General features: G+C 43.5%; 4 protein-coding genes, 1 long non-coding RNA gene and 1 pseudogene across 6 annotated transcripts; 4 read left to right on the top strand and 2 right to left on the bottom strand.

The window, feature by feature from the left end:
* The first annotated feature begins 23,453 nt into the window (after positions 1-23,453).
* ABHD17C (abhydrolase domain containing 17C, depalmitoylase) lies at positions 23,454-51,791 on the top strand. The gene is made up of 3 exons (XM_010391274.4): positions 23,454-24,734; positions 46,950-47,129; positions 50,272-51,791. Exons 1-3 carry the CDS (start codon positions 24,202-24,204, stop codon positions 50,489-50,491), a joined length of 933 nt encoding a protein of 310 aa, XP_010389576.2. The 5' UTR covers positions 23,454-24,201; the 3' UTR covers positions 50,492-51,791.
* Positions 51,792-58,883: 7,092 nt separating this feature from the next.
* LOC104683951 (cell migration inducing hyaluronidase 1) lies at positions 58,884-163,834 on the top strand. Of its 2 annotated transcripts, XM_039557345.1 has the most exons (29): positions 58,884-62,052; positions 113,591-113,698; positions 116,455-116,607; positions 117,279-117,417; positions 118,202-118,438; positions 118,818-118,997; positions 123,031-123,101; positions 123,856-123,951; positions 124,583-124,704; positions 126,872-127,013; positions 127,837-128,028; positions 135,826-136,001; positions 136,584-136,793; positions 142,073-142,278; positions 144,140-144,209; positions 144,985-145,113; positions 145,821-145,906; positions 148,613-148,744; positions 150,622-150,657; positions 150,746-150,901; positions 152,388-152,568; positions 153,831-154,046; positions 154,949-155,160; positions 155,614-155,799; positions 156,494-156,698; positions 157,448-157,534; positions 157,851-158,008; positions 159,449-159,549; positions 160,184-163,834. In XM_039557345.1, exons 2-29 carry the CDS (start codon positions 113,623-113,625, stop codon positions 160,309-160,311), a joined length of 4,083 nt encoding a protein of 1,360 aa, XP_039413279.1. In that variant the 5' UTR covers positions 58,884-62,052; positions 113,591-113,622; the 3' UTR covers positions 160,312-163,834. The 2 variants fall into 2 exon arrangements, with proteins under 2 accessions (XP_039413279.1, XP_019136434.3); XM_019280889.3 differs by lacking the exon at positions 58,884-62,052 and having other exon boundaries at positions 116,458-116,607.
* LOC104684095 lies at positions 62,246-106,423 on the top strand (annotated as a pseudogene).
* A 7,685-nt stretch (positions 163,835-171,519) lies between the features above and the next one.
* Positions 171,520-177,248, bottom strand: MESD (mesoderm development LRP chaperone). The gene is made up of 3 exons (XM_039557332.1): positions 177,030-177,248; positions 172,666-172,898; positions 171,520-171,958 (listed from the first exon to the last, which is right to left on the bottom strand). Exons 1-3 carry the CDS (start codon positions 177,231-177,233, stop codon positions 171,694-171,696), a joined length of 702 nt encoding a protein of 233 aa, XP_039413266.1. The 5' UTR covers positions 177,234-177,248; the 3' UTR covers positions 171,520-171,693.
* Positions 177,249-179,426: 2,178 nt separating this feature from the next.
* LOC120410520 lies at positions 179,427-186,117 on the bottom strand. Its single transcript, XR_005602719.1, has 2 exons — positions 186,077-186,117; positions 179,427-184,537 (listed from the first exon to the last, which is right to left on the bottom strand). It is a non-coding gene; the product is annotated as an uncharacterized LOC120410520 (long non-coding RNA).
* Positions 186,118-187,178: 1,061 nt separating this feature from the next.
* TLNRD1 (talin rod domain containing 1) lies at positions 187,179-189,588 on the top strand. Its single transcript, XM_010391086.2, has one exon. It carries the CDS (start codon positions 187,753-187,755, stop codon positions 188,818-188,820), a length of 1,068 nt encoding a protein of 355 aa, XP_010389388.1. The 5' UTR covers positions 187,179-187,752; the 3' UTR covers positions 188,821-189,588.
* The last annotated feature ends 41,473 nt before the right edge of the window (positions 189,589-231,061 follow it).

Here is a 231,061-nt window from a genome sequence, read left to right as displayed (position 1 = left end):
AGAGTACTCTGAAAATTTAGAGCTGGTTGAGGTAATTCAGGCTGGTCCCCAGATGTGAGTGGCAGATGGAGTCGGCTTGCTCCAGCATGCTCTGCTCTGGGAAATGGGAGTGAGCATGGAGCTCACCTGCATAAGAGGTACCTGGAAACACCAGCTTGTGACCTCCCCACAGTGTCCCCTTGGCACCACTTGCAGGGGTGGGATTGCATTCCTGGACCTCCCTGTTCCTCCCAGTGCTCTCCAGTATGTGGCTGCTCAGCCCACCAGAGCTCCTGCACGGCTCCTGTTCCAAAATGGAAAAAATGATGCTACAGTGAAAGAAAGTCTGGAGTTGGACAGTGATTTTATGCAGTGTCAAGGAGTCATGGCCTCTTTAATACCAAGCCCATGTGTCATCATGGTTGTCTTGTGTAGTCAGGAAAAGTTCCTGTCTGATGATTTATTTGGTGACGTAGGAAGGATCTTTGTCATTGTACCCACAAAGCTCAAACACTGAATGTTTACATCCATTCTGATACGGCATGGAAAACTACCAAACCTTTTGATTGAAAAATGACTGGATTTTAATCTACGAAACCCTGAAAGCAGATGGTTGCAGTTTTGTGAAAAATTTGCAAAACTCTGACTTGGGTAACTTGAAGTGCTTCTCTTTGCCTTTGTCTGTTTAAAAACTGTATTTGGTGGGGTTGAGAAAAAAGTATGCATTGAAATTTGTGGAATTCCTATGAAAAGTTTAATTACTGAGAAACTATAAAGCACTGTGCACTTCCTTTAAGCCATATTGATGCCCCCACTGCATGGAGATGCTTCATCTAAAGGAGTTCTGAATTGGAGTTTATTTAGATTCTTCACATATTTTTTGTGACCTCCGTGATTTAAGGTCAGAGACCTCAGCAGGGAGTCAATGGAAGTTGTCACTTTAATCATTTTAGTTCTAAAGGTTCATCAAAGTTATGCAAATTGACCTAAATTTTCAGATCCTGCTGAGGGAGTGCACTAACCTGCCAAGGCTGACCTGGATATATCAGCTGGTAATGAAATACTGGAGCAAACTCACTGAAGAAGGTGTCAATTATATAAATAAGGCTACAAAAAGGCAAAAATCTTAATTCAGTGATAGGTAACATTTAATATTTATAGATCACTACAGATACACGATGCTTCATCACAGGAGTGTCGAGCTCAGGCAACAGATTTCCTTTGACAGGTTTGTAAAATCCCCATTTTGTCCCTTGCCACCACTGTGTCGGCGAAGGGTGGGTGGGGTTTTGTACTGATGTTGATAAGGTGTCAAGGCAGTTTTACAAGACTCTCTTTAACACCAGCCAAGATTCCAGCATTGAAAAAAGAGAACTTTATTAGCAGGGGTGGGAATATTAGATAACAGATTCCTGTTTTCCTCTTGGTTTTGTGCTTGTTCTCCCATCAGGAGCATGTTTCACAGCCATTTAAAACACTGGAGCTGAGCTTCCAGCAACAAGTCCATTAATAGCTCTGACTTCCAGGAGGTTCTAAAATTGGGTTAAAGATACCCTGAAGGCACACATTTCTTTGCTGTTTAAGTCTGCCATCCAGAAGAGAAAATGTTTCTCTCAAAAAAAAAAAAGAAAAAAGAAAAGCTTCTGGTTATTTCAGTTGTTTCTCTGAGAGAGTACACACTAACTGCCACGTTTGTCAGATTTGTTGATTCCCTGTCACCTATGAAATTGAGGTAAAAACTGTACTGTTCTCAGCTGTGCCCAGAAATGTCACTGAAATGGTTTCCAGCTTCCTGTGTTCCTCACCAGACTCGGAGCTGGGCAGTGGAGGAGGAGAAGGTCACAGCAGGGCTTTGCAGCCGCAGCCGTGGCTCAGGAGGTGCAGTTTGGACATCTTCTATCAGAGAGTTTGTGCAGCATGGGACAAGGCTGCCAGAGGTCCTGCTGTCTCCATCCCTGGCTTGATGGAGCCTTGGTTGACCATGTCTCAAGCTGGGGAGAGCCTTGCTTTCCCAGGAGGTCTATGGAAGTGCTGTACCATCAGTGTTCCTGGGATTCGCTGGGGTCAGCTCCAGCCCTCAGCACAGCCACAGTGTCAGAGAAGGCTCAAATACCCTGACGTGGTCACTGACCCTGAGCCTGTTAAAAGGTCCATGTGGCCTCCTCAGCCAGGCACAGCAGCCCCAGGACTGAGCATCCATGGCCACAGGACTCTTGGGCTGCGACCACCTCCTCACCCGCTGACTCATCCTTTCCCCATATCCAGAAGCCCTGAGAAAGTGCTCTGTACCACACCGCCTGTCAGATGTTCTGCTGCTGAGCTGTTCTCACACCCATCCTCCTTTGAAGAGGAGACCAGTTCTCTAAAATGACTCAAGCTGTTGACAAAAGTTCCCTGAGGTTGCTGACAGAAGCCCAGACACAGAGTCTATCAGCACAGGCAGTCCCTGAATTCTGCAAGCAGCTTTTTATTACAGGCCTTGAGACACCAAGAAAGAGACATCTTGATGTAGCACAATAGCTGTTGCCTGATTTGGAATGTTGTTTTGCTGGAGAATCTTCAATATCCCATCAAATGAAGCCCTTATTAACAGCAGAGTGAAACACAAACACAGCAGTTAGCAGACGTGATCAGTGGGAGAAGTAAACAAGGAGGATCTTTAATGGGTAAGATCACAATTCAGCTGCCAGCTAAAATGTTTTCCTATAGGATTATTTCCATCATCATCACCCAGAACTATGGACTGGTGTCCATGCAGTTTGTAGGACAAATGTAACCTCAGTGCTGTGGCAAAAGTATCCTGGATTGAAGTAATCTAAAAAGGAAGGTTCTAAGTGTCAGTGGTGCCACAGTGTAGGCCCTAGTTCAGTATCATTGAACTATCAATTATATCAATTTAGGTTTTATTTGATTTTTAACCATCTGAGCTAGAACTAGAGCCAGTCATTCCATGGTACTTAAAATCCCATTGTCCTGCAAGCTCCTGTTCAGATGTAATACTGGATATGCTTGTCAGCTTTTTGGAAATTCCTGAGCTGAAAGGTAGCACTGCTGCTTGTTGGCTTTTTCATTTCAACAAGGATCTGCAGAGCTCTGGGGGGTCTCTCCAAGAAGATTGTGCTAATTTCTGGGAAGAGGGACAAGCTGTTGCAGGGTGCTCATGGATGATCTCAGTTCAGATCCGGACAACCTGCACAGGACCATGCCAGATGCATCATTTCTGATTCAGGGACTGCCTAGCACAAACCCACCAGAGGTGAAGATGGAGAAGCATCTCCAATCCATCCCTCCACAGTCTTTGTTTGGGTGTTTCCGACCCTGGGTGCCACATCAGGGCTCTGATCCTCTCCCTAACATGTGGATGTTCTGTATCACACTGTGATGAGGAGGTGTCGTTTTGGGACACTGTCATACATGGGGGTTAAATGACTCTGTGCACCAAACCAAACCACTGGTGACCCAAAATTACAACGTGGGAGTTCCTGCCTGCTAGGCCCGTGCTCATTCCGCTAGACCACACTGCCTCTTGAGAAAATACATTTTAGTGGTATCTGGCCAGCTGTGCAAACATGTCAAGAGACAACCATGTAAAACTGAACTGCTCCCATTAGGCAAGTTATAGTCTATTTTATTTGTAAGCACAAATCCTAAATCCCTCCTCTAGGATGATATTTTCACAAACAAAAAGTAAGGAAATTAAAAACAAAAGCATTACAGAAAATGTTGATCTTGGGGCTGTGGGTGACATTGGACAAAGTTCATTTCCCCTGGAACAGTGAGCCTCTTCCTCTCAACCAGACTCTGCTTTCCAGCCTGGTTCCTGATTTGAGAGCTGTTTTTGGGGACAGATGGGCTGGGTGCATATGGCAGGTAGGAAAGGAACCTGTGTTCACCTTACGAGGTTTCCTCAGCTGATGACCACCCACCCCTGCTTAAAAATCCATTGCTGTAAGAATCAAAGCTATCAGTTAACGAGTCTGAGCACCTTCAATGCTCAGTGTTGTCTCATTTTGCCTGTATTATGAGAAGACAACACTGTCTGGTGTAGGACATGGCCAGCCACCCAACAAGCGATCTTTATTCTTTTATTAAAATGCCTCTTTTCTGTCTGTGCATCGCAGGGTACAGAAGAACAAGGGATGTATTTAACACTAATGTGACCCATCCTCCCAAACGCAGTTGTAGCAGCATCTAATACAATGAATTTTTGCTGGGTTTTGTTATAAAAAAACAGAGGGTGGGTTGCCATTTACTACTAGTCTGAGGATAAAAAGCAATGGGTTTGGTAAGTCAAGTGCCCCCGAAGTTGCATGAGCTGATTCCTCTGACAAAATGTTGCGGGTTGTAGTGGGACTCACATCTTTAAAGGGAAACCACTGCTGTACTCACTCCCTTGTTCACTGTTAAGGGCCCTTCCCTTGGCTGTGTAGGTGGTACCAGCATCCCAGGACTCAAATCACTTCCCTTTGCTCCAGCGTGTGGGCACAGCTGCACCAAAAAAATAGTGACATTTCTCACTTCAGACAGTTTGGTTCTGATTCTTGTGTTAATGCAGTTGCTAAGTGACAGCATTTCCCTGATCCCACTGCTCTACAGCACCAGAATGCTTTAGCCCCAGGAGCAGATTCTGGCTCTCAGCTTTGCTCTAACATACGTATCCCGTTGTTTCTGCAGCGTTTATCAGTAGCACTTTCTCTGTTCCTCTCCAGCAGTTACATGCTGGTTCCCCAGGGAACTGGACCCATGCAGGGCTGGAGAGCCAACGCTGTTCCTCTGCTGCTGAGTGCGTGGTGACAACAGGAAAAGAGAAACACTCACCTGCTGTGTCACCTGCAGCAAACTTGTCTGACAATCTTCAAGGTCCACAGAGGTTTTCAGGGGCTGGAGTCCGAATGACAGCAGTAAGTAATGAGCCAAGCACTGCAAAAAGGCACAGCTCAGCTCAGGCTGGGGGTCTGAGCATCGATAAAGAATTATTTTATTCTTTGTTCAAGGAGCTCGTGTTGGAGCCTGCGATCCCCACTCATGCTATCATGTTGGGCAGCGGATAATAGAAATCAAAAGGCACTCTCTGTCACAGTAGAAGAAATCACAGATGATTCAGAAATTCCAGGTGTTCTAATGAAGCAGGAATGCCTGGTACAGGCAGGAAGAAAGTTTAAGTGTTGGATGTTGAAGAAAACGCCCAGGTTGGCAATGCTGACAGCGGATATTTCTCACAGAGCAAATCATGGGTAGGGAGTTCTCAGGAATTTCTTATCTGGGTTTCCTGCTGGGACCACTGCTTCCACAATTTCCCCCTTCTTCCTTGCCCTTCCTTTTCCCATCCACAGCCCTCTCTGGGCTGGATTTGTCTCCAGGGGGTGACCCCACCCGGTGGGTGAGAAAACGCCTCTGTGGATGTGTTGAGTGTGGTACCTGCCCCACGCACAGAGATCTGGAGCTGACAGCGATAGCAATGAGGTGGGTTAACCAGCAGAGGTGTTCTGCTCCCCGGGTGGGCAGTTCTGGGTCTCTCCCACACTTAAGGAGTGAGGATGAGCTGTGCACGGGAGTGGAGTCCCGCACGGAGCAGGCGGGCTGGGGAGTCCCGCCAGACTCACAAGGAGATGCTTCACCAGCCCTGTCCCTACCAGGCAGCTGTTGGCAGCTGTGTGAGGCTGCAGGTGGGTCCCTCAGACCTGACTTTCTCACATGAGGCTCCTCCACTCTCCCTGATGCTGAGGCTGGAGGAAGAGATGCCTCGTAAGCTGTCCAAGGTGATGGACTGGCTCTGAATTCTGCTGACGAGGACTGTGGTGGAGGGTTTTTGTAGAGGCCTCAGCTCAGGGCAGGATTTTAGCAGGTGTTGAGGTCTCCCTGAGGCCGTTTCCGGCAGGCTGAAAGCAGCTTTTCAGCATTACCGGTGATGACATTGCATGAGAAAACATTTTTCTTTAAACAGTAGTTTCTTCAAAGCAAGATGTGAAAAGCAAAAAGTCCTTCTCAAACTAGAATTTGCTTCCTAGAGTAGAGCACCAAAACTAATGAAAGCCAGGTGCCTTGGCCTGTCCCAGGAACAGGAAAGGGAGGAAAAACCAACCTCAGCAACCTGAAAATCTGCAGTTACAGCAACCTGCTCCAGCAGTAGAAAAGCCCAGGAGGGACATGTGTTTGTGACACCAAAACATGGTACACCAAAACATGTACAGGCAGTGGAGGGGACTGGAGCTGCTGCCACCAAATAAAACAGCTTCCAGGGGCTGTACTGCTTCCAGGATTTGCCAGAAGGGGAGGGAGGGTGCTGAAAGCTGCTTCAGGGCACTCAGGTGCACTAAGCAGAGCCCTGATGAGCCCAGAGCCTGGCCTGAAGGCCAGCTATTGCAAAAGTCATGTAGGTGTTCCGAGTCCTTCCTGGATGTGGACAGCAATTAGGAGCTGAGCTGGGACCAGCTGTGTTACACAACCATCAAGCCTGTTTGGCCACCCATTGCCCCCCAGTTTCATGTTGTGGTGCCAGTGTGTAAGGCAGCACTGGGCTGGTGACACTCCCATGGTGTGTTCATCCTGTCCTTCTGCGTCATCGTTTTGCAGGAAAAACGTTGGGAGTTGAATGCTTGCTGATGGAATTATGTGAGCATGGCAGAAGTGAGTCTGACACACTTTCTGAAGGACCAAGGTCACTGCAGAAGTGTGTGCACATGCAGGAATATAAATCCAAAGTAGGTGTGTGTGCATGTATAAATGTGTACACATATATCTGTGTGTATGTGGACACTTGAGCAAAACATATAAGGGTGGAAAATACCTGAAAGGGCTACAAATAATTGCTGTGGTGAGCAAGAGAAGAAAGTGCCCCCTTTCCCTGGGCTCCCACAGCCATCCCAGCTCTGCCAAAGACAATGGCAGGAAGCCAAGGGGAAAGAAAGAGATCAGGGGGAGCAGAACCAGGCCGGCCATCCTCTGTTTCACACTGGAAGTACGGAAACTCAGAGGTTTAAGTCGTTTTTCATGAACCTTTCATCTGGACCAAAAGTGCTTGTACAAGCCTTGCTTGCTAGCCATGCCCCTGGGCTTCCTTACAGGACTGTGGATTTTATCCAGTCCTGCTGATTTTTCTGGGTGGAGATGAAACACTGACTTCCTTTCAGGAAAGCTCATCTCTTCCTGGGAATGGTTAAATAGTGCTGACTGCACGTATACCTCCTGGGAAGAATAAGGGAGGAACAAACCCAGCCAGTTCCAGGTTTTGCAAGTGCTGCAGACATTGGAGAATAATCTTTAGTAATGAGGGACTGATAAGCACTTTGTTACAGTTTGTTAATTAAGATGCATGTACTTGACTGATCCCAAGGTCAGGTATTTCTGCCCTGGTGTCCTGGTTCAGTCCACAGAAGGATGCCAGATCCAGGCAGTCCCAGGTCTGTGTGTGTGCAGGATCTGGCTTGCACTGATGCTGCCTGCAGGGATGGATCAGCACAGGCAGTGCTTGTTTTGGGGAGAGCCTCTGCATATCCCTCTGCCTGTCCCAGCCGACTCCTCCCTGCACCGTCCCAGGCTCAGCTGCCAGGTTTTGATTAATGATTGATCCAACACCACGCGGGTCCTCCAGTTCCTGCTGACTCCTGATGGCACAGAGTCCAGCAGACACATGTGTGTTATTAGCGCTGCAAGTCCAGCGGCGCAAACAGCTCTTCATCATATACACTTTCGCCAAGATATTATAGCACAGTTTCCACTTCCTGGCAATTAACTTCATCTTTACCATTCAAGAACAAGAAGCACTCTGTTCCACATAGGCAGGTCTGCACAGTTTGGAAGTTTCTTATTCCAAGTTGAAAACCCCAGAAAATTACTTTGACAAAACAATTTTCCTGTCATTTAAACACAAAGAAGCATGAGAAGTGGTGTTGCTCAGCTGACTGGGCACGGGGTTGAGTTTCAGATGACCTGGCTACAGCCCTTGGCTGTGCTGTGGACCTGCATACTGTGATCTTGAGTTAAAGTCCTTGTCTCTCTCCCCGCCCTGGTGTTGGTCTTACTTTGTTACCTGTGGGAATTACTAAAGGTGGTGGGGTTAAGAGTAAAACCATCCATCAAATGAGGAGCTATTGGGGAGGAAAAGGAGGGCCAAAAGTGGCTGCATTTCCTTCAGCTTTGCTGCTGTCCTTCCAGGTACTCAGTGGCATCCTCCAGTCTGGGGATGTGTACATTGGGCTTGGAATAGGCTGGGCAGGTCCCACAGGTCCCTGGTGGTCCTGGCTATAAAGGAAGAGCCAAGCCCTTAGCTGCAGGCCTGTTGGTAGGGCAGGTCTGATTTACTCACATAGGTGAGCTCAACTGCAAAGTCTTTGCAGCCAGGACTGTTTTCAATCTGGTGGCTGTGCCCAGAATAACAGGAGCAGGATGTCAGTGGGAGCCTTCAGAGCCACTGCAGTACAAATACTGATCAGTCCCTAACAGATAATGTTTCCTGTCTCCAGCTTTTAAGAGAGCCTCGTGGGCCAAGGGACTGGAAATCTTCCTCTCTGTTTCACTGGTTGCGGTCTCCGGTTCAGGCAGGTACAACAGGGAAGCGCCTGTTTACTGCTCTGTCAGCTCTGGATGTTCTCCAGATGCCATTGGGGAGACCTGGTGCCTCCTGAGAAACAAAATATGCTCATGAAGGCTCACTGGAGTGATTACTAGCTGTCCCACACCTTGGGAAGCCAGTGCTATCTGGGGCTCTGCCCTGATGAAACTAGGTACCGTCTGGATCACAGCCAGGCCTGGGCCAAATGGCCGGGCAGAGCATGACAAGGGAGCCAGGAGGAAGGAAATGAAGTCAGCCCTTGATCCACACCAGATGCACACTCACACTTTGCTACAAGCTCATTACCCCAACCATTACCCTGGTGTGCAGCTACAGCTGCTGGGGGAGCTGCCAAACCTGGCACGGACCCAGCCCGTTCCCAGAGGTTTCTTTTGGGCTGGGGCAGCCCCTTCCCCGGGCCCCGTGCGGAGCAGTGGTGGCTACGTGAGTTACACACAGCTATCCCTGCACAGGCAGCCACAGCATGATATGGGAGCATGGTGATCCATAGGGACTGGTGTGATCCTGCCCATGCTTGTGTGAGGCTGATGGACAGCCAAGGCTGAAAATGTTGGGTGGGTAGTGATCAGAGAAAATATTTGCATTGTTTATAAGGCCATGAGAATCATGGGGTTTAAAGGACATATCCATGGAGTACAACCAGCAAGTAGTTGTTCAAGACAGCCTGCTGCTGGGACAGGCAAATCATGGCCTCAGGACAAACTGGGAAGAAGATCCTGTTCCCAGTAGGTCTGCTGGCAGCAGCCCTGACTCTTACCTGAACTCCTGCAGGACTGAGATGACTGTGGTTCCAATGCTGGGGGCTGTGGCTGAGGAAAGAGCTTGGAGAGGCAGCTCCACAGGAGCTTCTGACACTAGGAGATGAGCTGAAAGAGTAGGAGCTTGGCCTTTTCATGACTCAGTAGCACCGATTTGTTCAAAGAAGTAGCAGTTGGAAGGAGAGGGAGTGGAGCAGATGCAGCTGTGGGGTAGGAGGCCAGAGGAGAAACAGGCAAGATGAGGGAAGACCACTGCTAGGAGACATATTCAGCCAAGCCAGCTGCACATCTCGTGTTTTGGGGTTTCTTAATTGATTTTTACACTAACAGACAAGCTGATTTTTTTTTTTGGATGTTTCTCTAGAACTGAGTCATTTCCTGGTGTAGAGGGGGTGGGAAGAAAGTAGCATTTTTCTCAAAGCTTTAAAACAGAGTTTTAGCATTTGGATTGAGGATTCTTTCTTTCTTTGGTTCTTCTCTTTCTTTCACTGAAACAGTTACATTTTAAAAACCATGAAAACAAAACCCAGTGGTGACAACCCCTAAACTTCTGCCAGAGTTGCTCTTTGCTCAGATTGTCCTTACCAGGTAGCCCAAAGCAGTGTACAGGGTGGAGGGTGAGACTGGCCAAAGCGGCCCAGCTCCAGACTGTCTTGTCATCATACTCAAACGCAGAGGCTGATGCTTTTTCCAGCTCCTGCACACATCACTGCTGTTGGTGCCTGTCTGCTCCTCAGCACAGTGACCTTTCTTCTGGTTTACACATCAAAATGGACTGTTTTGGCAGCAGTTTCCAGGTCAGTGTGAGCCACATGCCTTTGCACTATAGTGGATGTAGGGCAAAGCTGCCTAAAGCCGCCAGAGCTTATGTGTCGATCTGGGGAAGCCTAGTGTGAAACAGTGGTGAGTCTCGGTCTTTTTTTGGCCAGAAAGCTGTAAATACAACATGTTACTTAAATCTTTGACTAATAAAAGTGGACATCTGCAATCAAGCTAATTTGCTAGAGATTAGAGCCTAATTAAAATGTAAGAGGCAAAGGGGCTACCAGCCTCAGAGCAGCATGCATTGACAACTAAGGGATGCACTGGCTTTTGAAAATAAACAGGAGTTAACCACCTTGAAGGAGAAGTCACACCATCCAGGAAGCTCCGAGCACCAACTTCACTCTGCCCTGTCTTGCCTGTGGACTGGGGACAGGAAAACCACTGGCCAAGGCGGAATGAACAGCAAAAACTCCCACTGACATCACTAGGTCCTGGACTCATCTTATGGCATTTTTTTGTTTGTTTGGTAAGCATGTCCTGTAGTACTTGGTTTCTGGAATGTTTTATGCGTAGTCTCCTGATGGAGAAGGAAGCAAACATACCCTTTCAGAGTTATTGCCTGTACATCACACAGCTGGCTTCAGAGGGACCGTTGCTCCTGGTTGAGCATTGGCGTAATTAAGCTGGAAATCAGAATCACTGCAGTTACCTCAGATCCAGAGAGGTTTCTCTCACTGCACTGTTAAGCTGGTTATCCTCCCTAAATAGTGTGCAATGAAGCCAGAAGTGGGAAAAAAGAAAACTTCTAAAGGTGTGCTCATAGAATACAGCAGGAAACTGCAGAAGGTATGTTGGGACCGTGCACAAACTTGAGCCAACTCTACCCCCAGTTTCTCATGTCTTTCTTTCATGGTGGCAATGCTTGCTAGGACCCTTAGCAGCACATGATGTGCAGTAACATCTGGAATTACAGACTAGCCTGGAGCACTGACCCTTGGAAGTCAACAGGCACATGGTCAACAGCAGGTGATTGTAAAATACAGCCTGGCCCTTGAAAACAGCTTGATTTCTTATCCTCAACAGATTGTATTAACCCATTCTTATCTAAACTGGTGAGGGGCAGTGATTTAGTGTTTTAAAACAAAAGGAAGCTAGAGAATACTGATGACTAACTTCCTCCAAACAACGTCATGTGGGTCATCTTCCTCACACGTTGTTTGTTTTGCTGATTAGCCTTTAGGTAGATATTCATATATCAGCTATTATTTTCCGCTGTGGATTGTGGTTTTCTGCCCAGCACCAAGTCCAGTTTCCAGGGTCATTGGGAAGCCAACTCCTTTCTAACTACGCAAAAGATGAACTGTGTTTCCTGCAACTTTAATGTCTCTAATGTTAGTGGTTGAGTAATAGCCGGACACAACAGTGTCTTCTGTAAGGAAATATGCCAAGAGTTGCTGCTTAGAAGTGAATAAAACTTTTTTTTACTTTTTTTTCCTTTTTTGAAAAAAAAAGTGTTTTGAATTACTTGAAGCTGCAAAAACAGCCCTTTTCAATCAAAGCTTATCCTTCACAACAACAGGATGCATTGCTCTATTTAAGCAAGTAATAATATTGGTTTTAGTCACTGGACATGCGTCGCTTCCTGTTGGGAGGATTGCACAGAAAACTAATTTATTGTGTATCAGATCACTAATTCATTGTGTATTTGTAGAATTTATATACAGAGTTGTTTTCTAATACCATCTGTGTGTAAGAAAATATATCTTTGCAATAAGCTGGTGTGATCTGTCTACTGGCTGTACAACATAAGGACTGTGTTGCTCTGTTAGCATTGGCAAAACCATGAGTATTTGGGGTCTCGATGCTTCTGATTTACAGTCAGAAAAATTTAGTAATGAACTGCTCATTCTGGTTGTACGAGACCTTTCAGCTAAAAACTCCCAGTTGCTTAAAAAGCAATTACTGGGAGCAATGGCAAAATTTTGCCTAAAGACTTCTTCATTGCCCCCTGCTAATGATCTGCTGGGGTTCTGCATCTCCCAGAACATAAGGATAGCAGAGTAATTCTGATGTCTGTCATTGTTCCCTTACTTATATTAACAGTGTATTTCACAGCTAACTTCCCGTTCTGCAGTTGGTTTCTCTCTGTTAGGCTGTACTAATGAACTGAGAACAGATTCTGAGCTCTCACTCTTCCAGGGGAAAAAAAGCCCAGACTCGGCTGAAATTAATGGAGTTGGTCTTCTTTGACCCGGGATAAGGAGGATCCTCATCTGCCCTCAGGTAAATGCCCTGGGGCTTTTCTTTCAGCCAGGCAAGGCTGCTGACACTGTCCTGGAAGCAATTAACATTTCAATCATCTTTGGGTTTCAGCAGTGCAGTTCCTGTCAGGGTGCTGAAGCAAGGCGACTGACAGGCAATGCCCCTTGCCCCGACCTGAGAGGCTGTAATGAGATCCCAGCATTTCCCTGATGGTGGAGGACAGGCCGGATCTCTGTCCTGCACAATCGATGGGTTTCTGGGGCAGGAAACACATATCAAAGCTGGTGACAACTTTTGAGTGTACATAGATAAATCAAGGCTGTGCTGTGCTTTTAAAGAATTATTTTTTTAATCTATCTGTATGTCAGTGGAGGATTTTTAATCAGAAAACTATCAACATCTGCAGATCCAGGCTTTCCTACATCATCTGAAGTCAGACTGAACATCTGTCAGCCCAGTCAATTGTTTTACCATTTTCCTGCTGAGCTATCTGCTGCTGGGAAGGGGAAGGGGGTGTTGAGCCCCCATCTAACGCCAAGAGCCCAGTTACCTTGTCAGTGTAAACTGGGATCCTCCTTTCAGTGAAGTGGGGTTAGAAATAAAATCCTGGTCAGAATGGACCATGCTCTCCCCAGTGCCAACAGCCAAGGGGAAACTGGGTCACACTAAAGAGTGCGCAGATGGGAAAAAAAGAAGATCCAGGGAACCTTGTCATTGAACTTCACCTTTATCCTCTGGCCGCCTGAACTGTGGTCCCTGAACACTTCAGCTCAAGCTGTGTTTAGCTCCTTTATCACTTTATCCCTTTTCCATCCTGTTTGTTCCTTTGGCCAGCTTTTTCACTGCAGTTAATTGACCTGATTTCACTGATTTCTGTGAAGACTGGCCAAGCCTTCCAAGCTGGAGAAGTGGGTCACCATCCATTATGTACACTGAGGCTTCAGCGGGAGGTTGCCTCAACCCCCTCTTAAGAGAGGAGCCTTTTTTGCTGACACGTGAAGCTGAAGCTGCATTTTCACCCCAATTTCACCAGAGTTATGGTTGGTTTCTGTAGGAAGAACACCTGGGAGGTGCTGTGAGTAAAAGGAGGGTCTGGTGACTTAAAATCTGTGCGAATCATGCGTTTGTTGGTTCAGATAAATTTAACTTGGGACTTACCTCTGTTTGAGAATCTTCAGACAGAAAAAAACCCAACAGATTGTAACTCCCCAATGAGGGGTTTATTGCCAAATGGATGCACTGCATCAAGCGTTACAAGAACCAAATGTATCCAAGAGGGAGAAGTAATCCTTCTGTTAGAAATTACTGCAAACAAAACTGCAAATGTTGCCATCACTGTTGAAATTTGAACCATGAGAGTGGAATTCCATACCTCCAAAAAATCGCATTTTGGCCCAAAGTGGGAGGCAGAAAGTTTTCTCTTAAAAAAAAAAAAAATTACAGAAGCCACAGGATCTACCCTTTAAACCCCCTTTCTTTTTAGATCAGGCTACACTTATGCTTAGTCTAGTATTTATTAAGGTAACTGTTCAGTTCTAAAAGAACATAGTCCAGAAAAACAGGAAAGTTACTTAGCTGGATGTGGACAATTTTATTCATGTCAATGGAAGTACTGAACTGTTTCAAGTTAAGCAACAGATTAAGTACTTAATCAGTTCAGAGCCAAAATTCTTCCAATTTCTGTAAGAAAACAACCAATCCCATTTCAGTACAACTAAAGCAGTGCATTTTATCAGTTTCCCTTTTGAAATATAGACAGTAATTGCAATTTGTGAACACAGACACCTCTCAGGCTGAATCACCAAAATGCCTGGAAATGAACAACAGCATTCAGGTAGTGATATTTGCTGTAAAAAGAAGGAACCTGACTTCACCCAAGTACTCCCTTATCCTAGTGTAATGCTACTCCCTGGAGTACAGTTCCAAGTGCTTTTCTTAGTATAGTGTGAATGACTCAGACAAAAGGGTTTTTTCCTCTGTTCTCCCTGAGTGACCAATGTGCAGGAAGAGGAAAATGCTGCATTTCGCAAGGGAAGTTTTCCCGTATCTTACTGAACTTGTCAGACCTTCCTCCTCTGCTTTCCAGCTCTGCAGTTCCTGCCCTGCAAGTTGAGAATGGCCTTGGTCAGACTGAAAAGAGATGGTGCAGTTGGACCAGCAGGTACACAGAGCAATGAAGCAGCCTTGGACCACCTACTGACAGTGCCTTCACTGCAGAAATCACTTCAGAGCTGACACAAGGCTGGTCTAGGATGCAGCTCTGTCATTAGTGCAGTCACTGAAAGCCTTGCTGATGTGAATCAGGCTGAGAGCTGTGGGAAGGAAGGGTCATCTCTTGATAACCAGTGCACAAAGATCTGTCTGCCTGGTCACAGCAGTGGAGGGTTGTGAGGCATCATCTCTTATGGCATTTGTGGAATCCAGTCTTTATTACCTGCTGACAGACATGAGCACCAAACTCCCTTTTAATACTGAACAAAGTGAAAGCAGTGAGATATTCAGATTCCCGTGGTCTTGGGAGAATAAGGAATGTGTGCTTAGCTATAGGATGGCGCTCATCAAATTGTGACTCTCACAGAATTGTTCTAATTACACCGTCAATCCATACAGGATTAATACGTGAAAGCCCAGGCAGGGAAACATATGCTTTGGGTTTTATCTTCAGCCCAAGCCTCTAATCTTTCCTCAGGAAATTACCATGTATTTTATCAGTACCTTGGTGCTAATTTTTAAAACCTAAAGACTTCAGCCAAAAGGAACTGACCATCTACCATTTTTTCTTTCTTATGAATGCAGTTGTTGTTACCTCATTAACTATTTAGCATCCTGGCAGGTTATTGCAATGAGCTGAGCTGGGCAGAACTGCCAGGGTTGTAACCCTGAAGGAAAATGTCATAGCTCTCCATATCTGATACATTTTGGTTAACAGAGATTTAAAAGCAGCAGCAACAGAACCATAATAAGATCTATTTGGCAAATAGATACAAAATAACTATTAAGCTGGTTTACATCTGTTTCCTTTTTCATTCATTTTTCCTTCTCTAATTACATACTTAACATCAATCTGCTATCACAGTAGCTTGGATCATTTGGATCATTTGGATCATTGCAGAAGTAGCAGCACATCTCTTTAAATACCCCTGTCAGACAAAAGTATAAAGAATGACAAGGCTTGTTCTGTATTGCCAGCGCTCACATGTGTACAGTCTGATAATCACATATAAAACTCTATGAGATTTTGGAAGACTGGGGACAAATTTGTGGAGAGCTTTATACACATCAGAATAAACCATATTTTGAGTAAGCACATATGCCCTGAAATACCCCATATATATCAGTAGATACTGCATCACAGGTTCAGCAAAAAAAAAGGGAAAATAGTTATATTTTCATCAGGTGGTAAATAGTTTTTATGTTTTTTTATTTTCTGGTACTGTGAGTCAAAACCAAAATAAATGTTTGTTCTCTTGGAGAAATATGAGACTTTGCTCCTGCCTGTCATGTTTCAAATCTCAGGAGCAGAGGGCTGGCTTGTGGGATATGGGTTGGCTGGCACTTTGCCCCACAGCACCTGCCCACCCCTGGCAGCGTAAGGGGCTCCCAGGGAGACCCTCTCAGTCATCCTGGCTGGCCAACAGCCTTGGCAGCATTTGTCCTTTATAGACAAGGGGTCTGATAATAAGAATATCAAGTGCTTCCTAAAAAGGCTGGGCTGACCTGACAAAGGCTCTGTAGTCAGTGCTGTGTTTGTTTGCAGCTCTGCAGGTGCCAAGTTGGTTGTGTTAGAAGTGGGTACCTGCAACCTGATAAGGACAACTGTAATGGTCTGTGTGCTGGTAGGAATAATCAATTGCAAAGAAATGGAGTAAAGAGCCAACAGAGCAAGCATGAGTTAGCTGAAAAGGTATGGGGGTTAGAGAGAACTGCAGGCTCTATGGGAACCAGCAGTGTCATGCAGATCTTACTTAAAAAAGAAAAAAAAAAAAGAAAAAAAGGCAAACATCATACTGGGATAGATCAGTGAAAGTGCAGTCTATAAGCTATGAGCTCATCCTACTATTCTACTTGCCATGAGTAAGGCCACAGTTGAGGTACCATATCCAGCCTGCAGCATTTGAGAAAAGTTGTGGGTCAGCTTGAGAGAAATGAAGAACAAGAATGACTCAGAAACAGAAGAAGGGAAAAATTAGAATGAATTGCAACAATGTGAAGAAATGACAGAATAGGGGTAATAATAAATATGTAAATAACTACAGTAGAGAGGAAAAGAAATTAATCTTAAGGTTGATTGTAGGAAAAGTAGTGGTGGGCTTCTGTGCTTGGATGTAATTGTACTGCTTTTTTAGACATTAGGGACCAAACATAGAAGACTTTTCTAGGAACTTTGCCCTAGACTATGAACTTCAGGGTCTGACCTTTTGGAAACCACAGTGACTAAAAGGCGATGTGGAGGAATTGAGTTTGCCCGCAAAATGACTCTGAGACAGCACAGAGGTCTCTCATCTCACTGTCTCCTCTTCTTCTCAGAATTTGTCTTAAGCTAAAATGAACAGTATTTGGTTTTAAGTAACGGTAACAACTGTAGGCAGTTGGTGAGGACTGAAGCCAGAATGTGTCATTTCTGCTGCCTCCTACCACTCCTTTCACAGAGAGGAGCATCTCTGCTCATCTGTCTCTTAACCCTGCTTCTTCCACTGGCCACACATGCCCAATCCTCTCAGCCAGTGCTGCATCTGGAGTATACACTGGTTTACTGCAGCAGTTTTGGTAACTTCACCTCTTCCCTCAGATTCGTTGTGTCAGGGTGTCTATTCAAGGTTTTCCCTATTTGCTTTCAGAACATCAGGGTGGAGAATTCCAGATGAGTGTCACACAATCGAAGATCATGCTTGGGACAGGCAGTTCTTGATGCCTTGCTGTTGTTGTCATAGGAGACAAAAAGAGTGCCACCAGTATCTAGTGACAGGTAAAATAACCCCCAGCAGCACCACCAAAGAGGGAATATATTCCACAGTTCAGTTCTCTGCTTCCTCCTGCACTGATAAAAGCATGTTAACAGAACAACAGGCTTTATCCAGGCTTTCTAGGGAGAATAGGGGAGATAAGAATTTAAAGAGAAGGAAGGGAGGAGGAGGTAATGCTTGAGAGTTGGGCTATCTGGTTTCCAGTCTCAAATGTTTCAGGTGAAAACATGTGTCCTGCTTTTCAAATTTATGTCTCTCAGGGATGGTCTCAGACTAATGGTGGTTTTGGTTTGCATGATTTCAGAAAACCAAGTTTAAGTGATGTTGAGAAGAAAAAAAAATTGAAGAAAATGAGAAGAAATGAGAAGAAGAAAATTTGATAGATGTCCATAGATTTTAATTAATCACCCTTGGCCCTTCTGTGTTGTGCTTTTTAAAAATGAAATTTAAGCTGATTATCATAGATTTATTCCAGCTGAAGAATATGGTTCAGGCTTTGGATGTGAAGATTGACACACAGCTGGAGGAGTCCACATGCTTCAAGAAAGCATTGCTGATTTCTGACATGCAGTAGCATGCAGAAGCCAAAATATGTCTTTCTATTTTAATTATATGACCACTACTCATGAATGGGAGCCTGAACTCCATCTGCACTGACCTTGAAAATGCCCTGGAGGTTTATGATGAAATGAAGCGTATGTTTTGTGATGATTTCTGGAAAGTGGGGAAACACAAAACCCAGTTGTTCTAGTTTTAATTTTTTTCAGGAAACAGTGTGATACACCATCAGAGCTCCCACATTATTGCAGGAGAATTTGGCAGTTTTCCACTTCAGTTCCTGTAACATACATGGGATTTGGCAGTTGTATGCAAATGCTCACATCAGGATTTCATATATGACAGCCTCATCCCTGAATAACTGGACACGGGTAAGCCATGTGCACCATCATTCTGGCTCTTGCTGATAAATCACATCATCTTAATAGATGAATTACTGTAGTGAATGAAATGTATGTCTATACCTCAGTCACATTAATGACTCTGTAGTGCTGTAGACATACACAAATTGACTTTTAATTGATAGCTTGATTATGGGTCTGGCCAGAGTGACACCGAGCTCTGCTTCTGTCCAGATTTTGTTGAGCAGTAACGCCTCACGCCCAGCTTCAGACCTGAATGAAGGCACTACTTATAGGTACTTACAGGTCCTAAGGAGTCTTTGGAGTGCACTTGTTACACCCACGCTGAATGCACGGGTGGGAGCGGAGTGTGGATCAGCTGCTCTTTGAAGGTCACCACGACAGCTGGAGCCCACCTGGAAGGGCTGGGTGAGCATTCTGGATGTATCAGCAAACTAAAAATTCTCACCATGACATAGGCTGGAAAAAGGGTGGACAAGGACAAGCATGCAAAGAGAAATACATCTCTGTGAAAGTGCTCAGTGGGAACTAATTTGTCTTTCACCCCAAATATTAGGTGATTGCAAGGTAGGTAGATAAAGTGGGTTTGATATGGTTTCCTACAATTAGTATTCCTTTTTTTCCCCGTTCTCAGTTTTCTATTGTCTTTCTCTTTTTTTCTCTCTCTCATGGACTGTCTTCATATCCATGTCTTACTGTTTTTCACACTTCTTTTTCCTAAGGCTTTCACTATGCAGATTTATAACCCCTTTCAATTCCCAGGATACTGCTTACATACACAGGGAGAAAATCAGCCTTTTCCTGCCAGCTTATGTGGCCACCCTCCCTGCCACTCCTGAATGACTCCAGACTGCTATTCCCTTGAGGACTAAACTAGGTTGGGATTTATTAAACGCTTAGCCCCCTGTTTGAATGATATATGGCCTCAGGCAGTAGGCACTAAGGTGAGTGCACACTGTTTCTTTGTAAAGGCACAGTAAACCACTACAGAGTGCACTGCCCCAGGCATTCCTAAACTATCTTGTCCTGTGTCAGCAAGATGCCTTAAAGAACTCTCTATAGAGCTTTCATTGCTCCATTCTCCCTCGGCTCCCACCCTGTGCATTTCAATACAGTATGGAAAGGATTTCATCCTTAATTGAAATTCCTTTCATCAGCCCAGATATAGCCTGAACAAAGATACTGACATGAAAAAGCAGTCAAGAACATATCTTTAAAATGTCAATTTGCCAGTGACAGGCATAAAATGCAGTCACTGCAAATCAAGACTCTAAACCCTCACTGTATATTATCACATAACTGCCACTTCACCCTCCCTCTGCTATCCCTCCCATAAGTTTTGATGTTTGTACATCTTTGTTTTCCTTTCCACATTCTTCTCATACTGTATTCACAGCTATCTGAAGATAGCTGAGTCTTGAATAAAACCCTGCAGACCTAGAAGAAAGCTGTTTTAAACCTTGAAGAGTGTCATTTGTCTTAGACTCATATATCTGAAGAAATTGATCATTCAAGCTCCATGAATTTTCTATTTTTCCTTTTTATTTATTCATTCTGGTAAAGTAATTGAAACATTTTTGTCCATATAGACCTATAAGTTTAATGCTATGTGGGTTTATGTGGCAGAAAATTGCTACAGTCTTGCTCAGCTGAAGAAAGAGAAATAAATAATCCAAGTTCTTTCTGCTGGCACAATGTAGGGAAGGATACACCCAGTAGAAAAAACATTAAGTATGGGCCATCTACTGAAGACTGTATTTAGCTTGCTTACCCTGGGTGATTAATTTAGGTGTTATATCTTCAAGTTTTGACTACACAGAGACCAGAGCCTGGAGAAAAGGAGGCTCAGGAGAGACTTTATTGTTCTCTACAACTATCTGACAGGAGGTTGTAGCCAGGTGGGGTTTGGCCTCTTCTCCCAACTAACAAGTGATAAGATAAGAGGAAATGGCCTCAAGTTGTGCCAGGAGAGGTTCAGATTGGGTATTAGAAAAAATTTCTTCACTGGAAGGGTTGTCAAGCACTAGAACACACTGCCCAGGGAAGTGGTTCAGTCACCATCCTTGCAGGTATTTAGAAGATGTGTAGACGTGGCATTAAGGGACATGTTTTAGAGATGGACTTGGCAGTCCTGGGTTAATGGTTGAACTCTGATCTTAAAGGCCTTTTCCAACCTAAATGACTCCCTGATTCTATGATCTTCTCACTGGCACCAGAGTGATATGTCTCCAGTAAGTTCTTGATGCCATCCTCTCTTGCCCATGCATTCTTTTCCAGACACACCACTTCCCACTACATTTGGTTCCCTTGTGTTTGGGAGGGTCTTCTTCCATTCCCAAAGCAAATTAATTTTTCTATTTCAAATCCTTCCTTCCAGCATACCTTTGTCCAGAAACTGCAAAGAACTTGTCAGTGACATGGTTGATGAGAACACAGCCAAGAATGCTCATTAATAGTGCTTCATTATTTGGCCTGCACCCAAGTTTGGTAGATTCCAGTGTGATCTCTCACCTTGTGTTTCAGCTGACAGAGGCATTGCCTGTCAGTGCTGCTACTGCTTTAACAGATCCTAGAACAGGCCTGGGATACACAGTTACTAACTTACATGAGCAGTCAGAAATAATACTTGCACTCTTCATGCACTATTTGTCCAGGAAATAAGCAAAAATGCTTTGAGGAACTTCCTAGTCTGAGTCTGGTGTTTGTAACCAGTCCTGAAGCAGATGATAGTTGCAGGTGTACAGGTATGAGATGTGGACTGTTTATCCAGCTGCAACAGCCACAGTTGGCCAGCGGCAGCAGGAAGTCAGACATGGTTAATGTTTAGGATACATAATCTTCACAGAGCTACTGCCAGGTGTCTTCTTTGGCTTCAGTCTCACTGTCTTCTGGCCTGTTCTTTTGTCTATCCAGTGTTCAGGAAAAGGAAGTGCGGTGTGAAGTGCCCTTCATGGTGAGGCTACAGAACATGGAAATAATCAAGACATAACCAACTACAGTGTGTTCTGTTTATTGTATTTGCCTTTTTGGTAGGTATTTGAAGATCTTCCCTGCTCACCTGAGGCATCTTTCTAGGTCCACCAAAAATTACTTAAAGGCAGGTAGTAAAAATTTCATAGGTAATGAGGTTTGCACAGCCCCATTCGCCCAAGGAGCAAATTCATCACACTTCCCCTTTGATTCAAAGAGGACACTTGCCATTCTTTAATTTCACTACTGCAAACATGAGCTAAGGAAGGGCCAGGGTGGTGCATGGGAAATACTGTCCTTTTACCTGTCTATTCTTTGAGTAGCAATCTACTTAGGATATAACAACTTCTGCTGTCTGGCTCTGGGCGAGTCATACAGCCTTTGAAAGGCTTCTGAGAAACGTTAGTTTCAGCTGGTGCTAATGCCCAGATTCCAGCTCTTATCTTGGTTTCAGTGTGTGTGCAGTGAGGGGGACGCGTAGCGGCAGCACTAGACAGGCTCTTCACAGCTCTCCTCAGCCAAATCACTTCTCAGGGTGTATTCAGGGTTTTCTCAGGGTTGTATCAGCCTTCCCACAGATTATCAATAGTGTCTCTTGTAACAGCTGAGGTGGTGCTTGAGGGCGTTTGTCATCCCCAAGGAATTTCACAGGGTCCCTCATTTATGTAGTCTGTGTTGCCTTTATCCAGATTTTCCTATCACAGTCTGTGGAGTAGGAGTCCCTTTCATCATTTCACGACCCATCCACGGCTGTGTTGGCTGTCTCTGCCACCCAAAGGAGCCCAGCATCAATCAAGTAGGTGGGACACGTTTCAATACCCTGTCTGATCTCTCACCCTGTCACTCTCCCAGTGGGACATGCCTGGGACACACATAATTAACTGGGTATTCTCTGTCCTCTAGAGGAACAGTCTGTCCATGCCAGAGGCCACAAGTTCAAGCTGGATGGCGATAATACATTTCTCCCTTTCATTTTCTCCCTTAACAGTTAGCATAGACACAATTATTGCTGGCTGATTTTAGCATTTCTAAAATTCCCATTGTTAGCAAAACTAAAGACTGCTGTGCATGGTGGCTGAGTTCATTTTGGATGTTCCAAAGACAAACCATATCACACATGTCCAGCTTTCTGTACACAGGTTTTTTCTTAGAGTTGGCAAGTGTTACCCAATGAACATGAAAGGGAAGGACATCTCAGGTTTGTAACTTATGAAATGACCCCAGTTCTTGAGTTTTTGGAACTTTGTTCCTCACAGGTAACATGTACAGTAATGGCCAAACAGTAGGAGAGCAACATGAAGGGGTGAACATGCTCACAGTGTCTCAAACCAGGACACTGGTTGGACGTGCAAGAATTGCAGGGTAAGTGCATTTGCAGAGGCGTCATTTTCCTTGTATTTTCACTTGGGCTGTGTGACCTTTTTTTTCAGCAAGCAAGCAGTGGTGGTTCATTAAGGGGCATAGTTATACCCTGTGTTACCAGCAGAATGTAACACATACGCGTGTCATCAGTTGCCCACAATCTTTGCGCTCTGCTCTCAGGGTCGAAGCATGCGTTCGAGATGCAGTACCACTGATCCATGGGTCTGCCATATGCTCTAAGCAATTTGCTAATTTATTCAATGAATTGTTTGGGATACGGATCACCACCCTGATTTTGTAAAGAATTTAAGCTTCTGCAATTGCACCATTTTAAGTTTTCCGTGGTATCTCTTGAAACTGCCGGCGAGTTTCACCCAAATCCCCAGATGCTGAAGAGCTTCTGAGCCTGGGACGCGCAGCTCGCTCGGCAGCCGGGGAGCGGAGCGCCGGGCACTGCGGAGGAGCATCTCCATTGGCATTGCTGCACAAGGCGGGCGGCTCGAGGAGCGGTGCTCAGGGCCACGGGGAGCCCCTCACCCGGCCCGCCGCGGCCCGTTCTGAGGGCGGGCACTGCCTCAGGTGTGAGCGCTCAGGGTGACCCGAGCGCAGATCCCCTCACAGACCCCTCCGAGGGCGCGAAATGGCCCCTGCGCGCGCCCGCCCCTCGCCCCCGGCCCCGCCGCGCACGCGCGAGGGTGGGCGGCCGGCCGAGGGGTTGGGGGGGGTCCCTTAAAGGGCCCGGCTGCGGCTCCCGCGTACTGCCCGGCGCTGCGGGACCCGCTCCCGCACCTCCCGCACCTCCCGGCGCCCCGCCCAGGTGGCGGCGCTGCGGGCACGGCCCGGCACAGCCCCGCACCCGCCCCAGCACCTGCGGCGGCGCCGCTCCGCGCCCGTAACCCGGAAGCGCTGCGGCGGCGCGGAGGGGGAGCCGGGACATGGCCGCTGCCCGCTCCTGCCTGCGCGCCGCAGCCGGCATGGCCCTGCCCGCGGCCGCGCGCGGCTGAGCTTCGACCTTGCCTTCCCCTTCCCCTTGGACCCTCCTCATCCTGCTCCTCGTGCTGCTCTTCCTTCTCATTCTCCTCCTCCCGGGGACGCTGCCGGGGCCGGGCCGGGGGTGGTGGCGCTGCGGGGGCCCCTCGCTGCCTTGCGGGGCGTCCCGGGGGCCGGGGCGGAGCGGGTGGAGCCGCGCGTGGTGCGGTGTGTGCGGGAAGGTGCTCCCCTGGATCCTGCATGTTCCCTGCGGGGGGCCGGCTCCGGTGCTGGAGCGCCGCACTGAGCCGTGGGATCGGGGAATTCATTTTGTAAATGTGTACGTGTGGCTCACGTGCTGTGAGGGGGGTTTAGGGTCGTGTTTTAGAGAGTTGAATTTGCTGTAGCGTTAGTTGTGGGGAGGGGGGGGTTGCGGGCTGGCTGTAGCCCATCTGTATTTCGTGGGGTTGTGTTTTTGGTTTGTATAAGCAGTTTCCAGGCTTTGAAGAGCTGCACTGCTGTTGCTGAGCTGTAGTTCCTCCAAGGTTGCCATTGTTTGCGTTCTGGGAGGGCAGCCGGTGGCCTCGCAGGAAGGCGGCAGGTCGCGTCGGAGGAGGGCTCTGGGTCGGTTCCGTGTGACTTCTTTCCAGGAGAGGTTTAGCTTTTCTCCGGCGTCTCTGATGCCAGAACAAGGCCCCAGAATGAACGGTTTCTCTCTGGGCGAGCTGTGCTGGCTGTTCTGCTGCCCGCCCTGCCCCAGCCGCATCGCTGCCAAGCTGGCCTTCCTGCCCCCGGAGCCCACCTACACCGTGCTGCAGCCCGAGCAGCAGCAGGAGCCCGGGGCGGCGGCCGGGGCGGGCACCCCCACGGGATCGGGCACCTGCAGCCTGCACCTGAGCGAGCGGGCCGACTGGCAGTATTCCCAGCGGGAACTGGATGCCGTGGAAGTGTTCTTCTCCCGCACGGCCCGAGATAACAGGCTGGGCTGCATGTTCGTTCGCTGTGCCCCCACTGGCCGGTACACGCTGCTCTTCTCGCACGGTAATGCTGTGGACCTGGGCCAGATGTGCAGCTTCTACATTGGCCTTGGCTCCCGCATCAACTGCAACGTCTTCTCCTATGACTACTCCGGCTATGGGGTGAGCACCGGCAAGCCCTCTGAGAAAAACCTGTATGCAGACATTGATGCAGCCTGGCAGGCCCTCAGGACAAGGTAAATGGATATTGGGAACAAAGTATTTCTGTATCTCCCTTTAATCCTAGTAAGTCTGCACGGTTAACCTTGCTGAGAGGAAGGGAAGGGTTTGTAGACGGTTTCAGTTACTTTGGTGGCCTCACCAGATGTTCCGTGAACAGCTACAGTGTGATTTACTGGATGGCTTCATTTGCTAAAATGATGGGCAAACCTTCATCCTTTGGCTTTCTCTAGATTTAGAGGATTATTCAGATGTAATTTATGTTAGCCATTGCTTCACCATTGAAAATCTCCATCTTGAGTAGGATATGTTGCACTGGTTACAGTTTGAGCTTGCAGACTGCAAAAAACTGGTTGTTTGAGACCTGCCCGCCGCTGTCTACACTTAGAGGTAACCCAGGTAAGCCAAAGCTCTGACTGAATTTGGCAGTAGCCTTGGCTGGGGCCTACCAGGAAACTGCTGGTGTTGTGTGACACGTTTGGGGTTTCATGCAAGCTCGTGCAACATAGGCGCCTTTCTCTTTGGGCCTCCAAACAACTGTTACCCAATGGATATGGTAGCGGACTGGAACGAAAAAGCGTTGACATCTGGAAGTAGAGCTGGGGACTCTGCCAGGAGATGCCAAAGTATGTGGCATCCAAAGGGATGGAGCAAGTGAGAAGGCTTGGCAAGAAGCAGCGTGGTGAATGGAAGCAGTGAGCCCTTGGCCTCTAGAAAATCCTGAGCAGAGCTGCTGTCTCTGGCTCCGGCTCCTTGCTACAACTGATGGCCGTCCCTGGGCCTCTCACTATTGTCCACAGAAACCATGAGCTCCTTTTGCTGTTGCATAAGAGGTTCTTAAAGTATGACCTCGCACAACATGTCCTGAAAGAGAGAGCTTTAAAAAGCTTAAATTGTAGTAAGCCGAGAAGAAAAAAGTGGTGAACATTTTCAGTTCTTGGCTCTGGCGTTGTGTAGATGAACTGGGCTTGCGTGAAATGCGTATTTAATGTCTATCTTGGGGATACATGCCAGCTTCAGAAATAGTGACAGGAGTTGTTACTAATTTAGATAATTGGCTTTGCAAGAATCCAGGGATTGGTTAGTCGTGGAGTCCAAATGCCTTTTGACATTGCTCTGCCTAAGTCAAGCGAAGAGCAGGGGGAGAAAGGTGTAGGGAGAAGTCATCCTTTCATAGCATGTGTTCTGTCTGTTTGGTGACAAGACTAGATTCTGGGCTCGTTTTCCAGGACTTTAAAAAATATTTGTGTCCTTGAATTCAAATAATGTGGTCTTATGTAAAGAAGTAATTTTGATATGCCGTATGCGTAATAAATTATTAAGTGCCACTATGACACTTATGGGTGATGTAAATAAGATTCAAGGGAGAAAAAGTGGTAAATCTAAGCCAAGTCTAGTTAATGTTTGTCCTTCAGTTTTCTGTGTTTTCTCTCTGTTTCACTTGATACTTAGTTGATGATATTGTTTTATTTAAACCTTCTCAAGCTCTGAAAAAGCACTTTCACATCTGCCTGGAGGTGCTTCTTCTGCTGACAGGCATTTAGTACGTGGTTAAGTTCTACGTAGGTCCAGAAACAAGGGGTTCCTTCACTTAAGTCTTTTAAGAAACCTGACCCAGTAGGTGATGCCAACACATGCCCAACTTGCTCTGAGATGATCGGGCTTCTTCAATAGAAGTGTGTCTGGACAGGTTTATAGGTTTCCATTAGTGTCCTTTCCTGTGGTTTATACAAGATCTAGGCTCTCCTTTCCACCTTAAATTGAGGGGTTAAAATTTCCCAACTCTTACTTTGCCATGTTTATTAATCCAACCTTTTGGTGTACCTTGAGAGTATACTTGAGCAGTTATCATTGGTTAGGTTTTTAGGAGCCAAAAACCATTGGAATTGGATGCCCAGGGAAGTGGTGGCATCACGACCCTTGGAATAGTTCAAAAGGCCATGTGAGTGTGGCACTTGGGCTATGGTTTAATGGTGAACACGGTGGTGCTGGCTTAATGGCTGGACTCGATGCTCTTTTGAAGTCTTTTCCAAAGTTAACGATTTTGTGATTCTATGATTGCAGTATTTTAGGTGTTCAGTAAAGAAGTTGCTCGCTGCAAAATGTAATTTCAGTAGAAAGTTAATCAATTCTATTAACAGATGACCGTTGTGTTTGTAACAGGTATGAGCTGAAACCTTAGTCTTTCTGCTGATGAATTCTCCAGATAGCAGTGTGAACTTCACAAGGCTGATCATTTCCTAGTCCTCAATCCAAGTGGCTCACAATTAAGTGAAATATTCTGCAGTAGACATACAAGTATGCCTCTTGAGGTAAAATGTCATGTTACAGCATTCCTGCTGCAGCAGTTCCTTGGTAGCTCCAGGAGATTGTGTATGCTTTCATTCTTAATGCAAATTCCTGGCGTTTGGCCTCCAGTCATATGGTAGTGAACTGTAATGCAAAGTTAAAAGTGAAGTCTTAAAATAGAGGTTCACTGTGCCATCAAAAGCATTTAGTCATCTGTGCTAAGTTCCGTGGGAAGCTGTTGCTCTTCTGAATCCACCAGACATTCCACCTGGCAGCAGAAAGGAATCATTAAATTGTTGGAAGTCTGAGATTCCTTCTTTTTTCCTTTTAAATCGTGCCTCTGAAGTACCACTGGTACTTAGCAGTCATTAATTTGTCGGTGTGTTTTGAGAAGAAGGTGGGAATTAACCTGTGCTTGGAGGAAGCTGTCAAATTTTAGAAATGATGGTGAGCTGGCAGGGGTTGCCATCATGGCTGCAGATTTTTGTATTTTTTCAAGGTCGTGAAACAAGGATCTTGCTATCACATACACATTTAGGAATCAAACCTTACATAACAAATGATTATAAAACTGTCTGAGAACAGTGGATGAGAAAAGAAAATCATCAAATTCCTTTGTTCTGTTTCAGTTATCAGCCTGTCTTTGTAAGATCAGTCTCAACTATTCTCCATTCTCTTAGTCTTTGTAAAGGAAACTTATTTCCCTTAATTTAAAGGAATTTAGTATTTCTCCTCATGAATAAAGTATACTCTTAAGTGATAATTTTACTAATTACCGATTTTCAATACTGTCTTTCAGCCCAGTAAAGATGTTGACGTATAATTTTATTCCCATAAAATGAATTTTTATAGATTTTTCTTCAGAGGTTGTAATTGTAGCAATAGAGGTTGTTCTTGTTCTAATATCAAGTATTGATCAGTAGTTAATTTGGGCTTTTACATATATTTATTTCCACTTGATTAACGAATTTCCATCTGGCATCTCGATGTTTATCAAAAAGAATTTTCTATCTTATTGCTACAGATCATATTTATTGTGTTTTATTTTAGTCAGGTTGGTCTGGTTTTGTTCTGTTTGTTTCAAATTCAGAACCAGATTGAAGAGATGGTTTATCAGACTGTCTTTTCTCATTGTCCATGTGGTTTTAAGTTGCTGCTTTTTGTTCAGATGTGTCTCTTATCCTAATATCTGATTGTCTTAATGCAACATCTGTGCAAAATGACTTGATTGTCCTCCTCTTCCCCCCCTTTCCTGAATTCCACATGGGAAGGTTGAACTTTCTAACACTTTTACATTAAGACAATGTACAGTACTTAAAAACAGGATGCACATGCAGGGCTTGGGTTCAGTGCTCAAGCACAAAACCATGGCTGCTTTGTCGATCACATGCTATTTATATTAAAATCAATTTGTATGTTCCCAAAAAAATTTGGAGAAGGTTGGTGAAATGTTTTAAAATCCCAGTCAAAAGAAAGAAGGCACTGCTGCCCCACTCCGTCTGCTTCTGTAGAAAAGTATCAAGGAGCTGTTAGTCCATCTTCTGCATCCGTAAAGGAGATGAAGAAAATGTAATTGATAAATAGCTTAGAAGATGTGTTCTTGTTGCATTTAACAAAATACAGCTTAATTTGTTTTTATTACTTGTGGTGCTGATTATCGGGAGATTATTGCTGTTTCCTTTGTAGGGGCTGGTGGAGAAGTCTTACATTGAATAAAATCAGGAAACAGCCCTAATTGGATTAGACCAGAGTGATAACTAATCTTCTGAGAGTGTGTCAGTTTAGTTTGTCTCCATTCTGATGTGATGAGGTGGTTACAGCTTTCCAGGTGAATAACAGCTTCAGGGTTTTTTACCTTGCCTAATCAAAATAGTCAATTTCTACATCAATGTTCTTTGCAACAGAATCTTCTTTCACCAACACTGTATTTCTGTGCCAAATTCTTTAGATTGCATACTTAAAGGTTTTTATTGAAAGTTACCAATTAAACTCCTGACATGACCAAAGGCAATGCTTGGCAGAGTCACAATTAATAGTCCTGGAGTAATAGGGTTTCCTTTCTTCATGGAGCATCACCTGGTAGATGTTTTCAGTCATACCAGCTTTTCAATAATGTTGTTACAGTGTCTCCAAAGGATTGTTTAAAGGTACTGCCCTCTAAAACTTAACTTATTCTACCTGCCATGGTCAATGCTTTGAGAAAGGCTACATATAACTTTGAGCAAAAATAGAAGCATACACAATCCTCTTCTGTTGTTGTCTATGCAATGAGCAGAGATTAATTCAGATTATGAGCGTCCCTGGGACAAATACCAACAACTGTGCAAAACAGGTGCTCTGATGTTCAAAGTTATTCTAAGTGTTTACTGAGCTTTGGTGTTGTATTACGTCTTTTAGACACTGAAGTAAAAGTAGTTTTGTTAAATATTTCCCTGTTTCTGTCAGGACTGCAAGATCAAAGCTTGTTAAAAAGGAAAAAAAAAAAAAAAGGAAAATTTTCACTGTCAAGAATGTTTTGCAACTGGTGTTATTTGGGAAGAAAAATAAGCTGCCGAAGAGCCTTTGGCCAACAGTACTTGCTCTCCTGAGTGTAGATAGTCCTGAAATTCAACTGCCTGAACTGGAGATGTTGGTTTACCCTGATGTACAAAGGTTGTAGGACTTGGTTCTCAACATCATCAGAGCATTGAACATAAAAGATTTCTAGAGAAACATGTTGTTAAATCCTCCATGCTGAAGTAACTGCTTTTTAGCACTAAATTACATGAAGTGCATGAGAAAGGCAAGCTTTTTCTCCTTCTCTGGATAGAGAAGTGTCACCTTTTGAGGCTGAGCTGATGGTTGTCTGCCATGGCTGTTTGACCTGTGCACGTTGTTGGTAGCTCTTAGATAGCTGTGGGAATGGGTAGGTGGAAACCATTTCAAGGTGTGCAAGTGGTTATCTGCCAGCAGCTGGCTTTGTGGGAAAAGCTGACTTAGTGATTGGATATTTCTGTTTCAATACTGAATGAAGAAAACAGGTCTTTTTTAGTTTTCTGGGGTTTTTTGTTCCTGTGATGTTTCCTCATGTGGAGATAGACTCGTACAAGGGCAGTGCCATGTATTGGTTGTTTGGAGCCTGACTGCTGGAACAAAGGTCTGAATTTCCTATTTCCTTTTAATATGATGTGCCTGGTGGAGAGGCCAATGTAATGATACTAACTTTCCATCCCTGCCCCAAACGCACTTTTAAGTTCCACAGTTGTATTCTCTGTTGGCTTTAAGGTCAATAGTCTCAAAATTATGCAGCAGTAGTAAAGAAAATGAGCAAATAACATAGGGGTTTGTTTTTTTCCCCAAGCTGATAATAAATTTAATGAATAACTAAGAATCCATTCTGCCCTCCTTCACAAATGTAAATCAATTGCAAGGCTGCGTTGGAAGCAGTTGAAATGAGTCATAAAATAAGGGGCAGATGTGTTGTGCCTAACATGCATGTGCACATTCAGGCTCGCTTTTGCCAAGTAGCCCCTAAGAAGATCAGAAATCTTTTCCTGTGGATTAGGAGATAGCTTCAGTTGCCACTGAACTTAAATTCAAGGAATTGAAGCTGCTTACCTGTGTACAAGATGAGGAGTTCCTTGTGCGTCCTTGAATCTACGAAAGAAATCTTTTTATAATTTTTAAATGCTGGTGGCTCTTAGGTGTCTGAAATGAAGTGTTTAAGAATAGGTTTTTTGTCTGACTCTTAAAGCTTGGGTTTGTGTGGCTTAAAATACAAACTCAAACCAACTGATAGGCAAACCTCCTGTATCTCCTGTGTCAGTTGGTGGTGGATAATTGAGATTGCTGCCGACGAGCACTGGTGAACTGAACAAGCAGTTGCAGTGACCCATTTGCTACTGCTTCATCTTGACTGCCCTGCTTTCCAGTTTTTAGATGAATGACTTACACTGGTCTTGCGTGCTCAGCCTGACATCTGATGATGAAGCTCAATTTCATTCCTGACTAAAACTGAGTGTTTGTTGGCAATGGGTTTTTTTCAGTGTGTCAGGTTTTGGGAGCAGTGGGAAATGTGGGATTGTAAACCCAGGAAACGCCGTATGAACACAGGGGAATAAAGATGCTTTTAACAGAAGGCTAAGAATGTAGAATGGGATGGATGAATAGTGCACAGTGTCAGCTTAAGGACAGAGGAACATCTTTGCATTCTTTATTCCAAGGGCTAATTTGAGAAAAATGGGTTACTGTTGTTTGCACATTAAGCTCTGCTGCCTGCAAACAATCACAGAAAGGTGCAAGCATGGGTCAGTTGTGTAATGACAGAGTTATACTGGCATTATCTGTATCCATATCATTATATTTTTTAACCACTGTGTTAGCTTTACAGAACAAAGGTTCTCCTGTTAAAATGAAACATTGTGGTTGGATTTGCTGACTATGAGACCAAATAATACAAAGGCACAAAATTGGGCTAAACAGCAGGATCTGGCTCAATGCCCACCTGCCTTCCCACCCTTGGTTTCATGTCTCCTGATAAGCACATGCATGTCTTTGGGAAAATCCCTATAATCATGAAATAAATCTGTAGCCTCTCAACTTTCAAAAAGGGGAATTCCATGTGGGTTAGCAAATGAAGAATGATGTTGATGTGGAAGATGAGGTTTTCAGTTAGTACGCTTGCCTCAAAGTCTAGAGGGAAAAAATTTAAATGAGAGGTAATCTCAAAGTATTGCCTCTAGTTTTTATTTTGTATTGCAAATCTTTTAGAAAAACTTCACATATGCTTTCCTGACAGTAGCATTATTTATTGGTACAGTCTCTTGAAGTTCTTTCTAGGTGTACCTTTCAAGATGAAAATTCTGTTTTCAGCTGCTGATTTGGAATTGATTGTTGGATTAGACAGTTTGGGCTATGCTTTTAGGAAGATCAGTGCCTTTTTAAAAAATCCTGCTTACATGTAGAAATGTTACTTTAAGAACTTTGACTCATGGCAGCCTTATTTATCAGCCAAGGCATGCTGCTAAATGAACTGCATAGCTCAGTGTCTGGCAAGTAACCCTTCTCAAGGCATGCAGTGCCAGCTAGAAGCTTTAAGATACTCTTTTTTATGATTTTTTTTTTTTTTACAGAACACTGCCACATTTCTTAAGATCCCAGTATGTTAGACCAGTTAATTTTAACTTAGTGCTATGGTATGGCCATTTCTTTCTGTGTGCAGCAGAGCAACTGTGGAGTAATGGATAATGTGAGCCAACAAGTCTGAAAGTTCTGAGAACAACTTCAAAATATTTCTCAGGAAAGCACCCTTTAAATAGTATGACGTGAAATGTTTCCCCTTTAATAAGGTTGTTTATAATGGGTTTTGTTCAGATTATAGAATCTTCCTAAGTGTTCCTCCTAACTTTTAGTTAGCTTTGCTATGAATGTCCTTACAGAACTGGAAAAATGGTGTTCAGCATCAGCAAAGAAGCAAAACCAGCTGGGTATTTTTCCAGTGTGCAGATAAACTGAGATAAGGTTCAGATTATTTTAGCATTATCCCATGAATCTTAATAGTTCTTTAAAATAAATTAAACAAGACACTTCGTCTTAACTATTACACTATACAATAAATTGCAAGCCTTAATAATATGCAAAATAAAAAAGATGACAATAATAATACGAAGTAATAAGTAGTAATACAAAGTGAACTTCTGTTGAGCACTTTGCAACCAAAGTGGTGTATGGAACCATCTATACTTTAAAGGAAAGTTTGAGAAGTTAATTTGCTGCCATGAGCATTGGACCAATTTGTGCAGAACTTAATCATTGTCCCAGTTCTGTACAGTCTTCCCCAGCATCTAATGAATTTATTTAAGGAGGATTTTGGCTGTAGGACAGCCTAGGGAAAGTGGGATATTTCAAGAAAATGGTCTTGGTTTTGGAGCATGTTCTCCAGGGCAAATTTACAAAAGTCTTCTCCAGCATGCTATTTGTTGTTTAGAACTTCATTTCTCACAAAGGCGTTCATACGTTTAAGTGTCATTTTGGGTTATTTTTGAAAGAAGTAGCTAATTTTGTATAATATTTACTTTGGAGGTGTTCCCTGGACAATTCTTACCTTGAGGCAGCTACTCAAGAGTCAGTCAGTTTCTTCCTTCCCCTAAGACTCACGTGTACCTCAACTTGCATATTTAAGTTGTATCACACATTTTGTTTGTAGTATTTTTTGTTGTAGTACCCTACTGGAAAAAGCTTGTCTTTTTCTGGTAAAGCATGAGCTTTAATGTGTGTTAAGGTACAGAAAAAGTTACTGGTTCAGTCTGGATATGAGCATCTCATCAAGTTTAACAAACTGTAAAAGTACCAGAGTTGTGGGAAGAGGCGGGGTAATGTTTCAGCTGCAGTTTTGCTATTTTTATGCATAGGGGTGTATGAACGTGTAACCTTTGCTCACACTGGTTAATAAATACACTGGGAGTTACCATGTGTTGCAGGCAGCACTTTCTGATGCAAGAAGCAGCTCCCTTTCAGGAGTCAGTACAGTAGTTTAAGATATTAAGTGGGGTTTCAACCTTAAGCTTGTCCAGTGTGCCTAAAAGGCTTTGGCTTGCTGTATCTTTGCCAGCTTCCAGCCTTCTGTTTCTCTGATAGCAAAACCCTTTGCCCTCTCCCCTGAACTCTTGCTAATTATTCATGTAATGTGATGTTCACTTCTAAAGCCTGCTGTGCGTAAGTCCAGTACAATTAGTTCTTTATTCTCTCTTTGAAATTTGTACTAAAAATCAATATGATGATGCAGAAATGACTATCTGTAAAGGAATACAGGCACAAAGTTGGCTTTTAGAAAAAAGAAATTGTTCTGATTTGTATTTGCATTAATAAAAAATGAAGATGACGGAACGTACTTGAATATAATTTGGATCTGAATTTTTGATAGATCTTGAAAGATAATAGTGTCATAAATCCTAAATGTTCATAGAGTTTTATAGAGAGCGAGTGGGTTGTAAAGTCTCCTTGATTTGTTGAGTTCTTTTCTATCCTGAGATTAAGGAATCTGGTGCCAAATATCCCACCTTCCAAACTGGATGTCCTTCTGTCAAAGCTCATCTTAGATCTGTAGATCATTTTGTGTAGAGCATTGAACAGATACTATTGACACAAATAGAATCTGGCACCTTCACATTATTTCAGGAAATTACTCTTTCCATCCAAAAATCCTCTTAAATATTCATAATAAAGAACACAAAACCTAAGGATCTTAGATATTTCTTACCTGGATGTAGTTCTGAATTTGTTGCATTTCAGCAGCAGGAGAAATTGCACTAAAGTTTATTATTCTCTTTGGTTGACTTTCATGGCAATTTTCAATTTTTTAGTACATTAATTTGCGTGTTAATTTGAAATAAAGCTAGCAGTGTTAGCTTAAACTTAGCTCATTTAATTACTGAAATTTTGAGGGGGAGAGGAGGATTTAGCAGGCATCGTTTGTTGTCTGTTACTCTGTTTTTCATCCTTCCACTATTCCCAGTTTTTCTGGGCCAAGTGAACTATGTTCTTTCATGTTGTTCCCTGTAGAACTGACCAGACTTCTCCTTAAATATTTTTTTAAATTCTCATTCAGTATTTCTATTTTGCCTCTCTCTTGGAAGCTCTATGGTATTAGCACAAAGGGAAACACTATATCCATTTGTAAAATACAGCTGTGCATAAATAGGAAAAATGTGTGTTGGGGGAGGAAAGAGTAGAAGCTAATAAGTGAAAGTGGCCATGTTGTGGAATGGTGAACTGCAGAAAACCTACATGACATTAATACACTTCTGTGCTGTTATCTGTTATTTCAAAAACAGAAACGCCAGCAGTACAAGACTTCCTTATGCTGTGCTGGTTTATTGGGAGGCAGTTAAGTGCCGGTGTGGCATGGACTGGAATTGCTAACATTTCTTCCTGCACAACCAGTTGTTCTGTGGTGATACTGCAGTCAAGTAGGGAGCCTGCCTGCTTTACCAAGGACTGCATCAGAGACAAAGAGGGGGGTGAATAACATCAGGAAGCTGCTTTTCTTCTCATTTTTATTTTTTTTAAATTTCTAAGATGCAGCTGCAGATCAGTTTCTACCTTTAGCATCAGCTGAAATAATGACCTTAAGTGATTGCATTAACAGTTGTCCTTGATCCACTGCGAGGTACTTCTGCTTCTTGTGGCATAGCTGGTGATTGCTTGGTAAGCATCCTTTTTTTGAGAGAAAAAAGCTGACTAGCAAGAAATCTTTCACCGAAAAAACTACAAAAGCAATTGGCCCTGTTAACTAGGTGTGTTGGCAGAAAACAAAGTCTGCAAGTGTGCTCTTTGATCATTGTTAAAACCTCTTGATTTACACAATCTGGGCAAAATGTCTTTTGCTCCATAGACTCGGATGATCCCAGATAAGACAGCTGGATAAGCTGAACACGTATATATGACCTGGTTCCAGGAATGAATTTTCTCATCTGAGTTTAGGAAAGTTAGTACTTTTCTAAATGTACAGAAGTACCCTTCCCATTTTTTAGAATAGCATTTGTTGCTTTAAGACAGGTTAAGTTTACTGATGTGCAATGTTTCTACATATCATTAAATGCAGCTGTATGTTTCTGTAATAAATTACTTTTTTTGGTGCTATCTTTTCAGGTCCTTAGTGAGCACAAGACAGGTTTTATGAGCACTTCAACAAAACAGAAGTACACAGCAGAAACTTTGACTCTGTACTAAATTTTATTGTACACAATTCTAAGTAGTATTTACTGGGAGGAGGGAAGAGGGATTTAGCCCCTGGGTTTGTGGTGATAAAGGCTGTGGCTAGGAAATTTGATTTTTAAGCTCTGAACTAGTTATCTGTGGTCTGCTGTTCTAAAACATCTGGTACTGTTAATCCTGGTGATTGCTATATATTTTTTAATCATCTTAGGTTTATATTGACTGTTACTGGGGGTTGAACATTGATTGTGCTAAAAGTTCATTAAAGGAACATGTGCAAGATGAGGATGCTTGGGAAGAAAGGAATAGAAGAGTCTGATTTAAAAGTCAAGAGTGCCAATATAAAAATGCACAGAAAAAGACAGAACACTGAGATTTTCTTCTCTCTGAAAAGATGCTGGATGAATCTTTTCAGGTAATAAATCACTTTCATGAAATGACTGTCATCTTACATTTGCCATTTACCATTCTTGGTATTTGCTAGAATATTTAATGAATCTGCTTGAAAATGGATAATTGAGAGAGACGGGAGAGACTCATCAGAGAGCTGTGTTTCTCTGTAAGGCTGTGAATTTGGCACTTTTTGAAAGCAGATGTTTAAATGTATGCAGATTCACACTGTGACAAAGCTCAGTGTTTTGAGCAAATAAAAAATTGGTATGTGTTTTCTCCACTTACCATGGGGTAGGGAAAAGTAGAGGTTACAGTGTCACTTAGCCAAGTAGGATTTCTTCCTATTTATAATTCATGAGACATGTAATTGCAGAGGAAGCGCCTATTGTTTTGATTCTTAAATCAAAAGAAAATACTGCCTTTCTTCAAGTCTGTGGAAATGGGTAGAGTAGCTCAAAGAGACATGAAATGTTTCCAGGGAATTGAAGAGGACTATCTGAGTGGGATGTACGGCCTCCTGGATAGCACAGGCCATGAGACTTCTTCACTGGGCTTCTCTATAGAGCTCTCCAGTGTTTATGAGGTATGGCATTTCTTTGAGAGAAGCTCATTCTTACTTAATAACTTACTTCTACAGTGCTTGAGCATATTAATGTAAGTCTATAAAGGAGAGAGAAATCCTACTTCCAGCTGAGTCATCTTCACGCAGTGCTGGCTGCTGAAAGACTCATGTTCTGGGGACAGATGCATTCATCTGCTATTGGTCCTTTTTAGGAACACTGGACCAGTTCACTGTCATGGACCACTTTTGTATCAGGACCTCTCTGCCATTCTTGTTCTCAATCCTGCCTTTCTGCTCTCTCTTCTCTTTTCTGTTGGAGACTCAAATCACTGCCTGAGCTGCACTAATGCTTCTGGATGGAAGAAATGCTGCATCCAGTTTGTCTGCTTGCATTCTTCCAAGGCCTTATCCATTCCAGCTCCCATGTAATCCTCTTGGACTCCAGCTCTGGTGCTCTGTGGGAGAGAAAGCATTCAGATTTGCAGGGGTCTTTGAAGAACAGTGTGAAAATGTCGGCTGTAATAGGATTTTGGCTACAAGCACCTGCTGTTTGTGTAGACAGTTCAATTTTTTCTTTGTTCTCCTCTGTTAGCATTATGGAGATAACACTTGAATCTTTTCTTCTACCATCTTGTGTTTTAGATACAGCTACAGTTGTCTGTAAGTGATGTAAGGAAAATGCTGTATCGGTGCTACGTATTTCACATGTACTGGCTTGCCAGCTGTATCAAATAATCATAGCAAAACCAATTCATTTAATGCTGCTAATATTTGAAAATGTGAAGTTCTTAGTAAAACCTGTAGATGAAATAGCTTTTACTTAGAGATTGAAACATAAACAAGATTACAATAAACAGATGAAAGAGAATGCAAACAGAAGGCAAGAATGGAAAGAAACCCAAACAACAAACAAACTGCGAAACAGAAACCCCCCACACAAAAGAAAATAGTTAGTTAGTTGCATTCAAACAGTGGTGGGATTCATTACCTGAGCAGTTCAAGGCCCAAGATCTATAGATACCAGTTTCTGAGTGCTCTGCTTTGAATTTTTTCACCTAATCTTCCAAATATTAGTCTCCAACGTATTAATTCCAGCATGAGCAAACCATTTAATGCTGCTACAGCATCCAGGCAACTAACTGCCTTCAGCAGAATTTACATATATGCTTCTTGTTTCAGATCCTTAGGTCAGGAATACCTTTTTTATGAGTTACAGTGTGTGTGACTAACCAGCTGTGCAAACCTTCTGGTGTGACGTTTTTGCGTGAGCTTTGCAGTTTGATCCATTAGATTGGTCTTGTTTCATCCTATGCTTATACAGTGATAACTATTTTCAGCTAATACACTGTGTGGTACACTGAAAGAAAAGGGCATTTCTTTCTGTCTTGACTGTCCTGGTTTGTGCACTGGAGCAGTTGTTCCCTGCTTTATGGGCAGCTGGGCTGTAGCGGGTGGAAGGGGAGAAATGTCAGAGATGGGTGGAACAGGCAGCAGCTCTGGTCAAAAGCCACTGTGCTCCTCCCATAAATAATCCCAGCTCATGAGTCAGAGGCTTAGGCCTTGCATAGGTGCAGCTCATGGCAATTAGTGCCACAGCAGGGTGGCCTCACCTGGTGGTGCTTCAGGTGTGTAGGGGTAAGGGAAATACATCAGGAAGTTGGAGTTTGATGTGAAGAGTCCTGGCAAGAGCAGTGCTTGAGAGAGTTGCCAGAGGGGCTTCAATGAACAGATGGAAATGCTGGAAAAAGAATAATACAGTGCTTCTGAACAAAAATGCTTTGAGAACTGTGGAAGAGCCACAAGATTGTTTCCTCCAGGCTTGTAAACCCTCAGTTCCCCAGTGCTGAGCCAAGGCTGGTGAGGAGGGTTATGTGATGGGCTTGGGAGGTGAGCCAAAATGCATTGGCTCACTGTGAAATTTCAGCCTCAGGAGTAATGCAAGGCTCTCCAGTTTGGAAGTAGCTGAAATCGAAGAAACAGCTATGAAGGCACAAAACTTGTGGGAATGAATAATCAGTCTTAGTACATGTACTCAGGTTTGCTTAATGTCTCCTAGGGAATCAGTTTCTGTGTTAGTTGACACATACTTGTTTTAACTGAAGTGCATGGATATCATCAAGTGTTTCTTGGTTTTGATAACAGCCCTTATTAGGAGCACAATTTTAGGAAGTAGTTTACATTATTTTTCAGGTTTTGAGTGTAGGATGCCCAGTGTGAAAGTGCAGGCTTTTTGCAACAGTAAAAACATGGTTGAAATTTTAATGTCACATCAAGTGTTGTGAGGAGTATACTCATCTGTCTTCCCTCTGCTGTATTAGAACATAGGATATGTGTGCAGTTGAAGTAAAAATACCCCAGCAGGAGAGAGATGAGATGAGATAGACAGTGAGGGTGAAGATAATGGATTCCTTCAGAAGATACTACAGACTGAGCTTCTCTGTGAAAGTAGCTGAATTTTTTCTGCTCTCTGTTTATTTAAATGTACTTCAGAGAATGACTGTGTAGGTTTTGTACACTGCTTGCAGTAAAGAGTACATACTAGAATGTAGCTGACTGAGTTTTTGTGAATTATTGATGCTGTGGTCATAAAGATGGTTCTCAGTGGCCAGCAAAAGTTTCCAGTCTTCTGTATTCCAGGTTTATTTGCTACACAGCATCTTAATGCAAAATACTTCATTAAAGTTAACTCCAGTGCTCTATTTTTAAGATAACTGGAGTAAAAAATTCATTTTGTATGCCATTTACCTGTTGTGTCTTGGGACTAAATGGTGTGAATCAAGATTGCTCTAAGAAAGCACTTTGCAAGAAGCAAGAAACTATTATGAGTAGAGAGCTCCCACATTTGTTCAAAACTATAATCTTGTGCCAGGGCTGACTGCAGAACCCCAGAGGATTTTTAAGGGTGCTAAAGCAAAGAAAGTTGGGGGCAGTGGGAATTGTTTGAATATATCTATGTTTAGATCCTATTTCCACTAGCTTCTTGTATTTCAACTTACAGTGGGTTTGGTTTGTATTTGCCCCTGTGATTAGAGAAATAAAACAACCCCCCAACATTTAGAGGGGACTATTTAGGAATTAATTTAGGAAGGTGCTCACTCCCTCTCATTGCATGAGTGTGCACTGAGTTTGGAGTGTTATTCTCCTTTTGTCATAAAGCAGTGGAGTGGTGAAGGTAGGAGTTCAACAGATGGATCAGCCACATCATTGCTCGTTTGTCTTGGATGTTTTACGAGAGTCCCTTTTGCTTGTCAGTGGCCTTCTTGCTTTCACTCAGTATGAAAGAATTAATGCTTGTAGAGGCTAAGTTATTCTATTACATCAGCATGTCTGTGGCACAAGTTCCAGCTTAAATTTCAGTGCACATTTAATGAAAACTCTGTTTCCTGCTTCCCTGCTATCTAGGGAAATAAAAAACCAAACAACCGAACAAAAAAAACCCCAACAAACTCTCAGGCAGGCAGAAGCAACTGCTCCAAATCTGTTTGTTGTTTATACATAAAACTGCTAGTTCATGTGGTAGACAAATGAGCAATCTATCATCTACCAAAATCAGTATCCTGGGTTATTGTGGTGCTGAAAAGTCATGTTATAAATACAGTTGAAGTTCCTCAGTACAAGAGAAAACAAAGGAGGTTTTACTTCTTAGTTCCTTAAAACAAATACATCTGCAAACACAGACTGCCTATTTTTTGCCTGGGGGAAAAGGAACTTCCTTGTAATGGTGAAGCTGGGGGGAGAAAAAAAAAAGGAGGGGAGTGGATTTACTGTTCAAGAGCACTTGGTTTGGCTCTGAGTCCTGAGCAGTTTTACTTTAGTCAGAGAAGGTGTTTCCCACTTCAAAACATGACATCTTCAGGAGCCTATATTTGAGGCAGATGAACAACAGGTAACTTAAGGCTGTATTTGAAAAAGGAGCATTTTTTTAGACAAACTAGCATTATTTGGATTAAAAAAGAAGTCATACACATGTCACCCAAAAGCTACTCAGTGCAGATTAGCATAATTCAGTTAATTTAAAATGTAATCTCATTACAGTTTGTAGTGGGGAATGCCATGAAATACCACTTTACCTACCCTGGTTGTTCAGGGCAAACTTGCAGTGGCTTCACCACTCAGCAGTGTGTAGATCCCTGTTTTTGTCATGGATGCTTGAGCTCTCCCATGATATTCAATATCTCCAGTGATACCCAATATTCTTGTCAGGACTTGGCTGAACTGTGAGCACAGTTCTCAGTGTTTGATAACAGACTGCTGATGGTCACAGGACAGCAGTCAAGAACCAGTTGCAGGGATTTCATGCTTTGGTATAATTAAGTTACTGCAGGGCAAATGATCACCCTCAGAAGCACCTAGAAGTTGCTTCCACTTGATCCATTTATTATTTATATGAAAAGAGGAGCTGGTACATCACTGGATTAGCATTACAGTCACAGAGTCCAGCAAGCCTGTAGTAGTGTGGTATTTGCTAATAACTTCCAAAATTGCCTTTAGGAGGGCATTTTCAAGAATCATAGGTTCGTTCTGTAATTCCACTGTCACTTAGCTTATATTGGTTAGCACTGGGGTTTCCCCATAGCATAACCAAATGACTCTCTGGTGTGGTAGTAAAAGTAATAGTGATATAAAACTGTGGTGGATTCCTTGATTAAGTTTCTCTGTCAGCCATTTAAATTATTTTGAGAGTGAACACATTTGTGGAATTACTTATCTGCTCCTGTGACAGTGTGCAGGAACATATGCCAGAAAAATTGGTTTCTCTTTTTTGCAGCTTCATAATCCAGAGTACAACCCGGTTTTGGCTCTTAGCACCATGGAAACGTGAAGTGAGAGTGTGATGTACCTGAACTTGAATTGCATAGTACTTGTAGGCCTGGAGAGGAATAAGGTAGAGAAGGAGAAAATCTCATGATTTAAAGCGTCAGTGTCAGTAAAACAGTGAAGAATTTTAGACCGATGTTTGTGTGGATTCAAAGAAACTGGCACAGGGATACTTGCTGTGTGCCAGGGTTTCCTGGGAGTCTTGAAATCTGATTTTTCTCATTTGACATTTCTCATTTTATGGTTAACTCGAAAAATCCTTAATCTAATGCCTTCCTCTCAATTTAGTGTTGGCATTTAGACTGAAAATCTGCTGTAATTTCTCTGGTATTTTGGCTGACGTGCTGGAGTGGTACTTGCTGAAGCACAATGCAAAATTCTGTGTTTTGTTCTGATATTGTCAATTTCTTTCAATAATCATTATTGACTGAGTTGCTAGTGTTGATGTATTTTAATGTAAAAGTCACACAACATAAAATTATAGTCAAGATATGCAGTCTGCATGTGTGATTTATTTAATTGTGGATTTTTGTTTTTCTTTCTACCCCCAAAATTAGAATTTTAGATTCATACAGGATTAAATAGCCACTTATTTCTGAAAATGTACATTGGATATCTTATGGAAGTGTATAATGATGCTGGACAATATCTATCAGTGGTTCTTAACAAGTGATGTAACTTTCTCTGGATTATTAAACTTAGAGATAATGCATTTTGAAAAGATGATGAATTGTATGTTGTGACAAATGGGTTTGTGTAAACAGAAACTTGAATAGCTTATGAAGAGCTGAGCACATGTATATTCTAGTAAAGGTACTCTAGAAGTCATTATTTCCTCCAAATTGTGGCATGATTTGTCTCATTCATGATATATGCTGGTTTTTCTTCATGTCTTGAAAATGATTTATTTCATTGGTGTTTGCTGGAGAGGGGAGTGCCCAGTTTCAGCCTCAGTCCCCTTGTGAGAATGCAGGAGCTGATTACCTCATTTTCCTGGCCTTGTAAATTTATGTACTTTATGTGTTGTAAGGAAGAACTCGCCCATCAGTTGCTGCCTTAGTTTAGTAGCAGTTAAACACTAGGTCTCAACAGCATTATGGAATGGGGTTTGTGCCATCAAAATGCTCTGCATAGACAGTTTCTGTGGCCATTCTTGAAAACTAATTTGTTGCTGAATACATGCTGCTCTCTATGCTTTCCAGTTCAGGTAAGGGATAATGGGACAGCAAATACAAAAATTCAAACTGAAAATGCAAGGTGAGGTTAACTTCATGGATTCAGTAAGGCTGAAAAAAGGACTGGCCTCCTTAATGAATATGTATTTGGCACCTTTGAGGACTGGCACAGATGCTGATGCTTTGGCCATGAACGTTGCAGGGCTTCAGCTGTGACATGTCTGGAGTCCCTGCAGCAGCATTCCACTGGCACTCTCCACTGAGCAAGGAGAGAGTAAAAATAGCAGTGGTAAAACTTTCCAGCTCTATGGCTCAAAGCTGGAGCCTTGTGGGGAGGAGGGATTCAGTATCTTAGGCTCATAATTAAAGATGCTTTGAGATAATACATAGTTTGCACATAGTGCTGTCAGCCAGAAAGTATGAGGTACTTTGCATGGCAGTGGGTGCCATCATCGCTGTTGTATGAGGAAATTGAGGAGGGACATGGCCCAAGCCATGCAGCCCAGCAGGTGAACCAGAAGTAGCTGCCTCATCCTCTGCTGTGCTCTCTGTCAGCAATATTCCCAGTCTTCTGTATCCCACTGATCTGCTGGCGTCACTGAGGTCTCTAATTACGCTGTGAAGGAATAAGTAGAAGAGTCTGGAGTGTGGGTTCTTAATAACCAGCTTCTGTGCATGTAGTTCATGGAGAGACTAGAATTGTCTGTAAACCTCATTTGTATTAACTGAGGCAGTAACATGGGGAAAAAAACCCCAAACTACTGTTACTATAGACTCTGGAGTGTTTTGGGGCCTTAGCTAGACCTGGCCTGAAGCTCTAGGTACAGAGAGCTGTACTGCTTGTGAAGGTTGCTGGGGGGTTTTCTGCACAAATAAATGTAATCTGTATGCCGCAGAGAGTACTTGTGGGTTATTGAGAGTGGAATAGGCTGGAGAGCTTTGAGCTTTGCCACCTGGAAGTATTTGTGGGTAAAGGGGAGCAGAAATGTTTGCATCATTTATACAGCAGTAGCTGCAGTTGTCAGTAATGGAGTTCCCTCTGGGGAAAAAAGCATGCCTGCCCTTTTTTCTTCTTTTATTTCCCCCTTTGTCAAATCAGGGTTTTGCATATGTCCATGGTAACTGAGTTGTTTCCTGCTTTGGCTTTGCTGAAGGCTGGTTTCCATACTGTGGTGTTGCCCTGCTTGTTTAGAACTCTCTCATGGGCTCCACAGGAGGAGTGTCCAAGCATATCCAGAAATTTTACTTGGCTCTCCTGCTCTGTCGGATGGAGCTCTGTTTCCACAGAGACCAAAGCTTGTGTGTTTCAGGGAAGTTATTTTTAGGAGCTGCTGTTTAGCTGGTGGAAAGACTTTCTTCCTTAATAGGAGAGCAGACTGTAACAGGATTCCTCTTTTTCCAGGCTGTCTTTTGCCTTTTTCTACCATACTGTTTCCCTTTTTCTGTGTCACCCAGTTTCCCGTTCATTGCCGCCTTCTTACCCATGTCTGCGCTTCCTCCCTTCTCTTTCACTTTCTGTATCTCTGTTCCTATTGTGCAAGGATCTGATACAAGGAAGTTTGCAGAAAGTGAGGGAGGGACCTGGCCTCTGCTTTAAGAATGTTGGGTTTTAAAGATAAAGCCCCCAGGTGAGTTTGTACCTGGGCTGAGCTGTGCTTGCTGAGTCACCACTGGGCAGTGTTTTTGAGGGTGCAGAGGATCACGGAGCCAAGCCCTGGTCCTCAGCTCCAAGGACTTTGCACAGCTCAATTATTAATGGCCTTCGCTCATGAGTTGTCCTGTGTCCTTTGGCCTCACAATAAATAAATATTACATGTAGCTGTTTCCGCTGATGTTTGTGGTAAGCTCGATGTCTTGTCTGCTGAGTGATGACCTGATGGTAAAGGGCTTAAAAAGATACATCTGTTACAGTAACGCTTCCTTCTTGGAAAGGGGAAGTGTCCCTAAATAAAACAGGCCCAGAGATTTTTAGTTGTCAGTCAGTAGCAGTGTAAAGCAGAAAAGACATTTGCTCTAATTGGCTAAGAGTGCACTAACTCAGTGTCCTAATACCCTTTTACAGTTATTAATTTTGTCCAAATTGTCACATTGCCTTTCTTTGGAGTTAGATATTGAACAGTTGTGGTGATGAAGAGCTACTTTAAGTTTAGACATATCTCTGGGCTTTTTAAATGATGCTGTAGACTGTATCTGAGTTTAACTGGCATACTATGAAACAGATTTTTCTCTAGAGTACCTATTGCCCCAATAGCAAGGTACTCCCCTTACAACATGAGATGTTTTCAGAAGCAAGCTAACATCAAAAGGAGTGAGTCTAAAGCCAGATCAGTGTTGAAGAAGATTGCCATACTAAGGCAATTGGATGTGTTGAATTCTCTGGCCACCCTGTGCTGTCCTATTATCCTCTGATTCTAATTCGAACATCTGTTTCCACATTCTGCTTATACTGTAAACCTTTTAGAAAGGGAATTTCACATTTATCATGATACCGCAGTTCAGGATGACATTGCAGAACCTGCCAGCATTAATGTCGTTCCACGCCCACTGAAGTGCCATGTAGATGATCACGTTCCAGTCCTGTTTTCTTGTATGTCCCTGATGCTGATGCATTTCTGCCTGTCTTTAATATCATGCAACAGCTGGCAGATAGACTGGATGCATGCAGTGCCTTTGGGGTGCATGCCTCCAGCCCTCCCCACCCAGCAGCTGGAACAGGCTGTGAGGATGAGACTTTGTTCCAAGGTCCTGTTAACCAAGCCAGCCAGGCCCTGCTGTGTGCTGGACCATATCTAACACTAAGGGAGAAAAAAGTCTGCTAAAAGAGCTGCACAACATCTCTTCAAAAGCACCAGGCTGTGGCTGTGGTGACAGACCGCCAGCATGAGCTGCTGCTTGGTTACCAAGAGGATAAAATTTTACTCCAAAGAGATATTTTTATACAGTTGCTTATTCATATAACAGAAGATGCCAAAAGCACCCTTACGCTCAGCTGTACAAAAATATTAAGAAAATTTCAGTTTCACAGGGGCTACAATCCAGTCTAGTTACGCTTCATCATAAAAAGAGGCAATCTTGACAGCCTGTAATTGGACGATTATTACTGGATTATTCTTAATTTTAATTATTAATTGATCTTTCTTCCATTGTAATTTTCTCTTTTGCACATACCAAATCATTTAGCTGCTTGCAAGTCAAGTACTCTCCAGGCCTGCTATACACCTTGCAAGCAGCTTTGCAAGGAAATTGAAACCTTTCAGGTGTACATGGGGTACAGCCTGAACTGCAGGGCTTGATTTTCATTGTCACAGCAGTGACCACAGGACTGTAGATGGTGTAGGCTGTCCAAAAGACAGGTTTTACACAAATAATTTTCTACTAGATACATGTTCTCTTCTGCATTCGTGAGAGGTGGAGTTACAGAGAGAAGTATTCTGGGTAAATAGTTTATAATTGAGTAACAGCTTTGATTTGCAGCTTTCCTAACAAGTTGTGGTGGGCAAATACTCTTCCTATCCACTGTCACCTCCTCCTGTGCCCCTTCCAAATTCCTTTCTATTTTGCATACTTTAAATGAAAACTGAATTAGTCTCTTTCTCAGGTTTTTTTGCAGTGTGAAGCAGCGCACAGGCTGGGACAGTTTTATAGACTGGATTGAAATATTGGGGAGCCTATGAACTCCCTATGAACCCTGCATTTTATGGAATGATGTATTTTTATAGTTACAAAATAAACTTGACACGTTTTGAACTGGAAAAGAAAAATGAGGAATATTTTATACTGATCAGAATCTGGAAAAATGAACAGACCTGTTGTCTTTGGTGTCACTAGCAAGGCAGTTTTGTCTGTTTATTCCAACTACATGGAATGAAAGGTGGGCCCTTGTTTAATGGTGGAAGGGCTGTTAGCCTCTAGGACATCCAGCTGAAATTCCTGAGAGTGACTCTGGATGGGGGGGAAGTCTCATTTATAATTAATTTGCTGTGCTGTGGAGTGAACGACAAGAGGTGTTCTGAAGAAGGTGAAAATTAAATACCAAACTGCCATTCCTTCTTTGAGGATAGCTCTCTTCAGCCTGTGTAATGTTTGGGTTGTTTACTTTGCTGGACTGTTTTAAAATTTAAACTTGTAAGTTCATGTCTCCTAGCAATAAAGACCCACAAAGGATAGGAGGGATGCTTTGGGTTTTATCCTCTACTTTTGTTTGGTTGGTTTGGTTTTTGCATCTGTGATGTGAAATGCGTTTTGGCCTTTTTTTTTTTTTTTCTTTTTTTTTTTTAAAGGGATCTTTCTTTTCTCTGCAGGTATGGTGTTAGTCCTGAGAACATTATCCTGTATGGTCAGAGCATTGGTACTGTCCCTACAGTAGACCTGGCATCTCGGTACGAGTGCGCAGCAGTGATCCTCCATTCTCCCCTGATGTCTGGATTACGGGTGGCTTTTCCTGACACCAGGAAAACCTATTGCTTTGATGCTTTCCCAAGGTATGTATCAGTGCTGCAAGGGGGGGTTCCTATAGTCACCCATGCTCTGTAGGTGTTTAAAAGGGACTGGTGGTGTAAGTAGATACCGAGACTTGTATTTGTTCCTCCCTGGTGGAGATCTTGTAGGACCCTGATTTTGTGACCAAAACAAAGTCCCTGTCCTGTCTTTTAGAAGATTTTAAGCTTGTTTTGGGAGGCTCTAGAAAGCTATATACAACTGGTTTTAAGACAAAACGTTTGCTTTTATAGTGCAATTTTCACTGGAAAAGCAATTGCAACAGACTTAAGAGTACCCAAGTATTTGGGTGTGGGAGAGGTCATGGGAAGAGGAGATATTTTAGGAATCTTTTAGAACTTCTCATTTGATCCAGTTTACATTATGGGAGAGTATGAGAGGGGAAGCCAGTCTCTCGATAGGAGGGCAGGGGGAAGCACAGGTAAAAAGCGTAGTGGTCCATGGAAGGGAGAAGATAAAACACACACTGAAGTCTTGGGCAAAACTTGGCTTTGCTTCAGAAGTCATGCTTGTGATAAGTATAGTAAGGAATATTCATTGCATTTCTTATGTTTGTTTTATTTTGGTTACAACAGATTAAATTTAGCAGCTGTGGGAGGCTGTAGGTATGAATCTGTATGCCAGAACAGCTAGAAGGAATGGTGATGAAGTAGTAGTGGCTCTCCCAGTCCCCATGTTTAGAATCCTTTGAAATAGATTATTAGTTAATTAATTAACTTGTTGGAGGTGCAGACTGAATTTGAAGCACTTACACTCCAGCTCATTCATCATCCTCAAAGCTGAAATCCAATATTTACAAATGCTTCTGCGAGAGAGGAAAAAACAAAGCCTTAAACATAGCTCTGATTACAGAAGTAACAGTGATTAGCTGTTACCAGCCAAATCAAATAACAGTTTAAAAAAGACAAGTGGGAAGGGGAGCAGTGACAGCAGATGTGCTGTAGCACTTGAGTATTTTGTTCTTGCCCTACTGAGCTGTTCATTGCTGTCACTCTGACTTCCCTGGTACTGGGAGCAGTGAAAATAAACAGCAGTGCACTTTATGAATGTGTGCAGCTCAACTGTCTGTCTGCACAGTGGGAAACAAAACAGTTCTGTGTGCACCTACAGTGAGTTGCTATTATGTTCGTTTTATGTTGGGGACTCCATGAGAATTTGGTCTCTGTAGATTCTTCTAGCTGCAGAGCTGTGTGGCTGAGAATACTAAGTAAGGCTAATGTGCAGTTTAAATACTGCTTTATGAGTTGCTGAGTTGGCAATGGGACGCCTTCCAATTTTCTGCAAAACATAAATATTATCTGGCTTAATGGTCTGTGAATATATGGGAAAAAAATGGTTTCATTATATGAATACTGAAGTGAAAGGGCTTTCCTACAATAAATGAGAACTTAGTCTAGCCACAAAAATCATGCATGAACATCTCTGTAGCTGTATGTAGCTGATAGGTCTGTCACAGCAGACCTTTCATGGGCTTGAAACTTCAGTTTATATAGCATGTGGATTATAAAGTATTTACATTTGGCTATGATACTAATTTTGGGATGAAAATGGGGAAGAACAAAATTTGTGTTATTCTGATACCTCTTTTATATTGGGATTTTTTTTTCATTCATCATAGTTGCACACAGCTGAAGTTTCAGGCAGGAAAAGTGAAATAGGCTGCATTTTAATTTTAAATAGCACCTTAAATGGCATGAAACCTGTGGGGTTTTTTTGAGAGATACAGAGAGAGAGAGACAGAAATGTGTTTACACTCAGCTGTTCACTGGAATACCAGTGGCAGTTCTCTAGAATACTAAATGCTGAGGTTTGTAACTGTGAGGCTTAGTGCTTCAGTTTACATCTTTCTAGTTAACTTTATATTTTCGTAAAACTTTTTTGAACCTGTTTTTAAGTCAGGGTATGCTGGCATCTGTATTTTTTAAATCATTTTAAGCAGTCTTGGTCATTTAGTAAAATCAATGGTCACGCCAAAATTGCATGCCTGCTTGTTCTTCAGGAGCAGGAAAATCCAAACACCTTTTATTAGCTACCATGAAGAAATAGATTTGTCCTCCCACCAAATCGAGTGTTACCAAAACTCATTTTTCCACATTCCTCCATTTGTTGATGGAAGTGGAGCTGGTAGGAAGCTGAGAGTTCATTAGGACAGGGTGTCTGTACCCAGATTTGGAATCACTGGTAACTACCAGCGTGAAATGGCTGTCTGGAAATAAAAGCTGTTGCCTGCACGAGGAGAGTCAGGGAAAGCTGCTGTTCACTGCTTGCAAGTTCATGTGCTACCAGGGTGCTTCATAACTGGGGTTTGCTGGCCTGACCTCTTAGGTGGGAAGGTGCCTTTGTCACTCTTCCCTTCCCTCAGAACCCATTTTTCTCTGACAGGTAGTCTCAAGCTATATTGGTGTGCTACGGGTAGCTGGGCAAAAGGAAAAACGTTGCTCTAAGGCCACTTTGCAGTCACAGCTGGCAAAGAGGCTGGTTCCATAAAGTAAAATCCTGTGTGATTTCTGTGGTTTGCAGTTAAATATCCCTGTGTAATGCTCTTCTCCCAGTTTTCTATTTCATTGTTTGAACTTAAACAATCAGTATTTAGATTGATTTCCTTTAGCTGAATCTGCCTAATTTGGGGGTTTAAAGACAGGTTCAAGCTCCATGAGCCAAGGTTTTTTTTTTTTTTGGTTTGTTTGTTAATGAAATCTTGCAACTGGAATGTAGTTAATTAGTTCCTAAGCTGTTAAATTGGAAGGTGATAATATGTCATTTGAGAAGAGTCCATGCATGTAGAATGTCCCAGGGAATCTTACTTGCCTCACAGTGCTTTGGGTGATGGATACAGTCACTATTTTGGTGGGGGTTTTTTGGGTGCCAAACTTTATTTGCATGCTGCCCACTCAAACTTGTTGTTAGCACTGGTGGGATGGTGGTGATGGCAATGCAGGCTCCTTTTTGTAGTTTTTTTTGGGAATGAGCCTTGTCTCATATCAGTTGTGCACAATTCCAATGGTCTGCAGCCATTTAAAAACATGCAGTGTTAACTGGGTTGTGTCAGTAGTTAAGCTTGCTTTCTGTAATGTTATGAAACAGAAACCCCCAAGCTGAGCTGTGTCTTTCTTTTCCTTCCCCCAGCATTGACAAGATCTCTAAAGTGACCTCTCCTGTGCTGGTCATCCACGGTACCGAAGATGAGGTGATCGATTTCTCCCATGGCCTGGCCATGTACGAGCGATGTCCACGAGCAGTGGAGCCCCTCTGGGTGGAAGGGGCTGGGCATAATGACATAGAGCTTTATGCACAGTACTTAGAGAGACTAAAACAGTTCATATCTCATGAACTTCCCAACTCCTGAAGAAGCCTACCTGATTTTACCTCAGTTACTGTGAACGGAAGAAATTACCTGGTTTTGCACATGCTTTAACTGGATAGCTGTAATAGCTTTATACTATGAAGAAATACCCTGTCTTGAGGGTGTTCTAATCAAACATCTGATGAAATTTGTCTTTTATATCTGGAAATGATTCTACTAATGCACACAAATATGGTCAACTACTGTAATTCCAACAATTTTTAGCTTCATTGCCCTGAAGGAAGTGGGAATCCTAGCTGCTTTATGGGGACACTTTTTACCTAGTGCTGTATTAATCGAAGATCAGTTTTCTCTGTCTCACTTCAGATCATTTATAATTCTGTCCTACAAAGACTTTTTCCCCACCGTGTTCTCAGTGTGGGGAACACAACTGTTACGAGCTACAGCTTGTTCTGAACAATCATGGGTTCAATCTAAGGGAGTACTTTCTCTGTGCAGTTTCTAGCTGTGGTATTGTAACTGGAAAGTTATTGTGATGAAGTTCCCCCTCCTCCCTTCTAGTGTTCTTTTGTTAACTTACTGATCTTCCCAAGTGAATTATTTAAATATACTTTTACCTGAAAATAAACAAACTACTATATGGGGCTAAACTCTGTAATGACCTCTCCATTACGTGTATAAACATAACTGGAATATTCTTAAAGGATCTAGGGACAAAACTGCTTTTGTTTAAAAATAAATGTGTAAATTTACTACTAGAAAACTCATTTTAATATTCAGATTGTCTGAATAATAGCCATAACAGACATTTCCTTCTGTAAAGCATTCCTGTAGACTTTTTAAAAGTACTGTACATATTTGAATTTACATTGTGCATAGATTCTTAATTGGTAGTTTTAATTTAAGTCTAGTTACAATAAACTGCAAAATTCTGGTTTGTATATGATTGAATACATTTTGTTAAAATATGTTTTTATCCCTATATTATTTTGCTATTAAAGTTTTATAAAGTTTCCAGGACAAAAAAAAAAAAATTTACACATTTATGTTTTGATGAATTATGTAACTAAATTTTCATTGAGCTGATCTTTTTAGTTTAGAAGTAATTTGATTCTTTGACACTGGAATCGCACAGATTATGCATCAGAAATGCAAAACACTTAAAAATTGTTACACTACTAGCATAGGTCTAATTTTTCCAAATTTAAAGGCCTTAAATGTACTGTAAGCCTCAGATTGTTGTATAAATTGATCGCGATTGATTGCAGTTTGTGTCCTGTTGCTAGAAAGCAACACAGTGATTGTAATGGAATAAAGGATGCATGGATTAGAGCTTGCTCAAGTTTGGAATCTTATTTGGTGCATAATTTTCATAAGTGAGGAAAGTGTAAAAACAGATTTCTTGGTAGAGTAACCTGGGTATGTAACTGAAATATGAAGAGGTTATGTTTAAGTGGTGTTCAGCTGGTTCTAAGTAATGAAAAATTATGATTCACTGCCTGGAAGAAATATTTGAACATAGTTATTATGAATTCTTATAACAGGCCTGCAGTTAATTTTCAGTGCTGCAAGTGTGTGTTGTCTTTGATTATTGCCTTGCCCCTGTTAGTGCAAAAGGGGAAAAACTTGTCTTTTCACTTTCAGAGACATGAGGACATGCGTCCTGATCCACATCACCTGGGTGCTTAGACTCTGGATCTGGGCATCTGTACTGTCTAATTGTGACTTTTAACTGTCCCCCAGCAGTTCTCTGGTGACTCTTCCAGCCAAAATTGTCAGGTTTTGCCTAATCACGACCTCAAGCTCAGCACTTCCCTCCTGTATTTTAAATAAATAGGCAGATACTTGTCTGACTTTGTATATATTTATTGTACCTTCGGAAATCCACAGTGGCTTTCTTCCATTCCTACCTGTGTTCTCCCTGGGACTGTAGCCCTGTGGAAACCAAGCTGCTGTGTGTGGTACAGGTATTCAAGGTAATGTTGGAAGGGTCAGCCTGTCCATGGAGTGACTTGGGGGATTTTTACCTAATTAGCTCTGGTTTTTGGTACCCACATTGATCTTTGTGTTGCTCTGAAACTTCAGAAAGTTTCTTCTCCTCATGACCCCTTGTAGCTACCCTTTTACTTTAACAAACTGATACTTCTAACCTTTTCCCTATAAATCAATTTTTTGATTACTACTTTTCCAAGTCCTCCAGTCATTTTGTGACTTGTCTTGGCATTTGGATTTGTTTTTTGCCAGTATTCCTCTGTTAATGAGAACCCTGAATATGAATTCAGCATTGTTATTTATGTCCCATGGTCTCAGCACTTGCAGCCCCAGTTCATGGTGTTCTGACTGAACATGGATTTCCGCTTGTACTGTCTTTTATTTGCCTGAATTCCTGCTTAACTAATTCTCAGAGGGGCCTCCCTCTTCTGGCTTCTGCATTGTCTGGTTTGGTTTGTGAAGTTCATCTGCATTAAACTAACACAGGTGTTTTGCTCTTAATTAAAACGTTAATGACCTATCATTGATCCACCGGTATGGATCATCTTCCCTCTCTTTTAATTCAGTAATTTCTTAACCTGTTTGTTCCCTTAAATAGTTTTCCTTGTAGCCCTGTTCTCATCCAATAGTTCTTAAGTGAATTCTGAAATTTTTATGATTTTCTGATGTGTGCTCTGTACAAAATAAATGCTAATAGTGAGCTGCTTTGCATTATAAACTTGTGTCAAAGTTTCAGGCATTTCAAAATACTGCTGGTCAACCTGCAAACTGTTAGTTGAAAAAATGTGGCCAATTTGTGAAGATGCAGTTTCATCCATGACAGTGGATTTCAGGTCCTCATTTTTTTAATGGAAAAAATTTTTTTTGATTTTTTTCCCCCAATATTTTAATTTTTAAATTATAGGAAAGGGGATGATGCGAAGTTATGAAAAACAAATTTGGGCTGAAAAAATAGTCTGTTCCAGCAAACTGCTAACATTCTGTAATTTAAATGTATAATGTGGGCCTTTACAAGAACTTGTAATGCATATTTTAGTGCTATCAAGGTGTCACTGTAAAAATGGCTCTGTGTGCCTGGATAAATTATGCAACGGGTCTCCCGAAGGTGTGAGTGATCACTAACATTTTGTTGTTGATGGGGATGCTCTGTCCATTTTTCCTGTGTGACTGACTGTTTTTGTTCATGTGGTACAGCCACAGGTGATGTATGGCTTGTTTGCAGGAAGGTAAGATGTGGTACATCTGTTTACTATCCATAGTTGTCAAGTGTTTGTACTTTGAAAAAGCCAGAGAAGAATGTTTGTTACAGCTTCAAAGGTGTCATTTTCCAAGGAGTCTGATATGTATCCTTTTAAAATTTATGTAACTGTTACAGATTTAACTTGTGCTCACATGGGGGCCTGTTACCTGTGTTGCCTCTGCTGCGGTTTTGTTCCTTGTTTTTCCATGTCACTCCTGTAACTTGTGCCAGCTCTGCTCAGGGTGCTGGCCCTGGAACTCCAAATACCCAAACCTGTATTTATGCTTAGCATTGTACACATCTATAAACTCTGTATTGCATTTGCTTTTTCTAAATGGTGCTAAACATAGAAGTAGAGACCCAATGTGTTTGCTTCCTCTGGTTATTCGTTCAGCCGTAAACCTTGGTTGTTCTCGTTCGGAAAATGTTCTCTTCCCCAGGTCTGTTCTTGTGAATGCAAACTAATGATCTCAGTTAAGCCCATTTAATTAATTTCTGTATATCCTTCTATGTGGAACTCTCCAAACATTTTAGCTCTAAAATTTCTCGTGTTGGAAATGCAGTCGTTTGTACTCCGGCACTGGGTAAGGGTAGGGTGGCTCTTTGATGGTGGGCGCTCCACTGTTGGGAATGAGGTCAGGCGCAGAGACTCCCTGCTCGGTCTGTGTTGCTTTCCAAGTCCGGTGGTAACACTGAGGTCAGATGGGTGTGAATGTCAAAGCAGGAGGTTGTACTTGGTTCTCATAACTTTGGTACAACAGTAAAAAGCAGGAGCTGCTCCTTGCAGCAGGAGAGCAAGCCTTGCTCCTTTGCCTCTGCCGATGTCTAGTTTTGAAAGGGTTTCTGCAGTAATCAAACTAATTTTGCAGAAAGTGTAAAGGTAACATGCCTGCTGTCTTAAAAAAAAAAACCAACTCCAAGAAGACCCCTACACCATTAGTAGGTCAATTTTAAATTGCCTTCTGGTTCCTGTACGGGGGGAAGGTGTTTTGGTCTCGGTGTCCTCAGGGCCCGGGGCTGCGGGACTGGGAGCGCATCACGTCGCTTTCTAGAGTAAAATCGTATGCCGGCTGTCCCTGCGGGCTGTGCTCGCCCTGCGTGGGACGGGGCTGCTCTTCCCTCGCTCCAGAGGCCGAAGCATCCCCGCTGCCCGCGGCGGCTGGGGCAGCCCCGGCCCTTGCTGTGTCCGTGGGGGGATCCCCGGGCTGCGCTGCGCTGCGCTGGGCAGGGCTGTCCCGGGGCAGCGGGGGCGGGCAGGGGGCTCTGCGGGGCTGTGGCTGGTGCTGGTGCTGAGGGCGGCGATGGTGGCGAGCGCTGCGGTGAGCGGGGCCGCGGGGCCGGGGCTGCCGGGCAGGCGGAGCGGCGGAGGCGCTGCTGCAGCCCGGGGCCGAGCCCTCGGGGCGTGCCCGGCGCCGGGAGCGGCTCCCGCAGCCCCGCGGGACCGGGGCCCTGCTGCCAGCCCGGGCTGCCCCGGCTGGGGCTGTCCGGGAGAGGAGGAGGAGGCGCGGAGCCGCTGGATCTGAGCCTTGCTTTATCAGGAGAACCAGCGGGAAGGAGCACACGCCTCTGGATTACACTTGGACTTCAAGGCAAACATAGGTGGCTTGGTTTGCTGTGCCTTTGGAGGTGACTGCATGCAGAGGGTCTTTCGTTTGTTTTCTCCTTTTGTTTCTAGGCCTTTTTTAGTTTAAGAGCTGCCTTAACCTAAGAAGACATCGGTCCAAACTTTTGCTTATTGTAAATAACGTTTTTCATGGCAGTTTATTCTTGGAACTTGCAGACCTGCTAGAGGATTTAACATCGGTTTTATTTCTAGTCACTCTGCTGCAGCAGTGCCATTAGGAATGCTTTGGATCTGCCCCAAAACCCTTTCCCTTTGGCTCAAACCAGGACCCAACGGGATGGCAGTGGTGCCTAAAGTCCTCCTCTGTGCGGACCATCTGCAAAATATAACTGCTAGGACTGAGTAATACAGTGTTATATTCCAGGGGTCAGTTACAGCCATAAATGGGCATTTTGATATGTGAAATTCCAACATAGTCGTAGAACTTAACTAATGCTATTAGAATATGCAAGCAATCCCCTGGACCCTAAGTCACAACTACTTGAAGTTGATAACTTTAATCTTGAATCAAATGAATAAACAACAAACCTAAAGCTTCTCAAACATGCTGATCTGGGATGCCCCTCTAGGAAACAGAAAAACAGTCTAAAAATTTTTGTTCTCTGCTTAGAAATGAAAGGGAAGGCTTCAGGCACATTCCAGGGCTCCCAGGACATGACCTCCAGCCTTCAGCAGTATGCTGTTACATTAAAACATTCACCATTTCAAACACTTCTGGCAATATGCCACTGAGTTTTGGGTTCCTCGTCCCTTTTAATTATCAGAGCTTTCTTTAGTGTTTGCAGCCCTACTTATCATGAAGTCCCAGCCTACTTATGTTGCATGTAATTGTTTTATTGATCAATTCCCAGAGTGTGAATTGAACCTTTGTGCTCAGCCTGGAGGAAGGAGAGCTGGATAGGTGCACTGCCTTGGAAGAAAATTTAAGCTCCATAGAGTCCAAATTGTCCCTTACCAGCACCTTTTTATCAGCAGGATGAAGTTGCTGTGGCCTTTGAGCAGCCACAGCTTCACCTGGTTACACCAGACTAATGGCTTTAATCAGCAGGCAGAGACAAGGAGCAGCTAGAAAGCAAAACGGGGCCTTAAACCCAACCTTAATCTGTTGGAAAAGTAGAGTCTGTGCTGGACCCTGGGGCTGGACCCAAAGTGCAAATGGCTCAGTGGCAGTGTAAAAGTTTCCTTCCTTAATCAAGTATAATAAAGTCTTTTACAAGAATAACAACTTTAACAGCTTAAAATTTTTTTTTCAGAAAATTAATATGGAATAGTAAATTTTCTGTTGGGGATTGGGTTGGTTATTTTTTGGGGGGAAATCTGTGCACTCTTTGAGGGTTTGTATTAATAATGAAGGTAGTTTTCCTGAGCATTAAAGAAAGCAGTAGTTTAAATGAAAAATTATAGATAATCATTATTACACTGTAGTACCTAAAAATCTGTCACACAGCTATTGGTCTGGCCTGTTGAAACATTCAGTGTTTGTCAAAGTAGTACAGTGATCTGTAGCCAGGGCTGCAGCAGAACATCCATAAATGTAGTTATGTATTAAATGTAGTTATGTATACGTATATTTTGAGGAAACAAACTCTCTGGGATTCTTTGCTGCTTGTGTTTAATAGGTTTCACTGTATTTATGATTATTTCAGAATATCCCAAGAGTTCTTTGTGGGACATGGATTATGAAAGACTGCTGCACAGTAAGGAAGCCCTTCCTGGGACTGTGGGCTCCTACAAACCCTCCAGCCCATTCAGAAGCAGCTCTTTCTTGAATTATCACAGAAGTTTGCTAAGTCAGAACTTGGGCCAGAAGCCGCAAGAAAAGCACTTGCCCTGTGAAGTATTCCTTAAACTTTTCAGATATGTTCTAATGGATACCCTTGGACCTAGCTTGGCCTGGAATCTCTCTTGGTTTTATAGCTGTGATCAAGAAGCCAACCTGCCCAAAATTCACATCAGTGCCCTCAAGGTGGTCCAGCACAAGGTGAAGCCATTCTTGCTATACAAGATGCTCCAGCTCCTCAGGAATATGGGTGTGCTGTCTCAAGCCCAGCAGTCCAAGGCCTTCTCTCTGCTCTAGAAGCAAATGATTAAACCAAGAAAAACACCATTAAAGCCCAAAGAGGAACAAAGTGGTAGGTACACAAGGAGGAGATGTGGGTTTAGTATCTCAAATGCTTTCTGGTGCTGGCTGATGGGCACGGCAGGGCCAGGTGAGGGGTGGGTATCGCTGAGTGCAGCCTCGTACAGGATGGTCCTGCACTGTGCCAGGAGCTGCACTCAGTGCTTCAGCTGAGAGACAGCCGGGCTTGGGGTGCTCATTCCGCAGCAGGAGCAGTGGAGAATGGGCAGGACCGACTGGAGGATGGGCAAGAGCAGTGAAGAATGGGCAGGATCCATGAAAGATGCCCAGGATTGCTGGAGGATGGACAGGATCAGTGAAGGATGGGCAGAGGATGGGCAGGGTCGCTGAAGGATGGGCAGGATCTGTGAAAGATGCCCAGGATCACTGGAGAATGGGCAGGATCGCTGGAGGATGGCAGAGGATGGGCAGGGTCGCTGGAGGAAGCGTAGGATCAGTGAAGGATGGGCAGGATCAGTGAAGGATACCCAGGATCTCTGGAGGAAGGGAAGGATCGCTGGAGGATGGGCAGGATCAGTGAAAGATGCCCAGGATCAGTGGAAGACGTCCAGGATCACTGGAGGATGGGTAGGATCAGTGAAGGATGGGTGGGATCAGTGGAAGACGTCCAGGATCGCTGGAGGATGGGCAGGATCGCCGGAGGATGCCCGGGATCGCCGGAGGATGCCCAGGATCAGTGAAGGATGCCCAGGATGGCAGGAGGATGCCCAGGATGGCAGGAGGATGGGCAGGATCAGTGAAGGATGGGCACGATCAATGAAGGATGGGCAGGATCAGTGAAGGATGCCCAGGATGGCAGGAGGATGCCCAGGATGACAAGAGGATGCCCGGGATCACTGGAGGATGGGTAGGATCAGTGAAGGATGCCCAGGATGGCAGGAGCATGCCCAGGATGGCCGGAGGATGCCCAGGATCGCCGGAGGATGCCCAGGATCAGTGAAGGATGCCCAGGATGGCAGGAGGATGGGTAGGATCAGTGAAAGATGCCCAGGATCGCTGGAGGATGCCCAGGATCGCTGGAGGATGGGTAGGATCAGTGAAGGATGCCCGGGATCGCCGGAGGATGCCCGGGATCGCTGGAGGATGGGTAGGATCAGTGAAGGATGCCCGGGATCGCCGGAGGATGGGTAGGATCAGTGAACGATGCCCGGGATGGCCGGAGGATGCCCAGGATCAGTGAAGGATGCCCGGGATGGCCGGAGGATGCCCAGGATCAGTGAAGGATGCCCAGGATCGCTGGAGGATGCCCGGGATCAGTGAAGGATGCCCGGGATGGCCGGAGGATGCCCGGGATCAGTGAAGGATGCCCGGGATGGCCGGAGGATGCCCAGGGTCGCTCCGGCCGCGCGGGCTCTGTCCGGCCGCGGGGCAGCGGCTGTGCAAGGGCGCCGCCTCCCGGCCGCCGCGGCTCTGCAGGGACAGGTCGCGCCCCCTCCTTCCCCCGGGTCCGTGTCCTTGGGGGCTCCGGGCACTCAGATTTGGGGTTTGAGCTGCCTCTGACCCTGCGGAGAGCCCGCCGGGCCCCCCAGCGCAGGAGTTTTCCTGCGGCGCCTCCAGTACTCCGTGGGAACGGGGTGTTGCTCAGGGGATGCTGCCTCTGTTCGTCCTTCCTTTCTCGAAGGAAACAGGAAACCGCCCAGCGAGGGAGTGTGCCCGGGAAAAAGTCACTTACAGAGGAGGAACCTCCCTGCACCCGTGTGCGAGAGCTGAGTCCCTGGACAGGGACGTCTGTGCCCTGCGAGTCAAATTCCCGCATTCAGATTAACTTGGTTCTCTGCCCTCGCCTTACCATGGAAATCTCAGCCATCGATATTTGGTGTTGGACGCTACAGCTGTGTTTGTAGGCAAAGCATCACAGTCATTGCAACGTGCGAAGACTCGGGATGGTCGAGGTTGTCTCCTCCCTGACAGCCCATTATAGAAAATGACTCTTTTTTTTTTTTTGTTAGAAAGGCAAACTGCGGTTTATAAGCCACAACAGCACCCGGAGGAGGGCTTGGGTTGGTTATTTTTGTGAGGAAGAGTTACACCAGGCATATGTTGGAGGCAGTGAGCATTAGTCATGATTTCTCATTTGCAGGTGTGAGGTTGTTCGGGAGTGTTCTCACGCTGTGGATGCATCCTGTAACAGAGTGCTGTGGTGTAAACTTCATCCCGGTGCTGCTGCAAAACAGAAATCAGCTTGGAAAAATGAAATCTGCAGAGTGAAAGAGTTTAGCTCCCGAGCACCCCTCTACAGATAGCAATGGGGGCTTCTCTGTTCACTTTAAAAAGAGACAGCATCTTTAGAAAACAGGGTGGTATGTTCAGTCTCTTTTAGTCTGAAATCTTCTTCCTCAGGCCAGTGAAAACTTAATATGGGTTGAAATGGCACTGAAATCTTCCACCTGAGAATAGTTCTTTCAAAAAAAAAAAAAAAAAAAAAATCAAACCAGCATGTTTCTGGCTACGAAAGAAAATGCCTTTAATGGATTTAAACAGTACTCACTCCTTCAAGATTTTGGTTGCTTTTTCAGGAAAAGTCCCAGGTAAGCAGGAGTGACTTTGGCTTTGTTGATTGTTCTGTAAGGCCTGCACAAAGCTTAGCACTTACCAAAGTGCTTTACATTTACCTTGACTATTACTATGTTTGATTAATTACTGATGCCTTTTAGTTAGACTGTAAGTTCGCAAAAGCTTTTGCGTGAAGTAAATATTTTAAATAACAATGTATGAGATTTCTAGGGCCCTGGCAGATATAAAAGAAAGGCTCAGGTCCTCTTCGAATTTTGCACTTCTACAAACATTGAGTTCAGAGAATTTAGTGTGTTTTAGGACAAAATACTCTTATTTGTCTTGTCTTGCCTGAAACTTCCACCAGTAGATAAATTTTTTCTCAAAAGAATGAGTGAAGCCTCTTATACTTCTGCTAACTGCTCTGCGTTCCCATGACCTGCATTCATATGTGTCATATTCAGATAAGGAGGAGGCACAAACGCTGACTAATGCTGCTTTTTTGGAAGGAAAAAAGACAAAAGCTATTTGAGACAGGAATAGAAGTGCCAGCACTAAATGACAGATGAACAGCTGGTAGCAAAGGTGGCAGCTCTAACGTTTCTCTGTGTTTATGGAGTACTGAAATGAGGGAATGTTATCTGGATTTGTTTCTCTGGGCTGGATGCTTATCTTCAGACTCAGCAATTCTCTGGGTCCCAGGACTGGGTGTAAGAGAGTGGATGGGTTTTGTTTAGCACAAGTGAGTGTTGCTCCCTCACCAGAGCTGCAGCCTGGAGTATGGGGCATGGCTGTGCCCCTCACCCACCCCCTCTGCTTCCAGTCTGTTCCCATATTTTGTCTGACAGCACTTGCTCCTTATTAACATGACTATAGCGTCTTTGTGCCCTCTGTCAGAAGAAATCCTGCACCAGAATAAATTTCAGAGGTGACAGATTGGAACAGTTTGACCAGACGATGGCACACAAATGTCTCGGGGACTGACAGCACCTGTGGCTCTACACCTCTTTGGCTTTGGCCCTGGGCAGGAGCAGTGCCTGGCACCATTGCCTACCCACTTCTGGCTTGTCCTCTCCGGATGTTGGGCTCTGGGATGGAGATGAGGGTTTATGACCCTGGGAGAGAGAGGCTGTGGCTGCAGTAAATCAGGTACCTGTGTTTATGTGTCACCCAGAAGCTCAGTTGTGCTGTACTTCAGAGTCTATGAAAAAGTGTGATTTTAGGGTTCATGGAAAACAAACCAGTGTGTGATGGTCAGTGCCAGGTGTGCCAGGTGTGATGGTGTGCCAGGCAGTGCCATGTCCCCTGAGACTGGGACCTTCCAAGCCGGGAAGGCAGTCCCAGCAAACGGGGCTCTTGTCAGAGCAGCTTCTAAGCCTTTTCTTCTCACTGCAGACTCTGAGTACGGGTTGATTTGGCAGATGATGTGGGGTGAAGTGGCAAATACCTCTCTGCTCACCCTCTGTCAGGGGAGCTTTTGCAGCTGCTGGGTTACAGTGTCGTCCATAGATCTGCCAGTACAGGACAGTACAGGGTGAAACACCGCCACGGGAAGGTGCCGGAGGGGTCAGCTGCCTCCTAAGAAGGGCCAAGGCATGTCCCGGTTTAGGACATCAGGAGCTGGGGGCTGGGGCGCCTCAGCCCCCCACCCTTGAAGAGGCAGCTGGCACCCAGCCGCATGCTTTGCATGGGGCTGTTGAGCCCCGCCAGGTGCTCAGCAGGCTCTGCACAGACCCCGGGGGAACCCAGCAAGGAGCCCGCTGCCCCCGGAGGTTCAGAGCCGGGGAAGACCTTTCCGTGCGGGCAGCGGGGCATCAGGGCGCCGGTCGTAGATATACGTCCAGGCTGGAGGGAACGTCCCCGGCTGGGAGGAGCCAGCGGCTCAGCCGCTGTAAACAGTGCGGGCACCGCCAGCGGTTGGGAGATGGATATAAAAAGGGAGGCGGAGGGGAGGCAGCCGGAGCGGCGGAGCGGGAGCTGCCTGCGCCTGTCTGCCCCTGCCCGTCCCTGCCCTGCCTGCCCCTGCCCTGCCAGCCCCGCCGGGTGCCCGGCAGCCCGGGCCGGCAGCTCCGAGAGGCTGCGGGCAGAGTCCACGGTCGGCGCTGTCGGGACAGGTAAGTGTCTGCAGCGAAGTTTGGAACCCGCCGGTGCCGCTCGTCGAGCCGCCGCTGGGTTCTCGCCGCGCCGGCTCCCTCTGTCCGCGCTGCCGCTGCGGTGCTCGCCGCCTCCGGGGCTGTGCGGAGCGGGGAGCGGGGTTCTGCTTTCGCCGTTGCGACCTTAAGTGAAGGGGGAAAAAGGAAAATCTAAAAAACCCAACGAAACCAAAACACGTCAAAAGCAAAACGTGCCTTTTGCCGGCTCCGTGCAAAGTCGCGGCGCACGTGTTGCGGGCGGGGGCGGCCCCGGGCTGCAGGTAGCGGCTGCGGGACCGCCCGGGACGCGCCGACCGCGGGGAGCCCCGGGGAGCCGCGGCTCCTCCTGCCCTTCGCTCCGGACCCGGACCTGGAGACGGTCCCGGTCCCGGTGCCGCCGCGGGACGCGTCGTGGAGCAGCGATCGGCGGCAGCATCAGGTCGGTACCGCTCCCTCGGCGCCCCCTCGTCCCGCCGGTCCCGCCGCCGCTGCCGCCGCCCGTCTCTTGCAGGGCCCCTCCCGGATGTCCCCCCGCACCTCGCCCCGTGGCGACCCGGCTCCGACACCCGCCTTGCCGGGCCGTGGGGCGGCCCTACGCCTCGGGAGCTCCGCCGCCTTACACTCCCTCGTCACCCGCGACGGAGGTAAGCGGGGCCGCCGCCCGCCCCGGAGCCGGTGCTGCGGGGGATGTCCCGGCCGTGCCTGCCGGCACCTCCCGGCCCGGCGGTGCGCCCCCCCCAGCCCCTCCACTCTCCTCGCCACGCAGGGCAGCTGGTGTTCGCCGACCGCCCCCACGGGCCGCCCATCACCCTGCGGGCCCGCTACATCCTCATCCACGACGGCGGGGAGCTGCACATCGGCTCGGAGCGCTGCCCCTTCGGCTCGCGGGCCACCATCTCGCTGTACGGGCGAGCCGCCGAGGGGGCGGCCGTGGAAGGCTTTGGGCAGAAGTTCGTGAGCGTGGGTCGCGGCGGCATCCTGGAGCTGCACGGCCGGCGGCGCCGCTCCTGCACCCTCCTGGACAGGACGCTGCATCCCGGCTGGGGCAGCCGCGGGCCCGACCTGCGCGTCCCGGGCGGCGGCACGGCGGGGCTGCTGGCGGGGCCGCTTCCACAGCCACCTGCGGCCGGGCGGGGGCCGGCGGCTCAGCGCCTTCCTGGCCCGGCAGTCCCCCGGGGGGACTCGGTCGCCCGCAGCCTCACGCCGGAGACGCGGCTGCTGCTGCTGCGGGACCGCCTGGGCAGCAGCTTCATCGCCCGGCTGCGCTACAGGTGAGGCGGGGGCGGGAGCGGAGCCACCATGGACAGCTCCGCGCCGCCGGGGGCTCGTCCCGACCGAGGGGCGGAGCGGGGCTCGGCCGCGCCCGCGGGCGGGGGGCTGCGGGTACCGGGGGGGGATGCTGTGGGTACCCGGGGGGATGCGGGAAGGATGCGGTGGTCACCTGGCGGGGAATATGCACCGGGGCACCCGTGCCAGAGGGTGCGGAGTTGTGCCACGCTGTGAATCTGAACAGCGCGATGATAATCATAGCACAGTCTTTGGCTCACGTGGATGTTGACCATCCTAACAGCAGTACTCTCTCAAAGTAACGTTTTAGCTTTCTACAAAGGGATGTGCACTTCTATCGTGCACAGGGTTATCTAGATCAAAATTAAATCAGTATGCTCTTCATCTAATTGCATGATTCTGCCATGTGCAACTGTAAAAATAATTGATTGCTTCATTTTTCAGGGGTGCCTCATAATGGACTTAAAGTGGAGGTGTCCAAAGGAGTAATTCTTCATCTGGTGGATGAGGTTACAAGCTGGTTACCTGGTGATCGTATCCTCATTTCATCATTGCCAGTACAGATTGTTCCATGCATCAGGCTGAAGAGTTTAATCTCCTTCCTTGCCCTGAATGTAAAAACAATCAAGTGAAAATTGATGGTATGAAATATTTTTATTACGGTAGTCATTTGTGGTAAATATTTATATTGTCTTGTCTGTTTAAGTAGTTTTTGTCCCATAAACACAAGGGCGCATATGAGAGCTGAAGGCCCCAATATTATTTTGGGTCTTGAAAGTTTGACCAGAGGCAGAAGTCCTTTGTAGCAGCCAGGGCAAGTGCTGTTCTTCTCTGGGATCAGATACTGGGCATGTCTCCAGACTTGGTGATTGCTTAAACAAAAGGTGTGCACTTGCTCAGAATAATTCAGTAATAAAGATGCTGTGTTCACCCTGAATAAAAAGGTTTCTGGTTCCCACAGGCAGCCCACTTTGTCTTCACGTTGGAGAAGTCATAGATGGTGCTGATATGAGGGCAGAGGTTGGTCTTCTGACCAGAAATATACTTATTCAAGGAGAAATGGAAGATGCCAGTTATGGACAAAATCGATGCCAGTTTTCCTCTTTTGATGCATTCAGAGGACACATTAAAGTGAGTAATTTTAATACATTTGCTTGTAGGTGGTTTCAGATAGTTCCCTTCCTGGTTTGTAAACAAGCAATATAAAACATCAAATTACCATTGTGTGTGTGGGAAAAGGTGTATTTGCCTATAAAAAAGGGGGAAGTTTGTTAGCCTGTCTTGCAAAACTAGACTTGCAACGAGACTGTGCCATTTTCTTCAGCAAGTCTGCAAAAACATGCCCTTCTAGGGGAAACCCTTTGAGGGGATTCTCTAGCAGCATTGCTGTGAGTAGAGCCCGTGTGAGGTTAGTTCCTGAGATGTCACTGAAGAAATTGTGGTTCCTGCAGAGCAAACCTGCTCCCTCCCTGGCTCTGAGAAGTGCTGGGTCTCACCCTGTTGTGCTTTGCCTCCTCTTGGCTGTCTCGTGTTCAGGGTGGAGGTGCAGCCTTGCTGGTGCAGGGGCTTTGTGTAAAGTTGCTCCTGTACCAGGCAGTGGAAACTGGGGAGCTGTGCAGGTCTGGGCTGAAATCACTTGCCAGTAGAATCTGCCAGGAAATAGAGCCTGGTGGCGAATGCTCCCCCTTTCTGCAGTTGGCAGGAGCGCCGTGTCTGTCACTGGTTTTGCTAAACACCGCACATGCTGTTTGGCAGCTGCTCCTTGGCAGCCCCATCCTGTAGGTGTGCAGCTGCTGGCACACGGCTCTGCAGGTCCTGAGCTGCTGTGGGTGGAAACAGGGAACTCACACTTCCTCCTGGGACCAGACTGTGTTTCACTCTGCAAAAATATTGCCTAATGGGAGAGAAAAAAAAAAAACCCAAACCTGTTTTTCTTTTTGTGCGTGTTTCTGTTGTAACGCCTTACCTGGATCTACATTTGTCTCAACAGACCCTAAGGAATTTTAGCTCTGTTCACATGTCAGGAGTGGAGTTAAAAAACATGGGGCAACAAATCCTGGGCAGTTACCCTGTGCATTTTCACCTGGCTGAGGATGTGGATGAGAGAGGAGGATATGAACACCCAATGTGCCTCGATAACCTGGCTATCCACCACTGCTTCTCTAGGTGTGTTGCCATACATGGAACTCGTGGCCTTCTGGTAGGAGACATATTTTATTAGTAACAAGTTCATTTCTTTGCTTAGCCAGGGCTAAAGACCCAGAGCCATTTGTGATGCAAAGAGAAATCAGGATATTGAAATAAGGCACCTTTTCCCCAATAAATGTCCTGACTTCTCCTTTGTTGGAGTTAAGACTGGTCCTCTGGTAATGCTCTTTGAAATAAATGTCAGGTTCTCAGCACAGACTAATTAATATTATCAGATCAGATATAGTGTGATCAGATACAGTGAAATCTTTTCCATGGTAATTCTGGACAGTTTGTGATAATGGGAACTTTCATTTAAAATTAAAGAAATGGAGTTTAAATGGAGCTTACTGAAGCAATGGACCTTTAATTTGCAATAGAGATAAAAAAGACAGGGCTTGTTCAAGTCTGGGCAATGTGAAATATATCCCAAAATGTTCACGTGACAAAGGGAATGAAATATGAGCAGGACAGACCCAAATGGTCGCTTCAGTTCCAGGAAAGTCCTCAGGAACTTGGCTTTGACCTAGATCCTCACAAGGGCATTGTGAAGAGGAACTTAAAAGAAAAAGGTCACAACAAAAGCCATACATGTCCCAGCTGGAAAAGAGAGATTCCTGCTCCAGTCCCACCGCGTTGCTGTCCGCCCTGCAGGACCCTGAGTGACATTTTGGTGACTGTGAGCATTTCCTCATTCACTGGATGTGTGCTCAGGCAGACACCCCCTGACCTCCTGTGTTTTTCATGACTGTATTTTCTCAGTCCTGGACATAAAGCTGTGTAAGACACGACATAGATGTGCTTTGTGTGTGAAAGGGTCCCCTGAAAGAATGTATTAATGAAAATGCAATACAGGACCTGGAGCACTCTTCATGTGTCCTAAAGTTGATTTATATTGTTCAGATCAGTCACAATTATTGATTGCCTTCTCATATTCATTATTTCCTCTGTCTGTAGAGCCTTTTTTTGTGTACAGAGCTCCCTAGGTTGACAGGAGGCTTGTCCAGTATTTGTGGATGTAGTTTAACTTTCTTTCTTTCCCTGTGGGTATTAAACCTCTGGAACTGAAGTAACGTGTTTGGGATGAAAAATTAAGCCTTATGCTAATAATGGTCCTTAGAAGAATGGTGTATGGTGTTGCTCATTATCAGAAGGGAGGTACTCAGGGCTTTATCTGGATGTGTGGGGTTCAGTAGTTCAAACAAGAAACCAAGTGAGATCCAGCCCTGGTTGTGTGACTCTGAGGGCTTTGAGCACATGAATCGGTGAGTAGATTTTATAGTAAAGATTAAATGTGTGATTCTTTGACAGAACCCTGTGGCTCTGATATATAGTCAGATGATATAAATGTAATAAAAGCTTTGCTTTAAAAGAATTTAAAATAATTTGCAGTGCCAGAGAACAGCATGTGTATCAGAGCAAGGCAGTTAAATAACACAGACAGGTACCTGCTCCAGCATCAGATTGTGAAATCCCAGCCCTTGAAGTGGAGTAGACCAGAGAGGAGGTTTCCCCCCTCCCATCCTGAGGTTTTAGATGATGTAATTTTAGATGTACTTTGCCAGAGCAGTTTGTGCTCCTCTGTGTGCAGGTCATGCGGAGCTGTCTGCACTCCCCTTCTCCATCTGTTGCTCTTGCCAGGCTTGTGCTGCTTGGCAAGCCAGCAGCAGCTTGGGTTCCTCACAGGGGCTGGAAGCAGGCTGGGATGTGCTCTGTGCCCACATGCCAGGCGTGTGCAGACTGCTGGAGTCTTTCGTGTCTGATGGTGCAGTGCATAAAGGTCACGTATATTGTGTTGCTGAACTATATATAATTCAGTGTTTAGAGGCATCTTAATCATCTGGTGTTGGCCACAGCAGCAAGGCTGCAGCCTGTGTTGGGGACAGTGTTTCATGCTGGCACATACAGTAAAATGCCACTGTGACAGTGCTGTGGGTGGGTGCTTTTCCAGGCTTGGGTTTTCGATCAGTGATATGCTGGAATTGATCATTTATTGGGGTTTTGTTCTGATGGCATGGACCCTTATCTTTCCATGCAAATATAAGTGATCTTTAAACCACATTAATCCTGGTCATGAGAGTGATCACTACAGTTTTGTGTACGTAACTTTTCAGGGCTGCCATGCAAGTCTGAAGCTGGGACTAATTTTATTAATTAAAGCTATAATCTGCTTTTTGGATACAAGTCTGGCCTTTCATGCAGCCAGTCTGAAGCACAGATTAGCCAAACTGCAGCTAAATGCAGAAGAATGAAACTCTACAATCGAAATGCCATTTAAAACAATGAGCAGTTTGTTGTTGTATTTCTCTCCCCAAAACTAGTCTTCCACGGCCTCCTTAGCACAGCTTCTGCCCATCCTTTGGGAGGGTGGAAGTAGCCAGGCCTACTGATCTTAGCAGGCTGGCAGGGACACTTGCATTTTTGTCTAAATCCATTTCCTATCTGTATTTCCAAGACTCAGCTGGCCAGGAGGGACACACTCAGTGCCAGTTCTCTGTTACCCTCCCTGTGGCTCACTCCATGGTGCTGTACCCATGTGCAGGGTCCCAGTGGATTTCCAGCACTCTGTCAGTGGAAACTGGGTACCTGGTTGTGTTGTGCCTCATTCTTAAGTCTCTTTTGGACACCTCATTGAGGCAGAAACCAGAGCAGCAGATGACAAGTTTGAGGGGTGACTGCCAGGAAAACAATGAAATCCAGCAGAGCTATACCTATGGGGACTATAGTGTTTGTGAGCCCAGATGTTATGTACAGTTGCAGCCCATCAAGGGGAAATTACAGGATATGATTCCATGAAATGGATTTATTTCAAGTATCCCTCTGTATACAAAAATAACCAAGTAGGTTAATATTAGTTAATCTTGCAGTCTTGCACAGACATAACTGACGTCAACAGGAATTTTGTGTGCCTGAAGAGGGAATATAAATGCTGACAGGGATCATTTGAGTACAAAGTTGAGGTTTCTGTAAGATTTAGTAACAAATAGCTGGTATTTTAACTAGCCTGATTTAGTATTTACATTTAAAAGAAGGATTTCTGAATTTGTCTTCATAAGACTGTACATCAAAGGAGGCTTGTGCTAAGTCCTTTTGGTCAAATTAGGGTTTAATGCAATATCCCTGAGCATGTCAATTAATATTAAATACACTGAAATAGTAAAATATCATCTCTACCCAAGATGATCATTACAGGAAAGAAGTGGCTCTGCACCTTCTGAGAATGGAGGAGAAGGAATGGAAATCTCATTAATATAATTTACTTTGCATGGTGCTGTTTAAATAATATTTAATTTTGGAAATGTTGCAGTCATAAAAATTTCTGTGTTAACCATGCTGATTTGTTGGTTCATCATTCAAGACACACTTATCTTTATGTATCTTTACGCAGATATTTACTTCATGACACTGAATCAAATATTCTCTCTGAGAGCTGAGGGTACTTTTATATCCAGTATTTTGCAATTTTCCCTTAATTACACATATAATCTTCTTCAGAGTAATTTTAAGGTCAGTCCACAGTTATGCACACTGCCTGTAGTTCAAATCAGCTCCAGGACTGATGGAGGCACCATAGATAGAAGGTTAGCAGTGTTTTTATACGTGGTCTTTACTGCCTACCTGCAAAAGACGTTATCCAATGAAGTAAGACAACAGATGACAACGTTTTCATAGCTACACCTGGCTTCTGTGTGTACCACTACTGATCTTCCCTCTGAAGAAAAACTCCTTACTGGGACAAACATCAAAATTATGTCTCCTTAATCTTCTGCTTAATGGGCCATTTGCGGCTTGCACAGATATTTGTTCTGTTTTTTCATGTAGAAGCTTCATAAATTCATAGAGAATCCCCTAACTCCTGCCATTGCCCCTGAAGTTTCAAAAAACAGACCAGAAGTTTCACTTTTCAGGCATTTTCCAAAGCTGCTTAACTTAAAAAAACCCCAACAACCCTTGGATTTCCTTCAGCTGCATTGAACAGAGCAAGGATTTTGTGTTAACGTTCTCATATAATTTACAATAGGTTCAGCATGTGGCTCCATAAATGACCATGTCTGACATTACTAGATGGTTTATTTTCCTTAAAGAGTGTCATTAAAAGGTTGTGTGGAGTTTTAAAGTCAATTGGAGAGTTGTGGCTCAAGTCCAGGGCAGTGCTATGAAAATGTATCCCTTCCTGTTTGGTAACTGCTTAGGATCATTTCGATTTTGATTTTTCAGGGCTGTCAGCACGTTCTGGATTGCAAATCCAAACAACAACAACTTAATGGAGAATGCAGCGGCTGGTGCTCAGGTAAAACCATTTAATGGCAGAGCTATGCTTTGCCTCCACTTCCCAAATATTCTACACTTATCTATTGATGTCAGGAGCATTAAGTTTTTAGTAAGACATAAAATTTGGATATGTTTTTCTGCAACCTTTTTCTCTGTTAAGAACAAGTATTTGCCTACACTTCACTGATTTCTCTCACGATTGTGCCTGGAAATGGTGTGTGATGTCTCTTAGAAAATGTTGATTTTTATTAGTAGTTAATAGTTAAATGCCCAATAAAATTTTATATTTCGATATATGAATACATGCTCTCTCCTTATTATTATCTCTTATGTTTACCCAAAGCATATTTGTGTTTTATATACCTGTATAGACCTGGCTGTTTTCTGATAAACCACCCGAACTCCACCCACAATAAATGCATTTTTAAAACACTTGTGTGTGTGCCCCGGGGACCTACTACTGTGCATGCCAAAGGATAAGCTGGGAGGTGTGGGAGTTATGGGCTGCTGTGTGTCCCCCAGGACCCACACCTTGGACAGGCTCAGGTTGGAAATCTGGCCAGCACAGTGTGAAAAGCTAAACTCCCAAGGTAAACTGTACCAGTATTTGCAGTGCCCTGTTTCTCAGACCTCCCTTTGTCTTTCAGGATGTTGGGATATGGGACCTCTTCCACCGGGTCCCTGCTGGAGAGTCTGATGGAAGATATCCAGAGGGACAGGCTGAGCATTCCCCCTTGGGAGTGTTTTACAACAGAGTCCGCTCCAGTTTCGAGGTATTTGGATGGTTTTTATGTTCCTGTCAATATAATAGTGTGGCACTGACTGTGTGTGCTGCTCTGTGACGGTTGTGGGCGTCTCACATTTTGATAAAGGTCTTTTCAACACTGTATCAAGACACAACCAGCTTTTGGGGGCAATGTTTGTTCTAAATATTAGAGAGTGAGCTGAGCAGAATGAAGGTCCCATTCCAGGCACTTCAGCTGGGTGGCTGTGTTACAGGGAATGTGCCCAGACCATAGGTACACCTGCTTCTAAATGAGATTTAAAGAGACACAGGCAGGACACTCAGCACTGCTGCTGGCCACAGTGATGCCAGGATATAGGGGGATGAGGAAAAGTCATTTGTGCCAAGGCCTGCTCATCACCTCTGCAAAATGAGACCAAAAATTCAAGGGTAGTTCCAAGAAAAACACTTTCCCCCAAATATACTGTTGACATGAAAACATAACCTGTAAGATATAAAAAACATTTTTAACTCATTTCACAACATTCTAGATTGAAATTGGTTCTGTTCTCTGTGCTTTGTATATTTTACATCTTGGTCCATGGCAGCTGCTGCTCCAGCCCAAAGCCTGTACGTTGGTTACAGCAGCTCATGTTCTCCTCTGACTGTCGGGGGACTCGTCACTCATTATTTAAAGCCTTAATTCTTAACAACACTCTTTTTCCAAAAAGTTATCAAGAGCTTGGCAGGGTCCCTTACTGCTTCTGCGAGGGGAAGAGAGAGAGAGTGGGAGTTCAGAGCCTTGCTTTGGGTCAGAAGAGAGCCCAAGATGCTGATGCATAACATATGGCAGGGCAGGCTCTGTCCTGAATTGAGCGTGCCACATCCTGTGCTAATGTCACACTGAGAGGTGCCAAGTGACACCGAAAGCGAAGAAAGAGCCCCGGCTGCTGCCGCTCCTGTGCCTGCACGCACGGGCTGCCCACATTCATTGATAAAAACGGGGTCTTTGGTCCCTTTGGAGCGATCTGTTAAAGTAATTGGAGGTGTGTGCATTTCCAGGCTGGTTTGTTTATTGGAAAAGGAGTAAAGACAACGAGAGCCAACGCTGAAGGTCCCAGGGAGTATCTCACTGCTGGTAATGCCCGGTAAGCATATGCTGCATGGCTCGGTGTTTTGGATAGTTGTACCTCGTCTTGGCTTCTGCATTGCATTTAGCAGATCATTAATGCCTCATTATGGCTGGAGCATCTGAGAAAAAACACAGGAGCTTTCTCTGATGAGCAGAGGCAACTATTCCATAGCTATGCACTGGATCGTCTGTGTTATTGCTGACCAAGAAGGGCACCATGCACTTGGGGTTGTGAGGACTAAGCAGTGAAGCATGTGGAAGTGGATCCAGATCCCATTAGTGCATTAGCGGGTTTGTAAACCCCAACATTTATTACTCATTGCTTAGAAGAACTTATATCTGAAAGGTGATGTAAGAGGCTGCTGAGACTGGTCTAGGATTAATGAGGAAACTAAGTAGCCTCAAAGGTTTTTGCCAGCTGCTTTGAAATGTCTGAGCTTCCTTTCACAGAGTGGAAGCAGATAATTAAGGCCATTTTCTCACTCACTGCAGTCCTGTGGGTGTGTGTGAGGAGGTTGAGAGAAATCAGCTGCTGCTCCTGGTCAAGCCTTGGCTTTTTCCCTCCTCCATCATACCCTATCAATATGATGTTCCTGTAAGGCTGAAAGGAAAGGATGACTGGTGTCCCTTGTGACACTTCCCTGCCAGGGTGACCCCCTCGGGCACCAAGGAGACATGAGCCTTGGTACCTCAGCTGGAAGAAGTAGGGGGTGAGGGTAGACTCAGAAAAAGCAAAGGTGATTTTTTTTCCCAAGCACAGCACAAATCTACCATTAACAGCCACTGTGGCAAGAATTAGCCTGTGAGTAATTGAGATGCACCCAGTTCAGCAGCTTCTCTTTCAGCAGACACAGACATGTGTGGGGGTTTGGTCTGTACATGCAAGGAGAGCAGCTCCAATTACTCTGTTATCTTTGCTGAATGAGATTCTTGAAAGTGTCTAATTGATTTTCTAGCATCAACACAGGGATTCTCAATGGGCCCTGTAAGGACAGCTACAAGAGGATCCGAGTGACTTGGGAAAAAGGTTTCCTATGCCTCTAAATCACACTGAATCAAATTAAGGAGTAGCTGTGAGCCCATTGGTGTCTAGTGAGAAATAACCTGCTCGTTTCACCTGGGCCAGAATTTTGTCCTTATGAATGTTTCTTATTTTCTGTTTTACACCAAAGCTCAAAAGTGAAATCAGGCTAACAGCCTGACTCTGATTCAGGACATATCACCTCTTTAGACCCACCATGCCAATAATTGGAAGCCAAACAAGATCTGCTGGGCATTACTGTCCCTGTCTAAAGTTGATTCCTGTGTCTCTTGTGCTGCATTAACTAAGATTCTTTCTTCAGGTTTCCCCCACATTAAGATGCTGATCCTGAAAAGCCACGAGTTCCTGCCATGATTGATGGTCTTACTGCTCTTAAAAATAATGACCATGGGGCCTGGGCCAGGGGTGGTGACATTATTTTCCACAGCTCAGGGTAGGTTACTGTTTTATCATTCCCCCCACAGCAGATATAAAAAATAGGTCTGTAGGCCAAATTCACTGCAGCCATTCCTCATCATTTACACCATTGTATTTCCTCTGTCCCAGGTTTTCAGAAATTGGGATTGGACTCACTCTGGCAAGGTAATTTCTTAAAATTGATCTTCTTCCCATTTTTTCCCCCCAGTGCAACATGCTCAAGAATGGAAACTGAGACACTCCCCTGGTAATTAGTGTAAGACAGGAGAAAAGCTCACATTTCCCCTCCTGGACCACACCAAGTCTTCCCTGGGCAGCCGTAAATACAAGGGGCAATTTAGCCTTTCATTCTCTTTGCCTCAGCACGCCTGGGGAATACATTGTAATTGCTGAATATTTCCTGCTGAACGGGAGGTCCTGATGCTCCAGCCCAAAGCCACCTTGGCACTAACTTGCTGATTTCTAGACATACTTTAGAGCAGGCTGTTACAGCAGTGCATGCACCTTTTTCAAAATTAAGGACACAGATTCTACTGTGTCTGTGGTGTAATTAAAAGTGTTAATTGGTGTGCTGTGCTGCAAATTTACGTGGTGTTTCTTTGCTTGCAGTGATGGGACTTTCCCGACAGACGGCTCCAGCCCGGAGGTCACAGGCTCCATTTTTGGTGGAGAAAGCAGCAACTTTGGCTCCCAGGGAGGCCAAAACAGCTACTGGGGAAAGGAGGCAAATGGAGAATACAGAACACTGCCCAGAAACAAGTGAGTTATTCTTCTGCCATTTCTTCTTGGCGTTAGCTTAAGGTAGAAGAAAAGCCCCAGGAATTAATGTGGCTACCAATGAGTAATTTGTACCAGGTGCTTAAATTATTGTTCAGGCCAGAAATAATAAGCATCCAAATAAACTCACTCTTCAGGCCAACAGCTTGAGAGCATTCTTGACTGAATGTGTTTGATTTAGTTTTCTCCTTAGTGTATTAGTCAGTGGAGAATGGATTAGAGAATCCGACATACGCCGAATGTCTCTTGTGTAGTGCTTCAGTGGCACAGCATCAGGGTGAGGGTGCAGCTCCCACACACCATGACACCCTCCCTCCTGTGGGCATAGCTGGGCAAACACGGCCAGTTTGAAAAAGGAGAAACCATTTCTCATTATAGCATCTTTTTTCTTTTTTGATAGCTGTGTTATTTTCTGTTTTCAGCAGCACAGCCTCCTCTCAAGCAACCACAGTGCCTACCCACATCCTCACAGTAAATTGTGCCACCCTAAGCCTAAATTCTACTTCAATGTATGTTTTTGGTGATGCTTACCAATTCCTAAGCCTTCTATGAGGTGCTTAAAATTAAGTAATAAGCAGTAGTAATTAGATATGTCACGCATGCAGCCCTGGCTATACATGACTCAACCAAAAGTGACAACAGGAATGGGATCTCTGTAGGACAGGAAGAATAATCAGAGCTATCCTCAGTTATTATTGGTGTTGTTATTTAAATTGAAACTGCAACAAAACTCCTTTGCAGTTCAGACAAGCTCTAATCATGTTGTTAATCAATGAACACTTGGGGAGGAGTATGACAGAACAGCTGATACCTGTCCTTTTGGTACTTGCTTCTGAGGAGACACTTGTCTCCAGGAAGTCTGCCTGCTCTCATTTTTTCAGTCATGCTGATGTTTTCCTGAGAAACCCATCTGCCCTGGAACAAGGAACCTGATGGCAGTGCTGCCCCACACAGCCCTTTGGGTCTTGTGGAAATGAATTCCTGCGTGGCTGAAGAGAAGGGCCTTGAGCTGCTCTACCCCAGCTTACAAGATTTAGGCAAAATTATGAGAAATTTTTTTGGCTTTTGAGCCTCATCCTGCAGAGGATGTTCAGCAGAATTTCATCCTTCACATATGATGAGTTGTCAGATCCCAGTTTTGGGAAAGAAAAGGTGGTTTAGCTACTTGTTAATATCTTTCTATGCTGTCAGAAGACATGGAGTTTGCCCAAGCTTTTTACACAGGACTGTTTGTGTTTAAATCTCCTAGGACATTCCCTATCCATGGATTGCAGATTTATGATGGGCCTGTCGGGATGGGAAGGTGCACTTTCAAGAAGTTCACCCCACCTGTTGACAGATACTCAAGTGCCATTGGGTTCTTCATGAAAAACTCCTGGCAGACCAGCCCCCAGAACAATGTGTCACAGACCCTGATGGAGAAAAGTGTAAGTGAGAGAAGCAGAAATGTTTGCTGTTAGATGTGAAAGGTTTTGAAGTTTTTAGCAGTGATCTATCCTAGAGCAGGATTTCCAAGCAGTGGTGTGTATTACATTGGTGCATGCCATCAATTCATTTTGAAACACTTCTCTTCTTGGTAATGAAGGGTTTTTATATCAAATGGGATGATACCTTATGCCTGGGCAGACATACACAAAGAAATCTGCATTGGAGAAAAGTTTCACTTTGTAACCAGAAGACCCAGAACACAACTTTAGGTGGTACAGCATTGCCAGCTGCTGAGGGCCTGGTGAGGACCTGGCCTCAGAGGCTGAGAGGGTCACACACAGGATATCAGGAGCCAGCAAGCTGCAAAACAATCCTACAGAAATAGCAAATGCACTGAGAAGCAAAGCCATGACCCAGTTTCTGAGATCAGCTGTGAAATTCCTGTTGAGCACAACAGGGACTTCCCTTGAGCTGTGACAGCAGAATGGGCCTCTGTATCTCTGCCTTGGCAGAAGCTGTAGGATGCTGAGCAATTCCAGTCCTTGTCCTGGGTTCCTGCAGGGATCATGACTCTGGACACTTGGCTTGGAAAATGATGGATTCCACCTGGCTCTCTCCCAGCACTCATGACCTCTCCTTAGCTTTTTTCAAACAAGGTCTGTAGTTGTTAGGATGTCCGTGAACTGTAGTAACTTTGGCTTGAGGTTTGGTTTTATCTTGAGGAAAATTTCCATTGCTCTGCGATTGACCAATGTCACTCCCTCTGGCAAGCAGAGAGTTTATCTGTCCCCTCTGGTACACTTTAGACCAACAACCAGGAGGTGTTTCATGAAAGGATGATGTTAATTGCAGTCACTTGACTGCTCCTCTAAGGAAAACACGGTCTCTGTGCATTTGGTGAGGAGATCTTAGTTACCTTAGATGTGTTATTCACCTCTGGAACAAGAATAAGGGGTAATTTGCTGTACCTTCTTCATGTGCTCCCTTGGGGAAATGGCTGTAAGATCGTCATGGGGAACATTAACAAGAAAATCAACCTGGAACTGGGGAGGGGAGCTTAGAGAAAAGAAAGTTTCATCAGTGGAGTGGAAGAGTGGAAAATTTCCTCAAGTAATGTAGGACTGTCCTCCAGAATGGTTTCAGAGGGGTGATATCTGTGCACATTAGCAAAAGGATGATTATACCCTGAATGGCTGAAAATGCAGCTCTTTAATACACTCACAACATTTGATGCCAATGAGCCTGTTAAATCTGCAGCATTTTCTGTTTGAGAGGCAGTTTAGTACTGCAACACCTTTAAGAGCTAAGGTTTTCAAAGTAAAAATGGTCAGAATATTTCCTAAATAATTCTGCAAAGCAAATTTTGCCACTGGAGTGTAAGCCTATTACAAAAAAAATCCCCAAACCCAACCAAACCCTAATGACACAATCCCAATAATTATTTATTATTTGTATATTTCCAAGAAAATACCAACTTCTGCAGCTGGTATTTACCAGCATAAAAACCACGTATATTTGTAAGCACCTGCATCCCAGCAATTTTCACTTTGATTCTATTTTATCTGGGTTGAACCCAGATGTGCTACATCTGATTTCAGACTTGTAGGATCACAGACAGTTTATTTTTTTATTGTTTTTGCTCATTGCTATGTGTGATAATTTATCTTTGCCTAGTTAAGATAGAGCCTGTCAACCATTTTAATTAATTTTCCATCTCCAGGCTTCATTTTATTAGTTTTTAAAGGATGGCTAAGTACTAATTCCCTAAAGTACAATCATTTTACTGTTGTTCTTTAAGAAGAAATTAAACATTACTGCAAGTTGTACAACGATGACAAAACTATTGGTCATGCTGAAGGATAATTGTGTAATTAATCAGACTAATCAGCAGATTGGTTAGGCAACAAAATAACAAAGCCAGTCAGGTCTTGTTTAATTCCAGCATAAAAATAACAGTGAAGCAGAAAGAAGACCTAAACATTGCACTCCATACAAAGGATTCTACTTGTCTATCCACGGACAAAGCTGAATCTCACGTGTTATCTATGCATTTATCCATTGCAATAGTACTGCTGGGCTTGTTTGTTTGTTTTGAAAAGAGTACTTCTTAAAAGTCATTTCAAAGCTGTAACCCAGCTGAGGGATGACTGATGGTTGTGGTCTCCTGTAGTTCTGTCAGCCAGGAGGACTTGGAGACCTCAAAGATGCCCCAGCCCAGAGCCAAGCCATGTCTACACGCTGGTGCATCGCTTCTTAAGACCTGACATATCTTTTTTTAGTCATAAAACAGCCACCCATTCCCCCCTCTGTCCCTCTGAGGGACAGAGTGAGGTGAGGAGCATGGGCAAGGCCACCTGCAGCAGGTGCAGAAGCCTCCCAGACTGTCCTGGCTCACATCCACTGTGTCTCTGTGTCCACTAAAAGTCCCTCTGGTTCTTTTGTCCCTGCAGACAGGAGTTTAGGGTGGATTCCAGCCTATTCAACTCCTACCTGTTCCAGCTCTAGGGCATCTCAGGAATTGCTTCTGCCAAAGAAATCCCAGTGGTCTGTGTTGGGTGGGTTTGTGATCCCCAGAAGAGCTCACAGACCAGTACTGACTCCTGGCTATGGACTAGCAGCTCCCATGGGATTGCAGTCCAGCCTAGCTAAGAGATGGGCGCTTCCTGATGTTGACTTTGCTATGTTTAGCCTGTGTTGTTTTAGCGCTGGGTTTCTGCATCAAAGCACGCATTTACACACAGTTCATGATGGGAAAAAGAAAAGCAGACACTGAGTTGAAGTCTGTTATTTCCTGAAATAGAGAGCAGAAAAAAACCAGTCCCAACCTTAAAGAGACTCCTGACCAAAGGGAACTTGGCAGGGTGAGGGTTTGCATCACTCCAGCAGAGGAAAAGCCTCTGAGGGACAGAGACCTTGGGTGGTGAAACAGAGAAAGATTCCCTCTGGATGAAAATGGTTTTCTTAAAATGATATCAGTGGTACAGTGAGATGTCTTTTATTGCCAGTTTGTGCCCAGAACTTGAATTTTACAAAAAGTTACAAGTTATTACAATGATTTCCAGTACCTTATTATCTTTTACAATAGAAACTGCAGTTGTCAGGGTTCCCTGCAGGTGTGTTAGGTGTGCTGCCTTTGGACAGGTTGAGTTAGCACATTCTTAAGGGGTTTCGTACAGAATGCTGTCAGGCTTCAGACAGGTAACTCAAGTAACCTTTATACCATAGCACTTGGAGGTAGTCCACACTTAGTGAAAATTAGGTGTCTGAATAGCAGTGTGGTATCCAGACATGACCTGTCTCTGCACCCTCTTCTAGCCCATTCCTAGCTCCACGTGAACAAACCTGAGGAGCTGAGTCTTTGTTCCTGTGTGTTCACTTAGAAAAAAATACACACTGCCATGGCTGTAATTGCAAACTTCTTTGTTGTTTTGTAATTGCACTCCTATCCCACAGTGTACCAAAGTAAGGTAACCTTGAGGCTTACACGAGAAGTGACACTGCTCATTAACATTGCCACTTTAATTCTGACTTTCAGACTTTTTAGAGGAGAATGCTAGAGATAAGAATAAAATTAGCACCAAAACTGTCTGCTGCTGGATGGAACACTGAGGGTGTTGATCAAATGTAAGATGTACTGGCTGTGCCTTCATTTGGTTTGAAGTGCAGCTGACTTTGTTCTCCTCCCCAGTGAAGTGCCTGTTTTCATATGCAGCTCCAGAAGTGCCATCACACAGTATTTCTAATGCAGTTTTTAGCTGCAGCACAGTGTTTACATTTTTAAATATCTCCTCTTTTATCAATTAAAACTAGGGAAAAAACTCCAATTTTTGGGATCCTCCTAGGCCAAGTCCAAGTAGGCTTTTGGGGGAACACTTTGTGTGGTGAAGCAAGAAAAGGTTTAAAAAAGCTCAAAAATTCATCTTAAATTTCCAAATGTTTGAGCCTCCTTTAAAGGAAACTTCTTCAAGTATTTGTTTATGAGATTCATACTTAGAGAAGAAAGTGGCAGAAAAATGGTTCTAGGCTTTAATTTCATTTTAAAAGAATAAAGACTTTTATTCTGCAAGTAGTGGTTGCTGCAGGGTTTGGTGTTTTTTTTTCTTTTTTGAGGCAATGGACTTCCCATCTAACTCAGAATCACAATAACCCTTCTATTCTCCTAAGCCCTTCTGTTTATTATTGTTAAAATAAAGCTTTTAAAGCCCTTAGTAAACTTGCAGCCTAATCCTGCTGACCCTAATTCTTACTCATGTGCACAGCCCAATTAAAATTAGTTGGGCTAAATGGAACAAATTACAGTCCTTTGGGTCGGCACGATCCAGTTGTTATTTATGCTGTCTGCTTTTATGCACGCTGCTGCCGGATTCATTCAGAGGGCTTGACCTGGAGTAATTATTTTCTTGATTACTTCGGAACTTCATCTTCACACCCTGTAATAATTTCATCTGCAGAGATTAAAATATTCCATCCTTTTTTTTTGCTGAACATCTGCAGTTTCCTTGTTTTGCTGGATTCTCTTATCAGGACAGATATTTTTACTTAGCTACTGAAAAATCTTGAGAGCAGAGCTGTGCACAATGAGGATAATGCTTCTTCCTGTTATTTCTCCTTCTTAAAAAAAAAAAAATTCTTCATGGGATATATTGAAATGTGCATGAGAGCCAATTCTGAGAATTTTAAACTTCTCTAAGTTTTATGGGGGTGTAGGAGGAACAATTAGAAAAAAATGGCGCTGAACCACTTAAAATGGGCATTGAAAAGATACGAGAAAATGACCCAAATATCCAGTCTTTCTTTTTTTTTCTAACATTCCTCAGTAAATTTCATAATCATCCAGTACTTTCCTACACTTTCAGTCCTCCTCTTCTTTTGCCACCATTCAGTTTATTGCTGTGTGATTTCAAGCAACACATGGTGGTGTGGGTGCACTTCAAAGAACCAAAGAACCAAAAGTCTAATTTTTGTGAAAATATCTCCTGGGATTAAGAAATGAGAGGGAAGACCAACACAGCTGGCATTTTTTCTAAACAGAAGAGCCAAAACAAAACTCTTTGCTCAGACAATAGAGCTTCCTAGTTCCATCTGTATCACTGTCAAAATGCTGCAAAGCCAAGTCCTTATGTAGAGCTGAGCACTGATTTTTCACCTTATTTTCTCCACTAGCTTGGACTGAAAGTTTTTTTTGGCAGGCCGGGCCAGTGGTTTGGAAACAACGACAATGATGGTGACAAAATGTCCATCTCCCATGGTGTGGATGGCTCAGTGTCAGGGTGTCCAGACACCTCAGAGGCAGAGCAGACAACGCCCTGCTGTGGCATCCCGGCTGCCTCGCTGGCCCCCGCTGGGATGGGGCGATGTGTCCTGGGAAACTTGCACAGGTAACGGGGCAGCCCAGCCCGGATTGTCGGTGAGAGGGGGGTGCAGTGAAGCTGCTCAGCACTGCTCACACAAAGGGTGAATAATTAATTTGGTAAAATTTTGCCGCAAGGGGAAATTCAGTTGGGGGAAAGTTTGGTGTTTCCTTGTTCCAGGCGTTTGTCCGCTCTATCACGGGGCTCTGGTGGATTGCTCTGGTGGATTATGTTTCAGCAATGGGAGATGCTACATTCTGGTACATCCTACTTGTGTTCAGGATGGTGAAATGGGTGGTTGAGATGCAAACTCACATCTGTTTCTTGTTCCCCACGTAGAAATCACTGGCTGAGGGATGGCCTTAAACCTTCCCAGCAGTGAATGTCACAGTCAAACATAGAGTATGCATGTCTCCTTAAGCTAAAAATACCTGGATGCATTTGCTTTAGTTGCACAGCAGAGAGCAGGAGTTGCTATTTAAATATCTAAACACTAGAATTAAAAACCCTGGTGTATTTTGGCTGGGCAGAAACAGGACTGGGCTCCTATGAAACAGTCCCTTTGACACGGTTTTGTTCTTGGCACTTAGTTTGGCTCTGTGTGTCTAGAGAAATGATCATCCCTGCTCTGGCAACCTAACAGTTAAATTCAGAGTTGCAAACAAGTAGGCATTTATATTTTTATTTCTATTAATATCCTCCTGGTTATGGCACTCTACATGGTGAGGCAGTTTTTCCACCATAGAAGATTTCCTTGGCTAGGTTTAGGCAAGCATAAACATTTACTTCTCTGGGATCCATTACTTACCAGCATTTTTCAACTAATCAGCATCCAGCAGGATGAGTAAAGGTCATATTAAATGCTTCACTTTATGGGTTTTGGGGAGGGAAATATATGTATGTGCAGGGCAGAAGAAATTGGTCTCGTGCAGCAGGGTTTGATTAAATTGAAGAGGATAACTGTTAGAGAATTTCAGCCTCACTCTGATTCTCAGCACCCTGGGTGCTGGTAACTTGTTTGTCTGCTAAATTCTGAGTGTCATACTTCAGATCAAAAGCCCAAAAGAGTGAATCCGATTATGGAGAAGGGTGGTTTGCTTTGATCTTAACAGCTTTATTACAAAATCTGTTTTTCTGTTCCTTTTCGTGTAGCGCTGGTAGACAAGAACTTTTATTCTTCCCGAGTGCAAGCAGGTGAAAATATCCTTTCAGCTGAAGGAAATAGTGACTCCTATGTTACTGCTGAGTGGAGCCCAAGATAGTCAGTCTAGGGATGGGCTACTTGGCATGGAAAACTGAGATCCAAGTCCTTCAGCTAACACTGCAGGCAAATCCTTTCTGAGCTAAGTGCCTAGAGTACAGTTAATTCCTTTCTGCTTGGTTTCTTTCATTCCCATTTCATGCTCCTCTTCTCCTGGATGCAATTTGCCCAAGAAAGGAAACGCCTGGGGAAAAGCAATTCCTCTGGCAGTGTTTCTAGATCCAAAAATCCTGGGGATGGGCTTTCCTGAGGGTGTTTTAATCTGGCAGCTCAGGCTGACATTCCCACCCTCTGTGGTTGGTTCATGGCCCTTCCTCCTCAGTGTCTTCCAGGAGCACCATGTCTCGTTCCCCCTGTGGTGTCCAAGGGCTTCCTTCAGCAGGGAGCACTAAATAATGCCTTGTGGTTCTGGGACCACCTTAAAATGATGAAATTCTCTAGGCAAGAACTAGCAGGTCTTTTAGCCCTCCCTTCTCGATTCTGGAGTCTGTAGGGTTGTTGGCCAAACAGGACCAACCCCTTGCTCTTTAATGACGGCTGAAACTCTCATGTTGTAACGTAAATAAAGCAAGGCTTTGAGGAGGAGCACTAAATAGAGGGAAAGGCACAGGGAAATCACAAGAGCTGTCAGCACCACATCTTCTGGCAGTCTCTGAGTCACTCAGACTTCATCATCAGGGCACCGAGGTCCTTGGTGTCCCATCAGCCTGACTTGCATCTGCTGCAAAGGCCAATAAAGGAAGAAAAATGTAGGGAGAGGCTTCATAGTTCTCTCCATGTAGGCGTGTGAGATTTCCAGTGGCACTGAACTGGAGGCTCCCTGACACCTGCAATACTTGTTAAAATGTAAATGGGATTCCTAAACCTTTTCTGATTTTTATATGAATTTTAAGACAAGTGCCTTGGTTTCCACTGGGCAGTTGAAGCTGTGCATTTACTGTTTGCCTGCAGACTTCACAGCAACTCATCAGGGGAGGCTGTGAAACTTCTCTTTTTTGGTATTAGTCTTTATTAAAATAAGCAGAGTTTTTGGCAGTGTGTGCTGTTTTCTTTAATAAGCTTAAAAAGGTGTTAGACAGTCATAAGAGACTGCCACATAGCCAAACTAGTGTTGGTTTTGAACTAAAAAAAATTGATGCCTTGCAATTCTGAAATACTCTAGGAAATGCTGTTGATTTTACACCAGTTCACTTTGTCACTACCTCACCACCGTTGGCTGAAACAGAAATTAGTCCATTTTTGTTAACTCTGTTCTTGCAGGGAATGTTTGCAATTGTGCTGGTCCTGCATCTCTGGGTTTCACCTCTTCAGTGGGTTCTGTGGACTCGGTGCCTCTGTGGCTGGTGTTGGTAGTGATGCTCTTAAATGTAAAGCAAGCAAGAGATGCAGGGGGGAGTGAGCAGTGCTTTTCTAGCCACAGGAAAACCATACAGTCCCAGGATGTCTGTGGTGCTTGAGGATTACCAGCACCACACAGACTGGGAAGAAGGAAAAGCCTGTGAGATGTTTTTCAGTTCATGGTGTCTGTATTTGGATAAAGAGGTTCAGTTTGGATCGCTGATGTACACCAGTCGAAAATCACAGTAGCTTTCCTGATGCCAGTGCCATCCCAGCATGTCCTAGAGAAAGAAGGCTACTTATTTTTCTTTCTGCAAGAATTTTAAAGTCTTTACTTGGAAATTTCATCAAGAAAATGTTTTCCGCAAAACACTGACATTTTTTGAACAGTCACTCAACCAGAAAGGGAGAAGGTATGTTTTGATCTTCTCATTTTAAAGGTTTTCTGCCCCAACTTGACAGCTGACAGCACTGCAGGACAAAAGCAGCAGGAATGAAACAAGAAAGCAAGAAAACCTTTTCTCAGAAATCAAGATTGTAATTTCCAATACTTGGCATGTTGCTCATCTTCATACTCACTCTCCAGTTCAATAGCAGATCCCCCTGAATTGTAAAGAACTTATCTTCTCAGTTTCACAATCTACTTGGGAAAATTGCCATGTAAGCATGGGGAAATCTGACACAGCTCTTCAGCGTGAAGTGTCAAGCAGCTAAAATGACATCTATGTCCATTAAACCACCCAAGCAATTAGAAGGCTCACATTTATAATGTTTTAACCAGCTCTTCTTCTCCAACCACATTAAGCTGTCACCACTTCTCTTATTTTAAAATCTCTTTGTGACTCATTTTCTTTAAAAGATTCTGATAGAAGTAACCAAAAATTAAGATGGTGGTTCTAAGGAAGATGGATTTTTCATTCCTGTTGATCTAGTGACGCTCCACATGGGCAAAACAGTCTCTTCATATAGGATCTGGTTTTTTTGGTCAGGGCTGTAACCTCCTTTAGTAAGAAACATGTTTAAAGATCTGTCAGATACACTATTGTATTTCCATGAGACTGAAAATCACACTCTTGGTGTCCTGCAGTTCTGGAGAGCATTCACTCAGTGGCCATTGTTTGTCATTGCAGGAGACCAAATGACACTTTACAAGTAATTTACAAGTATTTTTACCAACATTTCTATAATGCACATGTGGCATTTTTCCTTGTTCTACTTATCCCCATTTCGTTCTCCAAACAGCTGTGATCATTATCCTTAATGTCAGACTTGTGGCTTAGTCCCTACACACCTGGAGGAAAATGCTACCAACAAATCTCCTTTCCTCATCATCTTATTGAAGCATTCTGTAAATTCTGCCAGCACTTCCTTGGACTCTTTAATAAGAGTAGCAAGCAGTATTGGCCATGCACAGCTCTCTCATTGTGTGCTTTGGTTTTTTCAGTCTTTACACAAGTAGCTTAAGGTACATAGGAATCTTTTGTTCTTGGTAGTCTGTAATACAGGAAGCTTTGGGACTCATTGACAGCATCTCCTTCCTTCCTTGGCTTTTCATTGGTGCATTTCATTTTGTAGTAAGTGCAGTATAAGTGTTCATTCCAACTGGTTTTTTTTAGAAAATGCTGTTTGGATTGAGAACAATTAATACACTGATGGGATTTCAGGTCTGAATGTACCTGACTGATCCCCTGCTCTGACCTCAGCATTACCCCATGCTGATGGGGCCAAGTGAGATTGAAATGAGGTTTATTGAACTATGTGTTATTGGCTTTCCAATCACGGTTTGAATGTGAATGCAAAATAAGTTTTTCTTCTTGGTTTCATAGATATAAAAGGCTTTTTAATCAGACTGTACAAATAATTTATTCTTCCTTGATCCATCAAGAATGAGCAAACAGGCTGCTGCTCAGAGATTGTTTGGAGTGAATTATTTGATCAATAGTATCAGCCATCAGGAAAAATTTATGTTAATGTCATTCTGGGATCCACTTTAATCTTCTAGTACCTGCAGACACCACTCAGAATAGCTTCTCATCATTGAAGTGCAATGGTGTGAAAGGAGGAGCGGACTAAATATCTGAGAGACATTCACAACCACTTTTGGACTGTTCCTTTGGCACGAGACCCAAATGCTTAACTTAAGCATTCAGCATTGAGGCTGCTGGGTCCAGGGGTGAGGGGAGGGGTAGGCAAAGATGGCCTATCTGCTGGAGATCCTTAGGAGCTCAAACTCAACCCCAGGAGCAGGCACAACTGTGGGATCCTTCTGAGCATGAAACTGGAACTAGGGGCTGAACTTGCTAGAATCCCTAACTAAAATAAGCCCACATACAAACCAGTGAGAGACAATCTGGTTTTGCAGAGCTTTCTGTTTGTGTAGATGAGAGGAAGATAAGCAGATCTGGAGATGTGAGAGCCCTGCATTAGCAGGCAGATATCCTGATAGATGGAGTCTCAACCTCTCTGCTTGTCTTGGCCACACTTGTATCCTTAAGAAATTAAAATCTGATAAGAAACTACTGCTTCCATTTAGATCTACCTCAAAGACACAAACTGAGTTTAAAAATAATTTTGATGGATGGATGCTCATGTAGAAGCTTAGACATTTCTGAGCTACCATGGATTTTTATGTTGGAGGTTTTAAGTTCTTGATGCAAAGAGTGTTATTCTACGCTGTAGGAGAATGAAGGCAGCAGGATTATAGATGTCCTCATCTGTCCTTTGTGCATCTGAAACCCTTCAGTGAACATGACAGGCTGCCTGCAACAGCCCTGCGTGCAGAGATGGAATTGTATGACTAGCTGTGCATTCTCCTTCTGCACTGGAATTTCACATGTTGGAAAGCAGCAGAGCGTCATGCCTTAAAACTAATGCTTGCCACATGAATTTGGCTTTGCTTGAGTGATGGCAGGGCAGAAAACGCACTCAGCTGGAGTGTGGTTTTGTAGCTGGTCTGTAGAGTTGAACTACAGGTCAGAGGCATCTCTCAGTCCCTGCATGAAGAGCTTTGCTGAAGCCTTAGACCTTGGTATTTAGTCTATAAGGTCATGTAGTCAGGACATCGAGTTTCAGCCCCCAGAATTTCAGCCTAGTCTGCTATCTGAGAGCAAAGATGTGGATTCTATTAGATAACTGGACCTAATCCAAAGCCCACTGAAATAACTTCAGTTTTCTGTATTTTCAATGGAATAAGCCTGTTTTTAAAGCAGACTTACTTGAATTCATAAAAAAAGAGTTACTTTGTGATGCTTCCTTGATTACCCTTCTCCCTAAAGACTTTGAATAGTGAACGTTTTTATGGCACTGTACAACTCATATCTCACTTCATGGTGTCTCCATGGATGGCTGCAGATGCTATTTCTGGTTTACCTTTTTATTTGAACTGGAAATGTTTCAGTGACTTTCCAAATGTTCTGAACTCTTCATTGGCAAAAATCCTTTACAGGCAACGATGATCAAATGCACATGTTACGGCTGCCCTGGCTGGTTTAATGGATATGTTTGCCATTTTCCTTTCACCCTCAGCTTTATATCGAGGCCAGATGCCCTGAGAACCTGACCTTGTGCATTGCCAGAGCAGCATTCCCTTCCCATCCCGTGCAGCTGCAAGGCGTGAACAGGGAGCTGTGTTCCAGCAGCACCAGCCTGTCCTCCTGCTTGAGCAGGATTATATCATCCAGTGAGATGGCAGAGCACCTGAGGATGTCATGCTGGACCACATCAACTTCAACAGGTACTGCTTTCTTTTTTTTTTTCCCCCCCAAGGTCTGGAGCTCTTTCATTTTCCCAAAATATTCATCAGTGACCTTTCAAAGGTCTCAGCAATTTCTGGGAGTGTGGAAGCAAGGTTTTAAAGGTTGACACTAACTGATGCAAAGAGATGCTTCTGCTTTCACTCTACTCCAGCTTTTTTGATGTGCAGAGAGGCTTCTCTTTCCAGGAAGTTTTGAAATAGAATCCAAGTAAGTCCTGGCCTGCTGTCCCTGAAATCCCTCCAGAAGAGCTCTGGCTCTGGTTCATTTATTTGTACTAGTTGCTGCACACATAATTTATCTCCCATATATATAAAGTGCAGAAATACGTCAGAATGTGCACAAAACTTTGCATCTTCTGTAATCCAAACAGCACTGGAACCATTGCTTCTTTCTAACTAAAGCTTTAAAATGGTAGGTCTCAGGACAGCCAAATTGCAGGCTGTGCTCTATTTATTTCACAAGTTTTCTTAGCACTGTATAAAGACAGGATATGTCCATTTTAGATGCTGCTTTTTTCCCTTGCAATCTTAATTTTGCATTATTTCATTTATGGTCTTTAGTGCTGTTCTTATTTTAGTGGAATTACTTGTGCTTTGTGCTGGTTCTTCTGTTAGGAGAAAACTGAAGCCCAGTCATCTTAGCAGGGGTGGGCATTGCCACGGCTTGCACAGAGATGCTGCAGGGGATGAGCAGCCCAAGAAAGCCTGGCCCTCACCTTGGCTTCTGCAGTTTGCCTGAGTCCTCAGCTGTTGTTAAAAACACACTGTGGTGAAAGAACAGAGGTTTGCAAGTGAAACCTGACCTGATTACGCACAACAGAGGCTCAGGTTTCCAAAACAGGTTTGAGATAGCTGGCATGAAAGAAGGCAAAGGCACTGGGACAAGAAGCAGCATGTCCTGCTGGTAAACCTGGAGGGCTCCCAAGTCCCTCCAGTATTAACCACCAAATCCCACACCCATCCGCTGCTCCTGCAGCAGAGTGTCCCTGCTGTGAGTTTAGGGTAAGATGGTTGAGCTCCCTTTAGTTCCCCTGAACTTTGGAGCTGAAAAAGTCTAAAAGTACTGTCCTTTGTTCCCATTATGAAGGCCCATGGGAATGCACCTGAGAAGGGCAGTGTTTCCTCTTTATATGTGCCCATTCCAGGGAGTGACACACACCTGGCCTCTTGATTTTAAGATGCAGTAGTTGTAGGGCCCTGACTGAGTTGCTACATCATCAGTGTTTGGACACTCCTGTCACAGGGGAGTTATCAGAATTAAATCACTATTTTCTGTATTAGTATATCTTTGTGTACTTTAAGGAAGAGGAGTTCTAGTTGCTCATGGACAATGTGAGCTTTGCAATTATTATCTGTCTTAAAATGGTGAGCTCTCTCCTTGCAGTTGCAGAGCTAAATCTTCTGCCAAGTCACTGATGGCCAATTCACACTTGCCAAAGCTTTGGCCCACAATCTTCAAGCATGGATATAAATTTGAAGGCAGCACCAAGACTGTGGTAAAGCTCAGCTTGAAGTTTAACTCTCGTTCAAGCATCAGTTTAACTACATTTTACTATTGAAAACCACAATGTGGTTGTGTTTCCCTTTGTCTTTTATGAAACCAGCTATTTGAACTGGGCAAAGGTTTGTAGAGTTTTCTGATCCAGAAACAGTTGGCAAGGTATCTGTTTTGAAGAATCATAAGCAAGAAATATAACGCAACAAAGGAAAACCACAATTTTACTTCATTTTGTTTAGAGCATCTTGCTAAGAAATAATTGGGAATGAATTTTGTGGCTGCTCCGTCTACACCTCAAGTATGCTGGATGCTCACTAGGGTGAGACTTAGGGCTGATGCAATAGTGAAATCCCCAGACTGCATGGAAAAACATGGAGAAATAAGATTCCTATGGAAGGGTGAAGGAACTGAGGACAAAAAGAGGTTTTAGGAGTTTGAAGGAAAGTAAGTGCCTGCGTAAGCAATTTCATGTATGACCTCTACTAAGCATTGTATTCCAATGATTTCTGGAATGAAAGAAATCTCACATTGTGGAGCCCAGAGTAATCAGAGACAGAAAACCAGACTTTTACCTGTCTCAAGTGGCTTTATGTTTTATTTGTTCTTTTAAAATTCAAAATACTGTATAATCTCCAAAAAATGATCTCTTAATATAGTAATATCCGTGCCAAACATGTGATGCAAACCAAATCATGTTTGGATGAACTTTAATAGTGATCTTCTAGGATTAATAATTTCAGAAATAGCCTGAATGAACAGTTAAAGTGTTTTCAGCCCTGTGCTTGTAAGCTGATGGATGGCTATATCCAGGATGCTGCCTTTGCAGGCTGCCCTCACGCTTCCAGAGTCATCTGCTCTGTGCTGGCTAAAGGAAGGTCAGAGGAGACATAAAGAATTTGACATGGGAGATATGTACCAGGATTTGGATTTCTGTGGAAGTCAGGTATAGCATTAATGTTCAATACTTGCATGATTAACACTTTCCCTGCCTCTGAGGCACCGTAGAAAGACCCAGTAGAACCTGTGCCAGTCCAGACATCTGTTAGAAGGCTGGAACGCCCAGATTCCTGGGGTGGGCAGGAGCTGGTGGGGATGAATTCACATGACTCAACTGAAATTGGCAGCTCTGTGAGCTGTGAATCTTGTCCAGTGAGTTCAGAGGCACCGCTCGGGTGGATTTGCTCAGTGGAGGAGGACACCAGTTACAGCACAGGCACCCAGCAGATCTTTATCTTTCTGTTGTGCTCTTTCTTTCTTTCTTTCTTGCTGCAGTACTTGTGCCTTCCTCCCACTGATTCAAACCACGTTTAGAGTAATCCTTCAGCTTCTTTGTTTCCATCAAACTACGTGGCTGAACCAAACAGAATTCCTGTGTCTCCACATGCTGCCATGTGCTGCAGACGGGCTGTCCCGCACCCGCCAGCATCGCTCCCTGGGAGAGATGGACTGGCTTGCATTTGTCAGGGGATCTGTGTCTCTCACTGACTGATGGGCAAACATAAAGGCGTGGTGGAGACCCGCAGGTTGTGTTTTCAGCCTGCTGGGGAGCACTGCAGGCTCAGCAGAAATGCCTGATTAAGCTATAGATAAGAGTTGTCTGTCTAATGCCTGGGAGTTTCCCTGCGAGGATGAGCAGGAGGACAGGTATTGATGCTTCTGGAAAGGGGTAGTGCAGGGCAAGTAACTTCTGAATGTTTTGGCAGAGGAGAGCACAGGCTGGAATTTTAATGGCTATAGGAATGAAGTGTGCTCCAGAGTCAGTCCAGATCTGCTGAGGGTTTCTTTCAGGGCAGAAAAAGTGTGTGCAAAACCTTTATGAACCCTCAGACCCCTTCTCCATGGGTTTTGTCTCTTCGTTGGAGTGGCTGTGGGGCTTTTGGGGTTGTTTTTTTGGGGGGGTGTGTGTGTTGGTATTTTTTTTTTCTGCTTCATAGAAGTTTGAGAATTATCTGTAAGACTTGGTTAAGGGCTTTCCTCAAAATTATTGTCCTGAAGCACAAAAGGTCTACAGAGAACATCAGGCTTGTTACAAGATGGAAGAGAGGCTGGTAAGCCTGAAGGAGAGGATTGAAAATATTATTTGGTTGCGAGTAAGTGCTTTCTTTTGCAGTACAAAGATTGGCACTTCATAGCGTAATCAGAGTCAGAAATTTAATCCTTCAATTTAATGACCCAGGCCTTGTGCCTGTGCAAATTTTCTAATCACAAAAGCAGCAAAGGCAAATACTATTATCAAAGGCATAGGGCTGTTCAGTAAGTCAGCCAGGCTTCTTTGTGCTATCAGCACATCTAAAGATAAGAATTCTATCTCCTCAAAGCACGTATCTGAAGTATAGTGTAATAAGTCATGTTGTTGAAGCAGCCTGAAAGCAGTGGCAGTTAGATTAAGCATTCCTTGCTTTTAATGAGAACAGGGAAATACCTCTATATGTGTCTGCTAAGGCTCAGAGGGAAGGGTTTCCTCTTGTTAGGGCTCTCTGCCATGGTTTGACAAGGAGAATTCAGGGAAATGCGCCTGGAGGGGTACAGTGAGGCTCATCATATTGGTGTTCTTCGGTGCCTTGATGAAGGAGATGGATCCTTATGAGAGTCCTATAAAAAAAATTAGGGGGAGAGGGCCAAATTTCTTGTCAACAGCAAACAAAAGGGCAGGTGCCCATGTGAGTGCTCAGGCATGGGTTCAGCCTTTCCCCTGCTGTGGTGTTTGCGCAGGGATGGGCACAAGTTCACTGCTCAACTCCTCTATTTCATGGGCTGAAGACCTGTGCTGGGGCTTGTTATCATGTTCACCAGTGAATAATCTTAATTATCTGAAAATTCAAGAGCCCAACATGAGCTTATGTCTAAACTTTTCTTTAAAAATCCCAGACCCTTTTGACCTTGGATGACACAAAGCCTCCAGGAAGCTGCAACCTATCCAGATGTGGAGATTTCAGTGCAGGGAAACACACAGCCCAAGTCTGCACTGAGACTCTGGGGGACTCCTTATATTTGTATTTGCCAAGGTTGTGTAGGTAGATTTTTTCCTATGGCTTATTATTCAATGCCAGTCTGATTCATACTTTCAGCTACTTGTCATTTTTGCGATTAAATTCCTTGGTGGTGATAAGGTCTGGAGAAAAACAAAGATAACAAGACAAGGCTAGAATGTGCTTGTTGCAGTCTTGCCCAGTTTAGAGATATTTCCTAAATTGTTTCTTTTTCAGATTGGTTGCAAGTGAGCTTTTCCTCTTGCTTCCCAGATTGATAAATGCTCAGGAAGGCGTAGTGGAGCTCAGAGTTTAGGGCTGGGAATGCTTTCTTGTTGTTATATGTGCATATGTTATATGTGCATGTCCTGACCCCTCCATCTCCTAGATCTGGATGCAATACAAGGAACACCACCACGATTTCCAATAACAATAAGTAAAATGCTACTTGGGTTTCATAGCCTGCCCCTCCTGACAACATCTGTGATTCAGAGTTAATCATCCACACAACACAGAAGTCAGAAGATATATTTGAATTCCCTTCTGTCTATTTAAATCCCTTAAATCACCCACAGATCAACCCATGGAGGAAAACCACAAGATATATATATATATATATATATATATATTTTATAATTGGAAGGAAGCTAAAACATTTGCCAGGACACCAGGTTGCAGATTGCACCACTCAGTACAGTTGGGTGAAGCCAGTGCTGGCATTGCCGCGTCTGAGTGATCCTAAAGCCCTGAAGTCTTTGCCTCCTTGCCTGCTCCCTTGCTGCTCTCTGTCCTCTGCAGCTGGGATTAACAAGATGGCTCTGAGGAGACACATCCTTCCTGAGATGATCACATTACAGCAGGAATTAGAACAATCTGAGCATCAGACCCAGATGGCCGTGGCAAACCAGGCTGCTTGTCACTTTGCAGCCTGGCATATGAAACCTGAGGGGGTTTCCCTGCTTTTTTCCTTCTCCTGGCCCAGGGACTGGGGCTTGGTGGTCTTGAGGGAGCATCTCCTGACCTGATGTGCATCCAAGGCACAGCAGCAGGAAAATACAAAATACACAGTAAGTCTGTGATAGAGAACTTAGGAAGACATTAAAAAGATAGCAATTGAATTGGCATGTAACTCCCCCTTGAAAACATGTAGGGTGGGAAAAGAGATGATAAGATGATGTAGTGTGCTTAAATGCAGGAAGTTCTTACTTTTGCTTGAATATGTTTGTCTGCAAGCCAAATGCTGTCTGAGTCAGACTGTGGTTTCATGAAGATCAGCAGATCTGTACCTCAGGGCAGGATCCCTCCTGTAATTTGTTGAGCTTCACAAAACCAAGAATCATTCTTTTTGCCTAAGGAGATGTGGATAAAAATTTTAATTTATATTAATTTATGGCCTATGCTTTTGAATTTTTAATGGCATTTCCTAAACAGCACTATTTAGGAAAGGCCTTTAAATCCTAATACACCTGGCTCTAGTTAGGTAAACACACACCTCATTTGTTACAATCCCTGCAACAAGTAGTCCTCCAGAAGAGTCTATCCTCAATAACAAGGCCCTGGAAAAAATCGGCTGGATGTTCACCCAGTAGCCGTGTTTGTCATTGTGGGGGGGTTGGGTGTGTTTGCTGGACCTGAGCAGACGGCAGGAAACCTTTAAAAAAGCCAAAATCTAACAAAAGAGGAGCGAGTGACAGCTGCAGGGAGCTGGGAAGGAATGAGGGCTCAAGGAAAACAGCTGGAACTGGGAGAAAGTGGCAGAGACATGGCCAGATCCTTTGCAGCCCCTTCTCTGATCTTCTCAATACCAGTGAGATGTGTGGGTATTTCTCATTCCTCTTTCCCCACCAGTGATGCTGGCAGAAAATGAGGTGAGCTGTCCTGAAAGCAGGTTATGTGCCAGAGGAGATTCAGCCAAGTGTTGGGCAAGTTGTTGGGAGGTTGGGAGAAATTTTTTGAGAGAAAAAACAGCTGTATCCTCACTGAGAGCAAGAAGCACTGAACTCCTGTGATTTATTCTTGGGATGGGTTGGAGGCTAAATGGGGGCTATGCTTCTTTTTGTCCTTTGAAGTATAAAATTCAGTCTGTGAGAGACAAACTTACCAAAGCAGCATGTGGGGATTTCTGCTTGGTTCCCATATTACGAACAGGAAAGTTTTAAATTCCCAGTCCTCTCACTCCCTTTGAAAGTTCAGCTCACGTAGATGTTGAACAAAATGTCAGAGGGGTTGTTTTTAAATAGGAGTAATAACAGTTGGGGGAGACTGACTCACTGGATGGAACTCTCTTGTTTGTTCAAGCCCAAGGAAAAAATATGTAATTTTTAGTTGTACTCTATGGCATTCCCTCGTTAGTTTACCCCAGATTTTCATCAGTGAAGTCAGGATTTGGACTGTGCACTTCCATGTTCATCAGCTATGTGACACACCATGTCAATAAACATGGTAGGGCTGTTTTCTAGAAAAACATTCATCAGCTTAGAGGTTCCCTTTACTAAAATACAGCCAGGACTGACATCCAGGACAACCAGAAGCCCCAGCACTAGGTGATACCCATTTGCCCAGGACTCATACTCCACCTGATGTAACCAATATTGTGTATTGCTCACAATTCAGAACAAGTGTTATTCATCCTCTCCCAGGCAGTCAGAGCCCTAGACATGCACTTTTTCTGTGTTTATTCCAGCCAAATCTCATCTCCAAGTTACGTGACTCGCTTTGCATCCCACCACTCACAGAAGACTCCCCTCCTTTGCCTGCTTGATCACATGTCTCTGAGTGTCTTTGCTTCTGAGAGTTCAGAGTTGAACTGGAGGGGGTGTTCTGAGGGTTGTAAAAGAGGTATGGATGTGTGTACGTGCAGATCTCTATCTACCACATGTCTGAGAACAGGAAACCTCTTGCCTGCTTTCTTGCCTTTCCCCTGTCCTTTTTATGCTTCTGCTTATCCCAGGAAGCCTGCTCATTGCCAAAACAGAACATTTTTTTAACACTTTGTCTGATGACTTTGCTTCACCTGAAAGAGCCAGAACAGCAAATGCCAATATCCTAGTGAAAAAAAACCCAAAAGACTTTTCGGGTTTGTTTCATCCAGCCATTTCCCAAAGAAAACAAGCAGGCTAAGCACAATGGTAAAAATGCATGAAGTGCACAGTGGGGATTGTTGAATGACAGTACCAGAGGGGCAGAAGTGTCAGGTTTTATACATTCTGGTGTCAGCGGATTCACAAAAAAATTCAAAGTAATGTTTAAAACTGTTAGGACCCACTAAACACTGACTTTTTTTGCTAGCATATAGTTAGCTTTTCTCCTTCAAAGACCAAATTTTTTTGGTAAAAACACATAAAATGTTGGCCTGATTAAGAACAAGAATGAAAAAAAGTAAGAAGAATGTTCCTTATATATAAAATGAAATTGACTTTTTCACAAGAAAAGGTTGTGAACGCAGTTACTTAGTTTTGGGGTGCAAATACCTTAAACAGCTCAAGTTAGTTTTTTACACACATAATTTTATTTAAACTGGAAAGTTAGACTTTCTACCTAAAAATATTTTCATTCATTTCTCTTGCAAGAAACTCCTAAGAATGAAAGTAGAAGACAAAAAAATGTGTATTTCTCCACTGGATTTTTATTTATCAAGTCTGACTTCCACTCCTTGTGTTTTAAGTGAGTTTGTCTCCTTTGTTTGTGCTGGTCTTTAAGCACAAGAGCATCTAAAGCTACATATGTTGCCCCAGCCTTCAGGTAGGGCCCTGAACTTACTTTGAATGTGTAATTTGGGATCTACCATGAATTCAGTGTTTTCATTTCTTGCCAGTGCTGTGTGTGTCCACAAGTCTCCGGACACCTGTGGTGTTCCTGATGAGCCAGTACTGAGAGTGGCAAAAGTAGGAATCACCTACAAGATGCTTAGGCTGGTTCAGATTTTTCTTTTTCAGAGTAGCAGCTGCTAAATAATACAGAATTGAGAGGTTTAAGCAGAGAAATGAAGCAGGACCCATGGTTTATTCACCACCCTGAAAGAGAAGAAGGCTTCCTGCACTCAGGACCAGCCAGGAGGTCCTCGGTGGCCAGCGCAGTGGCTGAGGAAGATGCACACACATCTGTTTTACTTTGAACTCCATGTCCCAGACATCCCATGCCTAATTACTGCTTGTTGCCCGAGGCTGCACCTCTCCCTCAGTTTTGGCAATGGCATCTAACCCCCATCCTCTGCCCAGCTGCAAGGCAGGGTCACAGGAACCATCCTGCAGCCGTGCTGACGTCTCTGCTTTTCCTGGAGGTGCTGGAGCCCAGCTCAGCCACGCAGACAGGTATTTTGGAGGGTTTACAGTGGGTTTTGTACAAGCTGAAGAAACAGAACTGAAACACAGAACTAAACAGGAAGCTGTTAAATACCACTAATTAAAAGAGAAAACAACTCCCTTAATCTTTCCAATATTTACGCAGAGGATAATTTCTAATACCCTCCTTTCTCACAACTCTTCCCAAGCCCTTTGTTGTGAGAAAGTACTTATTTCCATCTCTTCCTCTAAAAACTCCAAAGGAGGTGCTTTTCATTTGATCTTTTCAGTTCTGGTGTAATTTATTTCATTACTTGACTCAGCCTGCTCACGTGCACACCAGACTGCAGCACTCCTATTCCCAAATGACCCGGCAACTTAAGATGGTCACAGCTGGGGTTTTATCATGTTTTTTTTATTCTTTCACCCTCTAGTTTCCTTTTCTAATGCCTTTCTCATTCCTCAGGGAGGTGGCAGTCAGCATAGTACAGCACCAAAGCTGGTTCCCAGCATCTGGGGGAGTGACAAGCTCCTTGTGTGATGGTGACTTCAGGGGATGAAATCTGCTAATGCAATGCAAATCACCCTTATGAAACAGCCAAATGTCTTGGGACTCCGTCCTTAAAATATTCCATGAATATGGCTCTAGTGCATTTCTTTCATTTCCTCTAGTCAGAGGCCAGATCATCTGAAAATACATCCGTTTTTGAGCTGTCCTGTGTTACGACACAGCTGGAGTTGGTTAAAATCTAGAGGGCAGTATCTGGCTTAAGCTGATGGGTCTTTGTGTGGCTTTGATTTATTATTTTAGAACAGCCTGTCCCCTCTTCCATCCTGTAGATAGCTTTGTTTTGTTTTAATGAAAAAACCAGAACAAAGCTGAAATAGCTTTGCTTTATTGCTCTCCATGTGTAAAGGAAAGTAAAGGTCCAGGCATGCAGATCCCCCGATTTCACCAAAATGAAGTGGTTTCCCCTCATTTACCACTCTGCAAGCAGGCATGGGTGGTGGGTCACCTCAGGGAATCCTTTGGAGAAACTTTGACTTCCTGAGCTTTTTAGAATGAAGAGAGACAGATGATGAAGGTGATGCTTTCTTTCTGTAAGCCAAATTTATATTTTCCATTTTAACCAGGAATCCAGATGTATTTCAAAGAATACATTTAAATCCTGGATGGTTTTGGTAACACAAGGAAAGTAAACCATAGTACTGGTTCAGGCATCTTGGTGTTACACACTGAGCCACTTAAGAGGGGAGGAAGGAGAGAAACCCCAAAAGCTAATTATCTTGGTGTTCAGTTTTTCTTTTCAAGTGTAAACTTCTTGTGGCTTTCTGCTTTGCATAGCACAAGTGCATCTCACAGACAGGAACGGATGCTGGGGTCTTTGGTGGGAGATCCTTTCCATCAGTATAAGAATTGTATTATAACTGCAGCTTTGGCTCTAAGGCTTGTACCAAAGGTTTTTAGTTTGGAGCTTTTTTTTTCTCTGAAAGAGGCTGGCAATGGGAATCACAGGATGAAGGAAAGCCATAGGGACCATTTTTTTTTGTAAATGTGTACGCCAAAATTTGGGTAAACAGGAGTTAAAAGATGATTTAACTTTATCCTTGGTTATTCTAAACTGACATTGAAGAAACAGCCAGGGAGAGGGAGTTTTAATGGAAACCATCATAATAAACCTTGCTGTAAAGTGGAGGAAGCAGGTCTCTTTAGGCTGTGGCTCTGGTTCAAATGGGAGATTACTTTCTAATTCCTGAATCAGTGCCCCTGGTGAAATGTCTGCTGGATGCTGGTTCCCTCTCCTGCAGCAGCTCTGGATGAACTGGTTGCCTCAGGAGACACGAGTGGGTATGTGACTGGTTGTACCTCAGCCTTATGGCGCAAGGAAGAGAAAATCCCTGGTTTTAAGCCATCCTGGCACCTGACTCAAAGTCCTCGGAGGTCAGCCGGGGTGCCTGGATCAGACCTTTGTAATAAGCAGCCGTTGTTTCCAGACAAAGAAAAAAAATCTGTTTTTCTTTGGCTTTGAGGATTTGTTGTGTTTTTTTAAAGCAGAAAGAGAACCTCAAAGGGCATTTCTTTGCTTTCCTCTGAAGACTGTACTCTTGGCTGCAGACCATCTCTCTCATACTCAAGCCCTTAAGTGCATTTTTTCCCTTTGGCCCTGCCTGCCCTTTTTGCTGACAGAGGAGACTGGCTGCCTGTCGCCTCTGCTATCCCAGGGAAGCCTTTTTCCAGGTGGTGGCAGATACCCCAGTGAGGGACAGAGACAGTGCACAGTGTCCAGCACAACCTCACTGTTCCCTCCTGGGCCCGTGCTCTCTGTGGAACCCGAGCATCTCTTCCACCTCAACAGAGCTTCAGGGTGAGCCCTGCTGTGCCCTGGGTGGGCAGCAAGCCCTGGGGGTCTTTCTCTTACCCCAGCACCTCCTTTCTCTTTCTCATAGTTAAAATCCAGGTCTGTCTACCTTGCACGCTCTCTTCACTGATTTCAGATCAAAATGGGTTTCCAGGCTGGAGTAGCTGGGGTAGGTCTGTGTCTGTATCTGAGCAGGGATTTGCAGTGCTGCTCAGAAAAGGGCTGATTTCTCAGCTGGACTGAGTTCCTTGTGCATCCCTGCTGCTCAGGTTGCTGCAGGTGTGGGCATGGTGTAAATATTTGTTTAAACCCATTGTACCCCAAGGGGCCATGAAAAAGAACCCTCTCGTGACCAACACTGAGACAGTTTGTGAAGCTTCAACCTCTTCATATTCCCATGAGAAGAGATTTCTAAAATAATCACATTCTAAAAATCAGATTTTGTGAAAAAAGGAGAGCACCACAGCACATCTTTTATTCTGAAGCCATGAAGACTGCCCAAAAACTCTTGCACTGTCTTTGTGAGACTTTAGGACACCTTTGGTTAAAAAAACATGTTACGAAACCATGTTTCTCAGTCAGCTAAAATAGTTAGGCAGGAAAAAAGTGTTTTGTGGTTTAACCATGAGTCCCATGATGCTTCACCTGACTAAGTAGCTACTTCAGGAATCAATCCACAAATGCCAGATTTGAAAATAAGATGGGATATATTTATTCATTCAACCATAACACATGAGCAATCGAATCCCGGAATGCCTTCCCTGCTAACCAGGCTCCTTGAAGATGGCCAGGTCTCTCTCATCACAGGAATTGTGAAACATCAATTTGGTAATGAATCCTCCTTTTTTAAAAAGAAGAGATAATAAAAAAAAGATTGCCCAAATTCTGTAAACAGGTTGTTTACTACTAAATAGCAGGAAAAATGGTCACACATGTGGGTCTGGGGGGGAAGACCCATGAGCTGCCAGCAGCCACCTGGACCTGGCACATGCAGACTGGGCTCTAACCTAACTGAATTCTGGCAGTATCAGCGCTCTGGTTCTCTGTTTAGTTCAGCAGTTATTTTTTTAGCCTTTCAGAGTACAGAAGTTTTTGGATTAGCTTTTTTTCTTTTCCTGTTGTTGTTTTTTAGGCTATTTCATAATGAGTGGGATGTTTCCCCTTCTTTTTTTAACCCCACATGCTGGATCCTTGGAAAGGAACCAAGCTTACTCATTCTTTCTTCCAGACAAATAGAAACAAATATTTAGTTTTAAAAGAAATAGAATGAAGAATCCCTGTAAAACTCATGTATCTTTTTGATCCTGGAGCTGAACCGAGCTGTTTATATAATTTCCTCAGCCTGAATTGCAGCATGGACAGGATTGAAAACATACTTGGAACAGTTAGAAATAAAAACGAACTCTAAAGGCCAGAAGACCTGGCTGCATTGGAGCTTCTGTCATGCATGCTTTGGGCTGAGCTCTGCAATGAAGTGAGCTGGTGCTGGTAACTCCAAGCAAACCTGTGTTCCTCTGCACAACAGCCTGAGCACAGCTGCTGTTCCTTCTCTGGTGGGGTGTTGTGGCCCCAACCCCTTCCCAGAGAGGCCAGTGGCTGCCAGCACCCCACATCCATGGTCCAGCACCCCGTGTGCCACTGCCGGGCGTGTGGGGCTCCACAGGTACCGACCCTGATGGGTGAAACAGCCTCTTGTGTTACACAATGAACGTGCAGCCTTGTAAGGAGGAGGTGCAGGGAATTCCCTCAGGTGAATCTGCCCAGCATCACATAATCTGTGTAGACTGAAGGGTTTTGCTCTGATTTTCTGCAGCCTTTTGTGATGTGCTTCAAATATTGCCTCAAAGATAATGCTCAGCTAGAAACATGTGGGTACACGTTCATGGCACATCTCCCCTCCATTTCTTTCTTTTAAACCAGAACAAAAGGACTCTTGGGAGGACTTATTTTGGATTAGCTTTGAATTCCAAAGTACAACATTGCTGCTGTGTTTCAAAGCGGGAAGTAATTCTGGTTAACAGGAATAACTGAAAAGCTAGAGCCAGCTTTTCCCCTCATTTACTGTAAATTCACCCCACTCTAAATCCTGCAGAGCTGTTTCAGGCTTGTACAGATCTGCACTTGATTTTATAGCCAGGCAAAATATATGAAATCCATATTCAACTTACTTTGAGCCAGAGGGTTTATCAGAGGGTCCTTCAAGCTGCATTACAATGATGCTTTTATAAATACTGTCATAACAATGAACACCTAAATGTGAATCAGGGTCATAAATGGAGCAAAGGATTCTTACTTTTGGGATCTTGTCTGTATTGAGCATGTTACCCAGTGTCATTTTGCTGATGAAAACCAGTTAACAAGTGAATTTTTAAGGTTGTCTCTGGTGTAATTGCAGGTTGCTGTCACGAGCACAGCCTCAGTCGAGTACATAAGGATCTGGATCCAGTCTCTTGGTAGGGCAGCCATACAAAACCACTTGGTATCTGTGTTCATTAAGGTATTTTGTGTTTTACTGCATTTGAAGTAGTGGTTAAACAGGGGAAACTTTATCTCCAAGGAAAGTTACTGCAGAATCTTGCTGAGCCCTGGCAGAAGGAAATGGGAGGTTCCCTTAGAAGAGGGCAAGTGCATTGTTCTCCCTTAAAATTAACTCAATTAAAGTCACTGAGAGTTTGTATTCTATTCAGATGAGGATTTGAGCTCTTAGTGGAAAAAAAAAGGCCTTTTATCACCTCAGAAGAAGAATTAACACCATCACTCTAATGTAGAGGAAGAGGAGGAAAAAGCAAACCAGAAGCCATTGTTTACAAAGGATGTGGGGGGAAAAAACCAAGTTTGTTTTTCTGATTTTCTCTGCTGGCATTGCACTAAAAGATAAAAAAACCCTATATTTCACTACTGAAGAGGTTTGGAACTGTCAGATTGTCCCTGGGCATGCCTTATATGTCTGTCTAGACAGAGAAGGGTGGCTGAAATCATCTTGCAAGGACGCTGCCCAGGCTTACATGCCTGCGTGCTACTGAATTATAATTAATGCCAACAAATGCCAAGCAAAGCTGGTACAGCATCCTTAAGGAATAGGAGCAGCCAAGATTTCTTGCTAGGACACTGGCTGCATCGCCAAAAATTTATCCAAAGCCATTAGCAAGCAGGTGTTAGTGGAGGCAGCATCCTCCCCGTGGTGAAGCACAGCCACCTGTGTGTGCAGCACTCGTGGGACAGGTGGAGTATCCTCAAAGCTTCTTTGTCTTTTCTAAAGCTTTAAAGCAAAGCGTTGTTTTTCTAAGGAAGTTTTCATTTCAACACGTACTCCTAGCTGTGGAAAAGGCTGGGCTAGGCAAATGATAAAGGAGGATTCTTACCCCAAATATTAAAAGGTGCAGAAACTTTGGAAAATGAAGAAGGACATGTTTTGTTCTTGTTTTGCTGAACGAAATGCCAGAGTCAGAGATGTTTTAAATTTCTGATCCAAGCTTCCCCAAGGGCTGAGTGAGCTGGCAGTGGTGTGTCCTGCCCCAGGTCCCATAGGGCTGTGTGCTGGCTCCTCGAGGGGTGTGCAGCCTGCGTATGGGACAGAACAGGACAGGACACACATCAGAACTGCAGTGGCTCACATGTAGGTCTGTTTGCAGGGGTGGTTGCTCTCTGCTGTGCTTGCATCCAGACTTTCACACACTTCCCACATTTAGGAGTGTGAGACAGCCAGGACAGGCAAAAGATTTTGTCTGTCTTTGCTTCTCCTCACTCCCCTTTCATGTTTCCCTTACCCTTGACCCCATATTGCATTCAGCATCCTCTGACATCTTGCAGAAGCCACTTTTTAACACTTGGCTCCCACATCCAGTCTGGTCTTATATTCCCTGGAGACATACATGTCTCAGACTGATGGGATGTGAACTTCCTGGTGTGTATAGGCTTTGGAAAACCACATATATTGCAGTCTTGTGTATCCTGGGTTTGGTGTTCTGACAGCTTGACCTTGCTATGCCATTGCTCTCCTTGGTGCAGGTTCTGTTCTCTCCAGATGGGCTGTCCCCCAGGATGCTGGGAGAAGACATCAGTGGCAGGTTCCTCAGAGAGCTTTTGGCTTTCTGAAAGTAAATACTGTGGCACATCTTGAGATGTGTAACCTGGGGAAGGACTTCTTGCTGTAGGAAACGAGAAGAGCAGGAGGCACTTCTGCTACAACTTCTTTGAGGCACTGGGAGAGGCCTTCCGAGAAGGAATAGTTGGTTTGAATGTCTAGGTTTGCAGGGAAAACAAAAAAAGTGCACATGTCACCTCTATTCCCCCATGTGCTGTCTCAGCACCTCTCCCTTGCTCCATGGTCAAATCTGCTTTGCCCAGTGACGGTCATTTCCCCACATGAAAGGCAACTGTATTAAGGCCGAACTAAGCATTTTGCTCTCAGGATCCTTGGCTTCCTAAATGTGTCTTACTAATCCACAGAAGATGCTCATGACCTCATTGCTCATGGTTTTGTACCCCTTTGAGAAGGGGTTTTGCTTCCTCCTTCCACTGACCAACAATCGATGATGTCACTTCATCTTGTACTAATGATAGACTTAAAATTACAGCCATTTAAAAAATGTAGATGTTTTCCTTGCTTGTAACTCCCTTCTGGAGGAGCAGGATCATAGTCTAAGGCTCCTCAGCCTGCCTCCATACAACCTATGTCTGGTTTTTTTGTTGCAGATAAAAGTGTTTTCCTGTTCACCAGCACTGGGATATTCTTTGTGGTGCTGGATGCTTGTTCAGGAGCAGTTGTGGGTAGGCAGAACTTTGGCACAGTTAGCAGTGAAAACACTGCCCATGCAAAAACTGAGTGTGTTCAAACATCCACAAAGGAGAGGTAAGAAAACTGCTGAGGCTCCACTTAGTGTAGTAACCTGCGGCTGATAGACAAAGAAAGTAAAATTAATTCATTTCATAACCATTCCTGTGCTCTGAAGAAATCTGACACAGATTAAACATGTACAAATCCCAAGCATCAGCCAGACAAGAGAAGTAGCATCTCTCCCCCAGGATTGTACAGATTAGGGCAGACAGAAAGAGGTTTTCTAGAAAACTAACAATTTCTTCTAAACAAACCAGTGGTTTCCCAGCATGGAGTAGATAAGGTCCCTGCAATGACACTTGCAATCCTATGCACCCGTGCCAGTGTCCAGCCACTTCCTGGCAGCCAGTGATTCAGTTTTCCAAAATGGAAACAAGTCCATTTCTGTTTATTCTTACCGATTGTTTTTGCCTCTTGTGACAGATGAAAACCATAGGTGTGCCAGATTTTCCAGTGGGACTTTTCTCGGGTGAGCCAATGACTCGTCCTGCCTGCCTGCTGGCTCTCCTACCTTGTGTGGGTCCTGGCAATGGTCTGGACTATCTCTGTTTGTGTCTGTCCCACGTTCTTTGTGGTTTTATGTGTTGCCATATAAACATGGAACAACAGAGATGGATAGATATATTCTTGGCTGCTGGTAGAAGCAGGTCAAATAACCAGAAAAGACTTTCAGTCCAAGATATTTCTGAGCAGCTCACGACAAAGATTTGAACACTCCAGAATTATTACTAGGGGATTTAAACACGTTCTTAAAGTCAGGCAAGCTCATGCATACTTTTCTGAATTGGAACTTAAAGGTTTTGAAGATTCTTAATGAAGCATTTTGCAATCATGCAGTAATTACTGTTCTCCTTTTCAGATCACTTGTTCTTGTGTGCTCTGGAAATATCACAGACTTGATGGGCAGCTCTGAAATGTCTGTTTTTGCCAGGTAAAGCCTATTATCTTCCACAAGGGAGGTAAATATATTTATTCTATCATGTTTCTTTGGCTTTTTATGGTTTTTCATGTTTCTTTGGCTTTTTATTAGGTTGGAAAATGCAGCAGAATTACTGGTGTGTCTCCAAAGCAAAAATCCACATTCACTTATACACTGCTTATCAATATATTTCCTGCTGCAAATGCCAGTGTGAAAACCTCTTGGCTTAGGGATGCTGAGAAATTGTAGAGTTATTTCAGGATTTTGACCCCAGTTTGACAGTGAGAAGTTGCATGCTGCAAACTTTTCATCCTAGAGGAAGCTTGTTTTTATTAACAAAAAAAAAAAAAAAAAAAAAAAAAAAAAAAAAAGAGAATCATTTGATAAAGATTCCATCTCTAAAGTTCCACTGCTTTGTGAGGAAAAACAATCATAGCCTGAAAAGTTGATGAAAAGGAAAACAGTCTGCAATGAAATAGGAACTGTTTATTTTTTTGGATAGCAGGACAGTGAAATCAACAGTTTGGGAGAGTCCTTATTACAATTTTACCTGGTATTGCTGCAAGAAATCCATTGGTATCACTGGTCCAGAAAATCCATGCTGGATCCATGTTTCCTACTGGAAAGCTAGGGGCTATTGAGTCCAGGTTTGGATGAGTAATGTGAGTGATAAGGAAATCAAGAAAATATTCAGATTTCAGGCCCACAAGCAGAGATCAGATGGAAAATTGGCTGTAATTCCAGTTTCTTATTTTTGGGGGGGAAGGAGGGGGAGCAGGTTTCAGGGCATTGGGGACTTTTTGCCTACTGCTTTTCTGAAATTCATATCAATTTCGGGTTGAAGTTTCAAAGCTCATTGCTGTGACCATTCCAGGGGAGGACAACACAGTCTTTAGAGCAGAGGAAGTGATTCCATTTCTGTGCGTGTTTGATTCCTGAGAAGCTACTTCTTCTTTCATCCTTTGAAAAGCAAAAGTTTAAGGTTTTCTTTTCTGTTTTTGTCCTGAAACGTCATTGTTTCATTCTTTCATCAAAGCCTGAAATACTTTTGAAAGGAATTTTTTGATTAAAAAGGAATCTTTTTCTTTTTTTTTGTTTGTTTTGCCAAACTTTGTTCCCTGAAACACCTGTACCATCCTCTTGGCTGTTTTGGGAGCTTGGCTCAGCCTCCTGCCCTGACTGCTCCAGGGGCACAAAAAGCAGCAGGCAGGGCCAGCACTCTCCTAGGGACACGCTGGCTGAGGGTCCTGTCCTCACCCTGCCACTTTGGTGGGATGCTGGAGACTGGCAATGGCACTCAGCTGCTGCTGGCTGATCACAGGCTGCCCCTGTTTTGCTTTTCCTGAGGGCAAGGGTGCTCACCCGTGTGTCTGCCCTGATTTCCAGTCTGGGTAATTATGTTCTGCTCCATGAGCTTCCTCCTGCTGGTTCAGGTATTTGGATTATTTGACTTCACAGCTCCAGGACTGCTCCGTGCTGGGGGGGCTGCGTTCCAGGGCAGGCTGGAGCATTTCTGCCAAGCACACGCTGCTTCTGCCAGGGATAATGCAAAAAAACCCCAATCCTCTTGACCCCAGCGGGATCAGGATTTAGGGTCTTGTTTCCTGGTTTTGTAAAACCTTATTTAAATTAGAAGTGTTTACAGGAATAGTCTCAATCCAACCAGCTGCAAATAGCCTTGGGAGTCTTTGCAATGAAAAGCATAATATAAACACAAGCCATTATTATTAAAATGGAAGAATATGTAATGCCTTTGTACTTTGGGACAGTAGAGGACCAGAGCAGAGTTGACACGGGGGATAGTTTAGGCATAACAGGAAGAAACATATGTAAAGTAATAAAAGAAGGATTCAAAGTGTCTAACCATTTTCAGGTAGTCAAATATGAAAAAGTACCAGTCTTATTTAAAAATAGAGTAAAACAATGTTCCTGCTAACTGACATCTGGGTACCTGGCTTAGCTTGTTGAAATACCAGCAGGTCCGTGATGCAGCAAGTTTATGGCTTCAGCAAGGCTCATTCCCACTTCCATCACCCTTTCTCTCTCCTATATGTTCTGTTATTTTAATTCAGGGAAGAAAAGAAGAGCTAAGAAATGTCCATGATGTGCGGAGGGAGCCCGTGCTGTGCTGCTGGTAAGTGAGCTACCACACCCAGAGGGTCACTTCTCTCCTTGTGTCTGTTTTTCAGGGAGTTTTGTCATGCTTGGCTGTAAAGGACAAGCCAACCCATCCTGGATTAAAGTCCTTAATCATGCTAGTTACCAGAAAGCTGCTTCTCTTGAAGCTGAAAGAATATCAATATCCAGCTAATGCTGTTGAGCCACTAAAATTTGCATTTTCTCAGACCTGCTTGGAGCACATCCCTGCAAAGGCTGGGGCACCCCGGGGTTAGCACTGCTGGGGAGTGCCAGCCAGGCAGAGCCCAGCACCACCACCAAACCTGCTGTTCTTACGAGATTGTACCAAACTGATGGTGTTCACTTGTATATTTTATAACCAATAAATATATTCTCATCTTATCCTCTGTGGCAGAGCTTTATTTTTCAACCAGTGCCTTACAGAGCAGAACAAGAGCAGCCTGTGGGCTGCCCTACTCCAGGGGAAATGTTTCAATATATCTGTGATTTGGCATTGAAGGTAAGTTTTAAAGGCAAGAGCTGTTCTCTGGTAACCGTGGGACTGCAAATGAAATTTGGCGTGGAAATTTAGCAATTCCAGGGAAATATGAACTTAAGCAGAGGTAGGGAATTCTCCCTTCAGTCCTGTTTTTTATCCCTTAATGTCTGCTTTTTAAAAAAAAGTGTCCATCTGCTGTGGCATCTTAGGTGAACTCAGCAACATCTGTCAGTGTGCAGTGATCTGGTGACAGTGTCTTGTAATTGAACTGAGCACAGGGCACAACAAGGAGTTATAAATGTGTTTCTGTCTGAAGCTAATGACTAGTCAAATGGTGTTTGTCTAACTGATGTGAACATTTAATTAAAGACATACAGGAATAAAACCCAGGCTAAAGTATGTGCTGCTTAGGGTGAAGTTTTGTGTTCCTTTCAATGCTCATATCGACTTTCAGCTCCCTTTGAGGACTGAAATATTGTCAGTATTAGTGGCTAATTCTCTTTGCTTTATGTTTATGCTCCAGCTGCTTGAAGTAAAGACAAAAATAGAGCTTTGTATGCAAAGTGAGAAACAACTGGTGACCTCACTGCCTGCAGTTAAGCACAAAGTGACCCTGAACTGATGAAAAAGTCACTTTGGTTTGACATGATGTTACTTGGTGGCTACAGTGAAAGGACAGATGATTTCAGATTATCCCTGTCCTTGAACAACATGGGCTGTTCAAACAGGTGGGTGAAGGTTTTGTAACTAATGTCCCGTTGTTTCTTTGGAATTCTCAGAAATGGCCAAACAAGTTGCTACAGGGAAAGGTTAGTGTTTTGTTGGCCAGACTTTTGCTCCCTGGTGAGTGAGTTGCTCTGGCATCCACGCTCCAGCCAGCTGACATTGTGCCTCTGAGTGGGGACTGAACGCCTTGGATGGGACACTTCCTCCATCAGATGCATTCTGCCCATGGTCCTTGGATGTGGGGTGAGAGGACACCTGGAAGGTTTACAGGCAGAGAAGGAGACCGTGGCTCCATCCCCATACCAGGTGGGAGAGGTGTGAGTTGGGTTTGGCTGGGGAAGAGGTTCTGGCTTGCCAGAAAGTGTGAAGAAATCACTGATGCTGCTCAGTAAAGGTAAGGTAAATTGTGATGCACGGGACATCATGGGGATGAGAATTGGTACAACAGCCTGAGCAGCTGGAACTGACCCTCTAGGGAGATCCCTGAAGTCCTTATGAACTCCTATTGATACCTAATTGTTATGATTTCTGATGCTGTACAGGGGGAAAAAAGCAAGATGTTTTTGGCTCGTAGCATAAGCTCAACATTGGAACAAGTACTTACAGAGCAAGCTTTTAGCTTCTTTCAGACAATCTGTGACATGTCCAGACCCTGGGCCACAATAAAGCTTTGCAGAGCTCTAATCCCAGGCTGAGACTAAACAATTGGCAAAGGAAGAGCCTGGTGAAGGAAGGAGAGGAATGTGCCTAAACCTCTGAAAAAATCTCTATTCCTCCTCCTGCCCCAGAAGGAGAGCAAATGGCAAATGTCCTGGAGAGGAAGGTGTGGAGTTGTGGCGAGCCAGATGCAAACAGTGAAGTACCACAAAAGCAAAAATAAAAATATTTACATCCTGATGCAGTTATTTGGGTAGTTAAAAGCAGTGGTTTGAAGAGGATTCAGGATGCTGTGTTCCTCTTCAGCCACAGCACTCACTTTCCTTACCTTGGGAGGGAAAAGAGCCCTCAAACCAGGGATGGTCTGCAGAGGATACAGTTCCTCCAGGGACTGCTGGGACATTCAAGGGGATGTTTTCAAAGGCTGCTGCTAACTTGGCATGCACCAGGAGCCTGTGTGTGTGACGCTGTGGGGTAAGTGCTGCGTGGACGTTGTGTTTGAAGGAAGCTGCCCTATTCCTATTCCTCCTGGGGATTTCCTGAGGATATCCACCCGCATGCTGGAGTCCACAGGAACTGTGTGTGTCCTCGTGGACTTGCAGCTAATCCAGGTGTGTCCAGCACATCTCATGCATTCAGGGTGTACAGCCACTCTGGTCATCCCCAGAGCATTTCTGCAGTGGCTCTAGCATTCCCTGGAAGCATGAGCTTGGCTGGCAGCAGGCACAGCAGAGTCAGTGCACCCTGAGGCTCAGCAAATGGGGCTCAGCTTCCCACTACTTCATGCTGTGGAGGAGGGTTTAATCCAGTGAAATGCTGAGCACTTCGAAAGCATGTGAAACTGGGAGTCAGTCAGCCTCGGATGGGTGGAGTGATGGGAATTGCAAATGATTTTGTTTTAACGGAGCCAAAAATTGCTTCCTTTCCTCTTCAAGGTCTGTAAGCCTCTACAAAAAAAAAAAAAAAGAAAAAGAAAAAAGAAAAAGTAAATTCTGAAAAAAGTACAGCTTTAAAAAAGCTCTCTCCTCTCCCCCTTTTATTTGTGTCTCAAAATAGTTTGCCAACATTACAACAAATCAGAAAACACCTTCATTTTCTTTAATTTATTCTTTGTAAAAATTTCCTCTAACTCCTGGTCCTCATTCAGAATCTATTTTTATGGACATCAGGAACCAAGGAACTTGTAGTGATGTTTATACAGAATATGTGAGCATAACCTTCTTGTTGGGAAAGTTATTAGATAAATTTATAAGAAACCAAGGCTGACTGGGAAAACAGTCAGAGTGTTGCTTTTGAATCCAGTATTGATTCATTGAGAATTAAAGTCTGTTCCTGACTTTAATCCTCCTCTTCTTGCTAGTAAAAATGAGCAGCTGATGTGTGGGTGGCAAGCACAAGAAAAAGATGTGGAGCAGAGGCAGCTACGCTGCTGCCATGAGCTGGGACTGAACAGCATTTCCATTAGCAATCCCCAGAAATTCGTGTGTTTATTTTCTAAAGGCTTTAGCTGTGCCTGTGGCTGGGTGTGTGAAAACCCCCTCTGCACAGGAATGTCACTGTAGCAAAGGCTGGCATGTTCTCAGGTCAGAAAAGCAAATGTGCACCTCAAATCCATCTTCCCAGCTGGAGCTAAAATACCGAATTCCATGAGCAGGGTGAGGGGACTGGCTGCCATGCAATGTCAGCAAGAAGGGAGCAGAGGCGTTAATTTAACAGCTCCTCCCTCTCTCAGGATCAGCTTCCAAATCGATGTTGGCTTTCCTGCATATGCATGAGGAAACATGCAGCAAGGCTTCAGAGCTCGCTACCAAACTGCTGCAACCTCAGCATCAGCGGTGGCTGTGGGAGGGTCTGGGCTAGGTGCACCACGGCCCTGGCACTGACCCATTGGGGTCTCTTAGAGCATCTCCTTGGCAGAGGTGGGCCCCTGGGAACAGACATTCTACTCACAGGTCATCCCAAGCACCCGGGCAATTTAGTGCCTGCTGAGAGTTCCCTCCCCATCAGGCTAAAAGGTGCCTCTGCCCTGTGAGCTTTCCCTGCTCTCTGGGGATGCTGCTGGATCCCCGCTTTGCTCCCATGCAGGTTGGTGGTCTCTTTCTCTGGGCAGTAGCAGCAACAGAAGCCACATGGTTTCTTGCCCCTGTTTGACATCTTTCTCAGGAGAGATCAGGTAGTTGCTGCTTTTTTCCAGTCCTTGCCTCATTTTTAATGGATTGTGAATGATCCCATTATGCCCTGCTTGACATACTGAAAGGAGCTGTCTCCAGCAGATGCTGAAGGTACATCCTCCAAAGAGAGTCAAGCCAGTCTTAAAAAGCACTTTTAAATGCTCAATATTGGGAGTAACTTTTAAAAAATTTGTTGCCAGGTTTGGGTGGTTGGCCCAGAGTTGTGCAAGGGGGTGAGTCAAGGTGTGTTTTTCTGTGTTTTTCTGGTAGCACCTCCCCGGAAAGCTCCTCTCTGACCTTTCAGATTCAGGGTGTCTGTGTGACCTCACCACGATGCCTGTGACAATCCAGCTTCCTCAGAGCATTTCTTCACTGTTTTGTTCTCAGAATTGTCTGCAGTGTGTTGCCTCCAGGATTAAAGCCGTGGGAAGGGCAGTGGTCAGGGATTCCTCTCTGCAGTCTGCTTTCTAGTACAGCATCGCCGCTGACACCTGCGGTAGCAGCCAGCTGAGGACTAATGGTTTCCTGCATCTACTTTTAGCATTGTCTGCTGCTATTGTTCACTTTTTGGAAAGGTTCAGCAGCTGGGAATCATTTCAGAGAGTCTGCCTTGCCAGATCCGAGGATACGAGTCCCACTTGCCATTGCCAGGCAGCTTTTAATGGCTAGATATAAAAGCTTTTCTCGCCCAAGAGAGAAGTCCCAGATGGTATTTGAGGAAGGCTGGAGATGATAGGCTTAGGCGGCCGCTTGCATGGCCCTTGTGCTCTCTGAGTGCCCGAATCTGCAGGGAGATTTGTTGACACTGGTGGTTACATCAGAGCTGGAGTCGGCCACGTGGCGCCCGTTCAAGGATGCAGCGTGCGGCTGTATCCCCACGCGGCTCCCAGCGCTGAGCCGAGGAAGCGCTGCCTGGCAGGAGATAACTGCTCCTGAGCCCGCTCCAGCAGCACACAGGGACCAGGAGAGTCTCTTCCTCCTCTTATATCGAATGGTAAAATCAGGCATGCCACTGCTTACACCCAGTATTTGGGAAAGATGCTTAATTGAGAGGTTTTGAAGGAAAATTCCTGAGATTATCCTCCAAGCAGCATTTTTCCAGACCTGTGTTAGTCAGAGCTGAATCAGAGGAGTCGGATCCTCTTGGCCCTCTTGGCTCCCAGCCTTTCCAACCCAAGTGCCAGTTAATACTAACACTGCAATGAACTCGGGCTCAAACACCCTACCTCAGTCGCAAAATAAGCAGGATATTCTTTGGACTGTGGCAGATCAGACACTGCAAAAACATCGGAGCCCTGGCACACAGCTGATGCCTCTGAGAATGACATGTCTTCCCAGTGTCTGATTGCTTGTTTTGATCTCTGCTGATGAAGATGGATGGATGCAATCAGGGAAGCTGTCCCCGGTGAGTAAGTGGGGATATAAAACCAGAAGCCATTTTGCACCACCTGATGGTAAGTACTGTGCAGTTCTTGGCTCTAAAGAAAGCAAAGGCTGAGAAATTTCTTGATGTAGTTTCCTACCACTTTGCTGTCAGGTTTGTGTCAGAGGTAAGGTCATGAGCTGGACAGAACAGATGATCCTCTGGGCTTTTAATGGGCCAGAACAAAGACATTCCTTTGCTACCTACTCAGCAATAGGAGAGAAAATGCATGCCATCACTGCCAAGAAACAATTCCCTTCTCTTTATTCTTGTGAACTCTTATATCATCTGAATGTATTTCATGACCAAAACCTCTCCAGTTGGAATCTGGCTTTATGCAGCACTAACACACGATTGTGCCCACGCTCTAAGATTTATCTGCAATGACCATCCTGTGGTACTACCTCTTGTTTAGTTCTTCCTCGATTGTTAAAGCAGAGCCTAATGACTGGGTCTGCAGATCAGGCTGTGTAATAATCACTAATAAATCCTGGCATTTTAATGGTGACTGCTGTGCTTCGGGGGTACCTCTAATAATGTTTCTTTAAAAGAGCTCTGGCTTGTCCAAAGTTGATGGTTAATGCTGTTAAAATGTCAGACACGTGCAGCCTGGTTCTGGCACAAATTCCATGGCGACGGCACTGCTCTCTGATAATGTATATCATTCAAAGTTATAGCGTTGCTAAGTGCATTCCTCTCTCCCACTGCTCTGTAACAGCATTTCAGCACCTGATAGACTCTACCAAGCCCTGAGTCTCTGCTCTTTCCAGAGCTCAGGGCTGTCAAATACACTGTACCAAAGCAAACAAACATTTCCCTGACAAAATATTTCCTGTAAAATCTGGTCCTAATGCTATTTTAAATGCAATCATTGGATTACATGTGTTTGGAACCTATCATTTTACTTTGAGCTGTATCGCTGTATCACCTTTATGAACAGTACAGATGTGTTTTGCATATATACACTGCAAAATGTGCTCCAGACTAAATCCTTGCTCCTTTCATTCTATTTTTCTTTTTTTTTTTTTTTTAGCTTATATTAACAAGTGACATGAAAAATAACGTGTGTTTTTGCCCTAGAGAAATTGGGGCACCCTGGAATTCTTTTTCAATGCTTTTTGTTTTGTGTTGAACTAAGATGTGTGATCCATACATTTATCCTGTTTCATCAGTGGGATGTGACATGACAGCTACAAATAAATGTCTTTGATATTCCTCAGACACTGGCTTATATGATAAAACCTAAAGACACCAAGGACTACATGTGAATTTTAAACAGTGCCTTATGAATACAGAAGTGGGTGTCCTTGCCTCCCTGTGAATACACATGTCAATAAATTGCCATGAGCCCGGGGCAGAGCTGCAGAATCAATCACTGGAGACCAGAGAGAATCACATTAATTCTAACTTTGACTTTCATGACACTGCTTGTTTGTTTTTGCTGGGGGTTGGCTACGGAAGAAACAAAAACACCATTAGGTAGACTGGTTTCAAAAGCAGCTTTTGGCTTTGCGAGAAAATTCTGAGCTGGCACACTAAATAGACAATATTTTCTTAGATCTGAAATCTAAGAAACTGCATGCTTCAGGATGGACGTGTGAGCATGGTTTATCTGGGGGTTACACAAAACACCATTGCCAAAAATGCGTGGGTATTTCGGGGGGAGAGAGGTGCCACCGAGAGGTTACTCCGTGAAAATTGGTCACTCTGCAAACGCCTTCTCTGTTGTGTTTCATTACTTTCTAGCACATGTGAATATGCAGCCCTAGAGAGCCCTGACACTGGATGTGTTTATGCCACATTCCTAAGGCGTTTTTGGTTACAGCTGGTGGCTGCTTGCTGAGTGTCTATTTGGATTCCCGAGTGGGTTTATCCTAAACCAAACAAAGGGTGAGGAGCTGCCCATGGCTCCTCGCTCTGTTCAGGCTGGTCCTGAATCAGTGCAAAGGTGTTTTCAGCCATCCAGCTGAATGGGAGTGGAAGTGGTCTGGCATAAAGCAGGATTTAACCTCTTTTTTTTTTTTTTTGGTGCAGTGAATGAGCTGGAGAAAAAAAACAAATAGTGACATTTTCTTGATACTCTTTTTTCACAGCTATCCATACAGAGAATTGAAAATCCTGAAGAATGGCTCTACCTACCTCCAAGTACCTGGCTGGAAGTTTGGGGTTTTTTCTGTTTGTAGTCTCTTCAGTAAGCACAGGTAAGTTTTCTTGCCATGGTTTGTAATGCTATTTTTAATAGGTTTAAATTGACCAGCTTTTCACTCTTGTATAAAAAGAGTCAAGGATAGAGTGAAAAAACAGGAGAAAAGCAGTTTTCTGGTGTGCCAATATTCCCAGTCAGGGGCAGCTGGAGTGGCAAAGACTGAAATTTCTGAGCAGGTGAAAGTACCCTCAGCAATCCCTCAGACTCTGCCACATGTTCTTAAACCAAACACAAACCCAACAGACTGCCACAAAGAAATAGCAAAAGAAACCTCAGGTCCTAATAGCTGTGGCTGAGGGAGGTGAAGGCGAGCATTTTCCTGCATTCCTCAAGCCCAGATGTGGAGAGCAAAAAGCTCTGGGCTGGGACAGCCCTGTCCCTTGGGTTTTGTCTCTTCCAAGCAGCTCTCTTACTGAGCAGTTTTGGGAAGGGAGAAAGGGGAGCTTGATTTACATATTCTATATACAGCCAATTTGGAGGTTTGTATGTGTTTGAAACAAAGACACCATATGTCCTGCCCCAAACACTGCAGCTGCATGAAGCAACCTCTCATTGTCATGCTCAGGCCCCTTTGGTCAAGAAGCAAACATTCAGTTAATTCCTTGTGCTGGGTAGAATTTGCACTTTTATTTAAAAGATGACAATGAAAGTAATAATCAAGCTGTCAAGGTAACTGGACCAGCTGGCAGAAGATGCTCAGCCTGATGGTGTGATTGGCACAGCAGATGCTGGTGATGTGCAAATCTCCCGGTACAAATTGGGTAATGAAATTGGGAATTTGGGTTCTCTGTTTTTGGTTTGTTGGTTTTTGCTGTTTGTCATCCCAAATACCAGTGTAAATTCCTCTTGATTTCCCCTTAGGCTTCACTGCCTGCCTCTCTGTTTCAAAATAATGAATTTGGGGGCACAAGTCATCTTTCAAGACTGCAGGAAGCTCCTTGCATACTAGCATATTCAAGTAAATGGAAACATGAACACAATTTTTATCCTGCCCAACTCATCTGGTTGCTAAATTATACCTTTACATTTGAATTGATTCTTTTGGTTTTATATCGCTTCTAATCATGATAAAATTTTTGTATTATCCTTATTCTCAGGGAAATAACAGCTCTTTTTTTTTTTTTTTTAAATTGTTGGCAGTGTGTATTGCAGTTATATTTGAACATCTATTTGCAATGCAAGCCCCATTCCCTGTCTGAAATATTTATCTTTTCTAGCTTTTATTAATTCTGTGTGTCTTCTGGTAGGAACCCAGAAACACCTCCTTATTTTTCTCAATTACTGTAAATTGGAGAAAGTGCCTCTGACATTACTAGTACAATTCCAGCTGGCACAGAGGTATCAAAATCAGGTCTTGGATGTTTTTTGTATCTGACTTGCTGGCTGGTAGATTATTGGCCCTCTCTGATTTACTTCATGTATGTGGGAAAAGCTTGCAGAGAGACAAGGTCTCTGCAGCCCACATGGAACATCCCTTGCTCACCTTGAAAACTGCTATTTATTGGGGCTCTTAAAGTCTGGAGACTTTAAGGCCATGGCTGGTCCAATTCTATTGTTTTCTTAAGACGTGAAGCTGGTGGAGGAATGTGAGAGGAAACTGAATGCAGATGGACGGATTTTGTTTCTGTTGCTGTGGAATTACAGATGTCCTTCAAGTTCCTCAGTGGCAGCACAAAACAACTGCCTGTCAACTGCACCAGCACCAGGAAATGTTTCCTTGCATGGATTCACATCATTGTCCTTTCCATTACCCGGAGGCATTAGTATCTGTGGGGCAAAACCCACCCAAGTTTACTACACCAAGGTCCAGAGACATAACCTTGCTGAGATCAAGGTGTTTATCCCATGCTCATTGCCACTGATTTGTGGATTCTGTAGTTTTCTCCATGATGTTTTTGTTTTAAGGGATAAAAATTGGAAAGCTGGTGAGAACTCCCAGCCCTTTCTGAAGGCAAAGGGCTCATTGTTCAAACTTCCACTGACCTCAGCTTCCTAGGATTAGAAAGGGTTCTACCCTCAGAAAATATGCATCACACGTGAGACTCTCACTCACAGTTTTGTTGATTAGAGTACAACATGAGGCTCACATATCAATTGAGGTTGTATCAGGAAAATATTTTATCTTAAATAAATAGTTGCAACATGAGACTCTTGGATGTGGTATGAGAGCTGTTCAGACTAACACGTCATGGCAGCCCATCATCAAATTTGTGTGTGGAAACTGGAGATGTGTGATCCCAAAGTGAATTAATCCTTATTGCTTCTGCCTGGAAAAGCTCACAAAACCAGACACACTTTCTCTTTTTCTTTCTATCTCCAGTGAAAATATATAATGCAAACGTATTTTAACATCTTTATATTAAACAAAGCGGGTATTTTGGGGGCATTTTTAAAGGTAGCAGTAGTTTTATCCTTTTATCCACACCTTCCCTGGGCTTTGTGTCTCGATGGTATGGACAGAGCTGAACACCACTGCAGGAAGGGCTCAGTTAAAGTCCCTTCTCTGTAGTTTTCTAGAAACTGCAATCCCCTTTGCATTGGGTTTTTCCATGCTTCCAGAAAACAGAAAACCAAACAGCTTAAGCTGTTGTTTGTTTTCTTTTGTACGCTGCTGCACTGAGGTATTGCAGTGTTCCAGGGAGTCAGCCAAGAGGGGGGATGCTGAATGACACTGTAAAGGTGCCCAGGTGCAGAGCTTTCTGTCTCACACCGAACAAACGCTGATTGTCCTCACTCTCCATCTCTACCCAGCAGAAGCAGCTGTCACGTGTCCTGACAGAGATCCCGAGCTAGAAATCTGGAACCCAGGTCACAACAAAGAAAACCGCGTTGAAATCCGCAGTGGCAGGAAGCTGCTTCTCTCTTCTTCTGCCACTGTCCACTCTATCCACATCACTGATGGAGGTAAAATGCGTTGCTGGCAAGGCTGGGTGGCATCTGCTCTCCACTGGGTCTGTTTAAATCACTGTGGGTCATGCTGGGAGAGCTTCCTGCTTCTTACTGAGAAGTGGGTGGCTCCTGGGCAAACACAGCTTTACCTCAGTTGGGGGCTGGGTGGCAGCTGAGGAGCTGAGGTTCTTTGACCATTGTAACCAGTCCATTTTCTGTCCTGTCTCGAGAATTTACACAAGTAGCTCAGTGTAATCATCAGTTCTACTTCTGCCATTTGCTTCAAAAATATTTTTTTTACTAAACCATTGGCCTGATAGCATCTTACTGCAGTAGTTGTGTTACCAGGGCCTCAGGACAGGGCAGATGCTTCTGTGCCCCTTTGTCTCCAGTGACAGGGCCATAGTGTTGCTGGCATGAATAGCTTTTATTCATCTTAACTCTGAATTTCTGTCTCAGTTTTGAATGGGTCCTCTTCCATGCAAATCTTAATTGCATTTTTCGAGAATTTGACTGAATAAAAACCAATGTTTTCAGGATTTGTATTGAGAGCTGTTTTGGGGGTGTATGAACAGAATTTTTCAAAAACTGAGATGAGAACTCAGCACTGGGTTTAGCACAATGACACCACAACCTCTGATGAGCTGCTGTGTGATAAAGCAAATGTCTTAACCTTCTCTGTTTAGGAAAACTGGTCATTAAAGACGATGTGCAGCCCATCATTCTGCGTACTAGACATATACTCATTGAAAATGATGGAGAATTACACATTGGCAGCGAGCTGTGCCCTTACCAAGCCAATGTGGTTATCATCTTATATGGGCGGTACGTATGCACGATGAAATACTCCCTCAGAACCTTCTGGCATCTCTCTTCCACGTCAGGGAATGAAAGTGTTCCTTAAAATTACATGTTCTCAGGTACACTTACCATCAGCGCTCTGTGGAAAGTTCAGTAACTTTTTAAACAATTTAAATGGCCCACAGAAATTGATGCAGGGCTGGGGTTTTTTCTCTCCTACTGGGATATGAACACTGGGATGTTTGGGCATGCCAGAGAACCAGCATGTACCTTCCCACCGCTCAAGCTGATTTTCCAGAATGGGCTTAAAACCTGAGGAGCTCTTTTTGTCTGAAAGTTCTCCTCTCTAAACATCCTTTCTTTCTGTATGGAAGTGGTGAGCCAAAGGATAATATGTTTATGTCTTGCAGATGGGTACAGGATCTCTTAAAATTTCAAGGATGCTAAATTCATATTTAGCAACTGCTAGACCTCTTAGCTCTGGTTTAGGGTCTTGCCTGCCTCCAAGATTCAAAAATGCAGATGTGGCATTCAGTCTGGGCTCCAGGCCTCCTCTGGCCTGGATATAATGAATGTAGCATGTATAAGTTGTGTTCCAGATTGCTCTTGGTCTTCAGTAGCTGCTACTATTCTTTAAAATAACTTATTTTCTGTACAACACGGGAAGCTCCTGATTCTTGGAGTGCCTGAAAGAATTGCACTGTGAATCATGAGACTTCTCTCCTCGGGTCACAGCAGCACAAGGAGAGAGGCTCCTTGACTCAGATACAAACCCAAACCTGGTCCCTTTCCTCCCTTCCTGCTTTAGAGCGGATGACGGCAGCCAGCCAAACCCTTACTTTGGACAGAAGTATCTTGGAGTGAGTAAAGGTGGCACCCTTGAGATCCACGGAAAGAAAAAGCTGTCCTGGACTTTCTTAAACAAGACTCTTCATCCTGGTGGCATGGAAGAAGGTGGATATTACTTTGAAAGGAGCTGGGGCCACCGAGGTGTCATTGTCCATGTTATTGACCCAAAGATGGGGGCAGTTGTCCATTCAGATCGGTGAGTGACCTTTTGAGTGTCTAGAGGTGAGGATCTTTGGGAACAGGTTGGGGACAGCATCTCAGCAAGCTCAAACCCACACCTTTTAGCATCTTGTTCAAATGGGTGTTCCTGCATGTCTGTACAATTCTTCCTAGACCAGCAATCTCCAACACCACAGAGTGAGCAGCGTTACTACCTTGCAGTCTGTCAGCTAGAGTTGAATCAATTTGGCTTAACACAACACCCTAACACAACTTGCTAGAGAAGTGCTTTTGCAACAGGGTGATATTACTGTGAACAGCACAAAAGAGTACTTTCTTTATAGTACTTGCTTTTCAGTTCATAAAGTTGTGGTGATCACTGCAGTAAATCTTTATGGGTGTTTTTATCATTTCAGGTTTGATACCTACAGAGCAAAAGAGGAAAGTATCCGCCTGGCTCAGTATTTGGGCACAGTTGCAAATGGCATGATCCTGTCAGTTGCAGTGAACGATGAAGGATCCAGAAACTTGGATGACTTGGCCAGGAAAGCAATGACCAGACTGGGCAGCAAGCATTTCCTCCACCTTGGGTTTAGGTATGTGCCAGTCCTGCCAGTTCTCCCAGCACAGAGGCTTTATTATGTTCCTGAGATGTCCAAATAGTTCCACTCTTTCAAAGTCACAAAGTTCTTTCACATGGGAAAAAAAAAAATTTAAAAAAGAGGGAAACTTCTCAATGTGGAGTTTTAGCAGTTAATTAGATAGTTTCAGATGCACTCAGAGTCTATATTGGGTATTTTTATTAGCAGATTGAGGAATAGCATATGATTCACATTAAGAAAAAGATATTTTTCCAAGATATTGTTCCCACAGGTTGCTTATTCCAACTTATTTTCAAGCCATCCCCCCAAGATTTAAGAAGCATATTTATACACACAAAGAGGATTAGATGGGCTGAGCATTAAGGAGGGTACAATAATTGCTGTGTAGCCCTGGCTGCATCCATACAGACACACATACAGCACATTCGTCAGCCTGTCCAGTACAGGTCTGGGGACTTGTGCAGCACAGAAATTTAGCAAACATGGATTTATGGTGTGGACTGTAAATACTTCTGTGGCCAAAACAGTGTCTGTGTTGGCACACGCACTGTTGAGAACACTTGCTATTTACCCAACTGTAGCCATTATATTTTTTGTGTTTATCTGAATTTATGTAGGCTTTTTTTTCTTATTTTGTAGGCTTTTTTTTTATGAGGCACTAAGAGGGTGTCTGCAGAACACACACACACACACACAATCTGCCTTACAGGGAGAAGTGATTCAACACAGCAGTCTGTGGAAAGAGACATGTGTCAGCTGGGCACACACAGATGGAGCAAGATCTGGGGTAGCTGATGAAGAGGCTGTGTCAAATGTTACAGGGACTCCTGTGCACCAGACAACACACTGCAAAGAATCAACAAGGGGGGAAGGAATGGTCTCCAAAACCAGGGTATCTCCATCAGTGCAATTCTTGCTCTCAAATCTAGACCTCATATTACAGCCCAGTGGCCTGCTGAGGTTTTCTTTTTTTTTCAAATGATGGCATTAGGGAAACAGAACATGATTTTTGAACATTATACTTTTTTTCCCCAGTTGTGCAACAAGAAGGAATTGATGGGTTTCGCATATGTTTATAAAAGTAAATGGCACTTGATTTTTTTAGGCTCCTGGGGTGTTTTAATGCAAGCTTCTCATCACTTTGCCATCAATGTTTATAATGGAAATACCACAGAAATTCATCCATGGAAGTGTGACTTTCAGAGTTGCTATTGTTTGCAGCCAGAAAGCTAATCCTTGCCATGCTGTTATCTGAAATACCACAAAATTGAATTCCATGAATTACAGAGACACGGATAAATAATGAGGTAGTAATTGGCCAACACTGTCTTCCACCAGCATACTGGTGTGTGGAAAAATATCTGGTGCATTATTTAAAATAACGTACTTTTAGGAGTGTTTTCAGAGTTTAAGTTCATCTGCTCTCAAAAACCACCTTGTCTGGATGGCAGCTGGGACCAGACTTAGAAAGGCAGTTTGATGGCACAGTGGAGCACAGGCAGCTTTAGGTGTATCCAAGCTTTTCCTCTTAAGCAAATTGAACTTCCACTTCGGTGTAACAAGACTTAGACCTAGTGGTTTACGTTTCAGACACAGCTATAACTATGAGAAAGGATGTATGCACTTGACAGGTGCTTTTTGAAATTTCTTTGGAGTATCTCAGAAAAAAATGTTCAGAATGAGAAAATTACACACATTTTACCCTCTGTGGCCAAGGCAGGCTCTGGCTGAGGAGAGCAGATGGATTTTTCTTTCTAACACGCCTGTCACCACTCACAGCCCAGCACTGGGGTTTTCTGGCTGGTCCTGCTGAATCCTGGCTGTCAAACCTTCTCAGCTCCTGATGATGGCTGGGGCTGGCCATGGCCATCCCTGAGAGGATAAGAGTGTAAGCTCCAGGCTTAGGAAATTTCTATTTCACATTTTGTGAGGTGCCACTTGAGTCAGGCTATTCAGTCGTAGATTGTGTTGGTTTCTGGCTGGGGTGCTGGCAGGGGTTATATGGGCAGGGAACTCCTGTCCATCTCCAGGTGCTCCATATTCAGCCAGATTGTAAAGTTGTGCAACTCCCCCTTGCTGTAACAGCACCAATGAGCAGTGCTGATTTATTCAGCAATGTTTCTGTGCTCCTGGAATTTCTTTTAATTGCCTATTTGCTGAGTCTAGAACATTAGGAATGAAAGGAAAATCTTGCATTCCTCCTTTATTGTTTTCCTTTTGAAAAGTGTGTTTACTCTTTCAGTGTGAGCCGTTTCTTTTTTTCCCTTTTACTAATAAATGAAGAGAAAGCCTTTTTGCACTTGATGACTTAGTTGTTCTCTTTGGAATTCCGCACAAATACCTCCGGTTTGGCTCTGGACTTACTGGTCACATAATTTCATATAGCCCAAACAGATTGCATGTGCCCTTATGTGTCAGGGTTCAACTACTTTAAAGCTATTTTTAGTGGTAAAATAGCTGGGAGAAACAAGTATTTTAACACATGAAATGGGGCCAAACATTGAGTTGCAGAAGTGAATAACTCCTTATTCTTTAAATCAGTTTTTAATTATTTTTGAGGTATCATAATTCTTTGTCATTTGTTTCGAATTGGTTTACCAAAATAATAATAATAATAATAATAATAATAACAACAACAATAATAATAATAACAATAATAATAATAAATCTATCTAGACTGCTGAGTGACAAAAAGTGTCCTTCCTGCTCCCATCCCCCCTCTCTCCCTGGATGGAGATCACAGCCCGTCAGTGCCTTTGGCAATTGGCACGCAGGCAAATTTTCCAGCAGGAGCATCTGGCTCGCTGGCAGGCTCCTGAGGCAGTGGTGCTGGCAGCTTCCCCTGTGCCTGGCCAGTGCTGGGGCTGAGGACACACTGCTGGGACAGTGTCCCCTTGAGCAGCCGTGTCCTGTGGGGCCATGGCACGGCGTGGGCTGCACCAGTGCTCACCCAGAGCCTGCCCTGCTGCCCCCAGAGCAGCAAATCCCAGCAAACCCCAGCCCACAGCAGCTGTGATTTGGGTGTGTTTTAGTGGCTGTCAATGTCTGTATGTGTTTCCTTCTGGAGTCCCAGAGTGGTTTGGAACTTTGCTTACACCAATGTAAGGTGACCTGCAATACTCTTGATGCAATTGAAATGACCAGGTATTTATAACTATATAGAGACATGATCTAAACTCTGTGAGTGTTTGGTAATTCAGGACAGCCTCCCTACCACCCTGAAAGCATATTTTTTATTCTCTTGGTCATTAAGGGCAGATATGGCTGAACTACTTCTACTTTGAAGATAAAAATCCCCCCTGATCCCTACTAATCACCTGATCACCTCCAAGGCTGGGAGGTACTTTAGTCCCTGTCTCCACTGATTTCTCATCCATGTGGTCGTTCTCCAGCGTGGCTGATAGCTATTGAACCTACTTGATCAATAACCATCAGATGGTAATGAACTGGCTTCTGACATGGGACCAGTTTTGAATAGATAATTCAGAGCCATAAACCTTTACCCTTGTTCAATGTTCAAAAGAAGGAAACTAGATATGAAGAGACTATCTAAGCATTTTTTATTGTCATTTCCTAGCCAGTCTATTAGAAATTCTCATGGGTCATTCCAAAGACTATTGTCATATACAAGGTTTCAGCAGGAGCGAAATTTATTTAAGCAGAAGTGGTTTCTTTTCATATTCTTCAGTGTATACACACAAGATTTATTTTCAGGCTCCCCAAGGAGTTGCCAGTGTCTCTTGGGTTTGTCACACACAAGTTTCTTTAAACACTCATTTTAAAAAGAAATACACTTGTTACAGGCATGTTTTAAGTGGGGATTTGTCTTCAAACTTCCTTCTCTTCTGATATATTTACTGAAGAAATAAAGAGTGTTAAGATAATTTTAATTTTAACTAAGCTGCCTGTGACACTAATCAGACTGTTTTGAATGTGGTGACTCTGAGAAATTTAAGAACATTGGGCTATAAGAAATATGCCTCTCGTACTTGACATAACGTGATCATCTCTCATTTTCATTTTCCAGGCACCCATGGAGTTTTATTACCATTAAAGGAAATCCCTCCTCTTCTGTTGAGGACCACATAGAATATCAAGGTATTTAATGCACAAAATGCTGTCTTGACTTGATCTCTGAAAGGTACTGGACTTATAGCTGAGATTAATTTGGCCATTGGAGTTTTTACTTCCCACTGCATTGCATCGAAGCTATGAGCAATTTATGGTTTGACACATTTGATTGAATTGCTCTCTCTAGGTATTGCTTCTTCCCACTAATGCCTCTGAAGTAGCTGAGTGGGGGATAGCTTAGGTTATCCAAACCTTTAGGTAAAAGGTGAGATCCTGCACCAGTGTAAATCCCTGTAACTTCACTGAGCTCAGACACTGCCTCTCTTGAGACACAAATCTGTGGAACAGACCCAGTTCACACCAGCTGAAAATTTAATCAGTGTATCCTGAATTAGTAGCCTCAAATCCTCCTGTGAAACCATTTTCTTGCAAGCTGAACACTTTAGAGTCTCCATCTTCCGATGACATGAACAACATGGCTTGCTAAGACATTAAATAAAAATAGCAATATATGACAAAAAATTGTGGGCTTTATCCTCTCTGATCTTTGAAGATTTTTCTTCCTGATCATCCATGCAGTTACAAAAGTGTCTGAAGCCTCATTGCAAGATCAGTAAATTTTTGTGGAAGTTGTGCTGGGCTAATTTTGAATAATACAGTCAAAATATGCAAATAAGCTCACAGACCATTACATTTTCAGTTCTTACTCTTATCAATTGCATTCAATGATCTTGCCAGTTGATTTCAATGACTTTACCAAAGTTTGGGGTTTTTTTAACAGGTCACAAAGGGTCAGCTGTGGCCAAAGTATTCAAACTATTCAAAGCTGAGAATGGAGAACATTTTAACGTCTCTTCAACGAGTGAGTGGGTTCAAGGTAAGAGGTCTGTGGGCTATGGCACTTGGTGGTAGACAGCTGGCAAATAGGGTGAATCATCCCTTTTACTGCAATCCTTTCCATTTGGGAAGAGTGGACTTGCTAGCTGCTAATTATGTCGTCACTAACCCAATTAATGAACGTTCACAGATTCTTTCCCCAGTTGTCTCCAGGACCCTCTGAATAACTGGGATCCTTTTTCCTTTTTCATACCACTGGGTATGAAATTCCATCTCCTGCGGTCTCAGAGCTCACACACAACCTCTTACTTCTTTTCCCTGCACAGTCATCATGTCCATGTTTCAGACAACGCACAGTAACTGGTGCAACTTGATCTGAGGATCAGAGAAGGCAGCTAAGGCGGCCACAGATCCAAAATCCCTGTCTATTAATAATGCTTACAGTGCACATGCCAATTATGTAGCTTTTAATAACTCTGCTCTCCCTTGGCTGGTTGCACTTCACAGCATCATTAAAAGTGGCTGACAGACTGGCAGGAAGAGGCAGGAATCAGATCATCAGTGAAGGAACTTGTGAATGATATCTGAGATCATATTATGCTTCATGCATTTTTGCTGCACTCATTAAGCTTGACTTTCAAATGACTATTCTTGTTTGCACTTGTCTCCAGATGTAGAATGGACAGAGTGGTTTGAGAAGCCTGACAAAGCGAGATCTAAGGACATGGAGAAGCTGTCTGACTTCAAAGCTGCTCATCCTGATAAAATCTGCAGGCAGCCCATTGACATCCAGGTAGGCAGGTTTACCACTCACCTTAGAGGGGCAAGTCTTCTTTGGACTGACACTGAACCCCCCAAATAATTGTGCTTGTCAGTAATTTTTGTTTCTAAATAAAATACACCAATTATTCTACCACTCTAATACATAACCAACAAGATCTTGTGTACAGCTTCGTGTTGTTCTGAGACAAATTTGATAGAATTGAGCTCCTTTCAGTAAATTCTGGCTCCTGGCATGAAAAGGTATACAGATGGGGTCATTGGACAGCACAGATGCTATCATGAAATATGTGGTTCCCTGCTGGAAGATTAAAAGGAGCAAGCACATGAAAATTTCAAAGGTTTTAAATGGTCCTGGAATGGACCCTACCTAAAAAATTAATCACAAAATGTAATGAGATAGTACAACTACCAGCTGTAGCAGGTTGTCAAAAATATTGGTGAGCTTTCAGCCATTTCTTGGAGTCAATTGCTTTATTTCTGTGAAAGAATTCTGAATTCTTGAATTCTATTTGGAGCTAAGTATTATATTTATGCCATCAGGCCAGCATGCTGAGGAGCAGTCAGATACCTTTTCACTGCAAAAACCTTTTCAGGACAAAAAGTCCCCAGCAAGAAACAAGGGTATTTTTTTTTTTTGTATACGTTCACCGTATATATGTCTACCCGGGAAAAATACTACAGCAGAAGCATTGCCTAGAAAAAGACTATAAAATCCTTCACATTTGTGTGAGGCTGAGCCTAAGGTTCCTGCATGCTCTGAGCCAGTGGAGTTGTTCTTATTCACAAGAATGTGGCTATTGAAGTAAACGGGAATGCCGACAGTATGAGTGAAAGTTTCCAGGGCTAGATGTTGTAAAGAATCTCTCTTGAACAGAAAGGAAAAAACTGCCCTATAATTTTCTGCCAGGTCTTACCAAATCCACATTCATTTCTGCTTCCATATACGTGTATTAGAAGTGACAACTGTGTTCAAAACAGGGGTCAGATGTTTGTTATGATACATCCCCTTCTAGAATGCGTGTTAAAAGAGAAAGAAGGAAGATATTCTTCTGTCCTAGAAACAAGGCTTTTTTTCCTCTTCTGCAAAATAAGTTACTTTTGGGTCTTTTTTCCCATGTATATTAAAAGCAAGACATTTTTCAGTTTATCCTGCAGATCTTAGGGCAAATCCTCAGGTAGTGTAATCTGGTGCTGCTCACTGCTTTCATAAAGCTACACTGATTTATAGCAGCTGGCCTGCCCCAGCTCTGGTACATGGGAGAAAATTGAAGATCTGATGATAATAACAGAAGCACAGCACAGCCAGGGGCACATTCCTCCAGCTGACAGTGCTAATCCCACACACGGCAGCGGGATGGATGCATTAATAAGGGAAGCCTGCACGAGTGAATCAGGATCAGACCCCTCATTGAAAGATGGTTTTTCTCCTGGTGCCTTGCCAAAATGCCCACGGTATTTGGATTGCCCAATGCCATGCACCACATTTTTGTGAAAGGGTCGAGAGAAATGCAAGCTATAGAGACAGAATGTGAAATTTGACATGACCCTGAGATGTTGCCCCAGCAGGAACACCAGAGAGGTTACATATCTCACTGCTTCTTGGCATGATACAGCCTTTTTTTCTCAAGGCAGCTCTACAGGCTGGTACTTGCCTGTGAGAAAAGGCTATTTCTTGTTTATTTTGGAACAGACAGCAGTGTTGCAGCAGCCTCGGGGGTTTTTTTGAGAGACTTATCCACGTAATGGAGAAATAAAACCCCCACCCCCTTCCTTCTGCAAGGTTCAGACAGAGCCTAGCCACAAGCAATGGAATGAGTACAGTGCAGAAGCCATGAGTTCATCTGGGTGCAAGCATCCGTGTTCAGTGTTTCCATCTGCCCTCAAACCAGTGGCAAGAGAAAATCTAGGGCACCGAGGCAGATGTCTGTGAAGCGCACAAACTCCTCCCAAAACAGCCCACAGTAGAGACACAGGAGAAAGGCTTGCACCTAAGCAGTAGCTGCGTGTGAGCACCAGCTGGGAATGCCGGCTGGAAAGCACAGTCACGGGGGTTCATCATGCAGAGGTTGTGCCATCACCCAAAACAAAGCAAAGGCCTCTTCTGATGGCACAGACGTTTTGGTGAAAGCCCTTCACCTCACAGCAACACCTGTGTTGTATTTCCACCCTCATTCCAGGCAATGACGCTGGATGGAGTGAATTTAACCACGGAGGTTTTCTACAAGAGCGGCCACGATTACCAATTTCTGTGCCACGGCAAGGACCAGACAGGCGAGGGCTGCCGCAACTACAGAGTGAGGTTCCTGTGTGGCAAATCTGGTATGTGCCCCATCTTTGAAAGCCAGAACAGAGAGCAGCAGAAATCCTCCCATGACTGGCTCTTTCTTGGTGTCAGAACAACTTCAGTAATTTCTCCAAGCTAAAGCTTTGGCTGGGCTATGGATGCAAACTCAGATAGAACAGCTGAAGATTGATCTCAGGAAAAATTCCTGAGCACTAGCAGAAGAAGCAGGGTGGTTTTTCAAACACCCAGTAAGGCTGTGGGAAATATTTGGCAAGTTCTTTCCTGTAAATTCCTTGTCTTCTGCAAAAACATTTTGGAATGACATAGGATTAGTCAATCAGAACGTGTGAAGGCAACAGGGTTTGCAACTAATACTTCATTTTGCAGTTATTAATTCCAACACCTCTGCCCCTAACCTGCTCATTAGACAGGTCATTAAGATTTTTGGTGCTGGCAGGAAAAGAAGGGTGGAAGACTGTTGTTTTGCTGGAAAAAACAGTCATTAAATTAAAGACCACTAGGCTGCTGTAAACAACAGCATCCAGCGTCCACAAGGGCTGCTGCTAAGTGGGTGTGGTGAGAATGAGCCACTAAGAGCTACGTTTAAATTTATCCTGGGGCTAGTGGGAAATCCACCTGCCTGCAGCTAAAGGAAAACACTTTCCTGTTTTCTTGCTTGCCAAGCCAAAGCCAGTAAAAAACATGTTGGGAAGAGTTAACTTTTTTTTCTTTTTAGCATGAGAAAATCGTAATTTTTGGTGGCTCTCCAAGGCGGGGGTGGGGGGAAGAAAAGAGAATGAGCAAGCTTTTTCTGATAAGATTGACTGAATTCTCCACCCTTGCATTTTGGCTTTTCAGTGAAACCAAAGCTCACAGTAACCATTGACACCAATGTGAACAGCACGATCCTGAATCTGGTGGATGATGTGAGCTCATGGAAGCCTGGAGACAGGCTGGTGGTGGCGAGCACTGACTACTCCATGTACCAGGCAGAGGAGTTCCAAGTGCTGCCATGCAGAACCTGCAGACCCACCCAGGTCAAGGTAGCAGGTGAGGTGCTACATCTTATCACTCCAGCGTTGCAGTTCACAAATTCTGTCAATTTGCACTGAGGTGATTCCAAAAAGAATTGAAAAATGTTGAAAGACTCCTGAATTTGATGGCTGGTTGTTAGATGCTTTTGGGATACAGAACTTTTGTGTTTGAAAACCATCTAGCTTGATTTTGGTTCCTTCCTGCCTTCCCTTTTCATACCTGACTCCATTTTTGTCCCCAAGCATGCTATTGAGTGGGTGTATTTACTTGAGAGGAACAGATGCAGGTTATGCATTTGAAATTTTCAAAACCACTACCTAGAAAGCAGATGAGCACAGCTGATGTGAAGAGCGAGCTGGGGCAGGAGCAGACTGTGAGAGACTGTAAAGCTGTGAAGTAATGTCCAGCTGGCTGTTTTCCTCAGTTTTAGTTAACAAGAACTGTAATCTTACATTTTAGAAATACTGTTTTTTACTACTGAAGCTACTGTTGCCCGTTTACTGTGTCTCCAGAGGGCATTGCTTAGAGGTGATGTTAACCAAACATTTCTGGTGGCCAGTGAGCTGTCCTGAGCCTCTGCACTGGGGAGATGGAGTGGCAGGGTGTTGCCACAGTGAGTTTGAGAAGGAGGAATGAGAGCCTTTGCAGAGCCCCAGCATTTTTCTCTTGTGGGTGACCAGCTCAAATGCAAAACAAATTGCTTTTGATTAATAGATTTTGTAGTCCAATGATTGTAGAGTGGCCCCTGGACACCGAGTCCAATTAAGTAGCATAACGGTGATGAAGCACAGACTATTACCAGCATGAGCATAAAACTAAAATCCAGAGTGGGAGATTTAATCTTCCCTTGAGTCTGTGAAGTCGTCTTTCCCTTCTAGAACCTTGTTTTGGCACACTGATAAGCAGAGCATGGAAATAGCACATGAACTGCCCCTTATCTGAATAGATGAGGATTTTTTTGTTTCTGTAATTTACAAAAGCAAACATTGTTTTACAGTGTAGAAGTCTGTAGAAGCTGAAACTGTATTTCAGTGGCAGCATCTGCCTGGTGGTAAATCATGCATGTGACATTATCTTTGCTTCCACCCTGGCTGTTGCTCTAGGCAGAGGTTTTGTCTGTATTTACAGTAAGTTCTTTCTGAGAAACCATGAGGGCACTTGGAACCTCCAATGCACCAGGGAGTTCTCTCGGTTCTCTGAAATGAGCCACTTCAACATTATCTCTGATGCAACTTTTTCTGGAAGGTACCAATATACTTCCTTTGGCAGCTGCCTCCCCACAGAGCTGCAGCCATTCATTGTTGGAGGTGTGCATCAGGCCAAAAAAAATGTTTTTCCCAGTTTGAACGTGTCATAGTCTTATGACTTCAAATGTCTAGTGCTTTCAAAGAAGACACATTTCCAAGCTGAATATTTTTCTTGAGCAACTTTTGAGCTGTTGGACTCAGACTGGTATGATACAAGTCACATCCTGAAGATGGTCTTGGAAGATTGCCAGTAAAAATAAAGATGGAGTAGGAATTTGGGCTTCCCATAATCGAATGGATCTGTGGAATTCATGTAGTTACATTCACTTTCTGCAACAATGACAGCTAGGTTAGTTTAAGGAAACAAATAATGGGTTAAAAGCAATAAAAAAATTCATGTGAATTTCAAGTAAAGAAGCAGTGGAAACACTTGTTAAAGTAATTGTGCTCCTGGTCTCCGATTGCTGTTTAGGAGAATTAGGACATTCCTTTTATTACCACAAATGACATGAACACCAGGGCCAAAGTGTCTCTTATATCCAGGCAACTCTATTGACGTCAATGGGATTTCACTGATTATATAAATCAAGGCAAACTTTAGTCCAGTTATAAAAATCACATCCAACTTTCTTGTAACAAAACCACATTTGCACTAGAAAATAAAATAATCTGCCTGAATCTAAGTTCAGTCTAGATGAAATGAAACCTGGGCAAGGCTGAGATGTCCCCGGTCTCTAGAAGCCAGGCGGTCCCTGAGCTGCTCTGTGCCTGGCCATGGCATAACTCATCCACTGCCCTGTGCCATGACGTGTAATTAGCCAGAATAAGGATCATTAATGGCCCCTGGTCTTAGCACAGGTGAGCAGCCCTGGCACAGCCTGGCCTTGTGTGCCTGGGCCAGGCTTGTAATTGGGTGCAGAAGAACATTCATCATAAATGTCTGCCTGCCTTTTGCTATGGAGATAGGTGAGATTGCTTTGCTCCTTCTGAGAAAAGCCTTCCACACATACATTTATATACAGGGTCTCAGAGGGATGTCATTTGTAATAAGTGAAAAGGCTTAATTTTCCTAAGAGGTTTAGTTTAGCAGCTGGGAACTCCAAAAGTTTGCCCTTTGAAAGACAAATGATAAAACCATTCCTACCCATGATGATTTATTTCCCTTTTAATCTTTATTTTTTTTCCTTTCTATTTATTTTTAAAAAGAAACCTAAATGTCAGATCTGAACTACTTAAGAGTCTCTTTGTTATAAAAAAGGCAGAAAACCTCTGCTTTGTGGACAGCCAGTTTGGCGTGGCAGCAACTTGGCATACCAAGGTTTAATATAATTTATGCTCTCATAGTTTAATAGTATTTTAATAGACATGGTTTAGCATATTGTGCCAAATAAGTCAAACTCATTAGTTAGCTCATGTCCTATTTATATTTGATACTTCCTGCTGAAACTCATACTTTCTTTACTTGCTAGAAATGGGTTGATTAGAGCTTTTCAAAAGAACTTAATGAAGTTAATACTCAATTGCCATCAGGTTTTAGGAGGATTTAGTTATTTAACTATGGAATGGACATCTGCAGATCTCAGTGTAGAAAGTGAGGGAGGACACAGGCTCTGATCTTTTGCACTCCTTTACTGCACTAATGTAAAAACTGTGGCTCCCATGGGTAAGTGTGGTTTGCATGAGGACCCAGATCTGCAGGTCCTGCTCCAGTCAAATGGTCACTCACTTAAATGGAACTTTTCCCCCCACTTGCTTTCTTTGTTTAGCTCTTTTTCTTGCTTGTCATTTTTGTGCCTAGATTATTTTCACTGTGGGAACAGATTAAAACCGTTTGATCTTCCAACTTCACAAGGTTTAGGGAGGGACGACAGTGCAGGGCAAAGGGAGGGAGGAGGGAGGGAGGAAGGAAGGAAGGAAGGGTTGTGTTGTTATGATAGAACTGGATAGTAGGAAAGATCAAGTGTTTTGTCTAGTTCCCCTGGGAAACAAGTCTTATCTGCATCTTGGTTGCTCTGTATGAAGTTTCTACTGATGCTGATAAGTTTCACCATGGAACAGAAATGATGAAATGCTCTTTGTGCTCCTATATGCTCTTGATAAAGGATGAAAAAACTATTCGTGCCTGCCATAATTGCTCCAATTATCCCACATACTGGTGAATCTATGATTACAAGCACACATCTCTTAAATCCTGCTTATTGGGTTGCGAATATTAGAAGAGATAAGGAGTTTACTGTGACCTTGTTCATGCAGAGAACTTTGAATTAAAAGTATAAATACGTAGTTGACTCACAAATTCACAGCCTGTGTTAGCATTCATGTGGTGCTGTAAGGATGGGAGAATTTACTCCACTATCAAAATGAAGATATTTTTAGAGGTTTAGGGTGTTCTGTTTAGAAGCTGGCATCATTTTGGCTGGAACTTGCCAAAAGTTCTTTTTTTAAGGTAACCCTGGTGCTTGAGGGCAGGGCAGGAGAACTTGTGAAATGGCCCTTTCTAGCAATCTTTCAGAGCTCCTTCTACCTTTGGGCATTGCCTGGAAGCTGAGCTGACAGAATCATACTCAGGTTTACACAGAAGTTCATAAGGGTAGAGTTTGTGCCTGATTGCTGTATGTCTATTTGCCAGAAACTTAATTTTCCATGTAAAAGTGGATTATTTGTTGATTAAGACATCAGGTTGTACTGTGTGACTCAAGGAGCTGGCCAGCTCACCCAGCCCACGCTGTGTTACAGGCCTGTGGCTTAGGGATGCAACAGCAAAGCCCATCAAGATAATTCAGAATAATGAGGACTTGAAAGATGCCAGTGTGAACATTTGTTTGTTATTAAATGTAAGTGATAGGGGCATTACCACCAGTGATGACAAGTGCTTGGCAAAAATGATAAATCTGTCAGATCTGGGCTGGCATCTGCGATGAGTTGCACTGACTTTAAAGAAGATGCCCTGAAGGATTCCCTGTCACTGGGTCATGTGGGCTGAACAGACAAATTGTGTTTAGCATTTCACTTAAAAACTTGATTAGGAAAGACCAGAAGACCATGAGACACTGGGTCTTATCCCTAGAGAGCCCAAAGGAGAAGAAAGACCCTTTAGAGAAAAAAAATATTTCAGGAGAATCTCAGCTTCACTTTATCTTCACCAAACCCAGACCTTCCAGTGCCTGTTTCACTTCTCAAAGGGAGATTTAGGAGTTTGGGCCATTTAGAGCCAAGGGATTTAGGAATGCATGAGTGTACCTGGGAGGGTTTTCCAAGAGATCTGTCTAAGTCACCAGAGCTGAGCACATCTGCAGCAGCTTAAATAGTTTTAAAATCCCACCCTTCCCAGGTTTGATAAGGCCCAAGACCCAGGTTTTATGGCTGGGTTCACAAGTGGCAGATTTTCCTGGAGCTTTGTACCATTTGGAGAAACTCTGCTTTGAATTGCTTTGTTGACATAAGCATGCCCTTGACTAGTGGATCATCTATGTTTATTTTAATGCATACTTCCTTTTAATAATTACCTTGTCCTTACCAACAACAGGTGACTTCAATACTCACTGTCTTGAGTAATAAGCAAGGAAATATGCTCATATTTTGCTGAATCAAGGCTTCCACCAGGCGAGCCCACATATTAAGGAAGTTTTCCCTGTGAATTTACTCTGTGCTGACTGGAGGCACTGGTGTGACACACACAGCAGCAAAGCCCAGGAGCTTTTCCTAGTCCATCTGTCTGCTGTGGGGAGACATGGTCCGCGTCACTGCGAGGCTGTGCTTGGTTTAGATTATAACATGGCACAAGCCTGGCTTACTGGCAGGGCAGTCTCTATCCATAAGGGATGCAGCAAACCCAAGCCCAAAGGAGGAGAAGGTGAATCAGTAGCCCCAGGGCTTGTTAGTGGTTGGGAAATCACAGCCACTGGCTTTGATGCTGAAGCAGCAACAAATTCCTCCCACTTCCAAAGCACAGCCTTTTTAGTATCAAACCAGTGCCCATTTGCAAACCCCTGGCTGGGGTTCGCCCATGGTCAGAGCTCAGGGTCCCAGATATCCTGGCTGCTCTCTGGGAAGGTTCCATGTGCCAGCAGTGAGCAGCAGCCAAACTTGAAACTTTCAGAGTGAGACCCTCCCATCCTTGTGTGAACTCCCTGAACTTGCCACAGAGCAGACTCTTGTGGGTTTTCTTCATGCCCACCACTAAACATGCCCCAGGCATCTCCCTGGCAGTGCCACGTGTCTGTAAATGCCCCTCTCAGTGCTCCTGGTCCCATGGGAAGTGCTGGTGTTGGAGTGCTGGTGTCCAGCAGTCATTTACAGCACATGAGGGCTCCCATGCCAGGCTCTGTCTCCCACAAGCTTCTTTCAGCCTCGTTGCTTGCAGGGAGCTTGAATTTCTGTCTGCCTTGAGAAGTGGTTTGTTTTTCAAAACTCTATTAAAGGAGCTATTATTCAAAATCCGCTTTTACTTTGGAAGGGGATTGCTTTCCGTCTCTCCTTTTATCTCCAAACATGTCAAATCAGCAAAAGCATAGAGTGAAAAACATGCACCCAAGAAGTTATATTTAGAAACTGGTTAGTCCATATTTAACATTCCTGTCAGTGTTTAGCCTGTTTTGCATGTCTGGACTGGTGTTAAATTAAATTAAATACATGCAAGCATGACATTTATTATTCTAGAGCTCAGCACAGGAATAACAAAACTGCCTATCTAATTTCACCAGCACAAATCCTGGAGATGTGGCTTCAAATAGGATGTTCTTGTGATTATCTGAAATTCTTCCTGTATTTCAATAAATCAAGGAGAGGTCAGCTCTGGGGAAAACTGAAAAATAACAGCTTAAAAACAATTCCATAAGGAGAAGCTGTGCTCCTTTACAGACTCACTCAAGGCTCCAGCACTGAGTATCCTGATGTGGAGCCATGCCACTGCAGTGGCTTTTTTCATGCATGTGAATAAGGGAAGCAAAGCTGCTGGTTTTTGGATGGATTGGGTCTGGTTTTGGCCACACACCTGATGAGGCTCACTGGCTGCAGGCCAACAACATGGGCATGGATAAGCCCAGGACTTTGTAGGGAGACAATAGCAAGAGTGGGTGAGGGGCAAATCTAGGGTCCCTTGCAGCCCCTCATTTCTGAGATGAGCATGCAGCTCTTTGGCAATCACCACTCCCTTCGTTAACAGAGAGTGTTTTTCACAAGATCAGATTATTTTGAAGGCAGAGGTGCCAAGGCAGAAGGCACATGCTGTGGCATGAACCCTGTCCCACAACACATCAGTTTCAGAGCAAGGCGGAGCACTCACCCTTCCCAAATCCCAGTGTTACCCCCAAACTGCACTGCTTCTAGCTTCAGAAGAGGGAGTGAATGGTGTTTGCTTACCTTTTTTGTACACTCAAAGCATCATGTTTTGGTGAAAAATAATATTGTTTCAGTGTTCAAAATCCTCCCCTTGACTTGGCACCTCTGCTTAAGCATAAAGTGCTTTGCAGCAATAGCCAGGCTTCAGGCTTGCCATTTGTTTCTACTTAAGGATTTGAATGATTCCATGGAAATTAAATACATGCAAGTGTAGCATTCCTTAAAGTTCAGTGTTTACTTAAAGAGTTTATTACTTATTTTTACTGGAATAATACAGAATGGAGTCAGTAAGATGAACCTTTTCCCTACTGACTTTTCGCTGCAAAAACCTGCGGAAGGAAAGCGGTAATAGGAATACGTTTGAATGAAATTACAACAAAGAGATGGTTTGCTTTCTAGAGATCCCCACTGCCTGGATTTCCCCCTTTTCTGGTCAGGCCAGGGAAAGTTTTCTGTGCTTTTAACCCCTCCATGGAGGAGGGTGTGTGTGGAAGATGTTATGAGTTAACTTGGCTTGGCAAAGGGAGGTGTGGCATGGGGTAGATGGAAGATCCCAGTGACTCCGACTGCACCAGGGCAGGAGGAAGCCTTGGGAGCAAATTGGAGATGTGAGGGTAGATCTAAAAGGAAGAGGTTTGAGAGGACAGGGAGTGGGAGGTTTTACAGCCCACTTGGTGAGGGGCTGTGACTGTCCCAAGCCACAATTCCTGCGAGGCTTTCTGCCCACTCTGCTCCTTGCTCACATCAACAGCCACGGTGTTAGCAGGATCTGACTGCTGTTCACCTGGGGGTAGTGCTGTAGGGTCTGGGCAGCTCCCAGTGTCTTACTACAGGAAATGCTGTGCTAACCTTGGTGATTAGGCTTCTCAGTAGCTGCATCATCAGGTTTTTTTTGCATCGGATGTTCATACACAGCCATTTGTAATCCAAAGTACGCAGTTCCTTTCCAAGGTAGGAAATGCGTTTTGTCTAACAGACTGTTGGTTTAACTCCCTGGTTAAATGAAGCAACCTAAGACCGAAAATCCCACTTCCTTTGTTGCAAATATCTCACCAAGACCTTGGGCGTCACCTGTGCTCCGGCCTTCCCTCCTCTGAGGTGTCAGCCAACAGTTTGTGCTGACTTGGTTTCTCCTTTCATTACCACACCAACCCCACCACGGGAAGCCCACGGGAGACCAGCAGCACTGGCAGGGTAATCCTGAAAGTGGATCTGGTTCCTTTAGGGAAAGCCACGTACCTGCACATGGGCGAGGTGGTCGACGGCGTCGACATGCGGGCGGAAGTGGGGCTGCTGAGCCGCAACATCGTGGTGATGGGTGAGATGGAGCAGCAGTGCTACGAGTACAGCAGCAAGCTGTGCTCCTTCTTTGATTTCGACACCTTTGGGGGACACATCAAGGTAAGGCCAAAGCCCTTTGCTTGCCCCTTCCTCCTTCCAGCCACACCTTCACATACCGAGGAAGCCAAGACGTAGGGAGGGAAAAATTCCTCATCAGCCATTGAGCAAACAACCTCTCCCCACAGAACAGCAGACCCATGCCCCTGCTGCTGCCTGTCCTTTGGCTTTGAAGTGCTTGTCATGCCCCTGCAGACATTGCTCAGCCAATAAGGCTGGTGATCAACACACCTGAGACACAGTCTCCACATCCCAGTCCCAGTTTTCCCTAGATTTTGGTGGTGCTTCGCCCAGGAAGTTTGATTTGAACCCAGCTGGCTGAAACACGTGGAAAACAATAAATATAAATTGCTCTCCTTCTAAAATTAAGTTAAATGTATCTATGGCAGCAGTGGAGAAATCAAAGAGCGACTCTGGTCTCCTCAGCCACCATGCCCCTCTCTCCCTTACCCTGCAGCCACACACTCCCCTCCACACAGTAAATCTTTCCAGCAGATACAGTGCAACCCTTCCTCTGCCTGTGTTCCCTCTCCTTGCCCTCGACAGACTTTTGTGTTTCTTCACTGACGTTCTTTTGTTCTCCAGATTGGTCTTGATTTTAAGGCCACCCACATTGAAGGTCTAGAACTGAAATACATGGGCCAGCAGACAATGGGGCATTACCCAATTCATTTCCATATGGCTGGAGATGTGGATGAGAAAGGAGGCTACAACCCTCCAACGTATGTGAAGGATACCTCCATCCACAACACCTTCTCCCGCTGCGTCACTGTCCATGGATCCAATGGTTTACTGGTAAGAAGTCCCAGTGCCTGCCTTAGAGATAAAGGCAGCAGCAAAAAATCTTCCTCATAGCATGAATACAGCTTAACTTTTGCAGAATTATGTGTTTTATTGTTAAAACCAATGCCTGACTCTTCCCACCCTGCATGTACATGGAGTATCTCAACCTGCCAGGGTGGCACTGGGGGCTGTGTGTGACTCGGAGCAGACAGAGCATTTGCCTGGGTACTGCAGTGTCTGCAGACCAGCCCATCTCTAATGAGTGGTTGGATCTTTCTATAGACACAGAGCTTGCTATTTAAAGAGGATAATCAGAAGCTTTAAGTGTGCCTCATCTTTCCTGTAATGAAGGTTTGGGTTTGCAATGCCAGTCATAACATTAAGCACTCACAGAGCTGTGATTTGCTAGAGCTGCTCTCCATAACAAGAAATCCTTTAGGATAAATCTCTAGAATGACTGATGATTACCAGACAAGTTACAGCACACCAGAGATGTCAAGAACATGTTCAGAATCTCCCCATATCTAGGGATGCCTTTGTTTTTGGGGTAGGGATTCTGGACCTGTTGTTTGTGAACAGAGAAGGACTTGTGGGTGATGTGATGGTTAGAGGCTGTCTTGGGCATAGAGATCACAAAATTATAGCAGTTTTCTATTCTTGGAGAAGTAAGGAGTGGGGTCAGCAGAACAGCTGCCCTAGGTTTCCAGAGGGCAGACTTTGGCCTGTTTGGGAGCCTGGTTGACAGAGTCCCTTGGGAGGCAGTTCCTGAAGGGCAGAAGAGTCCAGGGGGACTGGATGATCTTCAAGAAGGAAATCTCAAAGGTGTGGGATTTCTCTAGGCAAAGGACTCTCACTCATTCAGTGAAGTGGCAGTGTATTCCAAAAGGAAAAAAGTGTATCCAAGCTCTGAAGAGGAGAATTTGTACTGTCAAGAGCCCTGCTACTATATATAAGAGTTTTAAGTGGAAACACATCATTGGCAGTTGTAACCTGGATGGTCACTGTGCATTAGGAGTTCATACCTCCAGAAGTGCCAGTGTTGAAAGGGAGAGTCCCAGGCATAATTAAAATGCACAGAAGTTGAACAAAAGGCACTAAAATTGCAGTTCCAGAAGCAGAGCAGCTTTTATCTGCTATTTATGAATCTGAGGTTTTGGGTTTGACCTCTGTCCTTCTAAGTTTATGACAAGACCTTGAAAACCTACCAAATGAACATGGCTTCTGAGTTAAAGAGACATTCTACTGTACAAATTATATAAATCACTCAGGGTCATGTGGCATCTGCCCAATCTGCAGCTGCCAGTACAGGGGCTTAGTACACAATCAACGTGCAGGGTGGCAGGGCAGCATTGCAGGTTTCATTTGTCCCACTGTGATGGGCTGGCACCAGTGGCACCGTGAGCACATCCTCTGGCTGCACAGAGGCTGCACAGCTGCTGAGGAGCTGCAGCTGCTTCTGGATCTAATGTGAGATCTTCATTCCCTGTTGCCAAACCAAATAACCCAGAGCCTGGCATTTTTCTTATCAGTCGGATGGATGGGTTCATGCAGAGAACTTGGAAATAGTTTTGTCTCTCGTGCTTTCTCTGGGCAACAGCTGTGCCATGGGGGATCCTTGGCACAGGAATCCCTTGTGTTCAAGATTTTCCAGCCAAGATGGCATGGTGAAATTTAGACAGGCTGATGTAGCTGATGAAAGCAACTTGATTCTCTTGCTGTTATTAACAACCACAATTCCCTAAATGACCATACTTTGCCTCCATGACGAAGCACTCAAGAGAAATCTTGTAATTTAGGACATTAGTTAGCCAATATAATCCCTGTTGATTTTAGTTTATCAAAATGTGTGAATATAAAGTTCTATTTATACTTGTTTTGTTCTTTTTTTTTAACCTCATCATTATTGCTGATGGCTGAAAACAAAGCCCCAGTGACTTAAAGAAATCTGATCAAGTTTGTTCAGTTGCATCACAGGAAACATGCTCCAAACATTGCATCACTTAGGTGTTGTTTCATGGCTCTGATACACATCTGCAGTCAGCAGCTCCATGCCTTGATTCAGCAGGTGATCCCACCACAATCTCCTCATCTGCTTTCTGACCCTAATTTCCTTCCGTTTGTCTTCCTTCTCTGGATACGTTCACAGACACCCACATGGGTCTCTGATGACTCCAGTAGTTATTATAAACATTTCCCAGCTGCCTATTATCTTTTTACTTGGGCAGCATCACCTGTTCCTACATGCAAGAACACCATTTGTGCAAACAGAGGTGAGCTCTGTCTTTCCCCAGGTAGCATTCATTCCCTCTGACATCACCTGGATCTGAAGTGTACTTAGCTGAGGGAAATTTGCCTTAATGGTGTGCACAAATCAACTTTGAGAATAGCCATAAAAATTCTAGCTGGACTATTAAACCTCAAAATTGCACAGCATTAAGGATGTCCTTAACATTCAGCTGTTGATTTCAGAGTTGCTTCTTGCACCAGTGTTGTAGAGTACCTGTGCAAATGTTTTAGTAAATGGGAGAGGGGCATCAGTTGTTTTTTACTGCCATTAAAGCAGGCTGGTAATTCACATACAGGCTCTCCTGCTTGCTTTGCTGTCACTTTTCTCATATCACTTCAGGGATAATCATAGATGGTGAAAAGTCTAGGAGAAAAGAGTATCCAGTTGTTTCTGATGACAGGTATTTTTCTGTGGCTCTGCAGAGTCTGTTAGAGGTAGCTGTCTCAACATTAGCTCACCTCATTGGTGGGTTATTCTGTTCTTGTCTGTAAATTCATATTAGCTGAAACAAATCTGTAGAAATTAGTTTCTCACCACAAATATTGTTTTAAAGTGCAATAGTTACCCAATGTTTTCTGTACTATATTGGCCAAAAAACCACCTAGTCACACCACTGCAATCCCAGGGATTAAACTTTGCTCTGATTCCCACTCTCTCCTTTGGATCCCAGTGTGCAAGCTAAAATAGAAACAGCCACTGGGGAAGGAAATTAAATGGGGGTCAGTAAATAGTCTGGCAGGATCCAGGGGAGACCTGCACTTCATGGAATAAGAGGTTGTGCTGTCTAACAGCTTCAGTGCTATCTGCTTTTACTAATCCAGCTATACTTCACAGCAGTTGTTTTGCCAGGAAGGGCATTATCTGGCTCTAAATTACTCATGGTTAATGTAAGATTATGGACTATTAGCAAGGTTTTAATCAAAGAAAAAATTAAATGCGTTAGAAAAGTGATTTTGGAACAAGCATCTCATTTGCTATCCAAGCATTTCAGTAGTGGGCTTGTGCATGAAAACACACACAGGAAACAAGTTCAGAGGTGACTGACAGATGGCTTATGGGGAAATAATTAATCAAAGAGAGGGTGATAAATGCCTTAGGGACCAGATTCCTGGCTGATTTCTCCTCGTTGTTCTGTGGGTTTTCAAGGATGAGTTAGGGGAACAATGGGTGTTTGCTGGCTCTGAGCCTCTCTGCCAGTGCACAGGCCTCTCTCACCCTGCTGCTGTCCTCTCTCACTGTTCTGGGAGATGGGATCCCCTGGGATGGCACTCCCCTGCTTTTTCCCAGCTGAGTCTGGTCACTGCAGGTTTCCATGTGCCTGTCCTGGAGCAGGGCTGTGCTGGCTGGAAAGATAAATGGCCAGAGTGGCTAACATTTCTCTGGGGAAACTGCTTCCATCATCTAAATGTCCCAACACCATTGCTTGTGTGTCTTTTTGGTATTACTGTCCTGTGAGAGAAAGCTAATAGGATTTGGCAGCAGTTTCTGTGGAATTCTGACATCTCTGTGGTTAAAAGACTTCCTCTACCTGTTGGAAACCTTCTTCTGAAAGTTGCTCCCTCTCCTGAAATGTTCTGTCCTGTAAACCTTTATCAGAACAAGGCTGGGATAGTTCATACTTCCAAGGGGGGACAGTTTAGTACACGTGTTTTACTCTAAATTAAGAAGCCTAAACCTGCAAAATCTATCATTTTATTAGACCAGGGAAGTCAGCAGTAAATTTCAGTGAGGTAGCTTAAAGGAATGCATTTTGCAGGTCGTTTTAGCAGTGTTTAATTTACTGTGATGAGTTGTGCTCAGAGATTTGAGTGTTTACACTGGAGCACGGATGCTACGTAAGAGAAGCCTGTGTGGTTGTAAGCTGGGAATAGATTTGGCAAGCAAAGTGTTTTTTTCTCATGTGAAAACATATTTGTAATCATTTCAACACTAATCCTGGGATTTTATTTGAAATTGGTGCCCCTTGCCTTGGGAATGAGGCATTGAGGTGACAAAGATGCTTCAAGCACTTGAATGCCCAGGTGTCTCAGTGACAGTGAGAAGAGCAGGTCTTCTGTCCAGGTCAGTAGAGTCCTTTGTGCCCAGACAATTCCTGTTTCATCAGAAGCATTTAGAAGAACACATCAGTGGCAGGTTAACCTTCACTAGGGATGTTTCCTGAGTCCAAGGTGATTGATGGATGATGGCTGATAGGAGCAGCAAGGAAAGAGCCCAGGAGATCCAGACCTTCAATGGAGGCCCGAAATAATTTTCCATATCCCAGATACATCCACTGACAACTGACTTTCTGGACATACTTGCTGTGTGTCTAAGGGCTGTTGCTTCCCACCCAGCCGTATTTTTAGGCTTCAAACTCACATTCCTGGTCTCAGATCTTCCAGTGGTGTGAGGGGTGTGGTTGTGTCCAACCAGCAGTGTCCCAATGTTAACAACATCCAAACCAAAACCAGAGCAGCATTGATTAGCACCAGCTGATTTGTCTCAGGGTCACGTAAAGCTTCTGTCAACAACTTGAAAAAAAAGATCAGGTCAAACCTAAAACAAGCCAGCCTGTCTGGAAAACAACTTTCTGCCTCTCTGATAGCCTGGAAAAATATTTTTTCATCTCAGCTGCATTTTTGAGTTGCATTTTATGTAGCTGCTCATGTAACTCCACATGAAGATGAATGAGCCCAGATGTGATTTGAACATCTAATTCCTCTCTTCATCCCCCACCCTGTGTTTTTTTCCAGCCTCCTGCTAAGAAAGTCTCTGATTTCACAGGCAAACAAAAGAATGGAATGAGCATTTCCTAGGTGATGACAAATTCTAATTAAGTGTTAGAGTTATTGCTTAGACTATAAGCTCTTAAGGGCTGAGAGGGATCTTGCTCTTGGCTTTGGTTATAGACCCTGAGTTCAAAAGGGTACTGAGGCTCCTATGTGCCATCGCTGCAAAGCTTGTTCTAATTATGCAGTGGCTGAAGCACAAAACCTGAGCACTGACCTTTGTTGTGTGCATGCAGGTGAAGGACGTGGTGGGGTACGATGCTCTGGGCCATTGCTTTTTTACGGAGGATGGACCAGAAGAGCGCAACACGTTTGACCACTGCCTTGGGCTGCTGGTTAAACCCAGCACTCTGCTCCCCTCCGACCGCGACAGCAGGATGTGCAAGCTGATCACAGAGGGAGCTTACCCGGGGTACATCCCTAAGCCCAGGCAGGACTGCAGGTGAGTGGGAGCCTTCCTTTTCTCTTCCTTCTCCTTGCAGCACTTAGCCATAACAGACACCATTCTGTGTATGTGATTATGTAGTCGTCTGTAGGGGTCTGGGCTGTTTGCCCCAAAGCTGGGGGAGCAGTTTCCTTGGGGTCTTTATCCCTGTGCTGTTCAGATGCCTACGGACCTAGGGTGTACTTTAAATTTTTTGCATAAAGTCCACTGAGGTGGTTCCCACCCAAAATATTGGAAACCTTTCTTTCAAAGTGTGCAGCCCTGCCTTGTGCCTCGTGGAGTCTTGAACCCAGTGGCTCAGCAAAAAGTCGCTGAGTTCAGAATGGGCTGTGTTCTTACATTCGTGCTCATTTCAGCTGGCAGCTGATTTTGAAAAGATTTCAGTATCATCCATTTTGTCCTCAGAATAAACTGCAGTTTTGTTCAACCAAAGGTATTTTTAACTCTTTAGTTTGGCAAGGGAAAGAGAGGGATTCATGCAAGGCTGTTTTTCACATCTGTATTATAAAATACACCTAATGTCCCCATTCTTAAAATAAGGGTTAATCAGCCATTGTGCTCATTTTCCACTGATAATTCATTTAATAGTCATAGGGACATGTTTTGTGTGTCATTTTGAAGACTGTTACATGAATGAGTGTTTTCTGATGGAAAGGTGTTTTGGTACTCTGATCTACCCTGTCTTCCTTTATAAAAGAATTCAAGGTCTGATCAGAAAAACAGCTTGTTTTGCACTGGGCTCGTCCAGCCTGGAAGTGCACGGGTACACCAACACTAGTGCCAGTGCAGGGACAGGGGATGAGCACCAGCTGTGGCTCCATCAGCTTGGGAGAGACAGGCAGGGAGTTGCTGCTAGGAATGAAAACAATAGGATTGTGCCAAATGACACCATAACCTGCCCAATCCATGTGGCTCTGAGGAATGGGATTAGGCTGGAAGACAGGTCACTGTGGAGATACACTGTCCTTGCCCTTGCCTACGCAGCAGGAGGTGGTCTATAAATAATCCAAATTTGTTTATTTCTAGGCCAGTCCCACGCCCAAGATAGAAAAATTTTGCTGTTTTCATGATAAAGTCAGACAAACGGAAATGCATCAGCAAAATCTGTTGGCCTAAAGCCGCTGTGAAGTCCCTCATGGCAAGATTAAAATAAGGGTCCCATAGGTTCATATGCTGCAGAAGGGCATATCTCACCCAGCAAATTTAGGGGTCAGTCTGCTGGCTGAGTGCTGCTTGCTTCCCTTGCCTGTTGGTTAATGAATGCTGTATGTCACAGGATGGACAGTGATGGATTGATCTGTCCTCCTTGATGGGAATCTTTCAATTAAGAGTCTTTTATGTGCATTAGACAAATGAAATGCTTTTGTCCCAAAAGAAATGTGCAGGAGGGTGGGAGCAAATAAAGTTAATGAATCACAGCAGCTCTTGGGAAAGGCACTGGGGTACACTTGGAAAGCCCTTAAGAGGCAATTCATTGGGTCCCTTGATTAAACAAGTCTCTAATGAACCTGAGGGCTTATGTGGGGGCAAAGTTCTTTTCTGTGACTTGTGCAACAACATATTTACCTTATCATAAAACATGACTGACATCTGACAGCTTCATAGCAGGCTTGGAATTGCAGTCGAAATTCCTCATTTAATACTTGGTGTTTTAAAAGATAAGGCCATATTCTCTGTCAAACCACAGAGGACACAAGGTATGAGAAAATAAAGAAAAAACCCATTCCTTTTGCCCCTAGGCAGGACCCCTTATCTGGGGAGGTATCGGCCCTGCCCGTGCTGGGGCAGTTGATGGGTGACTCTGGTGTGTGCTCAGAAGTGTCATTTTCACGTTATTCTTTGTTTTCCTGACCTGCAGTGCCGTATCCACCTTCTGGATAGCCAACCCACACAACAACCTTATAAACTGTGCAGCTGCTGGATCTGAAGTGAGTGCACAAGTTTCTTATTTGGTAACAGCTCAGGCCAGCGACAGCCCTGCAAGGCTGAGGGAGGCTCTCGCTGGGATAAAACCTGCTTTTGTGACACAGATATCTTTGAAGCTTCTTGATCGAGACATGCATTAATGTGGCTGGTGCCACCAATAAAAATAATGTTTTCCCTTTCACTCCACACTTCTTGTCACTTGCCATTTCTAGAGCTGGATTTAACAAAATTTCACAGTGTGCAGCCTGAATAAATTAAATAAATGTGACTGTGGAGACACAGAGAAGCCTTTGGCAATGGTATTGTTGATTGCAGTACAATAATGGTGCTCTGAAATTTCAGGCAGCCCTAATGCTAATTCCACAGGCATTTTTGGTCACATCAGGAGCCCTTATTGTCCTGACAAGACATAAAAACAAGATAACCAAGCCTAAACCAGAGAGATGTGGTCTTTCCAAAGCTTCCAAATCTCGAGTACCTAGATTAGGACTCCTTGATAAATCTTTAGGTAACTAAATAAAAATTATTTGATTTTTAAGTTTCAAAAGTCTCACTTATGCTTCAATATGGATGCCAAAACTTAACCTAAGGCACCCTGAAGATCAGAAGGGTGAATGTCAGTGTTCATGTGCATTAAACTCTTTGCTGCAGAGCGTTACATGGGTCAAGGGCTGTGATTTCCCCTGAAATCTTCTGGCTTACACCTTGTGGCTTTGCTGAGCTCTCCTGGGGCTAGCGCAGACCAGCGAAGTCTCAGATGTCCCTTCTCTCTCTCAGGAAACAGGCTTTTGGTTTGTCCTGCACCACGTGCCGACAGGCCCCTCGGCAGGCATGTATTCCCCCGGCTACTCCGAGCACATGCCGATGGGGAGGTTCTCCAACAACCGCGCGCATTCCAACTACCGGGTGAGTCTGCGCGCAACGGGAACGCTGCCCTCGGAACAAACACCCTCCCCTCGCTCCAGCTCCCGGGGCCTGCAAGCTGTCAGTGCCTGTGCCTTCTGTTTCACTCAGAGCTCCTGCACGCTTGTTTGGGTGTGCAGATAAGGCAGCTCGCAGGCTGGCGCGGGAGCGCTCGGAGCCCACCAGCACCGGCTCCGTTTTGCCTCTTGGGCATCCAGAGCGGCTCTCCCCTCTGCTCAGGCTGCTTCCCTGCCTCTGTGCTCCCAAAATACTGCCTCCAGGAGCATCTGTTGGCAGCTTGTCTAATTATACACCTGCCCTGCCAACGCTGGCAATTAACTGAACAGCTTCTAGAGGGATAAATACGGCCGCTGTGTCTAATCGCCTTCTCTGCGTATTTGCTCCCTTGGCGTGCCATGGTGTGGGGCTGTGTGTTGCTCAGGGCTTTAGACTGCAGCAGAGGGTTCATGTGTATGGGAATACATGCAATTATGAGAAAAGTGCAGCTTTTGAAATGTGCCACAATTTTGGGGGGTATATGCAGGTCTGGATAGTCCTGGCAGCCCTCTGTTTCAGATGCTATTAACAGAAGCTGTTCTTAGCATCATGTGAGTGACTTTGGCTTAGAACAATTGGAGCTAGAGTCTGGAGATGGAAAGAGCTGTAAAATTTATAAATATACTGAGATAATTGCATTTGTTTCCCTTTAGGCTGGAATGATCATCGATAATGGCGTTAAAACCACCCCAGCCTCTGCCAAGGACAAAAGACCTATCCTGACGCTGATTTCTGGGAGGTAAAGTGTTTTGCATGGCTTGGTTTGGAAAAGACTTCTCTAAAACACTGACTGAAAGCTATGATATTGCCCCAAGGAAGCTCACAAGAATCATTGCAATGCCTTTGGGGTGGCTCTTTTTGAGGAAAGGTCTTCACTTAGATACATTTTGCCATTTCTAACTTCATCTCTCCATTCTCCTTTATAAGGGACCCTCAACACCCACACCCCTCTGGAGTCATGCTTGTTCTTTAGCTCTGAGCTGAGCTGGTGTGGATGTTACATCTGCTCTAGGGTGTTCCATTGACTTTTGAATTTTTTAGATAAGCAAGAAAATTCACTGCCTGGTCAGCAGTCCCTCTGGGCAGAACCTGCTGCAAGAGTTTCTTAGGAATAAGAAATTAATATTTCTTGGGAATGCTATTGCTTTTGTTCATTCTTTTAGAACCCACTTGAACAGGAAGGGCTTATGGCATAGGCTCACACTTTGATTTCAGATTTCGGTCTAGTTCCAGGTCTGACCCTGCAATAATATTCACAATTAAACATGCAGAGCAATCCTTCCTTTCTGCACAGCCCCTGTGTGGTGTAATGGAGTAATTTAGAAATACTGGAAACCTCTCTATAGACTGTATCATATCAGCAGACCTACTGCTGGTGGCTGGTGGTCTGGTGGCTTCTGAGAATTCCCACTCTTTTCCCCAGAGCTGGCCCCAGAGGAGGCTGATGAAAGGACTGCACTTGCACCCTTCTATCTCATTAGAGGTTGAGTCTGGCTCTTAACTTAGTTACCAACCCCCAGACATGTAAAAGGACTTAAATATTCTCAAATTTCATAGTTTTCTTTCCTGACAGACCAATTGCCTCCAGTTGCACCCTAACCTACATTCCCCCACGAATGCGTTTCTTGACAGAAGAAACCATGTAAGGAAGAGAAACCTTCTGAAAGCCTCTGCTCAGCAGGGGAGAATGACAACTTTATCCTTTTCTCCTTCCCATCTCTGGTGTGTGGGTTACCCAGACTACTGTAGTCATGCACTGGGCAAGCATGACAGGGGTGAGATCAGTCTTCCTCCCCAGGGGAGCCCAGCCAGGAGCTCAGATATCAGTTATCCACACCACCCCAGTGCCCTGGCTAGCAGCTGGTGCTAACAAGATGTTCAAAAGTGAATGTTATTTACATTATTTTAATGTTCACTTAATTTAATTGATTAATTCAATGGTAAAAGTAGCTGCTAAAAAAATAACTTAAGAGCAGCCTGCTCTTGGGAGCCTGATGCTGCTTTTCCATGCACACGTGCCTTGGGGAACTGCCTGCTGCCGCACGCGCAGTTAGTGGTTACAAAAGGCAATTTCTCCCTTGCCATACAAGGGCAGGAATGGCCCCTGGAAGCCAAACAATTCATAATGAAGTAATGGTTGTGCTCAGGGATTACCCACCAGCATAGGCTGCAGCTCAGGTTATTTATTCCATTTTCCACTTTTCACCTGTCAAGACTGAGCTGCTGAATAAATGACTAAAGTTGGGCTGGCTGCGGCAAACTGTGAGCTGGGATGGACAGTGACAGAGTTGGAGAGATTATTCTGCCTTCAGTTAGAGCATGAAATGTCCAAGTCAAATTCTGGACCCTGTAGTGTTCCTCCAGTTATCATGGATGTGAATGAAATTGGAATCCATCTCAAGATATCTGTACTTAACAATGCCTGGGGAATTCACAAGAGCTGATACTAAATCTCTCTCTGAATGTAAATTCACAGTGATGAAACTGCCAAAGCAATATTCATTTACTGGAACCCTATCAGCCTGATGCTCAGTTTTAGATTGATATGATAGCTTATTAAGCAAAGCAAAGTGCTATTGAATATCTGTTAGCAATTTGACAGCTTGGCCTTGCTATCCATTGGTGAGGAATGAATTTTAATCTCTGGACCATCCGTTGCTGGCACAGAGTTGGATACTCATCTGTCAGGTTTTCTAAGCTGTGTAGTGTGATGGAGGATGCTCCTCCAACAGCAGAAAGGAGAGTGGTGCCTTGGGATGGGGTAAATGACAGCCAAGCTCAGCATCACCCTGCTCTGATCCTGTGGCCCAAGCAGTGGCTGTCAGGGAGCAGCTGAGGGCACACATCGCTGCAGTTTCTACTTCTGCTTTTTTTGCTACATCAGGCCAATATTTCATCACACTGAGAACTTCAGGGTTAATAAATCTTGTACGTGTGTCCTGTGTAGTGGGAGTAGTGAAGGACATACTCTCAGCCCCTCTCCAAGATTTTTAAATTTCTTTCCACAGCAAGAAAAATTTGGCAGTGGTACTCATGGCCACAGTATAGCCAGAGTTAGGAGATAAGAATGCTCAAAAGGGAAAACAGAAGGATATTTATCTAAATAACAGGAATGTGCTAAAGGATAGCAGTAAGGGATAAAAAAAAAAAAATCACAAACTTTTGGGAGCAATAATAAACTTTCCATGCTTTCAGCAATATATCAGCAATACAATACCAGAAAGGTGAAAGGAAACTTGGAGCAGGTCTTTACAACTGCCTTGCCTGGACCTTCCTTCCCTTGGCAGCTGGGTCTGGCCATCACAGCTTGAGTAGACATGCTACGTGGATGGACTGTGGTCCCAAAGCTGTTCCTGAGTTACCATAAACCAGATGTTTAGCAGGGCCATGCAGCGAGCAAGGCCACCTTCCCTCGCCAACCTTTCCTCTCTCCTTCTGCTTGCAGGTACAGCCCACACAAGGACGCTGATCCTTTGAAGCCCAGGGAACCTGCAATAATCGAGCGCTTTATTGCCTACAAGAATCAGGATCACGGGGCCTGGCTGCGAGGTGGAGATGTGTGGCTGGACAACTGCCAGTGAGTTTTGCCTTATTTCAACTCTCAGAGTTCAGCCTGGTGTTTATGGCAAGCATAGCTGTGGTTCAGACTATTTATATCGCTTTGCACCTTTCATATGGCCAAGATTGGAATAAAGGTGAAATGTTAAGCCAGCACAGGCATTATTTTACACAAACAAAACCTGCTTTGTCTGAGCTGAGGATCCCTCAGATTGTTTCTCTGTGTGATGCTGACCAGCATTCAGAAATGGTCACAATACACATACACAGACACACAGATGCAAAAAACTAAAAAAAAAAAACCTGGTTTTTTTAACTTGAAAAATGAGGTGCTTTGCAAAGAAAACAGCAAAATGCACCACCTTTCCTGGCTCAGCCTGGTCACAGATCAGTTTTATGTGGTTCAGTGTTATGCTGAATAAGCAGGTAGTGATGAAGCAGACATAAAACTATGCATCACAGCAGCAAGGGAGAGAGTCTGGGCAAGTGTGTGTTGTGCTCTTTGAAGGCCATTTCCTGCGCTGGCCAGAGCAGATATTTGTTTTGCACTTGAAAACAGATGATCTGCTGCAGTTTCTGTTTCTGAGCCAGGCTTGTGATATCAATCCCAGCGAGGAGGAGAAAAAGGAAAAAGGCCCTTTAGGAGGCATATTGTGATAATCCTGGTGGGAATGGCTGCCACGCTGATATCTGGTGTTCAATTCCCACCCAGAGCTGCCTTACCTTCATGTGACCCAAACCTCTTAAAGCAACCAGTGGGATAAGCTGGCAATAGGGACCTGGTGAGAATGGGTCTGTAGCAGGACAGTCAGAAATGTTTTATTGGGCAATACATTTTGTGTTTCTTATGACTCACAAGTATCCAGCCCAGCAAGTGTTGTCCTCACAGATCCCACTCAGGTCACTGGGACATTTGCATTGCTGATGGAGCAAAGGCAGCGTGTGGAGGGTGCTAAAACACCGAGTGCTTTATGAGTTTCCAGCAGCAAATCTCTGAGTGTGTGTGAATTGGAGGAAGCAGCCATCAAACTGTAATTGTCTTTATAGCCAGAGTCATTTCCATTTCTATTGCCACAAAAAGACTTATGTATCCCATTAACAAGGCCAGCGTTAATGTGGCCTGAAGGGAAGCAAGGAGGCGATAGGATGGGAAGGGCTGCCACCTACAGACAGCAGCACAGTGAGGGGATCTGCTCCCAAGCCACTGCCAGGATCAGTGACAGACGTGGGAAGTGACTCCGGTGTGAAGACACCATCAAGACTGACTCAAACTATCAATTCTCTGTAGCCTTTCTCTAAGCAGGAGTCATGGAACAACAACTTTGGTTTATCTTATCTTGAAATTTCAACAAAATGGAATGATATTCTAATTTTTGCTTTTATTTTTAATGAGGAAGCTCTGATCTCTGTATTCCTGTTGATGAAAGAGGAGCCAAGCTTCTCTCTTTTTATCTCCTTGCAAAGCTCTTTTATTGAAGCAGCTTTTGAAACATGAAGAAAGGGAAGCACAGTGTGTAAGGCAAAGCACCATTAAATAATAAAAGCTAGTTGGAGAGGGAAATAAGCATGATTTTTTTGTCTAACAGAGAAAAGTGTGTGATCATAGACAAAGGGATAAAGCTTTATCAGGCAACTGATAAAGTTTATCATAGTAAACTGTGGCTAATAATCACCATCTTAACCCCAGCTGGAGCATGTGATCTGCATACACTGCAAGATGGGCCGAAAGAGATCTTCTAAAACTGGACAGGGAGCAAGTCTCGAAAAACTCAAGTTCCCTCTGAGCACTTATAGTAATTAATCCCTGCTGTCCTCCACTGGCTTGCTTGTTGTAGTTTGACATGATAAACCAAAGCAAACCCGATCTCTTCTGAAGCATCTCTCTTCTCGTTGCAGGTTTGCTGACAATGGCATTGGCCTGACCTTGGCGAGGTGAGTGTGGCACAGGCTGTGTGGCAGCTGGGCACAGTGGTGGGGCTGGGTGTGAGCAGCCCTTTCACCTCCAGCCCTTTCTTCTTAGTGGTGGGACCTTCCCTCACGATGATGGCTCAAAGCAAGAAATCAAGAACAGCCTGTTTGTTGGTGAGAGTGGAAACCTGGGCACGGAGACAATAGACAATGAGATCTGGGGGCCTGGAGGTCTGGATCACCGGGGAAGGACCCTGCCCATCGGCCCGTAAGTTGAGCTCAGCACATCAAAGCACTCACTGTTCCTGCTCCCAGCACAAACTCCAGCCCAATGTGGTTTCCTCAGCACTGCTCAGTTTAATAACCATTCACAGAAAGGATTTCATTTCATGTCTCCCAATCCCAGAGCCCTCACTGTGCAGCTGCTGCTGGCAGGTACATCCTTGCAGGCTGCCAAGACACATCAAGCTCCTCTTTCCTTCCCCCTCCCCTTTGCAAGAGGATTTGAGAGGACAGCAAGAGGACTCTGTGCTAGCAGGGCACCTCTGTATGTGTGATCAGCAGTGCTGAGCAATGCGACAATCTCCATCAGCTGCCAGGAAGGCTCCTAGAAGCCCCTTCCTAGGCTTGGACTGTGGTCATGGATGTGCTCAGTGCTGCTGTTACAGTTGCTCCTGCAAAGGACTTTGATGCCTTTGTTAAGTAGTTTTGAAATGGCCAGTGAACTTCATGTGTGGCCTCTTCCTAGACCTTAGTCCTACAGATGGGTTTGGAAGTGCAGTGCTTTAGCTTCCTAAAGACACAGTTATCCTAACAGTAGCCCCACAGTGAGAAACAGCTCAGCTCATGCTTTTCTGCCATATTGCAGGCCTCAATTTTGCTGTCAGCAGTGATGCTGGGGGCTTATTATAAACCATAGCAATCATGAAAACCCAATCTGCTATGACTCTCCTAACATCCTTTACACACACACACATATATATAGACATATCTCATCTTGGATGTTGTATGCAGAAACTCAGAACAAATGCACTGGAGCAGGCAGGAATTCTCTAAGGGATCATATGAGGAAGGGATCAAATTTATTTATCATAAGTGAAATTTGAAATGTCTTTTCTTAGCCTCTTAAAGAGCTTAAGCATCTTGATCATTTAATTGGTGTCATCTTTACCTTGTAGATGCTATCAGAAAAGGCTGATAAAGAATAATTAATCTGCCCCTTCAACTCTTCTTAGCTTTATAGACTGTAGGACCTTTCCTTGTTTTCAAAACCACTTTTTTTATTGCAGTTGATTTGCAATGCTTCTCTCCAAATCCCTTTGAAAGATGTGGTGGGCCTTCTTTTAGCCCAGCAATTACTCAGCCCAAGGAGTCTGCACAGCTCTGCTGAGTTTCGGGTTTCACTGCTGCAGAACTCATTTCTGATGGCAAACACGAATTTATTCATCTTTAGGTCAGTGCTTTGGCATTGCTGTAAGTTCCTTCCCTGGAGGAGCACAGACTAAATAAAGATGATCTGTTCAACACAAGAGAACTTGAGCTGAACTTGCAAGGATAAGAGGACTTCACAGAGCTGAAAAGGAGGGAAATCCCTTCTCTTCCAAAGCAGGAACTTCGGAGGCATCCTATGGGCTGCAAGAAATGAACGCAGCTGAGAAACAAGCGCTGTGGGACTGTGCATGTCTAGAATACACCTCCTGCTGATGCTAACGTGTCATGACCAAGTCTCTCTGTCTCCTCCAAATGTATTTTAGGGATTTTCCCATCCGGGGGATTCAGTTCTATGACGGACCCATCAACGTCCAGAACTGCACGTTCCGCAAGTTCGCGGCGCTGGACGGGCGGCACACGAGCGCCCTGGCCTTCCGCCTCAACAACGCCTGGCAGAGCTGCCCCAACAACAACGTCACCGGCATCCACTTCGAAGATGTCCCCGTGAGTCACCCTTCCCAGAAAGCCCTTTCAGCCTTGGAAATGGGGTTGTGGGCAAAAAGGGGAAAAACGTAAGATCTTGGCGTTTGTCTTTGCCAGAAGTTTAACAACAACAGGAAAAAGGGAATTGGATGGGTGTGATAGTAAGAAAATGCAATTCTCTGTCAGGTTTGCAGCAAAAGAGGTGCAGGTGTCAGTAAAAATAAAAAACAAACCAAAAATAGTGACAATGGAGGGAATAATTTCCTTTTCTGTACAACTCAGAAACTGAAGAATCAGCCCCCCTTTATTTTCAACAGTGGTATAATATAAAAGCAACAGCAGAAGGAAGTCTGTTCTGAAAGGCCTGACTGACCTAGAAGCAGAAAATACTGATTTTGGGGAACAGCCAGTGAAACTGAGCTGATGCAGGGTAATTCTGCAGCCCTGCACACCAGGGTAATTCCAGACTCCAGTTCTGCAGACATAAATGAGAGCAGAGTCCAGCCAAAAAGGGTTTGCCAAACTTTGAATTACAGTATGAACGTCTGGGTGCTGGTCTGAACCCATCCTAGGGCCTGTTCTTTTGAGTTATTTTTGTATTTGCCTGCACAAATACGTGCTAACTGCTTTGCTGAGGTTCACCTTTAGCAGCTGTTGAATCCAACTGCCAAACACTACAAACAAATAAATAAATAAAGTGGTTGGGCTGAAATTATGTGTGTTGCCTAATTTTCAAAAAAACTAGCAGGCTTGCTCACAGGTCAGGAAAAGTGCTGACTAGGTGCCAAACATGATGGGAAAGGCAAAATTCCCCTAAAAGTGTTGGTTGGTCACTCTCACATTGCACGAGGCAGGCTGGTGACATGATGTTTATTTATGCTGGATAAAAATATCAGTCAGAAGTTGCCTGAGCAGCCATTTCCCAGAGGAGGTCGCCGACTATTCCCCACATTGGTGTGACTTCATGTGGCTTTGGAACCTTAGAACTGTGTTAGCCAACAATGAGTGAAGTGGCTCTCGTAAAATCGTCCCGTCTCTTGAACCCTCCTCCAGAATTTTAAAACAAACCTTCCCACTGCCGAGGCTGAAATTCTGGTTGTTTTAGCCTTTCCCCCATGGTCAGCAGGGAAATGTGTGTCTGCTCTGCCTGACAAGTCAAACGCACCTTTTAAGTCAGAAAACGGTGATTTGAGCCGCTGTAGTGGCCAAAGGCATCCTTTGCTTGTACTCTAAGTGATGAATTCCTTTCTGGAGATGTAAATGTGTTTCACTGCTTTGTTTAGATTACCTCAAGAGTCTTCTTTGGAGAACCTGGCCCCTGGTTCAATGATCTGGATATGGATGGTGACAAAACATCAGTTTTTCATGATGTAGATGGTTCTGTGTCAGAATATCCAGGCTCATACCTGATCAAAGAAGATAACTGGTTGATCAAGCACCCTGACTGCATTGATGTGCCTGACTGGAGAGGTTCCATCTGCAGTGGGCACTTTGCTCAGGTAAGGCTGCTTACCTTGCAGTATCATTATCACTTTGGCTTATTTTAAATTTCTTGGCACTTTAAAGCTGGACCTTTAGAAATGGACTTTCTTTAGGGTGCTCAGTGTTTATTTATCAGCATGTCTGCACAGGTGGCTTTGAACATGAGAAATACTGTGGTATATTTTCAGAAACTTTGGCCTTGGCTGCTGACAGCTCCAACAGCTTCTGCCTGAAGCCTCCTGAGAGCTCCATGGCCATTCACAGATTAATATTCATAAATCCACGGGCTGTCAGCTAGTTATTTTTCCCTGATTTATGGAGGGAAGTGTTGCCCACAGTGTTATGGGAAATGTGCTGATCAGTCGAAATTAAACTTCAGCTTTCCTGGTCTTTCATCCCGTGCGTGACCACCAAACCATTCGTCCCACCACAGGAGTGCTGAGTGCCACTGCCATAAGAGCCCTCACTTTCCTCTGCTGAGAGTGCCTGGTTTTGTCTCGGGTGTTGCAACAGTTGGGGTTTTTCTGTGTAGTGCCACTACAGCCAATTTCTAACCACTGAGCTGGGTTTCAGGCTTCTGAAATCCAGACAGAAGGGTCCTTGTTCAGCACAAGTCAGATGTCTGAGGTAGATACTGTCCTGCTGCTGAGGGCTGCAGGATGCTGTGGAATATCTCAGCCCTGCTGCAGCCTCTGGCACATGCACTTGAACTCAGTGGATGAGGAAATGAGCCTTTTTTTTTTTCTGAAAACAGTTTGCTTTGTTGAAACAGAAGCCTAAGGAACTGAACATAAGTTCACAGCACACAAGTCCCTGCCCAGCACACAGGGCTTGCACCAGCTCACATCTATTGAGTATCCGAACCTTTCGGTGTAGTTCATCAAACCCTTGGTGATCTTTTCTTTTTTTTTCCATCTAGATATACATCCAAGCCTACAAGCCAGCCAACCTGAAAATGAAAATAATAAAAAATGACTACCACAGTCACCCACTCTACTTGGAAGGGGCTTTGAGCAAAAGCACTCATTACCAGCAGTATCAGCCAGTTATAACTCTGAGGAAAGGCTACACCATCCACTGGGACAAGACAGCCCCTGAAGAGCTGGCCATATGGCTCATCAACTTCAACAAGTGAGTGATCTGAGTTCCAGCATTCCAGCCCAGTAATGTAACTGCACATTTTTAATGGGTGAGGTCATCACCTCATGAGCTCTTCCAGAATGAACATTCTTGTTACAGGAAGTCCATTGAGTTCACCATCTTTTCAGGAGACATCTCAGACTCCTGTTTCCTCCCCTGGGAAGCCCTGTAAGATAACACAGTTCATTTTTGGAAGTTCAGAGCTGATTCATTCCTGGTGACATGGAAGTCACAGGTGTAGAAGTCAGGAGCAGATCTGCCCTGCATTGCTTAACTAACCCATGGTTGTTATGTCTAATTTATGTTGATCCATTCTAAACCATGAAAATTTTAACTGGACAGGAAAAAAACTTATTGTGAATTATTTAGTTTGGCTTCTAGCACGCCCGGGAAAATAATAGTTATGTTATAGCTTGTTACAATGCAGGTCTTTGCTATTTTTAGGAATGACTGGATCCAAGTAGGGTTTTGCTATCCTAAAGGGACGACGTTTTCCATTCTCTCAGACATCCACAACCGTCTCTTGAAGAAAACATACAAAACTGGAACTTTCTACAGAACCTCCCAAATGGAGAAATTGGAGCACAGATATCCCACCAAAGGATACTACTACTGGGATGAGGACACTGGGTAAGCTAGCAGGCCTTGCTGATTTGGACAATGCTTTGGGAATGCTGCTGGAATTGTGAGCCACTTGGCTAATGCAGGGATCGCAACAAAACCAGAAAGGTTTTCTGGGAATGTGACCAGTGTTTAATTTTCCTGGGACTCCCATGGCTGCCAGTCATTCACAGCCTCTGCTGCACTGCCAATTACTCTGGGAAATGCTTTGCCAAGTGAATACAAATTAGAAAAGAAAAAAAGAAAGACAAAAGCAAAGTGCAGACCATGAAACTTAACTGAAGACATGCACAGCCCTCGTTATTTTGAACAGCAACTATTATAAACACCATGAGGGGGATGCACAGGAACTAAGTGTAAAACCTGTTACTTTAAAGAATTAAAATAATGGGAAAGAAAGAAAGACCTAAAACACAATGCATGTATTTCTACATATACATATCACTATAGAATAGAGCTCCCAGGGTGTTCAGGTGCTATCTGATTTCTCTGTTTTACTTTCCCTGAGCTCCCTAAAGCATTTCTGAGATGAGTGTTCCCTTTTATTTGCATGTGGGATGTTGGGCACTGTAAAACATGGTGCCAAGGGCTGCATTAAAAATTACTGCAAAGCGTAGGAGGGAGTCCACCAAAACTGGGGGTCAGTATTCTTTTGCACAAAAGGTTTGAAGCATGCTGTTTGGTTTTTTTCTCCTGCCTGCAGGCTGCTGTTTCTGAAGCTCAAAGCTCAAAATGAGAAGGAGAAATTTGCTTTCTGCTCTGTAAAGGGCTGTGAACGAATAAGAATCAAAGCTGTGATCCCAAAGACAGCTGGTGTCAGCGACTGTGAAGCCACGGCCTATCCCAAGTACATTGAGACACCAATAGTGGAAGTGCCAATGCCAAAGAAGCTCTCTAGTGCACAACTGGTAAAGCAGCTGATTTCTTATCACAGAATCATTGCTCGTGTAAATCTGGCACATATTGTGCCCACAGACATAGAAAAACTTTGGGCCAGGGTCAGTATATGCTGTGCCTGATTTTCTGAAATGGTTCAGGCATGTGAAATAATATGAAACAGATTCTTGCAATGTGCAGAGAGGCACATGAGGCTTGGGTTGAAGCTGGATACTTGGTCTTTTGGGGCTCTGATGTGATGTGCTGTGCTTGAAAGCACAGAGTGAAAACTGATGATCTGGAAGACAAGTCGGTCCAGGGAATGTGACTCTGGAGCCTCCAGCTCCTCCAGGCTGCAAGAACAGCAGTGACAGACAGGGGACTGCATAGCTGAGCTGAATTTTTCTCATTTGTATAATGCACAACACAGTCTCCTGTATCCAGTCTGGTTTGGGGGGGAAAGCAGCAGATCTGTTATTTGGGTTTTTTCACTCACCACCCTTGAAACAGGAATGCACGGCAAAGCCTTGGAGAGCTATGTGTCAGTTCTGCAAAGTAAGAATCACTGCCATTTGGTGGAACAATTTAACTGGTGACAGGATGAGCAGAGAGGTTACCATTGTGCCCAGTTTCATCAGCAATTTAATTTGGCAAGTCAGTGCTTATTAGGTTGCTTCCTTGTTGATTGAATTTCAAGGTTTGAAATGTTTTCATTGAAAATGCAGCATTCAGGTAATGGACATTCTCACTAGAAAATCTGTTTTTTTCGTTTTGCAAACAGAAGACCAAGGACCACCTAATAGAAGTGAAAATAGAAACTTATAAGAAACAGTATTTCCACCTGAAGGATGACTTTGCATACATTGAGGTGAGCAAATCCTCTCAACAACCTTAATGGGGTGCAATTTTAAGACACTTGCTTCATCTTCATTGAAAGCTTCTTTACAAAGTTACCATGGAGAGTCAAATTCAGGTCATTTCTGCTTTGTGTTTTGGGGGAAAAAAAAAAAAGAAGAGTCTGTAACTTCTCCTATTAGGCAGGACTGCTGGACCTCAGAGACCTGGAGCTCTGCCCTTTGACGGAAAGAGCAGTCCCATGACTCAAGACTATCAGTGCTTCTTACAGGTGGTTGTTTGCAACTGTGTTACTGTGAGAGATGAAGAATATTTTTGCCCCTGCACAGGTTGATGGTGTCAGGTTTTTCCTCACTGATGAGGGTATCCAGCTGGTTGTGATTGACGGACACCATGGAAAAGTTGTTGATCGAGTAACATTCAAAAACTCCATTCTACAAGGAATCCCAGCACAGATAGAAAATTATGTCAACAACATCAAAGATCAGTGAGTAAATAATCTGTTGTCACTCAGGTGCAATGTACAAAATGCTGCATAACACTCATCTTCTTCCTGGATTTTATCACTCAACATAGGCCAGACACCCAAAAATGTGGTTTTGTGCCTGATGACTCCAAAAGAGCCCAAATGTGAGCAGGACATGCAGGCAGCAGCAGGATGCAAGCTCTTTGATTTAAAGACTGATTGAGCCCCAGATAATTTGCAGAGCTGCATGTGATTAGTAAACTGCAGAGCTACATTTATGTTGTGGGTTATAGACAAACTGCAGACTTAAATTCACAAAGCACAGATCCATACAGATGTGCACAGCTTGCACATTTTTACTGCCTGTATGTCCTCTCAAATTGCAGATAATTCCACTAATAAAATACATTCCTCTTTGCACATTCCCCTGCACAGACCTAAAGGCTGGATTCTTTTATATTTTAAGTATGGGCAGCCAGGAATGCAGAGTTTTGGAAATGGGTGGTAAGTAGCCAAAAAATGTTCCTGCATCCTGGGGGACAATGGCTTCTTCTGCTGGAAGAATTGGAACCACATCAGAAATCCATTAACCAAAGGGGTTGCTCCCACATTAGCCTGTGGAGTGCTCCTGGGCAGGGAATACATTTAAATGTTATTAAATCTGTTTGGATTTGAAATCTGATATGTAACATTTAATGCAAATATGAGTGCTTTGTTGACGAAGCATCTGAAATAGCTGTGGGCAGATCAATATTGTTCTGGCATTTGCTCTAGAGACTTGGGGGAAGCTTGAGCAGAGTGCCATGCAGGTGCAGTCAGATGTGTTTCTATTGTCTTAAATAATTCTAGACGTTCCAAAAATCACACCACAGTAGTTACTTCAGGGAAGCATGGTAATTGCTCACTTTTCTTTCATCCAAAAAATGAGAAGTCTTTTCAGAGAGACCATCATCCTGCTTTAGAAAAAACCCAATCTCAATCCAGGCTACATCCAGTCCTGGTCAGGAATAGTGGTACAATATTAATACACTTTTTAAACAGAAGCACACTGAAAGGAAAAGCATCAGGCCAACAGAAGTCTCAGAGAAGTGAATTACTTCAGGATTAACCTGCTAATGAAAGAACAAGAAATCATTTGAGAGTTGCTAAGGGCATCTCAGGGAGAAGATGGGTCTTTCTGAGCAAAGCAGGATGGAACTGCAGGTTGGAAACATTTAAATCATCCTAGAAAACCATGTTTAAAAATAAAAAGTGTGGCTTCTGTCTGCTTTCTAATGTGTTTTGCATGACTGGAAAAATAATCTATGACCAAACTGTTGGAAAGCATTGAAAGCCATTAAAGCTGAAGCTGCTGTAGTTCATGGGTATCTGAACAGACAGGCAGGAGTTACCAGTGCTCAGGACAAACAAATGAGGAATGTGTTCTGACTCCATCCATTTACTCATCTCTGTTTCCTTCAGCTCCATAGTGCTGGTGACATCTAAAGGAAGATTAATTTCAAGAGGACCATGGACTAAAATACTGGAGAAACTTGGAGCAGGAGAGGGTTTTAGGTTAAAAGGTAACCACTTTTTTAAAAACTCAGTTCTAACCTCCCATGATTCCAGTAAAGGGGCCTTTTTTCTGCTTCTAAACTTTGCCTTGCTTGTTTCTATCAGCATGTGCTCAAACATCCTGGGACCAGTAATTTATTTATTCAGGAAGGTTGTATCCACTGGAGCTCTGGGTAACAACCTCAGTTTGAAACTGTAAATAGAAAAAGAACTCTGGCAGTTGTTCTTAGGAGTAAATAATTCAGGGGGTTTGATTTTCCAGATTAATTTTAACTAGAAACAATTAACTATTATTCCTTTTAATAATAGGAACATTGAGCCTTTTCCCCCACTAAATGCCCTAAACTAGGATTTTTTACTTGTCTGAACTTGTTTTCAGCTGGTTTTCTCTTGAAGCATTCTGATTAGATGGCACAAAACATACTGATTTCAGAGCATCACACATTGCATTAGAATGCAACTCCACGTGCACATCGCTGCCCTCAGCTCCGTGAGCTTTGGGCATGGTTCCATCTGGGGGTGTGTGTGTTATACTGGCTCTTGTGCACCCACACCCCTCCAGCCATGGGGTGTAGCCACGCACACAGGTGGGCTTCTGCTGCAGTCCTGGCACACTCTGAATGTATTTGCTCCGATTTGCAGAGAAAATGGCTTTTGTCGGCTTCAAAGGCAGCTTCCGCCCCGTCTGGGTGAAGCTGGTCACTAACGAGGAGTCAGCTAAAATCTACCAAGCACTGCCAATTCCTGTGGTGAAGAAAATGAAGTTGTGAGGACACCCTGCTGTGCTTCCTGGCCGCCAGCACTGCCCTGTGGGACGGACGGACGGACGGACGGACGGACTACTGACCGCTCTGCGTGGGCCTCGCCCGCCTGCGCTGCCAGTGTAGCATTTTGTTGTTGTTGTTGCTGTTCGAAAAGAAATCTCACTGTAAGTAGCTAGCGTGGCCACATGTGACAGAAAAGCCTTCCTCTGTGACCAGCGTGTGTTCTGTGCTCGCCAGCTCAGGCTGGCTCGGGCACCGAGGCCAACTCTCGCAGTGCTGAGCAAGGTCTGAGCTGTTTCACCAGGTGCTGGTTTTATCAGCACCCCTGGGACAGACTGACTTTAGTGCTGCCTCTTAAAGGGGAGTTCTTGGTCTGAAGACCATCGAGGATTATTGCTTTTACCAGCCTCTAAGTTGTCTGAAGAATTTTTCTTTTCCATAGTGTAACTAGCTGCTCACATAGACATGGGATGCCAGTTCAAAGACTGGTTGACAATCTGGGGTAGGAAGAGCGTGTTTCAGTGATTACCTGGATGCTGGGAAGCATAACTGGACAGTAAGCATTTCTCCTAAAGCTTCTGTGAGGTTTGATCAAGCTCTTTGGGGTGTATGTTGTACATGCAACCCACGGCACATAGCTGGGGAAGAGATGACAGAAGGAGTGGACAAAACAGGCCAGCAGAGACTGATGAAACCACCTATTTCTGCTTCCTCAGAAAACTGTGTTTTTCATATGGATCAAGGATTTTTAATGGCGGTTGTGCAAATAGGAAATTTTCCTTCAACAAGCAGCTGCAGGCTAGAAGGAGAGCAATGTCAATTAGCACATGTATTTTCTCAGCCTTTCCCATACAGCCTTTCCCTCTGTATAGCAACGTTCGGGATCAGTTTATGGTTTCCAGTTAAAGCCATCCCAATTCAAGGCTTCCAATTTTTAAGTAGGAATCCTGGGACTTACCTTATTCAGCATCCAAGAGCGTGAGCTGTCCTCACCTTTCCCAGGACACCAGAGGGAACAGGATCAGACTGCTCTGCTGTGTGTTGCTTTCTGATCCTGTCCTCAAGCTTAAGACATTATGTCTTAGTCCTCCTGTAAGAGTTACATGAGACATGGATGAGGTCTTTCCAGGTGGCTAAAGAACTAAAGTGGGAATCCCAATGCACTAGTTGGATGTCTTGTATCTCCTTTCCCCCTGCTGCAAACCAGTACCTGGGTAATGAAGGCAGATCAGAGTGAATCAGGACTTTACAGGGGCATCTCTTGGAGCTGGGAAATTAAACATTATCTCGTAAAGCACTGAAAGCATTTCTAGCATTCAGAGATATTTCTATCTGTTGCCCAGAAATACCACAAAGGCGTTTCTGGAGGCTGTGGCTGTTCTAAGAAATCTAGGGGCAGGGGGGAAGTGTGAAAGACATCATGACAAGCTTTTCCAGGAATGTCAGCCTTGCCAGTAGGACTCAGGTTTGTTTCCCCACTTTATCTCTGCCTGTCCCCATTGCCAAATTATTCTAATTGCTGATGGCTACTTTGTTTGTGTAATTAAGTTTTTTTCCCCACAGTATCAAAAATGCTACCTTGCAGTGGCAAGGTAGACTAAAAAGCAAGGATTCTGTGTGTCATTCCAAAGGCTGGGCAGATACTGGTTTAGATCAGTTGCTCTGAAAGTCAAAGCAAGCATGAGCAAAATTGAGATAGTACTGTAGGTTACATTCCCCTCAAGCCTCTCCTGGGTTTTGAAACTGGAAATGTTCTTTTCAGACTTACTACATAATTGTTTTGAATTCACTGAATGTCATGTGTATTGTATTAAAAAAAAAAAAAAAAAAGAAGAGCCAAGCTTTCCCTCCCAGCTTCCCAACAAGAGTCTGTTAATGAATGCTCCTTAGGCATTTGTGCCATTTACAGAGTGAATGGGCAACCTTTGTAAAAGGCAAGTAAGGTGGGTTTTTTTTCCCCCCAAATTGTTATGATAGTTTGGGGATTTCACAAATTATTCCAAGAAAGAGTCAGTCTCACTGGTGGTTCAACCATGATCATCCAAAACGTTTATCTGATATCCCGTGATAGCCAAAACAGGGCCAGATCCATGAAGTTAGGGGAAGAAGGTGACAGGAATTCCCTTGGGTCTGTCAGTTTGGGTTGTCTGAACCTTTTCCCTGCCCTGAGCCAGTGCTGTTGATGCCATTGCAGCAGTGTTGGTGGAACACCCTTGCTGCCAGGAGATGCTCCAAAGCAGGAGTATTTCCTTCACAAGCACTCAGCAGATGGTGGGCAGGAAAGCTGGGCTTGGAATGTGCCTGGAGTGGGATTTGGCTTTGTACAAGCCTCAGTGCTGGGCTTGCCTTCTGCAGTACTCCACTGGCCACGGCCATTTCCCCTCCCCTGCTCCCTGCAAGTGTGAAAATTCCCAGGAGCAACCCACCAGGCTGGTCTATCCCCTAGACTGCTTTGTTCAGCTTCTAGCAGCATGCTGCCTCTGTGCTGAAGTGCAGCTTCTGATTTTACTGTTTTGGGACTTCTCAGGGTAAAATCATAAGACTTGGCTCTAGGAAAACCCTTCTCCTTTTCCTTTCCTAAAAAAAATCTCCCCTTATTAAGAGACGAAAACTTCTAAGCAGCTTGTCCTGTCATGCCGAGCTTGTCACATGGGGCCTGTTTTGGAGCTGGGGAGGGTCTCCCACTGTGAATACGGAGCAGGGACTCACTGCAGTCTGTCAGCCCAAGGGAAAGCAGAGCACCATGTGCCAGGGAAATGCCCAGGGCTCCTGCCAACCTGCACGGCCTGGAGTCATCAGGGTGTGCTCTGGAGACAGAATGGAGCCTGGTGCCATCGCCAGGCAGCACGAGCTTTGTGCCACAGGATTCCTGTTTAATCTTTGACTGTTCTAGAACCTGCACGTGCACACTGTGGTTGGTGAATTGCCCGAGTGCTTGTCCTCTGCCCACCCTGTAGAGTCCCTGCACAAGCTGCAGTGAGCCTCCCTGGAAGGTCCTGTTACTGCAGATGTTTCCATGTTTGCCTACACAGTTGCCATTGGTGGAGTGGGGGTTTTTTGATTGCATTTTGTTTGTTTGTCTCTTTGTTTGTTTGGATGTTTGGGTTTTATTGCCTCTGTTCAAATGCTTGTTTTACCTGTCGCCGAAACAGCTGGTCCTTTTTCGGAGTTAGATGTTTGTACATTTTCTTATAGACTTTCCAATGAAAAAAGATATATTTTCTATTAATTTATTACAATGGCACTAAGACAACTAAATTGCAGACATATGAAGCATTTTTACTGGAGTTGAGCATTGTCCAGGTTGTTAAGGAGGTTGGCAATGTGTCTTTTCTGATAATCTGCTTTGCACTTGAAAGCTCTCTATGTCCACAGACCGTGGTGGTGCATTGACTGTCGGGTTTATGATGACAAGAGCTCTTGGGACGTTGTTTCCAAAAGATTGTGGCTTACAACTGAAATAACACGTAGTTGTTTGGAGTACACAATGTTTATCAAAATAAATATTCAGTGCAAATTTCTTATTTTATTTTTGTCTCCCTGCTTATTTCAAAAGACAAAACCCAAGGGGCCAGGCAGCCCCTGTGTGAGTTTGTTGGCCGGTCCACACAGACCACAGCACATTTCACTGCCTGGTCACAGCTGCAGGATCTGAGAGAGGGAAGGGAAGGAGATGGGAATGGGCAAGGGGATATTACAGCTATGGGAAAGGCCTGTGCTTGGGGCAGGTGGGGCACTATTGGGTGACAGGCCGGGAAACTGGAATGCACCCTGCCTACTTGAGGGGCTCAAGGGGGATGTGAAGAGGGCTCCCCCACACCTCAGCTCCTGCCAGCATGCAGGCAGGCATCACTGCTGTGCCACTGCTGCTCTGCGTGTGTGTGTGCACGTGTGTCTGTGTATCTGGGACCAGAGAGGGGGTGAGTGGATGTCTTACCTAAGATTGAAAAGCATAAAACTATAACATATTCTAATATGGTTAATAAAATGTATTTTAATATTTATATTTTATATTATAAAGATAATATCAATTTTTTAAAAGGGTGTTATAGACTAGAATGGAATAGTTTTGCTTGGAAAAGACCTCTAAGGTCATTGAGTCCAACAGTCATAACCAAGCAATCCACGAATAAAGCCATGTCCAGAAATGCTACATTATAATATATTATAATTTATTTTATATTTATGATATAATAAATATAACAGGTTATAATACAATAAAGTAAATATAATATAATAATATTCTAGTAATATAATATAATATATTAATAATATATTAGTATTAAATATTAATAATATATTATATGTTAATAATGTAATTATTAATGATAATATAATATTATATTAATAATATAATACCATATATTATAATATAATATATATTACATATTATTATATATATTATATATTATTATATACTATATAATATAGAATATATAACATATATTATATATATTACATATTATTATATATTATATATTATATATTATATATTTATGTAATTAAGTTTTTTTCCCCACAGTATCAAAAATGCTACGTTGCAGTGGCAAGGTAGACTAAAAAGCAAGGATTCTGTGTGTCATTCCAAAGGCTGGGCAGATACTGGTTTAGATCAGTTGCTCTGAAAGTCAAAGCATATATATATATTTTTATATATATATATAATATATAATATATAATATCTAATATATAAACATATAATATATAACATATAACATATATATTATATGTATATATAATATATATAATAATATATAATATCTAATAAAATATATAATTATTATATTATAATATAGTATAGTATATATTAAATTAATCCGGACCAGGCCGTTCCCTGTCCGCGCGCGCCCTCCCGTGGCCGCGCCCGGGCTCCGCTCCCGGCAGGGACATTCCTGCTCAGCCGCTCCCGGGCAGCAAGCGCCAAACGGAGCTGTGACAGCTCCTCTCCCACCTACGAGCTGTAGGGATGCTCCCTCCGCTGCTTCACGGAGCTTTGACTCTCCCCCATCCTCTGGCCCGCAGGAAACGCTGTTTGTCCGTGTCCCCCAACGCAGCGCTTTTTATGCAGCCCCCGCAGGCTGTCAGAGCAGCCCGTCCATCACCTCCGCCTGTAGCTGAACCGCCGGGAGGGGTCCCGGCTCTTTCAGCCTGCAAGGGCTGGATGGCGCTGGAAGGGCGATGCCAGCACCTGTGTCAGGGGCTCTTCTGCCACACCGCCTTCGGACCGAAGGATGGGGGAGGGATGTGCACAAACCACCGCTGCAGCCACACCCTTCCTTCTTCTTGCATGGCTTCCTCACGAAACACCTTCAGAAACTCCTCCCTCTGGTGACCCCTGGCCGTGGCACAGAACCCGGCACGTACACTCGCTGTACAACCTTAAAAACAAAGCACCAGGGAGGGCTCCAGCACACTGCAAACAGATCGGTTTGCGATTTCTGAGTGTAAATCTCAGCTGGGGTGTCTCAGCACTGTCAGGACACGGTAAGAGGCCTGTGATAAGGGAATAGTGACAGGACTCAAGAGGAAATTGCTCCGGAGGAAGTCCCCTACACATAAATCTCTCTCTTCCTTTGTCAGAGGGTGTAATGTGAGATCACGATGACATTACCAGCAGCACCATAACCCCATCTCCTCTCCTACTGTGTTAGTGTAGGATGAGTAGTACAGGATAATGATTCTTAAAGCACAGACACCTCACCTGAAAGCAAAGGGCCTGACAGTTGATAGCAACACTTAAGGAAATTAATGCAGCTCATTTGACTTGTATTTCTGCTTTCCTGTAGACCAGCTCCAGTATTCAAGTGGTACAGCTACATCTCTTGAACATGGTCTACTCTGATTACAAATCCAAAGCTGATTTTCTCACCCCAGAAAGCGAGCCTGTCCTGGCTCATCACTACTAACAGAAATAACAACATGGCTGAAACACATTTCAGGCCTTAGTTGTGTTGTCTGAGAGCTGAGCAATATGGCTTTAATGGTGATGTTATGTGGGAACAGAGGTTGGGAGGAACGGTGTTAAAATGGAAAGTGGTCTGTCCCTCATTAGGTTACACAGCTCATTAGTTCACAACAAACTACCTGGTACCCACATTAAAGGCAAGAAAGTTGTTTTTTCAAAATCTTGTGCTCAACTGCTGTCTTGAATGCCAAAGCATTTGCATGTCTGTGCATCCATTAAGCTTCTGGCAACTCCATCCTGTTACAAGTGCAATTATCTAAAGTCCACACAGTGATTAACATGCTATACAGCACCTGAAAGACAGCAGCTGACTATCGGGTTGGCAAGGCACAGGGTATGGCTGTGGATACAACTGGCAGGATGAATAATAAAATACTCATATAAAAGTCTCGTGTAATTTCAAATATGCACTATTTCGGACACTTCTGAAATATCATTTTAGTTGAGGGGATGAAAACTGACTTGTTTCTAATTTTTTTGCAAAAAGAAGTTGAATGAAATGGAGTTGCACTAGGGACAAGTTAAAAAAAACCCCAGGCCTGCAGGCATGAATCTCAGAAACAACAACAATGGCCACATAAATACATCTGTTAAACCTTTTTGCTTATTTCTTTATTGACTCAGCAAGTGCTCACCCATGATCTTGTTTCCAATACACCCTTGCACTACAATTATTCCTGTATAATTCAGTCTTCCTCACTACAGAGAAAACTTTATGTAAGTTACAGCAAGATCCAGGTCACTTGATGGTGCTGTTCAATCCTTGCACCTTCCAAGCAAATCCAGGGCCTTGCTGTTCACCTCCTTCCAATGCACAGAGAGCCCTGATGACATTTAACGCTGACACCAATTAAGGGAGCTGAACTGATTTAAATATTAATGATTTAATGAGTGCTCAATGCTCTGGTCAGTGCTTCCCACAGAATTAGTGGGCAGGGTGCCAAAACAGAACTCCAGCCTCTGTTTTAGACACAACTGATAATTACCTTTAAAAGCAGCAGATGTTACAAGCAGTAAAGATGGGCCCACAGTTTTTTTGGAGGTATCAATAAATTACCTAAGGGAAAAAAAAACGTTTTGGTTATAAACTTCATGAATTAGAGCATTCCAGTCTCTCTTCTGTAAAAAAAAAAACAAGGGTGTCTTCTGTCCCACAGCAAGAAAGACACAGCAATTCTGGAGTAAGAAAGAAAAAAAGGTTCTGTTTCTGAGAAGTTGAAGCCTTTGCCAACAGATGGGGAAGAGGCTGAAGCTCCTTTAACTGTTCCATTTTCCCCTCCCAACATACCAATGTGTATAAAATAATAATAATAAAAAAATACATAACACCAATTTAAAAACCATTAAAATCATTAGTTAACTTAAACGATGGTTAACAGATCTGGTTTTCCTATCACAGAAACAATTGATATAATGCCACTGACAACTCAGCCAGTACCAACACTGCTCTGTTAAGTAGCAGCACACGGGGAAGGAACAAAGCATTTCCCAGCTGCCCCTGGCTAAGGTCTGGCACTGCGCAATGCCTTACAGCAGCTTTTTAAATGCTAATCAAAAACTGCTCTGCACAGAGCTCTTCTGCACCAGAGCCATGGTGTGGCCAAACCCTTCCACCACCTGACTGCTACAGGAGAAAAAATACCATCGTCCAAAAATCCTAGTGGAGTGATTTTCCTTCTTGGATCCGAGGAGTTCTAGCCTTCCTGGCAATTTTATCCTACCTGAATTCAGTGGGGTTTGTCCTGTTAAAAGGGTACAGCATAAACACAAAACAGTGATATTCAACAGTGATAGAAGTAGAAAATGGTGATGTTCACAAATAGTTCATTTTATCCCAGAATAAGAATTATCAAATAGAAGGGTATCAATGGACCTGGTAGCATGGCAATCTTAATAAAGAAAAACATGACAGTACCAATGAATAAGGCATTTTAAACACAGAGGCATCCTCTCTATTCAGGCACAGGTTCTTTGAATTTCTATAAATATCTGATGCAATTAAAAGTAAAAACCTCTGGAAAAAGCAGTGTTACTCCTTGAATAAAAAAGGAAATGAGCCACAGATAAAAGAATGGAAATAATTTCTAAGCCTTACCATAAACCCATTGAGAACAGTGGCCAAATATCAGATAAAAATAGGTTGTTCCTTATCTTTACAAAATGGTGCTTTAATTTATGATTTCATTTTTGGGACAAAATTGCAAGAGTTCAGGAACAGTGACAGGAAAGTAGATTCTCTTGGAAGTCAAGGCTGACCTGATTGTTCAGAGAAATGCTTTCACCACTCTAAGTTAAGATCAGAAATCCTGTTGTAGTTTGTGTCAGAACAGTTTAAAGGAAACCCCCAAATCAACAAAAGCCTGAATACTTTTTCCAATATTTTATTACATAAAAAGTTGATTGTCCATTGGAAATTTTTCACAAAGTGCAACCACGTCCTGTGTAGTATAACTGACAAACTGTTTTTTCTGAGTAGGACAGCTGGGTTAAAAATTTAACAGTAGCTCAGAAAAGTTAGTTATAGCACTAGAACAGAGAAACCACTATGCTGAGAGGAGAAAGGCAGCAGATGTTTTGTTGTCATGAAAACAGATGATTTTCCACGTACCTCTGTATAGAACTGAAAAAAAAAGGAAATAGTAAGAGCTATAATTACCACCCTACTTGCTGAAATTAGTTTTAAAGGAGGTATCTGAATGTCCTGTATGTGGAGCCAAAACCTGTTACTGAAAGCCTGATAAGCCTCCAAGGGAGAATCCATCTTCCGAGGTGCTCATGGAACATTAGTGACCTTAGGTAACTTTTTGAGGATACTTACTTTGATATATACACATATTTATGTGTGTGATAGGGTTTGGGCTTCTTAAATCATCACCAGCCATTTGGTTATGTAGCACTGTCCCAGGACAAGTGCAACTGTCTCCAAGACTTTACCAGTTTTAAAAGGCAATTCAGGTTATTCTTGAGTAATGAACTGTGACAGCAGAGAAAGACTGGCTGGGGTAAAGCAGCTCCTGCCAGACTGCCACATTACACTGACGGGTATATTTCACTATTTGTTGAGTGTAAAGCATGAAAAAGGGAGAAGAGAAATGAAAGACAATAAAAGAAACCTACGTGAAAGCAGCATTTTTTGTTTTATGTCAAAAAACAACTGCCAAGTCATTACACAGATTAAAAACCTAAAAAGAAACAAACAAAAACCCCAAACACTTTGAAATTTGACATGGCACAAGCCATATGTACACCTGACACGGGCAACTGACTCAGAAACAACCAAACAAATAAAAACCTGGTCAATTGGCCGGTGAATTTCAACAAAACTCCTTTTAACTACAGAGGGGAAAGACCCAACCTACTGTAAATGTAGATTTATGAATGACTGATGTAGCTATACTCGAGAGCTGGGCTATAGCTATAATGCAGCAATTGTTTCTCCAACAGTCTCAAACCCAATTTGATCAAAAAAGAAATAATAACATTAGGAGAAGTACAAAACTGCACTTCCATGTGTTTCTCATCAAAATCTGAATTGTGATCTCTATACCATAACTTCAGAAAGCAAAAACTCATTAATATTTCATTTTTGTAGTTTCATCTGACCTCTGTTCTTCCCTTGAGATGAGAAGCAATATTATTTACAAAGGGTGGTGCAAACCCAGAATATGTGACCAAATGATCAATTAGTTACGGACAAGAACTGGACTGCACATCTCAACTATCCAAATATCTACTGAGACTCAACTCCACTGCACATCTGGATTAGTAGTAGAGTATAAAAAGTAATAGTTAATCCTGAAGAAACAAATTTTAATTTTCCACTCAAAACAGGTACAGGCCTGTTTAATGAAGTGCAGCTTTCTTTAATCCTAAATTCATACAAATATAATTAAAATTAAACAAAATGAATCAACTGGAACCTTCACGAACAAAATATAGTCCTTAAATACAGAAACCAAAGATGAATTAGTCTGCCTCTTGAATACATAACCAAATGCAGATCTATTTAAAAGGTTTTACTACTCTGCAAAACAGTACATTTAGTGACATCTTTTATTTTAGAACAAGGACTCAGTCACAGTTTCATATTTTTGATACTGAAGTATTCCACAAGATCAACCATTATGGTTCAATTAGGAACTTTTATCCAAAACACTTGGATTTTAGCACCTTAAAGAAAAAGTAACACCTTACTAGTGTTGAATGAAGACAGTTGATACTGTGCTCATCCTCTGCAAAATGATGTGGACCTCTCTACTTGGTGGCTTTAGTCCCTAACTGGTAGTAAGGCAGAAGGGAAACAATTCTAAGCAAAGCATTTGACTAAATACAATCTGAATAATAATAAAACCTCCCCAATTATACAAAGTATTGGCTCCCATACATCCAACTTCATTGTATTTGGATCAAGTGATCATTTACAATCAACCACGTCAGTCAGGAATCTGTACCAAGAAAGAAAACCCCACCAAAATCTGGTTATTAAGCATCAGTGATATGTCTAACTCAAAGTTTAACTCTGTGCTGTAACTGGTGCTTTTTCAAATACTTAAACAAACCATTAAATCAGTAAACCAAATTAACTTCAGAGTTAAAGCTATTTCTTCCAGCTCACTGCCTGGGTAACTGGGACATCACTGCCTGGGACACACAGAACATCTGCTTCCATAGGCACGGTCCTTTAGCAGCAGGAGCAACCTGAATGCCCTGGACTCCTCTTTTCACCCTGACACTGCTCATGCAGGTGCTATAATTCCATTCCCTTCTGAAGGACACAGAGTGTCCTTCCCATACAGATCTGGAGTGCATTAGCAGAGCTCCTACCTAGCTTCCATCACGCTCCTAAGCACTTCCACACATTTACTGGGACACAACGGGTTGAGTTTATTTTAAAGAAACAGGCAGTCTAACCAAACATGTCCTAAACCCTGTAATTTCAGGCATCTCTGGCCACTATTCTTTGCAACTTTGGGCAATTTTGTGCCAACTGTGTCTATCAAACCATCTTCCAAGAGAATCTTTTCACACTGCACTTGGCTCTCTGACAGCAGCTGTGAATCCATGATTTGCACACCCAAGATGGACACAGCTACTACAGATGAACATCAGAGTATCGAGACCGTAATTCTTCTTTTCCACTAAAGTTTGTGAAGTTAGACACACAGATTTGTATGCTAGTTTTAAACAACAACAAAAGCATAAAAAAATTGCGAACTAAAGCAGTCAATTGCTGGCATGAAGCGTTACCTTTCCTGTAACTAAACAAATGGCCAACAGCAATGAGTAAACTGGTGAATTTCAACACAAATTTAAGCCTCAGTAGTCTCTGTTTCCTTCCTCCCCACCCCCAGAAAGCCCAGGACCTATCAGGAGATTCCCTTCAAGGAGCAGCAGAGCAGGATTCAGTCTGGGTGCCGTGGCTGTCATAGCTCCTCTCGCTGGCTGGTTGCTCGGTTGTCCTCTTTGACGCCGTTAGATTTCTTCTCTGCGTCTTTTTTCTTCTTTGATTTTTCAGGTTTTGTTTTGTTTTTCACTTTCTCATTTCCATCTGCTCCTTTGCCAGGATAAACCTGACCTTCCAGAGTAACATCTGCACACCTTTCCTGATTTACCAGGAAGTCTTTGATCTCCCAGGCGTAGCCACCATCCCGCAGCATAAAGATGGCCCGATTGGAGCCAACAATAAACCTAGAAGAAAAATCCACATTTTTTTCAGTTAACTCTGTGCTTTTCAAACACTCCAGCATTTGCTCAGAGAGCCTCCATGACTGAGGCATATGTTTAAAAGCAAGAAGCTGGTCTTGTTGCCTGGGAATGGGGACAAGAGAACAATCTTCTAGGACATTTAAGAATAAAATGTATGAAGTATATAAATAAATAACCAATGAAGTAAGAATGAGGAAACAAATTTAGAACTAATTTGGCACTACATAAAATCCACTAACGAACATTAAATTTGCTTTATACATTTACTGCAACCCTTCTCAGCCTCAATACAAGAGTGCAACATTCCTCTGTTTCAAAATTATGCTCTCTCTCAGCGAGAAAGAGTCACATTTTTTAGCAGGGGAACAAAAAACCTTTTGTGGTGAGAAGTCTTCAGAGTGTGATGTTTTCCATCAAGCATATAAAGGCACACTAGTGCAGCTAGAACTGATAAACAGCTGAACCACAGTGAGATAAAAAGAATCTGGGCTATACATACATACATGGTGCATAAACACTGAAGAGGTTTCTGCACCACACCACAAGTTTTGTCACAACTGACACAGAAACACAGAAATAGTAATGGATGATGGAGGTGGGGAACAGCAGAGGATGAACAGTTGAAAAGGTTTTCAGGAAGAAAGGGCTCTGCAAAGGCAAGAACTTTATCCTCGAGCACAACAGCTCACCTTTGCACGTCATAGTTTGCGTTGAAGAGACTGCCCTGCCACAAGCTGGTGATTTCCTCTGTCTCCTTTTCTGTGGGATTTCCCGACACCGTGACAAACATCATCAAAGTCTTCCCCTTCTTTGTCAGTTTCAGGATGCTTTCAGGTTTGCCTGGATCTATTTTTGAGAAATCTATTGGTGCTGGAGGCCTCTTGTGTTCAGGGAGATCTCCCTCTTCAATGTCATCATCTTTCTGTTTTGAAAAGGACAAGAAAGCTTTAAACTCAGCTGTTTCTCAAATTTTTTTTTTTAATTTCTCTTTGTTTAGAGAATAACTGTGCTTTGATAAAATATTTTTTAGCTGAATGATGGAGATTGTGAAACCAAAAGAAATAGTGACCATTATTTCAAGATACTTCACCAAGAGTGCTCTTTCCATTCATAACCCTCCCCTCAAAATGATGCACATTTTCATACTGACAGGTGGAATCTCATTTTATCACATACCGAGAAGTATTTCAGCCTTAAGGCTAATTCAATACAATTCCACCTAGGAAACTCATAAAATAATACTTTTACTTTCTTCACAGTTTCACAAAAATTTATTATGTATGCGAGATGAAATGGGAAAGTTGCAATAAAAAGCTTCATACACACATATATTAAAAAAACATTCATCTGATCTTGCTTTCAGAGGTCAAAACTCACTTCTGGGAATCATGTGATTGCTTGAGAATTTAAGTTTCCTTACTTTGTGTCTTTAAACAATGTAACCCACAAGAATTCAGATTTTCAATGCTTATGCCATAGAAAGACTTTGATTAAAGGTTTCATGTCTTTTCTAATGCACAGATGCAGCTCAGTCTGACAACATAATCACCCAGAGAAAATCACTCCTACAAAAAAGAAAAAAAAAAACCCTCTTGAAGCCTCTGCTGAGGCTGACAGACATTTAAATATTTGGAAAGGCACAATTCAAACTGCTGCCCCTTAAAACAGCTCACAAGTGTGAGGTGAATATGGTGACAACTTACATTAAGCCAGAACCTGATTTCTGAAACAGTGTTTGTATCATAGAATTAAAAAGTAAGAAACAGAACAAAAAACCCCAGAAGTCTTATACTGGCATCCACCCAAGCACTACTGAATGAGCAGGAATTAAGGCAGAAATTTTAGGTGCTGTCGTGACTTCAAAAGGCATCACTCCACTAAGAACATGAACTGTAGCAGTACATAGTGTCCTTCAGAGGCCTCAAAGATCAGGAGCAGAGCTCGATTTCCAGAGCTCAGAGTGCATTACCCTCACATCTCTGCACATGCTTGCTTATACACAAACCCAGCAGCATCCTCCTACAACACCCACGGAGCATCCCATGCCCCTCAAAGGCTATGGTTTCACACAGGTGACCCATGTTCTTTCCCCATCTCATTCCTGCAGTTTGTTGTCTTTCTGACAAGAGCTTAAAGTTCAGAGACCACAGAACAAAAGCTGTCAGAGCCTTAGATTTCATCCTTTCTTTCCTTACTGATTATGCCCTTGTTTCAATTTTGCAAGTCTGAAACATGCTTTCAAGTAATTCAGACGCCTTGAAATTTTTGAAATGAGTGAACTGGGAGGGAAGGAGAGCCCAAGGAAAGTCCCTGCCCTCACCAAGTGGGAACATTACTTAGAGGAAGCTAGAGAATGCTCAAATTGGTAAAGCACAGTGAAAATACAAAATCTTATGCGACTGAATGAAAAACGTTCTCCAGAATTAAAAGCAAATTGAACCTGAATTTAATGTGGATTGACTAGAGCAGAGCCAGTTTATTTCAAAGTTTTGAAAGAGAAAGGCAAAAATAAACACTTCCAAATACTCTGTATGAAATATAGACACTGACTTTGGATTTAGTGGCAACACAAGCTACTAACATGTATTACCTATTTTTCCCTTAACTATTTAACGAAATGCTCCTGAAGTTGTACTCTTACATTCTGAACGGGAGTATTACCAGAAGATGCCAAGAGCTCCCCTACAGGGCATTTCTTTTCTTGATCCTGTACAAACTATCATGCAGCAGTGTTTAAAGCTATCTAAAAGGCAAAAAGCTGAAGGAAAAGTGTAAGCTTTTGCTTTGAAAAGTCAAGCAGACTCACTCACTTAAACAGTAACATGAGGTTCCAGAGGGAAAGCATTACATAGACACAGGAAAAACTACATATTCCTTCCCTTGCTCCTCCCTTCAGCTCCCATTCTCAGAAATTTCTCATAAATTTCCCACATTTTGATTTTTAAAAACATTAGTAACATATGCCACATAATTCCTTTGCCTGTTCAATGATCAGTCAAGCCTGGGAACCCCTGAGCTTGTAACACTATTTAAACTATTTAAAGCACCTGACAAAGAGACCTCCAGCCCAGAATCTCAGTTCTGTGTCCAAGCTCCCCAGGACTCGAGGCTTCTGGAGAGCCCCTTTCCATGAAGAAAATCCTCTGGTGGCTTCCTCCAAGCTCTAGCTGTGCAACTGAAGTACCTCTGCCTCTTTTCCCCGTTGCCCATCCTTGTTTTCCACCAGATCACTCTCGCGGAGTGTGTGTGCAGTCATGCACACGGTGCAAGGGGCAGCACGAGATCCTGGCTGGAGCCACAGACTTAGCCTTGCCAGGCTTGTGGCTGAACCCAAGCATGTCAAAGCCACCATCCTCCAATGGTTTTAGACTAATTGCCATGGAAATAAAAAATACTGGGAAATTGAAATCACTTGAAAGCAATGACATTTGATTCTGTACAGATCTATGCCCTGTGCTCCTCATTCCCGAGCGTAATTTCTGGTCTTACCCAAATTCACAGTGGCCTCTTTGTTTCTCATCCCACTCCATCAAGTACACTCACGCCCTTTCTTCTCCACTCTCCAGCCACCACCCCCTCAAGCCTTTCATATTCCCTGTATGTGTCCTGACTCCCACCAGGCAAAATGCCCTACAGCTGACCATCCCAGAGACCAAACTACCCCTGATTGTTGAGCCCTTCCTCAGCCCCTGTTCTGCTTTGTGTGCCTCTGCTCAGGGACACCACCAGCCCGAGCAGTGACTCCCCAGCTGCTCTGCCACATCTGCACACAACTGCATTTGTGTAGCACACCGCGACCAGACCTGGATCACGGACCTGCTCCAGCTGAAAAGAAAAACCCTGAACAGCCTCCTGACCCACCCATCAGGGCTGGGGCAGAATATACAGCCAAGAGTTACAATAGCATTAACTTGAGTCTCCCTTTCAGCCATCTCATTAAAAAGAAATGCTCACCTTCTAAGATTTTTTTTCCTACAAGGCCACATTTGGTTTAAGCTGGGCAATACTAGGCCTTGATTTTTTAGCAGCTGGGCCTACTGGGTCCTTGACTGACACCACTAACAGAGAAGTGAACTTTGAACTTTTTACTAATTCTTATTTAAAATTTTAACTCTGTTTTCTAAGAATGTCCCTTCCTAAAGGGATATATGCGGTAACAATTCATAGGATGAACAAGTCCGTAATCTGCCAAACAGGACCAAGGCAGGCATCCGTATTTCTCATTACTTTATCTATAACTCAAATATAAAACACACTTCTCCACCTTGACGTACTGCTGCAACTGGTGTTATATGAAACAGAAGCTTTCTCTCTATTGTTTCCTTCAGGGTTTTTTGCAAAATATTCCAGGGAAAAACCTCACGGGAAAGAGTAAATGACAGTGAGGAATGCTCTGGCATTTATCAGAAGATGATGGAACACAACTTAGTGAAAAGAACCTAACAGTGGCATGACACCCACATGGAGAAGAGAGTGATGGGAAACCGCCAAGGAAAGTTAAGGCAGCGGGCTGATAAGGATGAAGGCGACGAGAGAGAGCTGGAATTAGAAGTTGTTACTATGAGGGAAGATAGGAAAGAAACACCAAACCAAAACAACAACGTATCTACTTCGTAAGCGTGAAATAAATATTCCTCCTAGGTATCCACCCCTCGGTCACAAAATGTTTATCTCTCAATACTTCGAAAAAAAGACCTTTCAGCCAGACGAGGCTGCTGGCAGGCACCGAGCGCCCGGCTGGGTGCTGCGAAGGCGGGACAGGGGCAGCCAGGCAGGGCAGGCTGAGGGCCGCTCACGCCGACTTTGAAACCCACACACACGGACACAGAGCCTCAGAGGAAGAAACCCAGCACCGGCCACCCTCCACCGGGCTCCGGGATCCCTCCCGTCCGGTCCCGGCCAGGCCCGGGGATCCCCGCCTTCCCGGGACCGGGCAGAGCGGCCGCTGCCCCGCGGAGCTGCCCCAGCCCGGCCTGGCCCTGCCGCCCTCGGCAGCCGCGGCGTTCCCTCCGCGTGGTGCGGGCGGACCCCGCGGCCCCGACCCCTCCTGCACCTCCCACTGCTCCAGCAGCCGGGCCATGTCCGCGTCGTTGTAGTCCCGAATGTCCTTCTTCTTGGGCGGCCCGTCCCGCCGCTTCCCCTCGGTGCCGCCGGCCGCGGCCGTCACGCTCAGACACAGCGCCAGGGCCAGCAGCGCCCAGCCCGCGGCCGCCGCCATCTTCTGCCGCTCACGGGAAGGCGGCCCCGGCCGCCTCATGGGCGGGAGCAGCGCCGCCGGCCCGGGAGGCGGAGCTGGGAGGGCAGAGAGACGGGGCGGACCGGGAGGAGGAGCTGGAAGGGCAGAGGGATGGGGCGGATCGGGAGGAGGAGCTGGAAGGGCGGAGGGACGGGGCGGGAAGGGCCGGGAGGCGGAGCTGGGAGGGCAGAGGGACGGGGCGGATCGGGAGGAGGAGCTGGAAGGGCGGAGGGACGGGGCGGGAAGGGCCGGGAGGCGGAGCTGGGAGGGCAGAGGGACGGGGCGGGCCGGGAGGCGGAGCTGGAAGGGCGGAGGGACGGGGCGGGCCGGGCGCGGCCCTGCTGACGGGCGCTGACGGGCATTGCCGGGCATTGCCGGCTGCCCCGCCGCCTCCCCGGGTGCCGCTGTCCCCGCACGAAGCCCCGCTCCAGGCGCTGCAGCCCCGGTGCGGTCCTGTAGGGCCCGGGCAGGGAGTGAACGCTGGGCACTGAGAGGTAAAAACGAGTAAATAAATGATGGCGCAGCGCCTGGGATCTAAACTATGTGGTTGCTTCTTGTTGCTTATTTTTAAAGGCAGGATGAAAAGTATCCGGGTTTGCTAATCCGTGTGATGGGAACTGGGCCCATTCCATGAGTCTTCTGATTTTGACTACTGTCTCAGCAACATTAGGTTTCTAAAAGGAAACTGTTAAAATTATTGCTGCTTGTTACTAAAACACAACTCCAGAACATCTGACCACCACAAAAAACACGAAAGAGATGGGGTTTTATTTGTACAGGCTGTTTTTCCATTATCTAAACCAAAGTACATGCATGGATGTCTGCACAGCCTTATCTCACTTCAGTCTTCATTTTTTCCTCATGGTAGCGTTTTAATTACAAATAGCACAATCTTCCCTTCTACCTTTCACCTTGGATTCCAATAAGTTTAAACTTGGGAATTCAAGGAAGCATCACTGTTACTGCTGCTGGTAGATATTAATTGCAGTCAGGCTGAGTACTGAACAGGCTGCTTTTTCATTCCAGCATTGAAAGGAAGACCACCTTCAGAGCAGAGGAACTAATGCTGTTGAGAGAATTCTCCAACTCCAATTCTGTCACTGTATCACAGAATCCTGTAATCATAGAACGGTTTGGGTTGCAGGGGACTTTAAAGACCATTTAGTTCCAACCCCAGCTGGTCCAATTCTGACTCTGCAATGAACCGGGAGCCCACTGCCTTTATGGGCAAGGTGTGCAAATACAAAACAAAAGTAGACATGAGGCAGGGGCGTGGGTTTGGGGAGGCTCTCCAAAGCCTGGATGAACTCTTGAAGTGATCAGACACTGCAGGGCCACGTAGCTGGTGAACACCAGGGAGACACGGCACATGAAGCAGCAGCTTGCCAAGCACACATACCGTGAGAAACAGCAGAGGAGGATGTGGGATCCAAGATTTCAGCACCCCCATAAACAACCAGCCTCCATGCGTTTTATAACATTTCAGACACGCTCCCAGTGCCTGAGGAACAGGAAGCAGCCCAGAGCTATTCGTGGAGCTTGTTAAATGTACATAACTGAAACAGGGTTTAGACAAGTACCTCTCACAGAGCTGTCCAATACCAGAGTCACTAATGAGCACATTTGCTTGGTGATTTCTCATTAAATATAATGAATATCAGGTATACTATATCAGATTGCCATGATTAATGAGGTTTTACTAAAATACGTTTCTGCTAACTTTTGTTATTACTGGATTGTGCATACATTCACTGGAAAAAAAAATAAAGATTCTATCTTGGAATGCTGGACTTGCAGCATAAAATATTTTCACTGAATTTCCACTAAGAAATATTTTCTTCAGTTCTGTTTTTTCTTGCTAGAACAAACCAAGTCAACTTACTTTCTTTAATATCTGATACTATGTTCAGATACAGATCTCAAAAGTAACCCTTTGGTAGGTGAACAAGTTGTTCAGTATACCCAGCACTGCACCAAACAACACTATACATTTCTTTGTCGTGCCAATTAAAGCTTTAATTTGAAAAGGAGGTAGTTTTCATGCTTGGGTCTGACTTTGCAACAACCTCTGTTCACGCAAAATTCTGTGTCTGGGAAGACTTGTTCAAGTCTGCTGCTTGCGGGGTCAGCTGTAGGACAAACACCTGTTCAGCCCCTGTTCTCTGCTGTTCCTCTTTCCCATGCAAGAAACAAACACAAGGCAGCACATACCACTGACAGGGGCACATTAAATTGCATTTTCTTTTTATTGGAGCACATTGTGTTGTGATCAGAGCATCTATTGAATCATGCCAATATGCTTTTTATAGCTTAAGCGTTGTCACATTTCTCCATCGTTTCTATAGTCGTAGCAGCTAACACGATTATGATTGCAGTACAGATTGTATCTGGTAATAGATGGCTACTTTCATTGTAGATTGCAAGAGTAAGGTGTTAAATGTTTTACCTTGTAGCTAAAAGTCCCATCTAGTCATGCCAGGGAAGGTCAAAGCTGTGACTGTCATTTTTGCTTCTGCAACACTCCAGTTTTATTAGTAGTACCTTTAATTATAAAGTTATACCTTATCAGAAAGCCAAAACTACCTTCCCTTGTAAACTGTTTTCACTATTGAGTAGGGCTGGGTCAAGCTGTAATATGAGAGGATTCAGGATGTTCTGAATTTCTGTAAATGAACTTTGAGATTTTTTTTTTTTTCCATTTTTGGAGCTATATTTGTGCAAAATGCATTTCCCATACCAGTCTTTCATCTTTCTTATGAGTTGGGAGAAGAATGTGAATTTTTAACTGCCAAAAGCTCTCTCAAGTCTTTGCTGGTGGTGCAGTTCTGTATGCAATTTTCTATTTTAAAGTGGATTCCTATTTGTCACATTTTACTTTTCTTTGCAAATACAGTACAGTAGAGTCTTAAATCTTGTTCTTTGACATTTCTTGGAATGAAACCTTAGAAAGAACAAAGAACTTGACTTCATTAAGGCAGTGCCTGACTTCTTGGAAGGAAATTAAGACAGAAGATCAGCCCTAAGCGTGCAGAAGGGGGAATGAATATGCAAAGGCTACCTGCTCTCAGCACTCACTGAGTCTGGAAGAATCAATTCATTTCAAGAACTCTACTGACACAAAAGGATGTTTAATAGAGGCCCAGATGAATTAAGTGTTGTGCAAGGCAGCCTTGCAGTGGTAATTTTGGGTATCAAAAATGATTGAGATCTGACTCTTACACAACCTGACAGGCACTAGAACTGCTTTTGCACCTACTGGCTTAGAGCAGGACCAGGACAATATTGTTTTAAACAGTACAGGAGACTTGCTGAGTAAGAGACCCAGAAAAATCAAGCAAGTTTTGAGATGTCCCAGCATCCAGCAAATTCTTCCCTGTTTAAAACCACTGTCACACATTTTACAGAATGCCAGGATATTAGGAGTTATTTGCACTGAAACATTCAAAATTATTGTTTTCATAGGTCAAATTATCTCAAGCACCTTAAATGTTCCCCTGCAGAGAGAAGCTAATGCCCGAGCTCTCATGCACAGAGAGTGCCTGTGTTAATCCAACCCTCTGAATTTACTCACAGGCAGAATAAAACTTGAAGAATCAGACCTGAACATGTTATCTTTAAAAACAACAAGAACATGTCTAAATCCCAAGAAAAAAAGCAGCGTAGCAAGCAGAATATGATGTCATCTAGAGCACGAATATTTGAATGATTCAGAATAATTTCAGTCCTCAATTTAATTTCATGCATAAAACAAGCACACTTACTTGCCATCGATTAAGAGAATGCAAATTTCTGTTCCAGAGCTAGTCAGACCTTGAATTCCTGGATCCAGTTTGAAAAATTAAGTCTTTAATTCAAATTTTTCCCAGATTAGAGATTAACTATTGTGATTTGGACATGAAATTCTGATTCAGGTACTAACCTTGAAACTCAGATTCCGACTTCAGTTTTGAACATAAAATAAATCTTCACCCTGAATTAGTGTTATCCTGTGCATGTGCATTTTATAAATTAAAATTTATTGATGGGATGGAGATGACATGACAGCTCTGTGTCATTACCTATCTGCTCTGAGTTGGGGAGGGGGTATGATGCCTGACTGTCTAGTCATCTGCATTGAAGCTATACAGTGTGATCTCTAAATCCAGAAACACCACAGAATGTTCCTGTTAGTACTCATCTTACTGCAAGATTTGCTACAAATCTGTGCTGGTTAAGACTATGTACTGGTTACACAATTTAAAGTTAGCCTATTAAGAAAAGAATTACATTAAATCAATGTCAAGGAAGATTTACACAGTTCCCACAGGAATTCCATTTATAGTCTAATTTTCACAATCTAAATGAAATTAATTTTGTAGTCCCAATTTCATTTTAGGTTTACAGGTCAGTTTTGGCACCTACATCTAATGTAAGTAATACATTACATGAACTTCTGATGAATTAGAGGTGCTAGGCTTAAACTGTTAATGATCAGCAGCCCTGCTCACAGAACACACAGGCACAATGAGAGCAGTGTAGGATCAGAGACTCCTGTGAAAACATCCATTAAATTTCTCTCATGATACATATTAAAAGAGGGCAGGGAGGAGGAAAACCCAAACCCTCCTGTAGAGCATTACAGCTGCAGGACAGAACATACCACCAAAAGTGCAATTCAGGAAGGGTGGGCCCTTGCACATTTTGTTCAAAATACCATGTTCCCCTTTGATCTCAAGAAAACCCAGACGTAAGAGTCTAAGGGAGGGTCTTGGATTCCTGTTTGTGCTGGACCACACTAACCAACAGCATTTGCCATTCTTTCGTTACGTGTTTCTGAGTTTCAAGGCAACTGAGCTACAAACCTGCCTCTGGCCTTTCTCACCTGCTCCAGGGAGGGAGAATGGACACGAGGTGCAGGAGGGGTATCTGTGTGTGTAGCTGTGCTGGCAGGCAAGAAAAAGAAACAAAAAGCCATTATTGGCTGTGTTCACGTAAAATATGGCACAGCTGTCCGTTCAGTGCAAGAGTTTTGTAGCTGCATTTTCCCTTTCATGAAAATGTGTCTCCTTTCCATGTCGATGTATTAAATATCCATGGTAACAGCAGGGGACAACCAATCGATTATGTACAGCAAGTGGTGAAAACAGTGCAATAAATGGTGAATAAAAGGACAATAAAAGAAAAACCTCTTTTGCTGTATTATCTTTCAGCTGAGAAACAGGAGCTGGCCAGTATCCCACAACTGGGGTATTTACACTAATGGTGTCTATGTAATAAATTTGTTCTTACCTTTGATACTGTGGTTTTGACTATGCCATATCAAAAAAAGAACAAACACAAACCATCATGTCAGAACACCAAGGTTAATTAAACCTGTATGTGAAAGCCCACGCACTACTCTAAAAGCTATTTATTTATAGACAAAAGAAGAAACAAAACTTGTGACTGTCTTTGCACTTTGCTGTCTCAAGTGCCCAGTTAACTGTTCCTCCAGATCTGTGTTTTTGGCTGCAATCAGACCAGTTCTCAGGTTGCACCCCCAGTGCATCAACCATGGCTACCTCTGCAGACCCAAGACAGATCCAGACCTCACGGTTTTAGTCTCTCATGAAGTAATGGCTGTAAGTACTGACCACAAAATACTTACTCACCACCAAAACATTTAAGACAAAATAGATCTTAAGAACAATAAGCTGGTCAACACACTTGCCCTTCCTTCTTACACTGTGACTTAGACTGCTGCAGAGAGGAAGGCCCAGCTTCTTCCAGCCTCTTCTACAAAGTCTGCCTCGGTGTTAAAGTATTTTTTCCATCAGTCCTTGCCAACTTTATCCTCCTATGATTTTTAGTTTGCAGCCTGACAAACCAGCTGCATCCCTCAGAACTGGAGCTATCATTCCTGTAATTACCACCTCATGGGTTTAGTCACATAGAGCTGACACAGGGGAACCACTGAATTGCCTTTTATTCCTTCATCAGCTAGCTCCCTATTAGGTTAGATCGATACATCTATACAGGAAAGTAATATAAAGAAGTACAACCCACTGTATAGTAACTTCCTCTCACCGACCTGGCCACATACAGTGCTCATGAAATTATTACAACTTGGTATTCTTCAGCTATTACTCAACAGTGGCTACACTGGCAAAAATCAATTCCTCCTTCACAAAAAAATATTTTACTAAGCAATAAAAGGGCCAAGTCCTGTCAGATGATTCAGGAAAGACGACTTCAAGCCTCCAGTTTCTGTTGTACTAAGCACAATGCAAAATAAAGATCAATGTGACAAAAGAAGAGCTCATACAAGTAAGCCAATCTTCTGTACACTACTAAGCCACATTAAGAAGCCTTTTAATCCCTTGTATCTGACAATGCCTGCTGGTTTGAACCCCGGAGAGTTGTTTCATTCAGACTCTGTCAGTGAAATCTTTTTAAAGCCAACCATGGCCACCTGATTTTCACGTCTTCCAAGTTTTTATACCAATTCAGTGAGCTGCCCAAGTCCTGTGGATCACCTCTGCACTTAGCAGCCATGAAATAAATGGGTATGAACACATTCTCCTTGAAAGAGATGTGCAGAAGACTTATGAAGGAGATATGCACCTCAAACATCACTGGGTCCAAGTTTCCTCCTAAATCCCAGAGATGCATGTACTGGCACTTTAAAGCACGTACCTTGCTGACCCTCAGCTCTGCTCAGGGTACCAGCCCAAGAGAATCCATTTCCAAGGCTGCTTTTTAGAACGAGACTGTATGTTCATGGAGAACACAAACTATGAGTGAATCCAGCCAGGCCAGGCGTACTTAGGCAGCAACCCTGCAGTCTGTAGGAAGGATCTAACAGGGAGCTGCTCCAGGAAATGCCACTTCCATGGCAAAAATGACTAATGAAGGTGGTATTTTCTACATTATTTTTTCAAAAAGCAAAAGCCAGGTCACTCTGCCCCAGACATTTAATATGCAGAAAAGCTGAACACCCAGGGCTACTATGAGAGGAAATGGCATTTGGCAAGACTTCCTTGGACACTGTCCCCATGCAACACTTACTACAGGACAAAAATTAATAGTTTTCCCCCTTGCTAAGACTGAGGCAGATAAGCACTGGATCAGTCTTGTGGATGGATTAAAAGAGCTAGAAAAATATTTGCTTTATACTGCAGCAGTTACTAAGAGCTTTGGTGGCCCTGTCAACTTGCAGGAACTGCCACGGGTAAGGCCCAGCTGGGTTTCTGTGGAGGAAGGCTGGTGGAGGAGGCACTGCAGGACCTGTCCAAACCAAGGATCTCTCTGCTTTGTCCTTGGGGAATGGTGCAAATCACACAGAGCATCATGGCAGGCAGCAGCATCTAAAAATGGAAAAGACTATTAGGCCACATAACACCTCTTCCAGTCAGAGATGAGACCTACGTTTTCTAAAATGAAATCTTTCAAACCCCAATTAAATGTGGTCAATCCTCATTAAAGATAAACTAGGTTAATATTTATGAGAGAAGTTCCTTGTGTGGCATACTATTTCACCTCATTTAAGGACATATCTGGAAATAACTCTGAAATACAGTTCAGCTGGCTTCTTCTGCCCATTGATTTTTTATTTTTCAGAGTACTCTGAAGTCATTCCTATTTATACTTCTGAAAACAAGTTGCTGGCAGTAAGCCAAAATTGTTTAGGCCCAAATCATGACCTTCCTTGAAACTGCTATAATCTGACTCAAGAAAACAGAACTTCCCTCACACTGTTTTTGTGAGGAGGGATGGGTGGAGAACTGCCCTATTTTCGACACACCCATAGACCAGTATCTATCTGCACCTTTCCTCAGGCCTGGCTTTATGGCAGGGGATTCCCCTACTCCCCGAACAGGTACATCCTATTAACCCCCCACTTTCATATCTGTGTTCATCCTGCTCACATCCTGCTCTACAAGTAGAAGGCCAAAGGTTCTTCAAGCTAATGGCTAAGAATATGTGCAAATAAACTTGTCTGAAGCTCTTTAAATGTATGAAATCCATTAGGTGGGCTCTATTTGTGCCAGGACATCATTGGATCTGACCTGCAACTTCAAGTGAGGAGTCTGGTCCAATTTCCATTTATTTCAAGGTCACTTATACCCCTGCAGTAGTAGGAATGTAGCAGGATGTTAACTGTGAATTGGGACAAATGTACTTCTGGAGTTCTGTAACCTGCTAAATGCATTGCAAGTACCTAAGGATTAGAAGGCTAACTTAAAAAGAGAATTCTGATTGAAAGGAGCAAAAGCATGTTGTTATTATTTAGGTGCAGCTTAAGCTACAGCAAAATATGTAAGAAATGTAAGATGTGGTTTCAACATGGACTTTGATTAATCAGAATTGTTTATGCAGATACTGTGCAACAGGACTGTGCCTCAGGTTTACTGAGCGTAACATCTTGCTTTTGACAAGGATCGTCTCAGAAAGTTCTTGGTGTGCTGCAGAATGGAAGAAGATCAGCGAGAGTCCTCGTAGAGCTTTCAGTACACAGCAGTGTCAGTAGGTTTACATTTTCCCTGCTAAAGTCTAACAGTAACCAGTGTTCAAAAGGAGCGACAGAAACGGGAGAGCAACAGACCAAATTCGTCTTCATTGGTGTAAAATCTGGGTCAGGGCCAGAGCTGAGGGCACTATCTCTGTGTAAATAAAGCTGCAGCAATCCCCCATCCCGTGTTTACAGCACCCCGGTGAGCGGACCTGGGGCAGCCGGAGCCCCCAGCGATGAGGAGCGGCGGGCCCCGCGCTCCGAGCCGCGCTGCCTCGGGCTCTGTCACCCGGGGCCGGCTGGCACAGGAACGGGTTCTGCCGCCCGGACCGGGACAGCCCGACACGGGCGCTGCCCTGCGGGCCGGGAGCTCCGAGCGGAACGCCGCACTCACCTGGCGGGCTGCCCGGGGCAGGGGCAGGGGCCGGGCGGGGAGCGGCACCCGGGCCGCCTCTGCCCCGGCGCTGGGGCGGGGACGGCTCCTCGCTCTCCGGTATCCGACTGCTCGATGCGCCGCCGCGCACCCGGGCCGTGCTCTCCCGGCGGTCGCTCTCCGGCTGCCCCTCACCTTCCTGCTACCGGCCTCTGTCTCCGGCACCCCCCGTTGTTTATTTACCCCCGGAGCCCCTCCGGAGCCCCGCGCGGCAGGGACACGGCAGCGGCGGCGGGCGGGCGGTGCCGGCGCTGCTGCCCCCTCCGCCTGGGAGGAGCGAGCGGCAGCGGGCGCGGAGCGGCGGCGGGGGGAGGGCAGGATTTAAACGAAGGGCGGTGACACCGCACAAAAGATTTCGATAGGCTCAAGTGAGGTTACAGCAAAGGCAGCGGGGCGGGGGAGCTCCCCCAGAGCCGTGCAGCGTCTGGCTGGCAGCGCCGTCGCAGCCGCCTCTTCCCAGTAGTTTGTCTGAAAGCCTGAGAAAGGGAATTTAAACGAAGATTTCCTCCCCCTCTTTTTTTTCCCTCTTTTTCTTTTTCTTTTTTTCTTTTTTTTTTTTTTCCCCTGGGAGTTGGCGGCTCAGCCAGGGAAGATGGCAGGAGGAGCGCAAGGCCGGGCGGGTCGCAGCATCCGCGGCTGCAGCCCGCGGCCACCACCCTTGTTTGCGGGAAGAGCCTAAGTTGGTGCGGCGGCGGCCACCGCGGGAGCCGGCGAGGAGGGCCCGGGGCGCAGGGGATGGACCGCGGCGGCGGGGAGAGAGCGCGCAGCGGCCGCGTGAATGATCGCGGCAGGAAGGAGTGAGGCAGCGGCAAAGGAAGGGGAACGGATCCGCCCGCCCGCCCCAGCACCCGGATCCGGTGGAGCTATTTTTTTTTTTTTCCCCCCTCCTCTCTTTCTTCTTTTTTTTTCCTTCCCCCCGCGGTCCCCCGCGTCCCGGCTCCCCGCCGTGCCCCTCTCCCCTCCCGGGCCGGCTCCCCGCGGGTGCGCGGCGGGGCCGTGCGGGGCGGGCGGGCCACACCCTCCGCGGCGCTTCCTGCGAGCCGGGGCCGCGGCGGGCGCCGGGGGCGGCACATGGTGCGCAGCCGCCGCCCCTCCGGCCCCTGCGAGCTGCGCCCGGCGGGCGCTCCCCGACCGGAGGCGCCGGGGGCGCGGTAGCAACTTGGAGGGCTGCGCCCCTGCCCCAACTCCGCGCGGCGGCGGCGCGTCCCTGAGGTATTGCGTCTGGTAAAGGGAACTTCGCGCAGGATCCCGCAGCCGGCAAGCCGGACGAGGCGGTGGAAGAGAGGGGAGCCAGCGTGCGAAAAGGAAAGGAAGAAAAAAAAAAAAATTACATATTTTTTAGCTAAAGGATGCCAGACCGGTGCCCGGGGGCGCCCGGCGAGCGCCGCCCCGCCGTGGGAGCGCCGTAGGAGCGGAGGCTGGCGCCGGAGCGGGGCGGGCGCCCCGGCCGAGCTCGGTCCCCGCAGCAGCGGCAGCCCCGGCGCCCAGAGCCTTTTCTTGCCTCCCGGCGATTAATGGAATGATGTTGCGGAAAAGGCAGAGCGATCCTGCCGGGCTCAGTCGGGACTGCTCGGGCGGCGGCGGAGGCGGCGGCGGCAGCGGGGTAGCGAGCGGCATGCGAGTGCCCCCCCGGCGCTATGGCTAGCGGTGGCTCCGGCAAGTCCAGCAGCGAGGTCTCCGGCGGCGGCATCCCCAGCAGCAGCTCCCTGCAGAGGAAGAAGCTCATCTCTATCTGCGACCACTGCAAGATCAAGATGCAACTGGTGGCCGATCTGCTTCTGCTGTCGAGCGAGACCAGGCCGGTGAACACCGAGAGCCTGTCTGTCTTCGGTGAGTCCTTTGAGAAGTGCAGGGACACGATCATTGCCAGGACCAAAGGACTCTCCATCTTGACCCATGACGTCCAGAGCCAGCTCAACATGGGACGCTTTGGAGAGGTGGGGGAAAGCCTGATGGAGATGGGGGAGCTGGTGGTCTCCCTGACCGAGTGCTCTGCCCACGCTGCCTACCTGGCTGCAGTGGAGACTCCGGGGGCCCAGCCTGCTATGCCTGGCTTGGTGGATCGCTACAAGGTGACCCGATGTAGGCATGAGGTGGAGCACGGCTGCGGGGTCTTGAAGACCACCCCTTTGGCAGATATGAGCCCTCAGCTCCTGCTGGAGGTTTCTCAGAACATGTCCAAGAACTTGAAATTCCTGACAGACGCCTGCGTGCTGGCCAGTGAGAAATCCAAGGATAAATTTGCTAAGGAGCAGTTCAAACTCAGTGTCAAATGTATGAGCACCAGCGCCTCTGCCCTCTTGGCCTGTGTCAAGGAGGTGAAGACCTCACCCAGCGAGCTGACCAGGAATCGGTGCGTCTTGTTCAGTGGACCTTTGGTGCAGTCTGTCTATGCTCTGGTGGGCTTTGCCACTGAGCCCCAGTTTTTGGGTAAAGCTGCCACCATTAATCCAGAGGGCAAAGCTGTGCAAACTGCCATCCTAGGAGGAGCCATGAGTGTGGTATCTGCTTGTGTGCTCCTGACCCAATGCCTCAGGGATATAGCCCAACACCCCGAAAGTAGCACCAAAATGAGCGATTACAGGGAAAGGTTGAGGAACTCAGCTTGCGCCGTCTCGGATGGTTGCAACCTGCTATCTCAGGCACTAAGAGAAAGATCTTCACCCAGGACTTTACCGCCAGTGAACTCTAATTCTGTGAATTAACCCCCACATCTTCTGTTTAGATCCCAGTCATTGCTAAAGGAAAATAATACCCCACCTCCTCGCCCCTTTTTTGTATACCAAAGAATTTGCTTGGATGAGCCCAATCCTCTGATTTCATGTGGTGAAGAAGCAGAACATATTCAAACTATATGTACTAATAAGGGTAGCCAGTTTGGGCGTCTTTATATTTTACTTTAAGTATCCGCAGATAAATTTTCCTTTATTCAACAAGGTCTTCACACAAATGGTAAAACTGTTTCAAAGTTTTTTATATTTGGGGAGGTGGGGGTATCTTAGAAAAAGGAGAAAAGAAAAAAAAAAAGAGCTTTAATCGCGCTGGGTGCGGTTTTTAAAGTTTGTCTTGTCTTGTCTTCCGAAATTTCCCTTCTAAATTTTGCTGTTCGGTTGTGCAGGAAAAAGGTTACCTCAGTTCTTATTCATTTAAAAAAATGAAAAAAACCCAACAACACATAGATGATGGATGTAGCTACTATTTTGTTTGGTTTTGTTTTGTATGACTTTTTTTATTTTGCATCAAGTGTTAGGTTAGAAGTGCATTTGGTGTGTAGGAGTGGAAGGACTGGAGGTTGTGATTATGTTTTCCATGTGTTGATTTCCAAACTGGGGGAAAAGCTACTGTGAGTGTTTAAACAAACAAACAAAATTACACTATAACAAAAGTGATTTTTAATTTTTTTCCAATGTCAGTTTTTATCTTGCATGTACTGGAGTATTTATTTCATCTATTAAAATGTTATGTTTCTCAGATGCCTTTCTGTGAATCTCTTAATACTTGAATAATTGAACAACTAGGCCTGTTTGTATTGTATGTCATTTCCCCCAGGGAATGGGTGGTACAAATGTAACTGTAAGTTCTAGACAGCAGCATAAAGTCTTCAGTTCTTTCATAAATACTGTCCCTTTCCCAGTACTACCCCTCCTCCCCAGGAGCCTCTGACAGAGTTACTCCAGTTGTATCTGTGGACAGCTGGGCCAGGATACACTGGGAGTGCTGTGCACTGGGATTGCTCTGCACTGGGACTGCTCTCCAGAGCACTGCTGGTGGCTGCAGCAGGGCACAGCCTGGCTTTGTTTGTCATCAGCATTCGGTGTTACCTTTTGAGAAGGTTTTGTATTTCAGTTCTTGCAGATGTTGTGGGCTATCTGTGTGTTAAAAATCTATGAGTTTCAGTATTATTTCATGAAAAATTTAACTGCTGGTTAGCTGGGCGTGTTCCATATGTCTGCTTGGGATTGTGAAGGTTTGCTGGAGTGGGTGCCTTAATTCCTCAGAGGTTTGTGTTGGAGCTCCTCAGTAGAGATTTCTACCAAAGCAGTTTGAGTTTGATGTTGTAGGTTACAGGAGAAGATGGCTAACCTCTGAGGCACAGCCGACCTCCCGTTGAATTCCTTGGGAGCTGTGAGCAGAGCTTAGTGCATGCTGCAGTAGTTCCCATAGTTGCAATGCTGAATGTTGTCACCCTGGTCTTTGTGGCTCTGTGAGACCTATTGCTTTCTATATGTTCTGTTAAAGGTAATTAGAAGAGCAAGTCTTCTGGCAGGGAGGTTTTGTTTGTCTGTCCTGCTCCATTGCATAGTTGTGGGCTCTTTTTATAGGTCTGCAGATTGAACAATGTTGAAAGCTATTGGAGGAAGCACCTTAAAAAAGTTACCGTGGCTTAAACCTTAACAAATACTGTGCTATTTATTCCTTTGAAGAAGGAAACTTTTGGGCTTTGGGTATGGAATGGACCTGGCATAGTGAGAGGTCTTTGTTTTATATCATTATTGTTTCTCTTGCATATGATGCTTTTACTTAAGTGAAGTGAAACGTTACTGAGTAGTGGACAAATACATCTGTTGGAGGAGATACAAGCTATATCCCTGTCTCCAAGGTTAGAGAAAAGAAATTCCTTAAGTACAGTGGACCTGTGTGTTAGGTTTTGTTCATATTTAAATGGAGCTTTTCTGACTTCAGTGAATTGTATGAACAAGGCTTTTCTTTGCCACAATCAGCCCAGGCTACGCTGCTGCGGGGTGTGATTTTCTCACCACACTGTGTGCGCTGCAGGGGCATGGGTGCACACAGCTATGTGGTGAAGTATACAAGTCCTCTCACTGTTTTATAATAAATAAATACATGCACACAGTGTTCTAACTTTGACTGAGATGCCTCCACCGGTATTTCCTCAGAAGCTCTCACGTGTGCACACACAAACGTTTTCCCATCTGGAAATGGGAATGGTATGGCAGGAGCAGCTGTAGGAGTCCGGAGGGACTCGTAGGAGGCCAAGGCCATCTCCAGGGAGGTCCTGTGGCTCTGTGCTGGTTGCAGTGTCTGCTCAGCTGTCCCTTGTATCTCCCTCCATCGTGGCTGTCTCCATGGGAGCTGAGGCACCTCCCAAGCGACCCTTCCTCCTTTTCCGCAGGGGCTCTGTGGGAAGGAGGAAAAGGGGCAGCAGCAGGCGGAGCGCGTTCAGGATGTGCTATCTCCTGCGGCCGCAGACAGGAGGTGAGGAACCCGCTCCACCCTTCCTTTGCAGAGATCCTGGATGGGGCAGGGCTTCGTGTGGGACGTGCAGGGATGGTGCTGGGGAGCTGCAGGGCAGGGCACAGGTATAGGGAGCATCCTTGAGCTCCAGGTCTTTTCAGTTACTGTGACCTACATTGGTGAAGCCTCCTCCTTCCAGATACAAACCAGAGAATTCTGAAGGGCAGCTCTGACGAAAAGAAAGTAATGTCCCACTGGCTCTTTTGATGTTTCTACTTAATAATTTTTGGTGCTGCTGAACTAATTAGATCCTTTTTGATTCGTTTATACATCATTGAGGTTATATGGATCACAGTACAGCCTCCTTATTACCTCTGCATATGAAAGGCACTGTGTTATTAACAACGATAATGCTGATTTTTTGTTGTGGCAAGATCTTGTTTGAAGTGGTTTAGTGCAACTTTTGTTTTAACAAGGTTGCTGTAGATTCTTCCTCCCCTTTCTTATTATATTTTTAAGTGAGGTACATGCATACATATATGAATAAGTACGTATCTTCTTTTAATACTGAAAGAAAACAGACTGCTCTAGGTCTCCCTTTGCTTTTGAGCTGTGTGAGTTTTGGAAGGATTCAGTTTTATAAATAAAATAGGACACGTAGCCAGGCCATGATTTTTTAACAGGCTGATTAAAAAAATACATAAATAGTAAATTCACCAAAGTAACTTCCTGTAACATTTTAAAACAATAGTAATTTTAACAGTTCAAAATGTTCAATCATTTCTTTTGAGAGTACAACTCGCACAAAGGGAGGCACACACTGCTCCCTGGCTTCAGCTCAACACTCTATCTGTCAAAATCTGTGCTACTCATCTAATTAGCACAGCAAAGTTAAGAAAAAAAAGGGTTTTGATGCCAGCAAGTACAACTTGCCCTTGTAGCATTTTCCTGAGCTGAAAAGAGTGGAGTCCCACTACTAAGTGTGAATATATATCTATTTTAAATGCTGTAGTGCCACGTTTTTAAAGGCTTAAGGTATATTGTGATAATTTATTTGGAGTTTATTCCTATAGAATATTAATGCTGATACAAGACATTAGTTTAGTAGGTAGATTCATGTTGTTTGTTTACTTTGTACCCTCTGGGACAGAAAAAGTACAAAATGGACGAGTTTTCAGGGTGCACTTTTAGGGCCCCTTGAGGTCACTGATTATCACTTGGCACTACCTAGGCCCCTGTTCCCAAATGCTTCCACACCAGTTGAGTCAGCAGGTACTATTTCAACGTGGGCTTACACAAGCATGAGATGTTTTCTGATCTGGAATCTTGATGATTTTGATGGAAAAAAACCAAAGCCCAACCGTTTTAGGGTGCTTATATCACATATGTCACAGACTACTCTAATAGTGCGTTTAATAAAATAGTTAACTTATTTCTAAAGACATTATGCAATGCACAATTGTAGCCAAAACCAACGCTATCCCCACCACAAGAGAAGTAAGCTTGTTTTTTCAGTGTAATAATTTTTTAACAAAGAAGATGCCACCTTTGTATTGTCTGTAAATTTGACACTATCTTGTGGTTGCTGCCTCAGCATAGGGAAGGTCATTATTGATGTAATACAGCAGCTGAATTCGAGTTTGAGATCAGAGCAATGTGTTTTCTGATTCTAAAAAAAGTAAGTTCTGTAAGGCAACCAGTAAACCAGCAGCAAAATGCTATTGGAAAGCAAGTACAGTATTTAAGGGAACTTGCAAATGTAAAGCCATGTTATTTTTCAAAACTAAGAAAGAAAAAAAAAAGACCCTGGGTCAGATAATTCCCTTCACTTTTTACCACAGGAAATGATCAAAGTAGCAGAAAATCTGCTCTTTTTGGCCAAACTTCTGTCAGAGACAGAAGGGGTCGAGCCAACACATGGTGTATGCAGCCTTGCAGCAAGAGGGGATGTGGCTGATGGGAAAGGAGGTGGGACCAGGGAAAATCTGTAGGGTAATACCTCTTATTAAACCCACAGGAATTTTCCTATTCTAGATAAAACAGTGGCTGATCCAATACAGCAAATCTCAGACAACACAACCTTTCTTTTGGGCTGTTAGGAGGCTGCGAGTGAGGACGTGGGGCTGCGAGCATTTGGGATGCTCTGTGCTCAGCAGCTGTGTTGCTGTAGGGAACCAGAGGTCTCTAGGGTGGCCCTGAGATTTGTAAGAAGTACAGGCACAACGTGTACCTGCCAGAACAGTTTGGTGGGAAACAAAGGGGTTGGGTTTTATCTTTCTTTGCTTTCTTCCCTATCGGGCTCTTTTCAGACTTCACAAGCAGGAGCAGATGGTAGGGGCCAGTACATTCTACTTCTTTGTTCTTGCTGCCTGTGAAAGGTGCCAGATGGGCAATGATAAAGATAGAAATTCTCTTCCTGTAGCCCAGGGATAGCGGAAAATGCAGGGCTTCAAGGCTGCCCTATCCTCACAGGATCACCATAACATGTTTTTTTTGGGCCCACTGTTCCACTCTGATTTTTTGCCAAGAAACTGACAGAAAATCCCAATGGCAACTTGACAGGAACATTGAAAACCAGTTCAATATTTCCCATATGACGCCAAACCACCACCAGGTTTGGATCACTCACAAATGATCCAAAAAGTAGATGGGCTAGGTGTGAAGTGCAAGGCCAGATCCTTCATATGAATAACTCAGAAAATTAAATACTGTGTACTCTGAGGTGTTTATTCACCTGGGAATTAGAATTATCATATTTTTTATATGTAAGACTAGTTCAAAAGTATATTTGTTTAACATAATTAACAGCAGCACTCAGAACCATCTTCTTAATGAAGACAGACATTTATGAACGTGAAGGGCCTTGTCCATGACTGTAATTAAATACTAATGTTTTCCAAGCTATGCTTAAATGTTAAGGGTTGTTTTTTGTGTGGCAAAGTAAGGAATTATATATTGATTTTCATTAATCTGAATATTTTCCTAGAGCTGGTTTTATTGTACTGGAGTCTTTTGAACCTAAGAGGGTTTTTTATTTTGTTTTTTTAAAAGCATGCAGAGTATGATGCTATATTCCAACAAAGTCAAAAGCAGCATTTCAGGATTAATGCAGAGATTCCTGGGGTCTTTTGTCAGCTTGCCAGGCTCTTGTTCCTGTTCTAACTTAATTTTTTATAATTTCCTTTTATGTTAATAAAGACTTCTTGTGGCTGTAAAAGTTGAAGTTGTCTCACTCCATAGACAGCCTGGTTCTTATGTAGATACTATTTAGATTATTTAGAAATCCTGCTGGTTGCCAGATGGAGCTCTTCTGGGTTTTATGTTAAATACTTGGAAAGCTTGATTTTCCTCTCCTCCCTCCCTCAACAAAATAAATAAATACTTGAAAAGTGATTACTAACAACTTGCTTAAATTCAGTTTTAAAATCAAATTATTTTGAGGTGAAGTGATACTGCAAGTATGAGATCGCTCAGAGTAGTCAGATTTTGGTAGGGTTTGACTTACCTACCAAGATCTTAAACCAGCAGTTTTTCACCAGTTTTGTGTGGGCAGCAGGAACCTGAGCTTTAGTCTGGGGATAGAGAACACAGCCCCGAATCCTGTTGGGCATGGGTGCTGATGAACCGAGGGACCTCTGTTTCATACTGAATGCACACCAGGTGTTCCCCCAGGTCATGCAGAAGGTGCTTGGGAAGCACTGGGAGTCAATGTCCCACTAATCATAACTCTGTTGTTGTCAACTTACAAAATGTCAAGAGAGCAATCTTGGCCCCCAGGGTTATGTTTTTAGGTACAGAGAAAGAAATTGCTCTTTTCTAGTCAATTTTTTTTCAGTAGGTATTGATTCTGTCTGGTTCACGTTACATATAGGAGGTCTCTCAGTTGGCTGTTCAGGTGTACTTTGGCCCCTGTTTGCATTCTGAACATGCACATGATGGAAAGAAGTGAGAAAAGTCAGCTCGATCTATATGTGCAGTGTGACAAATTACAGGCCCTGCAGCACTTCTGAATTGGTATGCAGTTAATGCTCTGGTCTTATTTAAATGCTTCAAATTTAGTCAATGTTTAAAAATTTACTTTCTGTTTAAAAATTTACTATGGAATCAATCTGTTCTGGCTATATTAGATTCATAGTTCAAAAACTTTATCCTCTTTCATCATCTTAAAGTAGTCATTGGTCTAAAACTCCTCAGTCTCTGGGTCTAGCTTAAAAAACAAAAAGAAATTGTGCCCTATATTTCAGTTTTAGTATTTTTGAAAGCTTTAAAGCTAATGAGTTGACCTATTTTTAAATTACAGGCCATGGAAAAATAGTGGGTGTATTCTTTTTCATGCTGAACTGACCTATTGTTTCTCTGCTCATAATTAAAAACTCACTTTTTAGAAACTCAGATAGGCATTGCAAGAAAGACTGTAAGAGAAACTGTCTGCAAGGAATTTCCTTAATACTGAGTTTAGACATGGATTCATTCAGGATCTGTAATCTTGTCTTGCAACTGGCATTAGAGGAGTTTGTCCCAACAGCCTGTAAATGGAGCTGGTAACGTGAGTAGGCTGAGGAGCAGTCGTTGAAGTGAGCACTGCAAGCTCCAGAGACACCAGCACTATCTCTGGAACTCCAGAGATAGGTGCTGCTGGCTGGGCACTGCGGGCTGTGATGCTCTCGAGAAGTTAGAGTGAAATACAGGACTGAAAAAAGCTATGAGCAAGAGAGGCTCAAAGGGAGGGCACAACTTGGAGTTTTTAAGGGGAGGGAAAAAAGGAAAATATTTGGTCGAACTGTAGGAGTATATTTTAGCTCCCACTGATTTTCAGTGGGAGGTGTACATCTAGATCTTTTGTGGGCCTGGTCATTTGTGATGAGCTTTGAATGCCTGTGGTTTTAAAATTAATTTAGGATGTTGGGTAGACTCTTACTGAAACTCTAGGAAGGTAGGAAATTTGCAGCTGAAGTACCAGCATGGGCCATAATTGTGTTCTTGCCATCCTGACTCTTCTGTATGGGTTACAAGCTCTTGTTATCCTTGCAGGCGCCCTGGTTGGCAAGAGGCCAGAGGCCCAGCTCTACCTCATGTGTCTTTTATGGTTGCCAGATGCCAGCATTGTGCATCTTCCTTTCACATCAGAATCACAGATTTCATCTCTGTCTCTCCATCCTCTGCTCCTGGTGCAACACCCAGATGTAGAAAAGAGATCCCTTTGTACTCTGTACACACTATCCCTGTAGAGGCCGGGTACGTGAAGATAGATCCTGGTGAGCACAGGCCAGGTGGCATTACAAACATACCTGTTCTTCTGGATGCAAATTCCAGCCACCTCCATGCCATGTACATCCTCTCAAAACGTGTCCTGAAGAGTTGCCTGTGATCCACATCCCCTGGATCTGCGTTTCACACACACATTGTCAGAGCTCTAATGCTCCTCAGAAGGAAGGGTAATCTGACTTAGGTATTTATGAGGTGATTTGAGTTGAGGGGGTGGCGGGGGAGCTGGATACTGGGAGATGTAGGTTAGTGGCCAGCTTAAAGTTACAGCCCTTAAGGTGTCCTTTTGTGGCATTTTCTGCCTCTATTTTACCTAACTGCTGTTTGCTAACCTTGTGTATTGAGTTCATCTGCAGCTTTGAGTTCAGCAAGACAGAGGAGGCATCTGAATTTACACTGCTCTGTAATATCTATTTATTGAAGAATCTCCTATAACTTTCCTATATTGGATCCTGAGGCTTCTTTTCTTATTTTGCCACAAGTTTTTTGTTTATGAAAATTACCTTAGTTTTCTCTCCAACCGAAGAAAATAACTCCAAAGGAAACCCTATTTGATGTATTTATCCAATTCCCTACCTATCTTCCTTTTATGGACAGTTTCAAGATAATGAGATGAAAATCACTTTCTTTGAAAAAGTAATTTTACTCCTAAATATCAAAGTCACAGTCTGAAACTTGTGAGCATTTTCTTTTGTATGTGATTAAACCCACATCTGTTCATTGGGTAGAACAGAGGAAGAGCCATGCTCTTCTGTCTTGGAATGTAAGACAACAAAAGACCAAATGTTCTTCTTTGGTTCACTTTGATGACTGTACCGTAGTACACAGAAATGTCTGGCTGTGTCAGTAGTGCTGCTTTGGACACTGAGTGTCCTTTGATTACAGGCCCAGCACTTTACAGACACTCATATTGGGGGAAAAGGAAAAATGTGGTGAAGGACTGTGTTAGTACATTATATTGCTCTGTATTAGGTTTGGTTTTGTGTAAAGCAAGAAAGCTCAAGTCGGAATTATGTGCCACTTCTTTATAAGATCCCACTCATTTGGCAAAGGAGTTGCATTAATTACATCTTGTTTTCTGTACTGTGTCATTACAGAAGAGAGAGTCCATGCTGCACTTGTGAATGAAATAATTCACTCACATCTTTGAAGCCTTCGCTGTATTTTTCCCTTTTCCTTTGAAAATGATGGTGGTCTGTAGAAGACTTTCCCTGGATGATAAATACGCTTTGCAAATGTACAGTGGTGATCGGGAAGAAGCTTGAGTAAAACAGACTTCTAAAATCTAGTAAATCTATCTGATAGAAACATGATAAAAAAAGAGTCAAAGTACTTTTTTAAAGCTTTTCCCAAAAGTATTGCCTTAGCCATAGTTTTACCTGGGTTGCTGTTACATTCAGTTACTGGACATGTCCTTCCCTATGAGATGATTTTAGAAGACGGACGGGTTTCACTTACGGAAGATGCAGTTGCTGACTGGGTTTGGATCCTTTTAAGGCTGTGATCTCTGAGATGTTGCAGGTTCTTCCTTGTTAGACTGCATCTTACTGAAGTGATCTGGAGTTCCCATGAGTCGCTGATGTCCAAGGAAAATCACTCCTGTCAAGAGAATAGAGCATAAAGAATGTTCACAGTACAGCTGTAGGAAAATGCTGTACGATGGGCACTCCTCTTTCAATAACTGAACTAGCCCTTCTTCCTCAAGGCTATTAATTCCAAAAATTAAAGAATTTCAGCTGCCAAAAAAATTTATAACCTACATGATTCACAAAAGCCTTCCTTCATGTGTTGCTCTTTTCAAAGTCTATTTATCAACAAATAACAGGTTAAATGTTGGGGGGTTTAGGGCAAAAAATAGCAGGGTTTTTTTATCAATGGGGAAAAAGGAAACTGCTTTAGTTTTCAAGAGTGGGCTGCAAAACAACATTTCTTTTACCCATTAAGGTGCTCTGTAACTAAGTTATTCTACTTCTTACATAGTTCTAAAATACATTTTTACAGTTGATTTGCATTGACGTCCTACAGTTTTATTTTAAAAAAGTGCTCAGCTTGTTTATGTGCTTCAGTGATATCGACTATATGAATTTGTCATCAGAATCAAATAATCCTGGTTAGTGACAGAGTGAAATGATAGTAAATTTATTTCTAAGGGGAAAAGCTAGCAGTGTGCTGAAGTCAGATTGATGATAATTTCAACCTAGTAATTTTAAATGCTGCTGTATTTGTAGTAGTGTTTGAGGACTCATGTGAGCCTGAAGCAAACTATTTTCGAACTGTTCTATTTTACCACTCCAGAAAGTAAAGAATTCTCTCCCTCAGACCATTTTTTGGAGGGGAATTATAGCCTTTTAGAATGTGCTTAGCAAAAATGTTCCTAGTTAGGTCTAGTTTGCAGAGTGAATCCTGCGTGCAGATATGAAACTGGGATGTACAGCTTTAACATGTTCTGAGAGAGGTTGATGTAATGTTAGTTAAGAACTGCATTAGCTGAGGTTTGGGTATTTTGACTTTTCAAAGAAACACAGAATTTTTTATTATTTATAAGCACCCTTTTAAATTTGTTTTTAGAGATTAAAGCCCCAGAAGTGTTTTATGATTATCTCATCCCTCATTAGTTCTTGTCAAATAGTTCCATTGCTTATCTGTTTATTTAATTATTTTTTAAATACCCAGCACAGTAGCCTGTGCAGATATGAAGCATTGATGTTGGTAGCAAATCAGCTTCTGTCTTCAGTGGGGACAGAGTTTATACCATGATTATCTTCACTGCATAAACTCTTTGTCCCTAACATCTCCAGATAGACAGCAGATCTACCAAATGACTACTAAATACTCATTAAATACTAAGTAATTACTGAATTCCTACAAATCTGCATCAGAACCAGCAGCTAGTTGAGATCTTCTGCTTATAAGTAGGGACCTCCATGGGAAATACATTTGGTAAAAGGTAAATGCTTGTCATCATTGTGCCCTGCCAGTGATTTTGGGTCTCTGCATGTTAGGACTGGGAAAGGAGGTGGAAACTTGTTTGGTCAAACAGTACAGCTCAGTTCTCAGGGAATAAAAAAGCCCTTGCAGAGTTAGCTTGGATGAGCTGATAAATAGGGAGCTGTAGCTTGCTGATAACTGAGGGATTTGTAGAGCACATCGAGTCACAGTAGCTGCTAAGGGCAGTTGGGGCAAGTCTGCTCACAGTGAACCTTTCTTCTTCATCAGAACAAAAGCTGTATTGTCTATCCCAGGCTGTCATGCATCTTCACCTTTGAGGACTGTGCCTTTTCTAAAAGCACAGATAAAAAACAATGCACCTGTTTCCTATGAGGTATGTCCCAACAGTCATCACTTTTTTGTGGCTGTTTTGGTCCAGAGCATGGCACTATGCCATACTGTCCAGTGATGCTTTACTTTTGTCTTGCTTTTTACACTGTTGCTCACGTATTCCACGGTGCCCATCATCAGACTAGGAGCCATAATTCACCTCTGTTTCTATTTCCTCTCTAATGCTTCCAAAGATCTCTTGTATTGACTTTAAAAAACAGCTGGAGCTGCAACATCACTCCATTTTAAGCTCTGAATTGTATTAGCCATCACATTGGTTCCACACGCTGCTTGGGTGGAGACATCAGTTAAAATTCCCAACACGGCCAGAAATTGCAGCTTTGTGTAAGTGGTGGTGACTTTCTAGTTTGTAACTACATTACAGTAAAACAGAGGATTTTTTCCAGAACAACTTACCAAGAGGGGAAAAATGGAAATACTGTTTGAGGATGACCTTCCACCCCAGTGATCTGGGGGTGATGTTGGCTGACGTCTGTTACTGCTCAGCTTCCCTGCCGTGGTTTTGCAGTAGTCGAGTGCTTTGTCATCGCTGCTGAGTAGAAAACTCCTGAGCTCACTAAACAGTTTGTGAGGGGTTTGGGAAATGGCAGAAGGATTTACGAATGCAACTGCAGAACAAAGTATTCCTCAAGTTTACCTGAAACCAACATGGATCCTGTTGGAGTAGACTTTGCCTGCATTGATTCTAACAATTTCTTCAATCTGAAGTGCTATTCCTGACCCCAAGATCCTGAGAAAGAGAGAAGCGGAGATTAAAAACGAAGTGAATTACTTTGGAGCACTCCAGCATGGGAGCAGGAAAAGTGTTGTTTTGATTGTCTCCAAAAGAGAGGCAGTGCTGTAATTCTGTTTCGGTTTCGTCCACAGAACTTGGAAAGATTTTTCCTAGAAATGTGTAATGGGACTGTCAGAAAACAGACCCCTCCCCTTCCCAGTAGTTTCCTGCTGAAGTCATTTAAGGCCTCTCACGGCTTTCATCTGTGTAGGCACTGAGAGCTCATGGGCCAAGATTTTTTATTTTTTTCAAAGGGAACACAAGGAAAAGTGAAGCACTTTTTAAAAAGTCATTAGGAACGAAAGTTGGAAGTTTCTCTGCATGTGAAGCTGGCTCTCCACTTAATCAGTTTGTCATTTCCGTTCTGTTTCCGTCAGTCCCGCTGAAGTGGCTGTAGGTGTTTTTCTTGTTTTAGGTATTGCTAAAAGCATGTATGTGAGCTGCCCAAAGGGGCGGAGAGGGAAGTTGTTCCTTACTTCACTTCTGGGACTGTCTGTTCAGGGCTTTACGCAGGAGGTGACTTGGAAAGGCTTGTGAATTCCATTTACTGTGCACTCAGACCTGATGATCGCAGTAGGCTGAGCACACAAAACCTGCTCTGCAGGCAAAAGCCCTTATGCAGTAGCTATTTAGAAAAAAAATCCCTTTGTGGAACTGGCAGATAGCCTGCATTTGCAAAGATGGGAATTCGTGTTGGTTATATATACTATGTTTAACACAATGATCAAGGCGACGGGCTCTTAGAAGAAGCCATTACTACTCTGAATAAATGGATGCTACTCAGCATGCATTTTCTGGCTGGACTGAATTCAAGCCTCCCATTCTGAAATGGATAGCTTTTCTGGATCGCATTCACTTGTCTCTCAGACAAATCTGTAGTGTGAATTTGTTCCTTAGATGAATGATACACATTTCATCCGGTTTCTTTCAAGTTGAACTCTGCCTGGCACAAGCATGATGAATGTTTTTTTCTTTCTCCTTCTTTTAGAACACCATGTTTTATTGTGAAAGATGAACTTCATTCCCAAGAGAGATGAACTGCACTCAGAGGTGGATTTACTGGTACATGTTTGTAGTGCTACAGCAGTGCCATAGGCACCTCATCAGACAGACATACGTTGGGGTAGTCTTGAGCCTTATCTGCACGTATCACCTCTTCTGTAAGGTTTTAATTGGAAGTTATATATCCTTAAAGCCTAGAGGAGTCTCCCCTCTGGCGAGCGAATTTTCCTGTTTCGTTTCACTATTAGTGTTTGGGGGTAGTACAGTATATACAGGTTGTACAGTGTTATACAGGTATAACATACAAATATTTCAGCCTTGGAGCACGAAGAGCTTCCTGATGTTAGCTGTTATAAATTACATATGCATTTAAGAGAAGAAAATGCTAGTATTTAAGTAGGCTGCCAGCACGCTGTGAATGCAATCCACTGCATTCATTTAAAGTGTGTGTTTTCATTTGCTATGAAACTGTGCATACCTAATGTGTAATTTTTGGGGCTTTCCTTGATCCAGTGGATAAAGAAGCTCCATGAGTTGAGTACAGCCTAAAGCACAAATTTACTGCTTTGAATTAAACTCCCGATCAGGTCCCAGGATCACATCTGGGATGGCTGAACTAACCAGTACACTTGGAGAAAAACTCAAGTTCACTCCCAGCATCTGACCCTTATCCTGCAGTGCTGCAAGCTCTGAGCATTACCTGTCCCTGTCACCTCCCCACATCCCATCTGTCCTTGTGATGAGACCATAAGTTTGAGGCCAGCCAGACAAGATGTTCCCTGGCCTTTCTGATAAGGGCTGATGTGGCCTGAAGTGAGCACATGGCACTTTTAGACAGTCTTGATTCGGGCTGTCTGCAAGGGCCATCTGGAAAGGAGAAGTTAGGTTGTGGCTCAAGACCTGTTTCTAGGAGTGGCCATCTCAGGTACAATTTAAACAAACCTGCTTAATTTGCTATGGTTCTATTTGTGCTGAAAACTTACCCAGCCTTTCCCAAGGCTTTAGATCCTTACCTGCTTGCTAAGGTATTTTTATTTGTCTGTCTTATTACTGGAATTATTCTTGTTGCTTAACTACAGTGCTGGCAGAAGTTCTTGTCAAACTGAAAACAAGATTTGAACTGAATCCAAAGGCTGTGGAGTCGGTGCAGCTGTATGATGGGGAGGAGCTGGCACATGCTTTCTAAGATTTGAAACTATTAACCATATATTCAAGGAAATGGCATCTGAAATGTCTTTATTTCTGGTGGTAACTGATAATTTTCACCAAGTGCAGCTTCCAATTCTTATTATAACTTCTTCTGTCAAGAGGCTAAGACTAGCCAACCCTACTTTTGTGAGTTAGCAGTGGTAATTAGAGATGCCTGGTCTATTTTACTGTGGTATGTACATACACTGGTAAAGATTGATAGTAGGAAACTTGTCACCCAGAAGCCATTCTGCCAAAATCTCTGTCTGCTGTTTGGCCCCTTGTGCAACGAATGGTGCCAGTCACCACAAGTCACTGGGGCTGACCTAATGACCAGTCACCACTAGTCACCACCTAGTCTCAGGGCAGCAGCATTCTTATATAGAATTGCTCTCTGTGAAAGCCCTTCTAGGAATCAGAAGAACAGCTGGCTCAGTAACTCAGGCAACCAACGTACAGGGGTGACAAAAAACTGTACAAGCAGTGTAAGCCTTCCTTGTGAAGAACAGAACAGTCAGAGCTGCTGGCAGAAAGTGATAAGAGTGTCAGTGGTTGCCTAGGTTAGGGAAGGATGGGGTGTGTTCGGTGAGGGGGATAATGTTTGTTTAGGTTTTTCCTCCTGGGACTACTTTAGTATTTCAAGCACGTTTGGGAACTTTTTCTTCCCCCAGTGGTCTAAGACATGAACTGGACAGTGTGTACAGATCTGAGAGAATAAGACTTAGCAATGCTTCAGAGAATAATAATGACATCTTTGTTTCTGGGTGCCTGTGTAGACTCAGTTTTTGCTTGCTGACTTTTCTTTCAGCTTAAAATACACAAGAAGATGTCTGTTGGGGCTGAAAAAACCTAAAGATAGACAAAACTGTAGAGTAAAATGGAGCTGAAACCAGCCCTGTCTGAGGAGTCCCTATGTGTGTTATATCAGAGGGAACAGCTGGGGTCTGCTACTGACACCATTCTGGAACCCACATCACTTTCCACCTGACTGTATGCTTAGTGTGCATGCCCTGTCCAGCAAAATGGAGAGCTGATGTTTGTCTCCTTTTTCTCACTGTCTGTGGGTCGGTCATTTAGAGCAGCAGGGCCTGAGTCACTTTGTCACAAGCCCATTCAAAAGGCATTTGCTGTATGTAAACTGCTCCAAGATGAGGAGCAGACACAAAGGGACATACTTGTACAAGTTCCTATTTAGAGATCTTGAAACGTAAAAACACATAGCTCTGAAGGAAAAGGCCAAGACCCTGAAAATAACTGGCCAGGGTAATGGAAATTGTTAAAAGAATGACTGGGAGCAGCCACAACCATTGCCAAAATCATTAGATTCATCAAGCTGAAAAATGAGCCTGGTGGTAGCAGTACATCCAGATGGCCAAGGAATCCAAGGAATATTGGTAATCCATCCATTTGCCTGGTTGGAATCTTGTCCACCCACTAGCTCAGGGGCTCCCAGAGGGGCTCCCAGAATCATGGGCACTGAGCTGCTCTCAGTCTCTGAGCAGGACTCGGGCTCCTCAGCAGTCAGACAGTCGAGGAAGCCGCAGGTCCAGGGGAGCCCTGTATGCAAACCTCGGGCTGTGATGCTGACTTGCCTTGGATGGGGCCACTCCAGATCCTGTACTGCAGTGCCTGGGCCTGAGTGCTCTGTGTGCTGCCAGCATGGCTGGGTGCATGCCAGCAATTAGGGACCCCAAGAGGTCTCTGGAGACTGATGTACAGGCTTGTGCAGCTCTCCTTGCAGCACAACTTTTCCCAGCAGAGTGTGATTGCTGTGACAAGGGAAGGGAGTTTTGCTCTACGCTTGTTAAGTACCCTTATCTCTCAAGTAGCCTAACTAACATAATTAGATTAAACTAAGAGGAATTGGGCCTAATCTCGTCTCTATCTTAGATTCTGCAACTCCTTTTCAGACCCAGAGAAAGGACTTTGAGCCCAAAAGCCTGTCTGTTCTTTCCAATTATATTAATTGGCCTAAAAAAAGAATTTTTGGTGTATGTTCTTTTTCTACAAATTATGTTTCACTCTTGCTACAATACAATTGTTAGTTCCATCCTGGAATGATTGGCATGTATGTAAATTGGAATAAAAGGATCTTATCTGAACTGTTAACTAAGTTGGAAAAAAAAAGCAGCAAAGTGTGCATTAGTGTAAGAAAGCTGTCATTAAAGGGGCAGTGTTCTTTGATACAGTTACAAATCAAATATTATGGTTACCGTAATATTAAGTTTTTCCCACAATTCACCTGTCCTCTTAATTAGGAGAAAACTTTCCCCATAAAGCATCTACTTTATTTTTAGACAAAGCTGTGACTATTTAATGTTTAGCTCATTTTAAAAACTATTAGTGAGGTGGAGCCAACAGACAGTGACATTACAACAAAACCCACTCATTTTTCTTTGTAACCTTTTCTATGATACTAATGTTACCTTATGTTTTCTTTTTTGCACTGACCAGCATCCTCATAAACAACTGCAAAGACTTGATGTGGTAACAATGAGCACTAGAATAGTTGAAACTATCCTAGGTGTCCTCTTGCAATACATCAGCACTATGAAGTGAGGTGTGTGTCATCTGTGTTAGCAAAGTAAAGGTGCCAGGGACAGGGACATCTTCTCACTTCTCCCATTTATGTAAATGTTGAAAAGACAAAAAATCTCCTCTCCAGTATGGAACTGAAATGTGCTACAGAATGATTCACATCAAATAAATAAATGCTTTTGAGTTGCAATCATTCCCTATTGAGCTGAAGTGGTATTATGCTGTTTTAATCTCATCAGTTCCAGAAAGCACGCACAAATGAAAAGAAGTGATTTTAACACTGTAGGAGGGGGAATAGCAGCTTGCACAGAGCACCCAGCCAGAGGAAGAGGAATAATTTTACAATGACTGACCTCAATTCTATGCTGGTTTACAAATTCCGTTACAAATAATTTCATTTTCATTTCTCCACTTCATTCCTGAAAAATTAACCCTGCATGGTAACCCCTCACACATTTAACCTGTCCACAGTTTCCACACTTTCTGCCGCCTAAGAATTTAAAACACTTATAGTCCTTTGCCAGTTTCATCTGATTGCCACTCCTACCCACCTTCACAGGGAAATTCAACTTCTGCTGCCATCTGCAACAACAATCAACCTTAAAGGGTATCAATGAACATAGGCAACAAAGCTTTTGAGATGGTCCTTTTGGGCACAAATGCACACACAGGAACACTCCCTGCCTAATGCTGAAACACAGCCACCTCTTTGGGAGCAGCATAAGTAATATGACAGCTTGTAGCAACACTAAATAATCATCTACTTAGCCTAGAGCAAAAATTGAAGCAGTGGAAATGTACAGCATTTGAATCAGGGTTTGTTGGGGAAACATTTCTTTTGTGACACAGAAACCTTATTGACTGCAAACATCCAGAACTTTGATAGTGCAGTACCTAAAACGGGTAAATTCAGCAAAAATTCCTTCAATACTCTTGTACCTTGTTGTTAGTACCTATGTACTTTTGGAAAGATTTCTTCTTACAAACACCTTTGTTCTTACAAACTTCTTTGGGAAGATTTGTCGTTTGTACAACAGGAAGCTCCAGTCCTGCAAAAATATAATATTCTGGTGAGATTATAGTTGGAGATGGTGCAACAGTCATGACACTAATTTTTCACATACAGCTACATGTTATCCTTGAATGAATCTCTCCCTCTTTGGACTCAGCTCTGTACTGCAAACACTTGGTTTAAGGGCTGAATTTGTTCTTCAGTACTTCCATACTCCCAGAGAGCTGAGGTCTGATGTTCCTGTTCACGTGGAAGAGCATCTAATTTCCCAAGGTGTCTATTGATTTGAACAGGATCATTTGGTATTAGATATACCATGGAGATGTTACAGTTAGTGTTTCTGAGGTTTGCCTATGCTAAAAAACAGGACTGCCAAGGACTTTGCTCATTAAAACAGCACTGAAAAGCAAATCTTGGTGACACCTGAATGCATTTAAGTTCGGTTTTCCAGTACACTTAAATAACAACAAAAAATATGTAGGTGATTTTCCTGTGCTATTGGTAATACCACAAACGTGTATTTCTAGCATTATTTGAAGTTCAGTTTTTCATTGGTTTTGGAATGATGGAAAGTCCTTAATACAGAAAAACAAACAAAAAAATCTCTGTTTTCCCAGTGGTGCTCATTACAGTGGCAGACTTGTCAAATTGCCACTACACTGCAGAAAAGTACACAAATCAAAAGCCTTCATATACTGGAAATTTTAACAATTTGGCAAGCAGAATATACAATTTATATAGTTAAGAACAGAGAGTAGGCACCAAAAGAATGAAAATATCTTGTTGGTTTGAGGGCTTGTTATTACAAGAACATTGACTTGAAATATTAGTCATAGATACTGCCAGATTATCTGAATTCAGTCCTACCACCATAGCTGCCTTCTGCTTGGAAAAAATACATGCTAAGCCATTGTAGTTAACTAAAAATTTTTTGTTGTTAATTTGAAAACTGCACAGAACTAGTTGCAATTGTAAAATTTCAGATCAAACTGTTAAATTCTGTAACAACAAAAAAAAAAAATTAGCAATGTTGGAAAGTCTAAACAGATCCATTTTGATAGTAGCCAACTGCTCACTAGTAAATATGCTCCACCTCTCTACTAGGAAGCAGCAGATGAATTCTTGCAATTCTCTTTGTAACTCTGGTCCAAGTCCTTCTGAAGCCAGTGGAATGATTTATATTAAAACAGCTTATTAGATCTTCATTTTACGTGTTTGTCTCACTGAGATGAGTGCTTATTTCATCTTGTTATTTCAGGGCTTCCAAAGTTTGTCAAGAGCTGGTTTTTCTCTTGAAACTGAGATAGTATATTAAAGAGAGCACTATTGGATAGCAACAGACATTTGTTACTGGTCCATGGCAAGATACCAAATCATATCAATGCTAAGAATATAATTTCAGTATATTTTGAGAGAAAAAGTCATACTGACCACACAAAATGTCCTCAGGTGACACCTGTAATGAAGAAGTCACTTTTGATAAGCAATTCTTGCTCTTGCAGGTGTACTCTCACAAGGCTGGGAAAGTCTTTATTTTTGGGGGTTTCCATGGTAATGCTGGCAGTCCTAAATGGAAACAAAAATATTTAAAAGGAGATGTTAAAAAAAAAAGCATGATTCCAGTGTGACTGAAGTTTGTATTTTTCTAAGAGTAGAAAGCAGAAATGTTGTATGTGGGTTTAAAAATTCTATATAAATTAAATCCAAAAACAAATTCAGGCACATTTTTCCAAACTCTTGTGGGTTTGGCATCATAAAAGACTCTTTAGGGGTGGCCTTTTAAGAATCAGCAAAAACCAAAGGGACTCTTTTCATGCTTTTTCTGAACCAGGCAGCCATTTTCTACAACCTGAATTTCCATACAATCAAAATAATCTTTGCAAGGGTGAAAATGCTTGCTCCAAAAGTACATAACACAGGTGTCCAAGAAGATTTCATTGATTTTTAGAAATAGCCTTTAAGCACTTTGAATGCTTGAAGTGAAACTTAGGCTGCCATCTTAAAAAGAACACTCTGCCGCACTGCAGAGATTTTTAGATTTACTTTTTGCTGCTAACAGTGAAACCCTGTGAGTGACAGGACAGAGCTCAGCGAGCACTCCCTGCCCTGCCCTGCCACCCTCCAGCCCCTGGGATGTGCCAGGAAGGCTCCGTGGCCTCTGGAGCTGCGACCAGTTCCGCGCTGTCCCCTCGAGAGAAGAGCCAGAGTGACAGACAACGGTGCTTGTGGGAGGGCAGTCCTGGCACGGCATCAGCGAGCCTGTGAAGGTGCCACAGATCCCCAAAGACCTCAGGAGAGGCAAGGGAAGCCTCCTCCTCTCTGCTCTGGCAGCAGGTTGGGAAGGAGGCCCAGGGCAGGAGCATGTGCTGCGAGCCTTTCCCTTTGCCTGGAAGGTGCACGCTCAGCTGGCCCAGTGCTCGGGCAGTGCAGGGACCTGCTGGCACTGCTAATTATACACCCTGCCTGAAAAAGAGCACTTGAAAGTGCCTCTGTTGTAAGGTCCTAGTTGTCAAAAAACCCCCAGCAATTCCGCATCTGTGAAAACTTCCAAAAATTGCTTTCCTCAGTGCAGAAGCCGGATATATATTTGTTGAATCAGGCTCTTAATTAGGTAGGACACAAAGGGCTTTCTCCCCCTGCGATACTTCCTGCCCAACAGCAGTGTTCCCCCTGCTAACCCTGTGAACATTTCATGGGGGTCATTTTTTTTATTATTATTTATTTCCACAAAGATTTATTTCCACTGTAGCAATCAGCATCTGAGCCCTTTTCTTCTCCCTTCCCCCACCCCCATTTTAATTTCAGGGTTTTTTTCCAGCCAAATTTCTTCCCACTTACTTGGTCTGGTCTTTTCATTAAAATTAGTTCTTCCAATGACCCCCAATCATTTGCCCTTCCTGTCCATTCTTGGTTATGCCAAAACTGTTAGTTCACAACAGGAAACCAATAGCTTGTGCTATCAGGAGACATTTCCTTCACAGCACAAAACGTCTGAATAATAATTTCAAGCAAGACTTCACCCATTTCCTGTGAATGGAGGGAAGTTTGCCTATCCCAGTCCCTCAGAACTCTTTGTTTCCATCCCTTCATGATGTAATCCTTTCTACATAGGGAGGATGGATCATTTTCCCCTACCAGCACTGAATTCAATGTCCTGTGTAAAGTTTTGATACTGCTCTTCAGCAATAAAACATGTAACGTTTACAAATAATAAAAAGTTATGCTCTAGTTTGTAATTTTGGAGTCTCCTTCAAAAAATAAACTCAACGTTTGGCATCTGGAAAATAGCAAGAATGAAAACACAGAGGCTAAATACAGTCTGGTTTATGAAATGTTTTAGTTGCAGGCTATTTAGCACTACAACTCCAACTACTGAGTATCCTCCCAGCAGGTAGGAGAGCCCACCTGGGATCAGCTCTTGCTGAGCACCAGAATGTCCCAGGCTGAAATGCCCATTGTGGCACAGCATTCACAGAAATACTGCAGATGGATGGACTGAATCATCAATTGCTGCACTTGCTTAGTTTCATCCCTATATAGCAAAACATGCACTGAGCAAATAGTGAGGAGTGACTGACTTTTCAAAGTGATACATCAAAGCCTTATTATAATGGCAGTGCTAAATTGCAAAAAGGGGACTATCAAGCAATACATGTTAGCTCTTCAGTGCTGAAGTATTTAGAATGCATAATTTTAGGCAACAACTGTGTTAAGCTATTCTTTATCTAAAAATGTTGGCATAGAAAATTCTTTATAGGAGCTACTTTTTCCCATTGAGCCCTATTGTGGTGCTTCTAAACTTATTTTTGTAAAATTATGCAAACTGGAATCAGAATCTGTACTTTATTTTCTACTTTTTCTTTTTAAACAAGCTTCATAAGGGCTTATGATTATGATTTTTTTTACATGATATGATTTTTTTCCACTGTTAGGGGAAGCAAGAAAGCTTGAAAGGAGAATTTATCAAAGAGTTTGAGAACCTTAAAAATAGCTCATCACACTTGTTTTTATAGTGCAGTCTTAATTACAGCATTTGCTGTCACACAAAAACCATTATAAATCTCTCCATTATTCTGAAGACAATACAATTTTTATTACATTTGTGTCCTCTCTGTAATTCGAAATGTTCAAGCCAACATGAAATGCTACATCTCTTATTCTAACTCACTTGTTCCCATCAAAAGCCTGAGCTGAGTCGTCACTGTTTTCACCCCTCCTTTAACCAGCACTCCTACTGCTTGTCTCCTCAGCTGGGATGCTGCAGGAGGCAGGCACCTTCCTTCTCACAGATTCTAGTCATGTTTGCCTTGGGTAAATAAACTGATTTAACACCTCTGCACAAGGAGCTGTGTTTAAGAGCAGCAGCTTTGTGTTCCAACATCTCTTGCTTGAAAGGCCAGAATGCCATTTTCTTGCTGCAGAGTGGCAGAACCTTTGCATTCTGTGTTTTCCAGTCCATTTCCAAAAGTGCATTTGTCAGTTATGGACCCAAGCAGCTGAAAGTCAATGCAGTAGGCAGATTTCACCCACCCTGACCACCTTCAGTCCTCACTTTCCCCATCAGTAAGATGTGAGACAATGTCAGTCTCTTTGTATTTGCTTCAGAGGAGCTATAAAGATGAATTTTGTTTCACTTGATTTAGGGCTAAGGAAAGCATTTCTGTCTCAGCGTCTTCCACAGATCAGAAAAGTGTTTCTGAAGGGAAAAAAAAAATCTGTAAGGCATCATTCAGTCCTTTTTCCAGTTGTTCAACCTTAAACATCTTGTTGAAAACATCCTTTGAAGGTGATACCTCAAGACTATTGCTGCATTTTGCTCTTCTTTCTTTCCCTTCTCAATTTTGAATCCCCTTTCATCTGGGCATTTAAGTATGACTAAGTTACATTTAAATGTGTAACGAAACCTCAAGTGGTTGTTCATTCAGTGGTTTGTAAGGCCAAATCTGGAAACCCTTGCTTTGTTCTGGCCATCTGCCTCCAAAGCAGAATGGCAGGTGAGCTGGGGAAAAAGCAGTGCAAACACCAATGCTCAAAGACACCAGCTCCTGTGAGATTGGACATGCTGACTATGTCTAACTGTGCCTAATGGCAAGAAAAGCTAATGGCAGTGTTATTCTATGGGCTATTAGAAAAATACAATGCCAAGGTATAACCATGCATACTTAAATCAACAAAAAAATCAGGCCAATCATGAGAGAAAGCTTCCTGTCAATCCCATGTTTTAATACTATTAAAAGATCTTTTATAGTGACTGTGGGAGCACAATGTCCTTCTCAGCTTGTAAAACTACATTTGCAAAGCACTCTGAAAAGGTCTGTGGGTAATACCACAAACTGTCCAGAAGTGACATCCAAGTCCCTTTCTTCCAATTATTAACTTGTATTATACTGTACATACTCGAGTAAACGCTAAAAATCCTACGTGAATGGGAGTTTGTGCAGGATATTTCTGTTTTGCTATGGAATAGATCACAGAACCCTGTCCATCTGTCAAAACACTTGAGAAAATTATGCTTAATCCTAATTCTCTAGTTGAGACTTGGAAAAAGGAGGAAACTTGGTAGAGGCTGCACAGAGAAAGAAGCAGCTCCCAGTCTGTTAGCCATTACAGGGGCTGCAACTGCACGTGCCAGCTTTTGGGACACATCACACAGTGCTAGTGTGCAGAAGGTTCCAGACTTCTCTGTATAATACATATCAAAATTGTCAGAGATGTCTAGTGCCCTCACTGCAGCAGCAGTGATGCTGTCTGATATGGCTGGAGGGGCAGGGAGCAGGGGTGCTGCAGAACAACTCTGATAGATGAGGCAATGCCAGTAGCTGGGAATGATCAAATGTCCCTGCTAAACTCACACAGCTACAAAAGGAGCTAACAGCTGACATTTTTAACACTGGAATTTTCAGGCAAGTAAAATCATAATTTTATCAGAATAGTGATATCAACATTGTATCATATATAACTGTTGGCTTAAAAGTCCTGGTAGACAACAGAGCACTCCTAGAAACTAGATACTTTTAAAATCCATGTGCCTTAAATAGGTTAAATCCCTCTAACACCTTTCATGGCAACATTTCTTCTGCTTAGCGCTCAGGCTCTCATTATGTTTGACATTTTATTTCCACTATTGAGTTGTCTTTTCCTTGTTTTTGCTCACTCACGGGGCATGCTGGCCAGCCTACAAAAAAAGTAATTTGAATGTTTTAAACTAGACTAATATATTTTGACTGTATCCTCTCTGACACAGAGGACTGTAATGCAGCCAGCTGTTCATTGTTACTATGTTAAATAAAGTAGAACTCCCTTGTGGTACTCCATATGCTAACAAATGAGGTAATGAAATTCTGGTCATGTGAAAATTCTGTCGTTATACCACCCAGCATCCCCCATGAGCACTCAGAGGTTCACAGACTTGCCTGAAAAGCCCCATTAGCACATTGTCCTTACAACACACAACCGCAACTGGTTTAACCTGATGTGCTGCTTGTTTTCTGTGTGCTACATGGCCCAGTAGTACAAGTACACTTCTCTCTGTATTGGTGAGAAAGTGCACAAGGCAGAAAACTTTGTTAACGTGATGTTATACATCTGTGCACACAGGGTGTGAGGAGCTGATTGCAAGAAATGTGATCTACAAGAGGCAGGTGGGACTGCTCAGGTGGGCAAAGATAGAGGAGGGGAGAGAGAAAGCCATGCAAGGAGAGAAGGAAGCTGTATTCTCTAAGAGACTTTGGTGAAGTCAATTTAACAAGCTTGTCCTTCCTTCCTCCTTCCCTGCCTCCCTTCCCCCCCTCCCTCCCTCGATAAATGTTGTACCATTTCAGTGATCCAGTTTCTAACACAAGCCCACACACAGCTGTAGGATCACAGCTAAAGAAATAAAGAAATGCAGAGTGGGAGGGAGACCAAATGCCAACTGTTAAAGTTTTACATCAACACTGAAACCAGCTTTCATAGAGCTGTGCCCAAAAGTGTGAAAAAAAAGCAGGGATAAGAATGAAGGAAAAAAAGTAGATGAGCTTTACCTTAGAAAATGTGGGTACAAATAGAAATTTTAACCTTGACTTAGGTGATCCTGCATCACCTCTGTGACTTACTCACATGAACCAGGGTGGCAAGAGGTACAGCTCAAATGGGCTGGAGGCAGCTGAGGAAGCAGGAAAGGAGATAAAAGCTAGCACAATATTTTTACCAGGGGAATTTTCAGATGAGAAACCAAATAATAGCAAACTAAATTTAAACTTTTAGAAGTTGCAGATGGGTGCCCAGTTCCTCAAAGTAAAATCGACGTGTGGGGTACCATCCAGCCAGTCACATGCTGCACAGGACACTTGGTTGTGGAACTGAGTCCTTTAAATTGGCCAATCAGCTGTGGAAACTGGGCATTTCAGTACAACTCTGAATTCCTTGGAGGTGTACAAAGCAGTAGTCCTGTGAATTATGCACTTCTATTAGATGTGAAACATGTATCTCTTGCCCTCTTCAGAGCCCATACAACACATGTTTGGTGGGCAGCAGGTGCTGTCTGGAAAGTGGTGGGGTGGAAAGGAGAAGGTTCTGGACTAGCAGGGGAGCTGGGGAGAAAAGGACTGAGAGCAGCCATTCCCAGTAAGCAGTGGGGCTTCCAGGGCAATCTTGCACGATGCTGGGCTTTTTGGGCTCTCAGAATAGGATCTCTAGAGCAAGAACAGGAGCATTGTGTCATACCTGACTGTTGGATCTCAGTCTCTTTTATTGGAAACTGAGATATTGGGAGATCCCCAACATTGCATGACCATAGTTAAGCACTGCTAGCAGCAGTGAGGGCTGATTTCTCTGGTGGGAAGGATGTAAGTTTGTCTCCTGTCAAAATGAAAGGCCACAATAAGCTGAAGAATTTACAGAAACAACAAAGCCTGAAATTAGAAGAAATCCTAGGCACGTATGAAGGCAGCAAAGCTTTGTGGCCCACAAGGCAGAACTGTTTGGGAGCTACCTCCATTCTCCTGCACAAGGCAGCAGGACTGTACTGCCCAGAGCGTGGCCACACTGAGGTAGCAGCACATGACAACTAGTCTTATGCAAAGCCCCACTGGCACAGCTGTCCTGCTTCGGGCTCTGGAGGAAACTTGTTTGTAGCCAAACCAGGTATCTCTACTGTGCAATGCAGACATACCCCGAGAGCCACTATAAACAGGTTAAAGCAGCCTGAATGCATCTCTGACAGCACTGGGATACGTTTCTTTCCATGATTCACAAAGGACAGGCAGAAACAATAGGTCAGCAAACACCAGTCCCACGTAAGCTCGGCCTGATTAAGGTCTTCAGAGGAGGGATAAACCTCTCATCTGAGATTGAGCCTGGCTATGCTGCAGTTTTGTCTTGGTGTTTATCTGTTCTTCCTGAGAGAAGTCACTGCAAAAATGTCAGTGGGCTTTCACTAGCGAGGATGGGGAGGAGGAAGAACACCATATGGCATTTCCCAAACGTGTTCACGTGCCTTTCACATGTTTACATTCCTTGACCATGGTCTGAGCCCAACCTCAAGGTAACCTTGAACCTTGCAAACTAAATACAGCCCTGCTAGTGCAGCTGGAACAGGTGAGAGAGCCAGATAACACTGAAAGAGCTTAATCCAGAGTCTTAAGAAAAGAAAGAAAAAATTACTCCTCAAAATCTGTGCTGCTAGAGCTACCCTTCTTGCTGCACTGACAACTTTTTATTCTGGAAATAACAGTGCAGTATGTTCACCACCACATATCATGGATCTGAATGAAAAATCTTACAGTTTTATTGCCTAAAGAGTGCACAGGATAAGGACACCTTAAGGACACAGACAGACTGCTGACTCACCCACCCTTGCTTCCAGCTGAGCAATAGCCTTGGGGAACTGTGCAGCAGAAAAGCCATTATACAGATCTGCTCCTACTCTGTACTCTGCCTGAAGAAAATAAACAGATATTCCCTTCCTGTACCCTGGATGGTGTCTGTGAGCAGTGCTAAAGCTGTCCAACTCCACAGAGTCCCATCTATGCCCGAGCTCCCAGGAGAGCTGCTGACCCAATTGTAGCACCTGGGGGAATCCTGTGTTAGAATTCCCATGAGGTGATTCAACTGTGAAGCTCTGGGCTGTGATCCAGGGTCTGAACCTTCATGAAGCAACATAATTTGTGACATAAAAATACTGGCACTGAAGCACCAATAACACAATTCTTAATTCTTAACATGGCCTCAGACTGTTGAATCATAAAATACATATTCTACATAACATTTTTTTTTTAATTCACTTTTTTTTTAAAAAAAACAAATAGAACTCCCCTCCCTACTCCTCCTGGAAGACAGATAATATTTTGTGAAGTATTTTGGCAGAAGGCATAGATTATTGTATTTATGGGTGACATAATAATGAATTATAGTAAAAGGGGAAAAAATCAAGCTATTACAAAGAGGTCAAATTTCAGCCATTTGTCTGGAGTAAAGTTCAGTTTTGAAGTAATTTTTCAAAAGAGATTTTACAGTTACAATTTATAATGAGGTTAATTTGAAACTGAATATGCTAATCATTGGTTTGAAACCCTTGACACCGCAAATGTATTGCTTCCCTTGGTGTGATAATGTTACTTATCATCTTTCTTTTGCTACTCTGTCAAAAGAATAATTTCAATTTCAGTCAGAGGCTCTGACTTTCATATTCATGGAAGATTGTGCTGTTCCATTATCTTAACACTGGAAAAAACCATCTCTGGATGAATCACAACAATTGGAGTTGGTAAGGATGGAAAATAGGATGCTGTTTGCTGAACACTACCCTTTCAGGATTGCTGTGCATAGGCTGGGAGTCTTTCCAGAGAGCTGAGCATGAATTCCACCTCATCTAAGTTGCTGGTAAGTTTGTTTGGGTTTTTTTTTTTTTATTACTTACTTTTTTCTGTGACTTTTCTAGTGTCATCTATAGAACAACTCCCAGAAAGTAATGAATTTAAATATTTTCAGAATTTGCAGGTTTCATCCCCTGACTTTGAAGCACATACGAATTTTACAAGGCAGACAAATGAAACTAATGGTTTGCCTCCCACCTGTAAGCCACTGAGCTGAATCATGCTGCCTTGTAAGAATTGTTCAGCAGCATACTTGAGTGATGCTTATACCTTCAATACATTTCCTAACTTAGAGTCATTAACAACATCCAAACTCCTCTTCTGTCTAGCCCTACACAGCCCAAGTCCTCTGGCAGAACTTAAAAAGAGAGTGAGAATTGAGAGAGGCAGCAGCCCTAACACAGATGTTTACTATTCAATTAATTAACTCTGTCAGTGTTAGTCACTGGCACACTCAAGTCAGAGAACGGAAGTGTGCAGGAGGGGGACAACATAACAGGAAAAAAAAAATCACAAGAAAATGAATCCATTTCAATATTAATTGGGCAGAAAATAAAATGAAAATTTCGATCCAAAACCCATGTGCTCTGCCCACAAATCAAAACTGACAAAACCACCCTGCAATATTGTGGTTTCCATGTTTGTTCTGAAACCCAACACACACAGAGGCATTACTGTGGAGGGAGTCCTGGGAAGACCGAGGGTGCACAGTCCTCCTTGGCCTCCACATGTCTTACACAGCTCGGGGTATGTTCCTTCTCACAAGGCTTCACCACTACACAATTTTCCTCTTTCCCCATTCCTGCCCAGCTCACAGGAACCTGTGACCACCTATGAACTAGCCAACATCCCCTTCCACCCACCTCTTTTCAGAGGCTGAAACACATGGGTCTACACGGAGGAACTGCTTTCCTGCTGGGTGTTTTACTGCCTGGACCAAAGTGTTCTGAGCTGGTGCTTCTTAAACTGTGAGAAAATAGCTAATGTAATGCAACAGCTATCTCCAGCCTAGAGCCTGTGGTTTTCCAAAACCACAAACTGACCACATGGCAGCCAAGTTCCCTACTTTTTTATATATATTTATGTATATGTGTATATATTTATAGAATTATATGTGCATTACAGTATATTTATACTCACTAAATGCATAACGAAGGAATCTACTGACTTATACACAGAAGATGTCAGTGTAGGCCAGTTTGGATGCAGGACACAGTTTGGATATAGAACTCCAAGAATTTTGTTCAGAGGAAAAAACATCAAAAATATCTGTTACACAGTTAAACACACTTATGAGCTCTGCCTGACCAATTACTTTTGTACGTTGGCTTGAAACTACAGCTGCAAGCTGTACAAAGGAAATGACGACAGGATATAAAGGACTAGGGAATATTCAATATTTACTAAACAAAGATCTTACTTTGAGCATGTGTTCAGTCATACCATAAGTATTTGACAGAAACAGCTCTCTGTGCCCGGACAGTTCAGACAGTCATTGCTGTCATTTTGCAGTGCACATACAACAAACCACCTCGCGTTAAAGGTACATGGAATAGCTGACCTTGTCCTCCCCTCTTAAATTATGAATTCAAGCCAGAAAGGCTCTGGCAAGCCAAAAGGCATTGATAAATATCAGGACAAAACCTGAAACCCTGAAAGACCATGAACATTTTGAGAAATTAATTTCTTACCTTAGTTGTTCAAAGGAACTCTCTTCAAAGGAAGAATTTCCAAGCTTGGACTTGAAGACAGGTTAAAGTCACACCAACTTGTTGAAAGGGATTTTACAACTTCATCTGACTTCTTGGGTGACTAGAGAGCAGTTCATTTTTAATATTACCAGATGAGAGTTGTTCCTTTAACACAATGTGTTATGTCTTCTCCTTGGGAACTGGAGAAAAGGGCTATTGTAAAATATTATTATTTATGAACTGTGTTATGGTGTTTGCCAGATGACTGTGCAAGGGGCCCCATGTCTAATCAGGCTGTACAGAGCTTAGGCACTGTAGTGACAGACTGCCACATTTTGGGAGCCTTTAGTCTGCAGGGGCAACAGAGGCAAAAGATCGGAGCTGATCACCCGTGTTGGAGATGGCCAACAGTGACTAAATTACTTGTCAGAGAGTGAGATCTGCCATAAAGCAGGAAACTAAGCTCATGTCTCCCGAGGCCCATGGTTACACCACAGTTAACTCATGGTTGATTAATGATAATTAGGATTTCAGTTATGAGGGATCACCCATCTCCTCTGCCCTTCATGTTTTCTAGGACCGCTTAAGTGGTCATATTTTACCAGCACTCTTTTTTGTAGAACTTACTTTTGAGGCCCAGATATCTAAACATCTGCAGACATCTTGGTTCATAAAAGATGATAAAAGACATGAGAGAAGACTGATAATTCCCTGCCACTCATCCGAGCCACTGCGAGCAAGCAGCAGTCCCAGTTCTGATAAGGTATACATGAAAAGACCTTTGCTTTGTCAGTTGTGAATTTGGGGAAACTCTGATCTCTTTGCAGTAGCCCTTGACAAAAATAAGAATTACAGTCCTAGAATAAATTATTTGCTAACTCCTTCAAAGTAGACTCTCTAGGAGGGGGGAAGCTCTGGTGGTCCCACATTTATGATGGGCTTGCTTCTGCTTGCAGGTTTTCTGCTCTCATTTTATCAGGATCCTCTGCCATCATTGCATTTCCTGAATTTTCCCGTCATGATTTACTTTTTTGTTTAGATATATCCCTACTTCTTTTCTCAGTTGCTGCTTATGCAGAGATTCGAGCAAACTGTTAAGCAAACTGGATCAGTGTAAAAATAGGTAGGTGCTAACATAGGTACCAGATTGAAGAGAATCACAGAGACAAAAGAATAGTGGTAAATCAAGCTTTTTACACCTTTTGAACACCTTTGTAATGCATCTTATTCTTCTTTTACCTTCACAGTTCCATAGTGAACTCTAAAATAGATCTCCCTTGTTCAAGTAAAGCCTGACTCCTGTGTAAGACAGCAGAAAGTTTTACAGCCCTGCACTTCCCACTCATTCCAGAAACACTATAGCCTTCTCTGAGCTGGCTGCAGATCTTCCTTCCTCCCCCACCCAATTGGAAGTTGCAGGAGCAAAAAGTTGTGATATTTAGTTTCTCTGCAATTTTTTTAGTGCTGCTTATCTCTGGAAGGGGTTTGATCTTTTCCTGCTTTGATTAGAGGATGACCCAGATGGGAAGTTACTGTTACTTTGTGCTGTCAGCAGCATCACTAATTTGTTCAAGTTGACAGCCCACTAGACTCTCAGTAGGTGAGAATTTATTGTAGGAGGCCTTAAGGTATATAAAGCAACAAAAATAGCTGTATAGTATGTGGCTAGCAAGCCTTACCAGAGTCATTTACTTCAGGTGTGCTTGACATTTCTGTACGGGGAGCCCGATCGTTACTCCGTAGTTAACTTTCTCTTTTATGATCTCCTTTCTCCTTCTAACTGTGAAATGGAAAGGGTTTTGCTCAATCCTACCAGCTTGTTCCAAAGCCAGGGGAGACTACATCCAGTATTGAACAACACAACAACATGTCAGGAAAAATAAATGAAATGGCTTTGTGGTGTCAGTTTGTGAAGAAATGAGATTAAATACTTTTTCCATGTGCTGAACGAGCCCAGACAAAATCTGTCTAGATACTAGACTCACTACAACCTTCTTGTAGCATTTTTGGAGGAATGAACAGTCTATTTTATGGCAGACACTCAACCATGCTACACACTCTGAACAATACTCCCTTTTCTCAGAATAAAATTCCTTCATAGCTAGATAAAACAGAATGGAAGTTATTTGGTAGAGCCTTCTGGAACAGCAGAACACATTAGCTGTGATTCTATACAGCACTCATATTTTTTTCTTCATTTCTAACTCCTCTTGAATCAGAACTAAATGAATAAATCCCAATAAAAGGAGAATTCAAAAAATTGAGCTCTTGTTCCAGGTGACCTCATATGTTGGAGAGCAAGTTCTGGGTGACTGTGGGTTACTGGAAGTCTATTCTGGCTGGAAATATATGTGATTTTTTTCTCTAGGGCTAGGATGAAGCTAGCTTAGCTTCTACTAAGCTGATTTCAGGTAAATACATATTATTTAAGCCTTAAATTTTCAGGTCACAGAAAGTTCAAATTGCCACTCTCTAATTAAAAACAAACAAACAAAACCAAACCACAAATACACAACAAAAAATCCAACACTCCCCCTGATGAACAACACACACACACACAAAAGAACCCCCCAAACCCAAATGAATATGAAGTCCATGTTATTCCAGGGAGGATTATCCAAGTGTAAAATGTGCATTTTTTCTGTCTTTGACCTTCCCACATTCCTGTGAATTTCACTTACTCTTAAACCACTGTCAAATAGGAATGACAGCATTTTCTGTAACTTGCAGCTGGTAAGTCTCATTTTAAACACTGAAAATATGACAGTGTCCAGCTTAAGGACAGCAAATTGAGCATGAAGAAGAAACTTTCAGGATAAGCTTTATGTGCAGAGCCTCACCGTGTCCTTGGGGGCCAAAAAGTATTTCAAAGAAATAACTTCTTTTTTTTTACAGCCAAGAATTCTTGAGTTTTCATTCACAGCTTCTAAAATATAAGTACATTAACACTCATAAAACTGCTTATTCCACAGCTACATTGCACATATTAGAAAGACTGTTTATTCACAGCAATTACTGAAAGCACCACCCATTCTCACTGTATCTCTCAGGCCACAATCACTGGTGTCAGATGTGTTTTTACTAACGAGACTGTGGAACTGGTGAGCAGAGAGCTTTCCCACCCTTCCCTTCTCCCAAGCATTCAACAAGCTGCAGTTTCAGGGTGGCCACACCCTGCTTGTTATTGTTAAATTGAAATATTAAAGGTGGGTTCTTTTATATTTTCCTTAGCTTTTCACCTCTATTTAAAACAGAGTGCATTCAAGGGACATCTGTGTTACTGGCAACACCATCACATGGAGGAGCTTTCTATAAATAGCACCACTACTAAATAAACAGCTGGAGCATAGCACTCACCAGCACCATGAAGTCAGTATTGTACTATTTATTCTTAGTAGATCTGATGGTGAATGAATAAAGTATACACTTATTTTCATTTTGATATAATACCGTTAAGATGCAAAAAAAATTAAAAGGTAAGAGTCAGAAGACACATTGCCAAAATTGCTAAATTTCTTAGGAGACACTGGCAAAATGACTGATACCTGCATTCAAAAGGGGCTCCTGAATTTTTGCACTTACGGTTTTCAGAGGTCACTTTCGGAAGTGTGGTTTCTCATCTCTCTTATCTCTGTGTTTTTCAGCTGTAAAATGGGGTTAATAACACTTAACTAGTTCACAAAAGTATTATGATGGTGAAAACATTCACGTGAGTGAAATGCATTAAGTTTCTCTGACTGAATGAGTCGCTACAATACAGAAATTACTTCAATTTGAGATGTTTGGCAAGTGAAGGAGCAAGGTAAACACCAGATCATTTTCTTCTGTTTTCACAACTGAAAAAATTACAAACTTTATAAAGCAGAGGCCAGACTTTCAAAGAGCTATGGAAAAAGCTATCCAAATATATTCATAGCTTTATGTAGACATCCCTCAAACCCATCCTAAATTTGCCTGCTAAGGATTTTTCAAGGACTAGTCAAATCTGTGATTTGCTGGTGAAATTCAGTAAATTACTTGCTCTCTAAACTAGTACTTTTAAATACGCTAATTAGGTAAACCTAGTTTGATTGTTTATGCTCTGAAGATATAATTGAAGATAATCTAATTTAAGCAAACAACATGATAAAAATTGGTTTTGTCTGAGAGAAACAGGGACAAGAAAAAAGATAAAAAAGGCATGGAAAGTGATAGCAGACATGATTTCACCAAGTGGACTCAGTAACAGCAAGCCAATTATGGAAGAAAATCTATGGAATTCATTACAATAGTACATAATTTTTCTATTCCTAAAACATTCTGTGTAATTTGATGAACATGCTAAAAGAAAAAAATGTGTATTTTTTTTCTTCCCGTTAAATGAAGTAGTTAAAAGAGCTTCATAAGCCACATGTAAGACAGTATTAAGTACACAGAATTTCCAAGCATAAAGTCTACAGTCTACATTATATTTCTATTATATGCTATTTTTTTGTTTTTACATTTTAAAATGTATATGGCATTTCTCTAAAGGAGAAACCCATCCAGTTGAAAGTGATGGGCATTTTGTTAAAAGATTTTTATGTATCAATGCACAGTCCTTGGAAATACACAGGAATTGAAGTAGAGATGCCTGTCTAAAAACTGGACCCACCATTCCAAATTACATAGTCCAAAATGAAATCTATGTGGTTTCTGAAGAACAGTAAGGGTATCTAAGTCTTACTGTGCTCCAGGGTTTTCAAAGCAGACCCAAAACACTGACCAGTTTTCCTAATTTTTTTCTTTCCAAATCACTCAACATCTCTTAGAATAAATTCACACAGAAAAGTCTAAGAATAATCAGGAATGAATAGAGAACCAAACAAGAAATATCTTCTTGCCACCATGTAAACACATTATTTACCTACATCCTATAGTACTACATGCAGCCCTGGTCCCTTTTCTTCTGAATCAATCACTGGGAATAATGCCACGTGTCATTAAATGGAAGTGATATTTGTATTATTTTTCAGGACAGATTGACTAAGATCTTAGGTATTTTTTATTGAGATGTATCATTAAAATACTGAATGCTGAAATCAGTAAGGTTGGAGGAATACAACTGCCAAGTAAAACAAATCAGAATTAAATGTACATTTCCACTGCAGAGCTCCCATGAGTTGGTATATGAGCCTTAGGAGAGGAGTAGGCAGGTTAGGTCTCACAGAGACTTATTTTCTTTGGCTGGTAAAAAGCTAATAATTTTTTTAAACTTGGCTCTTGTTTCAGATACCACATTCTATATAACTGCCCTTATGTTCCCCTCTTTTAAGTATTTTGAGTTTCTTTCACATACAGCAAGGTCTTCTAATTCAAGATCAGTTTTTCACTTAGAATAAGAAGGCAATCTGCTGTGTAGTATATTAAAGAGAAAACAAATATTTTTGGTGACAACTCAACACCTAAGGGTTCAAGCTGACCCTACACCAATGATTGTTATCCTATCCTGTATTCCCCAAGCCATATGGATTTTTGATTACAGTGCAACCACAGACTTGCATAATAAAGCAGGCACTACAGTAAAACACCAGTAATGACACAATCAGACGTGTAACTTGTGCTGCTCAGCCATCAGTTGGCATCTGCGGGGAGCTGCAGCACCCCAGGGAGGGAGGCTGGAGCAGACACCATCTCTTCCAGACCAGCCTCACAGGACTGAGGACAGCAAAGCTTGCACCCTCTCTTTTCAGTTAAGCTGATTGACTGGCAGCTTGTTCTCTGGCATGACTGCAAAAACTGGTTTGGAGGCACTCAGCAAAACGACTGCTCAGGAGCAAGATTTCATGGGTTACCTCAGGCTGAGAGTACAAGCTCCAGCTGTGATGGACTCCTGCAAACTTTCCGGGGTGCTGGACTGTGGTGAGAAGCTGGTTCTCCTTACCCTCTCCCAGAACTGTACATTTTCCGGCATACCCATCTTCTGAGGAACTTCAGTGGGATCAATCTGCAGCACCAGCTATGAAAAGAAGGTGCCAATCATTTTACAATTTGTCTGTCCAATTCCAATTACCCTTTGATTCTTCTGAGCCCCTGGTTTGCTGGCCCTGGGCACCCATACCCATTCAGGCTGGGGGCAGGTCACTGTCCTAACAACAGCACTGCTCACTTGGGAGGTCATTTCTTCAGAGCCACAGCATTATTTTCTAAATTTCACTCCTGATAGCCACCCACTCAACAAAAATCAATACATCTACCCCAAAATTCCCAATTTGTTTGTGTAATACCTTTCCCACTCCATCCAGGTCTCCTGTGGTATTCCAGCGGCTGACCTGGATTTGCAGGCCATGCCTTAATAGCTTTGCACTACCACACCTGTGAAAAACAGTGATATGGCTGTAACTAAGCATTTCATATTAGCAGACTGATTAGGTAAGATAAAGCACTGTGGATGTCTAAAGTGCAACCCAAACACTGTATTTCAATTACAGCTACAGCTACAGCATCTAAGGCAGGTGCTGAAATACCTCAGATACATCCTGGCTAAATTAGCTAATGCTACTGGGACTGTTGCATAATAGGTCAAGAGATTCCACAACACTTCTTGAGACACACTGTTACGTGTAAGGTTTTAGTCCATGGAATCACAGGAGAACAAATAGGAATATGCACAACACTTAAAAAAAATCAGCGTTTCGGTTTTAGGAGAAATCCACTAAGCTGCACATTTCATAAATGGAGAACAGTCATGATTTGCAAGTGTACAGTAGAAACCAAGATATTTAAAAGAGCAGTTCAAACTTCTCAAACTGCATTTAGTGTTTCTAAAGATTTCTACTGTTTACAGACCTGTTTCTTCCATTAGTGAAATCCATATTACTTTCAAATAACGGCTCCCTTTTCTTAGTTTCAATAATCCTGGTTTTCTACCAGCTGAACTTCCATTGAAAAAAACAGTCTCTGAAAAGTAGACTGGCACAGATACTCATCTGCATTAAAATTTTCATTTTCCCAGTTTGCTTCTTTACACACAGACTTCTCTTGATTCATTTTTTATTCCCCTCTTACTTGGCTCTTCCTGCATTTTCATTCATTTTATTTTATTTTGTTTTGTTTTTTTCTTTTAATCCCTCTGAAACTTAATGAAAACATGCTCCATTAAAGGAGTCTTGGAAATATCATGACAGGACTGTATATCTCAAACATAGACACATTCCTTTTTCTACAGTTATTTGATACCTTCCTCTTGTCTAAAAAAGAAATCCTTAAAAAACCAATTATACACATAGAGTACTTAAGAATGGCTGTCTCTGTGGGCCAGTAGCTTTATTTTAAATTCTAGTTTCTGAAAACTTGACAACAAAACTACCTCGTTCTGTATATACAGAATGGTCATTCAAGAGTTTATTTATAATTTAATCATACACACACAAAAAGACACACATGCTTTAGGAGCTACTCGTTAACTGACTATAACTGCTGCTGCAGTCCTGTGCTAACAAAAATTAATGTTAAAAAATTCAGTTGACAAGCTTAGAATCTTCACACAGCTTTCTTTAGCACAAAATACAGATGTTGCTGCAAGTTCTTCAGACCAAGTGCGTCTTGAGGGTGGGAATTACATTTTCAGTGCACTGTTCAGGAGGTTGACTGCACAACCTGCATTCATAAAGAACAGTATTAGTGCTTTTTAATAGCATTTTGAGGGTTTATAAGTTAAAGTAATGAAATACAGCTTTTATTGTGGAGCAAGAACAAAATATTTTACTCTGCATATATTCATATTTCTTGATTAAAGATAACAAAGTCAGATCACCATTCGACTATTGTCCTTTTACAAGAGTCAGAAATTTATGTCTGAATTTAAGAGAGGTTGCCCAGACTCTTACAGATCTGATTCCATACAGGAAACATAAAAGCTGCAAGAGGAATCAAATGATTGCTTGACAGGGCAGTCAGGTCACAAAAAAAAAGTCCCAGGTCAATCAGGCTGCAATCACACTTAGCATCAGAGGAAAAGTGCACTGATGGCAAAATTATGCTCGGGGCAAACTTATTTAACCTACTTACACAGGTTTGTATTTGACACTGTTCTAGCAGACAGCATATTAATCATGTGTATCTGACACTGTTCATGAGGATTCTCAGTTGACATCTATTACCAGTGCATTACATTTACTTTATGGCTTACTACGACTTGGAAAAGAGCAAACTGGCTTTGCTGATGTTATATAGCTATTTCTGCAGTTTAACTTTTGGACAAACCCCAAAACTTTCACAGCACCAAATCCCAAAATACTTACAATCAAGTACTAGCTCATCTGGGAACTACTGAAAAACATTATTTCAAATAAAAGCACACAGAGCTCAGCTAACGTTTGTTAGTCTATCAGAATCAAACCAAAAAGAATTCTCTGAAACTATTAACAATAGTTTCAATATTAAACATCAGCAACATCTGGTTTTGTTACATCTTCTGTTTCCAGTACAAGAAAAGGTAAAACCACCATACCATACCTGCAAAGCCTGTTTTCTCTCCCATCTACATCCAAGAGAAGGTGAATGGGGTTTTTGGACTGTGTCAAAGAGGCGAGCAGAGAGGAAGTGAAAACATCCTCACAGCCTCATTCACTGAACTCATTATGGGAATGCACCAGAGTCACTTCTTCTTAAACAAGGTGATACCCTCGAAAAATCTGGCTTCTCACAGGTGACCTGCAGGCAGCCAAGTTAGACACCTGTGTGCCAGACAAAACCAGCTGTCTGTGCACTTCTGCCAGCCCACCTGCTCAATATACTTCCTACCAGAGGGCTGAGATCTTTCAGCAAATTCCCAGTTCAAGCACAAGGTTGTTTCGTGTTTTCCTTCCTTTTGCTTCTCCTTTTCTTCCTACTCTTCCCTAGGACCTCAATTTTGAAAGCATCCATTGATTAACTACAGTGACACAACTGCCTTTATTATCACCAGCAGCTGAACAGCACGTCCATTTTAGCTGATTATGGTAGAGATATAAGTAACACACACACACTTAATGAGTTACTATTAAATTGCTGTTGCCTTCATCTCTCATAGACACATAAACACTGTGTTACTCAAGTTTTTGACAAAAGAATTATAAATTAAGGATAAGATTGTGTTTTCACACAGTTAAGCTATCAAAGGATTCAAGAAGGGATTCTGTAAGGGACAATAGAAATCTCTTTTGGCTGTGTCCAGCATTCAAAAGTAACTTAGCTACTATGGAACATCCATATATTTCACACACACACACAATGGATAGACAAAAGGGATTGTATAGGTGCTGGACTCAGGAAGGAAAAAATATTTAAGTTGCCTTTCATTTCACCTCTGGGAGCTCCACAGTTACACACACAGCTGTTATTAACAGTATCAGAGCCTGAATTTATATCGAGGGAAGAAATGCCACCCCATCCTCCCTTCTCAGCACAGGGGTTTTCAAATCCATCCCAAAATGAAATTTTCCCAACTCTTAACAAGGTATAGGTGGGTTTGTTGTTTACATGTGCAGCAGTAGCCACAGAAAACCCCCATTAAAGTCCCACAAAACCAAACTTTGTGAGTTGTCTCTGCTATCAGGTCTGAACACGGTACCCCATTGTTCTAAACATACAACAGGATTTATTTTTCCCTTCCTTGCCTACGGACCCACTTTCTCCTTAGTTTCCAGCTTAGTTGCTCCATCTGTTTTTGCAAGTGTGTAGACATTTGTCAGGATGAAAGGTGTCACTTAGAAAGATTATTTATAATAATTTTGACCTCTTTTATCTCTCATCCTGCTCATTGCTGTGTTACTGTTTTGAAGGAGGAGGATGTGTTAAATTTGTACAGAAAATGTACTGTGTCTGAAGAGGAATGACTGTGCATTCACCTTTGAAAAGTTCCCAACAGCTTTGCTCTCTGTTTGCTGGGTGCAGGGAAGCTTCTCCACACAGTGAACTCTTGGTTCACTCTTTGTTCTCACAGACTGTCTATTTTCAAACTGGTAAAGCTGAACTGGTGCTACACAGGATGTGCCTGATCAGGGAGGCTAATACAAACCAGCAGGACACTTTCAGCACTGTGTTCATTCCCTTTCTATGATGTCACCCTACTGCTGTCGGGGGGGGGCGTGGGGGGCTGGGGAGGTGAATGGATTTATGACTTACTTTTCTAAAATTTATAGGCAAATTACATAAAGTAATTGAAAATTCCTAATTTCATTACATTTTGGTGTATTTTCTGAGGCAAAATACATAAGATGAGGTAAGGTAGAACATCCTCCCTCCTTTCCTAGCTTGGAATTGCTTGCTGTAAAATTTGTGGGTATCCATGAACTGCAATTTAAGTATGGAAGTTTACTTTTAAATAAGATGATGTCAAAAAGATTTTGGAAGTGAATCATTGTATTAATTCTACAGTACCTTTGTAAGTATGCAGATAGCATTCCAGTGCAAGCTTTGTTTGTGCTATCTGTGAGATAATGTTTCTCTTTGTATGGGATAGTCTGAAATAATAAGCATATTATCAAGGATTTATTAGGGTTAACTATTTCACTGGTTGGGATTCACGTGTCTTTAAGCCTTCCTGATTCCCTTTCTCCAAAAAAAAAGAAGGGGTGTAGCAAAGGAACATTCACATTTTTTTGAAGGAAGAATTTACAAGGGTTTTGAAGTTTTCTGTGTATTATTTCATCATTGCACCTTCTTAGCAGAGAATGGGATGCATGTCCCACAGCTGTGCACCATCTTTCAGAAATATTTTTGTTAGTGGTACAGATCTGCATTGCTTGCTTAACTATGGATTGGTCCCATTGAAACTGAGCTGGCAGAACTCCTAACAGTAAGAACTGGGAAGTTCTGTTGTCTTTAACTACATCCAAAGAAAAGGTAAAAAACCCCAAATTATTTTCAATTTGGACTCAAAAGCAAAACTATACTCTCGAATTCACATCGATCATCAAAAATGTGGGATGGAAAATGGTTCAGAGTAGGAGGATACATCTCAAGTTCCTTTCTATTTTTATGTAATGTTTGCCCTATTTGCTACTGTCAGAATGGCAAGAACTCAAACAGAATATTCACATCGAGGTCACAGTTCACCCCTCTAAATACTGATTTGTGTGAGGGAATGCAAAGAATTTAATACAAGCTGCAAATTGTTCCATTTCCCTTAATTATTTTTCCTGTGTCAGATACAGTTCTTTGGTGGGTGTTTGTTTTTGCAACCATAGTGATGAGATATATTTGCTGGCTGCAGTCAAAATAATTCCAAACATTTATCTACTGGCATCGTTTTTTATTCTGAAAATCCAGACATTTGCCTGCTTTACACCCAAAGGACAGGAATTTGGAGGCTATACTCCCAAAATAACTCTTACACTATTTTTCAAAATGAGAGCAAGAGTTTTGGGGTTTTATTCATATTCATATATTCCTACAAAAAATCATGGTCACTGCTCACAGCGACACAGAGCTGCATCCATTTAAAATTTTCTTATTCCTTTCTTGAGAAAAATCCCCAGATGATCTCATTTAAATCATAAATATAAATATTCTTCAGAGCAACTTCCCTTATGACATGTGTGCAATAAATCACTTTTCCCACAGTGCTGCTCTGCTACTACTCCTCTTGGTGGGAAAAACTCACAGTATATGATTTGACAAACTGCTGACAAAACCAGCTTCATTTTAGAACCATGGAGGAATCAAATGCTCACCAGGAGATCATAATTAACAGGCAGAAGTGTATTTAAAAGCATGTGTGTACATGCATCTAAATACACATTGGCTAGTTGACTTCACTGACCTCGGATGCAAGCAATGATTTTGACAGATCCATACTGGTGACAGCTCTGAAGAACTCTGTAATGAGTTTGGGGGCTCTGATTACAATTTCTGCTGGAGTTATGAGCCAGCAGGATAGTGACCTTTTCAGCTGCTGAAGTCAAAATCCAGGAAGGACTGTGAATTGGAGCCTTCATCAGCTGCTGCTCAGTAAAGACTGAGCTTTATGGCTGCTTGCTCTGCTACCCCAGACAGCAGTGTCTCAGGGCAGGAACACTGCCCAGCTGCCACCCCTCCCAGTGGCCTGACAGCATCCAGGAGAACAGGCAGAGAGCTGGAAGCAGGAATCTCTTTAGTTATGCCAGCATGAATTGGCAGAGCTTGGGATTCCAAGCACGTAGTCACATGAGCAGGCCTTATTCTCAGAGCTGGAATAGCCCCATTGATTCAGTGTATCCAAAGTAATTGGATTATGAAACAAAAGTTAATTCTGTCCTCCTGTTTTCTCTACATCACTTCCTCTTCATAATGTGCTACTTTCAATTCTATTTTCAAAAAGAGAGCATGGCTGCAATATAACTATGCTTAGAGTGTAACCAGCCAGTTAATAGTGCTGGGAAGCTGTGGGCTGTGAAGAGCTGAATACGCTGGTAGGAAAGGAAGGAGATACTTGATTTGGGAAAGCATTAGTGGTTAATACTGTTTCAAGTATTTCTGGGCAAGTACCCATCTATTAGAACTCAAAAATTGTCGCAGAGCAATGGTGATTTTGCCAACACTTCCCAGGAGGTGCTCTAAGACATTACTGGAAGTAGCAGAGGACTAAAGATTCAAATTTTTTGTCAAATTTTTGAAAGGAAACTAAGGCATAATCTTTGAATAAACTGTAATCAGCAAAATACTCTCTGTCTCTGGCACACAGTTTGAATCCAAACTGAGGGCAGAGATGGTTTCAGGGCTTAGCTGGTCCCCTGACTGACAGCTTTCCAACATATTCACTTTCTGTCATGAAGAACACGCTGTCACAATGACTCTGAAGAAGCCTTTGTGCAGGACTGAGTGTAACAATACAGCATTGTGGAAGTAATTTATTTCCTTTTCATTAATGAAGATGTATAGGACATGAAGTACTGGTCACTGACTTTTCATCGTTTCTGTTAGAAGAGATGGCATCTGCTGTTCCCAACTTCAGCAGGAGTTGAGATGACTGTCAGAGCAGTTGATGTCCTCTAGGATGGGTGTTGCTAGAGAGTATTATTGTTTAAAAATAAAAATAGTTTCTAAATAAAATGTCGTAGGAGGATAAAAGTTCAGTAGAAGTTGGGCAGTGGCCAGCCTGGGCTT

The sequence above is a fragment of the Corvus cornix genome, chromosome 10 (assembly GCF_000738735.6).
Source record: "Corvus cornix cornix isolate S_Up_H32 chromosome 10, ASM73873v5, whole genome shotgun sequence".
NCBI lineage: Eukaryota > Metazoa > Chordata > Aves > Passeriformes > Corvidae > Corvus > Corvus cornix.
Note: the sequence above shows the minus strand (reverse complement) of the source record. Positions and strands in the feature narration are given on the sequence as shown.

Coding starts and splice junctions, on each gene's coding strand:
- ABHD17C (XM_010391274.4), top strand. CDS start 24,202: ATGCCAGAACAAGGCCCCAGAATGAACGGTTTCTCTCTGGGCGAGCTG. Junction 24,735..46,949: donor TGGCAGGCCCTCAGGACAAG/GTAAATGGATAT, acceptor TTTTCTCTGCAG/GTATGGTGTTAGTCCTGAGA. Junction 47,130..50,271: donor TGCTTTGATGCTTTCCCAAG/GTATGTATCAGT, acceptor TCCTTCCCCCAG/CATTGACAAGATCTCTAAAG.
- LOC104683951 (XM_039557345.1), top strand. CDS start 113,623: ATGGCTCTACCTACCTCCAAGTACCTGGCTGGAAGTTTGGGGTTTTTT. Junction 150,902..152,387: donor AGGACCCTGCCCATCGGCCC/GTAAGTTGAGCT, acceptor AATGTATTTTAG/GGATTTTCCCATCCGGGGGA. Junction 155,161..155,613: donor TGGCTCATCAACTTCAACAA/GTGAGTGATCTG, acceptor TGCTATTTTTAG/GAATGACTGGATCCAAGTAG.
- MESD (XM_039557332.1), bottom strand. CDS start 177,233: ATGAGGCGGCCGGGGCCGCCTTCCCGTGAGCGGCAGAAGATGGCGGCG. Junction 172,899..177,029: donor GGCTGCTGGAGCAGTGGGAG/GTGCAGGAGGGG, acceptor TTTTCAAAACAG/AAAGATGATGACATTGAAGA. Junction 171,959..172,665: donor GCAAACTATGACGTGCAAAG/GTGAGCTGTTGT, acceptor TTTTTCTTCTAG/GTTTATTGTTGGCTCCAATC.
- TLNRD1 (XM_010391086.2), top strand. CDS start 187,753: ATGGCTAGCGGTGGCTCCGGCAAGTCCAGCAGCGAGGTCTCCGGCGGC.